Source organism: Somniosus microcephalus, chromosome 30 (genome assembly GCF_052327205.1).
Source record: "Somniosus microcephalus isolate GS21.2 chromosome 30, FLI_Smic_1.0, whole genome shotgun sequence".
In the NCBI taxonomy this organism is placed as follows: Eukaryota; Metazoa; Chordata; class Chondrichthyes; order Squaliformes; family Somniosidae; genus Somniosus; species Somniosus microcephalus.
In genome coordinates this window covers 30,031,682-30,299,235 of record NC_141016.1, presented here as the reverse complement: position 1 = coordinate 30,299,235, position 267,554 = coordinate 30,031,682, and the positions used below count along the sequence as shown (strand labels likewise).

At 53.2% G+C, this 267,554-nt stretch overlaps 2 protein-coding genes across 2 annotated transcripts in view; both read left to right on the top strand.

Moving 5' to 3' along the window:
* Positions 1 to 60,554: 60,554 nt before the first annotated feature.
* On the top strand, positions 60,555 to 195,283 carry dmtn (dematin actin binding protein). Its single transcript, XM_085970816.1, is given in 20 exon segments — positions 60,555 to 61,037; positions 70,780 to 70,855; positions 78,226 to 78,272; positions 81,165 to 81,248; positions 86,205 to 86,360; positions 87,866 to 87,910; positions 96,719 to 96,845; positions 100,727 to 100,774; positions 102,816 to 102,965; positions 106,899 to 107,017; positions 110,822 to 110,927; positions 116,576 to 116,640; positions 120,231 to 120,285; positions 122,535 to 122,564; positions 122,567 to 122,596; positions 180,905 to 180,993; positions 184,711 to 184,959; positions 188,076 to 188,141; positions 188,966 to 189,046; positions 191,989 to 195,283. Coding segments are annotated over 18 exon segments (1,623 nt in total). The 5' UTR covers positions 60,555 to 61,037; positions 70,780 to 70,855; positions 78,226 to 78,263; the 3' UTR covers positions 192,103 to 195,283.
* Positions 195,284 to 209,592: 14,309 nt separating this feature from the next.
* Positions 209,593 to 267,554, top strand: part of LOC147098082 (actin filament-associated protein 1-like 2) — a 135,537-nt gene continuing 77,575 nt past the window's right edge. The window contains exons 1-4 of the mRNA XM_085970815.1: positions 209,593 to 210,048; positions 260,065 to 260,214; positions 261,371 to 261,454; positions 263,127 to 263,218. Of these exons, the coding sequence (XP_085826941.1) occupies positions 210,033 to 210,048; positions 260,065 to 260,214; positions 261,371 to 261,454; positions 263,127 to 263,218 (342 nt within the window). The 5' untranslated portion in view covers positions 209,593 to 210,032. The remainder of the gene's footprint in view (positions 210,049 to 260,064; positions 260,215 to 261,370; positions 261,455 to 263,126; positions 263,219 to 267,554) is intronic.

Genomic DNA, 267,554 nt, shown 5'->3' with positions numbered 1-267,554 from the left:
ATGTAATATAGTACTACAGCCCCACAGACCGGGAACTATAAGGTGTCAGCTTCAATTACTGATCTGTGCTGATTTATTTGGTCTTGGAACATAAGAACATCGGAACAGGAGGAGGCCATTGAGCCCCTCGAGCCTGTTCCGCCATTCAATGTGATCATGGCTGATCTGTGACCTACCTCCATATACCTGCCTTTGGCCCATATCCCTTAATACCTTTCACAGAATCACAGAAACCCCACAGTGCAGATAGAGGCCATTTCAGCCCATCGAGCCTGCACCGACACATATCCCACCCGTTCCCCGTAACCCCACATATTTAATCCCCCTAACACTAAGGGTCAATTTATCATAGCCAATCAACCTAACTCACACATCTTTGGACTGTGGGAGGAAACCGGAGCACCCGGAGGAAACCCACGCAAACACGGGGAGAATGTGCAAACTCCACACAGACAGTCGCCTGAGGCCGGATTCGAACCCGGGTCCCTGGCGCTGTGAGGCAACAGTGCTAACCACTATGCCACCGTGCAATCAGTGATTTACATTTAACAATTGATCCAGCATCAATTGCTGTTTGCGGAAGAGAGTTCCAAACTTCTATCACCCTTTGTGTGTAGAAGTGTTTCCTAACTTCACTCCTGAAAGGTCTGGCTCTAATTTTTAGACTCTGCCCGAATCCTAGAATCCCCAACCAGCGGAAATAGTTTCTTTCTATCTACCCTTTTTATTCCTTTTAAAATCTTGAAAACTTTGATCAAATCACCCCTTAACCTTCTAAATTCCAGGGAATACAACCCTAGTTTGTGCAATCTCTCCTCGTAACTTAACCCCTGGAGCCCAGATATTATTCTGGTAAACCTACGCTGCACTCCCTCCAAGGCCAATATATCCTTCCTAAGGTGTGGTGCCCAGAACTGCTCCCAGTGCTCCAGGTGTGGTCTAACCAGGGTTTTGTACAGCTGCAGCATAACTTCTACCCCCTTGTATTCTAGTCCTCCAGATATAAAGGCCAGCATTCCATTAGCCTTTTTGATCATTTTCTGTACCTGTTCATGACATTTTAATGATCTACGTACCTGGACCCACAAGTCTCTTTGGACCTCCACTGTTTTCAGCTTTTCACCATTTAGAAAGTACTCTGTTCTATCCTCTTTAGGTCCAAAGTGGATAACCTCACATTTGCCTACATTGGAATCCGTTTGGCACAGTTTTGCCCATTCGCTTAATTTATCGATCGCCCAGGCAGCCGGAGGAGTTCCACAATTGGCCTCAGTACCCTGGCTTAGAGAGGGGGAAAATGAGTCCACTTCCCACTAACCAATCAGCCTTGCTGGAAGTTGCGCTGTGTGGGTGTCAGGCAAGGAGAGTCAGTGGCCACACTCAGTGTTGCGAGTCATGAGTGAAAGATGGCCACTGGCTGAGGGCATCGGACAACTTCCAGTGTCTGTGGAACTGGATCTCAGCAAGGTCAGAGGTGAATCGGTCCAAAGAATGAGTTCTTATTCTTACAACTGTTCACTTCTCAATTTTTCACATTTCACATGTCTAACTTTCAAAGAATTTGAAAGCAGGAGTGACCCACTCAACAATGGCCCGTGAAGATATTGAATTGTGGGGCAGAGTGATGGCAGTAATTCAGGACATTGCTTTCAGTAACAACCTCATCAGCTGCAGTCTTGGGATTGTGGACAGTGTCTGAAGCTCTCAATGAGACGGCTGCTTTGTAATCATTCCCAGGTGGGAGCCATTCTTTGGCTCCCATGGGACAATAACAGACACATGGGTGAGGGGGGGGGGGGGGGGCGGGGGAAAGGCCTGCATTTAAAAAAATTCATTCCTGGGATGTGGGCATCGCTGGCAAGGCCAGCATTTATTGCCCATCCCTAATTGCCCTTGAGAAGGTGGCGGTGAGCCGTCTTCTTGAACCGCTGCAGTCCGTGTGGTGAAGGTACTCCCACAATGCTGTTAGGGAGGGAGTTCCAGGATTTTGACCCAGTGACGATGAAGGAACGGCCGATATATTTCTAAGTCAGGATGTTGTGTGACTTGGAGGGGAACTTGGAGGTGATGGTATTCCCATGCGCCTGCTGCCCTTGTCCTTCTAGGTGGTCGTGGGTTTGGGAGGTGCTGGCGAAGAAGCCTTGGTGAGTTGCTGCAATGCATCTTGTAGATGGTACACACTGCAGCCATGGTACACCGGTGGTGGAGGGAGTCAATGTTTAAGGTGGTGGATGGGGTGCCAATCCAGTGGGCTGCTTTGTCCTGGATGGTGTCGAGCTTCTTGACTGTTGTTGGAGCTGCACTCATCCAGGCAAGTGGAGAGTGTTCCATCACACTCCTGACTTGTGCCTTGTAGATGGTGGAAAGGCTTTGGGGAGTTAGGAGGTGAGACACTTGCCGCAGAATACCCAGCCTCTGACCTGCTCTTGTTGCCACAGTATTTATGTAGCTGGTCCAGTTAAGTTTCTGGTCAATGGTGACCCCCAGGATGTTGATGGTGGGGGATTCAGTGATGGTAATGCCATTGAATGTCAAGGGGCGGTGGTTAGACTCTCGCTTGTTGGAGATAGTCATTGCCTGGCACTTGTGTGGTGCAAATGTTACCTGCCACTTAACTTTGTGCGTGGTGTGGGGATAGGCCTGCACAGGTGGAAGGCCTGTGCGTGGGGGCCAAGGTCTGTGCGTGGGGGGATTGGGGGCGGCAAAGGCCTGCACGAGGGCAAGAGCGGTGTGGGGAGGAACGCCCTGCGCAGGGAGCAGAGGCCTGCAGGGGGACAGAGGCCAGCCTGGGGGAAAGGCCCATGGCCAATACTTATCTCTCAACAATAGGCCTCAGTGCCCTGGGTTGTAAGAGGGAAAGCAGCCAGTGCTCCTGTCCCTGATCACTCTCCAGTGACTGGTGCTGGCAATGTACCGGTGTGGACGGTGGGTAAGAGCAGGATGGGACTGGGTTACCATGGCTCCCACAGCCTGCTGACTCACAAGGTCAAGGCATCTCCATGACTCATCGCCACTGGGGCAGGGATCCTGGAGGGCACATGTGGAGCTGAATCCCAACAGGAAGGCAACACCCTCAGGAGCAAAGGCGAGGAAAATTGGTGAGGGGGACGATGTCGTGGGAAATGTTTGCTGGGGGTAGTTAAAGCCTCAGTGGCTCGAGTCAGGGGAATGGTTTTTGTTCAAAGCACGCCTCCATTTTATGGAGAAAAATGTGTAGTTTTGCTTCTCAATTTTTGAAAAGCTTCAAAGTTTGAGTTGCCTCAGGATCCTTGGCTCGGGCCTCCCTCTCTTGTAGACATTGGCAATTAGGAGACACCCTGGGTGTGTCAGAGTGGCAGCACTGGTAACAAGGCGCCTTACTCTGGGACAGATGCTGTGGACCCACCGCACCCCAGAAAGCCACACTATTGGCTGGGAGTTTACACTGTATGTCGCACTGTAGCCAACCTGACTCGAGGCATTTAGTTTTATTTGTATTGTTTTTATTCATTCATGGGATGTGGGCATCGCTGGCAAAGCCAGCATTTATTGCCCATCCCTAATTGCCCTTGATAAGGTGGTGGTGAGCCGCCTTCTTGAACCGCTGCAGTCCGTGTGGTGAAGGTGCTCCCACAGTGCTGTTAGGGAGGGAGTTCCAGGATTTTGACCCAGCGACGATGAAGAAACGGCGATATATGTCCAAGTCAGGATGGTGTGTGACTTGGAGGGGAACATGGAGGTGGTGGTGTTCCCATGCACCTGCTGCCCTTGTCCTTCTAGGTGGAAGAGGTCGGGGGTTTGGGAGGTGCTGCCGAAGAAGCCTTGGCGAGTTGCTGCAGTGCATCTTGTAGATGGTACACACTGCAGCCACGGTACGCCGGTGGTGGATGGAGTGCCAATCAAGCGGGCTGCTTTGTCCTGGATGGTGTCGAGCTTCTTGAGTATTGTTGGAGCTGCACTCATCCAGGCAAGTGGAGAGTATTTCATCACACTCCTGACTTGTGCCTTGTAGATGGTGGAAAGGCTTTGGGGAGTCAGGAGGTGAGACACTCACCACAGAATACCCAGCCTCTGACCTGTTCTTGTTGCCACAGTATTTGTGTGGCTGATCCAGTTACGTTTCTGGTCAATAACAACATAAGAACATAAGAAATAGGAGCAGGAGTCGGCCATTCGGCCCCTCGAGCCTGCTCCGCCATTCAATAAGATCATGGCTGATCTGATCTTGGCCTCAACTCCACTTTCCCGCCGCTCCCCAGAACCCTCGACTCCCCTGTAGCTCAAATATCTGTCTGTCTCCACCTTGAATATATTCAGTGACTCCGCCTCCACAACTCTCCGGGGTAGAGAATTCCAAAGATTCACGACCCTCTGAGAGAAGAAATTCCTCCTCATCTCCGTCTTAAATGGGCGACACCTTATTCTGAAACTGTGCCCCCTAGTTCTAGATTCCCCCACAAGGGGAAACATCCTCTTTGCATCTACCCTGTCAAGCCCCCTCAGAATCTTATATGTTTCAATAAGATCACCTCTCATTCTTCTAAACTCCAATGATAGGCCCAACCTGCTCAACCTTTCTTCATAAGACAACCCCTTCATCCCAGGAATTAACAGAGTGAATCTTCTCTGAGCTGCCTCCTGTAATGTATGTACCTTTAAGAGAGGAACTATCTTTTACAGCCCCTGTATACTGCAGTACCAGTAGTGACCACACCTGTATATAACACCGTGTAGTAATTTGTACAGTTAGTTCCAGCATACCCTCTGTTCAGTAAACACCTGTTATTACCGTTCTCCTGCAGTCCGTGTGCTATTTATACGCGGACACTACAGTGGCGACGAGCAGGTTCGAACTCACCTGCAGTACTGCATCACCTCACAGGGATCCATCCCTGAAAAGAAGCTTCTTGGAGGTCAAAGCCAGGGCAACGGGCGTCGACCGCGGGCAACCGCCCAGTGATCCATCGGAGTTCAGAGAATCGCAGGGGAGGCTGTGGAGAGCTGGGCTTGGTTCTCCAGTCAAGGTGTTCCAGCAAATCGGGCTGGTAGCAAGTAGTGCGCTGACCCTTCCCGGACTGCGGCGGGCTAGAGCTCGATCGATCGGCTCTGCAAGGGGGCCGAGCAGCGTCGTCGGGAAGAAAAAGAGAGAGAGAGGGTGGAGTGCACAGGGCGTGGCTGGTGCTCAAGAGCCGGGCAGCGTTCAAGAAAATAAAAAAGGGGGAAGGAAATGAGACGCGCAGTGGACAGCGTCGAAGAAGAATAAAACGAAGAAAATTAATTAACAAAAGAGAGACGCGCAGAAAGCCGCGAGGCGCCGCCATTACTATTTAGAACACCAGGAGCAGCGTTGGCAGCAGCGGGGGAAGAAGGAAAAGCACGGGAGGCGCCATTTTAATCCATTGGGGAAGAAGGAAAAGCGCGGGGGCGCCATTTTAAACCACCCAAGATGCCGAAGAGTGGCAGCATCACTGCTTTCGACAACGAAATAGAAGACTGGACCACGTATGTGGAAAGAATTGACGTGTACTGCAAGGCAAATGAGGTGGCTGATGAAAAGAAGGCGTCGGTATTATTGAATTTGATGGGCGCGAGAACGTACGGCCTATTGCGGAATTTAATTACGCCAGCTAAACCAATGGAGAAAAGCTATGCAGAGATTGTCAATATCTTACAGGAACATCTAAACCCTACACCACTGCTGATAGCAGAAAGATTCAAGTTCCATAAAAGAAACCAGCACAAAGACGAAAGTAATGCTGACTATCTTACGGAACTGCGCAAGTTATCGAAACACTGCCAGTTTGGAGCAGGACTGGCAGATACCTTAAGGGATAAGTTTGTCTGCGGGCTCCAGAGTGAAGGAACCCAGAAACGACTACTTTCGGAAAAAGACCTTACGCTAGAAAAGGCTTTCAGCGTTGCAGTATCCTACGAAGCAGCAGCACGGGGAGCTGCGGAAATACAACAGAAACCGCAAGAATATAGCACCAATGAAATGGCATATGGAGCAGAAAGTGCTATCGCTGCGGCAGAACAACCCATGACCAGAAGGATTGCTGGTTTAAGGACAAAGTATGCAGGCAATGTGGAAAAGTGGGACACATAGCACGAGTCTGCAGGTCGGGAAAGAAAACCAACACTAAAAGAACTACTAAGGAAAAGTACAAGAAAGTACAAAAGATGACGGACGGTAGTTCAGAAGATCAGAAGAGTGATAATGACTCCAGGAGCAGGAGACTAAGTTGTCTAAAGTTACACAACGTGATCGCAAAGGAGGATCACCGAACCATTTGGGTCACCCTCATGATAGCAGGGTCCCAAGTAAAGATGGAATTGGACACAGGATCAGCCCTAACAGTCATGAATCGACGAGACTACGAGCGGCTATTCTCACACATACCCTTGAAGGATACGTCCATTGTCTTGAAGACATATACGGGGCAAAAAGTCTACCCCAGAGGAAAAATAAGGGTGCCCGTTAAATACAACGGCAAGGAAACACAGAAACTGTATCTATATATACTACAAGATGGAGGACCACCATTATTGGGACATGAGTGGATCCGAAAAATACAATTGGATTGGCATTCCATTCAGGCGCTAACTGTGGCTGACAAAAAGGATGACGACGTCACACCTGGACGACTGTCAAAAATTCTAACTGACGCGAAAGAGGTGTTCCAGCAAGGACTTGGGACTCTAAAAGGCGTAACGGCAATGATAAAAATTGAAGATAACGCAAACCCCAAATTTTTTAAGACCGTATGCGATCCGCCCAGCCGTCGAAGCAGAGCTGGAGAGTCTGGAGCATTCGGGTGTGCTGTCCAAGGTGGACTGGAGCGAGTGGGCCACACCCATCGTTCCTGTAATGAAGAAATCATTGAGCAGCACGTCTGGGGAGCCGAAGAACGTTCGCATCTGTGGGGACTTTAAGGTAACTGTGAACCCAGTCCTTCACACAGTACAATATCCACTTCCGCGGATAGAAGATATTTTCGCCTCACTATCTGGAGGGAAACGCTTTACGAAGATTGATCTGGCCCAAGCGTATCTACAAATGGAGGTAGAAGAAGCATCTAGAAAATACCTCACGATAAACACTCACAAAGGTCTTTACCAGTACAACCGACTGGTATTTGGGGTAGCATCAGCTCCGGCTATTTGGCAGAGGGCGATGGAACAAGTCCTGCAAGGGATCCCGGGGACCCAGTGTTATTTGGACGACATCCTGGTTACGGGCGAAAATGAGAGTGAAACCTTGCCAACCTGGAGCAGGTGCTCACTAGATTACAAGAATATGGGCTACGAGCCAACCGCCCCAAATGCGAGTTTTTCAGGAAACAAATCTCGTATTGTGGCCACGTGATTGATGAAGAGGGGTTACATAAGTCCCCAGACAAGATTGAGGCAGTAGTCAAGGCTCCAGCACCGGAAAATGTGTCGCAACTGAGGTCGTTCCTCGGGTTGGTGAAATACTACCATAAGTTCTTGCCAAATTTGTCTACAATTCTGCACCCACTGAACGCCCTGCTGCAAACTGGAGTAGCATGGAAATGGAGTGATGAGTGTAAGCATGCCTTTCAGAAATGTAAATGCCTAATCACTTCAAAAGAAGTATTGGCCCACTACAATCCAACACTACCGATTCAGTTGGCATGTGATGCATCTCCCTGCGGCATTGGAGCGGTGCTGTCGCACAAATTGCTTGACGGTTCAGAGAGGCCAATAGCCTTTGCGTCACGCTCGTTAACCTCAGCCGAGCGTAACTACGCCCAGATTGACAGGGAGGCCCTCAGCCTGGTGTGGGGGGTGAAGAAGTTCAATCACTATCTGCACGGGCAGAAATTCACCTTACTGACTGATCACCAGCCTCTTGTCTCCATTTTTAGCCCAAAGAAGGGCGTTCCGGTGATGACGGCGCAACGGCTGCAAAGATGGTCCCTTTTTCTAGGGCCACATCAATACGAAATAGAGTATAAGGGCACGAAACAGCATGGAAACGCTGATGGGCTGTCGCGCCTGCCACTGCCTACGGTGGAGGAAGCACCTGCAGTGGACCCTGTTGAGATATTCCATTCGACCATAGTCGAATGTCTACCTGTTACAAACTCAAGTATAGAGAAGGAAACCCGAAATGACCCGACACTCTCTCTGGTCTATGATTTGACGGTGAAGGGATGGCCAGCACCTGGCGACTCACTGTTGCCAGCATTCTCGCCAAGGAGAGAACAACTATCAGTGTGACGGGGGACCTTGATGTGTGGATCCCGAGTGGTAATTCCACCCAAGTTGAGAGATAGAGTGCTCAATGAGCTTCATGAGGGTCATCTGGGAGGGGTAAAAATGAAGAGCCTAGCCAGGGTGTTTGTGTGGTGGCCAGGAATCGATAAAGAAATCGAGGAAATGACCAAGAGCTGCACAGGATGCCAGAAAGTCCAAAACGCTCCACCACAGGCCCCGCTACACCCATGGGCGTGGCCCTCATCTCCATGGCAACGGGTACACATTGATTTTGCTGGTCCATTTATGGACTCAATGTTTTTAATCGCCGTGGATGCACATTCGAAATGGCCAGAGGTCATCAAAATGTCCTCCACCACCACGGAGAAAACTATTGCAGTCCTATGGACCATCTTCGCCAGGAATGGCTTGCCAGAACAGATTTGCTCCGACAATGGACCACAGTTTGTGTCCGATAATTTCCGGAGGTTTTTGAGGAATAATGGGGTAAAGCATCCGTCCCATATCATCCAGCCACAAATGGATTGGCTGAGAGGTTTGTTCAAACCTTTAAAAAAGCAATAAAGGCGATGTATAATGACAACATACCACTGCAACGCAAGGTGGATAATTTCTTGTTTGCTTACCGGAATGCGACACATGCAGTCACCAACCAAGCTCCAGCAATGATGTTCTTTAACCGAAGGTTAAGGTGTCGCCTGGATTTGCTCAAACCGAACATAAGACGAGATGTTGAGAATAAGCAATTCCAGCACATCAATGAGAAGCCAACCAGGAGCTTCAAGATAGGGCAACCAGTCTTGGCCCGCGACTACCGAACAGAAAAATGGCAGCCAGGAACGATATGCACACGGCAGGGACCACTAATGTACACAGTGGACGTTGGAGAGAGCATCGTGAGACGCCATGCTGACCAGATTCTAGAGTCACAGGAACAAGTTAAACCCATGCCACAATCATACGCACCTGGTGATGAACCCGATGTACAGATTGCGTCTACCTCAGAATCAGTGGTATTGGAAGCTGACGAACCAACCAATGACAATGAGCCAGAATCGACTCCGCCGCAAGAACAGGATACTCGAGAAAGGCGCTATCCAGCCAGGATCAGGAAGCCTCCTCAAAGACTGAATTTATAAATGATTACTTTCAGCTGATGTATATAGTACAAAGAAAATTGTAATTGTAATTAGTTATTATTTAATTGTTAAATGAATGTTATGTACTGTTTATCTAAAAGGGGAGGAATTGTAATGTATGTACCTTTAAGAGAGGAACTATCTTTTACAGCCCCTGAATACTGCAGTACCAGTAGTGACCACACCTGTATATAACACCGTGTAGTAATTTGTACAGTCAGTTCCAGCATACCCTCTGTTCAGTAAACACCTGTTATTACCGTTCTCCTGCAGTCCGTGTGTTATTTATATGCGGACACTACACCTCCAATGCAAGTATATCCCTCCTTAAATAAGGAGACCAAAACTGTACGCAGTACTCCAGGTGTGGTCTTACCAGTGCCCCGTACAGTTGTAGCAAGACTTCCCTACTTTTATACTCCATCCCCTTTGCAATAAAGGTCAACATTCCATTTGCCTTCCTAATTACTTGCTGTACCTGCATGCTAACTTTTTGTGTTTCATGTACGAGGACCCCCAGATCCCTCTGTACCGCAGCATTCTGTAGTCTCTCTCCATTTAAATAATAATTTGCTTTTTTATTTTTCCTACCAAAGTGGATAACCTCACATTTTCCCACATTATACACCATCTGCCAAATTTTTGCCCACTCACTTAACCTGTCTATATCCCTTTGCAGACTCTGTGTCCTCCTCACAACTTGCTTTCCCACCTATCTTTGTATCATCAGCAAATTTGGCTACAGTACACTCGGTCCCTTCATCCAAGTCATTAATATAGGTTGTAAATAGTTGAGGCCCCTGCACTGATCCCTGTGGCACCCCACTAGTTACAGTTTGCCAACCGGAAAATGACCCATTTATCCCGCCTCTGTTTTCTGTTAGTTAGCCAATTCTCTATCCATGCTAATATATTACCCCCAACCCCGTGAGCTCTTACCTTGTGCAGTAACCTTTTATGTGGCACCTTATTGAATGCCTACCCTGCTCATTACATCCTCAAAGAATTCTAGTAAATTTGTCAAACACGATTTCCCTTTCATAAAACCATGTTGACTCTGCTTAATTGTATTATGATTTTCTAAATGTCCTGCTATTACTTCCTTAAAAATAGATTCCAGCATTTTCCCAATGACAGATGTTAGGCTTACTGGCCTATATTTTCTTGCTTTTTGCCTCCCTCCTTTCTTGAATAGGGGCATTACATTTGCGGTTTTCCAATCTGCTAGAACCTCTCCAGAATCCGGGAATGTTGGTAGATTACAACCAATGCATCCACTATCTCTGCAGCCACTTCTTTTAAGACCCTAGGATGCAGGCCATCAGGTCCAGGGGACTTGTCAGCCTTTAGTTCCTTTAGTTTGCTTAGTACTTTTTCTCTAGTGATAGTCATTGTTTTAAGTTCCTCCCTCCCTATAGCCCCTTGATTATCCATTATTATTGGGATGCTTTTAGTGTCTTCTACCGTGAAGACCGATACAAAATATTTGTTCAAAGTCTCTGCCATTTCCCTGTTTCCCATTATTAATTCCCCAGACTCATCCTCTAAGGGACCAATGTTTACTTTAGCTACTCTCTTCCCTTTTATATACCTGTAGAAGCTCTTACTGTCTGTTTTTATATTTTTTGCTAGTTTACTTTCATAATCTATCTTCTCCCTCTTTATTATTTTTTTAATCATCCTTTGCTGTTTTCTAAAAAATTCCCAATCCACTGGCCTACCACTAATCTTCGCAACATTGTATGCCTTTTCTTTCAATTTGATACCATCCTTAACTTCCTTAGTTAGCCACGGATGGTTCATCCTTCTCAGAGTCTTTGGGGGAAAAATTCAGTTGTTTGCGCCTCCCGTTAGCACCTTAAGAGGGCGCTAATGGGGCACAAAGCAACTAACACCCGGGCGCGACGATGTTTGCGCCGCTTGCGAAATTAACTAGACATTTTGCGGCGGCGCTAAACACTACCGCCACGATCTCCTGTGCCGGCAGATCGTGACGTCAGTCGAGTGCGCAACGCCCCGGTAGCGCCCCGGACTGGATATTGAGTGGCGCCCCCTGCCTTACCGCCTGCCGCTAGCAACGACAGGTTGAGGGGAGCGTTTTGCAGTCAGGAAGGGACTGGGGGAGCGCTATTTAAAGGCGACCGCTTCCTGCCTTTTTTTGTTGGTGACATTTTTGCACCACGCATTCTGAGAGAGAGAGAGAGAGACTTCTGGAGAGATTCTACACTGTGTTGAGGGGTTTTGGGTACTGAGCAGCACTTTGCAGGTTCATTTTGACTTGCCCTTCCTTGTATCTATTTAGAAGAGACTGTGGGGGCTGCACTCTGAGCTCTTATCCTGGGTCTCTCCATTGTTCTTTCCAGCAGATTTGATGTACAGGTCTCTCCAGGCCGAGATTCAAGGCTGCAATGAGCAGGATGTGGATGGAGTGCAAAATCAACCCTCCCCTTTAAGATAAAAACAGAAAAATGCTGGAGAAACTCAGCAGGTCAAGCAGCATCTGTGAAGAGAGAAACAGAGTTAACGTTTCAGGTCGATGACCTTTCGTCAGAACTCCCCTTTAAGAACTGTCCGGCGCCAGTGTGTCTGTGTTCCATTGCTGACTGACCTCACATGAGCTTCGCCAGCGCTCTGAGGTAGCGCCTTGCTCCTCGGCCTTTGCGCCTTAAGACAGGTGTGAAGCATCTGATTTAGTGCTCCAATCACCTTCAGGGGTGATAAAAGCCAAGTTTGCCGTCAGAGGCAATAATTAGCGCCAGGCGCTAAACTTTGCGCACGGCCGCTAATGGCGTCCCAAACGGGGCAATACTGAATTTTCCCCCTTTCTTTCTCACTGGAATAAACCTTTGCTGAGAGTTGTGAAATATCTCCTTAAATGTCTGCCACTGCTTATCTACTGTCATACCCTTTAATCTATTTTCCCAGTCTACTTTAACCAACTCTGTCTTCATACCTTTGTAATTGCCTTTATTTAAGTTTAGGACACTAGTTTCAGGTCCAAGTTTCTCACCCTCAAACTGAATTTGAAATTCTATCATGATATGATCACTCTTCCCTAGAGGATCCTTTACTATGAGATCATTAATTAATCCTGTCTCATTACACATTACCAGATCTAAAATAGCCTGTTCCCTGGTTGGTTCCACAACATATTGTTTTAAGAAACCATCCCGAATACACTCTATGAACTCGTCCTCAAGGCTACCCATGCCAATTTGATTTGTCCAATTTATATGAAGATTAAAATCTCCCATGATTATTTCAGTATCTTTCTTATAAGCCCCCATTATTTCTTGATTTATACTCTGTCCTACAGTGTAGCTACTGCTTGGGGGCCTGTAGACCACACCCATCAGTGACTTCTTTCCCTTACTATTTCTTATCTCCACCCAAACTGATTCTACATCTTGATCTTCTGAGCCAATATCATTTCTCACTACTGCACTGATCTCATCCTTTTTTCACAGAGCTACCCCACCTCCTTTCCTTTCTACCTATCCTTCTGAAATGTCAAATACCGCTGAATATTCAGTTCCCAGCCTTGGTCACCTTGCAACCACGTCTCTGTAATGGCTATCAGATCATACCCATTTATTTCTATTTGTGCTGTCAAATTTGTGCTATCTTGTTACGAATGGTGCGTGCATTCAGATAAAGACCTTTTAATTTTTTCTTTATTTCATATTTACCTACTCTGACTCTATTTGCTGGTGCATGCATATGTTCGTACGCTCTGTCTCCTCCTGTCACACTCTGGTTATCATTACCCCTATCGCTACCCTGCACGATTGCCTTCTTCTTTCTCTTTGACTTTCTAAATTCCCCTTCACCTGAATGCTCCCCTCCACGATTTAGTTTAAAGCCCAATCCACCACCCTAGTTATTCGATTCACCGGGACACTGGTCCCAGCATGGTTCAAGTGAAGCCTGGTGGCCCCTAGGATATTGAAGGTGGGGGATTCTGTGATGGTAATGCTATTGAATGTCAAGGGGTGGTGATTAGACACTCGCTTGTTGGAGATGGTCATTGCCTGGCACTTGTGTGGTACGAATGTTACTTGCCACTTATCAACCCAAGCCTGAATGTAATCCAGGTCTTGCTGCATTCGGGCATGGACTGTTTCATTATCTGAGGGGCTGCAAATGGAACTGAACACTGTGCAATCATCAGCAAACATCCCCATTTCTGCCCTTATGATGGAGGGAAGTGTTAGATCCGTGATTCTGAGAGTATGGTGTTTTTCAATAACTACACGGATGCTGTAACTTAACAATCAACAGGTATTTACTGGAGTAGGGTAGTCTCAAGACTGGGGTACAGAGGCATGCTCAAGGCTTATATACAGGTGTGGTCACTGCCGGTACTACAGTATACAGGAGCTGTAAAAGTAGTTCTCTCTTAAAGGTACATACACTACAATTCCTCCCCTTTTAGATTAGTAGTACCCATAATATTCAAATAACAATTAACACTTTAACATGTACATTAAACAGTCTTTGGGGCGGCTTCCTGATCCTTTCGGGATAGCGCCTTTCCTGAGGTTCTTGTTCTTGGTGCGGAGGCGATTCTGGCCCCTTTTCATTGGTTAGTTCATCGGGTTCCACTGCTACTGGTTCGGAGGTAGATGCTACCGGTATGTCGGGTTCATCCCCAGGTACGCAAGACATGGGGTTGACTCGTTCCTGTGACGCTAAGATCTGATCAACGTGGCGTCTCACAATGTTCTCCCCGACATCCACTGTGTACATTAATGGCCCCTGCCTTGTGCATATCGTTCCGGGTTGCCATTTCTCTGTTCGGTAGTCATGGGCCAAGACTGGTTGTCCTACGTTGAAGCTCCTTGTCGGCTTCTCATTGATGTGCTGGAATTGTTTATCCTCAACATTTCTTCGCACATTTGGTCTGAGCAAGTCCAGACGAGATCTCAACCTTCGGCTAAAGAACATCATGGCTGGGGTCTGGTTGGTAACTGCATCTGTCGCGTTTCGGTAGGCTAATAAGAAATTGTCCACATTATGCTGTAGTGGAATTTGATCGTCGCACATGGCCTTTATTGCCTTCTTAAAGGTTTGTATGAACCTCTCAGCCAATCCATTTGTGGCTGGATGATACGGGGCGGATGTGTAATGCCTTACCCCATTCCTTCTCATAAATTTCCAAAACTCTTCGGACACAAACTGTGGTCCATTATCAGAGCAAATCTGCTCTGGCAAGCCGTTCCTGGCAAATATGGTCCGTAGGACTGGAATAATTTTCTCTGTAGTGGTTGAGGACATTTTTATCACCTCAGACCATTTCGAATGAGCATCCACTGCTATTAAGAACATTGAGTCCATGAATGGACCAGCAAAATCAATATGCACCCATTGCCATGGAGAGGAGGGCCACTCCCATGGGTGTAGAGGGGCATGTGGTGGTGCATTTTGGACCTTCTGGCATCCTGAGCAGCTCTTGGTTAGGTCTTCGATTTGTTGATCGATTCCCGGCCACCACACATAAGCCCTAGCAAGGCTTTTCATTTTCACTCCCCCCAGATGACCTTCATGAAGCTCATTTAGCACTCTCTCCCTTAACTTGGGTGGAATCACCACTCTGGATCCACACATCACTGTCCCCTGGTATACTGACAGCTGTTCTCTTCTGGATGAGAATGCTGGCAACAGTGAGTCGCCATGTGTTGGCCATCCCCTCACCGTCAAATCATATACCCGAGACAGCGTCGGATCATTGCGGGTCTCCTTCTCTATATCCACATTCGTTACTGGCAATCGTTCAATTATTGACGAATAAAATATCTCGATAGGGTCCACTGCTGGTGCTTCCTCCACAGTAGGCAGTGGCAGGTGCGATAGCCCATCAGCGTTTCCATGCTGTTTCGTGCCTTTATATTCTATTTCATATTGATTCGCCCCTAGAAACAGGGACCATCTTTGTAACCGTTGTGCAGTCATCACTGGAACGCCCTTCTTAGGATTAAAGATGGAGACAAGTGGTTGGTGGTCAGTCAGCAAGGTGAACTTCTACCCATGCAGATAGTGGTTGAATTTTTTTACTCCCCATACTAGGCTGAGGGCCTCTCTGTCAATCTGGGCGTAGTTGCGCTCGGCTGAGGTTAGTGACCGAGACGCAAAGGCTACTGGCCTCTCCAACCCGTCTGGGAATTTGTGCGACAGCACCGCTCCAATACCATAGGGTGATGCATCACATGCCAAATGAATTGGTAGTGCTGGGTTGAAATGGGCCAACACTTCTTTTGATGTGATCAATTCTTTACACTTCTGGAAAGCTTGTCTACGTTCGTCATTCCACTTCCATGGTACCCCTGTTTGCAGTAGGGTGTTCAGTGGGTGTAATACCGTGGACAAATTTGGTAAGAACTTATGGTAGTAGTTTACCAGCCCGAGGAACAACCTCAGTTGTGACGCATTTTCTGGTGCTGGAACCTTGACTACTGCCTCAATCTTTTCAGGGGACTTATGTAACCCCTCTTCATCAATGACGTGGCCACAATACGAGATCTGCTTCTGGAAAAACTCGCACTTGTGGCGGTTAGCTCGTAGCCCATATTCCTTTAATCTGGTGAGCACCTTCTCCAAGTTGGCGAGGTGATCACTGTCATTTTCGCCCGTGACCAGGATGTCGTCCAAATAACACTGGGTCCCTGGAATCCCTCGCAGGACTTGATCCATCGCCCTTTGCCAAATAGCCGGAGCCGATGCTACCCCGAACACCAGCCGGTTGTATTGATAGAGACCTTTATGAGTGTTAATCGTAAGGTATTGTTTCGAGGCTTCTTCTACCTCCATTTGCAAGTACGCCTGGGCTAGATCAATTTTGGTGAAGCGTTTACCTCCAGACAGCGAGGCGAAAATATCCTCAATTCGTGGAAGCGGATATTGTACCGTGTGAAGGACTGGGTTCACTGTCACTTAAAATCCCCACAGATGCGGACCTTCTTTGGTTCCCCAGGCGTATTACTCAACGACCTCTTCATTACAGGAACGATGGGTGTAGCCCACTCGCTCCAGTCTACTTTGGACAGTACTCCTGAATGTTCCAACCCTTCCAGCTCTGCTTCGACAGCTGGTCTGATCGCATAAGGCACTGGTCTGGCCTTAAGAAACTTTGGGCTTGCATTTTCCTCTATTTTAATCGTTGCTGTTATGCCTTTTAGTGTTCCGAGTCCCTCCTGGAACACTTCTTTTGCATCAGTTAGCATTTTTGACAGTCGTCCAGGTGTGACGTCGTCATCCTTTTTGGCCTCAACCTTCAGTGCCTGTATGGAATGCCAATCTAATTGTATCTTCCGGATCCATTCACGTCCTAGCAGTGGTGGTCCTCCATCTGGCAATACATATATGTCCATTTAAGGTATTTCTTGGCCTTTATATGTCACTTTCACCCTTATTTTTCCTTTGGGGTAGACTTTTTGCCCCGTGTACATCTTCAAGACAATCTCTGTAGCTTTCAAGGGTATATGTGAAAATAGCCGCTTGTAGTCCCTTTGGTTTATGACTGTTAGGGCTGATCCTGTGTCCAATTCCATTTTCACTTGGACTCCGTCTATCTTGAGTGTAACCCAGATAGTCTGGTGATCCTCCATTTTGGTTACCTTATGTAGTTTCAGACAACCCAGCTCCTTGCTTCCGGAGTCTGTGTCACTTTTCTGTGCACCTGAACTACTGTCCATCATCTTGTGTACCTTTTTGTACTTCTCCTGTGGAGATTTCTTACTGTTGGTTTTCTTCCCAGACCTGCAGACTCTTGCTATGTGTCCTGCTTTTCCACACTGTCTGCACACTTGGTCCTTGAACCAACAATCCTTCTGGTCATGTGTTGTTCTGCCGCAGCGATAGCACTTCCCTGTTCCATAGGACATTTCATTGGTGCCATATTCTTGCGGTTTCTGTTGTATCTCTGCAGCGCCCCTTGCGGCTGCTTCGTGTGATACTGCCATACTGAAAGCCTGGTCCAGCGTAAGATCCTTTTCTGATAGAAGCCGTTTCTGGGTTCCTTCACTTTGCAGCCCACACACAAACTTTTCCCTTAACGTATCTGCTAGTCCCAATCCAAACTGGCAGTGTTTCGATAGCTTGCGCAGTTCCGTTAAGTACTCAGCATTGCTTTCGTCTTTGTGTTGATTCCTTTTATGGAACTTAAATCATTCTGCTATCAGCAGCGGTGTGGGGTTTAAGTGGTCCGGTAGGATTTCTACTATGCTTTCGAAATTCTTGTTCACAGGCTTCTCTGGGGTTATTAGGTTTCGCAGTAACCCATAAGTTTTTGCACCCATAACAAAACCAGTGCTTTCCTAGCATCTGGCACTTCATTCGCCCTGCAGTACACCTCAATACGTTCCAGATATGTCGCCTAATCTTCGACTTCATTGTCGAACGCAGAGATACTGCCACTCTTCGGCATCCTTGGGTGTGATTTAACTGTCAAAAATGGCATCTCCCGCGCTTCCCCTTCCTTCTTCTCCGCGGCTCAATGGCGTCTCCCGCGCTTCCCCTTCTTCTCCGTTGGCACAAAATGGCGTCTCCCGCGTTTTCCTTCCTTCCCGCGCTCGCCCTTCTTCTCCGCTGCAGCTTCTAAAAATGGCATCTCCCGCGCTCTTCCTTCTTCTCCGCGGCTCAATGGCGTCTCCCGCGCTCTCCCTTCTTCTCCCCGCGGACACTGTTCAGCCCTCGAGCCCTGGCTGTGCTCTGCGCGTTTTTTTTTGTTTTTTTTTTCTTTCTGTGCGCCTTTCCCGTTTCCGCCGCTCGGTCCTGAACCTGGCTGCTGCTTTACCCTCTCTCTCTCCATTTTGTTTTTCCTCGACGCCGCTCGGTTTTCAACCCCCAGCTGCGCCCTGTGCACTTCACCCTCTATCTTACCCCGTCGACGCTGCTCGGCTTTTTCTCCGCCGTCGGTCGGCTCCAGCCGCCACTGTCCGGGAAGGGTCTGCGCTGTACCTGTCGTCAGTCTGTTGCTGATCGTCATGGCTGGGGAACCAAGCCCGGCTCTCCACAGCCTCCCCTGCAATGTTCACTCTCTGCCGGATGACTGGGCGGTTGCTCGTGGTCGACGCCCGTGCTTCTGGCCTCGAATTTCTTCCACCGCCCTCCGGAGCAAATCCTCGAAGGGAAATGCAGAGTTGCAGGTAGATTCGAATCGACACTCGTCGCCACTGTTAGATCCGTGATTCTGAGAGTATGATGTTTTTCAATAACCACACGGATGCTGTAACTTAACAATCAACAGGTATTTACTGGAGTAGGGTAGTCTCAAGACTGGGGTACAGAGGCATGCTCAAGGCTTATATACAGGTGTGGTCACTGCTGGTACTACAGTATACAGGAGCTGTAAAAGTAGTTCTCTCTTAAAGGTACATACACTACAGGAAGGTCATTGATGAAGCAGCTGAAGATGGTTGGGCCTAGGACACTGCCCTGAGGAACTCCTGCAGCGATGTCCTGGGGCTGTGATGATTGGCCTCCAACCACCACAACCATCTTCCTTTGTGCTAGGTATGACTCCAACCAATGGAGAGTTTTCCCCCCGATTCCCATTGACTTCAGTTTTACTAGGGCTCCTTGAAGCTGCACTCGGTCAAATGCTGCCTTGATGTCAAAGGCAGTCACTCTCACCTCACCTCTGGAATTCAGTTCTTTTGCCCATGTTTGGACCAAGGCTGTAATGAGGTCTGGAGCCGAGTGGTCTTGGTGGAACCCAAACAGAGCATCAGTGAGCAGGTTATTGGTGAGTAAGTGCCACTTGATAGCACTGTCGACGACACCTTCCATCACTTTGCTGATGATTGAGAGTAGACTGATGGGGCGGTAATTGGTCAGATTGGATTTGTCTTGCTTTTTGTGGACAGGACATATCTGGGCAGTTTTTCACATTGTCGGGTAGATGCCAATATTGTAGCTGTACTAGAACAGCTTGGCTGGAGGCGCGGCTAGTTCTGGAGCACAAGTCTTCAGCACGATAGCCGGGATGTTGTCGGGACCCATAGCCTTTGCTGTATTCAGTGCACTCAACCGTTTCTTGATATCATGTGGGGTGAATCGAATTGGCTGAAGACTGGCTTCTGTGATGATGGGGACCTCAGGAGGAGGCCGATATGGATCATCCACTCGGCACTTCTGGCTGAAGATAATTGCAAACGCTTCAGCCTTGTCTTTTGCACTCACATGCTGGGCTCCACCATCATTGAGGATGGGGATATTCTTGGAGCCTCCTCCTCCCGTTATTTGTTTAATTGTCTACCACCATTCACGACTGGATGTGGCATGACTGCAGAGCTTTGATCTGATCCGTTGATTGTGGGATCGCTTAACTCTGTCTATAGCATGCTGCTTTCACTTTTTAGCATGCATGTAGTCCTGTGTTGCAGCTTCCCCAGGTTGGCACCTCATTTTAGGTAGGCCTGGTGCTGCTCCTGGCATGCTCTTCTACACTCCTTGTTGAACCAGCGTTGGTCCCCTGGCTTGATAATAATGGTAGAGTGAGGGATATGGTGGGCCATGAGGTTACAGATTGTGGTTCTATACAATTCTGCTGCAGCTGATAGCCCACAGCGCCTCATGGATGCCCAGTTTTGAGCTGCTAGGTCTGTTCTGAATCTATCCCATTTAACACGGTGGTAGTGCCACACAACACGATGGAGGGTGTCCTCAATGTGAAGATGAGTTTTCGGCTCTGCAATGACTGTGCGGTGGTCACTGCTACCAATGCTGTCATGGACAGATGCATCTGCACCGGGTACATTGGTGAGGACGAGATCAAGTAGGTTTTTCCCCTCGTGTTGGTTCTCTCACCACCTGCCACAGTCCTAGTCTGGCAGCTATATCCTTCAGGACTCGGCCAGCTCGGTCAGTAGTGGTGCTACTGAGCTGACATTGAAGTCCTCCACCCAGAGTACATTCTGTGCCCTTGCTACCCTCAGTGCATCTGCCAAGCTGAGGGAGGGCATTAGGTGGTAATCAGCAGGAGGTTTCCTTGCCCGTGCTTGACCTGAAGAGTTCAAGGCATCTGGAGTCAATGTTGAGGACTCCCAAGGCCACTTCCTATACCACTGTACCGCCACCTCTGGTGGGTCTGTCCCGTTGGTGGGACAGGACATCCCCAGGGATGGTGTTGAAGGAGTTCGGGACATTTGCTGAAAAGTATGATTCTGTGAGTATGACTGTGTCAGGCAGTTGCTTGACTAATCTGTGGGACAGCTCTCCCAATTTTGGCACAAGTCCACAGAATAGTGAGGAGGACTTTGCAGGGTCGCCTGGGCTGGGTGTGCCATTGTCATGTCTGATGCCAGTGAGTCCGTATTCTTATTATTGTTTTTTGTAGTGGTTGTATACAGCGGAGTGGCTTGCTGGGCTATTTCAGAGGGCAGTTAAGAGTCAATCACATCGCTGTGGGTCTGCAGTTACAAATAGACTAGGATGGCAGCTATCTTTCCCTACAGGACATTAGTGAACCAGTTGGGTTTTTACGATAATCTGATAGTATGAATAATGGTGACCATGAAACTAACTTTTTGTTCCAGACTTATTTGATTAATTCCCCAGCTGCTGTGGTGGGATTTGAACTCTGGATGATTAGTCCCGGCCTCTGGATCACAAGTCCAGTAACATAACCACTATGCTACTGTTCCTGGGCTATTATTCTCTATAAAACAGAGGAATACTTTGAATAAATGTTACTCCCCGGAGTAAATCAGTATTGATTGATTGAGCAGGAATGTTCTGTAACCTCTAGAACCTGAGTTGGAATCGAGTCCAGAGGAAGGAACAAAGTCGCTTCTCTGTGAATCTGACACCCACCAAGCAGCAGATGATGACCACAGGCTGAACTCCAATTAGGTACAATCGACACTCTTTCCTGAAGGTCAGGCAGAATAGCAGATGTAAAATGGAAATGTCGAAGGCTGCAATCCGGGCCTCCCTTTTGTAATGTGGCTCCAGGCACAGCAACAGTGATGGTCACTGGGTTCAAATGGGAAATAAAATTCCATTCCGGCAAGCTCATCCCTCTCGCCGAGGAGCTCGTATATACACGTACACACAAACCGGCACCATCACAACACAAACCAGCACCATCACAACACGAACCGCCCACAACACAAACCAGCACCATCACAACATGAACCGCCCACAACACAAACCAGCACCATCACATAAACCGCCCACAACACAAACCAGCACCATCACAACACGAACCGCCCACAACACAAACCAGCACCATCACAACACGAACCGCCCACAGCACAAACCAGCACATCACAACACGAACCGCCCACAACACAAACCAGCACCATCACAACACGAACCGCCCACAACACAAACCAGCACCATCACAACATGAACCACCCACAACACAAACCAGCACCATCACAACACGAACTGCCCACAACACAAACCAGCACCATCACAACACGAACCGCCCACAGCACAAACCAGCACATCACAACACGAACCGGCACCATCACAACACAAACCGGCACCATCACAACACGAACCGGCACCATCACAACACGAACCGGCCACAACACAAACCAGCACCATCACAACACAAACCAGCACCATCACAACACAAACCAGCACCATCACAACACAAACCGGCACCATCACAACACAACACAAACCGGCACCATCACAACACGAACCAGCACCATCACAACACAAACCGGCACCATCACAACACGAACTGGCACCATCACAACACAAACCGGCACCATCACCACACGAACCGGCACCATCACAACACAAATCGGCACCATCACCACACGAACCGGCACCATCACAACACAAACCGGCACCATCACAACACAAACCAGCACCATCACAACACATCACAACACGAACTGGCAAACTACCAACACGAACCGGCACTAACACAACACGAACCGGCACCATCACAACACGAACCGGCACCATCACAACACAAACCGGCACCATCACAACACGAACCGGCACTAACACAACACGAACCAGCACCATCACAACAAGAAACGGCACCATCACAACACGAGCTGGCACCATCACAACACAAACCAGCACCATCACAACACAAACCAGCACCATCACAACACATCACAACACGAACTGGCAAAATACCAACACGAACTGGCACTAACACAACACGAACCGGCACCATCACAACACAAACCGGCACCATCACAATACGAACCGGCACTAACACAACATGAACCAGCACCATCACAACATGAACCGGCACCATCACAACATGAACTGGCACCATCACAACACAAACCGGCACCATCACAACACGAACCGGCACCATCACCACACAAACCAGCACCATCACAACATGAACCAGCACCATCACAACACAAACCAGCACCATCACCACACGAAGTGGCAAAATACCAACACAAACCGGCACCATCACCACACGAACCGGCACCATCACAACTCAAATCGGCACCATCACCACACGAACCGGCACCATCACAACACAAACGGGCACCATCACCACACGAACCGGCACCATCACCACACGAACCGGCACCATCACGACACAAACCACAACACAAACCCCCACAACACAAACCCCCCACAACACAAACCACAACACAAACCCCCCACAACACAAACCCCCCACAACACAAACCCCGCACAACACAAATCCCCACAACACAAACCCCACAACACAAACCCCCACAACACAAACCCGCCGCAACACAAACCACAACACAAACCCCCCACAACACAAAAACTACAACACAAACCCCACAACACAAACCCCCCACAAAACAAACCCCACAACACAAACCCCCACAACACAAACCCTCCACAACACAAACCCCCACAACACAAACCATAACACAAACCCCCACAACACAAACCATAACACAAACCCCCACAACACAAATCCCCACAACAAAAAACCCCACAACGGGAGCAATGTGGGGTAATGGGAGAAATGTGGGGTAACATGAGCAATGTGGGGTAAAGGGAGTAATGTGGGGTAAAGGGAGTAATGTGGGGTAACAGGAGCAATGTGGGGTAACGGGAGCAATGTGGGGTAATGGGAGCAATGTGGGGTAATGGGAGCAAAGTGGGGTAATGGGAGTAATGTGGGGTAATGGGAGTAATGTGGGGTAATGGGAGCAATGTGGGGTAATGGGAGCAAAGTGGGGAAATGGGAGCAATGTGGGGTAATGGGAGTAATGTGGGGTAATGGGAGTAATGTGGGGTAACGGGAGCAATGTGGGGTAATGGGAGCAATGTGGGGTAATGGGAGCAATGTGGGGTAATGGGAGCAATGTGGGGTAATGGGAGCAAAGTGGGGTAATGGGAGCAATGTGGGGTAATGGGAGCAATGTGGGGTAATGGGAGTAATGTGGGGTAATGGGTGCAATGTGGGGTAATGGGAGCAATGTGGGGTAATGGGAGCAATGTGGGGTAATGGGAGCAATGTGGGGTAATGCGAGCAATGTGGGGTAATGGGAGCAATGTGGGGTAATGGGAGCAATGTGGGGTAATGGGAGCAATGTGGGGTAATGGGAGTAATGTGGGGTAATGGGAGCAATGTGGGGTAATGGGAGCAATGTGGGGCAATGGGAGCAATGTGGGGTAATGGGAGCAATGTGGGGTAATGGGAGCAATGTGGGGTAATGGGAGCAATGTGGGGTAATGGGAGTAATGTGGGGTAATGGGAGTAATGTGGGGTAATGGGAGCAATGTGGGGTAATGGGAGCAATGTGGGGTAATGGGAGCAAAGTGGGGTAATGGGAGCAATGTGGGGTAACGGGAGCAATGTGGGGTAATGGGAGCAATGTGGGGTAATGGGAGTAATGTGGGGTAATGGGAGCAATGTGGGGTAATGGGAGTAATGTGGGGTAATGGGAGTAATGTGGGGTAAAAGGAGCAATGTGGGGTAATGGGAGCAAAGTGGGGTAATGGGAGCAATGTGGGATAATGGGAGCAATGTGGGGTAATGGGAGTAATGTGGGGTAATGGGAGCAAAGTGGGGTAATGGGAGCAAAGTGGGGTAATGGGAGCAATGTGGGGTAATGGGAGCAATGTGGGGTAATGGGAGTAATGTGGGGTAAAAGGAGCAATGTGGGGTAATGGGAGCAAAGTGGGGTAATGGGAGCAATGTGGGATAATGGGAGCAATGTGGGGTAATGGGAGCAATGTGGGGTAATGGGAGCAAAGTGGGGTAATGGGAGCAATGTGGGATAATGGGAGCAATGTGGGGTAATGGGAGCAATGTGGGGTAATGGGAGCAAAGTGGGGTAATGGGAGTAATGTGGGGTAACAGGAGTAATGTGGGGTAATGGGAGTAATGTGGGGTAATGGGAGCAATGTGGGGTAATGGGAGTAATGTGGGGTAATGGGAGTAATGTGGGGTAATGGAAGTAATGTGGGGTAATGGGAGTAATGTGGGGTAATGGGAGCAATGTGGGGTAATGGAAGCAATGTGGGGTAATGGGAGTAATGTGGGGTAATGGGAGTAATGTGGGGTAACGGGAGCAATGTGGGGTAATGGGAGTAATGTGGGGTAATGGGAGCAAAGTGGGGTAATGGGAGTAATGTGGGGTAATGGGAGCAATGTGGGGTAATGGGAGCAAAGTGGGGTAATGGGAGCAATGTGGGACAATGGGAGCAATGTGGGGTAATGGGAGCAATGTGGGGTAATGGGAGCAATGTGGGGTAATGGGAGCAAAGTGGGGTAATGGGAGCAATGTGGGATAATGGGAGTAATGTGGGGTAACGGGAGCAATGTGGGGTAACGGGAGCAATGTGGGGTAATGGGAGTAATGTGGGGTAATGGGAGCAATGTGGGGTAACGGGAGCAATGTGGGGTAATGGGAGCAATGTGGGGTAATGGGAGCAATGTGGGGTAATGGGAGCAATGTGGGGTAATGGGAGCAAAGTGGGGTAATGGGAGCAAAGTGGGGTAATGGGAGCAATGTGGGGTAATGGGAGCAATGTGGGGTAATGGGAGCAATGTGGGGTAACGGGAGCAATGTGGGGTAACGGGAGCAATGTGGGGTAATGGGAGCAATGTGGGGTAATGGGAGCAATGTGGGGTAATGGGAGCAATGTGGGGTAATGGGAGCAAGGTGGGGTAATGGGAGCAATGTGGGGTAATGGGAGCAATGTGGGGTAATGGGAGCAATGTGGGGTAATGGGAGCAAAGTGGGGTAATGGGAGCAATGTGGGATAATGGGAGTAATGTGGGGTAATGGGAGTAATGTGGGGTAATGGGAGCAATGTGGGGTAATGGGAGCAATGTGGGGTAATGGGAGCAAAGTGGGGTAATGGGAGCAATGTGGGGTAATGGGAGCAATGTGGGGTAATGGGAGTAATGTGGGGTAATGGGAGCAATGTGGGGTAACGGGAGCAATGTGGGGTAACGGGAGCAATGTGGGGTAATGGGAGCAAAGTGGGGTAATGGGAGCAATGTGGGGTAACGGGAGCAATGTGGGGTAATGGGAGCAAAGTGGGGTAATGGGAGCAATGTGGGGTAATGGGAGCAATGTGGGATAATGGGAGCAATGTGGGGTAATGGGAGCAAAGTGGGGTAATGGGAGCAAAGTGGGGTAATGGGAGCAATGTGGGATAATGGGAGCAATGTGGGGTAATGGGAGCAACGTGGGGTAATGGGAGCAATGTGGGGTAATGGGAGTAATGTGGGGTAATGGGAGTAATGTGGGGTAACGGGAGCAATGTGGGGTAACGGGAGCAATGTGGGGTAATGGGAGCAATGTGGGGTAACGGGAGCAATGTGGGGTAATGGGAGCAATGTGGGGTAACAGGAGCAATGTGGGGTAATGGGAGCAATGTGGGGTAATGGGAGCAATGTGGGGTAATGGGAGCAATGTGGGGTAACGGGAGCAATGTGGGGTAACAGGAGCAATGTGGGATAACGGGAGCAATGTGGGGTAATGGGAGTAATGTGGGCTAATGGGAGTAATGTGGGGTAATGGGAGCAATGTGGGGTAACAGGAGCAATGTGGGGTAACAGGAGCAATGTGGGGTAACAGGAGCAATGCGGGGTAATGGGAGCAATGTGGGGTAACGGGAGCAATGTGGGGTAACGGGAGCAATGTGGGGTAATGGGAGCAAAGTGGGGTAATGGGAGCAATGTGGGGTAATGGGAGTAATGTGGGTTAATGGGAGCAATTTGGGGTAATGGGAGTAATGTGGGGTAATGGGAGTAATGTGGGGTAATGGGAGTAATGTGGGGTAATGGGAGCAATGTGGGGTAATGGGAGCAATGTGGGGTAATGGGAGTAATGTGGGGTAATGGGAGTAATGTGGGGTAACGGGAGCAATGTGGGATAATGGGAGCAATGTGGGGTAACGGGAGCAATGTGGGGTAATGGGAGCAATGTGGGGTAATGGGAGCAATGTGGGGTAATGGGAGCAATGTGGGGTAATGGGTGCAATGTGGGGTAATGGGTGCAATGTGGGGTAATGGGAGCAATGTGGGGTAATGGGTGCAATGTGGGGTAATGGGAGCAATGTGGGGTAATGGGTGCACTGTGGGGTAATGGGTGCAATGTGGGGTAATGGGAGCAATGTGGGGTAATGGGTGCAATGTGGGGTAATGGGAGCAATGTGGGGTAATGGGAGCAATGTGGGGTAATGGGAGCAATGTGGGGTAATGGGTGCAATGTGGGGTAATGGGTGCAATGTGGGGTAATGGGAGCAATGTGGGGTAATGGGTGCAATGTGGGGTAATGGGAGCAATGTGGGGTAATGGGTGCACTGTGGGGTAATGGGTGCAATGTGGGGTAATGGGAGCAATGTGGGGTAATGGGTGCAATGTGGGGTAATGGGTGCAATGTGGGGTAATGGGTGCAATGTGGGGTAATGTGTGCAATGTCGGTGCCTTCCAGCTCCTTCTCCTCAAATCGCAACAGCCCCGTTTAGCAAAACAAATCAGAAATTGAAGTGAATTGTTGGGGGTTTTGTGCCAAGTCGGTACAGCAGTGTCCTGCTCCACAGTTGCTCCTGAGCTGGCTGATAAGAGTTGGCTGAGAAGGATTTACCGGGTTAGTCACATTGTGCATCCCTGGTGGAGAAGCACCTTCAGTGATGTGCACAGCCCACCTCAGTACAGTTCAATTATACAGGCTTCCTGTTTGGCTGGTATATATGCAAATCATCAGGAGATGTCTGGAATGACTCAGGACTGGAGGAGAGTTGGTCCATTCCAGTTCCTCTATTCAAGGACATTTGCCTCTTCTTACAAATACTTTTCCCGAAGAAGAATGAACTATATTTGCCTTTGTGGTGCTGGCGACGATAGAATGCCTCAATAAATCACCAGCCTACTTAAAATCAACATTTCAAGGTTTGGTACCATTGAGGTGGTTGCCAAGGCAACCGAGCTGTACTGGGGAAAGGGATGATTGAGGATGGATGGCCATGTGCTGGGGGTTGGGAGATATCCCTGGGACAGGAAGTGCTTCACTTCAACCAAGATAGGAGCAAATCATGGTGCAGTGACCTTGAAAAGGGCTTGTTATCCTTTCTGGAAAAACTATAATAAATGTGCGTCCACACAGGCAGATGTAATCTCACCGGAGCCTGAGGAGGTTCTCTCCTAAACCAGCGAGTTTACTCTGGCAGTGTTAGTGGCATTGAGATGGTGTTCGATAGATTTCTGTAGTTTTACCGGCTCTCAGGTGAACCGAGGGATCTTAAAATGGGAAGCCGAGTTTCTGATGATAATTGCTTTGTCATGGTGCCTGCTCACCCCTGCCTCTCTCTCTGGAAATGGATTCGCCCGGCTGCTGCCCAGCTGGGAGGGAGTCAACAGGCTGCACATTGCAAGCTGAATTCAGCCGCTTGTCCTGTTACCCTGCGAACAGCATTTCCTTCAATATTGGCAGGAGGAGTGGGTGGGGACCTCAAGGTATAGCGGAGCCTCAGGGACCTTTTTATCTGCAAATAATTTTTTTTTTTACCCATTCTGCTTTAGCCACAGAAGACTGACTTGTTAAAAGCTCAAAAGGTCACAGGATTTATTCTTTTTTGCAATTTGCTGTTCCATTTTGTGAATTTTTTTTAAAAAAGGATGTGCTTGCTGTTTGCTGCCAAGCCGGAAGCTTCTAGTACCAAAAAGCAGTTGGGTTGACAGAACGTAGGACATAGAGAAATATTCTGGTCCCCAGCCTGTGCTACAATGATATAGGAGCTGGACAGAGAGCGACAGCGAGAGAGTGGAGCAGGTCGTGCCGCCGGTAAGTACTGAGAAACCATCTAAATAAGGTTCCACTCGGCAGGTCTTTGTGATTCTTACCTTTGGAAGATGACTGCCCTTCCTGTCCAGCAGCATATATCTCTGTGTCTTAATAAGTCGCAGAGTGATTCTCCTGACAGCACGGTGGGGACTGTCAAAAGGGGGATGAGATTAGATTCAATAATCATGCTTCGGTAGCCAGATACATGGACGGGACTATAAAGCTATTCATACCTTTCTCCAACACATGTGTGTCTTGGTGACTGTTCACCTGTCGCGACACTCTGCTTTCGATTCTTCTCCAGTCGGTAACACTTCACACCTGCGTGCAGTTTTGTGAATGAAATGCAGAATGTCCCGCATGTTACATTTCCCACCCAAAGCTCAGCCATATAAAAGAACAATAAGAGAAATGATTTAAAAAGCACTGCACTTAAAGATTCAATTTAAAATTAAAATGTTTTAAAATTGTCTTTTGGTGAGGGTTTCTGTAAGGTGAACGAGAGATTGTGTGCGATGACCAGAGCTGGGTGGAATATACCAAGCACCCAACCTTTGAAATAAAATGAAGTAAATATTTCCCCACTCGAAGCTCGAAGTTTAATAAATGGTGGACACTGTGCTGACCATTACTGCCGATCATTTTGTCGATTTTTATTATGTAACCAGTAAATTCTTCTCAGTTTGGGAGGGGTCACTTCCCTGCTGCTCTTCACTAAGCTGTGATTTGTGATAGAAAGTCAATGTGTGAGGCTATTGGGCGAGAACAGGACTGTGATGCCCCCACAGCCAAATGGCCTGCCACACTTTAGACTGACACAGGAAGAATGTGAGGTGCTGGGGGGTGGGGGGAGCTGTTGACCACTCTGGGCCCACACTCCAGTGAGGGTGTGCACCTTGAGGGGAGGGGTGGACAACATTAGGGATGGGGATAAGAAGCAAATCGGGAATTTTACACTGGCTGCGATCAGCATGACGGAGTGCTTCACCCCACAGCAAGCCCTCCTGTGGGGAGAGGGAGGGGTGGGGGGTGTCACCGATGGTTCTCACACACCTCCCATTCGCGGGCTATGGACTGGCCTTGGGAAAAGCCAGGACGCAATGCTTGACCTGTGGCCTCTCCGCCAGGGACCCTGCTTCTGCACGGAAAAAGAATTGGACTCCAGGGAAATTAAGGGATATGGGGATCGGGCGGGAAGGTGGAGTTGAGGTCGATGATCAGCCAGGATCTTATTGAATGGTGGAGCAGGCTCGAGGGGCCGTGTGGCCGACTCCTGCTCCTCATTCTGACGTTCTTATGAAATAAAAAAGAGAAAGTAGCATTTTATAGAACAGCTTTCACAGCTTTCCCAGTGCATCCCAAAACATGTCACAGCCAATTAAGCACTTCTGAAGTGTAGTCACTGTTACTTTGTAGCAAACTCAACAAATGTGTGCACAGCAAGATCCCATCAACAGCAAATGAGTTGAATGATCTGTTTTTTGGTGGTGTTGGCTGAGGGGAAACACCTCAGCCCGGACACTGGGAGAACTCCCGCTGCTCTGCTTCCAAATAGGACCGGTGGGATCTTTTACACCCACAGGCAGACAGGACGCCGGTTTAACATTTCATTCGCAAGGTGCCACCTCCAACAGTGTAGCTCGCCCTCAGCCCTGCAGCCTGGACGGTGGGCTTGAAGCCACAACTGCCTGACTCCGAGGGTGAGAAAGCTCCTGTCACTGAGCCAAGCTGACACTCAATGGAAGCAGGATTTAATGACATGTATCCTCCATATGGTTCACTAACTGAGACAACGTGATGCTGTGGTGAAAATATTTCAGCCTTTGGACATTGACATGAAGATCTTAAAAATATTTGTTATTAATCATAAGAACCCAGAAGGTTCATAAAATTCATCTTAACAAAGCTCAGATTCTGTACTATACTTACTAACAATTGGAATACATTTATCTCCTTTAGGAATATTCAGTATTATATTTATAATAATGGCTATCTGGGAGGAAATTACAAGGCTGTGATTTAATTGCGAGTTTCAGATGGTTTATATGCAGGATAGGAGTGCTTACAGGGATCTAATGTAATCGAGGGCTCGGGAGGACGACTGCTGTTGCGAGAGCTTCATCAATGAGGAGACTGTAGTACGAGCTGCGACACTCTGTCTCCTGCATTGAGTCTGTCACAGCTCCGTCTTCATCCACTCTGCAAAGCGATGCCAACTGTCTGAGAAAGGCAACCCCAAACAGATCACCAGCTTCCCATACTCTAACCTCCTCACCTAGTGTCACCTGTAGAGACCTGTGTCCATTTAGTCACCACAGTTCGAATTATAGAAATTTACGGCACCAGAAGGAGGCCATTCGGCCCATCGTGTCTGCGCCGGCCGAAAAAATAGCTCTCCCGCCTAATCCCACTTTCCAGCTCTTGGTCCGTATCCCTGTAGGTTACAGCACTTCAAGTGCATATCCAAGTACTTTTTAAATGTGATGAGGGTTTCTGCCTCTACCACCCTTTCAGGCAGTGAGTTCCAGACCCCCACCACCCTCTGGGTGAAAAAAGTTCTCCTCAACTCCCCTCTAATCCTTCTACCAATGACGGTATCAGATATTGCAGTTTATTGATTCCCTAGGCTTGAACAAAGGGTTTAATGGCACCAGGTACAGCATTTTGCTTTTGAGCTTGATGCTTATGAATGAGCACGGTGTTGGGGAACAGATTTTGCCTCTTTGCATTCAGTGTTGACGTCGGTTATTCCTGCAATGGGAATATCACTGGTTAGTTGCAGTTTGATGCTGATTCGGTGCAGTTTCAGGTTAGTGTCTCTGACCCCGCTCGCACAGCCCAATGTTGGCATCTCCTTTTTCATTAACACTAACGACCCTTGTGGGTTTTCTGTGAGCGAATGAGTCATAAATTACGGGTTATTGAGTGTTGCAGCCTCTGGTCCACTGGGATCTAAATTCAAACTAATGCCCAAAGAAACAGGGGAGAGAGCAGGCTACCCACCCCGGTATATCCCGGTCACAGAGGCAAAGGACAGCATTCTGCATTACCCAGTCCCCTTACAGTGCACTTTTCAAACCACAACACAATACTGCAGATGGCTGACACTACTTTTGGCTTTTAATTCTGTCTATTGAGCATTGAGTAGCAGCAAGTGAAGTCTCAAGTTTATTTTAGTCATTTTTCAAAGCAGCTCTTTTTTTAAAGATGCTTGATCCTTCCATGACTGGAAGTTTAGGTTTATAATCTGAATTAGGGTTGTATTGGTGCTTTCAATTATTGTTTCATTAGGAAAAGGTAAAATTAAGTCAAACTGAATATACGGAACACAACGTCATCCCTGATCGGGCAGGTTCAGTTGGCACACAGAATGAATGTCTCCTCAGGAGAGGTGACCCCAGGCTGGAGGGAGAGGAGTCCCCAGGCCGGAGGGAGAGGTGACCCCAGGCTGGAGGGAGCGGAGTCCCCAGGCTGGAGGGAGAGGAGTCCTCAGGCCGGAGGGAGAGGAGTCCCCAGGCCGGACGGAGAGGAGTCCCCAGGCTGGAGGGAGAGGAGTCCCCAGGCTGGAGGGAGAGGAGTCCCCAGGCTGGAGGGAGAGGAGTCCCCAGGCTGGAGGGAGAGGAGTCCCCAGGCTGGAGGGAGAGGAGTCCCCAGGCTGGAGGGAGAGGAGTCCCCAGGCTGGAGGGAGAGGAGTCCCCAGGCTGGAGGGAGAGGAGTCCCCAGGCTGGAAGGAGAGGAGTCCCCAGGCTGGAGGGAAGGGTGACCCCAGGCTGGAGGGAGGGGTGTCCCCTGGATGGAGGGAGAGGAGTCCCCAGGCTGGAGGGAGAGGTGACCCCAGGCTGGAGGGAGGGGTGTCCACTGGATGGATGGAGAGGAGTGCACTGGCTGGAGGGAGAGGTGTCCACTGGATGGATGGAGAGGAGTCCCCAGGCTGGAGGGAGAGGTGTCCACTGGCCAGAGGGAGAGGTGTGCACTGCCTGGAGGGAGAGGTGTCCACTGGATGGATGGAGAAGAGTGCACTGGCTGGAGGGAGAGGAGTGCACTGGCTAGAGGGAGAGGTGTCCACTGGATGGATGGAGAGGAGTGCACTGGCTGGAGGGAGAGGTGTCCACTGGATGGATGGAGAGGTGTGCACTGGCTGGAGGGAGAGGAGTGCACTGGCTGGAGGAAGAGGAGTGCACTGGCTGGAGGAAGAGGAGTCCACTGGCTGGAGTGAGATGTCCACTGGCTAGAGGGAGAGGAGTCCACTGGCTGGAGGGAGAGGTGACCCCAGGCTGGAGATGGGAGTCCACTGGCTGGGGGGAGAGGTGTCCACTGGCTGGAGGGAGAGGTGTCCACTGGATGGAGGGAGAGGTGTCCACTGGCTAGAGGGAGAGGTGTCCACTGGATGGAGGGAGAGGTATCCACTGGATGGAGGGAGAGGTGTCCACTGGATGGAGGGAGTGGAGTGCACTGGCTGGAGGGAGAGGTGTCCACTGGCTGGAGGGAGAGGAGTCCACTGGCTGGAGGGAGAGGTGTCCACTGGATGGATGGAGAGGAGTGCACTGGCTTGAGGGAGAGGAGTGCAGTGGCTGGAGGGAGACGAGTGCACTGGCTGGAGGGAGAGGTGTCCACTGGCTGGAGGGAGAGGAGTCCCCAGACCGGAGGGAGAGGAGTCCCCAGGCCGGAGGGAGAGGAGTCCCCAGGCCGGAGGGAGAGGAGTCCCCAGACTGGAGGGAGAGGAGTCCCCAGGCTGGAGGGAGAGGAGTCCCCAGGCTGGAGGGAGAGGAGTCCCCAGGCTGGAGGGAGAGGAGTCCCCAGGCTGGAGGGAGAGGAGTCCCCAGGCTGGAGGGAGAGGAGTCCCCAGGCTGGAGGGAGAGGGGTCCCCAGGCTGGAGGGAGAGGAGTCCCCAGGCCGGAGGGAGAGGAGTCCCCAGGCTGGAGGGAGAGGTGGCCCCAGGCTGGAGGGGGAGGAGTCCCCAGGCTGGAGGGGGAGGAGCCCCAGGCTGGAGGGAGAGGAGTGCCCAGGCTGGAGGGAGAGGTGGCCCCAGGCTGGAGGGAGAGGAATCCCCAGGCCGGAGGGAGAGGAGGCCCCAGGCTGGAGGGAGAGGAGGCCCCAGGCCGGAGGGAGAGGAGTCCCCAAGCCGGAGGGAGAGGAGTCCTCAGGCCGGAGGGAGAGGAGTCCCCAGGCCAGAGGGAGAGGAGTCCCCAGGCCGGAGGGAGAGGAGTCCCCAGGCTGGAGGGAGAGGAGTCCCCAGGCTGGAGGGAGAGGAGTCCCCAGGCCGGAGGGAAAGGAGTCCCCAGGCTGGAGGGAGAGGAGTCCCCAGGCTGGAGGGAGAGGAGTCCCCAGGCTGGAGGGAGAGGAGTCCCCAGGCCGGAGGGAGAGGAATCCCCAGGCCAGAGGGAGAGGAGTCCCCAGGCTGGAGGGAGAGGAGTCCCCAGGCCGGAGGGAGAGGAGTCCCCAGGCCAGAGGGAGAGGAGTCCCCAGGCTGGAGGGGGAGGAGTCCCCAGGCCGGAGGGAGAGGAGTCCCCAGGCTGGAGGGGGAGGAGTCCCCAGGCCGGAGGGAGAGGAGTCCCCACGCTGGAGGGGGAGGAGTCCCCAGGCTGGAGGGAGAGGTGACCCCAGGCTGGAGGGAGGGGTGTCCACTGGATGGATGGAGAGGAGTGCACTGGCTGGAGGGAGAGGTGTCCACTGGATGGATGGAGAGGAGTCCCCAGGCCGGAGGGAGAGGAGTCCCCAGGCCGGAGGGAGAGGAGTCCCCAGGCCGGAGGGAGAGGAGTCCCCAGGCCGGAGGGAGAGGAGTCCCCAGGCCGGAGGGAGAGGAGTCCCCAGGCTGGAGGGAGAGGAGTCCCCAGGCCGGAGGGAGAGGAGTCCCCAGGCTGGAGGGAGAGGAGTCCCCAGGCCGGAGGGAGAGGAGGCCCCAGGCTGGAGGGGGAGGAGTCCCCAGGCCGGAGGGAGAGGAGTCCCCAGGCTGGAGGGGGAGGAGTCCCCAGGCTGGAGGGAGAGGCGACCCCAGGCTGGAGGGAGGGGTGTCCACTGGATGGATGGAGAGGAGTGCACTGGCTGGAGGGAGAGGTGTCCACTGGATGGATGGAGAGGAGTCCCCAGGCCGGAGGGAGAGGAGTCCCCAGGCCGGAGGGAGAGGAGTCCCCAGGCCGGAGGGAGAGGAGTCCCCAGGCCGGAGGGAGAGGAGTCCCCAGGCCGGAGGGAGAGGAGTCCCCAGGCCGGAGGGAGAGGAGGCCCCAGGCTGGAGGGGGAGGAGTCCCCAGCTGCTGATGAGGAACTGACAGGCTGGCCGGTGAGACAGCAATCGATGAAATCAGCCCAAAACTGATAAAATTATAAATGATGCAGCACAGAAGGAGGCCATTTGGCCCATCGTGCCTGTGCCGGCTCTTTGAAAGAGCTCTCCAATTAGATCCACTCCCTCCTGCTCTTTCCCCATAGCCCTGCAATCTTTTCCTTTTAAAGTATTTATCCAATTCCCTTTTGAAAGTTACTATTGAATCTGCTTCCACCCTTTCAGGCAGCGCGTTCCAGATCACAACAACTTGCTGCGTAAAAAGAAATTCTCCTCATCTCCCCCTCTGGTTCTGTTGCCAATCACCTTAAATCTGTGCCCTCTGGTTATCGAACCCCTGCCACTGGAAACAGATTCTTCTTATTTACTCACCAAAACCCTTCATGATTTTGAACACCTTCTCTGATCTTACAATAAAGTGAATTAAATCCACAGCGTGCCGGGAAACCCGACGTTCCGGGTTACCCGCTGTCTCCCGGGTCGCCCCGCACCATGCGAGTGGGACCCGGGAAAATCCAGCCCAATGGTTCAGGTCGATGCCCTTTCGTCAGAACAGTTGTGACGGAAGGTCATGGACTCGAATCGTTAACTCTGATTCTCTCTCCACTGACGCTGCCTGACCTGCTGAGTGCTTCCAGCATTTTCTGTTTTTATTTCAGATTTCCAGCCTCCGCGGTTATTTGCTTTTGCCTTTAACAGATCCGTGCTGGCTTTCATTCCCGATTATTGTCTTTAACAGTTTCCCCACGTTAGGCTGACTGGCCTGTAGTTGCCGGGTTTATCCCTCTCCCCTTTTTTCGTACAGGGGTGTAACATTTTGCAATCCTCCAGTCCTCTGGCACCACTCCCATATCTAAGGAAGATTGGCAGATTGTGGCCAGAGCCTCTGCAATTTCCACCCTTCCCACAGTAACCCAGGATGCATCCCCTCCGGACAAGTTGACTTTTCTACTCTGAGCGCTGCCAACCTTTTAAGTGCCTCCTCTTTTTCTATTTTTATCCCATCCAATATCACCACTGCCTCCTCCTTTACTGTGACATTGGCAGCATCCTCTTCTTTAGTGAAGACAGATTCAGAGTTATTTAGTGCCTCAGTTAGTGCCTCAGCCTCCACAAGAAAGTCTCCTTTTTGGTCCCTAATCGGCCCACCCTTCCTTTGACTACCCTTTTACTATTTATATGTTGTAATAGACTTTTGGGTTCACTTTTCTGTTACTCGCTAACCTATTCTCATACTCTCTCTTTGCCCTCTTATTTCCTTTTTCAGTTCCCCCCTGTACTTTTTGTATTCAGCTTGGCTCTTTTATGAATTATGATAGTGACATTTATCTTTTTTTAATTATTGGTTCCTGGGATGTGGGCGTCGCCGGCAAGGCCAGCATTTATTGCCCGTCCCCTAATTGCCCTTGAGAAGGCGGTGGTGAGCCGCCTTCTTGAACCGCTGCAGTCCGTGTGGTGAAGGTGCTCCCACAGTGCTGTTAGGGAGGGAGTTCCAGGATTTTGACCCAGTGACAATGAAGAAACGGCGATATACTTCCAAGTCAGGATGGTGTGTGACTTGGAGGGCAACTTGGAGGTGGTGGTGTTCCCATGTGCCTGCCACTCTTGTCCTTCTAGGTGGAAGAGGTCGCGGGTTTGGGAGGTGCTGTTGAAGAAGCCTTGGTGAGTTGCTGCAGTGCATCTTGTAGATGGCACACACTGCAACCACGGTACGCTGATGGTGGAGGGAGTGAATGTTTAAGGTGGTGGATGGGGTGCCAATCAAGCGGGCTGCTTTGTCCTGGATGATGTCGAGCTTCTTGAGTGTTGTTGGAGCTGCACTCATCCAGGCAAGTGGAGAGTATTCCATCACACTCTTTACTTGTGCCTTGTAGATGGTGGAAAGGCTTTGGGGAGTCAGGAGGTGAGACACTCGCCGCAGAATACCCAGCCTCTGACCTGCTCTTGTAGCTACAGTATTTATATGGCTGGTCCAGTTAAGCTTCTGCTCAGTGGTGACTCCCAGGATGTTGATAGCGGGGGATTCGGCAATGGTAATGCCATTGAATGTCAAGGGGCAGTGGTTAGACCCTCGCTTGTTGGATAGTCATTGACTGGCACTTGTGTGGCACCAATGTTACTTGCCACTTATCAGCCCAAACCTGAATGTCATCCAGGCCTTGCTGCAAGCGGGCATGGGCTGCTTCATTATCTGAGGAGTTGCGAATGGCACTGAACACTGTGCAATCATCAGCGAACATCCCCACTTCTGACTTTATGATGCCACACTCGGTCAAATGCTGCCTTGATGTCAAGGGCAGTCACTCTCACCTCACCTCTGGAATTCAGCTCCTTTGTCCATGTTTGGACCAAGGCTGTAATGAGGTCTGGAGCTGAGTGGTACTGGCGGAACACAAACTGAGCATCAGTGAGCAGGTTATTGGTGAGTAAGTGCTGCTTTATAGCACTTTCGAAGTTCCCGTCCATCACTTTGCTGATGATTGAGAGTAGACTGATGGGGCGGTAATTGGCCGGATTGAATTTGTCCTGCTTTTTGTGGACAGGACATACCTGGGCAGTTTTCCACATTGTCGGATAGATGCCAGTGTTGTAGCTGTACTGGAACAGCTTGGCTAGAGGCGCGGCTAGTTCTGGAGCACAAGTCTTCAGCACGATAGCCGGGATGTTGTCGGGCCCATAGCCTTTGCTGTATCCAGTGCGCTCAGCCGTTTCTTGATATCACGTGGAGTGAACCAAATTGTCTGAAGACTGGCTTTTGTGATGGTGGGGACCTCGGGAGGAGGTCGAGATGGATCATCCACTTGGCACTTCTGGCTGAAAATGGTTGCAAACACTTCAGCCTAGCCTTTTGCACTCACGTGCTGGGCTCTTCCATCATGTAGTATGGGGAAATTCATGGAGCCTCCTCCTCCCGTTAGTTGTTTAATTGTCCACTACCATTCACGACTGGATGTGGCAGGACTGCAGAGCTTTGATCTGATCTGTTGTTTGTGGAATCGCTTAGCTCTGTCTATAGGATGCTGTTTCTTCTGTTTAACATGCATGTCGTCCTGTGTTACAGCTTCCCCAGGTTATCATAAACCTCTTTTTTCTGTCTCCTTTTAATTTCTATGGCCTAGAAATTGGGCTACTTACCGCCACCTGTTCCTGCCGCTATCCTGGCAAAAAATGGCAGCCACCACTCCAGCGCCCTTCTCTGGCGCAGGATTCAGTGTCCGCCATTTTGGTGAGGGCCTTAGTGCTGCTGATAGCAACCCTGGAGATGTAAATGAAGAGATGGTGACGTCAGTCGGCGAGCAACACCGACTTGATGCCACATCTGCGAACTTCGACCTTAGCGCTGAGTTCAACGCTGGATCCTAAGCTCGCTCTGCTGACTGACAGAGATGCTGTCAGCCCCTCTTAAAGGGACACACACATCTTTCAGGTAAGTTTGCATTTAAGCTTTTGGACTGGATTTGTTTTATTTTGTTGAAGTAGTGGCTTGGTGCAATACATGTTAAAAACTTTTTTAAGTGTGCAGGGAGTGCTGCTGGGCGCTTGCAAGGCCTTGGATGGTAAAGGAAGGCCTCTGAGAGGACAGAAAATGCTGGAAATACTCAGCAGGTCAGGCAACATCCGTGGAGAGAGAAACAGAGTTCACGTCTCAGGTCGAGATGTTGCCTGACCTGCTGAGTATTTCCAGCATTTTATGCTTTCATTTCAGATTTACAGCATCCGCTCGCAGAGGGAAGAGGAAGACGCAGAAGAGGAAGACGCAGAAGAGGAGGAAACAGAAGAGGAACAGTTAATAAGCACTTGGATATGCACTTGATGTGCTGTAACCTACAAGGCTATGGACCAAGAGCTGGAAAGTGGGATTAGTCTGGTTAGCTCTTTTTCAGCCAACACAGATACAATGGGCTGAATGGCCTCCTTCGGTGCCATAAATTTCTACGATTCTATGATTCTAAGAGGAGGAAGCAGAAGAGGAGGAAGCGGAAGGAAGGATGCATCCCAGATAGCCCCTTTCTGGCCAGGATATCCGGGATGGAATCATCCACCTGCAGTACCAGTGACCACAACCCCAATTCCCCTTTCAACATTTGTACCACACCTTACCTTCCCTCTGTTACCGACCATCACAGCGTCCTCTTGGCCTCAATGCTGAAATAAAAGCCACCACAAAGCAAACTTTCCAATCCAACTTTATACATTTATCCATCCAATATGACATCAAGAAATCAACTCATCACCTTTATGCATTCCCTTAGTGATTGTCTTAGAGGTTATCCACTTTGGTGGCAAAAACAGGAAGGCAGATTATTATCTGAACGGCAATAGATTGGGAGAAGGGAAAGTGCAACGAGACCTGGGTGTCCTTGTGCACCAGTCGCTGAAGGTAAGCATGCAGGTGCAGCAGACGGTTAAGTAGGCAAATGGTATGTTGGCATTCATTGCGAGAGGGTTCGAGTACAGGAGCAAGGATGTCTTGCTGCAGTTGTACAGGGCCTTGGTGAGACCACATCTTGAGTATTGTGTGCAGTTTTGGTCGCCTGATCTGAGGAAGGATGTTCTTGCCACGGAGGGAGTGCAGCGAAGATTCACCAGACTGATACCTGGGATGGCAGGAATGACGTATGAGGAGAGATTGGGTCGATTAGGCTTATACTCGCTGGAGTTTAGAAGAATGAGAGGGGATCTCATTGAAACTTATAAAATTCTAACAGGACTAGACAGACTAGATGCAGGAAGGATGTTCCTGATGGCCGGGGAGTCCAGAACCAGGGGTCACAGTCTAAGGATAAGGGGTAAGCCATTTAGGACAGAGATGAGGAGGAATTACTTCACCCAGAGAGTGATGAACCTGTGGAATTCTCTACCACAGAAGGCAGTGGAGGCCAATTCATAAAATATATTCAAGAAGGAGTTAGATATATTTCTTAAGGCTAAAGGGATCAAGGGATATGGGGCGAAGGCAGGGACCGGGTACTGAATTTGAATGACCAGCCATGATCTCATTAAATGGCGGCGCAGGCTCAAGGGGCCGAATGGCCTACTCCTGCTCCTATCTTCTATGTTTCTATCTCTTGCGTGTGTCTTTGCCTATCCTACTGATGTCACGCAGCGCTACCCCAGGGGCTGCAGCATGGCTGGTGGAAGGCTGCTGACTTTCAGTGGCGGATGCTGCAAATGGCCTTGCTGGTCGACCTTGAGGAGCTCATGGCTGGGAGTGTGAAATCAAGTGATGGTGTGTCTTCATCTTCTTCACTCTCCTCTCCCTCTTCTTGGTCACCCACTGGCTGGGCAGGCTGCATTTCTTTGGTGTGTGAAATGAGGAAGGCACAAGGGTGGAGTTGTGATGACAGGAGGGCGGGAAAGCAGGAGGTGCATGCGAGAAACAGGATAACCTGTGAGGATACCGGCATCTTGTATCCTTTCAGCCCCGCCACTGGCCAAGGGCTCAACCTTGCCCCTGCCAAGAATGGCCAACACCATCTCCTCCAAGGGGGTGAGGTAAAGCTAGGAATGGGAGATGTGCCTCGTGATTGGTAAAGATTGTTGGTAGATGAGTGATGGAGGGAGGAAGTCGTGCATTGAGCAGTGTGTATGGCTAGTAGTGCAGTTGGTAGGAGACGGCTTTTGAAGATGCATCACTGACCTTGACCAGTGGTCTGAGGTCATGAAGCTTCTTTGCTCACTGGAGCCAGGTGGTGGGGGCGACACTGCTGGCAGTGACAGCCTTGGTGATGTAGTCCCACAGCGTTCTTTCTGGCCCCTGTGGGTAGCCCCTGTGCTTTCTCCTCTTGCAGTGTTGGCCCCCTGCACAAAGCTGGAGTGCTGCATGCGAGACCCTCGGTGCCCCTTCCCTGGCTTGCTGAGCCATTTGTGTTAGTGCTGAAGCACATATCCCATTTTTTAAAGTGCGGAATAGAATTCAGCTTTGAGAGCTGAAGACTCCCATTTGGGAATTCTTTTTAATGTTTTTTTCAGAAGGCAGTTGAGCTGTAAGGGCTAAAAACTGCCTATTTTTACATGGCTTTAACTTTTTTAATTTCAGAAGGCAGTTCCCCTTTAAGAGACCGAACTGCTTTCTGAAATGACAGCTTCGCTTTCAGTGCAGGCGGTTCTTGCTGCAATGACGCTATGGCCACGCTACACTGAGGCCTCCTGCCAGTGCCACCATTTTCGGCAGCCGTTAACACCGGCACACAATGGCCTGCACGTTTATCCCGCTATTGAATTTTTAGCCCTATATCTTTAGTCATCCTAGGAGCTCTAGCTTTGGATGCTCTTCCTTTCCCCCTCATGAGAATGTTTCTACTCTGTACCTGAACCATCTTCTCTTTGAAGGCCTCCCATTGTTCAATTACTGTTTAACCTGCCAATTGTTGATTCTAATCCACCTGGGCCAGATCCCTTTCAACTCACTGAAGTTAGCCCTCCTCCAGTTGAGCATTTTCACATTTGATTGTACCTTGTCCTTTTCCATAACTATTCTAAACACAATGATATTATGATCACTGTTCCCCAAATGCTCTCCCACTGAAACATGCACCACTTGCCTCACTTCATTCCCCAGAACTAGATCCAGCATTGCTTCCTCCCTTGTTGGGCTGAAAACACACTGATCAAGAAAGTTCTCTTGTACACACTTCAGGAATTCCTCCCCCTCTTTGCCCTTTACACTGTTACTATCCCAGTCTATATTGGGACAATTGAAGTCCCCCATTATCACTACTCTAAAGTTCTTGAACATTTCTGTCATTTGCCTGCAAAATTGCTCCTCTATCTCCTTCCCACTATTTGGTGGCCTATATTATCTAATAAATGTTACATTTTGGTAGGAGGAATAAGGTTACAGGACAGCACGGTGGCATAGTGGTTAGCACTGTTGCCTCACAGCGCCAGGGACCCGGGTTCGAATCCGGTCTCGGGTGACTGTCTGTGTGGAGTTTGCACATTCTCCCTGTGTTTGCGTGGGTTTCCTCCGGGTGCTCCGGTTTCCTCCCACAGTCCAAAGATGTGCAGGTTAGGTTGATTGGCTATGATAAATTGACCCTTAGTGTTAGGGGGATTAAATACGTGGGGTTACGGGGATAGGGTGGGATATGTGTTGGTGTAGGGGTTACGGGGATCGGGTGGGATATGTGTCGGTGCAGGCTCGATGGGCCGAAATGGCCTCTATCTGCACTGTGGGGTTTCTGTGATTCTGTGATTTCTGTGACAGTTCCACCAGCTCCTCTTCTGTTCCAGTGGCAACAGGACTGTTCTACCAACACTGGGGCTCATTTCTAGAGTGATAGAATTGAAAAGCAGAGAAGTGATGTTAAACCTGTATAAACCTTGGTTAGACCACACTTGGAGTACGGTGAACAGTTCTGGTCTCCATATTATAGAAAGGATATAGAGGCACTGGAGAAGGTGCAAAAAAGATTTACTAGGATGATACCAGAACCGAGAGGTTTATAACTATCAGGAAAGATTGAACAGGCTGGGGCTGTTTTCTCTAGAAAGGAGGCGACTTAAGATTATGAAGGGGTTTGATAGGGTAGACGCAGAGAAGAGGTTTCCACTTGTGGGAGTCCGAAACTGGGGGCCATAAATATAAGATAGTCACTAATAAATCCGATCGGGAATTCAGGAGAAACTTCAAAGAATGGTGAGAATGTGGAACTCGCTACCACGGGGAGTGATTGAGGTGAATAACTTCGATGCATTTAAGGGGAAGCTAGATAAACACACGAGGGAGAAAGGACTAGGAGGATATGTTGATGGGGTGAGATGAAGAGGAGTGGGAGGAGGCTGGTGTGGAGCATAAACACCAGCACGGAGCAGTTGGGCCGAATGGCCTGTTTCTGTGCTGTACATTCTATGCAATTATTTTTTAAGATGCTTGATCCTTCAGTTACTGAAGCAACACCTAAGATTATCTGGTCATTTATCTCATTGCTGTTTGTGGGACCTTGCTGTGCAAAAATTGGCTGCCGCGTTTCCTACATTACAGCAGTGACTGGACTTCAAAAAGTACTTCATTGGCTGTAAAGCGCTTTGGGAGGTCCAGAGATTGTGGAAGCGATATAGAAATACATGTCTTCTTTTTTCTTATTGGGCGTTTAAGTTTATAATAAAAACGAATGCCAATTTTGTTTGTCTCACGCTGATTCAGTTATAGAAAGCTCTCAAGACTTTAGATAAAATATTGCTATTGTAAGACAAGAAAGTCCCCAGGATTTAAAACACAGAACTGATTTCTGTAATTCGCTGTTGAACTGCATTCTTCAAAATTATATTCTGGGCACTGCACTTAAGTCCAAAAGAGAAATCTTTTAAAAGGTTCTGTAGAAGGGTTTCAACCGGAAACATTGACTATTTTTCTCTCCACGGATGTTGCCTGGCCTGCTGAGTTTTCTCCAGCATTTTCTGTTGTTAAATCTTTTAAAAGTTGGTTTGCACAGTTCATGATGCTTTCTGCACTGGGACCAAGCTGACTTGGTTTGAAAGTGTGCTGTGTGTGACTGGGACTGCGCAGGACAGAGTGTCGCAGGACAGGACGCTGTGACCCGCGGGATACGCTTCAATACTTGGCTGTTTTTGAAGGTGCAGACTTCGAGTCCGTGCACTCTCAACCCCACTTGCCAGTAGACACAAACTCTCCACATCCAACGTGATCACTCTCTCTCTCTCTCTCTCTCGAGAACTTTGGCATACTGAACCTGCTTTTAATGAAAGAAACATGGGAATGAAAGAATATTGTCAAAAGTATGGTCTTGGCGTGACTCTCCTCTGCAAAAAAAAAATGATAATTCTGACTTTGATGCAGAAATGGATTTGCAGGAATAACAACAAAAAATGCTGGAAAAACTCAGCAAGCCAGGCAACATCCGTGGAGAGAGAAATAGAGTCAACGTTTCAGGTCGAAACCCTTTGTCAAGATTTGCAGAGTTCAACAACAACAACTTGCATTTATATAGGGCCTTTAACGTTGTAAAACGTCCCAAGGCGCCTCACAGGAACGTCCTCAAAGGGTCAGTAGGAGCGGCTCTGATTTGCGGGCTGAATGGTTCCAGGTTCGATTGAATATTGTGGCTGAGTGTGGTTCTGTGATTGCCAAGACTCCCTGCAGCCGCTGCAGGGACAGCGTCACTGCCGTGTGGGTGTCGACACATCAGGCAAAATGAGTCATTTAACAGGAATGTACAACTAGAGAGTGGGTCACTGGAATCGGTTTAGAATTTGCTTTAAGTTTAACAGAAACAGTAATTTAACCAAACAGGCTGGCTGATCTCAGACAGGGCAGGGTCTGCACTGTATGCTGCCTTTAACACTCCCCATGTTACTGCGGCCAGCCTTCCCCAGAGCTGTGGCAGGTTCGATACCTGGAGTTAAGGAAAGGTGAGTGGGGAGTGATGAGCCATGGATAGAAGAGCTGATCCTGGCTCCTACTGGCCTCCATCAATCATCGATTGAAAACCTTACATCTGCCGCACTTCCTGTCAGCTTTTTCCATTATAAAATTCCCCTGTCTACATTTATACCGGGAACATTTTGTAAACTACCCTTACACTGTCACTGGTGCTGCTGCAGTACCTCTACTGGTAGGAGGGTGTAATTACACCGTGACATGTTTACATAGGCAGTTTTCATTGTAAATGTAGGAGTAGTCACTGGGGACATGGGAGTTCCTGGACTGGGAGTCCGCTCCTCTAGCCCCGCTCCCCCTGTGCTGAGGGCAATGTGTGCCACGTTAGACGGCTGCATCCCTCTAAAGGCCATTAGGAACCTCTAAGCGGAGGCTGGATCCCGGGGTCTTGGTGTATCGGGGTCTCGGGAGTCCCGGGGTTTCAAGGTCCTGGGGTCTCGGGGTCCCAGTCTTCTTCTTTCGTCTGGTAGTAGCAAAGCAAATCAAATGTCAATATCTAAGTCAGATATCCAGGCCAAAGCTTCCGGTGTAACAGTGTGGACAGCCTGTGAATTTCCTCTGAGGGCAGTGCTCAATGATGTGCTCCAGGGTCTGATTAGGAGCTCCACAGTCGCATGATGGGGATGCTTTAATCTTCCATCTATGGAGAAGGTGGCAGCATCTACCATGACCGGTTCTGAGGCGGTTGATGGTTGTCCACTGTTTGTGAGGAAGGTTTGATCCTTCAGGTTGGACTGTGGGGTCCTCTATAAGTTCTTCCAAGCATTTTACCATCGGTCATCAAGGCTGAGGGGAGATCGCTGAAGGGCCTCGGCGACGGTCCAAAATGGCCTTCTAGATTTGAGACGGGTTGGTGGTAGGTTGTTCAAGTCGGCCTGGATCGTGTCTTTGCTGGTGTAGCGGTTGTATTCTCTGGAGACTGCATATTCGCGGCGTAGGTGTGGTGGTGCGATGTTTGCAAGCACAGGCAGCCAAGGTGTTGGTGTCAATAAAAGCGTATCGGTGATAATTCTCATAGTTAGGGGGATTAAATACGTGGGGTTACGGGGATAGGGTGGGATATGTGTTGGTGTAGGGGTTACGGGGATCGGGTGGGATATGTGTCGGTGCAGGCTCGATGGGCCGAAATGGCCTCTATCTGCACTGTGGGGTTTCTGTGATTCTGTGTGTGTGTGTGTGATAGAGTTCAGCTGGACATCAATGGATTTGACATGTGGACTTGATAGCCATGCCGGAGAGCAGTACTCCGCTGTAGAGTACACCAGGGCGAGTGCTGCCATACAGAGGGTTTGAGCGTTTGCTCCCCATGTGGATCCGGCGAGTTTCTGGATCAAGTTGACCGTACCCTTTAGTTTCTTCCCAAGGTTCTGGAGATGTTGTCTATATGACAGGGTGCATTCAAGCGTGACTCCTAAATAAGAGGTGTTTTGGCATGGTTTACCTCTACGACGCAGAAGGAACCTTTCAAAGCTTGGTTTGCTTGATGGGTGTTGAGGTGGAATGTCGAGGTGACGGTCTTTTGCGGGTTTGGCCGAAGTCACCATCGGCAGAAGTAGGCCTCCAGCCTCTGTAAATCACTGGTTAGGGTCTCCTCGGTGATGGACAGATTCATGTTTTGCGTGGTCCTGGTTTATCGGGGTCTGGGGGTCTCAGGGTTTCGGAGTCTCAGGGCGATGCACCGATGGGACTGTGGGTGTTCGGTCTGACTGCCTTTAAACTGAGGCCACGTTAACCATTTTTATTGAACTGAGACCTGTTCAGTAGGTTTTCTGTACAACCTTCCTGAATCGGACCAGTGTGTTCATCGTTCAATGTAACGTCTGGAATCTCAGCTTGTGAAAAAGGATCTTTAATCTGTTTGGCCAAAGGTATCAGATTTACTGCAACAGACCTTCTTTATGCAGCTTCTGCTGACGCACCATTACTTGCTAATTCAAACACAGAGTGAAGTTAACTTTATAAACCTCGGCCTCTTACAGAACAACTTAAATAACAGAATGGAAGCTGGGTTCCTTGTCAGGAGAGCTGCCTGCAGACTCCCAACAGTCTGATGTCATTGCAGAGAGGATGGGAGTTCCACTTCCTGGGTCAAACCCTTACTGCTTTGCCCATCATTTAAACATGCAGGATAGATTGAACCTTTTGAGACTGATATGGTTATTTCTTCTGGTCCTGGCCATTGCCCTTGATCTATTTCTGCTTTGTTCTGGATGGTTTCAGGGTCAGTCCGTGGTCTGTGCTGCTGTCTGACTTTTGTTATCAACTGTTTAAACGCTTTTGTTTTCCAATATTTCCAAACCAGATTGTATAAATTGGATAAACCACTTGTGAATGAGCTGTGATTGGATTCCGTCACTACAAAAGTCATGGGGCGAAAAATTGAGTTGTACCCCCTTTGGGGTGCTACTTTTAGCGCCCCTGAAAAATTAGCACCCCCCAGCGACCGAAATTGAGTGGTAGCGCCCCAAGAGGGAAGCGGGGCGCTACTGGAAGTGCCCCACCTCCCTATTGGGGCGCTGCGAGGGAATATCGAGGCTTCTTAAAGGGGAGGGCCCTGCGCAGCGTGACCCGGAGCCCAGCTGGGCCCCTGGGGATCGGGAGTGCTGGCAAAAGTGCCCGGCACTCAAGAGAAGTGCCGGGCTCATGGAGTGCAGCCAGCACTCCGCGGGGGAAGGGGGGGGGCGGGTCAGGAGACCGGGGACGGCAGCGCAGGCAGCTGCTGGCAGGCGGCCAGCAACAGAAATGGCTGCCCGGCACCTCGCCTTTTAATAGCGCCTCCCCGGCCACAGGTAGGCCCCCCTGACCCCGTCGGACTTAGCATCCAGCGGTAAGTCAGGGGGCGCTACCAAAGATCGTGGCCGGGGCGTGAGCGGGGTGCTGTGCACGCCGATGACGTCATCGCCGGCGGCCCAGCGCTGTGGGGCGCTAACGGTTAGCGCCGCCGCTAACCTCCCGCTGAATTTCACGGTAGACATTGGCGGCACCGCGCCCGGGCGCGAGTTGCCTTGCGCCTTCTTGGCGCCCTCTTAGGGCACTACTGGGAGATGCAAAGCAACCAAATTTCGCGCCCCACCCCCCCCAAGCGTTTTATGGTGGAATTTGGGGAGATGTTAATCAACTTGAGGTCAAGATGCAATGTGGGAGGGGGAGGGAGAAATTGGAGGGGGAGATTGGAGGGAGAGATTGGAGGGGGTGGGGGAGGTTGGAGGGGGAGGGGGAGGTTGGAGGGGGAGGGGGAGGTTGGGGAGTGAGGGGGAGATTGGAGGGAGAGATTGGAGGGGGAGATTGGAGGGGGAGATTGGAGGGAGAGATTGGAGGGGGAGGGGGAGATTGGAGGGGGGAGATTGGTGGGGGAGATTGGAGGGGGGGAGGTTGGTGGGGGAGATTGGAGGGGGGGAGGTTGGTGGGGGAGATTGGAGGGGGGGAGGTTGATGGGGGAGATTGGAGGGAGAGATTGGAGGGGGGGAGATTGGAGGGGGAGATTGGAGGGAGAGATTGGAGGGGGAGATTGGAGGGAGAGATTGGAGGGGGAGATTGGAGGGAGAGATTGGAGGGGGAGGGGGAGATTGGAGGGGGGAGATTGGTGGGGGAGATTGGAGGGGGGGAGGTTGGTGGGGGAGATTGGAGGGGGGGAGGTTGATGGGGGAGATTGGAGGGAGAGATTGGAGGGGGGGAGATTGGAGGGGGAGATTGGAGGGGGAGATTGGAGGGAGAGATTGGAGGGGGGGAGATTGGAGGGGGAGATTGGAGGGAGAGATTGGAGGGGGGAGATTGGAGGGGGAGATTGGAGGGGGAGATTGGAGGGAGAGATTGGAGGGGGAGATTGGAGGGGGGAGATTGGAGGGAGGGAGATTGGAGGGGGAGATTGGAGGGAGAGATTGGTGGGGGAGATTGGAGGGGGGGAGATTGGAGGGGGAGATTGGAGGGAGAGATTGGAGGGGGAGATTGGAGGGGGAGATTGGAGGGAGAGATTGGAGGGGGGGAGATTGGAGGGGGAGATTGGAGGGGGAGATTGGAGGGAGAGATTGGAGGGGGAGATTGGAGGGGGAGATTGGAGGGAGAGATTGGAGGGGGAGATTGGAGGGGGGAGATTGGAGGGAGAGATTGGAGGGGGAGATTGGAGGGGGAGATTGGAGGGAGAGATTGGTGGGGGAGATTGGAGGGGGGGAGATTGGAGGGGGAGATTGGAGGGAGAGATTGGAGGGGGAGATTGGAGGGAGAAATTGGAGGGAGAGATTGTAGGGGGAGATTGGAGGGAGAGATTGGAGGGGGAGATTGGAGGGGGAGATTGGAGGGAGAGATTGGAGGGGGGGAGATTGGAGGGGGAGATTGGAGGGAGAGATTGGAGGGAGAGATTGGAGGGAGAGATTGGAGGGGGGGAGATTGGAGGGAGAGATTGGAGGGAGAGATTGGAGGGAGAGATTGGAGGGGGGGAGATTGGAGGGGGAGATTGGTGGGGGAGATTGGAGGGGGGGAGGTTGATGGGGGAGATTGGTGGGGGAGATTGGAGGGGGGGAGATTGGAGGGGGGGAGATTGGAGGGGGAGGGGGAGGTTGATGGGGGAGGGGTAGATTGATGGGGGAGATTGGTGGGGGAGATTGGAGGGGGAGGGGGAGATGGGAGGGGGTGATTGGAGGGGGAGGGGGAGATGGGAGGGGGAGATGGGAGGGGGAGATTGGAGGGGGAGGGGGAGATGGAGGGGGTGATTGGGATGGGAGATTGGAGAGGGAGGGGGAGATGGAGGGGAGGGGGAGATGGAGGGGGAGGGGGAGATGGGAGTGGGAGGGGGAGATTAGAGGGGTGGGGGGTCGGAAAAGTTTGGAGGGGGAGGGGCTCAACCAGTGCCCTAATATGCTGATGTGGGTGTGAATGGTGCCTCTGACCTGACCTCTGACCTGGGAGCATTGCTCTTCTGTTGTGAAGAAATGTTTGATTCCACGACATTAACATTCTCGATTTTCAATAATTCACTAAAGTATAAATATTTCAGAGTAAATATTTCCACACTCTGCTGGGAGTCAGTTGTTAAGGCCTTTATGTATGACTGTCTTGTCAAGTTACTTGTGTTTGAGAGCCTTGATCTTAAGCCTTGTCCTTTAATCATTTTCTCAAGGGTCCATTTTGCACACAGCTCCAGATTTTGCATTAATATAAAAAGAATAGTCTAAGCAAGGCTGTATATTTAGGAGTTGTTCACACACCCAGGGAATGGTGAGAATGTGGAACTCGCTACTGTAATGTATGTACCTTTAAGGGGAGAACTACTTTTTACAGCTCCTGTATACTGTGGTACTGGCAGTGACCACACCTGTCTATAAACCCTGAGTAGTGATCTGTACAGTTAGTTCTAGAGTAACCCTTATTCAGTAAACACCTGTTGATCGTTCCCTGCAGTCTGTTGTCTGATTATTGAAGGACACAACATTAAGATACACGGATCTAACAGCTACCACATGGAGTAGCTGAGGTGAATAGCGTAGATATAATTAAAGGGAAGTTAGATAACCCTATGAGGGAGAAGGGAATCGAGGGTTACGCTGATAGAGTTAGATGAGGAAAGACGGGAGGAGGCTCGAGTGGAGCTGGCATGGACTGGTTGGGCCGAATGGCCTGTTTCTCTGCCGTATAACCTATGTAATCCTGTGTAACATGTTGAAGTTGACATTAAATGGCGGTACTTGTCACCATTGGATTGGAAGGTAGCAAATGTAACCCCACTATTTAAGAAAGGAGGGAAGAGAGAATATGGGGAACTACAGACCAGTTAGCCTGACATCAGTAGTAGGGAAGTAACAACAGAAAATGCTGGAAACGCTCAGCAGGTCAGGCAGCACCCGTGGCGACAGCAAAACAGAGTTAACGTTTCTGGTCGATGACACTTGGTCCCCTCATCCAAATCATTGATGTAGATTGTGAATAGCTGAGGCCCAAGCACTGATCCTTGCGGTACCCCACTAGTTGCAGCCTGCCAACTTGAAAATGATCCGTTTATTCCTACTCTCTGTTTTCTGTCCGTTAACCAATCCTCAATCCATGCTGGTATATTACCCCCAATCCCATGAGCCCTAATTTTGTTTAATAACCTCTTGTGTGGCACCTTATCGAATGCCTTCTGAAAATCCAAATACACCACATCCACTGGTTCCCCTTTATCTATTCTGCTAGTTACAACCTCAAACAACAGATTTGTCAAACATGATTTCCCTTTCATAAATCCGTGTTGACTCTGCCCAATCCTATTATTATTTTCTAAGTGATACCACGTCCTTAATAATAGATTCTAGCATTTTCCCTGCTACTGATGTCAGGCTAACTGGTCTGTAGTTCCCCGTTTTCTCTCTCCCTCCTTTCTTAAATAGTGGGGTTACATTTGCTACCTTCCAATCCGCGGGAACCGTTCCAGAATCTATAGAATTTTGAAAAATGACAACCAATGTATCCACTATCTCTATAGGCACCTTTCAAAACCCTAGGATTTAGGCCATCAGGTCCAGGGGATTTATTGGCTTTCAGTCCCATTAGTTTCTCCAGTACTTTTTTTTACTAATACTAATTTCTTTCAGTTCCTCATTCTTGCTAGACCCTTGGTTCTCCATTATTTCCAGGAAGTTTTTTGCATCTTCTTCCGTAAAGTATTTGTTTAGCGTCTCTGCCATTTCCTTATTCCCCATTATAATTTCTCCTGTCTCAGCCTGTAAGGGACCCACATTTAATTTTGCTAATATTTTCCTTTTTACATACCTATAGAAGCTTTTACAGTCTGTTTTTATGTATCTCGCTAGTTTACTCTCATATTCTATTTTCCCTTTCTTTATCAATTTCTTGGTCCTCCTTTGCTGAATTCTAAAATCATCCCAATCCTCAGGCTTACTACTCTTTTTGGCAACATTATAAGCCTCTTCCTTTGATCTAATACTATCTTTAACTTCTCTTGTTAGCCACGGTTGGACCACTTTTCCTGTGGGGTTTTTTGTGCCTTAAAGGAATGTATATATGTTGTAAATTATGTATTAATTCTTTAAATGCTAGCCATTGCTTCTCTACCATCATACCTTTTAATGTAGTTTCCCAATCTACCTTAGTCAACTCGCCCCCATACCTCCGTAGTTTGCTTTGTTTAGATTTAAGACCCTAGTTTCGGATTTAACTAAATCACTTTCAAACTCAATATAAAATTCTATCACTCTTCCCTAAAGGCCCCTTTACTACAAGGTTACAAAGCTAGGAGGGAATGTAAGTTGTGAGGAGGATGCAAAGAGGCTTCCATAGAGGGGGTGCAGCGAAGGTACACCAGACTGGTTCCTGGGATGGGGGATTGTCCTTTGAGGGGAGATTGAATAGTCTAGGCCTATATTCCCTAGAGTTTAGAAGAATGAGCGGTGATTTCATTGAAACATATAAAATTCTTACAGGGCTTGACAGGGTAGATGCAGGGAGGATGTTTCCCCTGGCTGGGAGTCTAGAACCAGGGCTCACAATCTCAGAATAAGGGGTCGGCCATTTAGGACTGAGATGAGGAGAAATTTCTTCACTCAGAGGGTGGTGAATCTTTGGAATTCTCTACCCCAGAGGGCTGTGGAGGCTCAGTTGTTGAGTATATTCAAGACAGAGATCGATAGATTTTTGAATATTAAGGGAATCAAGGGATATGGGGATAGTGCAGGAAGGTGGAGATGAGGTAGAAGATCAGCTATGACTTTATTGAATGGTGGAGCAGGCTCGAAGGACCAAATGGCCGACTCCTGCTCCTATTCCTTATGTTCTTATGTTCATTCCCATGACTTCCTTCTCTCCAGGACAAGCAGCACCATCCGCATCTAGTATATGTAGTGAAGGGGCAGCTTAACGGAAGAGTTGCTGGCAGTTACTGTGTTTGATGTTAATAGTGGAGAGAGTTTGCTCCACAGGACAGAGGGAAGCACAGATTGTCAGTCAGTGGAGAGAGAAGGCGTTTGGTGTTTTGGTGGGACTGTCCTCCAGGATTTCAGCCTGTGCTGGGGCGTCTGGCATGCAGTGAAAGGCACTTTCCTATTTCCTAGTTGGTGTTGCAGTAAAAATCCCCACAGTGGTAATTGAAGATGTGTTTTAAGGTGTGACGTGTGCAGCAGCTTTTACGTTCAGTTTTATTCTGTTCTGTGAGTTTTCTACAGTACAGATGGTGCTGATAGTATCTTTGGATTTCTCCAACTCTGGCCCTTGCGCTTTTTAAGATTCCTTGTTGTATTCACTGTCCGGCAGATTTCTCCCCATCAGAGATCTTGACTCCAAATCAACCAAAGTCAGGAACATTTGCTGCTGATTCTGGCAGGATGCCACTTGAGTTGAGCAGTGGCAGGCACTATCCACTGCCCTCCCTCAGACTGATATCATCCACCACCCGATCTTGTATCCAAGCTGGACATTGCTGGAGCTCAACCTCAGTCTCGGCATCTTTGAATCTCATTTCCCACGGGGGCAGAATTCAACCCTGATACACTTCCAGAGTTTGGAGAGTTTGCTGCATGTCGCAAGGTCCGGTGAAGGGCGAACGTGTCAAAGTCACCACTTTCAGCTCAACGGCCTGAACAGACAGGCCCGTGTTAATGTAGCAGGCCAGCAAAGCTGCCGGCACCCCGAGGTCAACACTATCAGCTGGTAAAGTTAGTGAGTGACATAGATCACTGATACGCTTATCAATTACTTCATAAAAGGTGATGAGTCGAAGAAGAGATGATGAGTCGAAAGAAGAGATGAATAAGGCTTTTATTAGCTAAGAAGAGACCATGCTTCTTCGTGAGTGACTGAACAAGTCTGAACGAAACCCACACAGTGGTGGGTGGAGTCAGCTGAGGCATGCCTCCATACACAGCGCCACCCAGAGGTGGCAATATACAATACAGTGGTTTACCACATTCACCCCTTGTTTAATGTGAAGTCCGGCGGGGTGAAGGGTACTACAAGTTAAGTCTATCAGGAGGCCTTGTCTGACGTCCTGATCGTCGTGGTGGCGGCGGTGGTGTTGCAGCATCCGACGTCGGGTCTGGTGTCTGGGTGGTTGGCGAAGATTCCTGGGGCTTTGGCATGCCGTCTGCAGGGGTTGGGTTGGGAGGGGTGGTGGGGGATAACAGTGGTAAGGGGGATAACGGTGGTAAGGGGGATAACGGTGGTAATTCAGGGGTACCCGAGGGTGCGAGATCTCGTATGGAGACCGTGTCCTCCCGCCCGTCTGGGTATGTCACCCAGGCATACTGGGGGTTGGCGTGTAGGAGGTGCACCCGCTCGACCAGGGGGTCCGTTTTATGCGTCCTCACGTGCCTCCGCAGTAGGACGGGCCCAGGAGAAGTCAACCATGCCGGTAGCGAGGTTCCCGATGTAGACTTCCGGGGGAAAACGAACATTTTCTCATGAGGGGTCGCATTAGTGGCAGTACAAAGCAGTGACCGAATGGAGTGAAGCGCTGCAGGGAGGACCTCCTGCCAGCGGGAGGTCGGAAGGCCCTTAGATTTTAGTGCTAAGAGGACTGCCTTCCAAACCGTCGCGTTCTCCCTTTCCACCTGGCCGTTCCCCCGGGGGTTGTAACTGGTGGTCCTGCTCGTGGCGATACCTCTTGTTAGCAGGTACTGCCGAAGTTCGTCGCTCATGAACGATGAGCCCCTGTCGCTATGTATATAGCTGGGGAACCCGAACAGAGCGAAGATGTCATTCAGACACTTGATGACCGTGGTACTGGTCATGTCTGGGCAAGGGATGGCAAAGGGGAAACGGGAGTACTCATCAACTATGTTGAGGAAGTACACATTGCGGTCAGCGGAGGGGAGGGGCCCTTTAAAATCGACGCTCAGGCGTTCGAAGGGGCGGGTGGCCTTGATCAGGCTTGCTCTGTCCGGCCTATAGAAGTGCGGTTTGCACTCGGCGCAGATTTGGCAGCTCTTGGTCATGGTCCTGACCTCCTCGATGGAGTAGGGCAGGTTACGGGATTTGATAAAATGGAAAAACCTGGTGACCCCCGGGTGGCAGAGGTCATTGTGGAGGGACTGCAGCCTATCACTCTGCGCGTTGGCGCATGTACCACGTGATAGGGCATCTGGGGGCTCATTGAGTTTCCCTGGCCGATACAAGATATCATAATTGTAGGTGGAGAGTTCGATTCTCCACCTCAAGATCTTGTCGTTCTTGATTTTACCCCTCTGCTTATTATTAAACATAAAAGCTACTGAACGCTGGTCAGTGAGCAGGGTAAATCGTTTCCCGGCCAGGTAATGCCTCCAGTGACGCACCGCTTCTACAATAGCCTGGGCCTCCTTTTCGACGGAGGAGTGTCTCGTCTCGGGGCCCTGGAGGGTCCTTGAGAAAAAGGCCACGGGTCTGCCCGCCTGGTTAAGGGTCGCGGCTAGGGCGAAGTCGGAGGCATCGCTCTCCACTTGGAAGGGGATGGACTCATCCACCGCGTGCATTGCGGCCTTCGCGATATCGTTCTTGATAAGAGTGAAGGCTGCACACGCCTCTGGTGTCAGGGGGAAGGAGGTGGCTTTGATGAGGGGCCTGGCTTTGTCTGCATAGAGGGGCACCCACTGGGCGTAGTAGGAGAAAAACCCCAGGCATCTCTTCAGTGCTTTTTGGCAGTGGGGAAGGGGTAGCTCCATTAGGGAGCGCATTCTGTCGGGGTCGGGCCCGATGACTCCGTTCTCCACCACGCAGCCGAGGATGGCCAGGCGCTTGGTGTGAAACATACATTTTTCCTTATTGTACGTTAGGTTCAGCCGTTGGGCCGTACGGAGGAAATTTGCTAGATTAACGTCGTGGTCCTGCTGGTCGTGGCCGCAGATGGTGACGTTATCCAAATAGGGGAAGGTTGCCCGCAGCGCGTTCTGGTCAACCATTCGGTCCATCTCCCTTTGGAAGACCGAAACCCCGTTGGTGACGCCGAAGGGGACCCTAAGGAAGTGGTAGAGGCGGCCGTTTGCCTCGAAGGCAGTATACTGGCGGTCCTCATGGCGGATGGGCAGCTGGTGGTACGCTGACTTAAGGTCGATGGTGGAGAATACTTTGTATTGCGCAATCTGATTGACCATATCAGATATGCGAGGGAGGGGGTACGCGTCCAGCTGGGTGTACCGGTTTATGGTTTGGCTGTAGTCGATTACCATGCGGCGTTTTGCAGTGGTTTTAACGACTACAACCTGGGCTCGCCAGGGGCTAGTGCTACCTTCGATAATGCCCTCCTTCAAGAGCCGCTCCACCTCAGAGCTGATAAAAGCTCTGTCCCCGGCACTGTACCGCCTGCTTTTGGTAGCGATGGGTTTACAGTCGCGGGTGAGGTTAGCGAACAGGGGAGGGGGGGGGACTTTTAATGTGGAAAGGCTGCAGGTGGTTTGCAGCGGGCGATTTAAAAGTTGTTGGTTGCAGACTGTGAGTGGGGGGAGGGGTCCACCGTATGCTAGTGTGACACTCTTAAGGTGGCACTGAAAATCCAACCCTAGCAGGACGGCAGCGCAAAGACGGGGCAGGACTAGCAGTTTAAATTTTTGATATTCAGTGCCCCCTACTGACAGGGTCACCACACAGTAGCCGCTGATGTCCATTGACTGGGACTTGGACGCCATAGAAATGCGATGGTGCGTTGGCAGAATCGTGAGGGAGTGGCTACGTACCGTGTCGGGGTGGACGAAACTCTCTGTGCTCCCGCTGTCGATCAGGCAACTGGTGGCGCGGCCGTTTACCGCGATATCCATCATGGAGCTGGATAGATGGTGAGGGTGGCCTTGATCCAGCGTCACGGAGGCCAGTATGTGGCTTAGTGAGTCACTATAGTCATCCGCCGAGACGGTGGTCGGTTCCGGTGACGAAATGGCGGTTGAGTGCGTTGGATACGATGGCGGCGGATGCCATGCGGCCGGGGGTACACAAAATGGCGGATAAGATGGCTGCTCCCACGGCCCGCACGCTGCGCTGCTGGCTGGCTTCCCCTTGCAGGCGTTAGCGTAATGGCCTTTCTTCCCGCAGCCCGAGCTGGGCAGTGCGCTCTGGGATGTTTTAACTGGCCACAGAAATAGCATTTTTGGGCCTGGTTACTGGGCATCGAAGCAGTTCTTACCGGAGGCTGCTGTCTCGGTTGGGTCGCTGCAGCGGTTGGTGCCGGGGGCGGCGGTCCCGTGTCCCACGGTTTCGATTGCCATGTCTCGGCGCCGTTACGGGGGTATGCCTCGAGGTTTCGGTGGGCCTCCTCTAACGAGAGCGCAAGGGCAATGGCCGTCTTCAGGTCGGGTTCCTTGCTTTCTAGCAGTCTCTGCCGGGTGTGGTCTGACTGGAGGCCCCTGACGAAGGCATCACAGGCGAGTCCCTGCGCGTGCTCCACAGCCGTTACCGCTTTACAATCGCAGTCTCTGCAGAGTGCCAGTAGCGCCCGTGCAAATGCCCCTACCGATTCTCCCGGTTGCTGCCTGCGGGATCCCAAGAGGTGTCGGGCGTAAATTGTGTTCACTGGGCGCGTATATTGCCCTTTTAGTAGCTCGAGGGCCGCCACGTACGTATTAGAGTCCCGGATTAGCATATATACTTGATGGCTCACCTGGGCGGTCAAAATTTTCAGTTTGTGATCCTCCTCTGTAACCTGTGAGATTGCGAGGAAGGATTCAAAGCAGCTCAGCCAGTGTTCAAACTTGGCTGATGCACCCACATCTTGAGGGTCGAGGTCCAGGCGTGGTGGTCTGAGGGCTCTCAGCAATGTCTGCTGTATCCGTTGCTGTTGTTGCTCCTCAGGTGTCGCCATTTAACTTTTAGCTAATAAAATTGATACGCTTATCAATTACTTCATAAAAGGTGATGAGTCGAAGAAGAGATGATGAGTCGAAAGAAGAGATGAATAAGGCTTTTATTAGCTAAGAGGAGACCATGCTTCTTCGTGAGTGACTGAACAAGTCTGAACGAAACCCACACAGTGGTGGGTGGAGTCAGCTGAGGCATGCCTCCATACACAGCGCCACCCAGAGGTGGCAATATACAATACAGTGGTTTACCACAATCACAAAGTCTCGGGTTTCATTCCCAGTCTGTGCTGGAGCTGGACTTCAATTGCCCTCAGTATTCCTGCTGGAATATGAGCAATGAGTGGAGTTTGGGTCTGGACAAGGTCAGGCTCAGCTGTGCTGCTTCCATGGCCTGGCTGGACCTGGCACAGAGACCTGGCTGGAACTGGCACAGAGGCCTGGCTGGAGCTGGCACAGAGGCCTGGCTGGAGCTGGCACAGAGGCCTGGCTGGAGCTGGCACAGAGGCCTGGCTGGAGCTGGCACAGAGGCCTGGCTGGAGCTGGCACAGAGGCCTGGCTGGAGCTGGCACAGAGGCCTGGCTGGAGCTGGCACAGAGGCTTGGCTGGAGCTGGCACAGAGGCCTGGCTGGAGCTGGCACAGAGGCCTGGCTGGAGCTGGCACAGAGGCCTGGCTGGAGCTGGCACAGAGGCCTGGCTGGAGCTGGCACAGAGGCCTGGCTGGAGCTGGCACAGAGGCCTGGCTGGAGCTGGCACAGAGGCCTGGCTGGAGCTGGCACAGAGGCCTGGCTGGAGCTGGCACAGAGGCCTGGCTGGAGCTGGCACAGAGGCCTGGCTGGAGCTGGCACAGAGGCCTGGCTGGAGCTGGCACAGAGGCCTGGCTGGAGCTGGCACAGAGGCCTGGCTGGAGCTGGCACAGAGGCCTGGCTGGAGCTGGCACAGAGGCCTGGCTGGAGCTGGCACAGAGGCCTGGCTGGAGCTGGCACAGAGGCCTGGCTGGAGCTGGCACAGAGGCCTGGCTGGAGCTGGCACAGAGGCCTGGCTGGAGCTGGCACAGAGGCCTGGCTGGAGCTGGCACAGAGGCCTGGCTGGAGCTGGCACAGAGGCCTGGCTGGAGCTGGCACAGAGGCCTGGCTGGAGCTGGCACAGAGGCGAGGCTGGAACTGGCACAGAGGCCTGGCTGGACCTGGCACAGAGGCCTGGCTGGACCTGGCACAGAGGCCTGGCTGGACCTGGCACAGAGGCCTGGCTGGAACTGGCACAGAGGCCTGGCTGGAGCTGGCACACAGGCCTGGCTGGAGCTGGCACAGAGGCCTGGCTGGAGCTGGCACAGAGGCCTGGCTGGAGCTGGCACAGAGGCCTGGCTGGAGCTGGCACAGAGGCCTGGCTGGAGCTGGCACAGAGGCCTGGCTGGAGCTGGCACAGAGGCCTGGCTGGAGCTGGCACAGAGGCCTGGCTGGAGCTGGCACAGAGGCCTGGCTGGAGCTGGCACAGAGGCCTGGCTGGAACTGGCACAGAGGCGAGGCTGGAACTGGCACAGGGGCCTGGCTGGACCTGGCACAGGGGCCTGGCTGGACCTGGCACAGGGGCCTGGCTGGAGCTGGCACAGGGGCCTGGCTGGAGCTGGCACAGGGGCCTGGCTGGAGCTGGCACAGGGGCCTGGCTGGAACTGGCACAGGGGCCTGGCTGGAACTGGCACAGGGGCCTGGCTGGAACTGGCACAGGGGCCTGGCTGGACCTGGCACAGGGGCCTGGCTGGAACTGGCACAGGGGCCTGGCTGGACCTGGCACAGGGGCCTGGCTGGAACTGGCACAGGGGCCTGGCTGGACCTGGCACAGGGGCCTGGCTGGAACTGGCACAGGGGCCTGGCTGGAACTGGCACAGGGGCCTGGCTGGAACTGGCACAGGGGCCTGGCTGGAACTGGCACAGGGGCCTGGCTGGAACTGGCACAGGGGCCTGGCTGGAACTGGCACAGAGGCGAGGCTGGAACTGGCACAGAGGCCTGGCTGGACATAGTACAGAGGCCTGGCTGGAACTGGCACAGAGGCCTGGCTGGACCTGGCACAGAGGCCTGGCTGGAACTGGCACAGAGGCGAGGCTGGAACTGGCACAGAGGCCTGGCTGGACATAGTACAGAGGCCTGGCTGGACCTGGTACAGAGGCCTGGCTGGACATAGTACAGAGGCCTGGCTGGAACTGGCACAGAGGCGAGGCTGGACCTGGTACAGAGGCCTGGCAGGCATTGGCGAACTCGGCACCGACTGGATGTAGAGAGACTGGAGAAGCTGAGATTGTTCTCCTTGGAGCAGAAGGTTAAGGGGAGATTCAATAGAGGTGTTCAAAATCATGACTGGTTTTGGTCGAGTAAATAGGGAGAAACTGTTTCCCGTGGCAGGAGTGTCGGTAACCAGAGGACACAGATTTATGATAATTGGCAAAAGAACCAGAGGGGAGAACTTTTTTACGCAGCGAGTTGTTGTGATCTGGAATGCGCTGCCTGAAAGGGCGGTGGGAGCAGATTCAATAGTAACTTTCAAAAGGGAATTGGATATATACTTGAAAAGGAAACATTTACTATGGGGAAAGAGCAGGGGGAGTGGATCTAATTGGATCACTCTGTCAAAGAGCCGGCACAGGCACGATGGGCCAAATGGCCTCCTTCTGTGCTGTATCATTCTATGACTGGAGATCTGCTGCCTATATCCTAACTCGTACCAAGTCCCGTTCACCCCCCCACCCCGCCCACCCTTGTGCTCACTGACCTACATTGGCTCCCAGTCCGGCATCCCCTCGATTTAAAAATTCTCACCCTCATTTTCAAATCCCTCCATGGCCTCACCCCTCCCTATCTCTGTAATCTCCTCCAGCCCTACAACCCTCCGAGATATCTACGCTCCTCCAATTCTGGCCTATTGCGCATCCCCCGATTTTAATCGCTCCACCATTGCCGGCCGTGCCTTCAGCTGCCTCGGCCCTAATCTCTGGAATTCCCTCCCTAAACCTCTCCACCTCTCTACCCCTCTTTCCTCCTTTAAGACACTCCTTAAAACCTACCTCTTTGGCCAAGCTCCTGTCCTAATATCTCCTTATGTGGCTCAGTGTCAAATTATTTTGATAACGCTCCTGCGTATCGCCTTGGGATATTTTACTACATTAACGGCGCTCTATAAATACAAGTTGTTGTTGCCGTGACACCTCATGATTCCTTTACCCACTGAACACTTGAGTTCCCCCTAATCAATATTGGAGATAAAATTAGACATTGCCAGCTATCCACAGCTGGGCAAACAGCACCTGAGAGAGGAATGACTTTGGCGGGCCTATTGAAGGGGTCTGGGGCTGGGTCCCACAAGCTATCTCGCTCCTTCAGGCACTGACTGACCCGCTGTGCACTGTGTGTATGTATTAGTGGCGAGGTTTAAGAATTTATCGGATCACAAGCAGCTGAATTAGAGATCATCCAGCCGCAGCAGAGAGTGGGCAGTGGCTGGACAGGAGCTTGGCTGTGTGCTGTGAGGCGTGTGGGGTTCACAGGCCCCAGTGCTGCACACTGCCATGGTGCCGGAGCTTTCGACTGATGCCGTGTTTATTTTTATTTTTTTTGCTGCTTGTGAAACACACGGGGTTTGATCTGCAGAAGCTGACTGGATAAACCGCTTGCGGATCGAGCAGACATTTTTACTGATTGCTGCTCCCTCGGGAAGCTGCTGCCTGCCAGCGAGGTACATGTGCAGATGCAGACCTATGAGACCGCAGTTGCCATGGTGACAGGAGCAGCAGGCCCAGGGTGGAGGCAGTCTTGTTTTTCTCAGATAAGGCCTTCAGTTAGGGTGGGGATTCACCACTCGAGCCACCGACAGATATAATTTTCTTAGAAACCTCTTTTCCCGTGAGTTGGCATCTGTAGCACACGCATCTCCTCAACGTCAGTTGTCAACGCGTCCCAAAGGAGCTGTGAGCTGGGAATTACAAGGAGATCATTCGGGCCACTGTATAAAGTTAGCGATAAATCAATATAAGGAAACTGGTATAATCTGTAAGTATCGTTAAAATGTTTATTTATAGGTTATGAAAATTGTTAAGAGGGGGACGATCACCTCACAGCTGTGTCCCAATCTCTCCTGCCCCAGAGGGCCTAATGGAGTGGGCCTCAGAACGCTCATAGAATCGTACAGCACAGGAGGCCATTCGGCCCGCCGTGCCTATGCTGGCTCTTTGAAAGAGCTCTCCGATTAGTCCCACTCCTTTCCTGTTTCACCGTAGCCCTGCAAATGTTTTCCCTTCGAGTATTTATTCAGTGAGGTCGTGGATTCGCATAAACCCGGAGGAGATGTATTTAACTATTTCTTTTCCTGCGACTGATGTTCCCTATTTTATAATTTAAAAAAAAGAGGCTTTTGGGGGAGAAATTCGGTATCGCGCCTGTTTGGGGGCAGTAACTAAATCGAGCGCTCCACTTCCTTCCTGGAGCGCTAAAGGACGCAGGCAGGGCAGTAGCGGTGCAGCGCTGTACAATGTCCCGGGCAGCGCTGCTGACATCCGAGGCTCCTTCCCTCCCTTAAAGGGAAGGGCCACGCTGCAGGCTCTGCATTGGGCCCAGTGAGCTGGTCTCTGACGGCGGCCGCGATCCGGCTCGATCAGCCTGGCGCACTCCCGCAGAATGCCGGGCCCAGGAGAACTGAAAAACAAATTGGGAAAAAAATCATTTTAGAAATTTTCCTACTTACCTCGGCAATCTCTCCTTTAACCTCCGCCCCGAAGCGCCCGGCCTCCCGAAGAACGCCTCCTGCAGCTGTCGGTGTTTTCGCCCGCCAATGCTGCAGGGGGTGGAACCGATGTTCGGGGGCAGAACCAATGTTCGGGTCTGGGGCGCTCCCGGGTGATGCGCACGACAATGACGTCACGATCTGCGGGCGCAGGGGATCATGGCGCAACGCCATACCGCCACTGCAAACCTCCCGGCCAAGTTAGCGGGAGTCGTTTATTTTGCCGTGCCCGAGCGAGATGAACGTTAACGTCCCCCAGGGGCGCTAACAGGGGGTGCTAACCCACCGAATTTCTCCCCCTTTGTCTTTTAGATCTTGTGATACCGCACTCCATTTCCAACCTGGGTCCAGGGCATTGCTCCAGGCCCTGGCTATTCGCCTGGGTAGGCCTTCACACAGAAGGTGGCAGGACAGGTTAACAAAGCAGTTAATAAAGCATATGTTATCCTGGGCTTTATAAATAGAGGCAGAGAGTACAAAACCCAGGAAGTTATACTAAACCTTTATAAACACTAGACTGGCCCCAGCTGGAGTATTGTGTCCAATTCTGGGCCCCACACTTTAGGAAGGACGTGAAGGCTTTGGAGAGGGTGCAGGAGAGATTTACTGGAATGGTTCCAGGGATGAGGGATTACAGTTACATGGAGAGACTGGATAAAGTAAGGCCTTCGATAAAGTCCCGCACAGGAGACTGGTCAAGAAGGTAAGAGCCCATGGAATCCAGGGTGCCTTGGCACATTGGATACAAAACTGGCTTAGTGGCAGAAGGCAGAGGGTGATGGTCGAAGGTTGTTTTTGTGACTGGAAACCTGTGGCCAGTGGGGTACCACAGGGATCGGTGCTGGGTCCCTTGCTGTTTGTGGTCTACATTAATGACTTGGATATGAATGTAAAGGGTATGATCAGTAAATTCGCGGATGATACTAAAATTGGTAGGGTGGTAAATAGCGAGGAGGGTAGCCTCAGTCTGCAGAACGATATAGATGGGTTGGTCAGATGGGCGGAACAGTGGCAAATGGAATTTAACCCGGAAAAGTGCGAGGTGATGCACTTTGGGGGGTCTAACAAGGCAAGGGAATACACAATGAAGGGAAAGACCCTAGGCAAGACGGAGGGTCAGAGGGATCTGGGTGTGCAGGTACACAGATCCCTGAAGGCGGCGGAACAGGTGGATAAGGTGGTAAAAAAGGCATATGGGATACTTGCCTTCATTAGCCGAGGCATAGAATATAAGAGCAAGGAGGTTATGATGGAGCTGTATAAAACACTGGTTAGGCCACAGCTGGAATACTGTGTGCAGTTCTGGTCGCCACACTACAGGAAAGATGTGATCGCGTTAGAGAGGGTGCAGAGGAGGTTCACCAGGATGTTACCAGGGCTGGAGCGCTTCAGCTATGAAGAGAGACTGGGCAGATTGGGTTTGTTTTCCTTGGAGCAGAGGAGGCTGAGGGGGGACATGATTGAGGTGTACAAAATTGTGAGGGGCATAGATAGGATGGATGCTGAGGAGCTTTTCCCCTTAGTAGAGGGGTCAATAACTAGGGGGCATAGATTCAAGGTAAAGGGCGGGAGGTTTAGAGGGGATTTGAGAAAGAACTTTTTCACCCAGAGGGTGGTTGGAGTCTGGAACTCACTGCCTGAAAGGGTTGTGGAGGCAGAAACCCTCACAACATTTAAGAAGCATTTGGATGAGCATTTGAAATGCCATAGCATACAAGGCTACGGGCCAAATGCTGGAATATGGGATTAGATTAGACAGGGCTTGATGGCCGGCATGGACACGATGGGCCGAAGGGCCTCTATCCGTGCTGTATTACTCTATGACTCTATAAGCTGCGGTTGTTCTCCTTGGAGCAGAGAAGGCTAAGAGGAGATTTGATAGAGGTGTTGAAAATAATGAAAGGTTTAGATAGAGTAAATAAAGAGAAACGGTTTCCAATGGCTGAAGGGTTGATAACGACAGGGCACAGATTTAAGGTGATTGGCAAAAGTACCAGAGTCGACAGGAGGAAAAACTGTGTTACACAACGAGTGGTTAGGATTTGGAATGCACTGCCTGATAGGGTGGTGGAGGCAGATTCAATAGGAGCCTTCAAAAGGGGAACTGGATAAATACTAGAAGGAGAACAAATTGCTGGGATATGGGGCAAGAGCTATGTGATTATGCCCTCTTCAATTTCAGTTCCCTTCTAGTCGGCAGATGCCGAATACCCACTCAGTCCTGCCCCTCATTGTAAGGCCCGGATCTGTAGCTCATGTTAGAAAGTGTGCCCTCTGACCCTCCGACCCTCCGATCCTCCAACCCTCCGATCCTCCAACCCTTCGAACCTCCGACCCCCCGAACCTCTGACCCTCCGACCCACCGAACCTCCCGACCCTCTGACCCCCGAACCTCCGACCCTCTGATCCTCTGACCCTCCGATCCTCCGATCCTCCAACCCTCCGAACCTCCGACCCCCTGAACCCCCGAACCTCCGACCCTCCAACCCCCCGACCCCCGAACCTCCGATCCTCCAACCCTCCGATCCTCCGACCCTCTGAACCTCCGACCCCCCGAACCCCCAAACCTCCGACCCACCGAACCTCCCGACCCTCCGACCCTCCAATCCTCCGACCCTCTGAACCTCCGACCCCCCGAACTCCCGAACCTCCAACCCACCGAACCTCCCGACCCTCCGACCCTCTGACCCTCTGACCCTCCGACCCTCCGACCCTCCGAGGGGTCAGAATGTCCTGCACTGCTGCCCCGATGGCCATAAAAACCCAACTGGGTCACTGATATCCTTCAGGGACGGGTACCTGCTGCCCCCTGACCCGGCCTGGGCCAACATGTGACACCAGTCCCACACTACGTGATTGACTCTTAGTGGTCTAGCAAACCACACTGCCTCTTCTTGGTCACCCACTGGCTGGGCAGGTTGGGTTTCTTGGGTGTCTGAAATGAGGAAGGCACAAGGGTGGAGTTGTGGTGAGGGGAGAGTGGGAAAGCAAGAAGTGCACGCTTACACCACGTGCAGCTCGTGCATCACAAGAGATTGTGGGATGAGTTGGAAGTGGGGTTTGAGAAGGAGGATAACATATGAGGATACCGGCATCTTGTATTCTTTCAGCCCCGCCGCTGGCCAAAGGCTCAGCCACGCCCCTGCCAAGAATGGCCAGCACCGTCTCCTCCAAGGGGCTGAGATGAAGCTAGGAATATGAAGTGTGCCTTGTGTTTGGTAGCGATTGTTGGTAGGTGAGTGATGGGGTGGAGTGGTGGGGGGAGGTCATGCATTGGGTAATGTGTGAGTCCAGTGGTGCAGTTGGTAGGAGACGGCTTTTGAAGATGCATCACTGACCTTGACGACGCGTCTGAGGTCATGAAGCTTCTTTGGGCACTGGAGCCAGGTCCTGGGGGTGACACTGCTGGCAGTGACGACCTTGGCGATCTGGTCCCACATGGTTCTTTCTGGAGGGCCTCCTGGCCCCCTGTGGGTCGAGGACCTCTCTTGCAGTTTTGACCCCCTGCACAAAGCTCGAGTGCTGCGTCCGAGACCCTGGGTGCCCTTTCCTTGGCCTGTTGAGCCATTTGTGTTGGTGCTGAAGCACTTTTACCATTTTTTAGGTGCAGATGGCAGTTCAGCTTTAAGAGCTGCAGACGACCTAGTTTTGAATGATTTTACTTTGCAGAAGGCGTTCACCTTTAAGGGCTGGAGACTGCCGTGAAAACTTACAGCCTGCCTTTAAGGAAAGGCAGCTTTGCTCCAGCGACGTGGACCTGGGCCCCCCTGCTGAGCGCACAATCTGTCATCAGCACGCTTGTCGCTGGGCTGCTCGCTAAAATCATTTAAAGTAGCAGGCAGCACCAAATTGACATGCTGCCTGCGCTTTTTGAACGGGGGCGGGCATATCTCGCAACGCGGTGCGCGTGCCCGTTATCGAATTTCCCAGTGCATGTTTCTAACTAAGGCTGGGCAATAAATGAAGCGTTGCCCCTGTCGCCCACATCCCGAGGGCAGATAACAAGCACCAGAGGTCAATGAGCTCCTACGTTTGAGTTCCCAACTCGGGGAGCTTTCTTTCTGGGGGCAGGGTAGCAAGCGATGCTCTCCGTAAACTGCGTAGCCGCGCAACGCTCCAGGGAACCCGCGCAGTCGGCTTGCTGGCATTTCGGTGTAAAAAAAAACGCGCATGCGCTGAATTTTGAATGGCGCGCGCAGCTCCTTAAAGGGGCCACGCAGGGCCAACAAGAATTACATGGAACATTGGTAGTAAGCTGCGAGTGAGACCGTTATTGCTGTATCTGTAAGGGCCACACTCCTGTATTGGAATTGGAGACAGGAAGAATTGCAGGACATGTCTTAATTTCCAGCCATTTGTGGAATAAACTGTGAAAGAGTTATTCTATAGCCAGGGCAAGTAGAAGTAAAGCCTTACACCAATTAACCAAAACATTTGTGTTTACAAAGCTCCTTTCAACGTAACAAAACTTGCCAAAACAGCGACAAAACCAGATACTGAGCAGCGACGGAAAGAGTTAGGATTGATAACTGAAGCATCGTCAAAGAGGCAATGCTTGAGAAGAGCCTCGAAGGAGGGGTGAGAGGCAGCAAGGGGAAGGGGTTTAGGGAGAGCGTTCCAGAGTGTGGGACCAAGATCGCTGAGGCCTTGGCACCCAAGTGGGAGCAGAGCGAGAGAGGAGTGGAGAGGAGGCAGGACACAGAGGGCCAAGGTGGAGTTGCAGAGCTCAGGAGGGCCTACAGATGAGGACAGGGATTTCGAGTTTGATCCTTGGAAATGGGGCTTTCTAAAAAAATATTCATTCATGGGATGTGGGCGTCGCTGGCAAGGCCAGCATTTATTGCCCATCCCTAACTGCCCTTGAAAAGGTGGCGGTGAGCCGCCTTCCTGAACCGCTGCAGTCCGTGTGGCGATATTTCTTTGTAACGGTTTGTTACAACTGAGTGACTTGCTAGGCCGTCTCAGAAGGCAGTTAAGAGTCAACCACATTTCTGGGGGTTTGGAGTCACATATCGGCCAGACCGGGTAAGGGCGGCAGATTTCCTTCCCTAAAGGACATTACTGAACCAGATGTGTTTTTATGACAATCCGGTAGTTTCATGGTCACCATTACTGATACTAACTTTTTATTCCAGATTTATTTAATTCCCCAGCTGCTGTGGTGGGACTTGAACTCCAGTACTATCACAGAATCTTCAGTCCAGGCCTCTGGATTACTAGTCCAGTAACATAACCACTATGCTACCGTACCCAATTGGCGGAGGGAGACAATGGTTATGTCCCACAGCACAGACAGGTTACTGGGACTAAGCATGGGATAGATTGTGGGAGGTGCAGTTTGGGAGGAGTTACAGTTTACTGTGGTGGAATGTGTCAGCTGTGGCTCAGTGGGTAGCTCTATCATCCATGAGTCAGAAGGTCGTGGGTTCAACTCTCTCTCCAGAGATGTGAGCACAAAATCCAGACGGACACTCCCAGTGTAGTACTGAGGGAGTGCCGCACTGTCGGAGGGTCAGTACTGAGGGAGTGCCACACTGTCGGAGGGTCAGTACTGAGGGAGCGCCGCACTGTCGGAGGGTCAGTACTGAGGGAGTGCCGCACTGTCGGAGGGTCAGTACTGAGGGAGTGCTGCACTGTCGGAGGGGCAGTACTGAGGGAGCGCTGCACTGTCAGAGGGGCAGTATTGAGGGAGTGCTGCACTGTCGGAGGGGCAGTATTGAGGGAGCGCCGCACTGTCGGAGGGACAGTACTGAGGGAGTGCTGCACTGTCGGAGGGGCAGTACTGAGGGAGTGCTGCACTGTCGGAGGGGCAGTACTGAGGGAGCGCTGCACTGTCGGAGGAGCAGTACTGAGGGAGTGCTGCACTGTCGGAGGGGCAGTACTGAGGGAGTGCTGCACTGTCGGAGGAGCAGTACTGAGGGAGTGCTGCACTGTCAGAGGGGCAGTACTGAGGGAGTGCTGCACTGTCAGAGGGGCAGTACCGAGGGAGTGCTGCACTGTCGGAGGGGCAGTACTGAGGGAGTGCCGCACTGTCGGAGGGGCAGTACTGAGGGAATGCCGCACTGTCGGAGGGGCAGTACTGAGGGAGCGCTGCACTGTCGGAGGGGCAGTACTGAGGGAGGGCTGCACTGTCGGAGGGACAGTACTGAGGGAGCGCCGCACTGTCGGAGGGGCAGTACTGAGGGAGCGCTGCACTGTCGGAGGGGCAGTACTGAGGGAGCGCTGCACTGTCGGAGGGGCAGTACTGAGGGAGGGCTGCGCTGTCAGTGGGGCAGTACTGAGGGAGCGCCGCACTGTCAGAGGTGCCGTCTTTCGGATGAGACCTTACACCAAGGCCCCATCTGCCCTCTTGGGTGGATGCAAAAGACCCCACAGCATTATTTTGAAGAAGAGCCGGGGAGTTCTCCCCGGTGTCCTGCGGCCAATATTTATTTCACAACCAAGAGCACTAAAAAACAGAATATCTGGACATTATCAGGCTGCTGTTTGTACTCCTCCACCCAGCTACACTTTCAGGTAAGTAATTTTTTTTAAACTTCTCTTTGGTGCTGGCTTCCAGTGGGCCCTTTAAGGACCACCAGTTAGGCCGCATGTAGACCAGGCTATCCTGGGCACAGCAGGCCCGGTACCCGCTCTCAGAGCAGCCCAATTCGGGGAATGGTCCTGAAACAGGCATTGAGGCCCCTAATTTGCCTCTGCAAAGGGCCTGTTTCAGGCACGGGCCCTGGATGCCTATACTTCAGCCTTTACCAATATGGCTGGCGGTGCACTTCCACCGCGCGATGTGTGCGCGCTGCCCGCCGGACCGGGCCCTTAGAGTTCCGTTTTACGCCTGTAGAACGGGCGTGGCGTCAACAAATTTCTAGGCCACCGAGCGTAAACTATTGGGTTTGTGTTGATGAGAGAATGTTTTAGCAAAAATGTGGTCGGTGTGTCAGCAAAACACTCTCAGTCAGGGAGCGGGACAAACAATGGGCAGGAAAATCCTGTTCCAGTTCCAGCAGTTCAGCACAATGCCGCGTGACCGCAACGCACAATTGGGGGCCCACACTGCCATTCCCTAAGCCTGTTAATAATTAAAAGATCTAGCAAAGCAATATCGGCGGGGGATGGGCAGTTTATCTGTCACATGATTTGCACAGTGGGCAGCTCTCCAGAACGTTGATGCACTTTCAGACAAGATAGTGCATACTATAACGGCACCTCGCTGTGGGCCTTTCCCGCTGCTCACTGTACATTGACCACGGAGGGCAGTTACATTGGATGCCTTCTCCTTCAACTTTAACCTCCTCACTTCCTGCCTATGTTTTTGTGTCGCCCTTTCCCGCGTGCACTGCCTCGGCTCTTTTTGTCTCCTGTGTTGGTGCATCATTTGCTAGTAGTTGTCCAGCTGAACATGCAAGCAGGCCGCTGGAGCTGGCTCATGCAGACACACCGACGAGCGGCTGGTTGAAGAAGTGAGCAGTCACTCAACCTCTGAGCTTCTCTCCTTCCCTCCCTCCACCCCGGGAAGTGATCTTCTCCTGTTTCTGTGTCTCTCACTAACCTCATGGCTGAGATAGGGAACTCGCCAAGCGGAGCGATCCCAGTGACTGTACTGCTCTCCCCGTCACGTGTTTATTCAGTTTAAGTTCACACTGGGGTCCACAGGTGCCGAACAGGGAAACTGGTGCAAGTGTACTGCTGGCCTCCTCCGGAGCCCCCAGACACAAAAGATGCTCTAAATATTTGGGACGTCTTGAGGTCATGAAAGGCACGAAAGATAAATGGAAGTTTTTTCTTTCTATAAAGGGTTAATGCAATGTCAAACCTGTTCCATATTTATACTCCTTAGTGGAGATTTCTCATTGCTGGAGGTCATACCTGAGCAGAATCTGACCTAATTTATCAATGTAAATGTCAAATAGAACCTCGAGGTTTATATCAAAGCAGGAGGCCATTCAGCCAAACGTGTCTGTTCTGGTTCTTTGCAAGAGCAATGCAAAACTAATCACACAGCCCCATTGTTCCCCACAGGCCTGCATCTGCCTGATACCAACCGTCTTTGTCTCAACCACTCCCTGTGATTCTCCTCACTCTCCTGATGCCCCCTCATCACTGACTGCTTTGGTTGAGGGAGGGGTGTTGGTCGGGACAGCTCGCTGTTCCTCTTCAGATACAATATCGTGAGATCTTCAGCATCCACTGAGACAGGGCCTCGGTATGATGTCTCATCTAAAAGTCGGCATCTCCGATGGTGTAGTTCTCCCTCAGTACCGCCCCTCCGACAGTGCAGCCCTCCCTCAGTACTGACCCTCCGACAGTGCAGTGCTCCCTCAGTACTGCCCCTCCAACAGTGCAGCCCTCCCTCAGTACTGACCCTCTGAGAGTGCAGTGCTCCCTCAGTACTGACCCTCCAACAGTGCAGTGCTCCCTCCGTACTGCCCCTCTGACAGTCCAGTGCACCCTCAGTACTGACCCTCTGACAGTGCAGCGCACGCTCAGTACTGACCCTCCGACAGTGCAGCACTCCCTCAGTACTGCCCCTCCCGGCAGTGCAGCTCTTCCTCAGTACTGCCCCTCCGACAGTGCGGCACTCCCTCACTACTGCCTCTCCGACAGTGCAGCGCTCCCGAAGAACTGCCTCTCCGACAGTGCAGCACTCCCTCAGTACTGCCCCTCCGACAGTGCAGCGCTCCCTCAATACTGACTTTCCGACAGTGCGGCACTCCCTCAGTACTGCCCCTCTGACAGTGCAGCACTCCCTCAGTGCTGCCCCTCCAACAGTGTAGCACTCCCTCAGTACTGACCCTCCGACAGTGCAGCACTCCCTCAGTACTGCCCCTCCGACAGTGCAGCACTCCCTCAGTACTGCCTCTCCGACAGTGCAGCGCTCCCTCAGTACTGCCCCTCCGTCAGTGCAGCGCACTCTCAGGAAATGATCTGTAGAGTCTTTGTGGGTCCCATGGGGTGATCAGGTTCTCGAATGAAGAAGAAATATCAGAGAAATTAAAGCATTGTTTTCACCCACAGAGAAGAAAGAATCCCGCAGCATGTCAGAGGAGCCAGGCTTTCAGAATGCACTGATGTTCATCATATAACTGGTACGGTAGGTGTCGGCAATCTGTCCTGCAAGATTCACAATGCAAGTGTTTACATCCTTTAATGAGGTGAATTGTACACACTGACAGCAGCAGCAACATGCAGCACCACGTGCACTCTTTTAGCTCCTTTCACACAAAATCTTTCCGAGGTGATCCACAGAGGAGAAGAGGAATGGATAGTGAACCTTTCGAGCAAGGTTCGGAGAGGGAACCTTGCAGACCACAGGTCTGCCTGATAGCTTTTCATTGCAATCCTTCATAAAAAATTTTAAATGTTATCACTTGACTGAAATAAAACTTTGTTTGTAAGAATTTTGAAAAAAGGAAACATAGACACATAGAAGATAGGAGCAGGAGTAGGCCATTCGGCCCCTCGAGCCCGCTCCGCCATTTAATGCGATCATGGCTGATCATCCAAATTCAGTAACCTGTCCCTGCCTCCTCCCCATATCCCTTGATCCCTTTAGCATTAAGAAATATATCTAACTCCTTCTTGAATATATTTAATGAATTGGCCTCCACTGCCTTCTGTGGTAGAGAATTCCACAGGTTCACCACTCTCTGGGTGAAGAAATTCCTCCTCATCTCTGCCCTAAATGGCTTACCCCTTATCCTTAGACTGTGACCCCTGGTTCTGGACACCCCCGCCATCGGGAACATCCTTCCTGCATCTAGTCAGTCTAGGCTGTTAGAATTTTATAAGTTTCAATGAGATCCCCTCTCATTCTTCTAAACTCCAGCGAGTATAAGCCCAATCGACCTAATCTCTCTTCATACGTCATTCCTGCCATCCCAGGTATCAGTCTGGTGAATCTTCACTGCACTCCCTCCATGGCAAGATCATCCTTCCTCAGATAAGGCAACCAAAACTGCACACAATACTCAAGGTGTGGTCTCACCAGGGCCCTGTACAACTGCAGCAAGACATCCTTGTTCCTGTACTCAAACCCTCTCGCTACGAAGGCCAACATACCATTTGCCTTCTTAACCGCCTGCTGCACCTGCATGCTTACCTTCAGCAACTGGTGCACAAGGACACCCAGGTCTCGTTGCACTTCCCCTTCTCCCAATCTATTGCCGTTCAGATAATAATCTTCCTTCCTGTTTTTGCCACCAGTTCTGCAAAGTGCACACACTCAGAAGTCACTCTCACATCCTGCTGGGTCTCGAGGGTCACACTCCTGTACACACACAGGGTCTCGAGGGTCAGGCTCCTGTACACACACACGGTCCTGAGGGTCAGGTTCCTGTAAGCAAACACCGTCCTGAGCGTCACGCTCCTGTACACACACACGGTCCTGAGGGTCACGCTCCTGTACACACACACGGTCCTGAGGGTCACACTCCTGTACACACACACGGTCTCGAGGGTCACACTCCTGTACACACACACGGTCCTGAGGGTCACACTCCTGTACACACACACGGTCCTGAGGGTCACGCTCCTGTACACACACACGCTCTCGAGGGTCACACTCCTGTACACACACACGGTCCTGAGGGTCACACTCCTGTACACACACACGGTCCTGAGGGTCACACTCCTGTACACACACACGGTCCTGAGGGTCACACTCCTGTACACACACACGGTCCTGAGGGTCACACTCCTGTACACACACACGGTCTCGAGGGTCACGCTCCTGTACACACACACGGTCCTGAGGGTCAGGCTCCTGTACATACACACGGTCTCGAGGGTCACACTCCTGTACACACACACGGTCCTGAGGGTCACGCTCCTGTACACACACACGGTCCTGAGGGTCACACTCCTGTACACACACACGGTCTCGAGGGTCACGCTCCTGTACACACACACGGTCCTGAGGGTCAGGCTCCTGTACACACACACGGTCCTGAGGGTCACACTCCTGTACATACACACGGTCCTGAGGGTCACGCTCCTGTACACACACACGGTCTCGAGGGTCACACTCCTGTACACACACACGGTCCTGAGGGTCACGCTCCTGTACACACACACGGTCCTGAGGGTCACACTCCTGTACACACACACGGTCCTGAGGGTCACACTCCTGTACATACACACGGTCCTGAGGGTCAGGCTCCTGTACACACACACGGTCCTGAGGGTCACGCTCCTGTACACACACACGGTCCTGAGGGTCACACTCCTGTACACACACACGGTCTCGAGGGTCACACTCCTGTACACACACACGGTCTCGAGGGTCACACTCCTGTACATACACACGGTCCTGAGGGTCACGCTCCTGTACACACACACGGTCCTGAGGGTCACGCTCCTGTACACACACACGGTCCTGAGGGTCACACTCCTGTACACACACACGGTCCTGAGGGTCACGCTCCTGTACACACACACGGTCCTGAGGGTCACGCTCCTGTACACACACACGGTCCTGAGGGTCACACTCCTGTACACACACACGGTCCTGAGGGTCACGCTCCTGTACACACACACGGTCTCGAGGGTCACACTCCTGTACACACACACGGTCCTGAGGGTCACGCTCCTGTACACACACACGGTCCTGAGGGTCACACTCCTCTACACACACACGGTCCTGAGGGTCACACTCCTGTACACACACACGGTCTCGAGGGTCACGCTCCTGTACACACACACGGTCCTGAGGGTCACACTCCTGTACACACACAGGGTCTCGAGGGTCACACTCCTGTACATACACACGGTCCTGAGGGTCACACTCCTGTACACACACACGGTCCTGAGGGTCACGCTCCTGTACACACACACGGTCCTGAGGGTCACGCTCCTGTACACACACACGGTCTCGAGGGTCACACTCCTGTACACACACACGGTCCTGAGGGTCACACTCCTGTACATACACACGGTCCTGAGGGTCACACTCCTGTACACACACACGGTCCTGAGGGTCACACTCCTGTACACACACACGGTCTCGAGGGTCACGCTCCTGTACACACACACGGTCTCGAGGGTCACACTCCTGTACACACACACGGTCCTGAGGGTCACACTCCTGTACACACACACGGTCTCGAGGGTCACACTCCTGTACACACACACGGTCCTGAGGGTAACGCTCCTGTACACACACACGGTCCTGAGGGTCACGCTCCTGTACACACACACGGTCCTGAGGGTCACGCTCCTGTACACACACACGGTCCTGAGGGTCACGCTCCTGTACACACACACGGTCCTGAGGGTCACGCTCCTGTACACACACACGGTCCTGAGGGTCAGGCTCCTGTACATACACACGGTCCTGAGGGTCACACTCCTGTACACACACACGGTCCTGAGGGTCACGCTCCTGTACACACACACGGTCCTGAGGGTCACACTCCTGTACACACACACGGTCTCGAGGGTCACACTCCTGTACACACACACGGTCCTGAGGGTCACACTCCTGTACACACACACGGTCCTGAGGGTCACACTCCTGTACACACACACGGTCCTGAGGGTCACACTCCTGTACACACACACGGTCTCGAGGGTCACACTCCTGTACACACACACGGTCCTGAGGGTCACGCTCCTGTACACACACACGGTCTCGAGGGTCACACTCCTGTACACACACACGGTCTCGAGGGTCACACTCCTGTACACACACACGGTCCTGAGGGTCACGCTCCTGTACATACACACGGTCCTGAGGGTCAGAGTAGAAATAGAAGGATACTTCAGATGAATACGTGGCTAGAGGAATGGTGCCAGGGGGAGGGATTCAAGTTCCTGGGACATTGGAACTGGTTCTGGGGGAGGTGGGATCAGTTCAAACCGGACAGTTTGCACCTGGGCAGGGCTGGAACCAATGTCCTAGGGGGAGTGTTTGCTAGTGCTGTGGGGGAGGGTTTAAACTAAAATGGCAGGGGGATGGGAACCTGAGCAGGGAGACAGAGGAAAGGGAAACAAGGATAAAAGCAAAAGATAGGAAGGAGAAAAACAAAAGTGGCAGTCAGAGAAATCAACGGTTTAAATCAAACATGGCCACAGTAAATAATAATTCTAATAGGTCTAAGAGCATTAAAAAAACAAGCCTGAAGGCTTTGTGTCTTAAAGCGAGGAGCATTTGTAATAAGGTGGATGAATTGGCTGCGCAAATAGAAGTAAACAAATACGATTTGGTTGGGATTACGGAAACGTGGCCCAAGGAAGGCCAGGACTGGGAACTCAACATCCAGGGGTATTCGATATTCAGGAAAGATAGGCAAAAAGGAAAGGGAGGTGGGGTAGCATTACTGGTTAAAGAAGGGATTAACACAATTGTAATGAAGGATATTAGCTCTGATGAGGTGGAATCTGTATGGGTAGAATTGAGAAATACTAAGGGGAAAAAAACGTTAGTGGGAGTGGTTTATAGACCTCCAAACAGTAAGGCGGAGGTTGGGGATGGCATTAAAAGAGAAATTAAAGAAGCGTGCAATAAGGGCACAGCAGTCACCATGGGTGACTTTAATCTACATATAGGTTGGGCCAACCAAATGAGTAACAATACTGTGGAGGAGGAATTCCTGGAGTGTTTACGGGATGGTTTCCTGGACCAATATGTCGAGGAACCAACCAGAGATCAGGCCATCTTAGACTGGGTATTATATAACGAGAAAGGATTAATTAGCAATCTTGTTGTAAGAGGCCCCTTGGGTTGGAGCGATCATAATATGATCGAATTCTTCATTAAGATGGAGAATGAAGTAGTTGACTCGGAGACTAGGGTCCTCAATTTAAATAAAGGAAACTATGATGGTCTGAGGAGCGAGTTGGGTAGGATTGATTGGGGAATGGCACTCAAAGGGTTGGCGGTGGATAGGCAATGGCAAACATTCAAAGACCGAGTGGACGAACTACAGAATTTGTTCATCCCAGTTTGGCATAAAAATAAAACAAAAAAGGTGACCCAACCGTGGCTAACAAGGGAAATAAGGGATAGCATAAGGTCCAAGGAGAGGGCATATAAATTGGCCAGAAAAAGCAATAATCCTGAGGATTGGGAGCAGTTTTTGATTCAACAAAGGAGGACAAAGGGATTAATTAAGAAAGGGAAAATAGAATATGAGAGTAAGCTTGCAGAGAACATAAAAACTGACTGTGAAAGCTTTTATAGATATGTGAAGAGAAAAAGATTGGTGAAGTCAAGCGTAGGTCCCTTGCAGTCAGAATCGGGGGAATTTATAATGGGGAACAAAGAAATGGCAGACCAACTAAATACATATTTTGGTTCTGTCTTCACAAAGGAGGACACAAATAACCTCCCAGAGATGCCGGGGAACATAGGGTCTGATGAAAGGGTGGAACTGAAAGAAATCAGTATTTGTAGGGAAATGGTGTTAGGAAAATTGATGGGACTGAAGGCCGATAAATCCCCAGGGCCTGATAATCTACATCCCAGGGTACTTAAGGAAGCAGCCCTAGAAATAGTAGATGCATTGCTGGTCATCTTCCAGAACTCGATAGACTCTGGAACGGTACCCATGGATTGGCGGGTAGCTAATGTTACCCCACTATTCAAAAAAGGTGGTAGAGAAAAGGCGGGGAATTATAGACTGGTAAGCTTGACATCGGTAGTGGGGAAAATGCTAGAGTCCATTATAAAAGATATAATAGCAGAGCACTTGGAAAGCAGTGACTGGATCGGACAAAGTCAACATGGATTTACAAAAGGTAAATCATGCTTGACTAATCTACTGGAATTTTTTGAGGATGTAACTGGTAAAATAGATAAGGGAGAACCAGTGGATGTGGTGTATTTGGACTTTCAGAAGACTTTCGATAAGGTCCCGCATAAGAGATTAGCGTGCAAAATTAAGGCACATGGGATTGGGGGCAAGGTATTGACTTGGATAGAGAACTGGTTGGCGGACAGAAAGCAAAGAGTTGGAATAAACGGGTCGTTTTCCGAGTGGCAGGCAGTGACTAGTGGGGTACCGCAAGGATCGGTCCTAGGACCCCAGCTGTTCACAATATATATTAATGATCTGGACGAGGGAATTGGATGTAATATCTCCAAATTTGCAGATGACACAAAGCTGGGTGGGAGGGTATGCTGTGAGGAGGATGTCGTGAAACTCCAGCACGATTTGGACAGGTTGGGTGATTGGGCAGAAACATGGCAAATGCACTATAGTGTGGATAAATGTGAGTTTATCCACTTTGGTGGCAAAAACAGGAAGGCAGATTATTATTTGAATGGTAATAGATTGGGAGAAGGGGAAGTGCAAAGAGACCTGGGTGTTCTTGTACACCAGTCGCTGAAGGTAAGCATGCAGGTGCAGCAGGCGGTTAAGAAGGCAAATGGTATGTTGGCCTTCGTAGCAAGAGGGTTCGAGTACAAGAACAAGGATGTCTTGCTGCAGTTGTACAGGGCCTTGGTGAGACCACACCTTGAGTATTGTGTGCAGTTTTGGTCGCCTTACCTGAGGAAGGACATTCTTGCCATGGAAGGATTGCAGCGAAGATTCACCAGGCTGATACCTGGGATGGCAGGAATGACGTATGAGGAGAGATTGTGTCGATTGGGCTTATACTCACTGGAGTTTAGAAGATTGAGAGGGGATCTCATCGAAACCTATAAAATTCTGTCAGGCCCGGACAGACTAGATGCAGGAAGGATGTTCCCGATGGCAGGGGAGTCCAGAACCAGGGGTCATAGTCTAAGGATAAGGGGTAAGCCATTGAGGACTGAAATGAGGAGGAATTTCTTCACCCAGAGAGTGGTGAACCTGTGGAATTCTCTGCCACAGAGGGCGGTGGAGGCCAGTTCATTAAATATATTCAAGAAAGAGTTGGATATATTTCTTAAGGCTCAAGGGATATGGGGAGAAGGCAGGGACCGGGTACTGAATTTGGATGATCAGCCATGATCTCATTGAATGGCGGAGCAGGCTCGAAGGGCCGAATGGCCTACTCCTGCTCCTATCTTCTATGTTTCTATGTCACACTCCTGTACACACACACGGTCCTGAGGGTCACACTCCTGTACACACACGGTCTCGAGGGTCACACTCCTGTACACACACATGTTGGGAAGTTCTGCAGAGTGCCCATACTCAGAATGCTTCAGTTGGATAGAGCCTTATTCAGACCCCATCTGGAGCCCTGCCTTCAGTTCTGGGCACCTCAGGGACGATATATTGGCCTCGCAGGGGGTGCAGCACAGATTCACCAGAATGATACCGGGGCTCAGAGGGTTAAATTAGGAGGACAGTTTGCATAAACTAGGTTTGTATTCCCTTGAGTTTAGAAGGTTGAGCTGTTTAAAATGATAAAAAAAGATTCGCATGGGTAGATACAGAGAAACTGACTTAGAAATTGTATCATAGTCTCAAGTAAAAATATCTCGCCTGATCATCAAACGTTTTCTTTATGTTTTCCAATCTCTTCCTGCAGGCCCATCAGCAGATCGGTTAGTCAGTGCAGCTGAAAACATGCAAAAGGTATGTTTATAAGCAGAGATTTTATGTGTGTGCAATGTGACAGTGGCTGGTGAATTCTCGGAAGGTGAAGCAATGATGGATGTACGAACAACTTCTGCCTTGTCTTCACTCAGTTGTTGAGATCTGTTGAGATCGTGGCTTCCAATCACTTCTGTGTGGAGTTCCTGTAAATACTGACACACTCCCGGGGACTCCCTGTAAATACCGACACACACTAGGGGACCCCCTGTAAATACTGATACACTCCCAGGGACCCCCTGTAAATACCGACACACTCCCGGGGACTCCCTGTAAATACCGACACACTCCCGGGGACCCCCTGTAAATACTGATACACTCCCGGGCTCCCTGTAAATACCGACACACACTAGGGACCCCCTGTAAATACTGATAAACTCCCAGGGACTCCCTGTAAATACGGACACACTCCCGGGGACTCCCTGTAAATACCGACACACTCCCGGGGACTCCCTGTAAATACCGACGCACTCCCGGGGACTCCCTGTAAATACCGACACACTCCCGGGGACTCCCTGTAAATACCGACACACTCCCGGGGACTCCCTGTAAATGCCGACACGCTCTAGGGGACCCCCTGTAAATACTGATACACTCCCGGGGACCCCCTGTAAATACTGACACACTCCCAGGGACTCCCTGTAAATACCGACACACTCCCGGGGACTCCCTGTAAATAACGACACACTCCCGGGGAATCCCTGTAAATACCGACACACTCCCGGGGACCCCATTAAATACTGACACACTCCCGGGGACCCCCTGTAAATACTGACACACTCCCGGGGACTCCCTGTAAATACAGACACACTCCTGGGGACTCCCTGTAATTACTGACACACTCCTGGGGACTCCCTGTAATTACTGACACACTCCTGGGGACTCCCTGTAAATACTGACACACTCCCGGGGACTCCCTGTAAATACTGACACACTCCTGGGGACACCCTGTAAATACTGACACACTCCCGGGGACCCCCTGTAAATACTGATACACTCCCGGGGACCCCCTGTAAATACTGACACACTCCCAGGGACACCCTGTAAATAACGACACACTCCCGGGGACTCCCTGTAAATACTGACACACTCCCGGGGACTCCCTGTAAATACAGACACACTCCTGGGGACTCCCTGTAATTACTGACACACTCCTGGGGACTCCCTGTAAATACTGACACACTCCCGGGGACTCCCTGTAAATACTGACACAATCCTGGGGACACCCTGTAAATACTGACACACTCCCGGGGACCCCCTGTAAATACTGACACACTCCCGGGGACCCCCTGTAAATACTGACACACTCCCGGGGACCCACTGTAAATACTGACACACTCCCGGGGACCCCCTGTAAATACAGACACACTCCCGGGGACCCCCTGTAAATACTGACACACTCCCGGGGACTCCCTGTAAATACCGACACACTCCCGGGGACTCCCTGTAAATACTGACACACTCCCGGGGACACCCTGTAAATACCGACACACTCCCGGGGACTCCCTGTAAATACTGACACACTCCCGGGGACCCCCTGTAAATACTGACACACTCCTGGGGACTCCCTGTAAATACCGACACACTCCCGGGGACTCCCTGTAAATACCGACACACTCCCGGGGACTCCCTGTAAATACCGACACACTCCCGGGGACCCCCTGTAAATACTGACACACTCCCGGGGACTCCCTGTAAATACCGACACACTCCCGGGGACTCCCTGTAAATACCGACACACTCCCGGGGACTCCCTGTAAATACCGACACACTCCCGGGGACTCCCTGTAAATACCGACACACTCCCAGGGACACCCTGTAAATACTGACACACTCCCGGGGACACCCTGTAAATACCGACACACTCCCGGGGACTCCCTGTAAATACCGACACACTCCCAGGGACACCCTGTAAATACCGACACACTCCCGGGGACCCCCTGTAAATACCGACACACTCCCGGGGACCCCCTGTAAATACCGACACACTCCCAGGGACACCCTGTAAATACTGACACACTCCCGGGGACACCCTGTAAATACTGACACACTCCCGGGGACACCCTGTAAATACTGACACACTCCCGGGGACACCCTGTAAATACTGACACACTCCCGGGGACACCCTGTAAATACTGACACACTCCTGGGGACCCCCTGTGAATACTGACACTCTCCCGGGGACCCCCTGTGAATACTGACACACTCCTGGGGACCCCCTGTGAATACTGACACACTCCCGGGGGCCCCCTGTGAATATTAATAATCTCAGGTACCCAGGCCTATTTAACAAATAGAACATCCGTAGATTGTGGAAGTCATCAGTTAGGGTTGATGTTGATAATCTGATTAACTATTGTTGACCTTTAACAGCAACCTTTGGACCCGTGCAGGTCTTTGACCGGCAGTTTGTCCCCCTCTCTGTCAGTATGATCCATCAACACAAAACGTTCCCGTGCTCAGTAGGAGCTCCCAGGAGGTGGGATAAAAGCAGATGATCGTGGGGTCGTACAGACCTTTGCATTGCTTGTTCCTAGCCCTCAATCCGCCCTCAGAATGCCCAGTGGGAAGAAGTGTTCCATTCAAACCATGTCCTGGAAATGTCGCATCAGGATTGCAGTCACTCTGGTCCCAGAGCCTCTATTGTTGCTGATACCGGTTTAGCCCGGGTGCAATGTAGAACTGGAGAGCAGAGCCAGGACAGGAAGAGCCTGCAGCCTGCTCAATCATTAGAAAATATTGCTGTTTGACGTTTAAAAAAACTGAAATTCAGACAACGCACCAAAGTGGAGACTGTTCAACAGAATTTAGGTCAACAGCTACATCCAACTTCCACTCATCCTCATAACACTCTTTCTCTTCCTCTCCTTCAAGTCACAGCAGTCTCAGACATCGCCTGGGAGTGTCTGCTCCAAACGCCCATTGAGTGCCCCTGGATCTCCAGGCTCGACAATATGTGTAAGTACCGAACTTTCCCAGGTGGCGGGGCAGTTCACCTTCCTGTGTGCAGATGTTGGGTCATTGCCTTGCTGTGTGCAGATGTTGGGTCATTGCCTTGTTGTGTGCAGATGTTGGGTCATTGCCTTGCTGTGTGCAGATGTTGGGTCATTGCCTTGCTGTGTGCAGATGTTGGGTCATTGCCTTGCTGTGTGCAGATGTTGGGTCATTGCCTTGCTGTGTGCAGATGTTGGGTCATTGCCTTGCTGTGTGCAGATGTTGGGTCATTGCCTTGCTGTGTGCAGATGTTGGGTCATTGCCTTGCTGTGTGCAGATGTTGGGTCATTGCCTTGCTGTGTGCAGATGTTGGGTCATTGCCTTGCTGTGTGCAGATGTTGGGTCATTGCCTTGCTGTGTGCAGATGTTGGGTCATTGCCTTGCTGTGTGCAGATGTTGGGGCATTGCCTTGCTGTGTCAGTTGTTGGGTCATTGCTTTGCTGTGTCAGATGTTGGGTCATTGCCTTGCTGTGTGCAGATGTTGGGTCATTGCCTTGCTGTGTCAGATGTTGGGTCATTGACTTGCTGTGTGCAGATGTTGGGTCATTGCCTTGCTGTGTGCAGATGTTGGGGCATTGCCTTGCTGTGTGCAGATGTTGGGTCATTGTCTTGCTGTGTGCAGATGTTGGGTCATTGCCTTGCTGTGTGCAGATGTTGGGTCATTGCCTTGCTGTGTGCAGATGTTGGGTCATTGCCTTGCTGCATGCAGATGTTGGGTCATTGCCTTGCTGTGTCAGTTGTTGGGTCATTGCCTTGCTGTGTCAGATGTTGGGTCATTGCCTTGCTCTGTGCAGATGTTGGATCCTTGCCTTACTGTGTGCAGATGTTGGGTCATTGCCTTGCTGTGTGCAGATGTTGGGTCCTTACCTTGCTGTGTGCAGATGTTGGGTCATTGCCTTGCTGTGTGCAGATGTTGGGTCATTACCTTCCTGTGTGCAGATGTTGGGTCATTGCCTTGCTGTATACAGATGTTAGATCATTCCCTTGCTCCATGCAGATGTTGGGCCATTGCCTTGCTGTATGCAGATGTTGGGTCATTGCCTTGCTGTGTGCAGATGTTGTGTCCTTGCCTTGCTGTGTGCAGATGGTGGGTCATTGTCTTGCTGTGTGCAGATGTTGGTTCATTGCCTTGCTGTGTGCAGATGTTGGGTCCTTGCCTTGCTGTGTGCAGATGTTGGGTCATTGCCTTGCTGTGTCAGATGTTGGGTCCTTGCCTTGCTGTGTGCAGATGTTGGGTCATTGTGTTGCTGCGTGCAGATGTTGGGTCATTGCCTTGCTGTGTCAGATATTGGGTCATTACCTTGCTGCATGCAGATGTTGGGTCATTGCCTTGCTGTGTACAGATGTTGGGTCATTGTCTTGCTGTGTGCAGGTGTTGGGTCATTGCCTTGCTGTATGCAGATGTTTGGTCATTGCCTTGCTGTGTGCAGATGTTGGGTCATTGCCTTGCTGTGTGCAGATGTTGGGTCATTGCCTTGCTGTGTGCAGATGTTGGGTCATTGTCTTGCTGTGTACAGATGTTGGGTCCTTGCCTTGCTGATGCAGATGTTGTATAATTGTCTTGCTGCATGCAGATGTTGGGTCATTCCCTTGCTCTATGCAGATGTTGGGTCATTGTCTTGCTGTGTGAAGATGTTGGGGCATTGTCTTGCTGTTTGCAGATGTTGGGTCATTGCCTTGCTGTGTGCAGATGTTGGGTCATTGCCTTGCTATATGCAGATGTTGGGTCATTGCCTCCCTGTGTGCAGATGTTGGGTCATTGCCTTGCTGTATTCAGATGTTGGGCCATTGCTTTGCTGTATGCAGGTGTTGGGTCATTGCCTTGCTGCGTGCAGATGTTGGGTCATTGCCTTGCTGTGTGCGGATGTTGGGTCATTGCCTTGCTATATGCAGATGTTGGGTCATTGCCTCCCTGTGTGCAGATGTTGGGTCATTGCCTTGCTGTATTCAGATGTTGGGCCATTGCCTTGCTGTATGCAGGTGTTGGGTCATTGCCTTGCTGTGTGCAGATGTTGGGTCATTGCCTTGCTGTATGCAGATGTTGTGTCATTGCCTTGCTGTGTGCAGATGTTGGGTCATTGCCTTGCTGTGTGCAGATGTTGGGTCATTGCCTTTCTGTGTGCAGATGTTGGATCATTGCCTTGCTGTGTTAGATGTTGGGTCATTGCCTTGCTGTGTGCAGATGTTGGGTCATTGCCTTGTGTACAGATGTTGGGTCCTTGCCTTGCTGTGTGCAGATGTTGGGTCATTGCCTTGCTGTCTACAGATGTTGGATCATTGCCTTGCTGTGTGCAGATGTTGGGTCATTGTCTTGCTGTGCGCAGATGTTGGGTCATTACCTTGCTGTGTGCAGATGTTGGGTCATTGTCTTGTGTACAGATGTTGGGTCCTTGCCTTGCTATGTGCAGATGTTGCGTCTTTGCCTCCCTGTGTGCAGATGTTGGGTCATTGCCTTGCTGTATTCAGATGTTGGGCCATTGCCTTGCTGTATGCAGGTGTTGGGTCATTGCCTTGCTGTGTGCAGATGTTGTATCATTGTCTTGCTGTGTACAGATGTTGGGTCCTTGCCTTGCTGTGTGCACGTGTTGGGTCATTGCCTTGCTGTGTGCAGATGTTGGGTCATTGCCCCCTGTGTGCAGATGTTGGGTCATTGCCTTGCTGTGCGCAGATGTTGGGTCATTGTCTTGCTGTGTGCAGATGTTGGGTCATTGTCTTGCTGTGTACAGATGTTGGGTCCTTGCTGTGTGCAGATGTTGGGTCATTGCCTCCCTGTGTGCAGATGTTGGGTCATTGTCTTGCTGTATGCAGATGTTGGGTCATTGCCTTGCTGTGTGCAGATGTTGGGTCATTGCCTTGCTGTGTGCAGATGTTGGGTCATTGCCTTGCTGTGTGCAGATGTGGGTCATTGTCTTGCTGTGTACAGATGTTGGGTCATTGCCTTGCTGTGTGCAGATGTTGGGACATTGCCTTGCTGTGTGCAGATGTTGTGTCATTGCCTTGCTGTATTCAGATGTTGGGCCATTGCCTTGCTGTATGCAGATGTTGGGTCATTGCCTTGCTGTGTGCAGATGTTGGGCCATTGCCTTGCTGTGTGCAGATGTTGGATCATTGCCTTGCTGTGTCAGATGTTGGGTCATTGCCTTGCTGTGTGCAGATGTTGGGTCATTGCCTTGCTGTGCGCAGATGTTGGGTCATTGCCTTGCTGTGTGCAGATGTTGGGTCATTGTCTTGCTGTGTACAGATGTTGGGTCCTTGCTTTGCTGTGTGCAGATGTTGGGTCATTGCCTCCCTGTGTGCAGATGTTGGGTCATTGCCTTGCTGTGCGCAGATGTTGGGTCATTGCCTTGCTGTGTGCAGATGTTGTATCATTGTCTTGCTGTGTACAGATGTTGGGTCCTTGCCTTGCTGTGTGCAGATGTTGGGTCATTGCCTCCCTGTGTGCAGATGTTGGGTCATTGCCCCCTGTGTGCAGATGTTGGGTCATTGCCTTGCTGTGCGCAGATGTTGGGTCATTGCCTTGCTGTGTGCAGGTGTTGGGTCATTGTCTTGCTGTGTACAGATGTTGGGTCCTTGCCTTGCTGTGTGCAGATGTTGGGTCATTGCCTCCCTGTGCAGATGTTGGGTCATTGACTTGCTGTGTGCAGATGTTGGGTCATTGCCTTGCTGTGTGCAGATGTTGGGTCATTGCCTTGCTGTGTGCAGATGTTGGGTCATTGCCTTGCTGTGTGCAGATGTTGGGTCATTGCCTTGCTGTGTGCAGATGTTGGTTCATTGCCTTGCTGTGTGCAGATGTTGGGTCATTGCCTTGCTGTGTGCAGATGTTGGATCATTGCCTTGCTGTGTGCAGATGTTGGTTCATTGCCTTGCTGTTCGCAGGTGTTGGGTCATTACCTTGCTGTGTACAGATGTTGCGTCCTTGCCTTGCTGTGTGCAGATGTTGGGTCATTGCCTTGCTGTGTACAGATGTTGGGTCATTGCCTTGCTGTGTCAGATGTTGGGTCCTTGCCTTGCTGTGTGCAGATGCTGGGCAATTGCCTTGCTGTGTGCAGATGTTGGGTCATTGCCGTGCTGTATGCAGATATTTTTCCTGTTTCGTTCTGTCAGAGGAAACTGACAGAGCAATTGTTGAAAAATCATTTCTTTGAACAGTCAGACTGATTTTGTGATTATTTTGTATAATGTTGTGGAGTTTCACTTTGTATTTAAACGGTTCTGGAATCTCTCTCGAAGGCGAGCGGTCCAAAGTGATGTTACCACTGCTATCCGCTCAAATCAAAGAGGTTACCATCGAGAATTCCAAGCTCACCTGGTCTGAGCACATCAACTGAGCAATGGGATGGGTGGGCTCTATTTTATTCCCACATGGGTTTCAGACCCTGGGCGAATTGAACTCCTGGGCCTCATCTACATGCCATCGGTCAGCTGCCTGCCTGCAATGGGCCAAAGTGGCAACTGACCAGCGGGCGAGAGCGAAGGTTCGGATGGCTGGCACTGAGGGGAGGCTCGTCGGTGAGCTGGTATGTTGCGTGGAGGGGATTTCAGGGAAGGGCAGTGGGCGCAGTCCAGGGCAGGGCAGATAACGACTTGCCTTGTGGGACACCTCCCCTCCCCTCCTCCCACTCCCCTTCCCATCCCCCTCTCCCTGCTATCTCCTCCTCCCCTTCCCTTCCGCTCCCCTCCCCCCGTAACCCCCCAGCCCCTGTGCCCTACGAGTGCTGCTGACTGTACGAGGTACCGGTCAGGAGCCGTGAGCACTAATTCCAGTATAAACAGGAGCGAGAAGGTGCTCAATGCTGATGTGTTGCTGGCACACAGTCTCAATTCAGCACTGGGTCTTTCAAGGTGCTTGTTGATATTTTAAAAAAAAATAAAGCAGACAAGGGGAGCGAGCTGCTGTAATTCTCTGCTACTGATCTACAGGCTAAGATGGATAACCAGGTGCTGCCCTACAAGGAGCTGGCAGCAATCCCTAAAGACAAGGCAATATTGAACATTGAGCGCCCAGACCTAATGATCTACGAACCACATTACAGCTACTTCTGTGCAGAAAGACCAGAGCCACAGGGTTCTGCAGAGGTACCTCCTCCATTAACAATCTTTGTTAAAGAAAAGAGTTTTATTTATTAGTTCCCCTGCTGTGCTGAAAGTGCTGAGCGTTGAAGGACTTGGAGTCTGCTGTAACTTCAGCCAAGTGACCACTCTTCTTGTGAACCTCGACAGTAAGTGTTGGGCGGCTGTGGAACTGCAGGGGGACACGCTGGCTGATCCTAGCTCTGTCCTCTCCCAACATCCACATTTACAGCCATGCTCCCTAGTGATGAGGAACACGAACCCTGGCTGATGTTTTCCCCATTAACCCTGGGGGCGCCGAGGTCAATTATTTACCGTTTATACACCATTGCCCTCGAGAAGGCCCCTTTCCATCACCACAGGACCCAACTCCACCTTGCACTCTACTGGATTGGCTCTCTCGCTTAGCATTGCTGATTGCCGCTCTACAGTGATTGGTTAGGGAGATCACAGCTTAACTCCCGATTGGCTCTCTAGCTTAGCTTTGCTGATTGCTGCTCTACAGTGATTGGTTAGGAAGTTCCCAGCTTAACTCCCGATTGGCTCTCTAGCTTAGCTTTGCTGATTGCTGCTCTACAGTGATTGGTTAGGAAGTTCCCAGCTTAACTCCTGATTGGCTATGTAGTTCAGCATTGCCAATTGCTGCTCTACAGTGATTGGTTAGGAAGTTCCCAGCTTAACTCCTGATTGGCTATCTAGCTCATTGCCGATTGCTGCTCGACAGTGATTGTACAGGGAGATCCCAGCTTAACTCCTGATTGGCTATCTAGCTCATTGCCGATTGCTGCTCGACAGTGATTGTACAGGGAGATCCCAGCTTAACGCCTGATTGGCTAAACGGCTCAGTATTGCCGATTGCTGCTAAACAGTGCCCTGAGCTAGGGAAGGGACAGATGAGCCTGGTCTGCATCCAGTGACGCAGTTCGGACATTGTGCATTCCTATCAGTACTCAGTGTCTGGGCGAGAGGCTGGGAGGTTTCTGGAACTGCTCGCTGCTTGAGCTAGTGCTTCAGAGCAGGATGCAACAGACACCGAGGGGGAGAGAAATGCGGTATATTTGTTTATTAACGTGAATTTCCTGTGATTTGTTGGGGAGAGCTATGTGGGTCCCTGTAGATGCGAGTGTTGTGACAAACACCCAGTGTATTTTGTGTGAACTTCCTCCATCTACTGATTTAATGTAGCCAATTAACTCTTCTGTAAAATAATGTACAGGAATTTCATACAAAGAGTTTGTCTCTTGCACACTGATGTTACAATATGTTTTCTTAGAGATGATTTCTGTAACATGGCGAGATTATTCAGCAAGAGCATGCTACATGTACTTGCCCATTGCAGGGACGCCTGAGGCTCATGTCAGACCTTTGTGAACATTAAACATTAGTTCAAATCGGAGCTCAGCCGTGAACGGTAGATTTAGGGCCCTAGTTTTGTGCGAGTTCTTGTATTTAAATGTGTCTCTATTGTTAGAACAATATTTTAATCATCGCAATGGCATTTCTCCCTGCAGCGCTCACAGTCACCACGACCAATGTCACCTCTCACCTATCCTGAGGTAAGTTGACAAGTAGAACGATTGACTGATAGAACTAGCTCACCTGTTACAGAATGATTGACTGATAGAACTAGCTCACCTGTTATAGATGATTGACTGATAGAACTAGCTTTTTTTGAATTCAGTCTCAGGATCTGGCGTCGCTGGCCAGGCCAGCATTTATTGCCCATCCCTAGTGGCCCTTGAGAAGGTGGCGGTGAGCCGCCTCCTTGAACCGCTGCAGTCCGTGTGGCGAAGGTACTCCCACAGTGCAGTTAGGGAGGGAGTTCCAAGATTTTGAACCAACAACGATAAAGGAACGGCGATATATTTCCAAGTCAGGATGGCGCCTGACTTGAAATGGAAGTTGGAGGCGGTGGTGTTCCCATGCACCCGCTGCCCTTGTCCTTCTAGGTGGTAGAGGTCGCGGGTTTGGGAGGTGCTGTCGAAGAAGACTTGCCGAGTTGCTGCTGTGCATCCTGTAGATGGTACACACTAGCTCACCTTTTATAGAACGATTCACTCTGATAGAACTAGCTCACCTGTTATAAAGCACTATCTGGTCCTGCTGTCCTCATCTGCTAAAGCTGCTTCTCTGTGAGTCCAACAATCTATTGATCTCAGCCTTGAATATACTCAACGACTGAGCCCCCACAGCCCTCTGGGGTAGAGAAATTCCAAAGATTCACCACCCTCTGAGTGAAGAAATTTCTCCTCATCTCAGTCCTAAGTGGCCGACCCCTTATTCTGAGACGGTGACCCCTGGTTCTAGACTCCCCAGCCAGGGGAAACATCCTCCCTGCATCTACCCTGTCAAGCTCTGTAAGAATTTTGTATGTTTTAATGAGATCACCTCTCATTCTTCTAAACTCCAGAGAGTATAGGCCCATTCTACACAATCTCTCATCACAGGACAGCCTCCCATCCCAGGAATCAATCTAGTGAACCTTTGTTGCACCGCCTCTAAGGCAAGTATATCCTTCCTTAGGTAAGGAGACCAGAACTGTGCCCAGTACTCCAGGTGTGGTCTCACCAAGGCCCTGTACAATTGTAGCAAGACTTCCTTACTCTTATACTCCAAGCCACTTTCAATAAAGGCCAACATACCATTTGTCTTACTAATTGCTTGCTGTACCTGCATGTTAACTTTTCGTGTACGAGGACACCCAAATCCCGCTGAACACCAACATTTAATAGTTTCTCACTAAAGTGAATCACCTCACATTTCCCCACATTACACTCCATCTGCTACCTTCCTGCCCACTCACTTAACCTGCCTATGTCCTTTTGCATGCTCTTTGTGTTCTCCTCACCGCTTACTTTCCCACCTAGCTTTGTATCATCAGCAAACTTGGATACATTACTCTCGGTCCCTTCATCTAAGTCATTAATATTTTTGTAAATAGCTGAGGCCCAAGCACTGGTCCTTGCGGCACCGCACTAGTAACAGCCTGCCAACCCGAAAATGACCCGTTTATTCCTACTCTCTATTTTCTATCCTTTAACCAATCCTCTATCCATACTAATATATTACCAACCCTTATCTTGTGTAACCTTTCACGTAGCACCTTATCGATTGCCTTTTGAAAATCCAAATCTGCGACATCCGATGGTTGCCCTTTATCTACCCTGCTAGTTACATCCTCAAAAAACTCTAATAGATTTGTCAAACACGATTTCCCTTTCATAAAACCATGTTGACTCTGCCTAATCATATTCTTTGCTTTCCTAATTTTCTAAGTACCCTGTCACCACTTCCTTAATAATGAGATGTGATTTAGCAAAAGTGGACTGGAAACAACTACTTAAAATAAATCAGTGTCAGAGCAGTGGGAGGCATTCAAGGAGGAGATAGTGAGGGCTCAGCGCAAATATGTTCCCACAAAGAAAAAGGGTGGGACTCCCAAATCTAGAGCCCCCTGGATGTCAAGGAGCATACAGGGTAGGATGAGGCAAGAAAAGTGAAGCTTTTGTCAGATACCGAGAGCGCAATACCACAGAAAGCCTAGAGGAGTACAGAAAGTGCGGGGGTGAAATTAAAAAAGAAATTAGGAAAGCAAAGAGAGGGCATGAAAAAATATTGGCAAGTAAAATCAAGGAAAGCCCAAAGATGTTTTATAAATACATAATGAGCAAGAGGATAACTAAGGAAAGAATAGGGTCTATTAGAGACCAAAAAGGTAACCTGCGTGTGGAGTGGGTATGGGTATGGTCCTTAATGAATACGTTGAGTCTGTCTTCACAAAAGAGAGCGACAATGCAGACATTGTAGTTAAGTCAGAAGGGTGTGAAATATTAGGTGGGATAAATATAGAATCATAGAATGGTTACAGCACGGAAGAAGGCCATTCGGCCCGTCGAGCCCGTGCCGATTCTCAGCTAGTCCCACAACCCCGCCCTTTCCCCGTAGCCCTGCAAATGTTTTTCCTTCAGATACTTATCCAACTCCCTTTTGAAAGATAAGATTGAGAGATAGTGAGAGAGGAAGTATTAAGGGTTTTACCATCTTTGAAAGTAGATAAATCGCCAGGCCCGGATGGAATGTATCCCAGGCTGTTAAGAGAAGCAAGGGAGGGAATAGGGAAGGCTCTGACTACAGGCTTGGTGCCAGAGGACTGGAAGACTGCTAATGTTGTACCATTGTTTAAAAAGGGAGAAAGGGATAGACCGAGTAATTACAGGCCAGTCAGCCTAACCTCGGTGATGGGAAAATTCTGAGGGACAGTATAAATCGTCATTTAGAAAGGCACGGATTAATCAAGGACAGTCAGCATGGATTTGTTAAGGGAAGGTCGTGTCTGACTAACTTGATTGAATTTTTTGAGGAGGTAACGAGGAGGGTTGATGAGGGTAGCACATTTGATGTAGTCTACCTGGATTTTAGCAAGGCTTTTGATAAGGTCCCACATGGCAGACTGGTTAAAAAAGTAAAAGCCCATGGGATCCAAGGCAAAGTGGCAAATTGGATCCAAAACTGGCTCAGTGGCAGGGAGCAAAGGGTAATGGTCATTGGATGTTTTTGTGACTGGAAGATTGATTCCAGTGGGGTTCCACAGGGCTCAGTGCGAGGACCCTTGCTTTGTGTGGTATATGTCAATGATTCAGACTTCAATGTAGGGGGCATGATTAAGAAGTTTGCAGATGATACAAAAATTGGCCGTGTGGTTGATAGTGAGGAAGATAGTTGTATATCAATGGACTGATCAGGTGGGCAGAAAAGGGGCAAATGGAATTCAATCCGGGGAAGTGTGAGGTAACACATTTGGGGAGGGCTAAGAAGGCAAGGGAATACACAATAAATGGTAGGATACTGACAAGTGTAGAGGAACAGAGGGACCTTGGAGTGCATGTCCACAGAACCCTGAAGGTAGCAGGGCAGGTAGAGAAGGTGGTTAAGAGGGCATACGGGATACTTTCCTCTATTAGCCGAGGCATAGAATATAAGAGCGGGGAGGTTATGCTAGAATTGTATAAAACACTAGTTAGGCCACAGCTAGAATACTGTGTACAATTCTGGTCACCACATTACAGGAAAGCTGTGATTGCACTAGAGAGGGTACAGAGGAGATTTACGAGGATGGTGCCAGGACTGGAGAATTTTAGCTTTGAGGAAAGATTGGATAGACTGGGGTTGTTTTCTTTGGAACAGAGGAGGCTGAGGGGGAGATTTAATTGAGCTGTATAAAATTATGAGGGGCCTAGATAGAGTGGATCGGAAGGATCTATTTCCCTTGGCAGCAGGGTCACTAACCAGGGGGCACAGATTTAAAGTAATTGGTAGAAGGATTAGAGGGGCGTTGAGGAGAACTTTTTTCACCCAGAGGGTGGTGGGGGTCTGGAACTCACTGCCTGAAAGGGTGGTAGAGGCAGAAACCCTCATCACATTTAAAAAGTACCTGGATATGCACTTGAAGTGCCGTAACCTGCAGGGCTACGGACCAAGAGCTGGAAAGTGGGATTAGGCGGGAGAGCTCTTTCTCGGCCGGCACAGACACGATGGGCTGAATGGCCTCCTTCTGTGAAGTAAAGTTTTATGATTCTATGAATGGATTCCAGCATTTTCCCGACGATTGATGTCAGGCTAACTGGCCTGTAGTTCCCTGTTTTCTCTCTCCCTCCTTTCTTGAATAGCGGTGTTACATTTTCTACTAACCAATCCACTAACCTTTCCTGAATCTAGGAAATTTTGGAAGATCACAAACAATGCATCCACTATCCCTGCAGCCACCTCTTTTGCCCAGGATGTAGGCCATCAGGTCCAGGGGATTTGTCAGCTTTTAGTCCCATTAATTTCTTCAGTACTTTTTCTTTACGAATATTAATTACTTTAAGTTCCTCTCTCTCAGCAGACCCTTGGTTCCTCTCTCTTTCTGGTATGTTTGGCGGTGGCGGTGTGGCTCTCATCACCAAATCTCACCTTGGTCTGTCCCCCTGCTCCTCCGGCAGTTTCTCCTCCTTTGAGCTTCTCACCTTATTCCGCCCCTCTCACCTCTCATTTAAAATTCTTGTTCTCTACCGCCCACCCAAGTACCATAAAAATTTTATTACTGAGATATCTTCACTGCTCTCCTCCCTCGGCCTCTGCACCGAATGACTTCTCATCCTCGGTGATTTCAACCTCCGTCTCAATTCATCATGCTCTCTCTCCTCCGAGTTCACTGCTCTCCTACCCTCCCTTAATCTCTCCCTCCATGTAAACTCCCCAACCCATATTCACGGCCACCCCCTCGACCTTGCCATCTCACGTGGCCTCACTACTCCCATCGTGTCAATTGCAGATAAGGCCATCTCTGGCCACTTCCTCGTATCGCTCTCCACCCACATCCCCCTTCCACCCACCCCCCCCACCCCCATCCCCCGGCAACCCTACTTCCTTCTGTGTCCGCCCCTGGAAAAAACTCTCTCCCAACTCTCTTACAACTGCACTTATGAAATCCCAACTGTCCAGCCTTTGGCCCTCCATTCACCACAACATTTCTGCAGCTACCGATCTACTCGAGCACACCCTCACCACTACCGTTGATGCCCTAGTCCCTACTAAAACCATTACTCTCTCTCACCCTGGCCGTTCCCCCGGTACGGCCCTCATCTTCGCTCCCTAAAGTCCAAGGGATGCAGACTCGAACGGATATGGCGGACAACAGGTTTAGACATTCACCGCCAGATCTGGCTGGACCACATAAAGCACTATCGGGCCCTGCTCTCGTCTGCCAAAATTGCTCACTATTCCAGAATCATTCTGGAATGCAAAGATAAACCCCGGCTCCTATTCTCTACTGCTAACCGTCGTCTTAAACCCCTCTCCCCTGTCTCCTCCACCCTCACCTCCGACAACAAGTGTGAGGAGCTCATGGACTTCTTTGTCACTAAGATTGAGACCATCCGTCCAGCTGCCTCTGCCACTTCCCTTCCTTCCCCTAGCCCACCGGGCCAAACTTCCTCTCAGGTTCTCCCCTGCCCTAGCCCTGAACTCACATCTTTCTCCAGTTTCTCTCCGATCTCCCCTCATGACCGCTCCGCGCTCATCTTGTCCATGAGACCCACTTCCTGCTCCCTCGACCCTATTCCCACCAAACTGCTGACCACCCAACTTCCTTTTCTGGCTCCCATGTTAGCTGATATTGTTAACGGTTCTCTCTCCTCAGGTACTGTCCCCCTCTCCCTCAAATCTGCCGTCAGCACCTCCTCAAAAAACCAAACCTTGATCCCTCCATCCTTGCAAACTACTGGCCCATCTCCAACCTCCCTTTCCTCTCCAAAGTCCTTGAACATGTTGTTGCCTCCCAAATCTGTGCCCATCTTTCCCGCAATTCCATGTTTGAATCCCTCCAATCAGGTTTCAGCTCTTGCCACAGTACTGAAATGGCTCTCATCAAAGTCACAAATGATATCCTTTGTGACTGTGACAAAGGTAAACTATCCCTCCTTGTCCTTCTTGACATGTCTGCAGCCTTTGACATAGTTGTCCACTCCATCCTTCTCCAACGCCTCTCCACCGTCGTCCAGCTGGGTGGGACTGCAGTCGCCTGGTTCCATTCTTATCTATCTAATCGTAGCCAGAGAATCACCTGCAACGGCTTCTCTTCCCGCTCCCACATCGTTACCTCTGGTGTCCCCCAAGGATCTATCCTTGGCCCCCTCCTATTTCTCATCTACATGCTGCCCCCTTGGTGACATCATCCGAAAACACAGCGTCAGTATCCACATGTACGCTGATGACACCCAGCTCTACCTCACTACCTCTTCTCTCAACCCCTCCACGGTCTCTAAATTGTCAGACTGCTTGTCCAACATACAGTTCTGAATGAGCAAAAATTTTCTCCAATTAAATATTGGGAAAACTAAAGCCATTGTTTTCGGTCCCTGCCACAAACTCCGTTTCCTAGTCACTGACTCCATCCCTCTCCCTAACATCTGCCTGAGGCTGAACCACACTGTTTGCAATCTTGGTGTCATATTTGACCCTGAAATAAGCTTCCGACCACATATCCGCAGCATAACTAAGACCGCCTACTTCCACCTCCGTAACATCGCCCGTCTCCGCCCTTGCTTCAGCTCATCCGCTGCTGAAACCCTCATTCATGCCTTTGTTACCTCTAAACTTGACTATTCCAACACACTCCTGGCCGGCCTCCCACATTCCTCCCTATGTAAACTTGAGGTCATCAAAAACTCTGCTTACCGTGTACTAACTCGCACCAAGTCCCGTTCGCCCATCTCCCCTGTGCCCGCTGACCTACATTGGCTCCCGGTTAAGCAATGCCTTGATTTCAAAATTCTCATCCTTGTTTTCAAATCCCTCCATGGCCTCGGCCCTCCCTATCTCTGTAACCTCATTCAGCCCCACAACCCCCCGAGATATCTGCGCTCCTCTAATTCTGCCCTCTTGAGGATCCCTGATTATAATCGCTCAACCTTTGGCGGCCGTGCCTTCTGTTGCCTGGGCCCTAAGCTCTGGAATTCCCTGCCTAAACCTCTCCGCCTCGCTACCTCTCTTTCCTCCTTTAAGATGCTCCTTAAAACCTACCTCTTTGACCAAGCTTTTGGTCACCTGCCCTAATTTATCCAAATGTGGATCGGTGTCAAATTTTTTTGTCTTAAAATACTCCTGTGCAGCACCTTGGGACATTTTACTACGTTAAAGGCGCTATATAAATACAAGTTGTTGTTGTTATGTTTCTTGTGTCTAATACTGTGAAGACAGATACAAAGTATTTGTTTAGCGTCTCTGCCATTTCCTTATTCCCCATTATAATTTCTCCTGTCTCAGCCTATAAGGGACCCACATTTACCTTCACTACTCTCTTCCTTTTTACATACTTACAATCTGTTTTATATTTCTTGTTAGTTTACTCTCAAGTTCTATTTTCTCCCTCTTTATCAATTTTTTTGCTCATCCTTTGCTGGTTTCTATAACTCTCCCAATCCTCAGGCTTACTACTCTTATTAGCAACATTATAAGCCTCTTCTTTAAATCTAATACTACCCTTAAACTCTTTAGTTAGCCACGGATGGGTCACTTTTCCCATGGAGTTTTTATTTCTGAATTGAATGCATATTCGTTGAGAATTATGAAATATTTCTTTAAATTTCGCCATTGCTTATGTCATACCTTTTAATTTAATTTCCCAACCTACCTCAGCCAACTCACCCCTCATGCCTATGTAATTGGCTTTATTTAAGTTTAATACTCTGGTTTCATACTTAAGTATGTCACTCTCAAAATCATATTATGATTACTCTTCCCCAGAGGTTGCCTTACTATGAGATCACTAATTAACCCTGTCTCATTACACAAGACACAATCTTAAATAGCCTCTTTCCTGGTTGGTTTCACGATGTATTGTTCTAGGAAACTCTCGAATGCATTCCATGAACTCGTCCTCCAAACTACTTTTGCCAATTTGATTTGACTAGCCTATAGGCAGATTAAAGTCCCCCACGATTATTGCATTACCTTTGTTACAAGCTCCTATTATTTCTTGATTAGTACGCTGTCCAACAGTATAGCTACTGTTACGGGACCTATAAACTATTCCCAACAGTGTTTTCTGCCCCTTGTTATTTCTTATCTCCACCCACTACTTCCTGAACTTCCAAGCCAAGCTCCTTTCTCACTACTGTCCTTATGTCATCCTTTATTATCAGGGCTACCCCCACCCCGACCACATCCCCCCCCCCCCCGCCCCCCAACCTCCTTTTCCATTTTGTGCTGGCCCACAAGCAGTGCTGGAAAGACACTTGCCTGCTGGATCCAGCAGTCTTTGTCTCCCTTTAGCTGCCGGGTTTCCCGAGGCCCGGAAAACCAGGTCGGCCAGGGTTAACCGGAAGTGGGCAGGTTTGTGGCCGGTTGGGTTCAGGTTTGAGATATTTAACATTTTAACATCCCACTCAACCCAAACCCACCCGTTTTTGGGGATTGAAATTCCCCCCATTGTCTCTGATAGAGCTAGCTCACCTGGTATAGAATTATAACATCTGCCCTACAGCTGCTGATCTGCCCTTTGACTGGTCTCTGTATCCAATATTGGGCTTCTGACCATGGACCTCGATGTGATGATTGGACTCCTGTTTGGAGAATCCTCAGTCTGGTGCTGGGGGGGGGCTGCCATTTTGTACCCGGGAATATTCTTGGATCTGTTTCCGCTCGGTCATCATTGATTGATCAACAGCGCAATGGATTCGTGCGTCCGGTGAAGATACGGTGATGGAAATTCCCGGCTGTCCTTCCGGCACCGTTTCTCCCTGAAGAGGTTGGCAGGAAGTAACCAGAAAGCAGCGTAAGGTGAAGGTTGTGTCCTCTAACCCTCGAGCTCTTTCTCCTTTCAGTTTATGATGTATAAAGAGAGTCGGGAATGGACAGATGAGAAATCTCCAACATCCTCGTTGGGATCAGCCTGCAGCCGCCATAGTTACCCGTCTACTGGGAGCCTCCCACACCACTTCCACAGACCTGGTAGGGACACAGGATCTTCCCTGAATATTTCTTGAATACTCACACTAACCACACAGTGTCAGCATTAGCTCTGCATCAAGCAGCTGGTTTGTCTCTCAGATCCTAGCTCTTAACAGACCAAAAAGTATTTTATTTGCAAAACGATAAATTACAACCAACTGAATATCATAAACAGCAAGAGTCTTACTTTAAACTACATCTATACTACATCTCTCTGTCTGTCTGTCTGTCTCTCTCTCTGTTTTTCTCTGTGTCTCTCTCTTTTGTCTCTGTCTGTCTGTCTCTGTGTCTCACTCTCGGTCTCTCTCTCTTTGTCTCCCTCTCTCTCTGGCTCTCTCTCTCTCTCTTTCTGTCCCTCTCTCTGTCTCTCTCTCTGTGTGTGTGTCTCTCTCTTTGTCTCTCTCTCTCTTTGTCTCTCTGTCTCTTTGTCTCTCTGTCTCTTTGTCTCTCTGTCTCTGTGTTTCTCTCTGTCTCTCTCTCTCGCTGTCTCTCTCTCTCTCTGTCTCTCTCACTCTGTCTCTCACTGTCTGTCTCTCTTTCACTAGCTCTTTAGGTCTCTCTTTCTGTCTGTGTCTGTCTGTGTCGGTCTCTGTCCCCCTCTGTGTCCCTCTCTCTCTCTGTCCCTCTCTGCGTCCCTCTCTCTATCTCTCTCTCTCTGTCCCTCTCCCTCTCTCTGTCCCTCTCTCTGTCCCTGTCTGTCTCCCTGTCTGTCTCCCTGTCTGTCTCCCTCTCTGTCTCTCTCTCTCCATTCAATTCAATTTTCAATTCAATTCAAATGCTTTATTGGCATGAAAGTTTACAGGGAACCATATTGCCAAAGCTTACATAACAAAAAGTACAGTTTTCCAACATTCTGTAGGTGTCAAACAATTTTGACCTTCGTTGGGTACATACAATATTAATTTAAACAATATTAATTTAAACAGTCATTGAACATCGTTGGGTACATTCAGTATTCTCTCTGTCTCTGTCTCTGTCTCTGTCTCTCTCTCAATCTGTCTCTCTCTGTCTCTCTTTCTCTATCTGTCTGTCTCTCTTTCACGCGCTCTCTTTCTGTCTGTCTCTCCGTGTCTGTCTCTCCGTGTCTGTCTCCCTCACTCACTCTGTCTGTCTCTGTCTCTACTCTCTCTCTCACATGCTCTCTCTCTCTCACACTATCTTTCTCTCTGTCTCTACTCTCTCTCTCTCTCTCTCTCACGCGCTCTCTCTCACACACACACACACACACACACTCTCTCTCTCTCTCTCTCACTCTATCTCTCTATCTGTCTCTCTCTCTCTCTCATGCTCTCTCTCTCTGTCTCTCTCTCAATCTGTCTCTCTCTGTCTCTCTTTCTCTATCTGTCTCTCTTTCACGCGCTCTCTTTCTGTCTGTCTCTCCGTGTCTGTCTCTCCGTGTCTGTCTCCCTCACTCACTCTGTCTGTCTGTCTCTACTCTCTCTCTCACATGCTCTCTCTCTCTCACACTATCTTTCTCTCTGTCTCTACTCTCTCTCTCTCTCTCTCTCTCTCTCTCACATGCTCTCTCTCACACACTCTCTCTCTCTCTCTCTCTCACTCTATCTCTCTATCTGTCTCTCTCTCTCTCTCACTCTCTCTATGATGCATCGTTTTGTTCAGGTGAACCCTTAAGGTTTCTAAAATGATCTCTGATCCGCAACAGACAAGCCCTCTTACTTACAACGTTAAAGAGTAGATTGAACAAACCCCGGACCTCGGCTTGGCGTTTGGTGCAGCAGGCGGCACATTCCGAGCTCAGGGAGTGAGTGAGCAGAATAAGACATCAAACCTCAAATCCTTCATATTTCTTGCTAAGCCCCTTGAATAACACAAAGCAACATACAAGATCATAATAAAGAAAGAACATAGAAACATAGAAGATAGGAGCAGGAGTAGGCCCTTCGAGCCTGCTCCGCCATTCAATGAGATCATGGCTGATCATCCAAACTCAGTACCCGGTCCCTGCCTTCTCCCCATATCCCTTGATCCCTTTAGCCTTAAGAAATATATCCAACTCCTTCTTGAATATATTTAATGAATTGGCCTCAACTGCCTTCTGTGGTAGAGGATTCCACAGGTTCACCACTCTGGGTGAAGAAATTCCTCCTCATCTCAGTCCTAAATGGCTTACCCCTTATCCTTAGACTGTGACCCCTGGTTCTGGACTCCCCCGCCATCAGGAACATCCTTCCTGCATTTAGTCTGTCTAGTCCTGTTAGAATTTTATAAGTTTAATGAGATCCCCTCTCATTCTTCTAAACTCCAGCGAGTATAAGCCTAATTGACCCAATCTCTCCTCATACATCATTCCTGCCATCCCAGGTATCAGTCTGGTGAACCTTCGCTGCACTCCCTCCGTGGCAAGAACATCCTTCCTCAGATAAGGCGACCAAAACTGCACACAATACTCAAGGTGTGATCTCACCAAGGCCCTGTACAACTGCAGCAAGACACCCTTGCTCCTGTACTCGAATCCTCTCGCTACGAAGGCCAACATACCATTTGCCTTCTTAACCGCCTGCTGCACCTGCATGCTTACCTTCAGCAACTGGTGCACAAGAACACCCAGGTCTCAAGAAAGACTTGCATTTCTATAGCGCCTTTCACAATCTCAGGACCTCCCAAAGTGCTTTACAGCCAATGAAGTACCTTTTTGAAGTGTAGTCACTGTTGTAATTATAGGAAACGCGGTGGGCAATTTTCGCACAGCTAGCTCCCACAAACAGCAATGTGATAATGACTCGATAATCTGTTTGTGATGTTGGTTAAGAGAACAATATTGGCCAGGGGAGAACTCCCCTGCTCTTCTTTGAATAGTGCTGTGGAATCTTTTACGTTCACCTGAGAGGACAGACGAGGCCTCAGTTTAATGTCTCATCTGAAAGACGGCACCTATGAAAAAGCTGCACTCCCTCAGTACAGCACTGGAGTGGCAGGCTGGATTATGTGCTCAAGTCTCTGAAGGTAAGCATGCAGGTGCAGCAGGCGGTTAAGAAGGCAAATGGTATGTTGGCCTTCGTAGCGAGAGGATTCGAGTACAGGAGCAAGGGTGTCTTGCTGCAGTTGTACAGGGCCTTGGTGAGATCACACCTTGAGTATTGTGTGCAGTTTTGGTCGCCTTATCTGAGGAAGGATGTTCTTGCCATGGAGGGAGTGCAGCGAAGGTTCACCAGACTGATACCTGGGATGGCAGGAATGATGTATGAGGAGAGATTGGGTCGATTAGGCTTATATTCGCTAGAGATTAGAAGAATGAGAGGGGATCTCATTAAATTTATAAAATTCTAACAGGACTAGACAGACTAGATGCAGGAAGGATGTTCCCGATGGGGTGTCCAGAACCAGGGATCACAGTCTAAGGATAAGGGGTAAGTCAGAGATGAGGAGGAATTTCTTCACCCAGAGAGTGGTGAACCTGTGGAATTCTCTACCACAGAAGGCAGTTGAGGCCAACTTATTAAATATATTCAAGAAGGAGTTGGATATATTTCTTAAGGCTAAAGGGATCAAGGGATATGGGGAGAAGGCAGGGACAGGGTACTGAGTTTGGATGATCAGCCATGATCTCACTGAATGGCGGAGCAGGCTCGAGGGGCCATAAACTCCAGGACTGTCCGTTGTGTTGCTCACCCGGAATCAGGCAGCACGCTAGAGGTTTGTGCGAGATGTTGTTCCTGTACAGACACTGCACTTTGTATTTGTATTAAAATAGCGCAGAAAGAAATTTAGCGCAAGAATACTGAAGTATTTCCCTGGGGATTGTCCCCATAGACCGCTGTAACTTCAGCAGATGATGGATGGAAACCCGGGATAAACAATGTGGACGGGGCTTTAACAGCAAATTTGATCATATCAACATTATTCTTTTGTTTTATTCCCAGATATCGGCACCAATATGTACAGGAAGCGTCCCATCTACAAGCAGAACGGTAACGTCTGTTTTGTTTCTTCCTATTTCAGAGTAATTTCTTGTTTGCTCTTTGTGTTATTGCTCTGCACCATTTCCCCATCTAGAGAGCAGCTCCCTCTCCCTGGGCTGTACCGATGAAGCAAGACAGCCATCTCCAGTTACACCTGATGCAACTTATCACGAATCTTATCATTCATGAAAAAATGACTCAGGAAATAACACTGGGCGGCCAGCTGGTGGCGCCGTCCAAGGAGTATAAATACTCGGACGTGGGCCCAGTTTGCCCAGGACGTTTTTGTAACCAGGAACTAGTGATGTAACTAGAATCTCATGGTTGTGAAACAGTTGATTAAAGCCTTGTTTTATATTCAAACCAAGTGCTTAGTGAGTTTTCTTACGTCACAACTCGCCCTTCCCGGCATCCTTCGTGAAGGAGTCGCTCAACATCAAGCGTCTGCAAGGTGGCAGTCCTGTCCCACCAGCCACAGTGTGCTTGGCCTCACTGCTCTCTGACCTTTCAACCATTGAGAGCCCCAGGCCTCCGACCTGCACCTTCTGCCCTTCCGTCGCCGGTCCACTGTGACCGCCCTCTCCCTGGAGCTCCATCGGGACAGAACCTTGAAACATCTCTCCCCACATTCTGGAACTCCCTCCCTGAAGCTCTGAAGCTCACTGCTGCTCTCCCCAGCTTCACAATCCTCCTGATCTCTTGGACAGCACTTGTGGTCACCTCCCCTAGCCCCCCCTCTATTCCATTCCTGCTCGGGTCTCACTCTCAACAGCAAAGCCCCTAGGGATGATTTGCTGCGAGAGGCTCTATATAAATGCCAGTTGTGGTTTGTTACTCTCCTTTGTATTACAAAAACAGGCAATAGCTGTCAGTATAACTGAGAAATCAGAATATAACCTGATTTGGGGAGTGCGACTTCGATTATTTGTCAGAGTGAGAAAGAAAACACATGCTTGAGTGCTCCCACCGCTCAGCCAATCTCCCAACCAGGTCAATAATCTGCCTTCAATTCCAGGAACTTCAACTTTAGCTCACAGTCTCATATGAGGGACTTAATCAAATGCCTTCTGGAAGTCCATATAAATAACATCTATAGACATTCCCCTGTCCGCTACTTTAGTCACCTCCTCAAAAAATTCAATCAGGTTTGTCAGGCATGACCCACCTTTCACAAATCCACGCTGGCTCTCTCTGATCAACTGAAAATTTTCAAGGTGTTCAGTTGCTCTATCCTTAATTATAGACTAGTAATTTCCTGACAATAGATGTTAGGCGAACTGGTCTATAGTTCCCTGGTTTCCCTCTCTCGCCATTCTTAAATAGCGGAGTGACATGCGCAATTTTCCAATCTAAAGAAACGTTCCTGAATCGAGAGAACTTTGGAAGATTATAGTTAGGTCATCTGCAATGTGCTCACCTACTTCCTTTAAAACCCTGGGATAGAAACCGTCTGGTCCTGGGGATTTGTCACTCTTTAGTGCCATTATTTTCTTCATTACTGTTATTTTGCTTACATTAATTTCGGTGAGCTCTGCCTCTGATTCAATATTAGTTTCCTTGGGATATCCGGCCTGCGATCCTCTTCCTCTACTGTAAATCCTGACGCAAAGTAATTATTCAACATGTCCGCCATTTCCTTATTTTTATTTACAATATCACCGATATCAGTTTTTAAGGGGCCCACATCCCTCTTAACCACCCTCTTTTTCCAAATATAATTGTAAAAGTTTTTTGTGTTGATTTTGATATCCCTTGCAAGTTTCTTTTGATCATCACTTTTGTAGCTCTTACTATCTGTTTGTCACCCTATAATCCTGTGGCTGTGTATACACCAGTAACACACACACACACACCTCACCTCCTTCATCCCACCATCTTTTGCTTCCTTTCTCCCATCTTCATTCCTACATTCTCGCTTCTCCTGAACTTATCTTCATTGATCCTTCCCCTTCCCGCAGTGTTAGCTCCTCGCTGCAGATAGCTTGTTCTGGCAGCTCAGGGGAGGTCAGAAGCCCCCAGTCCATGACTTATTTTTGTACTTTTGTTGCAGAACCATCAACTGTGCTTCCACAGAGTAAATATATCGAGGATCTCATCATTGAGTCATCGAAGTTTCCAGCAGCTCAGCCTCCAGACCCCAATGTTCCTGCGAAGATAGAGACGGAGTATTGGCCTTGTCCTCCCTCGCTTGCTGTCATGGGTAAGGCAGAACCTGCGGGACACACACCCAGTTACACACAATCCTTTTTGCACTCTTGTCCCGGATTTGGCCTCCCCGCTCTTGGTGGAGAGAGGCTGAACATCACTGCGCACCGCTCCTCCTGTTAGGAAGGCCGGAGTTTCCATGGATACGGTCAGAGGCCAGTGGAACATGTTACATTTGTCCATGCTCCCTCTCCCCTCGCTCCAACTCCAAGCTGACGATCCTCACCCACAGCGGCACGTGAATGGATGGTGCCAGGGTCTGAACCCAGAGCTTTCCCAAAGTGGGGATCCTCTTCCATGTGGGCTGTTAATTCAGTTTAATTTGAAAGAGGGAGTCTTGCCACCGTTGCCCTTTTTTTAAAATCAGTAATTAAGTGGAATTAGTAACAATTTGAACAAAATTGTTTGCCTGTTTCTGGTTGCTGTTTAAATATTTTTTGAAGGGTGAATGTTGATGACATCAACAGATAATTTGGCAGCAACGGTTAACGTGTCAGCACTGGGACTCTCGGATAAAGAGTCTTCCTGCGAATGTGATGTCAGGTGTTTGCCATCCACACTCTCGCTGACTTATCGCCTGGTCTGCTTCCCTCCACTCCTGCCCTGAGATACATTTCCACAGCCAACACAACCCTTCAATGCTTCACCAAATGGCCATTCTTCATATATCAGTTCAGGCAGGAAATGTTGGCAAGCGATGAACTTCGAGAGCATCACAGCCAAGCGCAATCGTGTCCTCGCCCAAAATTCCCCACACGTGCACCTTTCCAGCCAACAACAACTTGCATTTATATAGCACCTTTAACGTAGTAAAACGTCCCAAGGTGCTTCACAGGAGCATTCTCAAACAAAAAAAATTGACACCGAGCCACATAAGGAGAAATTATGGTCAAAGCGGTAGGTTTTAAGGAGCGTCTTAAAAGAGGAAAGAGAGTTCGCGATGCGGAGAGGTTTAGGCAGGAATGACGTATGAGGAGAGATTGTGTCGATTGGGCTTATACTCACTGGAGTTTAGAAGATTGAGAGGGGATCTCATCGAAACCTATAAAATTCTGTCAGGCCTGGACAGACTAGATGCAGGAAGGATGTTCCCGATGGCCGGGGAGTCCAGAACCAGGGGTCACAGTCTAAGGATAAGGGGTAAGCCATTTAGGACTGAGATGAGGAGGAATTTCTTCACCCAGAGAGTGGTGAACCTGTGGAATTCTCTGCCACAGAGGGCGGTGGAGGCCAGTTCATTAAATATATTCAAGAAAGAGTTGGATATATTTCTTGAGGCTAAAGGGATCAAGGGATATGGGGAGAAGGTAGGGACAGGGTACTGAATTTGGATGATCAGCCATGATCTCATTGAATGGCGGAGCAGGCTCGAGGGGCCGAATGGCCTACTCCTGCTCCTATCTTCTATGTTTCTATGTTTCCAGAGCTTAGGGCCTAGGCAACAGAAGGCACGACCGCCAATGGTTGAGCGATTATAATCAGGGATCCTCAAGAGGGCAGAATTAGAGGAGCGCAGATATCTCGGGGTGGGGGGGGGGGGGTGGTGTAGGGCTGGAGGAGATTACAGAGATAGGGAGGGCTGAGGCCATGGAGGGATTTTAAAACAAGGATGAGAATTTTAAAGTCAAGATGTTGCTTAACTGGGAGTCAATGTAGGTCAGCGAGCACAGGGGTGATGGGTGAACAGGACTTGGTGCGAGTTAGGACACGGGCAGCCAAGTTTTGGATGACCTCAAGTTTACGTAGGGTGAAATGTGGGAGGCCAGCCAGGAGTGCGTTGGAATAGTCAAATCTAGAGGTAACAAAGGCATGGATGAGGGTTTCAGCAGCGGATGAGCTGAGGCAGGGGCGGCGATTGAGCCAAGGTAGCTCGATAAATCAGGAATGGGAATTCCCACCTCTCTAGCCCAAGGAGGGTGTTGGGTAATTGCAGCATCTCCACTCGGACCAGTCAGCTCAGGGAGTTGGAAACTTCCAGAACTCCCACAGACACATGCGCACCCACATCCTTCATTCATTACATTCATTGTGAATATGATTCTGTAGCGGGCGAGTGGGATTTGGGCCTGTTTTAAAACATGGCGGAAGCCCCGTGGATCCAGGTTCTGCCCTAAATGACAGGCCCATGTGCGATCCTACCCGACCCCAGCCAACCTCCCTCCACCCGCCCCCCACCAACCTCCCTTCGCCCAATCCCCAGCCCGACCTCCCGCCGCCCAATCCCCCACCCGACCTCCCTCCACCCATCCCCCACTCGACCTCCCTCCGCCCATCCCCCACCCGACCTCCCTCCACCCATCCCCCACTCGACCTCCCTCCGCCCACACCCCACCCAACCCCCCTCCACCAATCCCCCACCCGACCTCCCTCCGCCCACACCCCACCCAACCCCCCTCCACCAATCCCCCACCCGACCTCCCTTCGCCCAATCCCCAACCTGACCTCCCGCCGCCCAATCCCCAACCTGACCTCCCGCCGCCCAATCCCCCAACCTGACCTCCCGCCGCCAATCCCCCACCCGACCTCCCTCCACCCACCCCCCAGCCCAACCTCCCTCCACCCAATCCCCCGCCCAACCTCCCTCCACCCATCCCCCACCCGACCTCCCTCCGCCCAATCCCCCGCCCAACCTCCCTCCACCCAATCCCCCGCCCAACCTCCCTCCACCAATCCCCCACCCGACCTCCCTCCGCCCAATCCCCCACCCGACCTCCCTCCACCCAATCCCCCACCCGACCTCCCTCCACCCATCCCCCACCCGACCTCCCTCCACCCACCCCCCAGCCCAACCTCCCTCCACCCGCCCCCCACCAACCTCCCTTCGCCCAATCCCCAGCCCAACCTCCCGCCGCCCAATCCCCAACCTGACCTCCCGCCGCCAATCCCCCACCCGACCTCCCTCCACCCATCCCCCACTCGACCTCCCTCCGCCCACACCCCACCCAACCCCCCTCCACCAATCCCCCACCCGACCTCCCTTCGCCCAATCCCCAGCCCGACCTCCCGCCGCCCAATCCCCAACCTGACCTCCCGCCGCCAATCCCCAACCTGACCTCCCGCCGCCAATCCCCCACCCAACCACCCTCCGCCCAATCCCCCACCCAACCTCCCTCCGCCCAATCCCCCACCCAACCTCCCTCCGCCCAATCCCCCACCCAACCTCCCTCTGCCCATCCCCCACCCGACCTCCCTCCACCCAATCCCCCACCCGACCTCCCTTCACCCAATCCCCCACCCGACCTCCCTCCACCCACCCCCCAGCCCAACCTCCCTCCACCCAATCCCCAGCCCAACCTCCCTCCACCCATCCCCCACCCGACCTCCCTCCACCCACCCCCCAGCCCAACCTCCCTCCACCCAATCCCCAGCCCAACCTCTCTCCACCCAATCCCCCACCCGACCTCCCTCCACCCAATCCCCCACCCGACCTCCCTCCACCCAATCCCCCACCCGACCTCCCTCCACCCACCCCCCAGCCCAACCTCCCTCCACCCAATCCCCAGCCCAACCTCTCTCCACCCAATCCCCCACCCGACCTCCCTCCACCCAATCCCCCACCCGACCTCCCTCCACCCAATCCCCCACCCGACCTCCCTCCACCCACCCCCCCAGCCCAACCTCCCTCCACCCACCCCCCAGCCCAAACTCCCTCTGCCCAGCCCCGCCTGACCAACCTCCGCCCATCCCCCGCCCAATCCCCACCTGATTGGAATTCCAGGGCCCCAGTGTTCACTGGGACATGGCCATTGTATATTTCCCCAGTGTCCAGCTCTGAAGCCAGGGTAATTATCGGGAGTGCTGTCGGAGTTTCCACACCCTATGTAAATGCGTGGCCCAAGTGCGGACTCCACCGTTAGATACCGCTGTGCTGAACTCTCCAGCCCCAGCTATCCTTTGGTTAACGGCGGTTTGACGTCATTCCTCACAGAGAAAGAATGGAGGAGGAGAGCCGCTTCCAAAGAAGAAGAAGAGGACGATGAAGAGGAAGATGACGAAACTGACGAAATGAGACAACTGCGTGAGATTCAGAGAAGGGAACTGAACAAGGTGAGGGGCTGCTTGGCTCGGTATTGTGTTACAGCCCACGTCTAGACGTGTAGTGGTGGAGTTTGTGACTGTACCAGAAAGTAATTCATTGTAGGTGATGACCTTGGGGACACCTGAGGAATGTGGTCAGCTGCAGGTTCTAAACAAGGTAACCAACCCATTACTCGGAAGAGCATACTGGGAAATGCAAAGGTGCTGGGGTTTCTGTCAGTGCCTCTTTCTCCTGGTCGGGGTGGCAGTGCAGCCGGTGGTGAGGGGGCAAGGAGGAGGTGACAGCAACAGCTCCAGCTCCTGTGGGTACAATCCCAGGAACTCCGGCTTACACCCATTCCTGAATCGGGAGCCGCCTGGTGAAACTCAGGCCTTGAGGATTGATGATTGCAGCTCGGCGAACCTCGGGTTCCCAGTTCTCCGTAGGGATGAGCAGCAATAAATCCGAGCCCCAGGCTGTTACACAAGTCGGGGAAACTCTCCCACAGCATGTGGTTCAAGCAGAGGGAGGGGCTGACAGTTTGGGACCGTGGTACTGGGGGCACGATGACATTTGTCAATGTGACCGTCACTGATGTAATAAAACTCACTCCGCACTTGGTTTGAGCATCAAGCAAGGCTTTAATCAACTTGTTTCAGAACATGGAGGTCTAGTTGTACTTCACTAGCTCCTTGTCTTTACAAAATGTCCCTGACAAGCTGGGCCCATGCCCGAGTGTATATATACTCCTTGGACGGCGCCACCAGCTGGCCGTCCAGTGTTATTTCATAGGTAGTTTCTTGATGATGAGATTTATGACAGTCACCATTAAGAAAGTCTTTCTCCATTGTGAATGCCAGTCAGAGTTTATGTACACGGGGGAGTCCTGTAAAGCTTAGAATATGAACTGGGGTAAGGGGACGCTAATAAATTGGGAGATCTGACGTGTGCACTTTGGGGATAACTCTGAAGGCCTCAGATTTCCACCGATTCCGCTGAGAGGGGGGGAGTCTTGCAGAGATCAAACTCTTCCAATTCTATAGTCAAACCTGAGGAGGGCTCCAGATCTCCTCTTCACTGAGGAAAGAGAGAAAAATCACTTCTCAAAAAATAGTTTTTTGCCCCAAATAGTTTGGCATCGTGCTGTTGAAGTGTGTGAATGTCCTTTGAGGGATTCAGTACCTAGCACAAAGGAAGTTGGCTGTGGTTGTTGGAGGTCATTCATCTCAATCACATAACATCGCTGCAGGAGTTCCTCAGGGCAGTGTCCTAGGCCCAACCATCTTCAGCTGTTTCATCAATGACTTTCCCCCCATCATAAGGTCAGAAGTGGGGATGTTTGCTGATGATTGCACACTGTTCAGCACCATTTGAGACTCGTCAGATACTGACGCAGTCCGTGTCCATATGCAGCAAGACCTGGACAGCATTCAGACTTGGGCTGACAAGTGGCAAGTAACATTCGCACCACACAAGTGCCAGACAATGACCATCTCCAACAAGCAAGACTCTAACCATCTCCCCTTGACATTCAATGGCATTACCATCGCTGAATCCCCCACTATCAACATCCTGGGGGTCACCATTGATCAGAAACTGAACTGGACCAGCCATATAAATACTGTGGCAACAAGAGCAGGCCAGAGGCTGGGAATTCTGCAGCGAGTGTCTCACCTCCTGACTCCCCAAAGCCTTTCCATCATCTACAAGGCGCAAGTCAGGAGTGTGATGGAATACTCTCCACTTGCCTGGATGAGTGCAGCTCCAACAACACTCAAGAAGCTCGACACGATTCAGGATAAAGCAGCCCGCTTGATTGGCACTCCATCCACCACCTTCAACATTCACTCCCTCCACCACCGGCGCACTGTGGCTGCAGTGTGTACCATCTACAAGGTGCACTGCAGCAACTCGCCAAAGCTCCTTCAACAGCACCTTCCAAACCCGCGACCCCTACCACTTAGAAGGACAAGGGCAGCAGACGCATGGGAACATCACCACCTACAAGTTCCCCTCCAAGCCACACACCATCCTGACTTGGACCTGTATCGCCGTTCCTTCACTGTCGCTGGGCCAAAATCCTGGAACTCCCTTCCTAACAGCATTGTGGGTGTACCTACACCATATGGACTGCAGCGGTTCAAGGCGGCGGCTCACCTCCATCTTCTCAAGGGCAATTAGGGATGGGCACTAAATGCAGGTATAGCCAGCCAGTGATGCCCACATCCCATCAATGAATTTAAAAAAAGTACAGCCTGGACACAGCACTCCCTTCTGAGACGTCTAATACATTTAAGACTGAGATGAGGAGGAATTTCTTCACTCAGAGTGTTGTGAATCTTTGGAATTCTTTACCCCAGAGGGCTGTGGATGCTCAGTCGTTGAGTATATCCAAGGCTGAGATCGATAGATTTTTGGACTCTAGGGGAATCAAAGGATATGGGGATCGGGCGGGAAAGTGGAGTTGAGGTGGATGATCAGCCATGATCTTATTGAATGATGGAGCAGGCTCGAGGGGCCGTATGGCCTACTCCTGCTCCTATTTCTTATGTCCTTATAATCCATGCTCCTTCAATCCTCGCTTCTTGTGTTATTATCTGGGGGTGTTGTAGGGTTGGTACCATCTCCGGAGAATAGTTTACGATCTGAAGTGTCTGAAAAGCTGAGCTTTAACTGACGTGCAGTTCTTCACAGAGCTGGCAAGGAGACACGTCACCACTTGTGAAAATTACAGGTGAAAGTCAGCACGGTGGCATAGTGGTTAGCACTGTTGCCTCACAGCGCCAGGGACCCGGGTTCGAATCCGGCCTCGGGTGACTGTCTGTGTGGAGTTTGCACATTCTCCCCGTGTTTGCGTGGGTTTCCTCCGGGTGCTCCGGTTTCCTCCCACAGTCCAAAGATGTGCGGGTTAGGTTGATTGGCTGATTAAATACGTGGGGTTACGGGGATCAGGTGGGATATGTGTCGGTGCAGGCTCGATGGGCCGAAATGGCCTCTATCTGCACTGTGGGGTTTCTGTGATTTCTGTGATTTCTGTGAAAGTCTACACGGGTTGTTGGAGATGATCAGCATCCAGTTTGGGGATCATGAAAGCAGCACTTCTGAATACAGCAGGTTACAAAAAAGCATGACGAGCATTCCTTAAACTCAATTCATTTAAATTGAATTGATCGTGCCTATTTATCACATATTTCCAAACACGTCTGCAAATATCGAATTGCATATGAGAGTTTGTGTGTATAGACACACAGAGGCACAGACATACACACAGACAGACAGACAGACAGACAGACACACACACACACACACACACACACGGGCACACAGACAGACTCACACAGACACGCGCAGGCACACAGACGCACACACAGACATACATACACACACACACACACACACACGCACACATACACACAGACAGGCACACAGACACAGGCACAGGCACACACACACACACACAGACGCACACACATACATACACACAGACATAGACGCACACATACACAGACACACACACATACAGACATACACACATATATACATACACACAGGCACACAGACAGGCACACATAGGCACACAGACACATTCACACACACATTCACACAGACATACATACGCACAGGCATACACATATGCACACACATACACACAGACATGCACATGCAGACATACATACACACACACAGGCACAGACACACACACACACACACACACACACACACACACACACACACACACACACACACACACATACATACACACACACATACGCACACACAGTTGTATTTAAAATATTTTCACTGGAGTCGCTGTTTTGTTTGTTGTGTTCCAGATCCAGTCTGGCCTGGGAAAGATGATTTTGAAGGAAGAGTTGGAGAAATCGAAACCACGAGGGAGGAAATCCCGTTCACTTCCAGACAGAACCACCAGGAGTTTCTGTAAGAGTCAGTAACAGAAAACTAAGCAGCATTCTGGTTTGGGAGTTTGTGGTTTCCTGCCGTATCTAATAGTTTGAAGGCCTTTCAGAGCTTGGAGAGAATAAAACACTGAGCTCGGTCCGAGCACCCACCCCTGTGCAGCCAAAGTAACTGCAGATGTGTCCAGGAAAACTGTCCCACTGTTTGGGATTCTGCTGCTCGCAGAGGCCTGGGACAGTTCATTAATGGAAACGTTTCCCTTGGATTCAGTGCACACCTGGGAGAGGGAATAGACAGGAAAAGCAGGACAGTGGAGGTCAGTCAGTGTCTGGGGGGCGGGGGGATGAAAGGTTAAGGCATCAGGTACAACACCGTCAGCACAATCGAATGATTGTATTTCAGTTGGGAAATGGTTTATTGAAGAATGTACTTTATGCTACTGGCTAGCATAAAGCTTAGCTTCCAGTAAACCCTGGCTTGGGAACAACAGCACAAGGCAGCTGCTGATTCAAATTTTGCCAAGTCTGTGCTTGCCACAGAATATTGGACTAAAAATTGAGTCGCCTACTTTTAGCGCCCTGGAAAAATTAGCGCCCCCGCGCCGGAACTTGAGTGGTTGCGCCCCAAGAGGGAAGCGGGGTGCTACTGGAAGCGCCCCACCACCCTCTTGGGGCGCTGCGAGTGAATATCGCGGCGCTACGTGGCGCTGCGGCACGTCGTGTCGCAGTATTGCAGGCCTTCCTCCCCTTCTTAAAGGGGAGGGGCCTTGCACAGCGGGACCTGTGGCCCAGCTGGGCTCCCGGGGATCGGGAGTGCTGGCAAAAGAGCCCGGCACTCAAGAGAAGTGCCGGGCTCTTGGAGCGCAGCCGGCACTCCGCGAGGGGGTTCAGGAGGCCGGTGACGGCAGCGCAGGCAGGTGCTGGCAGGTGGCCAGCAACAAAAATGGCTGCCCGGCACCTCGCCTTTAAATTGCGCCTCCCCGGCCACAGGTAGGCCCCCCTGACCCTGTCGGACATAGCGTCCGGCGGTATGTCAGGGGGCGCTCCCGAAGATCGTGGCCAGGGTGCGAGCGGGGCGCTGCGCACGGCAATCATGTCATCGCTGGTGGTGCAGCGCTGCGGAGCGCTACGGGTTAGCGCCGCTGCTAACCTCCCGCTGAATTTCGTGGGAGGCGTGGGCGGTGCCGTGCCCGAGCGCTAGTTTTTTTGTGCCCCTTTAGCACCCTCTTCGGGCACTAACGGGAGGCGCAAAGCAGCCCAATTTTTCCCCCATTAACTTTGCGAGCTTCCTGCAGATTAACCTGCAAAGAAATATTGGCCCAGAAATTCATCTTGGGCGGGTGAGTGGCCTATCCGATACCGCCCATTGTATGCCACCGTTCGAGACAAATTTCTAGGCCATGGGCCCAGAAATTCGGGTCGGAGGCTTCCCGCGGGTGCAAGCCCCCGACCTGCACTTACCTAGCGCACCGGCCATTGTGCTGTGGGCCCGCGTGGGATTCCGAACCTGGGCCTCCTCCAGCTGCCGGCGCGCAGTGCTTGCGTATCCCAGGGGCGCAGTTAGTTCGAAGCGTCCCCTGGGATCACGTGGGCCATGGAGAGCCAATGGTAGCAGGGAATCTGTATTCATAAGTTTGACGGGAAGGGCTGTCAAATCTATGAATACTATAAGCCCCAAAACATCACTAAATCTTCAAATAAATAAAAAAAGACATCACATTTTTAAAATAAACTATAAATTACATGAAATAACTATTTTAAACAATAATTTAAATTTTTAAAAAAATTAATTACATTTTCTAATGGGGCTAAAAATAAACTTACCTTTCTTTAAAGTATTTAAAAATAATAAACCTGTGGAAAAAATGTTTTAATTTTAATTCATTCACCTTGTAAAAAGCAGGCCTTGCGACTGCCATGTCTAACTTCTGGAGACTTACCCTCCCGGGAAAACCTGGGAAAAAAATGTAAGTTCGATGCGCACACGCTACCTCTCCTGCGCACGCGTTCGAACTCTGAACCCCTTCTTTCAGGGGAACGGAAGTGCCGGTTTCCCGCGCATGCGCAGTGCATGCAGGAAACCGGCACTTCCATTGGGCCTACGGGTGAGTACCCCATGCGTACTCACGCATTGGGAACCGAATTTCTGGGCCATTATGTTCGTCCCTGTCATGATGCGATTCTACAGCAGGGGGCGCAGTCTTCAGCAGGGAAGAGGGAAAGGCAGATTGAACTCCTCCACACACAGGTTGGTGGATGTCTGGAACAGACTGTCCAGGGAGTGTTAGCAAAGGCCGGAGAGAGTGTGGCAGTACCCGGAGCGAACCTGCTGGAGGGCCGAGAGATACACGCAGGCCTCCATTTCATTCGGGTCATTTCTGTTGCGTTCAAGCCCCGCTTCTCACCTGTACTGTGGGGTACGAGCTCTGCCTGTATTCAGTGTCAGTGAGATAGACAAACTCTCCCTCAGTAATAACAGCAGAAAACGCTGGAAAAACTCAGCAGGCCAGACATCATCCGTGGAGAGAGAAATAGAGTCAACGTTTCGGGTCGAAACCCTTCGTCAGGACTGAGAGAAAAGGCAGGAAATGAAACAGATTAAAAGGCAGTTTGGGGGCTGGGAAATGGGGGAGGGGATGAAAGAAGAGACATTAAGAGATATTCAAGACGAGACGAGATGGTAATAGGACAGGTAAAGAGACAAACAATGGCTCGAGATGAAGTGTGAAATGCGCTGGCAGAGTGAGAGACAGCTGCCATGTGGGAGAGAGAAAAGGAAAAGTCACAAAACAAAAGTGCGGATAAAAAATATAAAAATATAATAGGGGCCGAGGTTATGATCCGAAGTTGTTGAACTCGATATTGAGTCCGGAAGGCTGTAAAGTGCCTAATCGGAAGGTGAGGTGCTGTTCCTCGAGTTTACGGTGAGCTTCCGTGGAACAATGCAAGAGGCTGCGGACGGTGAGGTCTGAGTGGGAGTGGAGCGGTGAATTAAAATGACAGGTGACCGGCGACCCTTACAGACTGAACGGAGGTGTTCCGCAGAGTGGTCACCCAACCTGCGTTTGGTCTCCCCAGTGTAGAGGAGTCTTCAGCTGCTTGCCACAGTTGTTGAACAAATATCTGAGGCGGGCTGGTTGCCCCAGAGTGAGGGCCGAGGGCAGATCCTTTGATGGACGGGCCCAGTGCAGCCACTGTAGAAAAGTGATGTGATTTATTACCCCACACATCAAACTGTTCAAACTTTTACCGTAAGCCAAAATGCAGCCTCTTTCAAAAAGAGCGAGGTACATACTTGAGTCAAAATCTTTCAATCTGGGCTGCTTAGATCAGATTGGCATGGCTGGCGAGTATAACTTTGTATCTTGCCAGATATGATGTGGCCCAGCTCTGACCGTAAGCTGGGTCGTCCTGTCCTCCTGCTCTCCCTTTCTACAATGCATCATTCTTTCGTCTCCATTCGACGCAGAACGTCAGCCACGTTCCGACAGCGAACAGATCGAGCTGGCAGCGACGGCACGGACTGAGTCAAAAGATTTGCGGTCCCGATGTCCGCCGCCCTCCCGCCTTTGAAACTGACCGCAACTTCAGGATGCAGCGCGCGAGCAGCCGAATGCAAAAAAACTCCCCCCGAAGTTGCGGTCTGTCATTCGCTGCTGTGACAGTGGCTGCACTCTGCCCCCCCTCCCCACCCCCCGCCACACAAACACACACAGCCACCAATCATTGAAATCTGTCAAATCAGGGAAACTGATGAAAACTTGGGCTCTTCCAGCAGTAATCACGCTGTTAAATTCCCCACTGAAAGCTAGATCCAAAGGGATTAGGTCTAACTGGGAATTTGTCAGCGTATTGACTGCTAAACAAAGGTTATGGCCCTGAAATACTTATTTTAATTTCCTTGTGTGTCAAATTTATCCATTTCAATAAAAATTAAAATTTTTAAGAACCTTTAAAACATTTTTTTTTGGACGTTTGTTCATCTTTCTTTCAGGTTTGCCTTTCCCCCATGTGGGAGCCCCAGTCTTTGTTTTGCTCTCTCTAACATTTTTAGAACGTTAGAACATTAGAATTTTAAGAGCTTACCCACTTCCTGGTGAGAATTCTGTGTCTTGATTGGCCGCTTTGACCGCTTGTTGACGTCACAGCAGCTCGCGCTAGGGGATTCCCACTATACTGCATTGATTTGAATTACGTGTCGGAAACCCCGAAATTCTTGGCACAGAGACCGGGAGATCTTTGTGGGAAGCTTAGTTCGGGGCCAGCGGAGGACACCTTTGTTCCGCCGCTGACCGCAAATTCCGGTCCAATGTGTGGGACTCGTGAATCACAACGGGCTGGATTTTACCTGCCGAGACGAGTTGGGGGCGGGACTGCTGCCTTTCGGGTTCTAGTCCCGCCCCCAGTGTCGTCCGACGCACAGACGCTATTTTCCCCTGATTGGCCTTGTTAAGCCCCGCCCTGCGGGCTTGCCGGTCAATTAAGGGAAAGCTGGTGTCAGTTGATGATGCTACGTCTGCCGGTTTTCTTAAAGGGACATGTACCATTTATTTTTGACAGATGATCTGTCAGTGTTTGACAGCATTGAGGTGCTGTCAAACACTGACAATCACTGTACAAAGGTGAGCCCTTGTACCCAGGCTCTCCAATGACTCTCTCCTTAGGATAAAACAGATGGCAGCTGCAGGTGAGGTTACAGAAGAGATTTGTCACTCTCCCAATGAGGTGAGGCCACACAAACACTTCAAAGCTTGTCACCTACAGAAAAATCTAAACACATTAAAAATGACTTTCCCAACATCTCCTTACCTCTGATACTCACCAGTGTCCCATTGGATCCTTCACACCACTTCTGCAGCTGTCATCTATACACAAACATTACAACAGACCCACATCACGCCTCACTTACCCTGGCGGGGTTCCCCGACGTCGGGAAGCCCGCAGAAGTCTCAAAATGGGAAAAAGCCTCTTAACTGCCTGCTGACTACCTTTTAACAGGCAGCTAAGTGGCTATAATCCTCTTCCTGCCGCTAGGAGTTGGGTCCCTGCGCAAATCGGGGACCCGACTCCCGGGAAGATTGTTTGGAAGCGGGTTCGGGACCCGCTCCCATTCTTTTTGATTTTGCCAGCAGTCCCGCCTCCAAACCCGCCTCCTCAGGGCTGGTAAAATCCAGCCCAACATGTGGGACCTGCCGCTTGTTTGTATCAAATTTCACAATCCTCACGCAGAGTGAAAACTGCTGCTTCGGCCCCTGTTCTCATCTTTAGAATATTTGCAACTACTGCAAATTAATCAATGTTGATGCTTGAATCCATCTGAGCGTTGTCCTATAAATCGTTTCATTGTGAGTCACGGTGAGAAGGAGTCCAAAAACACCCAATACTAACTGTGATATAATTCTCCAACATTAGTCTGTCAGCCTCTTAATTTCATTACTGAAGGGTGTTTCAGTAACTTAGAATTTACATGAGGGTTTAACAAGGATAGAAAGCCAAATAATTAAACCTATTTATGTTGCAGTTATATAATATATAATAGTTATATAATATTATAAATGATATATTTCAGAGCCTGTGACGATGTCTTCCTGAATTTGTTATTTTCACTGAAAGTGTTATGAATTTTAAAACATTTAACTGAGATCATTGCAATGCTCTTGTTTCCCACAGCTCCACAGGAGCCGACCTGTAAATCCCCCTCGCTCCCCACCCACGGGAGAAATGGCCTCTACAGGGTAAGCAAGAACACCCCAGTTATTTGCTCTCTTGTAATGAAAAATATTTAATTGTGCGCGGATGTCGAGCGATAACACAAACCGGGAACAGAGTGGAGTTGGCAGTTACCACGTGTGGCTGAACATCAGCTGTTCAAGACAGTATCGCATCAAGGAGTTGAGATGACATTGGAACTGTATCGATGTTGGCTAAACCCAAGACACATCAGAGCGTCGAAGCACACTCCTACATCCTGTAGATTTGGCCAACTTCAAGAGACAGACTCGTGCCAGTGGAGAGAAGTGGAAGTAAAGTATTTTCATGTGTGAGCAGGATGCTGAGGCATTATGAGGGCGATTTTTGCCGAATGCTTTAGGCGCTAAAGAGGTGACCAAGCTGATGTCTGAAACTGCAACGCCGGTTTAGCCCGCGTTTAGTGCAAGACGCCATCTTGGTAAAGGAGTTGAAGCCAGCGCTAGGAACGGCCGCCCGGAGGCTCGTTAAACAGCTGATTGCCACTCAAAATGCCTGCTAACGCTCATTAAAGAGGCTGCAAGGCATTTTGGTGGCTAGCGCTTCAACTAACGGCCTCTTCTAACAGCGACCATCTGTTTGAGAGTAAACACGGCACCACTTAAAGGGATACTCACCACTTAAAGGGATACTCACCACTTAAAGGGATACTCACCATTTCAAGGATATTTCTGTTGGCGCTGTGAAGAATACCTCTAAAACACATGGGAGACTTTCTGGGACACGGTGTCAGGAATTCACCAACACTCGAGCAACATTTATTCGGCAAATTCTCTGAGAACTTCACCTAAAAAGAGCGAGTGCTGTGCTACCCCACCTTATAGGAGTCACCAGGAGAAAGGGAGGGTTTGGCCATGAGCATCTCGCTAGGGGTCCCCCTTGGTCTGGACGAGGAATGAGAGAAGGACACGAGGCCAGGCAGAGCAGCCCCAGCTGCTGCAGGAGAGAGGGACAGGAGGGCGAGGTGGACACCCTGCCCCCCTGCGGGCACTGGACATCCCTCCTCCTCTGGCCCTCCTCCACCAGGATCTCCGAGAAGCTGTGCGCCCTCCCCCTCGGTCCCTGAGCCATCCTGAAACCTGCCGCTGTGCGCCAGCCGGAGCACTCCACACCTTCAGTGGAAGTGGGTGAGCGGAGCCCACATATACCGCTCCACGAAAGTTGTGTCTAATCAGCGCTTTCTTGAGTGCCAAACCTGCAGGTTTCTGGTTAGGGTCTTCAGGCACGTTCAAATCAGGATAGTCATCAATTAGTTCAAAAATTGCGTGCTAAATCTGGACTTTCAAACAAGCGTTTCTTATTAGCACTGCGACCATTTAGTGCCTGTTTTCACCCTTTAGCCAAAATAACCCCTGCTAGATTTATCAAGTTGTAAAGTGATCAGACATTCCACTGCTTTCATGTATTTGACTGAGTTCCTGACAAATCTTAAAATGTTAAACGAGGAGAGCCTCGCACGCTGAGTCACGTGAGATGTGCTTTCCCATGTGAGTACGTGTTGAGGGCAGTGAGTTAGTGGCCAGTGTTGGGGCTCCAGGCCTTGAGCTGTCTGTTGCAGGACTGCTGCACATCTGGAAGGGAGACGGTAGAAAAGTGTGCCAGTGTGGACGGTGCCAGTGATGTTGGTGCCAGTGATGTTGGTGCCAATGATGTTGGTGCCAGTGATGCCAGTGACGCTGGAGCCGTTGCCAGTGATACGAGTGCCAGTGATGACAGTGCCAGTGAAGTTAGTGGCAGTGCCAGTGATTCCAGTGCCAGTGGTTCCAGTGCCCATGATGACAGTGCCAGTGACGCTGGAGCCGTTGCCAGTGATACGAGTGCCAGTGATGACAGTGCCAGTGAAGTTAGTGGTAGTGCCAGTGATGAAAGTGCCAGTGATGAAAGTGCCAGTGATGAAAGTGCCAGTGATGACAGTGCCAGTGGTTCCAGTGCCAGTAATGCTGGTGCCAGTGCTGCCAGTGCAAGTGATGCCGGTGCCAGTGAAGTTAGTGGCAGTGCCAGTGATGCCGGTGCCAGTGATGTCGGTGCCAGTGAAGTTAGTGGCAGTGCCAGTGCCAGTGATGCCGGTGCCAGTGATGTCGGTGCCAGTGCCACCATTACCAGCTTTGTGAAGTCAGATTCGTGCCATATCTTTAGCTTGGACCAATCAGAAATCCCAGGAGACTCTCCGGTGCCACCTACAGACACATAAACCATTTCAGCAGTAAGATGTAGACAGCAGGGGAAGTGAAAGTCAGAGGGTTAGGGAAACTGCAGGCTCTATGGCATGATGGGAGAAAGCAGTTTCTACTGTCGGGTCACCATGTTTCAATCCTCACTGCAAAATCACCAATAATTGCAGGGCTCAGAGTGGAGCAGGTTTCAGACCCCCTGGAGCTTAAAGTTCCAACACACTGAGCGGGACAATCATAGATTATTTTGGGAGAGAGGGTTTGGAGTCTATCGACCATTTAAAGCATTTGTTTATTCTTAGAAATAGGAGGACAGGCCCCCCTATTACTCACCTACACGCTGCCCTTCGGTGACATCATCCAAAAACACAGTGTCAGGTTCCACATGTACGCTGACGACACCCAGCTCTGCCTCACCACCACCTCTCTCGACCCCTCCACTGTCTCTAAATTGTCAGACTGCTTGTCCATCCAGTACTGGATGAGCCCGAATTTCCTCCAATTAAATATTGGGAAGACCGAAGCCATTGTTTTCGGTCCCTGCCACAAACTCCGTTCCCGAGCCACTGACTCCATCCCTCTCCCTAACATCCGTCTGAGGCTGAACCACACTGTTCGCAACCTTGGTGTCATATTTGACCCTGAAATGAGCTTCCGACCATATATCTGCAGCATAACAAAGACCGCCTATTTCCACCTCCGTAACATCGCCCGACTCCGCCCCTGCCTCAGCTCATCCGCTACTGAAACCCTCATCCATGCCTTTGTTACCTCTAGACTTGACTATTCCAACGCACTCCTGGCCGGCCTCCCACAATCTACCCTACGTAAACTTGAGGTCATCCAAAACGCGGCTGCACGTGTCCTAACTCGCACCAAGTCCCGTTCACCCATCACCCCCTGTGCTCGCTGACCTACATTGGCTCCCGGTTAAGCAACGCCTTGATTTCAAAATTCTCATCCTTGTTTTCAAATCCCTCCATGGCCCTCGCCCTTCGCTATCTCTGTAACCTCCTCCAGCCCCACAACCCCCCGAGATCTCTGCGCTCCTCTAATTCTGGCCTCTGGCGCATCCCTGATTATAATTGCTCAACCTTTGGTGGCCGTGCCTTCAGCTGCCTAGGCCCTAAACTCTGAAATTACCTCCCTAAATTTCTTCAGCTCGCTACCTCTCTCTCCCCCTTTAAGATGCTCCTTAAAACCTACCTCTTTGACCAAGCTCCTGGTTGCCTGCCCTTATATCTTATGTGGCTCGGTGTCAAATCTTGTTTGATAACACTCCTGTGAAGCACCTTGGGCTGTTTTACTACATTAAAGGCGCTATAGAAATACAATTTTGTTATTTCAACCTGCTGGTGATGTTTTGACAGTGAATTGTGCTGATTGCAGTGTCTCTTTGCTCTTAGCTGCAGTCTGCTGACTTCGCCACACCTCACAGGCAGTACAAGAGGAGCAGTGCAGGTAGGGGAACTGTCACTAACATAAACTGTACTCCAACGGGACCGCGTCAGAGCCTGGCTCCTGCACGTTACAATAAAACCGAGAGCGTGTCTGGTCGGTCAGTCAGTGCCTGGCACAGAAAGGCCAGTTCACAGTTCGGGCCACAGATTACTCTTCCCTCTTTCCAGCTTGTTTTGTGCACAATGCCATGCGGAGACCAGGCAGGGGGAAGTTACTGACAGTTTGAATCTATTGTGTGGCTGAAGATTTCAGAACCAGATGTGATAGACACACCAAGTCCTTTATATTAGTAACTGATTGATGAGCTGGATGTCATTAATTTCCTACCCCGTGTGCCATCTCATCCCTTGATAGGTGAAATTTTGCAATTTGAGAGAGCGAATTGCTCAACAATGCGGACGGGCTAACAGCCTGCCGGGAGGCTTCACGCCCCGCTCTCTGGGTTGGGTGAGACAGCGTGTCACTAGCCCAGCGCAGTGACACTGCTCAGGGGCAGGGAAAGAAAGAAAGACTTGCATTTATATAGCACCATTCACCTGAGAGAGCGGACGGGGCCTCGGTTTAACGTCTCATCTGAAAGGCAGCACCTCTGACTGTGCAGCACTCCCTCCGCACCGCACTGGGGATATCAGCCCAGATTTAAGTGCTCAATTACCAGAGAATGGTGGCTTCTGAGGGCAGGCTGGAAACATGGGAGCACTGGTTATCCCAGTGGGAATTCAAGGAGGAAGAGGGATAAAACAAAGAAAGGAACAGAAAACATTTTTTTAAACAGCGAAAAGATTTGCAACCATGGTGACCATCCCATTGAAGGGACGAGTATCGTACAGTGAGAGACGAGCATGGGAGTGAATCATTAACCAAATATTTTGATCTTGAATAGAATTTACGCTCTTAATTCAATCTCAAGTTTTACATTGACAGGAAATGGTTTTGGTACATGATCATCAATTAATTACAAACAGCAAGCTTGTACAGGCAATGTTTACTAATGACTGCAGCTAACAATGCTGCTGTGCAGTCAGCATTAGTCACAGACCCAGTTATCTCAGCAGATTCAATATCCACGGCTCAGTGGGAGCACTCTCGCCCTGGAGCCAGGAAGTCGTGGGTTCAAGCTCCACTCCAGAGCCTTGAGCACACAAGCTAGGCTGACACTCCAGTGCAGTACTGAGGGAGCGCTGCACTGTCGGAGGGGCAGTACTGTCAGAGGGCTGCACTGTCGGAGGGGCAGTACTGAGGGAGCGCTGCACTGTCGGAGGGGCAGTACTGAGGGAGCGCTGCACTGTCAGAGGGGCAGCACTGAGGGTGCGCCACACTGTCGGACGGGCAGTACTGAGGGAACGCTGCACCGTCGGAGGGGCAGTACTGAGGGTGCGCCGCACTGTCGGAGAGGCAGTACTGAGGGAGCGCTGCACTGTCGGAGGGGCAGTACTGAGGGAGTGCTGCACTGTCGGAGGGGCAGTACTGAGGGAGCGCTGCACTGTCAGAGGGGCAGCACTGAGGGTGCGCCACACTGTCGGACGGGCAGTACTGAGGGAACGCTGCACCGTCGGAGGGGCAGTACTGAGGGTGCGCCGCACTGTCTGAGGGGCAGTACTGAGGGAATGCTGCAGTCGGAGGGGCAGTACTGTGGGAGCACTGCACTGTCGGAGGGGCCGCACTGAGGGAGCGCTGCACTGTCGGAGGGGCCGCTGCACTGTCGGAGGGGCAGTACCGAGGGAGTGCTGCACTGTCGGAGGGGCAGTACCGAGGGAGTGCTGCACTGTCGGAGGGGCAGTCACTGTTGTAATGTCGGAAATGCAGCAGCCAAACTGCACACAGCAAGCTCCCACTAACGGCAATGTGATAATGACCAGATAATCTGTTTTTGTGATGTTGATTGAGGGAGAACTCCCCTGCTCTTCTTCGAAATAGTGCCATGGGATCTTTTACATCCACCTGAGAGAGCAGACGGGGCCTCGGTTTAACGTCTCATGTGAAAGATGGCACATCAGACAGTGCAGCGCTCCCTCAGCACTGCACTGGGAGTGTCAGCCTGGATTTTTGTGCTCAAGTCCCTGGAGTGGGACTTGAACCCACGACCTTCTGACTCAGAGGCGAGGGTGCTGCCCACTGAGGCACAGCTGACATGCAAAGAAACTATTTTTTTTTAAATGAAAATGTTTGTTCAGATCTGGGGTAATTGGGCCCAGAATGTTTGGATTCTGGGATCACTGTTTCTCATCACTCTTCCCTTGTCTCTGCAGATATCCAGGTAAGTGCTCGATTCACCTTCTGGAATGTGCCTTTCAAACAAGAGGTGAGAACTGCCAGCTGATATCTGAATACTAAACAAAGAAATCTGATCATTTTAGTGGGAGTGGTTGCGATATAGGAAGCAGTTTGTGGTGGTTAAAGTGTATTGTGTTCAGCTGAACACTACAGGAGGCGAACAGTCTGCGTCCTGTGTTCACTGTTCCGTGCTGTGATGGCCTGAAAACAGAACAGAAACCCAAAGGTGCAGCAGAATGAACACCAGTCATTGTATGCAGCCAGTCGTAAACACATTCTTTGTGATTTCAGCAGCTTGATACATTAGAGAGAGCAGAGTCATTCTCCCAGAGTTTGATTTCCAGGCTTTTACGAACCTGTCATGAGATCTTACCATTTTTACGCACGATGTCACTAATCTCACCATGTTGACTGTGTCGAGGTAAATATTTATTTTCCGTTTAAATGCGAGGGGCCCAGAAATTCATCTCTGACGGTGGCGCACAGCGAGCGGAGTCGGATCGGCCGCCCGCTATACGCGAGAATAACTCGGTGATGTTGCTGTTGCTTATGTAAATTTTCTTGATATTTTAAACTTCCAATGGGGTCTGAGGCGATGCAGTGGGATTTTATAGATGGGCCCAGGAGCTCAGAGAGAGGGAGCGGACGGGGGTTGACATCACTTGCCAAGAGTCTGATTGAAACCGTATGAAAATCCCACGGCAAGGAGAGAGAGTGAAAGAGGAGATGAGTCGTCGGGACTTGGAGTTGGGACTGGCCGAGAATAAGAGGGACAAAATAACGTCGAGCAAAAGGGTTAGGAAAGAATCAAAAACATAACCAGGGAATCAAATTGGAGAAGTGACAAGAGTGGGATTTTACTGAAAAAGTGACTTCGAAAGAAATAAAATTCATACTCGTGTGCACGCTGCATGGCCAATGGCGGGGATCAATCGCTTCGTGATATCGCTGCTCCACTAGTGATCTTGCTGTGTGTGACACACTTTTGGATCTCTGCTTCACCCAAGGCTGCTGTCGAAAGCTCCATCGCCTTTGCTAGATCTGAGGCCATACATTGGTAAAAATCATCTCCCAAAGCTGTGTGAGTCTCTCGGGCCACTGTGCCTAGGCTGTGGTCCAGACAGGCCCACTGACACTATTCTTATTAACAAGGAGATCCCTGAGCCAGCTCGGTCCCATTGGCCATCGCCGCCCCTCTTCATATCAGTGACTGTCACCCCAACGGACATTAATGAACGGAGAGTGGGCCCACCACTGCTCACACTACAGACCCCCTTGCTCACACTACAGACCCCCTTGCTCCCACTACAGACCCCCGTGCTCACACTACACACCCCCGTGCTCACACTACAGACCCCCGTGCTCACACTACAGACCCCCGTGCTCACACTACAGACCCCCGTGCTCACACTACAGACCCCCTGCTCACACTACACACCCCCTGCTCACACTACAGACCCCCTGCTCACACTACAGACCCCCGTGCTCACACTGCAGACCCTCGTGCTCACACTACAGACCCCCTGCTCACACTACACACCCCCTGCTCACACTACACACCCCCTGCTCACACTACACACCCCCTGCTCACACTACAGACCCCCGTGCTCACACTACAGACCCCCGTGCTCACACTACAGACCCCCTGCTCACACTACAGACCCCCTGCTCACACTACAGAGCCCCGTGCTCACACTACAGATCTCCGTGCTCACACTACAGATCTCCGTGCTCACACTACAGATCTCCGTGCTCACACTACAGATCCCCGTGCTCACACTACAGACCCCCTGCTCACACTACACACCCCCTGCTCACACTACACACCCCCTGCTCACACTACACACGCCCTGCTCACATTACAGACCCCTGTGCTCACACGACACACCCCATGCTCACACTACAGATCCCCGCTCACACTACAGACCCCCGTGCTCACACTACAGATTCCCGCTCACACTACAGACCCCCGTGCTCACACTACAGACCCCCGTGCTCACACTACAGACCCCCGTGCTCACATTACACACCCCCGTGCTCACACTACAGATCACCGCTCACACTACAGACCCCCGTGCTCACACTACAGATTCCCACTCACACTACAGACCCCCGTGCTCACACTACAGACCCCCGTGCTCACACTACAGACCCACGTGCTCACACTACAGACCCCCGTGCTCACACTACAGACCCCCGTGCTCACACTACAGACCCCCGTGCTCACACTACAGACCCCCGTGCTCACACTACAGACCCCCGTGCTCACACTACAGACCCCCGTGCTCACACTACAGACCCCCGTGCTCACACTACAGATCGCCACTCACACTACAGACCGCCGTGCTCACACTACAGACCGCCGTGCTCACACTACAGACCGCCGTGCTCACACTACAGACCGCCGTGCTCACACTACAGACCGCCGTGCTCACACTACAGACCGCCGTGCTCACACTACAGACCCCCGTGCTCACACTACAGACCCCCGTGCTCACACTACAGACCCCCGTGCTCACACTACAGACCCCCGTGCTCACACTACAGACCCCCGTGCTCACACTACAGACCCCCGTGCTCACACTACAGACCCCCGTGCTCACACTACAGACCCCCGTGCTCACACTACAGACCCCCGTGCTCACACTACAGACCCCCGTGCTCACACTACAGACCCCCGTGCTCACACCACAGACCCCCGTGCTCACACCACAGACCCCCGTGCTCACACGACAGACCCCCTGCTGACACTACAGACCCCCTGCTGACACTACAGACCCCCTGCTGACACTACAGACCCCCTGCTGACACTACAGACCCCCTGCTGACACTACAGACCCCCTGCTGACACTACAGACCCCCTGCTGACACTACAGACCCCCTGCTGACACTACAGACCCCCTGCTGACACTACAGACCCCCTGCTGACACTACAGACCCCCTGCTGACACTACAGACCCCCTGCTGACACTACAGACCCCCTGCTGACACTACAGACCCCCGTGCTCACACTACAGAACCCCGTGCTCACACTACAGAACCCCGTGCTCACACTACAGACCCCCGTGCTCACACTACAGATCCCCGTGCTCACACGACAGATCCCCGTGCTCACACTACAGATCCCCGTGCTCACACTACAGACCCCCGTGCTCACACCACAGACCCCCGTGCTCACACCACAGACCCCCGTGCTCACACCACAGGCCCCCTGCTGACACTACAGACCCCCTGCTGACACTACAGACCCCCTGCTGACACTACAGACCCCCTGCTGACACTACAGACCCCCTGCTGACACTACAGACCCCCTGCTGACACTACAGACCCCCTGCTGACACTACAGACCCCCTGCTGACACTACAGACCCCCGTGCTCACACAACAGACCCCCGCTCACACTACGCACCCCCCTGCTCACACTACAGACCCCCCTGCTCACACTACAGACCCCCCTGCTCACACTACAGACCCCCCTGCTCACACGACAGACCCCCCTGCTCACACTACAGATCCCCGCTCAAACTGCAGACCCCCATGCTCACACGACAGACCCCCCTGCTCACACTACAGATCCCCTGCTCACACTACAGATCCCCTGCTCACACTACAGACCCCGGTGCTCACACTACAGATCCCCGCTCACACTACAGACCCCCGTGCTCACGCTACAGATCCCCCGTGCTCACGCGACAGACCCCCGTGCTGACGCTACAGACCCCCGTGCTGACGCTACAGACCCCCGTGCTCACACTACAGACCCCCTCGTTCACGCTACAGATCACCGTGCTCACACTACAGACCCCCGTGCTCACACTACAGACCCCCGTGCTCACACTACAGACCCCCGTGCTCACACTACAGACCCCCGTGCTCACACTACAGACCCCCTGCTGACACTACAGACCCCCGTGCTCGCACTACAGACCCCCGTGCTCGCACTACAGACCCCCGTGCTCGCACTACAGACCCCCGTGCTCGCACTACAGACCCCCGTGCTCGCACTACAGACCCCCGTGCTCGCACTACAGACCCCCGTGCTCGCACTACAGACCCCCGTGCTCGCACTTCAGACCCCCGTGCTCGCACTACAGACACCCGTGCTCGCACTACAGACACCCGTGCTCGCACTACAGACACCCGTGCTCGCACTACAGACCCCCGTGCTCGCACTACAGATCCCCGTGCTCGCACGACAGATCCCCGTGCTCACACTACACACCCCCTGCTCACGCTACAGACCCCTGTGCTCACACTGCAGACCCCTGTGCTCACTACAGATCCCCGTGCTCACACTACACACACCCTGCTCACACTACAGACCCCCGTGCTCACACTACACACCCCATGCTCACACTACAGATCCCCGCTCACACTACAGACCCCCCGTGCTCACACTACAGACCCCCGTGCTCACACTACAGACCCCCGTGCTCACACTACAGACCCCCGTGCTCACACTACAGACCCCCGTGCTCACACTACAGATCACCGCTCACACGACAGACCCCCGTGCTCACACTACAGACCCCCGTGCTCACACTACAGATCCCCGTGCTCACACTACAGACCGCCGTGCTCACACTACAGATCACCACGCACACTACAGACCGCCGTGCTCACACTACAGACCCCCGTGCTCACACTACAGACCGCCGTGCTCAAACTACAGACCGCCGTGCTCACACTACAGATCACCACTCACACTACAGACCGCCGTGCTCACACTACAGATCCCCGTGCTCACACTACAGATCCCCGTGCTCACACTACAGACCCCCGTGTTCACACTACAGACCCCCGTGCTCACACTACAGATCCCCGTGCTCACACTACAGACCCCCTGCTGACACTACAGAACCCCTGCTGACACTGCAGACCCCCTGCTGACACTGCAGACCCCCTGCTGACACTGCAGACCCCCTGCTGACACTGCAGACCCCCTGCTGACACTGCAGACCCCCTGCTGACACTGCAGACCCCCTGCTGACACTACAGACCCCCTGCTGACTCTACAGACCCCCTGCTGACTCTACAGACCCCCTGCTGACACTACGGACCCCCGTGCTCACACTACGGACCCCCGTGCTCACACTACGGACCCCCTGCTCACACTGCAGACCCCCTGCTCACACTGCAGACCCCCGTGCTCACAGTACAGACCCCCTGCTCACACTGCAGACCCCCGAGCTCACACTGCAGACCCCCGTGCTCACACTGCAGACCCCCGTGCTCACACTGCAGACCCCCGTGCTCACACTGCAGACCCCCTGCTCACACTACACACCCCCTGCTCACACTACAGACCCCCGTGCTCACACTACAGACCCCCGTGCTCACACGACAGATCTCCGTGCTCACACTACAGACCCCCTGCTCACACTACAGACCCCTGTGCTCACTACAGATCCCCGTGCTCACACTACACACCCCCTGCTCACACTACAGACCCCCGTGCTCACACTACACACCCCCGTGCTCACACTACACACCCCATGCTCACACTACAGATCCCCGCTCACACTACAGATCCCCGTGCTCACACTACAGACCCCCGTGCTCACACTACAGACCCCCGTGCTCACACTACACACCCCCGTGCTCACACTACAGATCACCGCTCACACTACAGACCCCCGCTCACACTACAGATCCCTGTGCTCGCACAACAGATCACCACTCACACTACAGACCGCCGTGCTCACACTACAGACCGCCGTGCTCACACTACAGATCACCACTCGCACTACAGACCGCCGTGCTCACACTACAGACCCCCGTGCTCACACTACAGTCCCCCGTGCTCACACTACAGACCCCCGCGCACTACAGACCCCCGTGCTCGCGCTACAGACCCCCGTGCTCGCGCCACAGACCCCCGTGCTCGCGCCACAGACCCCCGTGCTCGCGCCACAGACCCCCGTGCTCGCGCCACAGACCCCCGTGCTCGCGCCACAGACCCCCGTGCTCGCGCCACAGACCCCCGTGCTCGCGCCACAGACCCCCGTGCTCGCGCCACAGACCCCCGTGCTCGCGCCACAGAGCCCCGTGCTCGCGCCACAGAGCCCCGTGCTCGCGCCACAGATCCCCGTGCTCGCGCCACAGATCCCCGTGCTCCCGCCACAGATCCCCGTGCTCCCGCCACAGACCCCCGTGCTCACGCCACAGACCCCCGTGCTCACGCCACAGACCCCCGTGCTCACGCTACAGACCCCCGTGCTCACGCTACAGATCACCGTGCTCACGCTACAGACCCCCGTGCTCACGCTACAGACCCCCTCGCTCACGCGACAGATCCCCCGTGCTCTCACTACAGACCCCCGTGCTCACACTACACACCCCCGTGCTCACACAACAGACCCATGTGCTCACTACAGATCCCCCTGCTCACACTACACACACCCTGCTCACACTACAGATCCCCGTGCTCACACTACACACCCCATGCTCACACTACAGATCCCCGCTCACACTACAGATCCCCGTGCTCACACGACACACCCCCGTGCTCACACGACAGATCACCGCTCACACTACAGACCCCCGCTCACACTACAGATCCCTGTGCTCACACTACAGATCGCCACTCACACTACACACCGCCGTGCTCACACTACAGACCGCCGTGCTCACACTACAGACCGCCGTGCTCACACTACAGACCCCCGTGCTCACACTACAGACCCCCGTGCTCACACGACAGACCCCCGTGCTCACACGACAGACCCCCGTGCTCACACGACAGACCCCCGTGCTCACACTACAGACCCCCGTGCTCACACTACAGACCCCCGTGCTCACACTACAGACCCCCGTGCTCACACTACACACCCCCGTGCTCACACTACAGATCACCGCTCACACTACAGACCCCCGCTCACACTACAGACCGCCGTGCTCACACTACAGACCGCCGTGCTCACACTACAGACCGCCGTGCTCACACTACAGACCGCCGTGCTCACACTACAGACCGCCGTGCTCACACTACAGACCCCCGTGCTCACACTACAGACCCCCGTGCTCACACTACAGACCCCCGTGCTCACACTACAGACCCCCGTGCTCACACTACAGACCCCCGTGCTCACACTACAGACCCCCGTGCTCACACTACAGACCCCCGTGCTTACACTACAGACCCCCGTGCTCACACTACAGACCCCCGTGCTCACACTACAGACCCCCGTGCTCACACTACAGACCCCCGTGCTCACACCACAGACCCCCGTGCTCACACCACAGACCCCCGTGCTCACACGACAGACCCCCTGCTGACACTACAGACCCCCTGCTGACACTACAGACCCCCTGCTGACACTACAGACCCCCTGCTGACACTACAGACCCCCTGCTGACACTACAGACCCCCTGCTGACACTACAGACCCCCTGCTGACACTACAGACCCCCTGCTGACACTACAGACCCCCTGCTGACACTACAGACCCCCTGCTGACACTACAGACCCCCTGCTGACACTACAGACCCCCTGCTGACACTACAGACCCCCTGCTGACACTACAGACCCCCGTGCTCACACTACAGAACCCCGTGCTCACACTACAGAACCCCGTGCTCACACTACAGACCCCCGTGCTCACACTACAGATCCCCGTGCTCACACGACAGATCCCCGTGCTCACACTACAGATCCCCGTGCTCACACTACAGACCCCCGTGCTCACACCACAGACCCCCGTGCTCACACCACAGACCCCCGTGCTCACACTACAGGCCCCCTGCTGACACTACAGACCCCCTGCTGACACTACAGACCCCCTGCTGACACTACAGACCCCCTGCTGACACGACAGACCCCCTGCTGACACTACAGACCCCCTGCTGACACTACAGACCCCCTGCTGACACTACAGACCCCCGTGCTCACACAACAGACCCCCGCTCACACTACGCACCCCCCTGCTCACACTACAGACCCCCCTGCTCACACTACAGACCCCCCTGCTCACACTACAGACCCCCCTGCTCACACGACAGACCCCCCTGCTCACACTACAGATCCCCGCTCAAACTGCAGACCCCCATGCTCACACGACAGACCCCCCTGCTCACACTACAGATCCCCTGCTCACACTACAGATCCCCTGCTCACACTACAGACCCCGGTGCTCACACTACAGATCCCCGCTCACACTACAGACCCCCGTGCTCACGCTACAGATCCCCCGTGCTCACGCGACAGACCCCCGTGCTGACGCTACAGACCCCCGTGCTGACGCTACAGACCCCCGTGCTCACACTACAGACCCCCTCGTTCACGCTACAGATCACCGTGCTCACACTACAGACCCCCGTGCTCACACTACAGACCCCCGTGCTCACACTACAGACCCCCGTGCTCACACTACAGACCCCCGTGCTCACACTACAGACCCCCTGCTGACACTACAGACCCCCGTGCTCGCACTACAGACCCCCGTGCTCGCACTACAGACCCCCGTGCTCGCACTACAGACCCCCGTGCTCGCACTACAGACCCCCGTGCTCGCACTACAGACCCCCGTGCTCGCACTACAGACCCCCGTGCTCGCACTACAGACCCCCGTGCTCGCACTTCAGACCCCCGTGCTCGCACTACAGACACCCGTGCTCGCACTACAGACACCCGTGCTCGCACTACAGACACCCGTGCTCGCACTACAGACCCCCGTGCTCGCACTACAGATCCCCGTGCTCGCACGACAGATCCCCGTGCTCACACTACACACCCCCTGCTCACGCTACAGACCCCTGTGCTCACACTGCAGACCCCTGTGCTCACTACAGATCCCCGTGCTCACACTACACACACCCTGCTCACACTACAGACCCCCGTGCTCACACTACACACCCCATGCTCACACTACAGATCCCCGCTCACACTACAGACCCCCCGTGCTCACACTACAGACCCCCGTGCTCACACTACAGACCCCCGTGCTCACACTACAGACCCCCGTGCTCACACTACAGACCCCCGTGCTCACACTACAGATCACCGCTCACACGACAGACCCCCGTGCTCACACTACAGACCCCCGTGCTCACACTACAGATCCCCGTGCTCACACTACAGACCGCCGTGCTCACACTACAGATCACCACGCACACTACAGACCGCCGTGCTCACACTACAGACCCCCGTGCTCACACTACAGACCGCCGTGCTCAAACTACAGACCGCCGTGCTCACACTACAGATCACCACTCACACTACAGACCGCCGTGCTCACACTACAGATCCCCGTGCTCACACTACAGATCCCCGTGCTCACACTACAGACCCCCGTGTTCACACTACAGACCCCCGTGCTCACACTACAGATCCCCGTGCTCACACTACAGACCCCCTGCTGACACTACAGAACCCCTGCTGACACTGCAGACCCCCTGCTGACACTGCAGACCCCCTGCTGACACTGCAGACCCCCTGCTGACACTGCAGACCCCCTGCTGACACTGCAGACCCCCTGCTGACACTACAGACCCCCTGCTGACTCTACAGACCCCCTGCTGACTCTACAGACCCCCTGCTGACACTACGGACCCCCGTGCTCACACTACGGACCCCCGTGCTCACACTACGGACCCCCTGCTCACACTGCAGACCCCCTGCTCACACTGCAGACCCCCGTGCTCACAGTACAGACCCCCTGCTCACACTGCAGACCCCCGAGCTCACACTGCAGACCCCCGTGCTCACACTGCAGACCCCCGTGCTCACACTGCAGACCCCCGTGCTCACACTGCAGACCCCCTGCTCACACTACACACCCCCTGCTCACACTACAGACCCCCGTGCTCACACTACAGACCCCCGTGCTCACACGACAGATCTCCGTGCTCACACTACAGACCCCCTGCTCACACTACAGACCCCTGTGCTCACTACAGATCCCCGTGCTCACACTACACACCCCCTGCTCACACTACAGACCCCCGTGCTCACACTACACACCCCCGTGCTCACACTACACACCCCATGCTCACACTACAGATCCCCGCTCACACTACAGATCCCCGTGCTCACACTACAGACCCCCGTGCTCACACTACAGACCCCCGTGCTCACACTACACACCCCCGTGCTCACACTACAGATCACCGCTCACACTACAGACCCCCGCTCACACTACAGATCCCTGTGCTCGCACAACAGATCACCACTCACACTACAGACCGCCGTGCTCACACTACAGACCGCCGTGCTCACACTACAGATCACCACTCGCACTACAGACCGCCGTGCTCACACTACAGACCCCCGTGCTCACACTACAGTCCCCCGTGCTCACACTACAGACCCCCGCGCACTACAGACCCCCGTGCTCGCGCTACAGACCCCCGTGCTCGCGCCACAGACCCCCGTGCTCGCGCCACAGACCCCCGTGCTCGCGCCACAGACCCCCGTGCTCGCGCCACAGACCCCCGTGCTCGCGCCACAGACCCCCGTGCTCGCGCCACAGACCCCCGTGCTCGCGCCACAGACCCCCGTGCTCGCGCCACAGACCCCCGTGCTCGCGCCACAGAGCCCCGTGCTCGCGCCACAGAGCCCCGTGCTCGCGCCACAGATCCCCGTGCTCGCGCCACAGATCCCCGTGCTCCCGCCACAGATCCCCGTGCTCCCGCCACAGACCCCCGTGCTCACGCCACAGACCCCCGTGCTCACGCCACAGACCCCCGTGCTCACGCTACAGACCCCCGTGCTCACGCTACAGATCACCGTGCTCACGCTACAGACCCCCGTGCTCACGCTACAGACCCCCTCGCTCACGCGACAGATCCCCCGTGCTCTCACTACAGACCCCCGTGCTCACACTACACACCCCCGTGCTCACACAACAGACCCATGTGCTCACTACAGATCCCCCTGCTCACACTACACACCCCCTGCTCACACTACAGATCCCCGTGCTCACACTACACACCCCATGCTCACACTACAGATCCCCGCTCACACTACAGATCCCCGTGCTCACACGACACACCCCCGTGCTCACACGACAGATCACCGCTCACACTACAGACCCCCGCTCACACTACAGATCCCTGTGCTCACACTACAGATCGCCACTCACACTACACACCGCCGTGCTCACACTACAGACCGCCGTGCTCACACTACAGACCGCCGTGCTCACACTACAGACCCCCGTGCTCACACTACAGACCCCCGTGCTCACACGACAGACCCCCGTGCTCACACGACAGACCCCCGTGCTCACACTACAGACCCCCGTGCTCACACTACAGACCCCCGTGCTCACACTACAGACCCCCGTGCTCACACTACACCCCCCCGTGCTCACACTACAGATCACCGCTCACACTACAGACCCCCGCTCACACTACAGACCGCCGTGCTCACACTACAGACCGCCGTGCTCACACTACAGACCGCCGTGCTCACACTACAGACCGCCGTGCTCACACTACAGACCGCCGTGCTCCCACTACAGACCGCCGTGCTCCCACTACAGACCGCCGTGCTCCCACTACAGACCGCCGTGCTCCCACTACAGACCGCCGTGCTCACACTACAGACCGCCGTGCTCACACTACAGACCGCCGTGCTCACACTACAGACCGCCGTGCTCACACTACAGACCGCCGTGCTCACACTACAGACCGCCGTGCTCACACTACAGACCGCCGTGCTCACACTACAGACCGCCGTGCTCACACTACAGACCGCCGTGCTCACACTACAGACCCCCGTGCTCACACTACAGACCCCCGTGCTCACACTACAGACCCCCGTGCTCACACTACAGACCCCCGTGCTCACACTACAGATCACCGCTCACACTACAGACCCCCGTGCTCACACTACAGATCCCCGTGCTCACACGACAGACCCCCGTGCTCACACTACAGATCCCCGTGCTCACACGACACACCCCCTGCTCACACTACAGATCCCCGTGCTCACAATACACACCCCATGCTCACACTACAGATCCCCGCTCACACTTCAGATCCCCGTGCTCACACTGCAGATCACCACTCACACTACATACCGCCGTGCTCACACTACAGACCCCCGTGCTCACACTACAGACCCCCGTGCTCACACTACAGACCCCCGTGCTCACACTACAGACCCCCGTGCTCACACTACAGACCCCCGTGCTCACACTGCAGACCCCCGTGCTCACACTACAGACCCCCGTGCTCACACTACAGACCGCCGTGCTCACACTACAGACCCCCGTGCTCACACTACAGACCCCCGTGCTCACACTACAGATCCCCGTGCTCACACTACAGACCCCCTGCTGACACTACAGACCCCCTGCTGACACTGCACACCCCCTGCTGACACTGCACACCCCCTGCTGACACTGCAGACCCCCTGCTGACACTGCAGACCCCCTGCTGACACTGCAGACCCCCTGCTGACACTGCAGACCCCCTGCTGACACTGCAGACCCCCTGCTGACACTGCAGACCCCCTGCTGACACTGCAGACCCCCTGCTGACACTGCAGACCCCCGTGCTCACACGACAGACCCCCGTGCTCACACTACAGACCCCCGTGCTCACACTACAGACCCCCGTGCTCACACTACAGACCCCCGTGCTCACACTACAGACCCCCGTGCTCACACTGCAGATCCCCGTGCTCACACTGCAGACCCCCGTGCTCACACTGCAGACCCCCGTGCTCACACTGCAGACCCCCGTGCTCACACTGCAGACCCCCGTGCTCACACTGCAGACCCCCGTGCTCACACTGCAGACCCCCGTGCTCACACTGCAGACCCCCGTGCTCACACTGCAGACCCCCGTGCTCACACTGCAGACCCCCGTGCTCACACTGCAGACCCCCGTGCTCACACTGCAGACCCCCGTGCTCACACTGCAGACCCCCGTGCTCACACTGCAGACCCCCGTGCTCACACTGCAGACCCCCGTGCTCACACTGCAGACCCCCGTGCTCACACTGCAGACCCCCTGCTGACACTGCAGACCCCCTGCTGACACTGCAGACCCCCTGCTGACACTGCAGACCCCCTGCTGACACTGCAGACCCCCTGCTGACACTGCAGACCCCCTGCTGACACTGCAGACCCCCTGCTGACACTGCAGACCCCCTGCTGACACTGCAGACCCCCTGCTGACACTACATACCCCCTGCTGACACTACAGACCCCCTGCTGACAGTACAGACCCCCTGCTGACACTACAGACCCCCTGCTGACACTACAGACCCCCTGCTGACACTACAGACCCCCTGCTGACACTACAGACCCCCTGCTGACACTGCAGACCCCCGTGCTCACACTGCAGACCCCGGTGCTCACACTGCAGACCCCCTGCTCACACTGCAGACCCCCTGCTCACACTGCAGACCCCCTGCTCAAACTGCAGCCCCCCGTGCTCACACTGCACACCCCCGTGCTCACACTGCAGACCCCCGTGGTCACACTGCAGACCCCCTGCTCACACTACACACCCCCTGCTCACACTACACACCCCCTGCTCACACTACAGACCTCCGTGCTCACACTACAGATCTCCGTGCTCACACTACAGACCCCCTGCTCACACTACAGACCCCCTGCTCACACTACACACCCCCTGCTCACACTACACACCCCCTGCTCACACTACAGACCCCTGTGCTCACACTACAGACCCCTGTGCTCACACTACAGATCCCCGCTCACACTACAGATCCCCGTGCTCACACTACAGACCCCCGTGCTCACACTACACACCCCCGTGCTCACACTACAGATCACCGCTCACACGACAGACCCCCGCTCACACTACAGATCCCTGTGCTCGCACTACAGACCGCCGTGCTCGCACTACAGACCGCCGTGCTCGCACTACAGACCGCCGTGCTCGCACTACAGACCGCCGTGCTCGCACTACAGACCGCCGTGCTCGCACTACAGACCGCCGTGCTCGCACTACAGACCCCCGTGCTCGCACTACAGACCCCCGTGCTCGCACTACAGACCCCCGTGCTCGCACTACAGACCCCCGTGCTCGCACTACAGACCCCCGTGCTCGCACTACAGACCCCCGTGCTCGCACTACAGACACCCGTGCTCGCACTACAGACCCCCGTGCTCGCACTACAGACCCCCGTGCTCGCACTACAGACCCCCGTGCTCGCACTACAGACCCCCGTGCTCGCACTACAGACCCCCGTGCTCGCACTACAGACCCCCGTGCTCGCACTACAGACCCCCGTGCTCGCACTACAGACCCCCGTGCTCTCACTACAGACCCCCGTGCTCGCACTACAGACCCCCGTGCTCGCACTACAGACCCCCGTGCTCGCACTACAGACCCCCGTGCTCGCACTACAGACCCCCGTGCTCGCACTACAGACCCCCGTGCTCGCACTACAGACCCCCGTGCTCGCACTACAGACCCCCGTGCTCGCACTACAGACCCCCGTGCTCGCACTACAGACCCCCGTGCTCGCACTACAGACCCCCGTGCTCGCACTACAGACCCCCGTGCTCGCACTACAGACCCCCGTGCTCGCACTACAGACCCCCGTGCTCGCACCACAGACACCCGTGCTCGCACCACAGACACCCGTGCTCGCACCACAGACCCCCGTGCTCGCACCACAGATCCCCGTGCTCACGCTACACACCCCCTGCTCACGCTACAGACCCCGGTGCTCACACTGCAGATCCCCGTGCTCACACTGCAGATCCCCCGTGCTCACACTACAGATCCCTCGCTCACAGTACAGACCCCCTCGCTCACGCGACAGATCCCCCGTGCTCACGCTACAGACCCCCGTGCTCACGCTACACACCCCCTGCTCACGCTACAGACCCCTGTGCTCACACTACCGATCCCCGTGCTCACACTACAGACCCCCGTGCTCACGCTACAGACCCCCGTGCTCACGCTACAGACCCCCGTGCTCACGCTACAGACCCCTGTGCTCACGCTACAGACCCCCTCGCTCACGCTACAGATCCCCCGTGCTCTCACTACAGACACCCGTGCTCGCACTACAGACACCCGTGCTCGCACTACAGACCCCCGTGCTCGCACTACAGACCCCCGTGCTCGCACTACAGACCCCCGTGCTCGCACTACAGACCCCCGTGCTCGCACTACAGACCCCCGTGCTCGCACTACAGACCCCCGTGCTCGCACTACAGACCCCCGTGCTCGCACTACAGACCCCCGTGCTCGCACTACAGACCCCCGTGCTCGCACTACAGACCCCCGTGCTCTCACTACAGACCCCCGTGCTCACACTACACACCCCCGTGCTCACACTACAGACCCCTGTGCTCACTACAGATCCCCGTGCTCACACTACACACCCCCTGCTCACACTACAGATCCCCGTGCTCACACTACACCCCCCCGTGCTCACACTACAGATCACCGCTCACACTACAGACCCCCGCTCACACTACAGATCCCTGTGCTCACACTACAGATCGCCACTCACACTACAGACCGCCGTGCTCACACTACAGACCGCCGTGCTCACACTACACACCGCCGTGCTCACACGACAGACCGCCGTGCTCACACTACAGACCGCCGTGCTCGCACTGCAGACCCCCGCTCACACTACAGATCCCTGTGCTCACACTACAGATCACCACTCTCACTACAGACCCCCGTGCTCGCACTACAGACCCCCGTGCTCGCTCTACAGACCCCCGTGCTCGCACTACAGACCCCCGTGCTCGCACTACAGACCCCCGTGCTCGCACTACAGACCCCCGTGCTCGCACTACAGACCCCCGTGCTCGCACTACAGACCCCCGTGCTCGCACTACAGACCCCCGTGCTCGCACCACAGACCCCCGTGCTCGCACCACAGACACCCGTGCTCGCACCACAGACACCCGTGCTCGCACCACAGACCCCCGTGCTCGCACCACAGATCCCCGTGCTCACGCTACACACCCCCTGCTCACGCTACAGACCCCGGTGCTCACACTGCAGATCCCCGTGCTCACACTGCAGATCCCCCGTGCTCACACTACAGATCCCTCGCTCACAGTACAGACCCCCTCGCTCACGCGACAGATCCCCCGTGCTCACGCTACAGACCCCCGTGCTCACGCTACACACCCCCTGCTCACGCTACAGACCCCTGTGCTCACGCTACAGATCCCCGTGCTCACGCTACAGATCACCGTGCTCACACTACAGATCCCCGTGCTCACACTACAGATCCCCCGTGCTCACACTACAGATCCCTCGCTCACAGTACAGACCCCCTCGCTCACGCGACAGATCCCCCGTGCTCACACTACAGACCCCCGTGCTCACACTACAGACCCCCGTGCTCACACTACAGACCACCGTGCTCACACTACAGACCCCCGTGCTCACACTACCGATCCCCGTGCTCACACTACCGATCCCCGTGCTCACACTACAGACCCCCGTGCTCACACTACAGACCCCCGTGCTCACGCTACAGACCCCCGTGCTCACGCTACAGACCCCCTCGCTCACGCTACAGATCCCCCGTGCTCTCACTACAGACACCCGTGCTCGCACTACAGACACCCGTGCTCGCACTACAGACCCCCGTGCTCGCACTACAGACCCCCGTGCTCGCACTACAGACCCCCGTGCTCGCACTACAGACCCCCGTGCTCGCACTACAGACCCCCGTGCTCGCACTACAGACCCCCGTGCTCGCACTACAGACCCCCGTGCTCGCACTACAGACCCCCGTGCTCGCACTACAGACCCCCGTGCTCGCACTACAGACCCCCGTGCTCGCACTACAGACCCCCGTGCTCTCACTACAGACCCCCGTGCTCACACTACACACCCCCGTGCTCACACTACAGACCCCTGTGCTCACTACAGATCCCCGTGCTCACACTACACACCCCCTGCTCACACTACAGATCCCCGTGCTCACACTACACAACCCCGTGCTCACACTACAGATCACCGCTCACACTACAGACCCCCGCTCACACTACAGATCCCTGTGCTCACACTACAGATCGCCACTCACACTACAGACCGCCGTGCTCACACTACAGACCGCCGTGCTCACACTACACACCGCCGTGCTCACACGACAGACCGCCGTGCTCACACTACAGACCGCCGTGCTCACACTACAGACCGCCGTGCTCACACTACAGACCGCCGTGCTCACACTACAGACCGCCGTGCTCACACTACAGACCGCCGTGCTCACACTACAGACCGCCGTGCTCACACTACAGACCCCCGTGCTCACACTACAGATCACCGCTCACACTACAGACCCCCGTGCTCACACTACACACCCCCGTGCTCACACTACAGATCACCGCTCACACTGCAGACCCCCGCTCACACTACAGATCCCTGTGCTCACACTACAGATCACCACTCACACTACAGACCGCCGTGCTCACACTACAGACCGCCGTGCTCACACTACAGACCCCCGTGCTCACACTACAGACCCCCGTGCTCACACTACAGACCCCCGTGCTCACACTACAGACCCCCGTGCTCACACTACAGACCCCCGTGCTCACACTACAGACCCCCGTGCTCACACTACAGACCCCCGTGCTCACACTACAGACCCCCGTGCTCACACTACAGACCCCCGTGCTCACACTACAGACCCCCGTGCTCACACTACAGACCCCCGTGCTCACACTACAGACCCCCGTGCTCACACTACAGACCCCCGTGCTCACACTACAGACCCCCGTGCTCACACTACAGACCCCCGTGCTCACACTACAGACCCCCGTGCTCACACTACAGACCCCCGTGCTCACACTACAGACCCCCGTGCTCACACTACAGACCCCCGTGCTCACACTACAGACCCCCGTGCTCACACTACAGATCCCCCGTGCTCACACTACAGACCGCCGTGCTCACACTACAGAACCCCGTGCTCACACTACAGACCCCCGTGCTCACACTACAGATCCCCGTGCTGACACTACAGACCCCCTGCTGACACTACAGACCCCCTGCTGACACTGCACACCCCCTGCTGACACTGCAGACCCCCTGCTGACACTGCAGACCCCCTGCTGACACTGCAGACCCCCTGCTGACACTGCAGACCCCCTGCTGACACTGCAGACCCCCTGCTGACACTGCAGACCCCCTGCTGACACTGCAGACCCCCTGCTGACACTGCAGACCCCCTGCTGACACTGCAGACCCCCTGCTGACACTCCAGACCCCCTGCTGACACTACAGACCCCCTGCTGACACTACAGACACCCTGCTGACACTACAGACCTCCTGCTCACACTACCGACCCCCGTGCTCACACGACAGACCCCCATGCTCACACTGCAGATCCCCCGTGCTCACACTACAGATCCCTCGCTCACAGTACAGACCCCCTCGCTCACGCGACAGATCCCCCGTGCTCACACTACACACCCCCTGCTCACGCTACAGACCCCCGTGCTCACGCTACAGACCCCCGTGCTCACGCTACAGATCACCGTGCTCACACTACAGATCCCCGTGCTCACACTACAGATCCCCCGTGCTCACACTACAGATCCCTCGCTCACAGTACAGACCCCCTCGCTCACGCGACAGATCCCCCGTGCTCACACTACAGACCCCCGTGCTCGCACTACAGACCCCCGTGCTCGCACTACAGACCCCCGTGCTCGCACTACAGACCCCCGTGCTCGCACTACAGACCCCCGTGCTCGCACTACAGACCCCCGTGCTCGCACTACAGACCACCGTGCTCGCACTACAGACCCCCGTGCTCGCACTACAGACCCCCGTGCTCGCACTACAGACCCCCGTGCTCGCACTACAGACCCCCGTGCTCGCACTACAGACCCCCGTGCTCGCACTACAGACCCCCGTGCTCGCACTACAGACCCCCGTGCTCGCACTACAGACCCCCGTGCTCGCACTACAGACCCCCGTGCTCGCACTACAGACCCCCGTGCTCGCACTACAGACCCCCGTGCTCGCACTACAGACCCCCGTGCTCGCACTACAGACCCCCGTGCTCTCACTACAGACCCCCGTGCTCGCACTACAGACCCCCGTGCTCGCACTACAGACCCCCGTGCTCGCACTACAGACCCCCGTGCTCGCACTACAGACCCCCGTGCTCGCACTACAGACCCCCGTGCTCGCACTACAGACCCCCGTGCTCGCACTACAGACCCCCGTGCTCGCACTACAGACCCCCGTGCTCGCACTACAGACCCCCGTGCTCTCACTACAGACCCCCGTGCTCTCACTACAGACCCCCGTGCTCGCACTACAGACCCCCGTGCTCGCACTACAGACCCCCGTGCTCACACTACACACCCCCTGCTCACACTACAGACCCCTGTGCTCACGCTACAGATCACCGTGCTCACACTGCAGATCCCCGTGCTCACACTGCAGATCCCCCGTGCTCACACTACAGATCCCTCGCTCACAGTACAGACCCCCTCGCTCACGCGACAGATCCCCCGTGCTCACACTACACACCCCCTGCTCACGCTACAGACCCCCGTGCTCACGCTACAGACCCCCGTGCTCACGCTACAGATCACCGTGCTCACACTACAGATCCCCGTGCTCACACTACAGATCCCCCGTGCTCACACTACAGATCCCTCGCTCACAGTACAGACCCCCTCGCTCACGCGACAGATCCCCCGTGCTCACACTACAGACCCCCGTGCTCACACTACAGACCCCCGTGCTCACACTACAGACCACCGTGCTCACACTACAGACCCCCGTGCTCACACTACCGATCCCCGTGCTCACACTACCGATCCCCCGTGCTCTCACTACAGACACCCGTGCTCGCACTACAGACACCCGTGCTCGCACTACAGACCCCCGTGCTCGCACTACAGACCCCCGTGCTCGCACTACAGACCCCCGTGCTCGCACTACAGACCCCCGTGCTCGCACTACAGACCCCCGTGCTCGCACTACAGACCCCCGTGCTCGCACTACAGACCCCCGTGCTCGCACTACAGACCCCCGTGCTCGCACTACAGACCCCCGTGCTCGCACTACAGACCCCCGTGCTCGCACTACAGACCCCCGTGCTCACACTACAGACCCCTGTGCTCACTACAGATCCCCGTGCTCACACTACACACCCCCTGCTCACACTACAGATCCCCGTGCTCACACTACACACCCCCGTGCTCACACTACAGATCACCGCTCACACTACAGACCCCCGCTCACACTACAGATCCCTGTGCTCACACTACAGATCGCCACTCACACTACAGACCGCCGTGCTCACACTACAGACCGCCGTGCTCACACTACACACCGCCGTGCTCACACGACAGACCGCCGTGCTCACACTACAGACCGCCGTGCTCACACTACAGACCGCCGTGCTCACACTACAGACCGCCGTGCTCACACTACAGACCGCCGTGCTCACACTACAGACCGCCGTGCTCACACTACAGACCGCCGTGCTCACACTACAGACCGCCGTGCTCACACTACAGACCCCCGTGCTCACACTACAGATCACCGCTCACACTACAGACCCCCGTGCTCACACTACACACCCCCGTGCTCACACTGCAGATCACCGCTCACACTGCAGACCCCCGCTCACACTACAGATCCCTGTGCTCACACTACAGATCACCACTCACACTACAGACCGCCGTGCTCACACTACAGACCGCCGTGCTCACACTACAGACCCCCGTGCTCACACTACAGACCCCCGTGCTCACACTACAGACCCCCGTGCTCACACTACAGACCCCCGTGCTCACACTACAGACCCCCGTGCTCACACTACAGACCCCCGTGCTCACACTACAGACCCCCGTGCTCACACTACAGACCCCCGTGCTCACACTACAGACCCCCGTGCTCACACTACAGATCCCCCGTGCTCACACTACAGACCGCCGTGCTCACACTACAGGAAAAGACTGGTGAAAACCAAAGTTGGTCCATTGCAGTCAGATACGGGGGAATATATAATGGGAAATAAGGAAATGGCAGATCAACTAAATGCATACTTTGGGTCAGTCTTTACGAAGGAAGACACAAAAAACCTCCCTGGGATATCGGGAAAAATAGGGACATTGGCAAAGGAGGAACTGACGCAAATCAATATCTCTAAGGATATGGTGTTAAGGAAGCTAAAGGGATTGAAGGTGGACAAATCCCCAGGGCCTGATAACATGCATCCTAGGGTACTGAAGGAGGTGGCCCTAGAGATAGCGGATGCACTAAGGATGATTTTTCAGAATTCATTAGACTCGGGAACAGTGCCGATGGATTGGAGGGTAGCTAACGTTACCCCACTATTCAAAAAGGGGGGTAGGGAAAAAGCAGGTAATTACAGACCTGTAAGCCTTACATCAGTTGTGGGCAAAATGCTGGAGTCCATCATTAAGGATGAAATAGCGGAGCACTTAGCAAATGGGGACAGGATAGGACAGGATAGGACAGAGTCAACATGGATTTACAAAGGGTAAATCGTGCTTGACTAATCTATTGGAATTTTTTGAGGGAGTAACTGGTAGAATAGATGGGGGAGAGCCAGTAGATGTGGTGTACCTGGACTTCCAAAAGGCCTTCGATAAGGTCCCACATAAAAGATTAGCATGGAAAATTGAGGCTCATGGGATAAAGGGGAAAGTTTTGGCGTGGATAGGGAACTGGCTGTCAGATAGAAAACAGAGAGTTGGAATAAACGGCTCATTTTCTGAATGGCAGGCAGTAACAAGTGGGGTACCACAGGGATCTGTCCTGGGCCCCCAGCTGTTCACAATTTACATTAATGACCTGGATCAGGGAGTCGGATGCAGCATTTCCAAATTTGCAGACGACACTAAACTAGGAGGGGGGGTGGGCTCAGAGGAAGAGACCAGGAAGCTCCAGAGCGATTTGGACAGACTGGGCGATTGGGCGGATAAATGGCAGATGCACTATAATGTGGACAAGTGCGAAGTTATCCACCTTGGGTGCAGGAACGGGAGGGCAAATTATTATTTAAATGGCAATAGATTGGGAGAGGGGGAAGTACAGAGAGACCTGGGTGTTCTTGTACACCAGTCACTGAAGGCGAGCATGCAGGTGCAACAGGCGGTCAAGAAGGCAAACGGTATGCTGGCCTTCATAGCAAAAGGGTTAGAATACAGGAACAGGGATACCTTGCTGCAGCTGTACAGGGCACTGGTGAGACCACACCTCGAGTACTGTGTACAGTTTTGGTCGCCTCATCTGAGGAAGGATGTTCTTGCCATGGAGGGGGTGCAGCGGCGATTCACCAGGCTGATACCAGGAATGGCGGGAATGACCTATGAGGAGAGACTATGTAGTTTAGGGATGTACACACTGGAGTTTAGAAGATTGAGAGGGGACCTCATAGAAGTGTATAAAATTCTGACAGGTCTAGACAGACTGGATGCAGAAGGAATGTTTCCCTTGGCGGGTGAGAACAGAACTAGAGGACATAATTTAAGGATAAGGGCTAAACCATTTAGGACAGAGATGAGGGGGAATTTCTTCACTCAGAGAGTGGTGAACCTGTGGAACTCATTGCCACAGAGGGCAGTGTATGCCAGCTCATTAAATATATTTAAGAGGGAATTAGATATATTTCTACGGGCAAAAGGGGTTAAGGGTTACGGAGAGAAGGCGGGGACGGGATACTGAATTAAAGGATCAGCCATGATCTCATTAAATGGCGGAGCAGGCACGAAGGGCCGAATGGCCTACTCCTGCTCCTATCTTCTATGTATCTATGTATCTACAGACCCCCGTGCTCACACTACAGATCCCCGTGCTGACACTACAGACCCCCTGCTGACACTACAGACCCCCTGCTGACACTGCACACCCCCTGCTGACACTGCAGACCCCCTGCTGACACTGCAGACCCCTGCTGACACTGCAGACCCCCTGCTGACACTGCAGACCCCCTGCTGACACTCCAGACCCCCTGCTGACACTGCAGACCCCCTGCTGACACTGCAGACCCCCTGCTGACACTGCAGACCCCCTGCTGACACTGCAGACCCCCTGCTGACACTCCAGACCCCCTGCTGACACTACAGACCCCCTGCTGACACTACAGACACCCTGCTGACACTACAGACCTCCTGCTCACACTACAGACCCCCGTGCTCACACTACAGACCCCCGTGCTCACACTACAGACCCCCGTGCTCACACTACAGACCCCCGTGCTCACACTACAGACCCCCGTGCTCACACTACAGACCCCCGTGCTCACACTACAGACCCCCGTGCTCACACTACAGACCCCCGTGCTCACACTACAGACCCCCGTGCTCACACTACAGACCCCCGTGCTCACACTGCAGACCCCCGTGCTCACACTGCAGACCCCCGTGCTCACACTGCAGACCCCCGTGCTCACACTGCAGACCCCCGTGCTCACACTGCAGACCCCCGTGCTCACACTGCAAACCCCCGTGCTCACACTGCAGACCCCCGTGCTCACACTGCAGACCCCCGTGCTCACACTGCAGACCCCCTGCTGACACTGCAGACCCCCTGCTGACACTGCAGACCCCCTGCTGACACTGCAGACCCCCTGCTGACACTGCAGACCCCCTGCTGACACTACAGACCCCCTGCTGACACTACAGACCCCCTGCTGACACTACAGACCCCCGGCTGACACTACAGACCCCCTGCTGACACTACAGACCCCCTGCTGACACTACAGACCCCCGTGCTCACACTGCAGACCCCGGTGCTCACACTGCAGACCCCCTGCTCACACTGCAGACCCCCTGCTCACACTGCAGCCCCCCGTGCTCACACTGCACACCCCCGTGCTCACACTGCAGACCCCCGTGCTCACACTGCAGACCCCCGTGCTCACACTGCAGACCCCCTGCTCACACTACACACCCTCTGCTCACACTACACACCCCCTGCTCACACTACAGACCTCCGTGCTCACACTACAGATCTCCGTGCTCACACTACAGACCCCCTGCTCACACTACACACCCCCTGCTCACACTACACACCCCCTGCTCACACTACACACCCCCTGCTCACACTACAGACCCCTGTGCTCACACTACACACCCCATGCTCACACTACAGATCCCCGCTCACACTACAGATCCCCGTGCTCACACTACAGACCCCCGTGCTCACACTACACACCCCCGTGCTCACACGACAGACCCCCGCTCACACTACAGATCCCTGTGCTCGCACTACAGATCACCACTCACACTACAGACCGCCGTGCTCGCATTACAGACCGCCGTGCTCGCATTACAGACCGCCGTGCTCGCACTACAGACCGCCGTGCTCGCACTACAGACCGCCGTGCTCGCACTACAGACCCCCGTGCTCGCACTACAGACCGCCGTGCTCGCACTACAGACCCCCGTGCTCGCACTACAGACCCCCGTGCTCGCACTACAGACCCCCGTGCTCGCACTACAGACCCCCGTGCTCGCACTACAGACCCCCGTGCTCGCACTACAGACCCCCGTGCTCGCACTACAGACCCCCGTGCTCGCACTACAGACCCCCGTGCTCGCACTACAGACCCCCGTGCTCGCACTACAGACCCCCGTGCTCGCACTACAGACCCCCGTGCTCACACTACAGACCACCGTGCTCACACTACAGACCCCCGTGCTCACACTACCGATCCCCGTGCTCACACTACAGACCCCCTCGCTCACGCTACAGATCCCCCGTGCTCTCACTACAGACACCCGTGCTCGCACTACAGACACCCGTGCTCGCACTACAGACCCCCGTGCTCGCACTACAGACCCCCGTGCTCGCACTACAGACCCCCGTGCTCGCACTACAGACCCCCGTGCTCGCACTACAGACCCCCGTGCTCGCACTACAGACCCCCGTGCTCGCACTACAGACCCCCGTGCTCGCACTACAGACCCCCGTGCTCGCACTACAGACCCCCGTGCTCGCACTACAGACCCCCGTGCTCGCACTACAGACCCCCGTGCTCGCACTACAGACCCCCGTGCTCGCACTACAGACCCCCGTGCTCACACTACAGACCCCCGTGCTCACACTACACACCCCCGTGCTCACACTACAGACCCCTGTGCTCACTACAGATCCCCGTGCTCACACTACACACCCCCTGCTCACACTACAGATCCCCGTGCTCACACTACACACCCCCGTGCTCACACTACAGATCACCGCTCACACTACAGACCCCCGCTCACACTACAGATCCCTGTGCTCACACTACAGATCGCCACTCACACTACAGACCGCCGTGCTCACACTACAGACCGCCGTGCTCACACTACACACCGCCGTGCTCACACGACAGACCGCCGTGCTCACACTACAGACCGCCGTGCTCACACTACAGACCGCCGTGCTCACACTACAGACCGCCGTGCTCACACTACAGACCGCCGTGCTCACACTACAGACCGCCGTGCTCACACTACAGACCCCCGTGCTCACACTACAGATCACCGCTCACACTACAGACCCCCGTGCTCACACTACAGACCCCCGTGCTCACACTACAGATCACCGCTCACACTGCAGACCCCCGCTCACACTACAGATCCCTGTGCTCACACTACAGATCACCACTCACACTACAGACCGCCGTGCTCACACTACAGACCGCCGTGCTCACACTACAGACCCCCGTGCTCACACTACAGACCCCCGTGCTCACACTACAGACCCCCGTGCTCACACTACAGACCCCCGTGCTCACACTACAGACCCCCGTGCTCACACTACAGACCCCCGTGCTCACACTACAGACCCCCGTGCTCACACTACAGACCCCCGTGCTCACACTACAGACCCCCGTGCTCACACTACAGACCCCCGTGCTCACACTACAGACCCCCGTGCTCACACTACAGACCCCCGTGCTCACACTACAGATCCCCCGTGCTCACACTACAGACCGCCGTGCTCACACTACAGAACCCCGTGCTCACACTACAGACCCCCGTGCTCACACTACAGATCCCCGTGCTCACACTACAGACCCCCTGCTGACACTGCAGACCCCCTGCTGACACTGCACACCCCCTGCTGACACTGCAGACCCCCTGCTGACACTGCAGACCCCCTGCTGACACTGCAGACCCCCTGTTGACACTGCAGACCCCCTGCTGACACTACAGACCCCCTGCTGACACTACAGACCCCCTGCTGACACTACAGATCCCCTGCTGACACTACAGACCCCCTGCTGACACTACAGACCCCCTGCTGACACTACAGACCCCCTGCTGACACTACAGACCCCCTGCTGACACTACAGACCCCCGTGCTCACACTACAGACCCCCGTGCTCACACTACAGACCCCCGTGCTCACACTGCAGACCCCCTGCTCACACTGCAGACCCCCTGCTCACACTGCAGCCCCCCGTGCTCACACTACAGACCCCCTGCTCACACTGCAGACCCCCGTGCTCACACTGCAGACCCCCGTGCTCACACTGCAGACCCCCGTGCTCACACTGCAGACCCCCGTGCTCACACTGCAGACCCCCTGCTCACACTACACAGCCCCGTGCTCACACTACAGACCCCCGTGCTCACACGACAGATCTCCGTGCTCACACTACAGACCCCCGTGCTCACACTACACACCCCCTGCTCGCACTACACACCCCCTGCTCGCACTACAGACCCCCGTGCTCGCACTACAGACCCCCGTGCTCGCACTACAGACCCCCGTGCTCGCACTACAGACCCCCGTGCTCGCACTACAGACCCCCGTGCTCGCACTACAGACCCCCGTGCTCGCACTACAGACCCCCGTGCTCGCACTACAGACCCCCGTGCTCGCACTACAGACCCCCGTGCTCGCACTACAGACCCCCGTGCTCGCACTACAGACCCCCGTGCTCGCACTACAGACCCCCGTGCTCGCACTACAGACCCCCGTGCTCGCACTACAGACCCCCGTGCTCGCACTACAGACCCCCGTGCTCGCACTACAGACCCCCGTGCTCGCACTACAGACCCCCGTGCTCGCACTACAGACCCCCGTGCTCGCACTACAGACCCCCGTGCTCGCACTACAGACCCCCGTGCTCGCACTACAGATCCCCGTGCTCGCACTACACACCCCCTGCTCACAGTACAGACCCCCGTGCTCACGCTACAGATCCCCGTGCTCACGCTACAGATCCCCGTGCTCACGCTACAGATCACCGTGCTCACGCTACAGATCCCCGTGCTCACGCTACAGATCCCCGTGCTCACGCTACAGATCCCCCGTGCTCACACTACAGATCCCTCGCTCACAGTACAGACCCCCTCGCTCACGCGACAGATCCCCCGTGCTCACGCTACAGATCCCCCGTGCTCTCGCTACAGACACCCGTGCTCGCACTACAGACCCCCGTGCTCGCGCTACAGACCCCCTCGCTCACGCTACAGATCCCCGTGCTCACGCTACAGACCCCCGTGTTCACGCTACAGATCACCGTGCTCACACTACAGACCCCCGTGCTCACACTACAGACCCCCGTGCTCACACTACAGACCCCCTGCTCACACTACAGACCCCCGTGCTCACACTACACACCCCCTGCTCACACTACAGACCCCCCTGCTCACACTACAGATCACCGTGCTCACACTACAGATCCCTCGCTCACACTACAGACCCCCGTGCTCACACTACAGACCCCCGTGCTCACACTACAGACCCCCGTGCTCACACTACAGACCCCCGTGCTCACACTACAGACCCCCGTGCTCACACTACAGACCCCCGTGCTCACACTACAGACCCCGTGCTCACACTACAGACCCCCGTGCTCACACTACAGACCCCCGTGCTCACACTACAGACCCCCGTGCTCACACTACAGACCACCGTGCTCACACTACAGACCCCCGTGCTCACACTACAGACCCCCGTGCTCACACTACAGACCCCCGTGCTCACACTACAGACCCCCGTGCTCACACTACAGACCCCCGTGCTCACACGACAGACCCCCGTGCTCACACGGCAGACCCCCGTGCTCACACTGCAGACCCCCGTGCTCACACTGCAGACCCCCGTGCTCACACTGCAGACCCCCGTGCTCACACTGCAGACCCCCGTGCTCACACTGCAGACCCCCGTGCTCACACTGCAGACCCCCGTGCTCACACTGCAGACCCCCGTGCTCACACTACAGATCACCACTCACACTACAGTCCGCCATGCTCACACTACAGACCCTCGTGCTCACACTACAGACCCCTGTGCTCACACTACAGACCCCCGTGCTCACAGTACAGACCCCCCGTGCTCACACTACACACCCCCGTGCTCACACTACAGATCACCGCTCACACTACAGACCCCCGTGCTCACACTACAGACCCCCGTGCTCACACTACAGACCCCCGTGCTCACACTACAGACCCCCGTGCTCACACTACAGACCCCCGTGCTCACACTACAGACCGCCGTGCTCACACTACAGACCGCCGTGCTCACACTACAGACCGCCGTGCTCACACTACAGATCACCACTCACACTACAGACGCCCGTGCTCACACTACAGACCGCCGTGCTCACACTACAGACCCCCGTGCTCACACTACAGACCCCCGTGCTCACACTACAGACCTCCGTGCTCACACTACAGACCCCCTGCTGACACTGCAGACCCCCTGCTGACACTGCAGACCCCCTGCTGACACTGCAGACCCCCTGCTGACACTGCAGACCCCCTGCTGACACTGCAGACCCCCTGCTGACACTGCAGACCCCCTGCTGACACTGCAGACCCCCTGCTGACACTCCAGACCCCCTGCTGACACTACAGACCCCCTGCTGACACTACAGACCCTCTGCTGACACTACAGACACTCTGCTGACACTACAGACCCCCTGCTGACACTACAGACCCCCTGCTGACACTACAGACCCCCTGCTGACACTGCAGACCCCCGTGCTCACACTACAGACCCCCGTGCTCACACTACAGACCCCCGTGCTCACACTACAGACCCCCGTGCTCACACTACAGACCCCGTGCTCACACTACAGACCCCCGTGCTCACACTACAGACCCCCGTGCTCACACTACAGACCCCCGTGCTCACACTACAGACCACCGTGCTCACACTACAGACCCCCGTGCTCACACTACAGACCCCCGTGCTCACACTACAGACCCCCGTGCTCACACTACAGACCCCCGTGCTCACACTACAGACCCCCGTGCTCACACGACAGACCCCCGTGCTCACACGGCAGACCCCCGTGCTCACACTGCAGACCCCCGTGCTCACACTGCAGACCCCCGTGCTCACACTGCAGACCCCCGTGCTCACACTGCAGACCCCCGTGCTCACACTGCAGACCCCCGTGCTCACACTGCAGACCCCCGTGCTCACACTGCAGACCCCCGTGCTCACACTACAGATCACCACTCACACTACAGTCCGCCATGCTCACACTACAGACCCTCGTGCTCACACTACAGACCCCTGTGCTCACACTACAGACCCCCGTGCTCACAGTACAGACCCCCCGTGCTCACACTACACACCCCCGTGCTCACACTACAGATCACCGCTCACACTACAGACCCCCGTGCTCACACTACAGACCCCCGTGCTCACACTACAGACCCCCGTGCTCACACTACAGACCCCCGTGCTCACACTACAGACCCCCGTGCTCACACTACAGACCGCCGTGCTCACACTACAGACCGCCGTGCTCACACTACAGACCGCCGTGCTCACACTACAGATCACCACTCACACTACAGACGCCCGTGCTCACACTACAGACCGCCGTGCTCACACTACAGACCCCCGTGCTCACACTACAGACCCCCGTGCTCACACTACAGACCTCCGTGCTCACACTACAGACCCCCTGCTGACACTGCAGACCCCCTGCTGACACTGCAGACCCCCTGCTGACACTGCAGACCCCCTGCTGACACTGCAGACCCCCTGCTGACACTGCAGACCCCCTGCTGACACTGCAGACCCCCTGCTGACACTCCAGACCCCCTGCTGACACTCCAGACCCCCTGCTGACACTACAGACCCCCTGCTGACACTACAGACCCTCTGCTGACACTACAGACACTCTGCTGACACTACAGACCCCCTGCTGACACTACAGACCCCCTGCTGACACTACAGACCCCCTGCTGACACTGCAGACCCCCGTGCTCACACTACAGGCCCCCGTGCTCACACTACAGACCCCCGTGCTCACACTACAGACCCCCGTGCTCACACTACAGACCCCCGTGCTCACACTACAGAACCCCGTGCTCACACTGCAGACCCCCTGCTGACACTGCAGACCCCCTGCTGACACTGCAGACCCCCTGCTGACACTGCAGACCCCCTGCTGACACTGCAGACCCCCTGCTGACACTGCAGACCCCCTGCTGACACTTCAGACCCCCTGTTGACACTGCAGACCCCCTGCTGACACTACAGACCCCCTGCTGACACTACAGACCCCCTGCTGACACTACAGACCCCCTGCTGACACTACAGACCCCCTGCTGACACTACAGACCCCCTGCTGACACTACAGACCCCCTGCTGACACTACAGACCCCCTGCTGACACTACAGACCCCCTGCTGACACTACAGACCCCCTGCTGACACTACAGACCCCCGTGCTCACACTACAGACCCCCGTGCTCACACTACAGACCCCCGTGCTCACACTGCAGACCCCCTGCTCACACTGCAGACCCCCTGCTCACACTGCAGCCCCCCGTGCTCACACTACAGACCTCCTGCTCACACTGCAGACCCCCGTGCTCACACTGCAGACCCCCGTGCTCACACTGCAGACCCCCGTGCTCACACTGCAGACCCCCGTGCTCACACTGCAGACCCCCTGCTCACACTACACAGCCCCGTGCTCACACTACAGACCCCCGTGCTCACACGACAGATCTCCGTGCTCACACTACAGACCCCCGTGCTCACACTACACACCCCCTGCTCGCACTACACACCCCCTGCTCGCACTACAGACCCCCGTGCTCGCACTACAGACCCCCGTGCTCGCACTACAGACCCCCGTGCTCGCACTACAGACCCCCGTGCTCGCACTACAGACCCCCGTGCTCGCACTACAGACCCCCGTGCTCGCACTACAGACCCCCGTGCTCGCACTACAGACCCCCGTGCTCGCACTACAGACCCCCGTGCTCGCACTACAGTCCCCCGTGCTCGCACTACAGACCCCCGTGCTCGCACTACAGACCCCCGTGCTCGCACTACAGACCCCCGTGCTCGCACTACAGACCCCCGTGCTCGCACTACAGACCCCCGTGCTCGCACTACAGACCCCCGTGCTCGCACTACAGACCCCCGTGCTCGCACTACAGATCCCCGTGCTCGCACTACACACCCCCTGCTCACAGTACAGACCCCCGTGCTCACGCTACAGATCCCCGTGCTCACGCTACAGATCCCCGTGCTCACGCTACAGATCACCGTGCTCACGCTACAGATCCCCGTGCTCACGCTACAGATCCCCGTGCTCACGCTACAGATCCCCCGTGCTCACACTACAGATCCCTCGCTCACAGTACAGACCCCCTCGCTCACGCGACAGATCCCCCGTGCTCACGCTACAGATCCCCCGTGCTCTCGCTACAGACACCCGTGCTCGCCCTACAGACCCCCGTGCTCGCGCTACAGACCCCCTCGCTCACGCTACAGATCCCCGTGCTCACGCTACAGATCCCCCGTGCTCACACTACAGATCCCTCGCTCACAGTACAGACCCCCTCGCTCACGCGACAGATCCCCCGTGCTCACGCTACAGATCCCCCGTGCTCTCGCTACAGACACCCGTGCTCGCGCTACAGACCCCCGTGCTCGCGCTACAGACCCCCTCGCTCACGCTACAGATCCCCGTGCTCACGCTACAGACCCCCGTGTTCACGCTACAGATCACCGTGCTCACACTACAGACCCCCGTGCTCACACTACAGACCCCCGTGCTCACACTACAGACCCCCTGCTCACACTACAGACCCCCGTGCTCACACTACACACCCCCTGCTCACACTACAGACCCCCCTGCTCACACTACAGATCACCGTGCTCACACTACAGATCCCTCGCTCACACTACAGACCCCCGTGCTCACACTACAGACCCCCGTGCTCACACTACAGACCCCCGTGCTCACACTACAGACCCCCGTGCTCACACTACAGACCCCCGTGCTCACACTACAGACCCCCGTGCTCACACTACAGACCCCCGTGCTCACACTACAGACCCCCGTGCTCACACTACAGACCCCCGTGCTCACACTACAGACCACCGTGCTCACACTACAGACCCCCGTGCTCTCACTACAGACCCCCGTGCTCACACTACAGACCCCCGTGCTCACACTGCAGACCCCCGTGCTCACACTGCAGACCCCCGTGCTCACACGGCAGACCCCCGTGCTCACACGGCAGACCCCCGTGCTCACACTGCAGACCCCCGTGCTCACACTGCAGACCCCCGTGCTCACACTGCAGACCCCCGTGCTCACACTGCAGACCCCCGTGCTCACACTGCAGACCCCCGTGCTCACACTGCAGACCCCCGTGCTCACACTGCAGACCCCCGTGCTCACACTGCAGACCCCCGTGCTCACACTGCAGACCCCCGTGCTCACACTGCAGACCCCCGTGCTCACACTACAGACCCCCGTGCTCACACTACAGATCCCCCGTGCTCACACTACAGATCCCCCGTGCTCACACTACAGATCCCCCGTGCTCACACTACAGATCCCCCGTGCTCACACTACAGACCCCCGTGCTCACACTACAGACCCCCGTGCTCACACTACAGACCCCCGTGCTCACACTACACCCCCCCGTGCTCACACTACAGACCCCCGTGCTCACACTACAGACCCCCGTGCTCACACTACAGACCCCCGTGCTCACACTACAGACCCCCGTGCTCACACTACAGACCGCCGTGCTCACACTACAGACCGCCGTGCTCACACTACAGATCACCACTCACACTACAGTCCGCCGTGCTCACACTACAGACCCTCGTGCTCACACTACAGACCCCCGTGCTCACACTACAGACCCCCGTGCTCACAGTACAGACCCCCCGTGCTCACACTACACACCCCCGTGCTCACACTACAGATCACCGCTCACACTACAGACCCCCGTGCTCACACTACAGACCCCCGTGCTCACACTACAGACCCCCGTGCTCACACTACAGACCCCCGTGCTCACACTACAGACCCCCGTGCTCACACTACAGACCGCCGTGCTCACACTACAGACCGCCGTGCTCACACTACAGATCACCACTCACACTACAGACGCCCGTGCTCACACTACAGACCGCCGTGCTCACACTACAGACCCCCGTGCTCACACTACAGACCCCCGTGCTCACACTACAGACCTCCGTGCTCACACTACAGACCCCCTGCTGACACTGCAGACCCCCTGCTGACACTGCAGACCCCCTGCTGACACTGCAGACCCCCTGCTGACACTGCAGACCCCCTGCTGACACTGCAGACCCCCTGCTGACACTGCAGACCCCCTGCTGACACTCCAGACCCCCTGCTGACACTCCAGACCCCCTGCTGACACTCCAGACACCCTGCTGACACTACAGACCCCCTGCTGACACTACAGACCCTCTGCTGACACTACAGACACTCTGCTGACACTACAGACCCCCTGCTGACACTACAGACCCCCTGCTGACACTACAGACCCCCTGCTGACACTGCAGACCCCCGTGCTCACACTACAGACCCCCGTGCTCACACTACAGACCCCCGTGCTCACACTACAGGCCCCCGTGCTCACACTACAGACCCCCGTGCTCACACTACAGACCCCCGTGCTCACACTACAGACCCCCGTGCTCACACTACAGAACCCCGTGCTCACACTGCAGACCCCCTGCTGACACTGCAGACCCCCTGCTGACACTGCAGACCCCCTGCTGACACTGCAGACCCCCTGCTGACACTGCAGACCCCCTGCTGACACTGCAGACCCCCTGTTGACACTGCAGACCCCCTGCTGACACTACAGACCCCCTGCTGACACTACAGACCCCCTGCTGACACTACAGACCCCCTGCTGACACTACAGACCCCCTGCTGACACTACAGACCCCCTGCTGACACTACAGACCCCCTGCTGACACTACAGACCCCCTGCTGACACTACAGACCCCCTGCTGACACTACAGACCCCCTGCTGACACTACAGACCCCCTGCTGACACTACAGACCCCCGTGCTCACACTACAGACCCCCGTGCTCACACTGCAGACCCCCGTGCTCACACTGCAGACCCCCTGCTCACACTGCAGACCCCCTGCTCACACTGCAGCCCCCCGTGCTCACACTACAGACCCCCTGCTCACACTGCAGACCCCCGTGCTCACACTGCAGACCCCCGTGCTCACACTGCAGACCCCCGTGCTCACACTGCAGACCCCCGTGCTCACACTGCAGACCCCCTGCTCACACTACACAGCCCCGTGCTCACACTACAGACCCCCGTGCTCACACGACAGATCTCCGTGCTCGCACTACAGACCCCCGTGCTCGCACTACAGACCCCCGTGCTCGCACTACAGACCCCCGTGCTCGCACTACAGACCCCCGTGCTCGCACTACAGACCCCCGTGCTCGCACTACAGACCCCCGTGCTCGCACTACAGACCCCCGTGCTCGCACTACAGATCCCCGTGCTCGCACTACACACCCCCTGCTCACAGTACAGACCCCCGTGCTCACGCTACAGATCCCCCGTGCTCACGCTACAGATCCCCCGTGCTCACACTACAGACCCCCTGCTCACACTACAGACCCCCGTGCTCACACTACACACCCCCTGCTCACACTACAGACCCCCCTGCTCACACTACAGATCACCGTGCTCACACTACAGATCCCTCGCTCACACTACAGACCCCCGTGCTCACACTACAGACCCCCGTGCTCACACTACAGACCCCCGTGCTCACACTACAGACCCCCGTGCTCACACTACAGACCCCCGTGCTCACACTACAGACCCCCGTGCTCACACTACAGACCCCCGTGCTCACACTACAGACCCCCGTGCTCACACTACAGACCACCGTGCTCACACTACAGACCCCCGTGCTCACACTACAGACCCCCGTGCTCACACTACAGACCCCCGTGCTCACACTACAGACCCCCGTGCTCACACTACAGACCCCCGTGCTCACACGGCAGACCCCCGTGCTCACACGGCAGACCCCCGTGCTCACACTGCAGACCCCCGTGCTCACACTGCAGACCCCCGTGCTCACACTGCAGACCCCCGTGCTCACACTGCAGACCCCCGTGCTCACACTGCAGACCCCCGTGCTCACACTGCAGACCCCCGTGCTCACACTGCAGACCCCCGTGCTCACACTGCAGACCCCCGTGCTCACACTGCAGACCCCCGTGCTCACACTGCAGACCCCCGTGCTCACACTGCAGACCCCCGTGCTCACACTGCAGACCCCCGTGCTCACACTGCAGACCCCCGTGCTCACACTGCAGACCCCCGTGCTCACACTGCAGACCCCCGTGCTCACACTGCAGACCCCCGTGCTCACACTGCAGACCCCCGTGCTCACACTGCAGACCCCCGTGCTCACACTGCAGACCCCCGTGCTCACACTGCAGACCCCCGTGCTCACACTGCAGACCCCCGTGCTCACACTGCAGACCCCCGTGCTCACACTGCAGACCCCATTGCTCACACTGCAGGCCCCCGTGCTCACACTGCAGGCCCCCGTGCTCACACTGCAGGCCCCCGTGCTCACACTGCAGGCCCCCGTGCTCACACTGCAGGCCCCCGTGCTCACACTGCAGGCCCCCGTGCTCACACTGCAGGCCCCCGTGCTCACACTGCAGGCCCCCGTGCTCACACTGCAGACCCCCGTGCTCACACTGCAGACCCCCGTGCTCACACTGCAGACCCCCGTGCTCACACTGCAGACCCCCGTGCTCACACTGCAGACCCCCGTGCTCACACTGCAGACCCCCGTGCTCACACTGCAGACCCCCGTGCTCACACTGCAGACCCCCTGCTCACACTGCACACCCCCTGCTCACACTGCACACCCCCTGCTCACACTGCACACCCCCTGCTCACACTGCACACCCCCTGCTCACACTGCACACCCCCTGCTCACACTGCACACCCCCTGCTCACACTGCAGACCCCCTGCTCACACTGCAGACCCCCTGCTCACACTGCAGACCCCCTGCTCACACTGCAGACCCCCGTGCTCACACTGCAGACCCCCTGCTCACACTGCAGACCCCCGTGCTCACACTGCAGACCCCCGTGCTCACACTGCACACCCCCTGCTCACACTGCACACCCCCTGCTCACACTGCAGACCCCCTGCTCACACTGCAGACCCCCTGCTCACACTGCAGACCCCCGTGCTCACACTGCAGACCCCCTGCTCACACTGCAGACCCCCTGCTCACACTGCAGACCCCCGTGCTCACACTGCAGACCCCCGTGCTCACACTGCAGACCCCCGTGCTCACACTGCAGACCCCCGTGCTCACACTGCAGACCCCCTGCTCACACTACAGACCCCCGTGCTCACACTACAGGCCCCCGTGCTCACACTACAGACCCCCGTGCTCACACTACACACCCCCGTGCTCACACTGCAGATCACCGCTCACACTGCAAACCCCCGCTCACACTACAGACCGCCGTGCTCACACGACAGACCGCCGTGCTCACACGACAGACCGCCGTGCTCACACTACAGACCGCCGTGCTCACACTACAGACCGCCGTGCTCACACTACAGACCCCCGTGCTCACACTACAGATCGCCACTCACAATACAGACCGCCGTGCTCACACTACAGACCCCCGTGCTCACACGACACACCCCCGTGCTTACACTACAGATCACCGCTCACACTGCAGACCCCCGCTCGCACAACAGATCCCTGTGCTCACACTACAGATCCCTGTGCTCACACTACAGACCGCCGTGCTCACACTACAGATCCCTGTGCTCACACTACAGACCGCCGTGCTCACACTACAGACCGCCGTGCTCACACTACAGACCGCCGTGCTCACACTACAGACCGCCGTGCTCACACTACAGACAGCCGTGCTCACACTACAGACCGCCGTGCTCACACAACAGACCGCCGTGCTCACACAACAGACCGCCGTGCTCACACTACAGACCGCCGTGCTCACACTACAGACCGCCGTGCTCACACTACAGACCCCCGTGCTCACACTACAGATCACCGCTCACACTACAGACCCCCGTGCTCACACTACAGACCCCCGTGCTCACACTACACACCCCCGTGCTTACACTACAGATCACCGCTCAAACTGCAGACCCCCGCTCACACTACAGATCCCTGTGCTCACACTACAGATCACCACTCACACTACAGACCGCCGTGCTCACACTACAGACCCCCGTGCTCACACTACAGACCCCCGTGCTCACACTACAGACCCCCGTGCTCACACTACAGACCCCCGTGCTCACACTACAGACCCCCGTGCTCACACTACAGACCCCCGTGCTCACACTACAGACCCCCGTGCTCACACTACAGACCCCCGTGCTCACACTACAGACCCCCGTGCTCACACTACAGACCCCCGTGCTCACACTACAGATCCCCCGTGCTCACACTACAGACCCCCGTGCTCACACTACAGACCCCCGTGCTCACACTACACCACCCCGTGCTCACACTACAGATCACCGCTCACACTACAGACCCCCGTGCTCACACTACAGACCGCCGTGCTCACACTACAGACCGCCGTGCTCACACTACAGACCGCCGTGCTCACACTACAGATCACCACTCACACTACAGACCCCCGTGCTCACACTACAGACCCCCGTGCTCACACTACAGACCCCCGTGCTCACACTACAGACCCCCGTGCTCACACTACAGACCCCCGTGCTCACACTACAGACCCCCCGTGCTCACACTACAGACCCCCGTGCTCACACTACAGACCCCCGTGCTCACACTACAGACCCCCATGCTCACACTACAGACCACCGTGCTCACACTACAGACCCCCGTGCTCACACTACAGACCCCCGTGCTCACACTACAGACCGCCGTGCTCACACTACAGACCCCCGTGCTCACACTACAGACCCCCGTGCTCACACTACAGATCTCCGTGCTCACACTACAGACCCTGTGCTCACACTACAGACCCCCGTGCTCACACTGCAGACCCCCTGCTCACACTGCAGACCCCCTGCTCACACTGCAGACCCCCTGCTCACACTGCAGACCCCCGTGCTCACACTGCAGACCCCCGTGCTCACACTGCAGACCCCCGTGCTCACACTGCAGACCCCCGTGCTCACACTACAGACCCCCGTGCTCACACTGCAGACCTCCGTGCTCACACTGCAGACCCCCGTGCTCACACTGCAGACCCCCTGCTCACACTGCAGACCCCCTTGCTCACACTGCAGACCCCCTGCTCACACTACAGACCCCCGTGCTCACACTACAGACCCCCGTGCTCACACTGCAGACCTCCGTGCTCACACTGCAGACCCCCGTGCTCACACTACAGACCCCCTGCTGACACTACAGACCCCCTGCTGACACTGCAGACCCCCTTGCTCACACTACAGACCCCCTGCTCACACTACAGACCCCCTGCTCACACTGCACACCCCCGTGCTCACACTGCAGACCCCCGTGCTCACACTACAGACCCCCTGCTGACACTACAGACCCCCTGCTGACACTACAGACCCCCTGCTCGCACTACAGACCCCCGTGCTCGCACTACAGACCCCCGTGCTCGCACTACAGACCCCCTGCTGACACTACAGACCCCCTGCTGACACTACAGACCCCCTGCTGACACTACAGACCCCCTGCTGACACTACAGACCCCCTGCTGACACTACAGACCCCCTGCTGACACTACAGACCCCCTGCTGACACTACAGACCCCCGTGCTCACACTACAGACCCCCGTGCTCACACTGCAGACCCCCGTGCTCACACTGCAGACCCCCTGCTCACACTGCAGACCCCCTGCTCACACTGCAGCCCCCCGTGCTCACACTACAGACCCCCTGCTCACACTGCAGACCCCCGTGCTCACACTGCAGACCCCCGTGCTCACACTGCAGACCCCCGTGCTCACACTGCAGACCCCCGTGCTCACACTGCAGACCCCCTGCTCACACTACACAGCCCCGTGCTCACACTACAGACCCCCGTGCTCACACGACAGATCTCCGTGCTCGCACTACAGACCCCCGTGCTCGCACTACAGACCCCCGTGCTCGCACTACAGACCCCCGTGCTCGCACTACAGACCCCCGTGCTCGCACTACAGACCCCCGTGCTCGCACTACAGACCCCCGTGCTCGCACTACAGACCCCCGTGCTCGCACTACAGATCCCCGTGCTCGCACTACACACCCCCTGCTCACAGTACAGACCCCCGTGCTCACGCTACAGATCCCCCGTGCTCACGCTACAGATCCCCCGTGCTCACACTACAGACCCCCTGCTCACACTACAGACCCCCGTGCTCACACTACACACCCCCTGCTCACACTACAGACCCCCCTGCTCACACTACAGATCACCGTGCTCACACTACAGATCCCTCGCTCACACTACAGACCCCCGTGCTCACACTACAGACCCCCGTGCTCACACTACAGACCCCCGTGCTCACACTACAGACCCCCGTGCTCACACTACAGACCCCCGTGCTCACACTACAGACCCCCGTGCTCACACTACAGACCCCCGTGCTCACACTACAGACCCCCGTGCTCACACTACAGACCACCGTGCTCACACTACAGACCCCCGTGCTCACACTACAGACCCCCGTGCTCACACTACAGACCCCCGTGCTCACACTACAGACCCCCGTGCTCACACTACAGACCCCCGTGCTCACACGGCAGACCCCCGTGCTCACACGGCAGACCCCCGTGCTCACACTGCAGACCCCCGTGCTCACACTGCAGACCCCCGTGCTCACACTGCAGACCCCCGTGCTCACACTGCAGACCCCCGTGCTCACACTGCAGACCCCCGTGCTCACACTGCAGACCCCCGTGCTCACACTGCAGACCCCCGTGCTCACACTGCAGACCCCCGTGCTCACACTGCAGACCCCCGTGCTCACACTGCAGACCCCCGTGCTCACACTGCAGACCCCCGTGCTCACACTGCAGACCCCCGTGCTCACACTGCAGACCCCCGTGCTCACACTGCAGACCCCCGTGCTCACACTGCAGACCCCCGTGCTCACACTGCAGACCCCCGTGCTCACACTGCAGACCCCCGTGCTCACACTGCAGACCCCCGTGCTCACACTGCAGACCCCCGTGCTCACACTGCAGACCCCCGTGCTCACACTGCAGACCCCCGTGCTCACACTGCAGACCCCCGTGCTCACACTGCAGACCCCCGTGCTCACACTGCAGACCCCATTGCTCACACTGCAGGCCCCCGTGCTCACACTGCAGGCCCCCGTGCTCACACTGCAGGCCCCCGTGCTCACACTGCAGGCCCCCGTGCTCACACTGCAGGCCCCCGTGCTCACACTGCAGGCCCCCGTGCTCACACTGCAGGCCCCCGTGCTCACACTGCAGGCCCCCGTGCTCACACTGCAGACCCCCGTGCTCACACTGCAGACCCCCGTGCTCACACTGCAGACCCCCGTGCTCACACTGCAGACCCCCGTGCTCACACTGCAGACCCCCGTGCTCACACTGCAGACCCCCGTGCTCACACTGCAGACCCCCGTGCTCACACTGCAGACCCCCTGCTCACACTGCACACCCCCTGCTCACACTGCACACCCCCTGCTCACACTGCACACCCCCTGCTCACACTGCACACCCCCTGCTCACACTGCACACCCCCTGCTCACACTGCACACCCCCTGCTCACACTGCAGACCCCCTGCTCACACTGCAGACCCCCTGCTCACACTGCAGACCCCCTGCTCACACTGCAGACCCCCGTGCTCACACTGCAGACCCCCTGCTCACACTGCAGACCCCCGTGCTCACACTGCAGACCCCCGTGCTCACACTGCACACCCCCTGCTCACACTGCACACCCCCTGCTCACACTGCAGACCCCCTGCTCACACTGCAGACCCCCTGCTCACACTGCAGACCCCCGTGCTCACACTGCAGACCCCCTGCTCACACTGCAGACCCCCTGCTCACACTGCAGACCCCCGTGCTCACACTGCAGACCCCCGTGCTCACACTGCAGACCCCCGTGCTCACACTGCAGACCCCCGTGCTCACACTGCAGACCCCCTGCTCACACTACAGACCCCCGTGCTCACACTACAGGCCCCCGTGCTCACACTACAGACCCCCGTGCTCACACTACACACCCCCGTGCTCACACTGCAGATCACCGCTCACACTGCAAACCCCCGCTCACACTACAGACCGCCGTGCTCACACGACAGACCGCCGTGCTCACACGACAGACCGCCGTGCTCACACTACAGACCGCCGTGCTCACACTACAGACCGCCGTGCTCACACTACAGACCCCCGTGCTCACACTACAGATCGCCACTCACAATACAGACCGCCGTGCTCACACTACAGACCCCCGTGCTCACACGACACACCCCCGTGCTTACACTACAGATCACCGCTCACACTGCAGACCCCCGCTCGCACAACAGATCCCTGTGCTCACACTACAGATCCCTGTGCTCACACTACAGACCGCCGTGCTCACACTACAGATCCCTGTGCTCACACTACAGACCGCCGTGCTCACACTACAGACCGCCGTGCTCACACTACAGACCGCCGTGCTCACACTACAGACCGCCGTGCTCACACTACAGACAGCCGTGCTCACACTACAGACCGCCGTGCTCACACAACAGACCGCCGTGCTCACACAACAGACCGCCGTGCTCACACTACAGACCGCCGTGCTCACACTACAGACCGCCGTGCTCACACTACAGACCCCCGTGCTCACACTACAGATCACCGCTCACACTACAGACCCCCGTGCTCACACTACAGACCCCCGTGCTCACACTACACACCCCCGTGCTTACACTACAGATCACCGCTCAAACTGCAGACCCCCGCTCACACTACAGATCCCTGTGCTCACACTACAGATCACCACTCACACTACAGACCGCCGTGCTCACACTACAGACCCCCGTGCTCACACTACAGACCCCCGTGCTCACACTACAGACCCCCGTGCTCACACTACAGACCCCCGTGCTCACACTACAGACCCCCGTGCTCACACTACAGACCCCCGTGCTCACACTACAGACCCCCGTGCTCACACTACAGACCCCCGTGCTCACACTACAGACCCCCGTGCTCACACTACAGACCCCCGTGCTCACACTACAGATCCCCCGTGCTCACACTACAGACCCCCGTGCTCACACTACAGACCCCCGTGCTCACACTACACCACCCCGTGCTCACACTACAGATCACCGCTCACACTACAGACCCCCGTGCTCACACTACAGACCGCCGTGCTCACACTACAGACCGCCGTGCTCACACTACAGACCGCCGTGCTCACACTACAGATCACCACTCACACTACAGACCCCCGTGCTCACACTACAGACCCCCGTGCTCACACTACAGACCCCCGTGCTCACACTACAGACCCCCGTGCTCACACTACAGACCCCCGTGCTCACACTACAGACCCCCCGTGCTCACACTACAGACCCCCGTGCTCACACTACAGACCCCCGTGCTCACACTACAGACCCCCATGCTCACACTACAGACCACCGTGCTCACACTACAGACCCCCGTGCTCACACTACAGACCCCCGTGCTCACACTACAGACCGCCGTGCTCACACTACAGACCCCCGTGCTCACACTACAGACCCCCGTGCTCACACTACAGATCTCCGTGCTCACACTACAGACCCTGTGCTCACACTACAGACCCCCGTGCTCACACTGCAGACCCCCTGCTCACACTGCAGACCCCCTGCTCACACTGCAGACCCCCTGCTCACACTGCAGACCCCCGTGCTCACACTGCAGACCCCCGTGCTCACACTGCAGACCCCCGTGCTCACACTGCAGACCCCCGTGCTCACACTACAGACCCCCGTGCTCACACTGCAGACCTCCGTGCTCACACTGCAGACCCCCGTGCTCACACTGCAGACCCCCTGCTCACACTGCAGACCCCCTTGCTCACACTGCAGACCCCCTGCTCACACTACAGACCCCCGTGCTCACACTACAGACCCCCGTGCTCACACTGCAGACCTCCGTGCTCACACTGCAGACCCCCGTGCTCACACTACAGACCCCCTGCTGACACTACAGACCCCCTGCTGACACTGCAGACCCCCTTGCTCACACTACAGACCCCCTGCTCACACTACAGACCCCCTGCTCACACTGCACACCCCCGTGCTCACACTGCAGACCCCCGTGCTCACACTACAGACCCCCTGCTGACACTACAGACCCCCTGCTGACACTACAGACCCCCTGCTCGCACTACAGACCCCCGTGCTCGCACTACAGACCCCCGTGCTCGCACTACAGACCCCCGTGCTCGCACTACAGACCCCCGTGCTCGCACTACAGACCCCCGTGCTCGCACTACAGACCCCCGTGCTCGCACTACAGACCCCCGTGCTCGCACTACAGACCCCCGTGCTCGCACTACAGACCCCCGTGCTCGCACTACAGACCCCCGTGCTCGCACTACAGACCCCCGTGCTCACACTACAGATCACCGCTCACAGTACAGACCCCCGTGCTCACACTACAGACCCCCGTGCTCACACTACAGATCACCGTGCTCACACTACAGACCCCCGTGCTCACACTACCGATCCCCGTGCTCACAATACCGATCCCCGTGCTCACACAACCGATCCCCGTGCTCACACTACAGACCTCCGTGCTCACACTACAGACCCCCGTGCTCACACTACAGACCCCCTCGCTCACGCTACAGATCCCCCGTGCTCTCACGACAGATCCCCCGTGCTCTCACTACAGACCCCCGTGCTCACACTACAGATCACCGTGCTCACACTACAGACCCCCGTGCTCACACTACAGACCCCCGTGCTCACACTACAGACCCCCTGCTCACACTACAGACCACCGTGCTCACACTACAGACCCCCGTGCTCACACTACACACCCCCTGCTCACACTGCAGACCCCCCTGCTCGCACTACAGATCACCGTGCTCACACTACAGATCCCTCGCTCACACTACAGACCCCCGTGCTCACACTACAGACCCCCGTGCTCACACGACAGACCCCCGTGCTCGCACTACAGACCCCCGTGCTCGCACTACAGACCCCCGTGCTCGCACTACAGACCCCCGTGCTCGCACTACAGACCCCCGTGCTCGCACGACAGACCCCCGTGCTCGCACGACAGACCCCCGTGCTCGCACGACAGACCCCCGTGCTCGCACGACAGACCCCCGTGCTCGCACGACAGACCCCCGTGCTCGCACGACAGACCCCCGTGCTCGCACGACAGACCCCCGTGCTCACACGACAGACCCCCGTGCTCACACGACAGACCCCCGTGCTCACACGACAGACCCCCGTGCTCACACGACAGACCCCCGTGCTCACACGACAGACCCCCGTGCTCACACGACAGACCCCCGTGCTCACACGACAGACCCCCGTGCTCACACGACAGACCCCCGTGCTCACACGACAGACCCCCGTGCTCACACGACAGACCCCCGTGCTCACACGACAGACCCCCGTGCTCACACGACAGACCCCCGTGCTCACACTACAGACCCCCGTGCTCACACTACAGACCCCGGTGCTCACACAACAGACCCCCGTGCTCACACTACAGACCCCCGTGCTCACACTACAGACCCCCGTGCTCACACTACAGACCCCCGTGCTCACACTACAGACCCCCGTGCTCACACTACAGACCCCCGTGCTCACACTACAGACCCCCGTGCTCACACTACAGACCCCCGTGCTCACACTACAGACCCCCGTGCTCACACTACAGACCCCCGTGCTCACACTACAGACCCCCGTGCTCACACTACAGACCCCCGTGCTCACACTACAGACCCCCGTGCTCACACTACAGACCCCCGTGCTCACACTACAGACCCCGGTGCTCACACTACACACCCCCGTGCTCACACTACAGATCACCGCTCACAGTACAGACCCCCGTGCTCACACTACAGACCGCCGTGCTCACACTACAGACCGCCGTGCTCACACTACAGATCGCCACTCACACTACAGACCCCCGTGCTCACACTACAGACCGCCGTGCTCACACTACAGAGCCCCGTGCTCACACTACAGACCCCCGTGCTCACACTACAGATCTCCGTGCTCACACTACAGACCCCCTGCTGACACTGCAGACCCCCTGCTGACACTGCAGACCCCCTGCTGACACTGCAGACCCCCTGCTGACCCTGCAGACCCCCTGCTGACACTGCAGACCCCCTGCTGACACTGCAGACCCCCTGCTGACACTCCAGACCCCCTGCTGACACTCCAGACCCCCTGCTGACACTCCAGACCCCCTGCTGACACTACAGACCCCCTGCTGACACTGCAGACACCCTGCTGACACTGCAGACCCCCTGCTGACACTGCAGACCCCCTGCTGACACTGCAGACCCCCGTGCTCACACTACAGACCCCCGTGCTCACACTTCAGACCCCCGTGCTCACACTACAGACCCCCGTGCTCACACTACAGACCCCCGTGCTCACACTACAGACCCCCGTGCTCACACTGCAGGCCCCCGTGCTCACACTGCAGACCCCCGTGCTCACACTGCAGACCCCCGTGCTCACACTGCAGACCCCCGTGCTCACACTGCAGACCCCCGTGCTCACACTGCAGACCCCCGTGCTCACACTGCAGACCCCCGTGCTCACACTGCAGACCCCCGTGCTCACACTGCAGACCCCCTGCTGACACTGCAGACCCCCTGCTGACACTGCAGACCCCCTGCTGACACTGCAGACCCCCTGCTGACACTGCAGACCCCCTGCTGACACTACAGACCCCCTGCTGACACTACAGACCCCCTGTTGACACTACAGACCCCCTGCTGACACTACAGACCCCCTGCTGACACTACAGACCCCCTGCTGACACTACAGACCCCCTGCTGACACTACAGACCCCCTGCTGACACTACAGACCCCCTGCTGACACTACAGACCCCCTGCTGACACTACAGACCCCCTTCTGACACTACAGACCCCCTGCTGACACTACAGACCCCCGTGCTCACACTACAGACCCCGTGCTCACACTACAGACCCCGTGCTCACACTACAGACCCCCGTGCTCACACTGCAGACCCCCTGCTCACACTGCAGCCCCCCGTGCTCACACTACAGACGCCCTGCTCACACTGCACACCCCCGTGCTCACACTGCAGACCCCCGTGCTCACACTGCGGACCCCCTTGCTCACACTGCAGACCCCCTGCTCACACTACACACCCCCTGCTCACACTACACACCCCCGTGCTCACACTACAGACCCCCGTGCTCACACTACAGACCCCCGTGCTCACACTGCCGACCCCCGTGCTCACACTACAGACCCCCTGCTGACACTGCAGACCCCCTGCTGACACTGCAGACCCCCTGCTGACACTGCAGACCCCCTTGCTCACACTGCAGACCCCCTGCTCACACTGCAGACCCCCTGCTCACACTGCAGCCCCCCGTGCTCACACTGCAGACCCCCTGCTCACACTGCACACCCCCGTGCTCACACTGCAGACCCCCGTGCTCACACTACAGACCCCCTGCTGACACTACAGACCCCCTGCTGACACTACAGACCCCCTGCTCGCACTACAGACCCCCGTGCTCGCGCTACAGACCCCCGTGCCCGCGCTACAGACCCCCGTGCCCGCGCTACAGACCCCCGTGCCCGCGCTACAGACCCCCGTGCTCGCGCTACAGACCCCCGTGCTCGCGCTACAGACCCCCGTGCTCGCGCTACAGACCCCCGTGCTCGCGCTACAGACCCCCGTGCTCGCGCTACAGACCCCCGTGCTCGCGCTACAGACCCCCGTGCTCGCGCTACAGACCCCCGTGCTCGCGCTACAGACCACCGTGCTCGCGCTACAGACCCCCGTGCTCGCGCTACAGACCCCCGTGCTCGCGCTACAGACCCCCGTGCTCGCGCTACAGACCCCCGTGCTCGCGCTACAGACCCCCGTGCTCGCGCTACAGACCCCCGTGCTCGCGCTACAGACCCCCGTGCTCGCGCTACAGACCCCCGTGCCCACGCTACAGATCCCCGTGCTCACGCTACAGATCCCCGTGCTCACGCTACAGATCCCCCGTGCTCACACTACAGATCCCTCGCTCACACTACCGATCCCCGTGCTCACACTACCGATCCCCGTGCTCACACTACAGACCCCCGTGCTCACACTACAGACCCCCGTGCTCACACTACAGACCCCCGTGCTCACGCGACAGACCCCCGTGCTCACGCTACAGACCCCCTCGCTCACGCTACAGATCACCCGTGCTCTCACTACAGAACCCCCGTGCTCACACTACAGACCCCCTGCTGACACTACAGATCCCCCATGTTCACACTACAGACCCCCGTGCTCACACTACAGACCCCCGTGCTCACACTACAGATCCCCCGTGTTCACACTACAGACCCCCGTGCTCACACTACAGACCCCCGTGCTCAAACTACACACCCCCGTGCTCACACTACAGATCACCGCTCACACTACAGACCCCCGTGCTCACACTACAGACCCCCGTGCTCACACTACAGACCCCCGTGCTCACACTACAGACCGCCGTGCTCACACTACAGACCGCCGTGCTCACACTACAGATCACCACTCACACGACAGACCGCCGTGCTCACACTACAGACTCCCGTGCTCACACTACAGACCCCCATGCTCACACTACAGACCCCCGTGCTCACACTACAGACCCCCGTGCTCACACTACAGATCCCCCGTGCTCACACTACAGACCCCCGTGCTCACACTACACACCCCCGTGCTCACACTACAGATCACCACTCACACTACAGACCCCCGTGCTCACACTACAGACCCCCGTGCTCACACTACAGATCCCCCGTGCTCACACTACAGACCCCCGTGCTCACACTACACACCCCCGTGCTCACACTACAGATCACCGCTCACACTACAGACCCCCGTGCTCACACTACAGACCCCCGTGCTCACACTGCAGACCGCCGTGCTCACACTACAGATCACCACTCACACTACAGACCGCCGTGCTCACACGACAGACCGCCGTGCTCACACTACAGACCCCCGTGCTCACACTACAGACCCCCGTGCTCACACTACAGACCCCCGTGCTCACACTACAGACCCCCGTGCTCACACTACAGACCCCCGTGCTCACACTACAGACCCCCGTGCTCACACTACAGACCCCCGTGCTCACACTACAGACCCCCGTGCTCACACTACAGACCCCCGTGCTCACACTACAGACCCCCGTGCTCACACTACAGACCCCCGTGCTCACACTACAGACCCCCGTGCTCACACTACAGACCGCCGTGCTCACACTACAGACCCCCGTGCTCACACTACAGACCCCCGTGCTCACACTACAGACCGCCGTGCTCACACTACAGACCCCCGTGCTCACACTACAGACCGCCGTGCTCACACTGCAGACCCCCTGCTGACACTGCAGACCCCCTGCTGACACTGCAGACCCCCTGCTGACACTGCAGACCCCCTGCTGACACTGCAGACCCCCTGCTGACACTGCAGACCCCCTGCTGACACTGCAGACCCCCTGCTGACACTGCAGACCCCCTGCTGACACTGCAGACCCCCTGCTGACACTACAGAACCCCTGCTGACACCACAGACGCTCTGCTGACACCGCAGACACCCTGCTGACACCGCAGACCCCCTGCTGACACCGCAGACCCCCTGCTGACACCGCAGACCCCCGTGCTCACACCGCAGACCCCCGTGCTCACACCGCAGACCCCCGTGCTCACACCGCAGACCCCCGTGCTCACACCGCAGACCCCCGTGCTCACACCGCAGACCCCCGTGCTCACACCGCAGACCCCCGTGCTCACACCGCAGACCCCCGTGCTCACACCGCAGACCCCCGTGCTCACACCGCAGACCCCCGTGCTCACACCGCAGACCCCCGTGCTCACACCGCAGACCCCCGTGCTCACACCACACACCCCCTGCTCACACCACACACCCCCTGCTCACACTACAGACCCCTGTGCTCACTACAGATCCCCGTGCTCACACTACACACCCCCTGCTCACACTACAGACCCCTGTGCTCACACTACACACCCCATGCTCACACTACAGATCTCCGCTCACACTGCAGATCCCCGTGCTCACACTACAGACCCCCGTGCTCACACTACACACCCCCGTGCTCACACGACAGACCCCCGTGCTCACACGACAGACCCCCGTGCTCACACGACAGACCCCCGTGCTCACACGACAGACCCCCGTGCTCACACGACAGACCCCCGTGCTCACACGACAGACCCCCGTGCTCACACGACAGACCCCCGTGCTCACACGACAGACCCCCGTGCTCACACGACAGACCCCCGTGCTCACACGACAGACCCCCGTGCTCACACGACAGACCCCCGTGCTCACACTACAGACCCCCGTGCTCACACTACAGACCCCGGTGCTCACACAACAGACCCCCGTGCTCACACTACAGACCCCCGTGCTCACACTACAGACCCCCGTGCTCACACTACAGACCCCCGTGCTCACACTACAGACCCCCGTGCTCACACTACAGACCCCCGTGCTCACACTACAGACCCCCGTGCTCACACTACAGACCCCCGTGCTCACACTACAGACCCCCGTGCTCACACTACAGACCCCCGTGCTCACACTACAGACCCCCGTGCTCACACTACAGACCCCCGTGCTCACACTACAGACCCCCGTGCTCACACTACAGACCCCCGTGCTCACACTACAGACCCCGGTGCTCACACTACACACCCCCGTGCTCACACTACAGATCACCGCTCACAGTACAGACCCCCGTGCTCACACTACAGACCCCCGTGCTCACACTACAGACCGCCGTGCTCACACTACAGACCGCCGTGCTCACACTACAGATCGCCACTCACACTACAGACCCCCGTGCTCACACTACAGACCGCCGTGCTCACACTACAGAGCCCCGTGCTCACACTACAGACCCCCGTGCTCACACTACAGATCTCCGTGCTCACACTACAGACCCCCTGCTGACACTGCAGACCCCCTGCTGACACTGCAGACCCCCTGCTGACACTGCAGACCCCCTGCTGACCCTGCAGACCCCCTGCTGACACTGCAGACCCCCTGCTGACACTGCAGACCCCCTGCTGACACTGCAGACCCCCTGCTGACACTCCAGACCCCCTGCTGACACTCCAGACCCCCTGCTGACACTGCAGACACCCTGCTGACACTGCAGACCCCCTGCTGACACTGCAGACCCCCTGCTGACACTGCAGACCCCCGTGCTCACACTACAGACCCCCGTGCTCACACTTCAGACCCCCGTGCTCACACTACAGACCCCCGTGCTCACACTACAGACCCCCGTGCTCACACTACAGACCCCCGTGCTCACACTGCAGGCCCCCGTGCTCACACTGCAGACCCCCGTGCTCACACTGCAGACCCCCGTGCTCACACTGCAGACCCCCGTGCTCACACTGCAGACCCCCGTGCTCACACTGCAGACCCCCGTGCTCACACTGCAGACCCCCGTGCTCACACTGCAGACCCCCTGCTGACACTGCAGACCCCCTGCTGACACTGCAGACCCCCTGCTGACACTGCAGACCCCCTGCTGACACTGCAGACCCCCTGCTGACACTACAGACCCCCTGCTGACACTACAGACCCCCTGTTGACACTACAGACCCCCTGCTGACACTACAGACCCCCTGCTGACACTACAGACCCCCTGCTGACACTACAGACCCCCTGCTGACACTACAGACCCCCTGCTGACACTACAGACCCCCTGCTGACACTACAGACCCCCTTCTGACACTACAGACCCCCTGCTGACACTACAGACCCCCGTGCTCACACTACAGACCCCGTGCTCACACTACAGACCCCGTGCTCACACTACAGACCCCCGTGCTCACACTGCAGACCCCCTGCTCACACTGCAGCCCCCCGTGCTCACACTACAGACCCCCGTGCTCACACTGCAGACCCCCTTGCTCACACTGCAGACCCCCTGCTCACACTACACACCCCCTGCTCACACTACACACCCCCGTGCTCACACTACAGACCCCCGTGCTCACACTACAGACCCCCGTGCTCACACTGCCGACCCCCGTGCTCACACTACAGACCCCCTGCTGACACTGCAGACCCCCTGCTGACACTGCAGACCCCCTGCTGACACTGCAGACCCCCTTGCTCACACTGCAGACCCCCTGCTCACACTGCAGACCCCCTGCTCACACTGCAGCCCCCCGTGCTCACACTGCAGACCCCCTGCTCACACTGCACACCCCCGTGCTCACACTGCAGACCCCCGTGCTCACACTACAGACCCCCTGCTGACACTACAGACCCCCTGCTGACACTACAGACCCCCTGCTCGCACTACAGACCCCCGTGCTCGCGCTACAGACCCCCGTGCCCGCGCTACAGACCCCCGTGCCCGCGCTACAGACCCCCGTGCCCGCGCTACAGACCCCCGTGCTCGCGCTACAGACCCCCGTGCTCGCGCTACAGACCCCCGTGCTCGCGCTACAGACCCCCGTGCTCGCGCTACAGACCCCCGTGCTCGCGCTACAGACCCCCGTGCTCGCGCTACAGACCCCCGTGCTCGCGCTACAGACCCCCGTGCTCGCGCTACAGACCCCCGTGCTCGCGCTACAGACCACCGTGCTCGCGCTACAGACCCCCGTGCTCGCGCTACAGACCCCCGTGCTCGCGCTACAGACCCCCGTGCTCGCGCTACAGACCCCCGTGCTCGCGCTACAGACCCCCGTGCTCGCGCTACAGACCCCCGTGCTCGCGCTACAGACCCCCGTGCCCACGCTACAGATCCCCGTGCTCACGCTACAGATCCCCGTGCTCACGCTACAGATCCCCCGTGCTCACACTACAGATCCCTCGCTCACACTACCGATCCCCGTGCTCACACTACCGATCCCCGTGCTCACACTACAGACCCCCGTGCTCACACTACAGACCCCCGTGCTCACACTACAGACCCCCGTGCTCACGCGACAGACCCCCGTGCTCACGCTACAGACCCCCTCGCTCACGCTACAGATCACCCGTGCTCTCACTACAGAACCCCCGTGCTCACACTACAGACCCCCTGCTGACACTACAGATCCCCCATGTTCACACTACAGACCCCCGTGCTCACACTACAGACCCCCGTGCTCACACTACAGATCCCCCGTGTTCACACTACAGACCCCCGTGCTCACACTACAGACCCCCGTGCTCAAACTACACACCCCCGTGCTCACACTACAGATCACCGCTCACACTACAGACCCCCGTGCTCACACTACAGACCCCCGTGCTCACACTACAGACCCCCGTGCTCACACTACAGACCGCCGTGCTCACACTACAGACCGCCGTGCTCACACTACAGATCACCACTCACACGACAGACCGCCGTGCTCACACTACAGACTCCCGTGCTTACACTACAGACCCCCATGCTCACACTACAGACCCCCGTGCTCACACTACAGACCCCCGTGCTCACACTACAGATCCCCCGTGCTCACACTACAGACCCCCGTGCTCACACTACACACCCCCGTGCTCACACTACAGATCACCACTCACACTACAGACCCCCATGCTCACACTACAGACCCCCGTGCTCACACTACAGATCCCCCGTGCTCACACTACAGACCCCCGTGCTCACACTACACACCCCCGTGCTCACACTACAGATCACCGCTCACACTACAGACCCCCGTGCTCACACTACAGACCCCCGTGCTCACACTGCAGACCGCCGTGCTCACACTACAGATCACCACTCACACTACAGACCGCCGTGCTCACACTACAGACCGCCGTGCTCACACTACAGACCCCCGTGCTCACACTACAGACCCCCGTGCTCACACTACAGACCCCCGTGCTCACACTACAGACCCCCGTGCTCACACTACAGACCCCCGTGCTCACACTACAGACCCCCGTGCTCACACTACAGACCCCCGTGCTCACACTACAGACCCCCGTGCTCACACTACAGACCCCCGTGCTCACACTACAGACCCCCGTGCTCACACTACAGACCCCCGTGCTCACACTACAGACCCCCGTGCTCACACTACAGACCGCCGTGCTCACACTACAGACCCCCGTGCTCACACTACAGACCCCCGTGCTCACACTACAGACCGCCGTGCTCACACTACAGACCCCCGTGCTCACACTACAGACCGCCGTGCTCACACTGCAGACCCCCTGCTGACACTGCAGACCCCCTGCTGACACTGCAGACCCCCTGCTGACACTGCAGACCCCCTGCTGACACTGCAGACCCCCTGCTGACACTGCAGACCCCCTGCTGACACTGCAGACCCCCTGCTGACACTGCAGACCCCCTGCTGACACTGCAGACCCCCTGCTGACACTGCAGACCCCCTGCTGACACTGCAGACCCCCTGCTGACACTACAGAACCCCTGCTGACACCACAGACGCTCTGCTGACACCGCAGACACCCTGCTGACACCGCAGACCCCCTGCTGACACCGCAGACCCCCTGCTGACACCGCAGACCCCCGTGCTCACACCGCAGACCCCCGTGCTCACACCGCAGACCCCCGTGCTCACACCGCAGACCCCCGTGCTCACACCGCAGACCCCCGTGCTCACACCGCAGACCCCCGTGCTCACACCGCAGACCCCCGTGCTCACACCGCAGACCCCCGTGCTCACACCGCAGACCCCCGTGCTCACACCGCAGACCCCCGTGCTCACACCGCAGACCCCCGTGCTCACACCGCAGACCCCCGTGCTCACACCACACACCCCCTGCTCACACCACACACCCCCTGCTCACACTACAGACCCCTGTGCTCACTACAGATCCCCGTGCTCACACTACACACCCCCTGCTCACACTACAGACCCCTGTGCTCACACTACACACCCCATGCTCACACTACAGATCTCCGCTCACACTGCAGATCCCCGTGCTCACACTACAGACACCCGTGCTCACACTACACACCCCCGTGCTCACACTACAGATCACCGCTCACACTACAGATCCCTGTGCTCGCACTACAGACCGCCGTGCTCACACTACAGACCGCCGTGCTCGCACTACAGACCCCCGTGCTCGCACTACAGACCCCCGTGCTCGCACTACAGACCCCCGTGCTCGCACTACAGACCCCCGTGCTCGCACTACAGACCCCCGTGCTCGCACTACAGACCCCCGTGCTCACACTACAGACCCCCGTGCTCACACTACAGACCCCCGTGCTCACACTACAGACCCCCGTGCTCACACGACAGACCCCCGTGCTCACACGACAGACCCCCGTGCTCACACGACAGACCCCCGTGCTCACACGTCAGACCCCCGTGCTCACACGACAGACCCCCGTGCTCACACGACAGACCCCCGTGCTCACACTACAGACCCCCGTGCTCACACTACAGACCCCCGTGCTCACACTACAGACCCCCGTGCTCACACTACAGACCCCCGTGCTCACACTACAGACCCCCGTGCTCACACTACAGACCCCCGTGCTCACACTACAGACCCCCGTGCTCACACTACAGACCCCCGTGCTCACACTACAGACCCCCGTGCTCACACTACAGATCCCCCGTGCTCACACTACAGATCACCGCTCACACTACAGACCCCCGTGCTCACACTACAGACCCCCGTGCTCACACGACACACCCCCGTGCTCACACTACAGATCACCGCTCACACTACAGACCCCCGTGCTCACACTACAGACCCCCGTGCTCACACAACAGACCCCCGTGCTCACACAACAGACCCCCGTGCTCACACTACAGACCGCCGTGCTCACACTACAGACCGCCGTGCTCACACTACAGACCCCCGTGCTCACACTACAGACCCCCGTGCTCACACTACAGACCCCCGTGCTCACACTACAGACCCCCGTGCTCACACTACAGACACCCGTGCTCACACTACAGACCGCCGTGCTAACACTACAGACCCCCGTGCTCACACTACAGACCCCCGTGCTCACACTACAGACCCCCGTGCTCACACTACAGACCCCCGTGCTCACACTACAGACCGCCGTGCTCACACTACAGATCACCACTCACACTACAGACCCCCGTGCTCACACTACAGACCCCCGTGCTCACACTACAGACCCCCGTGCTCACACTACAGACCCCCGTGCTCACACTACAGACCCCCGTGCTCACACTACAGACCCCCGTGCTCACACTACAGACCGCCGTGCTCACAGTACAGACCCCCGTGCTCACACTACAGACCCCCGTGCTCACACTACAGATCCCCGTGCTCACACTACAGACCCCCTGCTGACACTGCAGACCCCCTGCTGACACTGCAGACCCCCTGCTGACACTGCAGACCCCCTGCTGACACTGCAGACCCCCTGCTGACACTGCAGACCCCCTGCTGACACTGCAGACCCCCTGCTGACACTACAGACCCCCTGCTGACACTACAGACGCCCTGCTGACACTACACACCCCCTGCTGACACTACAGACCCCCTGCTGACACTACAGACCCCCTGCTGACACTACAGACCCCCGTGCTCACACTACAGACCCCCGTGCTCACACTACAGACCCCCGTGCTCAAACTACAGACCCCCGTGCTCACACTACGGACCCCCTGCTCACACTGCAGACCCCCTGCTCACACTGCAGACCCCCGTGCTCACACTGCAGACCCCCGTGCTCACACTGCAGACCCCCGTGCTCACACTGCAGACCCCCGTGCTCACACTGCAGACCCCCGTGCTCACACTGCAGACCACCGTGCTCACACTGCAGACCCCCTGCTCACACTACACACCCCCTGCTCACACTACACACCCCCTGCTCACACTACAGACCCCCGTGCTCACACTACAGACCTCCGTGCTCACACTACAGATCTCCGTGCTCACACTACAGACCCCCTGCTCACACTACACACCCCCTGCACACACTACAGACCCCTGTGCTCACTACAGATCCCCGTGCTCACACTACACCCCCCCTGCTCACACTACAGACCCCCGTGCTCACACTACACACCCCATGCTCACACTACAGATCCCCGCTCACACTACAGATCCCCGTGCTCACACTACAGACCCCCGTGCTCACACTACACACCCCGGTGCTCACACTACAGATCACCGCTCACACTACAGACCCCCGCTCACACTACAGATCCCTGTGCTCGCACTACAGATCACCACTCACACTACAGACCGCCGTGCTCACACTACAGACCGCCGTGCTCACACTACAGACCGCCGTGCTCGCACTACAGACCGCCGTGCTCGCACTACAGACCGCCGTGCTCGCACTGCAGACCCCCGTGCTCGCACTGCAGACCCCCGTGCTCGCACTGCAGACCCCCGTGCTCGCACTGCAGACCCCCGTGCTCGCACTGCAGACCCCCGTGCTCGCACTGCAGACCCCCGTGCTCGCACTGCAGACCCCCGTGCTCGCACTGCAGACCCCCGTGCTCACTACAGATCCCCCGTGCTAACACTACAGACCCCCGTGCTCACACGACACACCCCCGTGCTCACACTACAGATCACCGCTCACACTACAGACCCCCGTGCTCACACTACAGACCCCCGTGCTCACACTACAGACCCCCGTGCTCACACTACAGACCCCCGTGCTCACACTACAGACCGCCGTGCTCACACTACAGATCACCACTCACACTACAGACCGCCGTGCTCACACTGCAGACCCCCGTGCTCACACTGCAGACCCCCGTGCTCACACTGCAGACCCCCGTGCTCACACTGCAGACCCCCGTGCTCACACTACAGACCCCCGTGCTCACACTACAGACCCCCGTGCTCACACTACAGACCCCCGTGCTCACACTACAGACCCCCGTGCTCACACTACACACCCCCGTGCTCACACTACAGATCACCGCTCACACTACAGACCCCCGTGCTCACACTACAGACCCCCGTGCTCACACTACAGACCGCCGTGCTCACACTACAGACTGCCGTGCTCACACTACAGATCACCACTCACACTACAGACCGCCGTGCTCACACTACAGACCGCCGTGCTCACACTACAGACCCCCGTGCTCACACTACAGACCGCCGTGCTCACACTACAGACCCCCGTGCTCACACTACAGACCCCCGTGCTCACACTACAGACCCCCGTGCTCACACTACAGACCCCCGTGCTCACACTACAGACCCCCGTGCTCACACTACAGACCCCCGTGCTCACACTACAGACCGCCGTGCTCACACTACAGACCCCCGTGCTCACACTACAGATCCCCGTGCTCACACTACAGATCCCCGTGCTCACACTACAGACACCCGTGCTCACACTACAGACACCCGTGCTCACACTACAGATCCCCGTGCTCACACTACAGATCCCCGTGCTCACACTACAGACCCCCTGCTGACACTACAGACCCCCTGCTGACACTACAGACCCCCTGCTGACACTACAGACCCCCTGCTGACACTACAGACCCCCTGCTGACACTACAGACCCCCTGCTGACACTCCGGCCCCCTGCTGACACTCCGGCCCCCTGCTGACACTGCAGACCCCCTGCTGACACTACAGACCCCCTGCTGACACTACAGACCCCCTGCTGACACTACAGACCCCCGTGCTCACACTACAGATCCCCGTGCTCACACTACAGACCCCCGTGCTCACACTACAGACGCCCGTGCTCACACTACAGACCCCCGTGCTCACACTACAGACCCCCGTGCTCACACTACAGACCCCCGTGCTCACACTACAGACCCCCGTGCTCACACGACAGACCCCCTGCTGACACTACAGACCCCCTGCTGACACTACAGACCCGCTGCTGACACTGCAGACCCCCTGCTGACACTGCAGACCCCCTGCTGACACTGCAGACCCCCGTGCTCACACTACAGACCCCCTGCTGGCACTACAGACCCCCTGCTGACACTGCAGACCCCCTGCTGACACTGCAGACCCCCTGCTGACACTGCAGACCCCCTGCTGACACTACAGATCCCCGTGCTCACGCTACAGATCCCCGTGCTCACGCTACAGATCCCCGTGTTCACGCTACAGATCCCCGTGCTCACGCTACAGATCCCCCGTGCTCACGCTACAGACCCCCGTGCTCACGCTACAGACCCCCATGCTCACACTGCAGACCCCCTCGTTCACGCTACAGATCACCGTGCTCACGCTACAGATCCCCGTGCTCACGCTACAGATCCCCCGTGCTCACGCTACAGACCCCCTCGTTCACGCTACAGATCACCGTGCTCGCACTACAGACCCCCGTGCTCGCACTACAGACCCCCGTGCTCACACTACAGACCCCCTCGCTCACACTACAGATCCCCGTGCTCACGCTACAGACCCCCGTGCTCACGCTACACACCCCCTCCTCACACTGCAGACCCCCGTGCTCACACTACAGACCCCCGTGCTCACACTACAGACCCCCTCGCTCACGCTACAGATCCCCGTGCTCACGCTACAGACCCCCGTGCTCACGCTACAGATCACCGTGCTCAAACTACAGACCCCCGTGCTCACACTACAGACCCCCGTGCTCACACTACAGACCCGCTGCTCACACTACAGACCCCCGTGCTCACACTACAGACCCCCGTGCTCACACTACAGACCCCCGTGCTCACACTACAGACCCCCGTGCTCACACTACAGACCCCCGTGCTCACACTACAGACCCCCGTGCTCACACTACAGACCCCCGTGCTCACACTACAGATCCCTCGCTCACACTACAGACCCCCGTGCTCACACTACAGACCCCCGTGCTCACACTACAGACCCCCTGCTGACACTACAGACCCCCGTGCTCACACTACAGGTCACCGTGCTCACACTACAGACCCCCGTGCTCACACTACAGACCCCCGTGCTCACACTACAGACCCCCGTGTTCACACTACAGATCCCTCGCTCTCACTACAGACCCCCGTGCTCACACTACAGACCCCCGTGCTCACACTACAGACCCCCGTGCTCACACTACAGACCCCCGTGCTCACACTACAGATCCCCGTGCTCACACTACAGACCCCCCTGCTCACACTACAGACCCCCGTGCTCACACTACAGACCCCCTGCTGACACTACAGACCCCCGTGCTCACACTACAGATCACCGTGCTCACACTACAGACCCCCGTGCTCACACTACAGACCCCCGTGCTCACACTACAGATCCCCGTGCTCACACTACAGACCCCCCTGCTCACACTACAGACCCCCGTGCTCACACTACAGACCCCCTGCTGACACTACAGACCCCCGTGCTCACACTACAGATCACCGTGCTCACACGACAGATCCCCGTGCTCACACTACAGATCCCCGTGCTCACACTACAGATCCCCGTGCTCACACTACAGATCCCCGTGCTCACACTACAGACCCCCGTGCTCACACTACAGATCACCGTGCTCACACTACAGACCCCCGTGCTCACACTACCGACCCCCGTGCTCACACTACCGACCCCCGTGCTCACGCTACAGACCCCCGTGCTCACGCTACAGACCCCCGTGCTCACGCCACAGACCCCCGTGCTCACACCACAGACCCCCTTGCTCACACTACAGACCCCCTGCTCACACTACAGACCCCCGTGCTCACACCACAGACCCCCGTGCTCACACCACAGACCCCCGTGCTCACACCACAGACCCCCGTGCTCACACCACAGACCCCCGTGCTCACACCACAGACCCCCGTGCTCACACCACAGACCCCCGTGCTCACACCACAGACCCCCGTGCTCACACCACAGACCCCCGTGCTCACACCACAGACCCCCGTGCTCACACCACAGACCCCCGTGTTCACACCACAGATCCCTCGCTCACACTACAGACCCCCGTGCTCACACTACAGACCCCCGTGCTCACACTACAGACCCCCTGCTGACACTACAGACCCCCGTGCTCACACTACAGACCCCCGTGCTCACACTACAGACCCCCGTGCTCACACTACAGACCCCCGTGCTCACACTACACACCCCCGTGCTCACACTACACCCCCCCGTGCTGACACTACAGACCCCCGTGCTGACACTACAGACCCCCGTGCTCACACTACAGACCCCCGTGCTCACACTACAGATCCCCGTGCTCACGCTACAGACCCCCGTGCTCACGCTACACACCCCCTCCTCACACTGCAGACCCCCGTGCTCACACTACAGACCCCCGTGCTCACACTACAGACCCCCTCGCTCACGCTACAGATCCCCGTGCTCACGCTACAGATCACCGTGCTCAAACTACAGACCCCCGTGCTCACACTACAGACCCCCGTGCTCACACTACAGACCCGCTGCTCACACTACAGACCCCCGTGCTCACACTACAGACCCCCGTGCTCACACTACAGACCCCCGTGCTCACACTACAGACCCCCGTGCTCACACTACAGACCCCCGTGCTCACACTACAGACCCCCGTGCTCACACTACAGATCCCTCGCTCACACTACAGACCCCCGTGCTCACACTACAGACCCCCGTGCTCACACTACAGACCCCCTGCTGACACTACAGACCCCCGTGCTCACACTACAGGTCACCGTGCTCACACTACAGACCCCCGTGCTCACACTACAGACCCCCGTGCTCACACTACAGACCCCCGTGCTCACACTACAGATCCCCGTGCTCACACTACAGACCCCCCTGCTCACACTACAGACCCCCGTGCTCACACTACAGACCCCCTGCTGACACTACAGACCCCCGTGCTCACACTACAGATCACCGTGCTCACACTACAGACCGCCGTGCTCACACTACAGACCCCCGTGCTCACACTACAGATCCCCGTGCTCACACTACAGACCCCCCTGCTCACACTACAGACCCCCGTGCTCACACTACAGATCACCGTGCTCACACGACAGATCCCCGTGCTCACACTACAGATCCCCGTGCTCACACTACAGATCCCCGTGCTCACACTACAGATCCCCGTGCTCACACTACAGACCCCCGTGCTCACACTACAGATCACCGTGCTCACACTACAGACCCCCGTGCTCACACTACCGACCCCCGTGCTCACACTACCGACCCCCGTGCTCACACTACCGACCCCCGTGCTCACGCTACAGACCCCCGTGCTCACGCTACAGACCCCCGTGCTCACGCCACAGACCCCCGTGCTCACACCACAGACCCCCGTGCTCACACCACAGACCCCCTGCTCACACTACAGACCCCCGTGCTCACACCACAGACCCCCGTGCTCACACCACAGACCCCCGTGCTCACACCACAGACCCCCGTGCTCACACCACAGACCCCCGTGCTCACACCACAGACCCCCGTGCTCACACCACAGACCCCCGTGCTCACACCACAGACCCCCGTGCTCACACCACAGACCCCCGTGCTCACACCACAGACCCCCGTGTTCACACCACAGATCCCTCGCTCACACTACAGACCCCCGTGCTCACACTACAGACCCCCGTGCTCACACTACAGACCCCCTGCTGACACTACAGACCCCCGTGCTCACACTACAGACCCCCGTGCTCACACTACAGACCCCCGTGCTCACACTACAGACCCCCCGTGCTCACACTACACACCCCCGTGCTCACACTACACCCCCCCCGTGCTGACACTACAGACCCCCGTGCTCACACTACAGACCCCCGTGCTCACACTACAGATCCCCGTGCTCACACTACAGACCCCCCTGCTCACACTACAGACCCCCGTGCTCACACTACAGACCCCCTGCTGACACTACAGACCCCCGTGCTCACGCTACAGATCACCGTGCTCACGCTACAGATCCCCGCGCTCACGCTACAGATCCCCGCGCTCACGCTGCAGACCCCCGCGCTCACGCTGCAGACCCCCGCGCTCACGCTGCAGACCCCCGCGCTCACGCTGCAGACCCCCGCGCTCACGCTGCAGACCCCCGCGCTCACGCTGCAGACCCCCGCGCTCACGCTGCAGACCCCCGCGCTCACGCTGCAGACCCCCGCGCTCACGCTGCAGACCCCCCGCGCTCACGCTGCAGACCCCCGCGCTCACGCTGCAGACCCCCGCGCTCACGCTGCAGACCCCCCGCGCTCACGCTGCAGACCCCCGCGCTCACGCTGCAGACCCCCGCGCTCACGCTGCAGACCCCCGCGCTCACGCTACAGACCCCCGCGCTCACGCTACAGACCCCCGCGCTCACGCTACAGACCCCCGCGCTCACGCTACAGATCCCCGCGCTCACGCTACAGACCCCTCGCTCACACTACAGACCCCTCGCTCACACTACAGACCCCCGTGCTCACACTACAGACCCCCGTGCTCACACTACAGACCCCCGTGCTCACACTACAGACCCCCCGTGCTCACACTACAGGCCCCCGTGCTCACACTACAGGCCCCCGTGCTCACACTACAGACCCCCGTGCTCACACTACAGACCCCCGTGCTCACACTACAGACCCCCGTGCTCACACTACAGACCCCCGTGCTCACACTACAGACCCCCGTGCTCACACTACAGACCCCCGTGCTGACACTACAGACCCCCGTGCTGACACTACAGACCCCCGTGCTGACACTACAGACCCCCGTGCTGACACTACAGACCCCCGTGCTCACACTACAGACCCCCGTGCTCACACTACAGATCACCGCTCACACTACAGACCCCCCTGCTCACACTACAGACCCCCCTGCTGACACTACAGACCCCCTGCTGACACTACAGACCCCCGTGCTCACACTACAGATCACCGCTCACACTACAGGTCACCGTGCTCACACTACAGACCCCCGTGCTCACACTACAGACCCCCGTGTTCACACTACAGACCCCCGTGTTCACACTACAGATCCCTCGCTCTCACTGCAGACTTCCGTGCTCACACTACAGACCCCCGTGCTCACACTACAGATCACCGTGCTCACACTACAGACCCCCGTGCTCACACTACAGATCCCCGTGCTCACACTACAGACCCCCTGCTGACACTACAGACCCCCGTGCTCACACTACAGATCACCGTGCTCACACTACAGATCCCCGTGCTCACACTACAGGTCCCCGCGCTCACACTACAGACCCCCGCGCTCACACTACAGACCCCCGCGCTCACACTGCAGACCCCCGCGCTCACACTGCAGACCCCCGCGCTCACACTGCAGACCCCCGCGCTCACACTGCAGACCCCCGCGCTCACACTGCAGACCCCCGCGCTCACACTGCAGACCTCCGCGCTCACACTGCAGACCCCCGCGCTCACACTGCAGACCCCCGCGCTCACACTGCAGACCCCCGCGCTCACACTGCAGACCCCCGCGCTCACACTGCAGACCCCCGCGCTCACACTGCAGACCCCCGCGCTCACACTGCAGACCCCCGCGCTCACACTGCAGACCCCCGCGCTCACACTACAGCCCCCCGCGCTCACACTACAGCCCCCCGCGCTCACACTACAGACCCCCGCGCTCACACTACAGACCCCCGCGCTCACACTACAGACCGCCGCGCTCACACTACAGACCCCCGCGCTCACACTACAGACCCCCGCGCTCACACTACAGACCCCCGCGCTCACACTACAGACCCCCGCGCTCACACTACAGACCCCCGCGCTCACACTACACACCCCCGCGCTCACACTACACACCCCCGCGCTCACACTACACACCCCCGCGCTCACACTACACACCCCCGCGCTCACACTACAGACCCCCCGCGCTCACACTACAGACCCCCCGTGCTCACACTACACTCTCTGAATCGATGTTTCCCATCTCCTCCACATCTTCAGTGCAGCAGCTTTCTTTCTCATGTTCCGACCTATCTCCCGGTGCGTTTCCCTCTCTTACCTTGGGTGTATCTAGCTTTCTTCTTCATGCGTTACTCTATCCTCCATTTCTGCGGTTTAATTCTCCCAGAAACTTCGCTCTCTGTTACATGCCAAACACTTGTTCTCCCCTCAACCACTCTTAACCCTTTAATATAGCCCGAGTCTGCTGGACTTGAGTCCGGCCCCCGTATCTGGGAGAATCTATTAGCTGTTGTCTCAGACTCGGGCTGGATCAAGAAAAGATTTGTCATCTGGTGGGATTTTCCTGCCGCACTTGTCGGCTCTGATCTCTGTTTCTGTGACCTCCCGAGCCTCTCTCTCTTTTATCTTCCTGACGTGGTCACTGCTTTCTTCGAAACTAGAATACACAATCCCATCCACTCTCATCCCTCACTGTGGCGAAAGCAAAGACCAGGAATGTTTGGCTCTCATCACGGTGTAATGTCTGTCCTCCAGTCTCCCACTCTAACTCCCAGCTCTGAAACTGCTCAAGTTCCTTTCCCCTACAGCTTGACATCGGCCAATCACTGCCTCCTGGCTTACCTTGGTGCTGTCCTGCTCTCTGACCCATCACCAAGCTTTGCAATCAAAGGAAGGAGACTGAATTTTGCAGAGGAGTTTCTCTTGCATGCTCAGTGCAAGCCATTCAATACTTGGAGAGGAGGGCGGGTTGGCTGATCTAATTTGGCCTCTTTGAAATCCACTTCTTTCGGTGTGACCAAAGTTTATACAGAGACTTCTTTTGTTGGAAGTGCGGGAGGATAGAAGGCCATCTGCTTCTACCTCTACCATCCTGGTAGTCACATGTTACAATGATAATAGAGTTATTGACTGATCACAGCCATCAATCTCGATCAATGAGTCTACACCAGACCCAGGCACGAGGTGAGGAAAACCCCCAGTGGTGGAGAGCTTTGCGAACCAGAGGTCCAAAGTCGCCTGTTCCTCCCAAGCTCGCTGCACTCACCCGCACGTCACGGCTCAAGTTACTCGCATGCTGCTGTCCTGAAATGTTATGTTCAATGATCCCCCACCCCCGCCCCCCCCCCACCCCCCCCCCCCCCCCCCCCCACCCAGACCCGGTCGCTGACACGCCCAGCATGTCCCCTCCTTCTCGTTGCTCGGGTTTCTGCTTCTCCTGTTTGTCTCCCTCACGACCTTGCCCCGCTTCGGTTGCCAGCCGGTAATGTTGCGAGACGGTTGCCGCATTGCCTGTTTCAGCGCTGGTGCTCCAGGCGGCTGGAGTGTGCATGCCCTGGTGCAATAATGGAAACCATAACCCATGATGTGGATTTGTGTTGGCTCTAACTTTTACAGAATGGCGAGAGTCAGACAGGGAGGATGGACCGAGGAAAATCCTTGCCCGCCATGTTGGAGCAAAAGGTCAGCATTGATCAAGAAGAGCCTTGGGTTCGGGGTCCTGGGTCATGCTCATTCCAGTCGAAGCTAAGGACCAGCACAAGTTCCTTCACCCCTGTTGATTTTTTACAATGTTACTTTAGCCTCCTCCCACCCCCAGGATTCAACACCAACAACAACTTGTATTTATATAGCGCCTTTAAAGTAGTAAAACATCCCAAGGCGCTTCACAGGTGTATTTTAAACATACAAATTTGACACCGAGTCACATTTGGATAAATTAGGGCAGGTGACCAAAAGCTTGGTCAAACAGGTAGGTTTTAAGGAGCATCTTAAAGGAGGAAAGCGAGGCGGAGAGGTTTAAGGAGGGAATTCCAGAGCTTAGGGCCTCGGCAACAGAAGGCACGGCCGCCAAAGGTTGAGTGATTTATAATCAGGGATGCTCAAGAGGGCAGAATTAGAGGAGGTAAAGGTCGTGAGCAACAAGTTGGACTCCTGTTTTTGCGGAGTTATTTGGTCATAACCAGGCCAGCAGCTGGAGCTGCTCGATTGTCACGCCAGCTTTGGGCTAGGGAGGGTGAAATCAGGCGGGGGTCCCACTGCTGATCACGGCGCAGTGAAACCCCGCTGGAGGGGTGAGTGTGGGCGTTGGGTAAGGACAGGATCCGATTCGGTCGCGATGGACGCTCTGGTGGAATAGCCCGAGCAGCTGGACAAGCTGCTGAAGGGCACTTGGTGCCAGTGGGTGCGTCCCTCCGAAAGGGTCTCAAGGAGAGAAGAGGAGAGAAGGGGTTGGAGCAATTAAAGCAAAGCTATTTTTATTACTGTTCAATGTATCTCCGACACAGATTTACCCGTACGAAATGCTGAAGGGGACGAGCACCAGGAGCATCAAAATGCCTCAGGGAGTGGACAGACCCCGGCTGGAGGTAAGGGTGAGAATTCAAGAACTAGTCTCCTGTTAAACATGAGAAACAACACACAACAAAGATAATTAAAGGCCATGGGATTGCAGGGACAGGGCAGTGTGGAGACAAAATTGGCTAATGGACTGAATGAAAGAAAGAAAGACTTGCATTTATATAGCGCCTTTCACCACCTCAGGATGTCCCAAAGCGCTTTACAGCCAGTGAAGTACTTTTGAAGTGTAGTCACTGTTGTAATGTAGGAAACATGGTAACCGCAAACAGCAATGTGATAATGACCAGATACAGGAAACTTTGGTTTATCCGGAGGTTGTATGGCCGGAAACCTCGATCTAACGGCAGAAATCAGCAGCCGTTTTGTTAGGTTTTTTTTCTTTTTTTTTAAAAAATGCTAGGAGAAGAAAAACAGTCAGTCTCTGGAAAGCCTCTCTGAAGCTGTTGCTAAGCTACAGAGACGCTTCCAAGGTACGGGCCAACTGTTTACAAGCTGTTGCTAAGCAACAGTGTTTGTTGTCAGATACGGACATGAAAACCTCCGTATCCTTCAACATTAGCGCTGGTCTGTCCGGAAGTTTTCATAGATCGGCATCACGCCGTCCCCGTCGGTGCCGGATATCGCGAAGTTTCCTGTAATCTGTTTTTGTTATGTTGATTGAGGAATAAATATTGTCCAGGACACCGGGGAGAACTCCCCTGCTCTTCTTCAAAATAGTGCCATGGGATCTTTTACATCCACCTGAGAGAGCAGACGGGGCCTCAGTTTAACGTCTCATCAAAAAGACGGCACCTCGGACAGTGCAGCACTCCCTCAGCACTGCACTGGAGTGTCACCCCTCCACTCATCTCCACATCTCGCCCACCCTCTGCTCCCCTCCCCTCCACTCCCCTTCCCTCCACTCCCTTCTGTTCCGCTCCCCTCCCCTCCACTCCCCTTCCCCTCCCCTCCCATTCACTCCACTCCACTTCCCTCCCCTCCACTCCCTTGTTCCACTCCCCTCCCCTCCCCTCTGCTACCCTCCCCTTCCTACCTCTCCCCTCCACTCCCCACCTTTCCCCTTTCCTTCCCTCCCTTCCCACCCCCTCCAGTCTCTTTGGCAGTGGGATGGGCTCTCGAGATATTTATAAGGACTGATGATAAAGTGCATTAAACAACGTGCGGTGAAGGGATGGAGTTGGAGCTCAGAGGCACGGAGTGCAGGAGGGACAGATTTTGCAGTGTTCCTGATTGTGTCCCTGACTAGCGCAAACAGTAGCTGCCAGGGAGGGGTAGATTCAGGGAGCGGGGGATTCAGGGAGAGGGGGATTCAGGGAGAGGGGGATTCAGGGAGAGGGGGATTCAGGGAGAGGGGGATTCAGGGAGAGGGGGATTCAGGGAGGGGTGGATTCAGGGAGGGGTGGATTCAGGGAGGGGTGGGATTCAGGGAGAGGTGGATTCAGGGAGGGGGGATTCAGGGAGAGGTGGGATTCGGGGAGAGGGGGATTCGGGGAGAGGTGGGATTCAGGGAGAGGGGGATTCAGGGAGAGGGGATTCAGGGAGAGGTGGATTCAGGGAGAGGGGGATTCAGGGAGAGGGGATTCAGGGAGAGGTGGATTCAGGGAGAGGGGGATTCAGGGAGGGGGGATTCAGGGAGAGGTGGGATTCGGGGAGAGGGGGATTCGGGGAGAGGTGGGATTCGGGGAGAGGTGGGATTCAGGGAGAGGGGATTCAGGGAGAGGTGGATTCAGGGAGAGGGGGATTCAGGGAGAGGGGATTCAGGGAGAGGGGGATTCAGGGAGAGGTGGGATTCGGGAGAGAGGTGGGATTCAGGGAGGGGGGATTCAGGGAGAGGGGGATTCAGGGAGAGGTGGATTCAGGGAGAGGGGGATTCGGGGGAGAGGTGGGATTCGGGGGAGAGGTGGGATTCGGGGAGAGGTGGGATTCGGGGAGAGGTGGGATTCGGGGGAGAGGTGAGATTCGGGGGAGAGGTGGGATTCAGGGAGGGGGGGATTCAGGGAGAGGGGGATTCAGGGAGAGGGGGATTCAGGGAGAGGTGGATTCAGGGAGAGGTGGGATTCGGGGAGAGGTGGGATTCGGGGAGAGGTGGGATTCGGGGAGAGGTGGGATTCGGGGAAAGGTGGGATTCGGGGAGAGGTGGGATCGGGGAGAGGTGGGATTCGGGGAAAGGTGGGATTCGGGGAGAGGTGGGATTCGGGGAGAGGTGGGATCGGGGAGAGGTGGGATTCGGGGAAAGGTGGGATTCGGGGAGAGGTGGGATTCAGGGAGGGGTGGATTCGGGGAGAGGTGGGATTCGGGGAGAGGTGGGATTCGGGGAGAGGTGGGATTCGGGGAGAGGTGGGATTCGGGGGAGAGGTGGGATTCGGGGGAGGGGCGCATTGGGGGAGGGGCGCATTGGGGGAGGGGCGCATTGGGGGAGAGGCGCATTGGGGGAGGGAGGGATTCGGGGAGGGGTGGGATTCGGGGGAGAGGCGGGATTCGGGGGAGAGGCGGGATTCGGGGGAGAGGCGGGATTCGGGGGAGAGGTGGATTCGGGGGAGAGGTGGGATTCGGGGGAGAGGTGGATTCGGGGGAGAGGTGGATTCGGGGGAGAGGCGGATTCGGGGGAGGGGCGCATTGGGGGAGAGGCGCATTGGGGGAGGGAGGGATTCGGGGAGGGGTGGTTTCAGGGAGGAGGGATTCAAGAGGGCGGGCGGTTGTGAGTTGTTGATGCCTCTGCAATCGCCGGCAGCTCCTCGGGAACCACAGAATTGCCTTCGAGCTCGACCATCGAGCATCAGAAAAGGGAAGGAAAGAATTAGAGAGAAGGGGAATCTTCCAAGATAAATACCCTGAGGGGAAAAAAAAACATTTGCAGGAGGATCAAATCAGTTGGGCTGTGATTGGGCGGGTTTGATCTTTCCTGGGCCGTCCCCCCTCATTATTGAAATATTATCCTCCTCTCCAACAGAGGCATCTGTCCCCGGAGGAATTCCAGGAGGTTTTTGGGATGACGATAATGGAGTTTGACAAGTTGCCGCAGTGGCGGAAGGCGGAGCTGAAGAAGAAGGCTGCCCTCTTTTAATCTGCGGCAACCCGTGGCCGCGAATCCTTGGAGAAATTCCTGTTTCGAGACTCGATCTCTTTACGTTGGCTGCCTTGCTCTGTGCTCGATGTTGTTTCTCCTACAGTGAATCGCTCCCATTATTTAACTTGAACGCTTTTCTTTTTTTCCTGTGGTTCTTTCCTCCTCCCCCCCGCCCTGTTCCATATTATGAGATCTGCTCTTAATATCCTGGACTGAAACTCAAGATGATCTCCTGATGTTTTGATTGGGACCGGCTATGCTGCCTGCTCCCTGCTAACCACAGACCAGAAATGCTCCCACTGACCCGCTTACCATAATCGGGATCTCTCCACACTAGCCTCGCCGGTAGTTAATTCCCCAAATGGTATTCTCCGTTTGCAGAGCTGTTCCATGTGTGATCAGAAACATAGAAACATAGAAGATAGGAGCAGGAGTAGGCCAGTCGGCCCCTCGCGCCTGCTCCGCCATTCAATGCGATCATGGCTGATCATCCAAATTCAGTACCCTGCCCCTGCCTTCTCCCCAGATCCCTTGATCCCCTTAGCCTTAAGGAATATATCCAACTCCTTCTTGAATATATTTAATGAATTGGCCTCTACTGCCTTCTGTGGTAGAGAATTCCACATCTGCAATTCGCCACAGCTGTCACTGTGGCCTTCCTGGTGCGACAGGCTTGAGGGGCTGAATGGCCTCCTCCTGCTCCTACAATCCTCCCCCACAGTAGCACCGTTGCTTTGCAGTGAACCAGCCTCGGGATTGCACCGTGTTCCCTGTTTATTCACCCTGCTCGCTATCGACAACACCTTGTATTTATATAGCACTTTTAACATAGTAAAATGTCCCAAGGCGCTTCACGGGAATATGTATAAGACAAAATAATTGACTCCGAGCCACAGAAGGAGAAATTAGGGCAGAGATCCACCTATAGACCGAGGACAAATCAGTTCTTTCCAATGCCTTCTTTGTCAAATAATTAAGATAAGATTACTCAAGAAAATTAAACCGGGAACAGCAACCTTTTATTTCGCCGTCGCCAATGTTGGGCCGATCCAGAAATAAGGATTCCAGCAGTTTTAGATTGAGTGTATCCTCCCATCACCAACAAATCCACTCCCGCACCCATAGTCTGAGTCAAGGGAGCAAAGAATGTCCGCACTGGAGAGGGCCGAGCAAATTCACCACAATATCAGAAATAATCCATATTTCAAAAAGAGCGATTTATTCTTTCTGCTGCCGTTATTCTCATTCAGTGGGAGGGGGTGAAGTGCGGCCACTGGGCTGGGGACCGGGACTGCTGCAGTTCCGCCTCTGCTTTCTCTCTCTCCCCTGTTAGATCCACAGGGGCTGCTGTGGCTGAGATTCTGTCATTCCCCGGAACAGGCGCAGCGACAGGTGCAGCAAGCTCAGCTCCAGCGCAGTGTTCCGGTCCCCACAGCCGGTGCACAATGTGAGCCTCCCCGCTAACTCCACAGACAAGGTGTGCGCCCCATACAGTCTCATTCATCTTCCAGAACTTGCAGTGGTTTCCCTGTTTTAGTGCAAGAACAGTAACAAATTCTCAGAGTGAGAGTGAACGAGCTCCCAAACTGCTTATCGGATGGTTAGGGAGCATATGGTTATACCGCAGGATTTACGTGCAAACCCCAAACCCACAAGGGACCCCCAAACCCCACAAGGGACCCACAAGGGACCCACAAACCCCACAAGGGACCCCCCAAACCCCACAAGGAACCCCCCAAACCCACAAGGGACCCCCAAACCCCACAAGGGACCCCAAACCCCACAAGGAACCCCCCAAACCCCACAAGGAACCCCCCAAACCCCACAAGGAACCCCCCAAACCCCACAAGGGACCCCCAAACCCACAAGGGACCCCCAAACCCCACAAGGGACCCTCCAAACCCCACAAGGAACCCCCCAAACCCCACAAGGGACCCCAAACCCCACAAGGGACCCCCAAACCCCACAAGGGACCCCCCAAACCCCACAAGGGACCCCCCAAACCCCACAAGGGACCCCCCAAACCCCACAAGGGACCCTCCAAACCCCACAAGGAACCCCCCAAACCCCACAAGGGACCCCCCAAACCCCACAAGGGACCCCCCAAACCCCACAAGGGACCCCCCAAACCCCACAAGGGACCCCCCAAACCCCACAAGGGACCCCCCAAACCCCACAAGGGACCCCCAAACCCCACAAGGAACCCCCCAAACCCCACAAGGGACCCCCAAACCCCACAAGGGACCCCCAAACCCCACAAGGGACCCCCAAACCCCACAAGGGACCCCCCAAACTCCACAAGGGAACCCCCCCAAACCCCACAGGAATCCCCCCAAACCCCACAAGGGACCCCCCAAACCCCACAAGGGACCCCCCAAACCCCACAAGGGACCCCCCAAACCCCACAAGGGACCCCCCAAACCCCACAAGGGACCCCCCAAACCCACAAGGGACCCCCCAAACCCCACAAGGGACCCCCCAAACCCCACAAGGGACCCCCCAAACCCCACAAGGAAACCCCCCCAAACCCCACAGGAATCCCCCCAAACCCCAAAAGGGAACCCCCAAACCCCACAAGGGACCCTCCAAACCCACAAGGGACCCCCCAAACCCCACAAGGGACCCCCCAAACCCCACAAGGGACCCCCCAAACCCCACAAGGGACCCCCCAAACCCCACAAGGGACCCCCCAAACCCCACAAGGGAACCCCCCCAAACCCCACAGGAATCCCCCCAAACCCCAAAAGGGAACCCCCAAACCCCACAAGGGACCCTCCAAACCCACAAGGGACCCCCCAAACCCCACAAGGGACCCCCCAAACCCCACAAGGGACCCCCCAAACCCCACAAGGGAACCCCCCCAAACCCCACAGGAATCCCCCCAAACCCCACAAGGGACCCCCCAAACCCCACAGGAATCCCCCCAAACCCCACAAGGGACCCTCCAAACCCACAAGGGACCACCCAAACCCCACAAAGGAACCTCAAAACACACAAGGGCCCCCTAAAAGCAACAAGAGACCCCCAAAACCAACAAGGAACCACCAAAACCAACAAGGGACCTTCCAAACCAACCACGGACTCCCAAATGAGCAAGGAACCCCCAAAATGCTTTGTAATCAGCCCCTGAGTATCTGTTATATTTCTTGTGCACATAATAAATACAGAATGTTTTATAGCTTGGCTTCTTTCTTAAATAAAATGATTGCCTCCCCAGCAGGTGAGAGGATTGCTCAGGGGAGCCGTTTGCAGTCAGCATCAAAGGTTGTAGATACTGGTGGGTGGGAATATTCTGACCCTCGCCCTTGTAGTGTCCGAGTATAAATAATACACGGACTGCAGGAGAACAATAATAACAGGTATTTACTGAACAGAGGGTAACAAGACTGAACTACAGAAGCCTGCTATGGCTTTATATACAGGGGTGGTCACTGCCGGTACTGCAGTATAGAATCAGTTCTTCTCTTAAAGGTACATACACAACAATTCCTCCCCTTTTAGATAAACAGTACATAACATTCATTTAACAACTAAATAATAACTAATTACAATTACAATTTTCTCTGTACTATATACATCAACTGAAATAATCATTTATAAGTTCAGTCTTTGAGGAGGCTTCCTGATCCTGACTGGATAGCGCCTTTCTCGAGTATCCTGTTCTTGCGGCGGAGTTGATTCTGGCTCATGGTCACTGGTTGGTTCGTCAGCCTCCAATACCACTGCTTCTGAGGTAGACGCAATCTGTATTTCGGGTTTATTACCAGGTGCATCTGCTCGTGGTATGGGTTTGGCTTGTTCCTGTGACTAGAATCTGGTCAGCATGGCGTCTCACGATGCTCTCTCCAACGTCCACTGTGTACATTAGTGGTCCCTGCTGTGTGCATATCGTTCCTGGCTGCCATTTTTCTGTTCGGTAGTCGCGGGCCAAGACTGGTTGCCCTATCTTGAAGCTCCTGTTTGGCTTCTTATTTATGTGCTGAATTGCTTATCCTCAACATCTCGTCTTATGTTTGGTTTGAGCAAATCCAGGCGACATCTTAGCCTTCGGTTGAAGAACATTATGGCTGGAGCTTGGTTGGTGACTGCATGTGTCGCATTCCGGTAAGCAAACAAGAAATTATCCACCTTGTGTTGTAGTGGTATGTCGTCATTATGCATTGCATTTATGGCCTTTTTAAAGGTCTGAACAAACCTCTCAGCCAATCCATTTGTGGCTGGATGATATGGGGCAGATGTGTAATGCTTCACCCCATTATTCTTTCAGAAACCTCCGGAAATCCTCTGACACAAACTGTGGCCCATTGTCAGAGCAAATCTGTTCTGGCAAGCCATTCCTGGCGAAGATGGTCCGTAGGACTGCAATAGTTTTCTCCGTGGTGGTGGAGGACATTTTGATGACCTCTGGCCATTTCGAATGGGCGTCCACAGCGATTAGGAACATTGAGTCCATAAATGGGCCAGCAAAATCAATGTGTACCCGTTGCCATGGAGATGAGGGCCACTCCCATGGATGTAGCGGGGCCTGTGGTGGAGCGTTTTGGACCTTCTGGCATCCTGTGCATCTCTTGGTCATATCCTCGATTTCTTTATCGATTCCCGGCCACCACACAAACGCCCTGGCTAGGCTCTTCATTTTTACCCCTCCCAGATGACCCTCATGAAGCTCATTGAGCACTCTATCTCTCAACTTGGGTGGAATTACCACTCGGGATCCACACATCAAGGTCCCCCGGCACACTGACAGCTGTTCTCTCCTTGGCGAGAATGCTGGCAACAGTGAGTCGCCATGTGCTGGCCATCCCTTCACCGTCAAATCATAGACCCGAGAGAGTGTCGGGTCATTTCGGGTTTCCTTCTCTATACTTGAGTTTGTAACAGGTAGACATTCGACTATGGTCGCATGGAATATCTCAACAGGGTCCACTGCAGGTGCTTCCTCTACCGTAGGCAACGGTAGGCGCGACAGCCCATCAGCGTTTCCATGCTGTTTCATACCCTTGTACTCTATGTCGTACTGATGTGCCCCTAGAAAAAGTGACCATCTTTGCAGCCGTTGCGCCGTCATCACCGGAACGCCCTTCTTTGGGTTAAAAATGGAGACCAGGGGCTGATGATCAGTCAGTAGGGTGAATTTCTGCCCGTGCAGATAGTGATTGAACTTCTTCACCGCCCCCCCCCCCCCCCGCACACCAGGCTGAGGGCCTCCCTGTCAATCTGGGCGTAGTTACGCTCGGCTGAGGTTAACGAGCGCGACGCAAAGGCTATTGGCCTCTCTGAACCGTCAGGGAATTTGTGTGACAGCACCGCTCCGATGCCATAGGGAGACGCATCACATGCTAACCGAATCGGTAGTGTTGGATTGTAGTGGGCCAATACTTCTTTTGAAGTGATTAGGCATTTACATTTCTGAAAGGCACGCTTACACTCATCACTCCATTTCCATGTTACTCCAGTTTACAGTAGGGCGTTCAGTGGGTGCAGAATTGTAGATAAATTCAGCAAGAACTTATGGTAGTAGTTCACCAACCCGAGGAACGACCTCAGTTGTGACACATTTTCCGAGGCTGGAGCCTTGACTACTGCCTCAATCTTGTCTGGGGACTTATGCAACCCTTCCTCATCAATCATGTGGCCACAATACGAGATTTGTTTCCTGAAGAACTCGCATTTGGAGCGGTTGGCTCGTAGCCCATATTCTTGTAATCTAGTGAGCAGCTGCTCCAGGTTGGCAAGGTGTTCACTGTCATTTTCGCCCGTAACCAGGATGTCGTCCAAATAACACTGGCTCCCCGGGATCCCTTGCAGGACTTGTTCCATCGCCCTCTGCCAAATAGCCGGAGCTGATGCCACCCCGAATACCAGTCGGTTGTACTGGTAAAGACCTTTGTGAGCGTTTATCGTGAGGTATTTTCTAGATGCTTCTTCTACCTCCATTTGTAGATACGCTTGGGCCAGATCAATCTTCATAAAGCGTTTCCCTCCAGATAGTGAGGTGAAAATATCTTCTATCCACGGAAGTGGATATTGTACTGTGTGCAGGACTGGGTTCACAGTTACCTTAAAGTCCCCACAGATGCGAACTTTCTTCGGCTCCCCAGGCGTGCTGCTCAATGATTTCTTCATTACAGGAACGATGGGGGTGGCCCACTCACTCCAGTCCACCTTGGACAGCACACCCGAACGCTCCAGACTCTCCAGCTCTGCTTTGACGGCTGGGCGGATCGCGTACGGTACCGGTCTGGCCTTAAAAATTTTTGGGTTTGCGTTATCTTCAATTTTTATCGTTGCCGTTACTCCTTTTAGAGTCCCAAGTCCTTGCTGGAACACCTCTTTCGCGTCAGTTAGAATTTTTGACAGTCGTCCAGGTGTGACGTCGTCATCCTTTTTGTCAGCCACAGTTAGCGCCTGAATGGAATGCCAATCCAATTGTATTTTTCGGATCCATTCACGTCCCAATAATGGTGGTCTTCCATCTTGTAGTATATATAGATACAGTTTCTGTGTTTCTTTGCCGTTGTATTTAACTGGCACCCTTATTTTTCCTCTGGGTTAGACTTTTTGCCCCGTATATGTCTTCAATACAATGGACGTGTCCTTCAAGGGTATGTGTGAGAATGGCCGCTCATAGTCTCGTTGATTCATGACAGTTAGGGCTGATCCTGTGTCCAATTCCATCTTTACTGGGGACCCTGCTATCATGAGGGTGACCCAAATGGTTCGGTGATCCTCCTTTGCGATCACATTGTGTAACTTTAGACAACTTAGTCTCCTGCTCCCGGAGTCCTTATCACTCTCCTGATCTACCGAACTACTGTCTGTCAATTTCTTTACTTTCTTGTACTTTTCCTTAGTAGTTCTTGTAGTGTTGGTTTTCTTTCCCGACCTGCAGACTCTTGCTATGTGTCCCATTTTCCCACATTGCCTGCATACTTTGTCCTTAAACCAGCAGTCCTTCTGATCATGGGTTGTTCTGCCGCAGTGATAGCACTTTTCTGCTCCATACGCCATTTCGTTAGCGCTGTATTCTTGTGGTTTCTGTTGTATTTCCGCAGCTCCCCGTGCTGCTGCTTCGTAGGATACTGCCACGCTGAAAGCCTGTTCTAGCTTCAGGTCCTTTTCCGAAAGTAGTCGTTTCTGGGTTCCTTCACTCTGGAGCCCGCAGACAAACTTATCCCATAAGGTGTCTGCCAGTCCTGCTCCGAACTGGCAGTGCTTTGATAACTTGCATAGTTCCGTAAGATAGTCAGCATTGCTCTCATCTTTGTGCTGGTTTCTTTTATGGAACTTGAATCTTTCTGCTATCAGCAGCGGTGTAGGGTTTAGGTGTTCCTGTAAGATATTAACAATCTCTTCAAAACTTTTCTCCATTGGTTTAGCTGGGGTAATTAAATTCCACAATAGGCCGTATGTTCTCGCGCCCATCAAATTTAATAATACCGACGCCTTCTTTCCATCGGCCACCTCATTTGCCTTGCAGTACACTTCAATTCTTTCCACATACGTGGTCCAGTCTTCTACCTCGTTGTCGAAAGCAGTGATACTGCCACTTTTCGGCATCTTGGGTGATTTAAAATGGCGCCTCCCGCGCTTTTCCTTCTTCCCCAATGGAATAAAATGGTGCCTCCCACACTTTTCCTTCTTCCCCTTGCTGCCACGCTGCTCCTAGCATTCTGCAGGGTAATGGCGGCGACCCGCGGCTTCGGCGCGTCTCACTTTTCCTTCCCCTTGTTTTATTTTCGCTACGCTGCCCGGTTCCTGAGCACCGACCGCGCCCTGTGCGCTCCACCCTCTCTCTCTCTCTTTTCCTCCCGACGACGCTGCACGGCCCCTTTGCAGAGCCGCTCAATCGAGCTCGAGCCCGCCGCAGTCCAGAAGGGTCAGCGCACTACCTGCTACCAGCACGATTTGCTGGAACACCTTGACTGGGGAGCCAAGCCCAGCTGTCCACAGCCTCTCCTGCAACTCTCCAAACTCCGATGAATCCTTGGGCGGTTGCCCGCGGTCGACAGCAGGAGGCCCCATTTACAGGAGGGGACTGCGAGTCCTGGTGGGGGCAGCACTGAGACTTTAGTCTGGTGGCAATAACAAAGTTGGCACAAGATTGTTTAAAAGGTAAAATGAGACGGGTGACATCGAAACCAGTGCCCGGAAGAATAATAATAAAAATTTGCTATGGAAGTATCAAGACATGATGATTTTACTTTGTTTTAGCTCCTGGTAGTTTTGTAAGGAGCAGCAAAACAAAATATAAACCTGTCCCACAGCAAGCTGCAGCTCAGCTGGGCATTGCAGCTCACCTGGGGCATCGCAGCTCACCTGGACATCACAGCTCACCTGGGGCATCAGCAGCTCACCTGGGCATCGCTGCTCACCTGGGCATCGCAGCTCACCTGGGCATCAGCAACTCACCTGGGCATCGCAGCTCACCTGGGCATCGCAGCTCACCTGGGCATCGCAGCTCACCTGGGCATCAGCTCACCTGGGCATTGCAGCTCACCTGGGCATCGCAGCTCACTTGGGCATCAGCAGCTCACCTGGTGCATCGCAGCTCACCTGAGGCATTGCAGCTCACCTGGGGCATTGCAGCTCACCTGGGCATCAGCAGCTCACCTGGGCATCACAGCTCACCTGGGCATCAGCAGCTCATCTGGTGCATCGCAGCTCACCTGGGCATCGCAACTCACCTGGGGCATTGCAGCTCACCTGGGCATTGCAGCTCACATGGGCATTGCAGTTCTCCTGGGCATCAGCAGCTCACCTGGGGCATCACAACTCACCTGGGGCATCGCAGCTCACCTGGGGCATCGCAGCTCACCTGGGGCATCACAGCTCACCTGGGCATCGCAGCTCACCTGGGCATCGCAGCTCACCTGGGCATCGCAGCTCACCTGGGGCATCGCAGCTCACCTGGGGCATCACAGCTCACCTGGGCATCGCAGCTCACCTGGGCATCGCAGCTCACCTGGGGCATTGCAGCTCACCTGGGCATCGCAGCTCACCTGGGCATCAGCAGCTCACCTGGGCATCACAGCTCACCTGGGTATCAGCAGCTCACCTGGGGCATCGCAGCTCACCTGGGCATCAGCAGCTCATCTGGTGCATCGCAGCTCACCTGGGGCATTGCAGCTCACCTGGGCATTGCAGCTCACCTGGGCATCGCAGCTCACCTGGGCATCGCAGCTCACCTGGGGCATCGCAGCTCACCTGGGGCATTGCAGCTCACCTGGGGCATCGCAGCTCACCTGGGCATCGCAGCTCACCTGGGCATCGCAGCTCACCTGGAGCATTGCAGCTCACCTGGGCATCGCAGCTCACCTGGGCATCAGCAGCTGACCTGGGCATCGCAGCTCACCTGGGCATTGCAGCTCACCTGGGCATCACAGCTCACCTGGGCATCGCAGCTCACCTGGGCATCAGCAGCTCACCTGGGCATCAGCAGCTCACCTGGGCATCGCAGCTCACCTGGGCATCGCAGCTCACCTGGGCATTGCAGCTCACCTGGGCATCGCAGCTCCCCTGGGCATTGCAGCTCACCTGGGGCATCGCAGCTCACCTGGGCATCACAGCTCACCTGGGGCATTGCAGCTCACCTGGGGCATTGCAGCTCACCTGGGGCATTGCAGCTCACCTGGGCATCGCAGCTCACCTGGTGCATCGCAGCTCACCTGGGGCATCGCAGCTCACCTGGGGCATCACAGCTCACCTGGGCATCGCAGCTCACCTGGGGCATTGCAGCTCACCTGGGGCATCGCAGCTCACCTGGGCATTGCAGCTCACCTGGAGCATTGCAGCTCACCTGGGCATTGCAGCTCACCTGGGCATCGCAGCTCACCTGGGGCATCGCAGCTCACCTGGGCATCGCAGCTCCCCTGGGCATTGCAGCTCACCTGGGGCATCGCAGCTCACCTGGGCATCACAGCTCACCTGGGGCATTGCAGCTCACCTGGGGCATTGCAGCTCACCTGGGGCATTGCAGCTCACCTGGGCATCGCAGCTCACCTGGTGCATCGCAGCTCACCTGGGGCATCGCAGCTCACCTGGGGCATCACAGCTCACCTGGGCATCGCAGCTCACCTGGGGCATTGCAGCTTACCTGGGGCATTGCAGCTCACCTGGGCATTGCAGCTCACCTGGAGCATTGCAGCTCACCTGGGCATCGCAGCTCACCTGGGGCATTGCAGCTCACCTGGGCATCGCAGCTCACCTGGGCATCGCAGCTCACCTGGGGCATCGCAGCTCACCTGGGCATCAGCGGTATTCCGTGATGTGTGGGGTATGGATTAAACTAAAGGCACCTCAAGGTTTGTGCAGTTCTCTTGTGAGCAGCACCATGGTCTCAGTACCCAGGGGTGACTGTGGTAACAGTGCGAAGTTGGGCAGTAATTGAATAAACCTGTAACCCAGGATTTCAATGGCCTTCTCAATAGAACCTCTGTCCTTGTTGTACATGTGGTATTAATTTTTACTGAGCTGAAACTCTCAAACAGCATTAGAAAGTGTTGGAAATAATCAGCAGGTCAGATGGCATCTAAAAAGAGTAAAGTAAAAGTTTAGAGTGGAGATCTGATGATGGCTCTCCAGCGAAAGTGCCTTCTCTCTCTCGCTCTCTCGCTCTCTCTCTCTCTCTTGCACTCTCTCTCTCTCTCGCTCTCTCTCTCTCTCTCGCTCTCTCTCTGTCTCTCTGTCTCTCTATCTCTCTCTCTGTCTCTCTCTCTCTCGCTCACTCTCTCGCTCTCTCTGTCTCTCTCTCTCGCTCTCTCTCTGTCGCTCGCTGTCTCTCTCTCTCGCTCTCTCTCTCTCTCGCTCTCTCTCTCTGTCTCTCTCTGTCTCTCTCTCTCGCTCTCTCTCGCTCTCTGTTGCTCTCTGTCTCTCTCTCTCTCTCGCTCTCTCTCTCTCTCTCACTCTCTCGCTGTCTCTCTCGCTCTGTTTCTGTCTCTGTCTCTCGCTCTCTCTCTCGCACTCTCTCTGTCTCTCTCGCTCTCTCTGTCTCTCTCTCTGTCTTTCTCTCTCTCTCTCTCTCTCTCTCTCTCGCTCTCTCTCTCTCTCGCTCTCTCTGTCTCTCTCTCTCGCTCTCTCTCTGTCTTGCTCTCTCTCTCTGTCTCGCTCTCTCTCTGTCTCTCTCTCTCTCTCTCGCTGTCTCTCTCGCTCTCTCTGTCTCTCTCTCTCGTTCTCTCTCTTTCTCACTCTGCTGTGAATTTACAGCACTTTAGTTTATATTTAGATCTATTGTTGATTATATTTCTTGAGGGTTTGGCAGATTTCCTTCGTCCCACTTCAAGCTCTGAAGATTAACAAATAAAAGAACATGAATCACAGGTAATAGCAGTCAGAGTGTGGGGGGAGGGTCACAGGCCGAGAGAGGGGGCAGGGCGAGAGAGGGGGGCAGGGCGAGAGAGGGGGGCAGGGCGAGGGGGAGCAGGGCGAGAGAGGGGCAGGGCAAGAGTGGGGGCAGGGCGAGAGAGGGGGCAGGGCGACAGTGGGGGCAGAGTTACAGAGCGAGGGGGCAGGGTGAGGTGGGGCGAGAGTGGGGGCAGGGCGAGAGAGGGGGCAGGGCGAAAGAGGGGGCAGGGCGATAGTGGGGGCACAGGGTTACAGAGCGAGGGGGGCAGGGCGAGGTGGGGCACAGGGTTACAGAGCGAGGGGGGCAGGGTGAGGTGGGGCACAGGGTAACAGAGCGAGAGCTTTTGGTCATTTTGTCCTAATGTCTCCTTTGGCAGTTATTGTTCTTTCTGACTTTGAAAAGAAATCCCACTGTTTAGATTTAGTTATGTGGTTTCAATGCTTCCGTGTTGCCTCATGTGTTTGGATTATTAATGGACGTAATCATCAGTCTCTCCGGGCCGTAGGGAAAAGGAAGAACGATTTAATGCTTTTCATCGGAAGGGTGCTTTGTGCAAACTGTTTATGGGGAGGGACAGGATATAATTCTCTCTCAACTACAACGCATTTATATAGTGCCTTTAATGTACTAAAATTTCCCAAGGTGCTTCTCAGGAGAGCAACAAACAAAATTTGGAGATAAGGGCAGATATCAGGGCGGGTGACCAATGAGGTGGGTTTTAAGGAGCATCTTAAAGGAGGAGAGAGATGTCGAGAGGTGGTGAGGTTTGGGGAGGGAATTCCAGAGCTTAGGGCCCAGGCAGCTGAAGGCGCAGCCGCCAATGGTGGAGCGATTAAAATCGGGAGATGCATAAGAGGACAGAATTAGAGGAGCGCAGATATCTTGGGTAGGAGGGAGGGGGGGCTGAGGAGATTACAGAGATAGGGAGGGCCGAGGCCATGGAGGGATTTGAAAACAAGGATGAGAATTTTGAAATCGAGGCGCTGCTTAACCAGGAGCCAGTGTAGGTCAGTGAGCACGGACGGGGAGTGGGGGGTTTGCTTTTTGTGATAACCAAATTGACCTTGATAATCTGTCAGCCTTGAACAGTAACTGGAGCTGTTTCACACTGCAATTCAGGTCTGCAGCACGCCAGAAATTGATAAAGCTGCAATGGTAAATTCTGAGAGCCATGAGTCAATTAATGTATTGATTTGAGCCTGGCCAGGTAATCAGAGGACAATCTCTTAAGGGCCTTGGCTGTGGTGAAGTCTGGTGTTAAGGTTTTACTTGAAATGTTTCATTTCAACATTACTGGCTTTAGTGCTTCGACCTTTTAACGAGTATTTAGTAAATGAAACCTTTCACAGACCATGAAGGGTTGATTCTTGTTTTTCTGCTGCTTCAAGTTAAATGTGTTTAAAAGTTGCCGTTGTTCTCTGTCCCTCGCCTCACTGTTGGCACTCACACAGGGAGCTGCGTCACTCCCAGGCCTTGCTAATGCTACTCGTAAACCTACCAGTCGGAGACATGCAAAGCAAAGCTGGCTGCCTCACTCCTCATTGTATGAGTAGAGAACCTGCCTCAGAACAGAGCTCCGGGGTGGGGAGGTGGGGGGGTGGGCGGGTGGGGGAGAGCAGGGCAGTGGGATTAGTTTTGGATTGATAGCCAGCACAGACCACGATGGGCTGAATGGCCTCCTGTATTGTAAACTGATCCTGTGCTGTCCTGCCTTCACAGCACAGCCTGTTGGGAGAATCTCTTTTAACAAACTGCTAACGCTGTGTTTCGAAACCATACAGAAAGGATTATGCTCCTTTGCAAGCAATTTTGTGTTGGCAAAAAAATACATATTTTCCTTCACAACCAAGTCTAAGCTGTGATAATTTGAAATGTAGCACTAACATGTCAAAGAAAGCCTTTGAGGAGTCTTAGTGACGGTGAACATATCTCAACATTTTAATTTATCCATACTGCACTTTAAAAAAAATATTGTTTTATGGGCCAGCATTTATTGCCCATTTCTAGTTGCCCTTGAGAAGGTGGTGGTGAGCCACCTTCTTGAACCGCTGCAGTCAAGGTACGCCCACAGTGCGTAGCAGTTAGTTACAGCTAGAGTGGCCATTTCAGGGGACAGTTAAGAGTCAACCACATTGCTGTGGGTCTGGAATCACATATAGGCCAGACCGGGTAAGGACAGCAGATTTCCTTCCCTAAAGGACATTAGTGAACCAGATGGGTTTTTAGGACAATTTGATAGTTTCATGGTCGCCATTATTGATACAAGATTTTTAATTCCAGATTTATTGAATTGAATTTAAATTCCCCGGCTGCCATGGTGGGATTTGAACTCATTGTCTGTGGATCATTAGTCCAGGCCTCTGGATCACTAGCCCAGTGACATAACCACTACGCTACCATTCCCACAATTTGATTTATGATAAAGTGGACTCCATCTTAAGAAGCATCTTTTGGGAACTCTGATGAAGAACCTGCTCTGAAATTCTTCGTACTCTTCAGAGTAGAATGAAGATGGGTTTTTGCAGTTCCCACAATGAGATACAGCGCTTAAAGGGGGCGGCGGGTGTGAGATGACCTGCTGGGTTTAAACTTGTGTAAACAATCAGTGTACAGTGAGCAGGTCTATTGGGGCAACCGACAGCCCAACTCCCGATCCGCTCGGTCCCGCTCGAAGAGGGATTGCGGATCAAGAACGAGCCCATCTTCCTCGTTTCAGCCAGCCAATCACAATCGTACCAGCTGCTTGTTCCATAAACTGCTTATTCCTTCCCTCGCTTCATTTTATCGAATGGTTTTCTCCAGCTCTCTCGGACTCCTCCCATTCACACTCGCGCATTGTTGCCTGGCTGACGGATCAGGTGCAGATGTGCTGGTCGCTGGGTAATAGGTGGGAATGACCCAGGTAATCGTGATCTCCATCAGTGTTGGCAGCTAGCTAAGCCCCAGTAACTCACTGCCACCGGCTCAGTTGTGAAGCCCGCTATGGTTGAACAATCTGCTAGCGTGGTCTCACGGTCTAGGCTCAGGCACGAATCATGGCTATTGGACGAAGCCCTGTGGAACATAGAAACATAGAAGATAGGAGTAGGAGGAGGCCATTCGGCCCCTCGAGCCTGCTCCGCCATTCAATGAGATCATGGCTGATCATCCAAATTCAGTACACTGTCCCTGCCTTCTCCCCATGTCCCTTGATCCCCTTAGCCTTAAGAAATATATCTAACTCCTTCATCATGAATATATTAGAACCCTAATGCCTACGGGACTGTGGGAAGAGTGCACACATTCTGGGAAAGAGGGAAGGAATCTGGAGGCTGTGCGGAGAATCATGTATCCTAACACTCTGTGACACTGTATTGCTACACTGACCACTCACCAGTTTAGAAGGTTAAGGTGGATCTAATCGAGGAATTCAAAGTGATAAAAGGATTCGATAGGGTGGATAGAGAGAGAAACTATTTCCTCTGGTGGGGGGAGTCCAGAACAAGGGGGGGCAATCTTAAAATTAGAGCCCGGCCGTTCAGGGGTGATGTCAGGAAGCACTTCCTCACACAAAGGGGAATGGAAATCTGGAACTCTCTCCCCACAAAAAAGCTGCTGAGGCTGGGGGTCAATTGGAGCTTTCAAGACTGAGATCGATAGATTTTTGTTGGGCAATGGTATCAAGGAATACGGAGCAAAGCCTGGTAAATGGAGTTAAGACACAGATCAGCCATGATCTAATTGAATGGTGGAACAGGCTGGAGGGGCTGAATGGCCTCCACCTGTTCCTATGCAACAGGCTGGAGGGGCTGAATGGCCTCCTCCTGTTCCTATGCAACAGGCTGGAGGGGCTGAATGGACTCCTCCTGTTCCTATGCAACAGGCTAGAGGGGCTGAATGGCCTCCTCCTGTTCCTATGCAACAGGCTGGAGGGGCTGAATGGCCTCCACCTGTTCCTATGCAACAGGCTGGAGGGGCTGAATGGCCTCCTCCTGTTCCTATGCAACAGGCTGGAGGGGCTGAATGGACTCCTCCTGTTCCTATGCAACAGGCTAGAGGGGCTAAATGGCCTCCTCCTGTTCCTATGCAACAGGCTGGAGGGGCTGAATGGACTCCTCCTGTTCCTATGCAACAGGCTGGAGGGGCTGAATGGCCTCCTCCTGTTCCTATGCAACAGGCTGGAGGGGCTGAATGGCCTCCTCCTGTTCCTATGCAACAGACTGGAGGGGCTGAATGGCCTCCTCCTGTTCCTATGCAACAGGCTGGAGGGGCTGAATGGCCTCCTCCTGTTCCTATGCAACAGGCTGGAGGGGCTGAATGGACTCCTCCTGTTCCTATGCAACAGGCTGGAGGGGCTGAATGGACTCCTCCTATTCCAATGCAACAGGCTGGAGGGGCTGAATGGCCTCCTCCTGTTCCTATGCAACAGGCTGGAGGGGCTGAATGGACTCCTCCTGTTCCTATGCAACAGGCTGGAGGGGCTGAATGGACTCCTCCTATTCCAATGCAACAGGCTGGAGGGGCTGAATGGCCTCCTCCTGTTCCTATGTAACAGGCTGGAGGGGCTGAATGGCCTCCTCCTGTTTCTATGTAACAGGCTGGAGGGGCTGAATGGCCTCCTCCTGTTTCTATGTAACAGGCTGAAGGGGCTGAATGGCCTCCTCCTGTTCCTATGCAACAGGCTGGAGGGGCTGAATGGCCTCCACCTGTTCCGACGTTTTGTGTTTATTTTACCCAATGCACATAAGATGGATTTCCAAGCGCACTGGGTTGCCTGAAAGGGCTGTTTGGTTGCACAGGCTCTGTGCAGATATGTGCCAGTATTCAGCTCACTCTAGTGTCCCGTTATCTACATGTGCTGTGAGGATGGAACAAGATGTTCAAGCTCCCAGAAGGTGACGCGTGTTTACCACAGTTACATACGCAGGAAGGGAGGGCAGTAATTCTGTCCTCACTGGACAACAAGATACTTTACAAGCTGATACTCCAGAATCAGCACGCTGAATCCGTGTAGTCAGCTCAAGTCATTACATTTGTAGCACATCTGAGTGAGACAGACGTCAGTGGAACGCCCCTCTGTTCTGGGCAGGACTCCTGGGTTAGTCACTGTACAGTTTGCTGATTCCCAATCATAGAAATGTCCCATTGAATGAACATTTACAGGATCACGCTCGTCTGCTACCTGAAGTTCCTACGTATGATTTAGTAAAGGTTCTGCTTTTTATTTTCCTGGATTAAACACTACCTTTGCTAGCTGTTTGGCAAACTGAGTCGTTTCTGGTTTATCATTAAGAATATTTGATGTGGTTTATCTTGTTTGTGATCATTAAACCATTCTGTTAATATGCTCAGACCGAGAGAAGGAAGGAGAAAAACAGACCTTAGGTGCGAATAAATCTCCCGTGATATTAGAAACATCTCTATAAGCTGTAGGGACTGGTTATTTTCACTCATCGCTCATCTATTTATTCATTCTTGGGATGTGGGTGTCGCTGGCCAGCATTTATTGCCCATCCCTAGTTGCCCTTGAGAAGGAGGCACCTTCTTGAGCATTTTTTTTTCAGCGGAGTGGCTTGCTGGGCCATTTCAGAGGGGCGGTTAAGAGTCAGCCACATTGCTGTGAGCCTGGAGCCACATATAGGCCAGACCAGGTAAGGACAGCAGATTTCCTTCCCTGAAGGACATAACTGAACCACCTTTACAACAATCGCTTTTTATTCGATCGATTGGGCTTATATTCGCTGGAGTTTAGAAGAATGAGAGGGGATCTCATTGAAACTTATAAAATTCTAACAGGACTAGACACAGGAAGGCTGTTCCCGATGGTCGGGGAGTCCAGAACCAGGGGTCACAGTCTAAGGATAAGGGGTAAGCCATTTAGGACAGAGATGAGGAGGATTTTCTTCACCCAGAGAGTGGTGAACCTGTGGAATTCTCTACCACAGAAGGCAGTTGAGGCCAATTCATTAACTATATTCAAGAAGGAGTGGGATATATTTCTGAAGGCTAAAGGGATATGGGGAGAAGGCAGGAACAGGGTACTGAATTTGGATGATCAGCCATGATCTCATTAAATGGCGGAGCAGGCTCGAGGGGCCGAATGGCCTACTCCTGCTCCTTTCTTCTATGTTTCTATATCAGGTTTATTGAATTAACTGAGTTTAAATTCCCCAGCTGCCGTGGTGGGATTTAGAACTCACGTCTCCTGAATCATTAGTCCAGGAATCTGCATTACTAGTCCAGTAACATAACCACTACGCTACTGTTTCCTTCTACAAACAACAATTTGGTTTTACTGCCCTTTAGAGTACGATTCCCCCTCTCCACCCCCCGAAAGAGACGCCCCCCCCACCCCCCCGTCTGCTCAAGCCTCTCAGGGCAGCAGATGGTGCTGTGTTTGGGAGTTGGAGGGCGCCCGGCTCCTCCGCTTCCTGCTCAGGAATCAGTGTTGTTGATGTGGTGTCCAGTTTGGGTTGTGCTGAGTACAGTAACAGTTTGCAGACCCAGTCCGCTGTAAGACAAAGGGATCTAGCAGCAAGAAGCAGCAGCAGCAGCTATGGGACGTGCAGTAGGCAGCCTCTGCTTTTAGATTCAACCATCCACAATGAACAAGCAAAAAGGTAAAGTTACTTCTCCACTGCTGTCTCATTCTTTCAACTGGCACTCAATGTTTAAATGTTATTCAGCTGAGTGGAAACTTTATCAATAGTGTTTTTTTTTAGACATTCCACCACATTCATTAAACACGAGCCTGCTGAGCATTTCTACAACATACAGTCCGAGCACCGACAGAAAGCAGCAGCACTTTCAGTGCTGTTTTAGCAGCGTAGAGCAAATAGACAATATTTTGACACTCTAAATGGTACGGGGAATAATACCTAAAAATACCCTCAGGCTAACAGGGGCATGCTTTGTTCAGACAGTCAGTGTCAGGGCAGTTCACAGGACAAGTATTACTTTCAGTGAACGACAAAACTTGGAACATAATGTGTATTTCTGGTGTAATGGGTATTTAGATGTGTGTTTCTGGTGTAATGGGTATTTAGGTGTGTGTTTCTGGTGTAATGGGTATTTAGGTGTGTGTTTCTGGTATAATGGGTATTTAGATGTGTGTTTCTGGTGTAATGGGTATTTAGATGTGTGTTTCTGGTGTAATGGGTATTTAGGTGTGTGTTTCTGGTGTAATGGGTATTTAGGTGTGTGTTTCTGGTATAATGGGTATTTAGGTGTGTGTTTCTGGTGTAATGGGTATTTAGATGTGTGTTTCCGGTGTATTGGGTATTTAGGTGTGTGTTTCTGGTGTAATGGGTATTTAGATGTGTGTTTCTGGTGTAATGGGTAATTAGGTGTGTGTTTCTGGTGTAATGGGGATTTAGATTTGTGTTTCTGGTGTAATGGGTATTTAGGTGTGTGTTTCTGGTGTAATGGGTATTTAGGTGTGTGTTTCTGGTGTAATGGGTATTTAGGTGTGTGTTTCTGGTATAATGGGTATTTAGGTGTGTGTTTCTGGTGTAATGGGTATTTAGGTGTGTGTTTCTGGTATAATGGGTATTTAGATGTGTGTTTCTGGTGCAATGGGTATTTAGATGTGTGTTTCCGGTGTAATAGGTATTTAGATGTGTGTTTCCGGTGTAATGGGTATTTAGGTGTGTGTTTCTGGTGTAATGGGTATTTAGATGTGTGTTTCTGGTGTAATGGGTAATTAGGTGTGTGTTTCTGGTGTAATGGGGATTTAGATTTGTGTTTCTGGTGTAATGGGTATTCAGGTGTGTGTTTCGGGTGTAATGGGTATTTAGGTGTGTGTTTCTGGTGTAATGGGTGTTTAGATGTGTGTTTCTGGTGTAATGGGTATTTAGGTGTGTGTTTCTGGTGTAATGGGTATTTAGGTGTGTGTTTCTGGTGTAATGGGTATTTAGGTGTGTGTTTCCAGTGTAATGGGTATTTAGATGTGTGTTTCTGGTGTAATGGGTATTTAGGTGTGTGTTTCTGGTGTAATGGACATTTAGGTGTGTGTTTCTGGTGTAATGGGTATTTAGATGTGTGTTTCTGCTGTAATGGGTATTTAGGTGTGTGTTTCTGGTGTAATGGGTATTTACATGTGTGTTTCCGGTGTAATGGGTATTTAGGTGTGTGTTTCTGGTGTAATGGGTGTTTAGATGTGTGTTTCTGGTGTAATGGGTATTTAGGTGTGTGTTTCTGGTGTAATGGGTATTTAGGTGTGTGTTTCTGGTGTAATGGGTATTTAGGTGTGTGTTTCTGGTGTAATGGGTATTTAGGTGTGTGTTTCCAGTGTAATGGGTATTTAGATGTGTGTTTCTGGTGTAATGGGTATTTAGGTGTGTGTTTCTGGTGTAATGGGTGTTTAGATGTGTGTTTCTGGTGTAATGGGTATTTAGGTGTGTGTTTCTGGTGTAATGGGTATTTAGGTGTGTGTTTCTGGTGTAATGGGTATTTAGGTGTGTGTTTCCAGTGTAATGGGTATTTAGATGTGTGTTTCTGGTGTAATGGGTATTTAGGTGTGTGTTTCTGGTGTAATGGACATTTAGGTGTGTGTTTCTGGTGTAATGGGTATTTAGATGTGTGTTTCTGGTGTAATGGGTATTTAGATGTGTGTTTCTGGTGTAATGGGTATTTAGATGTGTGTTTCTGCTGCAATGGGTATTTAGATGTGTGTTTCTGGTGTAATGGACATTTAGGTGTGTGTTTCTGGTGTAATGGGTATTTAGATGTGTGTTTCTGGTGGAATGGACATTTAGGTGTGTGTTTCTGGTGTAATGGGTATTCAGGTGTGTGTTTCGGGTGTAATGGGTATTTAGATGTGTGTTTCTGGTGTAATGGGTATTTAGATGTGTGTTTCTGCTGCAATGGGTATTTAGATGTGTGTTTCCGGTGTAATGGGTATTTAGATGTATGTTTCCGGTGTAATGGGTATTTAGGTGTATGTTTCCGGTGTAATGGGTATTTAGGTGTGTGTTTCTGGTGTAATGGATATTTAGATGTGTGTTTCCGGTGTAATGGGTACTTAGATGTATGTTTCCGGTGTAATGGGTATTTAGATGAGTGTTTCTGGTGTAATGGGTATTTAGATGTGTGTTTTTAGTCTAATGGTATTTAGATGTATGTTGCTGGTGTAATCGGTATTTAGGTGTGTGTTTCTGGTGTAATGGTATTTAGGTGTGTGTTTCTGGTGTAATGGGTATTTAGGTGTGTGTTTCTGGTGTAATGGTATTTAGGTGTGTGTTTCTGGTGTAATGGGTGTTTAGGTGTGTGTTTCTGGTGTAATGGGTATTTAGGTGTGTGTTTCTGGTGTAATGGGTATTTAGATGTGTGTTTCTGGTGCAATGGGTAATTAGGTGTGTGTTTCTGGTGTAATGGGTATTTAGGTGTGTGTTTCCAGTGTAATGGGTATTTAGATGTGTGTTTCTGGTGTAATGGGTATTTAGGTGTGTGTTTCTGGTGTAATGGACATTTAGGTGTGTGTTTCTGGTGTACTGGGTATTTAGATGTGTGTTTCTGCTGTAATGGGTATTTAGGTGTGTGTATCTGGTGTAATGGGTATTTAGATGTGTGTTTCCGGTGTAATGGGTATTTCGATGTATATTTCCAGTGTAAATGGCATTTAGATGTATTTTTCTGCTGCAATGGGTATTTAGATGTGTGTATCTGGTGTAATGGGTATTTAGGTGTGTGTTTCTGGTGTAATGGGTATTTAGATGTGTGTTTCCGGTGTAATGGGTATTGAGATGTATGTTTCCGGTGTAATGGGTATTTAGGTGTATGTTTCCGGTGTAATGGGTATTTAGGTGTGTGTTTCTGGTGTAATGGGTACTTAGATGTATGTTTCCGGTGTAATGGGTATTTAGATGAGTGTTTCTGGTGTAATGGGTATTTAGATGTGTGTTTCTGGTGTAATGGGTATTTAGGTGTGTGTTTCTGGTGTAATGGGTATTTAGATGTGTGTTTCTGGTGTAATGGGTATTTAGGTTTGTGTTTCTGGTGTAATGGGTATTTAGATGTGTGTTTCCGGTGTAATGGGTATTTAGATGGGTGTTTCTGGTGTAATGGGTATTTAGATGTGTGTTTCTGGTGTAATGGGTATTTAGATGTGTGTTTCTGGTGTAATGGGTATTTAGGTGTGTGTTTCTGGTGTAATGGGTATTTAGATGTGTGTTTCTGGTGTAATGGGTATTCAGGTGTGTGTTTCGGGTGTAATGGGTATTTAGATGTGTGTTTCTGGTGTAATGGGTATTTAGATGGGTGTTTCTGGTGTAATGGGTATTTAGGTGTGTGTTTCTGGTGTAATGGGTATTTAGATGTGTGTTTCTGGTGTAATGGGTATTCAGGTGTGTGTTTCGGGTGTAATGGGTATTTAGATGTGTGTTTCTGGTGTAATGGGTATTTAGATGTGTGTTTCTGGTGTAATGGATATTTAGATGTGTGTTTCTGGTGTAATGGGTATTTAGGAGTGTGTTTCTGGTGTAATGGGTATTTAGGTGTGTGTTTCCGGTGTAATGGTATTTAGATATATGTTTCCGGTGTAATGGGTATTTAGATGTATGTTTCCGGTGTAATGGGTATTTAGATGTGTGTTTCTGGTGTAATGTGTATTTAGAATTGTGTTTCTGGTGTAATGGGTAATTAGGTGTGTGTTTCTGGTGTAATGTGTATTTAGAATTGTGTTTCTGGTGTAATGGGTATTTAGATGTGTGTTTCTGGTGTAATGTGTATTTAGAATTGTGTTTCTGGTGTAATGGGTATTTAGAGGTATGTTTCTGGTGTAATGGGTATTTAGATGTGTGTTTCCGGTGTAATGGGTATTTAGATGTGTGTTTCTGGTGTAATGGGTATTTAGATGTGTGTTTCTGGTGCAATGGGTATTTAGATGTATGTTTCCAGTGTAATGGGTATTTCGATGTGTGTTTCTGGTGTAATGGGTATTTAGGTTTGTGTTTCTGGTGTAATGGGTATTTAGATGTGTGTTTCCGGTGTAATGGGTATTTAGATGGGTGTTTCTGGAGTAATGGGTATTTAGGTGTGTGTTTCTGGTGTAATGGGTATTTAGATGTGTGTTTCTGGTGTAATGGGTATTCAGGTGTGTGTTTCGGGTGTAATGGGTATTTAGATGTGTGTTTCTGGTGTAATGGTATTTAGATATATGTTTCCGGTGTAATGGGTATTTAGATGTATGTTTCCGGTGTAATGGGTACTTAGATGTGTGTTTCTGGTGTAATGGGTATTCAGGAGTGTGTTTCTGGTGTAATGGGTACTTAGATGTGTGTTTCTGGTGTAATGGGTATTTAGGTGTGTGTTTCCGGTGTAATGGGTACTTAGATGTGTGTTTCTGGTGTAACGGGTATTTAGATGTATGTTTCCGGTGTAATGGGTACTTAGATGTGTGTTTCTGGTGTAATGGGTATTTAGATGTATGTTTCCGGTGTAATGGGTACTTAGATGTGTGTTTCTGGTGTAATGGGTATTCAGGTGTGTGTTTCCGGTGTAATGGGTACTTAGATGTGTGTTTCTGGTGTAATGTGTATTTAGATGTGTGTTTCTGGTGTAATGGGTATTTAGATGTGTGCTTCTGGTGTAATGGGTGTTTCGGTGTGTGTTTCTGGTGTAATTTGTATTTAGATGTGTATTTCTGGTGTAATGGGTATTTAGATGTGTGTTTCTGTTGTAATGGGTATTTAGATGTGTGTTTCTGGTGTAATGGGTATTTAGGTGTGTGTTTCTGGTGTAATGGGTATTTAGGAGTGTCTTTCTGGTGTAATGGTATTTGTGTGTGTTTCTGGTGTAATGGGTATTTAGATGTGTGTTTCTGGTGTTATGGGTATTTAGATGTGTGTTTCTGGTGTAATGGGTATTTAGATGTGTGTTTCTGGTGTAATGCGTAATTAGGTGTGTGTTTCTGGTGTAATGGGTATTTAGATGTGTGTTTCTGGTGTAATGGGTATTTAGATGTGTGTTTCTGGTGTAATGCGTAATTAGGTGTGTGTTTCTGGTGTAATGGGTATTTAGATGTGTGTTTCCGGTGTAATGGGTATTTAGATGTGTGTTTCCGGTGTAATGGGTATTAAGATGTATGTTTCCAGTGTAATGGGTATTTAGATGTGTGTTTCTGCTGTAATGGGTATTTAGATGTGTGTTTCTGGTGTAATGGGTATTTAGATGTGTGTTTCTGGTGTAATGGGTATTTTGATGTGTGTTTCTGCTGTAATGGGTATTTAGATGTGTGTTTCTGCTGTAATGGGTATTTAGATGTGTGTTTCTGGTGTAATGGGTATTTAGATGTATGTTTCCGGTGTAATGGGTATTTAGATGTGTGCTTCTGGTGTAATGGGTATTTAGATGTGTGTTTCCGGTGTAATGGGTATTAAGATGTATGTTTCCAGTGTAATGGGTATTTAGATGTGTGTTTCTGCTGTAATGGGTATTTAGATGTGTGTTTCTGGTGTAATGGGTATTTAGATGTGTGTTTCCGGTGTAATGGGTATTTAGATGTATGTTTCCGGTTTAATGGGTTTTTAGAAGTATGTTTCTGCTGTAATGGGTATTGAGGCGTGTGTTTCTGGTGTAGTGGGCATTTAGATGTGTGTTTCTGGTGTAATGGGTATTTAGGTGTGTGTTGCTGGTGTAATGGGTCTTTAGGTGTGTGTTTCTGGTGTAATGGGTATTTAGGTGTGTGTTTCTGGTGTAATGGGTATTTAGGTGTGTGTTTCTGGTGTAATGGGTATTTAGGTGTGTGTTTCTGCTGTAATGGGTATTTAGATGTGTGTTTCTGGTGTAATGGGTATTTAGATGTGTGTTTCAGGTGTAATGGGTATTTAGATGTGTGTTTCTGCTGTAATGGGTATTTAGATGTGTGCTTCTGGTGTAATGTGTACTTAGATGTGTGTTTCTGGTGTAATGGGTATTTAGGTGTGTGTTTCTGGTGTAATGTGTATTCAGGTGTGTGTTTCGGGTGTAATGGGTATTTAGATGTGTGTTTCTGGTGTAATGGGTATTCAGGTGTGTGTTTCGGGTGTAATGGGTATTTAGATGTGTGTTTCTGGTGTAATGGTATTTAGATGTGTGTTTCTGGTGTAATGGTATTTAGATGTGTGTTTCTGGTGTAATGGTATTTAGATGTGTGTTTCTGGTGTAATGGGTATTTAGGTGTGTGTTTCCGTTGCAATGGTATTTAGATGTGTGTTTCTGGTGTAATGGGTATTTAGAGGTATGTTTCTGGTGTAATGGGTATTTAGATGTGTGTTTCTGGTGTAATGGGTATTTAGATGTGTGTTTCCGGTGTAATGGGTATTTAGAGGTATGTTTCTGGTGTAATGGGTATTTAGATGTATGTTTCTGGTGTAATGGGTATTTAGATGTATGTTTCCGGTGTAATGGGTATTTAGATGTGTGTTTCTGGTGTAATGGGTATTTAGATGTGTGTTTCTGGTGTAATGGGTATTTAGATGTGTGTTTCTGGTGTAATGAGTATTTAGGTGTGTGTTTCTGCTGTAATGGGTATTTAGGTGTGTGTTTCTGGTGTAATGGGTATTTAGATGTGTGTTTCTGGTGTAATGGGTAATTAGGTGTGTGTTTTTAGTCTAATGGTATTTAGATGTGTGTTTCTGGTGTAATGGGTATTTAGATGTATGTTGCTGGTGTAATCGGTATTTAGGTGTGTGTTTCTGGTGTAATGGGTATTTAGATGTATGTTCCTGGTGTAATCGGTATTTAGGTGTGTGTTTCTGGTGTAATGGGTATTTAGGTGTGTGTTTCTGGTGTAATGGTATTTAGGTGTGTGTTTCTGGTGTAATGGGTGTTTAGGTGTGTGTTTCTGGTGTAATGGGTATTTAGGTGTGTGTCTCTGGTGTAATGGGTATTTAGATGTGTGTTTCTGGTGCAATGGGTAATTAGGTGTGTGTTTCTGGTGTAATGGGTATTTAGGTGTGTGTTTCTGCTGTAATGGGGATTTCGATGTGTGTTTCTGGTGTAATGGGTATTTAGGTGTGTGTTTCTGGTGTAATGGATATTTAGGTGTGTGTTTCTGGTGTATTGGGTATTTCGGTGTGTGTTTCTGGTGTAATGGGTATTTAGATATGTGTTTCTGGTGTAATGGGTATTTAGGTCTGTGTTTCTGGTGTAATTTGTATTTAGATGTGTATTTCTGGTGTAATGGGTATTTAGATGTGTGTTTCTGTTGTAATGGGTATTTAGATGTGTGTTTCTGTTGTAATGGGTATTTAGGTGTGTGTTTCTGGTGTCATGGGTATTTAGATGTGTGTTTCTGGTGTAATGGGTATTTAGATGTGTGTTTCTGGTGTAATGGGTATTTTGGCGTGTGTTTCCGTTGCAATGGTATTTAGATATATGTTTCCGGTGTAATGGGTATTTAGATGTATGTTTCCGGTGTAATGGATATTTAGATGTGTGTTTCTGGTGTAATGTGTGTGGTAAACCACTGTTTGTATTCCTGTTTGTCCTGTTTGTATTCCACTGTGTACATGCCTGGACATGCCTCGGCTGACACCTCCCACAGGTCCTAGTATAAAGGTGACTGCTCCCCAGCCCTTGGTATCCTGGACCGGTCGACCACTCGAGGCAGACCTCCATTCTGTTGTTAATAAAATTGATGCGCTATCAATTACTCATAAAAGACTGAGAGTTAGAAGAGTAACCAAAGGCTTTTATTAACAACAGAATGGAGGTCTGCCTCGAGTGGTCGACCGGTCCAGGATACCAAGGGAATTACACACGACAGCGACTGTTGGAGCAGAGTAACCTCGACCTCAACAAGGCCTCTGAACTCGCACTATCGTTGGATGAAGCCTACCAGGGCATGGATGCCTACTCCTCTGCACCGTGGACGCCGCGGGGAATGACAGCCTGGGACACGGTAGGACCGCCTCACAGCGCCGTGCCACCCCAGCCACACCCCAACAACGGCCCAACTACCGCAGCAGTGTCCCAAGGCCAGACAGCAGTGCCCCAAGGCCAGAAATGCTACTTCTGTGGCCAGGCAAAACACCCCAGAGCGCGCTGCCCGGCGAAAAACGCGATCTGCTCGGGCTGCGGGAAGAAGGGACACTACGCTAGCGTCTGCAGGGCCAAAGCCACCCCGAACCCCAGCAGCGCCGCGTGTGGGCCATGCGGGCCGCCATTTTGGACCTCCCCGGCCGTGTGCGAATCACCGGTACAGCAGCCATTTTGGACGCCTCCAGCCACATGGGGATCATGGACGCCGCCATCTTGGACGACAGCCGGGACGCAGCAGGCCCCCGACACCGCCTCATCTGATACCCGCAGCGACACACCGACCCCTACGCTGGCATCCGTTACACTGGACCAAGCGAGACCGCACCAACTGGCCAGTTCCACAATGGACATTAAGGTAAATGGTCACGATACAATCTGCCTTTTTGACTCTGGGAGCACGGAGAGCTTCATCCACCCCGACACGGTGCGGCGTTGCTATCTCCCAGTCCTGCCTGCGCAACAGCGGATTTCTATGGCCTCCGAGTCCCAGTCGGCGGACATCGGCGGCTACTGCGTGGTGACACTCGTAGTAGACGGGACCATGTACGATCATTTTAAACTTCTGGTCCTGCCTGACCTCTGCGCTGCCGTCCTGCTGGGGTTAGATTTTCAGTGCCACCTTAAAAGTGTTACGATGGCGTACGGTGGACCCCTACCCCCACTCACAGTCCGCAGCCAGCAGCTTCCAAATTGCCCGCCGCGCACCAGGTGCAACCTCTCCACACTCAGAGTCACCCCCCCACCACTGTTTGCTAACCTCACCCCCGACTGTAAGCCCATCGCCACAAAGAGCAGGCGATACAGTGCCGGGGACAGGGTTTTCATTAAAACCGAAGTGGAGCGGCTCCTGAAAGAAGGGATTATTGAGGGCAGCACCAGCCCCTGGCGAGCCCAGGTTGTGGTCGTTAAGACCAGCGAGAAGCAGCGCCTGGTCATCGACTACAGCCAGACAATAAATCGCTACACCCTGCTGGACGCCTACCCACTCCCCCGTATAGCTGATATGGTCAACCAGATCGCGCAGTACCGCGTCTTCTCGACCATTGACCTGAAATCAGCGTACCAGCAGCTCCCCATCCGCCCTGAGGACCGCCAGTACACTGCCTTTGAGGCAAACGGCCGCCTCTATCACTTCCTTAGGGTTCCCTTTGGCGTCACCAACGGGGTCTCCATCTTCCAAAGGGAGATGGACCGGATGGTAGATCAAAATGCGTTGCAGGCCACTTTCCCATATCTGGACAATGTGACCATCTGCGGCCGTGACTTGCAGGACCATGACGCAAACCTCGAAAAATTCCTCCGCACCGCCCAACTCCTAAACCTGACATATAACAAGGAGAAGTGCATATTCCGCACAAACCGCCCTGCCTCAAGGCCCTGAAGGAGGTGCCTAGGGGTTTTTCTCTCTATTACGCCCGAGTGGGTCCCCTACTATGCGGACAAGGCCCCGTCCGCTGATCAAGGTCCACCTCTTTTTCCCTTGACGGCAGAGGCTCCGCTTAGCTTCCACGCTATCAAGGATGACATTGCCAAAGCCACCATGCACGCAGTGGACGAATCCATCCCCTTCCAGGTGGAAAGCGACGCGTCCGACTTTGCCCTGGCCGCTACCCTCAATCAGGCGGGAGAGACCCCGTGGCCTTCTTTTCACGAACCCTCAAGGCCCGGAGACCAGACACTCCGCTGTTGAGAAGGAGGCCCAGGCGATTGTGGAGGCTAGTGCGTCATTGGAGGCACTACCTGGCCGGAAAACGATTTACCCTGCTCACTGACCAGCGTTCAGTTGCTTTTATGTTTAACAACAAGCAGAGGGGCAAAATCAAAAATGACAAGATCTTGAGGTGGAGAATCGAACTTTCCACCTACAACTACGAGATCTTGTACCGGCCCGGGAAGCTAAATGAACCCCCGGATGCGCTATCGCGTGGCACCTGCGCCAGCGCGCAGATCGATAGACTACGGTCCTCCACAATGACCTCTGCCACCCGGGGGTCACCAGGTTCTTCCACCTCATCAAGGCCCGCAACCTGCCCTTACTCTATGAGGAGGTCAGGACCATGACCAGGGAACTGCCAAGTCTGCGCTGAGTGCAAACCACACTTTTATAGACCAGACAGGGCCCACCTGATAAAAGCCACTTGCCCTTCGAGCGCTCTGAGCGTTGATTTTAAAGGGCTCTCCCCTCCTCCGACCGCAATGTGTACTTCCTCAATATTATTGATGAGTACTCCCGTTTCCCGTTCGCCTTCCCCTGCCCGGACATGACCAGTGCCACGGTCATTAAATGTCTGAACAACCTCTTCACCCTGTTCGGCTTCCCCAGCTATATCCATAGCGACTGGGGCTCATCGTTTATGAGCGACGAACTCCGTCAGTACCTGCTAACTAGGGGTATTGCCACAAGCAGGACCACCAGTTACAACCCCCGGTGGGAACGGACAGGTGGAAAGAGAAAATGCGACAGTTTGGAAGGCCGTCCTGCTAGCCTTAAAGTCTAGGGGCCTTCCAGACCTCCCGCTGGCAGGATGTGCTCCCCGATGCGCTCCACTCTATTCGGTCACTGCTCTGCACTGCCACTAACGCCACCCCTCATGAGAAAATGTTCGTCTTCCCAAGGAAGTCCACATCAGGGACATCGCTACCGCCATGGCTGACGTCCCCAGGGCCGGTCCTACTGTCAGAAGACACAGTGAGGACCCATAAAACGGACCCCCTGGTCGAGAGGGTCGACCTCCTCCACGCCAACCCCCAGTATGCTTACATCGCATACCCGAGACGGGCGGGGGAGGACACATGTCTCCATAAGAGACCTTGCACCCTCGGGGACCACAGTAACCCACTACCCACTACCACCCCCCCCCACGATCCGATATCCAGCCCCAGCAGACGGCAGGCCTGGGCCCCGCGACCCGCTCGACATCTACGAGGACGACACGCCTGTGCCACAGCCTACGCTGGACTCGACGCCGGAAGCTTCACTACCCCCTGCCCGTCGCCACGCCGATCACAGCGGCAGACAAGACCTCCGGAGAGACTCCAATACACTAACTTTTAATACACTTCACCCCGCCGGACTCAATTTTAAACAAGGGGTGAATGTGGGTAAACCACTGTTTGTATTCCTGTTTGTCCTGTTTGTATTCCACTGTGTACATGCCTCGGCTGACTCCTCCCACAGGTCCTAGTATAAAGGTGACTGCTCCCCAGCCCTTGGTATCCTGGACCGGTCGACCACTCGAGGCAGACCTCCATTCTGTTGTTAATAAAAGCCTTGTGGTTACTCTTCTAACTCTCAGTCTTTTATGAGTAATTGATAGCGCATCAATGTGTATTTAGATGTGTGTTTCTGGTGTAATGGGTAATTAGGTGTGTGTTTTCTGGGTATAATGGGTATTTTAGGTGTGTGTTTCTGGTGTAATGGGTACTTAGATGTGTGTTTCCGGTGTAATGGGTATTTAGAGGTATGTTTCTGGTGTAATGGGTATTTAGATGTATGGTTCCGGTGTAATGGGTATTAGATGTGTGTTTCTGGTGTAATGGGTATTTAGATGTGTGTTTCTGGTGTAATGGGTATTTAGATGTATGTTTCCAGTGTAATGGGTATTTAGATGTGTGTTTCTGGTGTAATGGGTATTTAGATGTGTGTTTCTGGTGTAATGGGTAATTAGGTGTGTGTTTTTAGTCTAATGGTATTTAGGTGTGTTTCTGGTGTAATGGGTATTTAGATGTGTGTTTCTGGTGTAATGGGTATTTAGATGTGTGTTTCTGGTGTAATGGTAATTAGGTGTGTGTTTCTGGATGTAATGGGTATTTAAGTGTGTGTTTCTGGTGTAATGGGTATTTAGATGTGTGTTTCTGGTGTAATGGGTATTTAGATGTGTGTTTCTGGTGTAATGGGTATTTAGGTGTGTGTTTCTGGTGTATATTGGGTATTTAGGTGTGTGTTTCTGGTGTAATGGGTATTTAGATGTATGTTGCTGGTGTAATCGGTATTTAGGTGTGTGTTTCTGGTGTAATGGGTATTTAGGTGTGTGTTTCTGGTGTAATGGTATTTAGGTGTGTGTTTCTGGTGTAAATGGGTATTTAGATGTGTGTTTCTGGTGCAATGGGTAATTAGGTGTGTGTTTCTGGTGTAATGAGTATTTAGATGTGCGTTTCTGCTGTAATGGGTATTTCGATGTGTGTTTCTGGTGTAATGGGTATTTAGGTGTGTGTTTCTGGTGTAATGGATATTTAGGTGTGGTGTTTCTGGTGTATTGGGTATTTAGGTCTGTGTTTCTGGTGTAATTTGTATTTAGATGTGTATTTCTGGTGTAATGGGTATTTAGATGTGTGTTTCTGTTGTAATGGGTATTTAGATGTGTGTTTCTGGTGTAAATGGGTATTTAGGTGTGTGTTTCTGGTGTACTGGGTATTTAGATGTGTGTTTCTGGTGTAATGGTATTTGTGTGTGTTTCTGGTGTAATGGGTAATTAGGTGTGTGTTTCTGGTGTAATGGGTATTTAGATGTGTGTTTCTGGTGTTATGGGTATTTAGGTGTGTGTTTCTGGTGTAATGGGTATTTAGATGTGTGTTTCCGGTGTAATGGGTATTTAGAGGTATTTTTCTGGTGTAATGGGTATTTAGATGTGTGTTTCTGGTGTAATGGGTATTTAGATGTGTGTTTCCAGTGTAATGGGTATTAAGATGTATGTTTCCAGTGTAATGGGTATTTAGATGTGTGTTTCTGCTGTAATGGGTATTTAGATGTGTGTTTCTGGTGTAATGGTATTTAGATGTGTGTTTCCGGTGTAATGGGTATTTAGAAGTATGTTTCCAGTGTAATGGGTATTGAGGCGTGTGTTTCTGGTGTAATGGGTATTAAGATGTATGTTTCCAGTGTAATGGGTATTTAGATGTGTGTTTCTGCTGTAATGGGTATTTAGGTGTGTGTTTCTGGTGTAATGGGTATTTAGATGTGTGTTTCAGGTGTAATGGGTATTTAGATGTGTGTTTCTGCTGTAATGGGTATTTAGATGTGTGTTTCTGTGTAATGGGGATTTAGGTGTGTGTTTCTGGTGTAATGGTATTTAGGTGTGTGTTTCTGGTGTAATGGGTATTTAGATGTGTGTTTCTGGTGTAATGGGGATTTAGGTGTGTGTTTCTGGTGTAATGGTATTTAGTGTGTGTTTCTGGTATAATGGGTATTTAGGTGTGTGTTTCTGGTGTAATGGGTAATTAGGTGTGTGTTTCTGCTGTAATGGGTATTTAGATGTGTGTTTTTAGTCTAATGGGTATTTAGGTGTGTGTTTTTAGTCTAATGGGTATTTAGGTGTGTGTTTCTGGTGTAATCGGTATTTAGGTGTGTGTTTCTGTTGTAATGGTATTTAGGTGTGTGTTTCTGGTGTAATGGGTATTTAGGTGTGTGTTTCTGGTGTAATGGGTAATTAGGTGTGTGTTTCTGGTGTAATCGGTATTTTGGTGTGTGTTTCTGGTGTAATGGGTATTTAGATGTGTGTTTCTGTTGTAATGGGTATTTAGGTGTGTGTTTCTGGTGTGTTTCTGGTGTAATCGGTATTTTGGTGTGTGTTTCTGGTGTAATGGGTATTTAGATGTGTGTTTCCAGTGTAATGGGTATTTAGGTGTGTGTTTCTGGTGTAATGGGTATTTAGGTGTGTGTTTTAGTGTAATGGTTATTTAGGTGTGTGTTTCTGGTGTAATGGGTATTTAGATGTGTGTTTCTGGTGTAATGGGTATTTAGGTGTGTGTTTCTGGTGTAATGGGTATCTAGGTGTGTGTTTTAGTGTAATGGTTATTTAGGTGTGTGTTTCTGGTGTAATGGGTATTCAGGTGTGTGTTTCTGGTGTAATGGGTATTTAGGTGTGTGTTTTAGTGTAATGGTTATTTAGGTGTGTGTTTCTGGTGTAATGGGTATTCAGGTGTGTGTTTCTGGTGTAATGGGTATTTAGATGTGTGTTTCCGGTGTAATGGGTATTTAGGTGTATGTTTCTGGTGTAATGGGTAATTAGGTGTGTGTTTCTGGTGTAATGGTTATTTAGGTGTGTGTTTCTGGTGTAATGGGTATTTAGGTGTGTTTTTCTGGTGTAATGAGTATTTAGGTGTGTGTTTCTGGTGTAATGAGTATTTAGGTGTGTGTTTCTGGTGTAATGAGTATTTAGGTGTGTGTTTCTGGTGTAATGGGTATTTAGGTGTGTGTTTCTGGTGTAATGGGTATTTAGGTGTGTGTTTCTGGTGTAATGGGTATTTAGGTGTGTGTTTCCAGTGTAATGGGTATTTAGGTGTGTGTTTCCAGTGTAATGGGTATTTAGATGTGTGTTTCTGGTGTAATGTGTTACAGGCAACGTTCCCGTTAAGCCGTGCGGCCGCGCAGCGGTCTGGAGGGACCGAGCAGACCGGTCACCGAAAAAGCAAACACGCACGGAAATTTGAATGGGCTGTGCAGCCCGTTAAAGGGACCGTGCACCCAAATAAATTTAATGGGAACATTGGTTACAGAATGCTTCGATGTGTTTGTAGAATAATGTGTTATAAGGAAATAAGAATTAGGAGCGGGAGAGGCCGTTCGGCCCCTCGAGCCTGCTCCGCCATTTAGTAAGATCATGACTGATCTTTGACCTCAACTCCACTTTCCCGCTCGATCCCCATATCCCTCGATTCCCCTAGAGTCCAAAAATCTATCGATCTCGGCCTTGAACATACTGAACGACTCAGCAGCCACCCCACTCTGGGGTAGAGAATTCCAAAGATTCACAACCCTCCGAGTGAAGAAATTCCTCCTCATCTCGGTCCTAAATGGCCGACCCCTTATCCTGAGACTGTGCCCCCAATTTCTAGACTCTCCGGCCGGGGGAAACAACCTCTCAGCATCTACCCTGTCAATCCCCCCTCAGAATCTTGTATGTTTCAATGATTCTTCTAAACTCCAGAGAGTATCGGCCCATTCTACACAATCTCTCATCCCAGGAATCAATCTAGTGCAGGAGTTCGAATTGCTTGCTGTCGGGGGGGGGAGAGTGTGGGGGGAGAGTGTGGGGGGGAGTGTGGGGGGGGGGAGAGTGTGGGGGGGAGAGTGTGGGGGGGGAGAGTGTGGGGGGGGGAGAGTGTGGGGGGAGAGTGTGGGGGGAGTGTGGGGGGGAGAGTGTGGAGTGTCGGGGGGGAGAGTGTGGTGGGGGAGAGTCTGGGGGGGCGAGTGTGGGGGAGAGTGTGGGGGGGAGAGTGTGGGGGGAGAGTGTGGGGGGGAGAGTGTGGGGGGGAGAGTGTGGGGGGAGAGTGGGGGAGAGTGTGGGGGAGAGTGTGGGGGGGAGAGTGTGGGGGGGAGAGTGTGGGGGGGAGAGTGTGGGGGGAGTGGGGGGGGAGAGTGTGGGGGGAGAGTGTGGGGGAGAGTGTGGGGGGAGAGTGTGGGGGGAGTGGGGGGAGAGTGTGGGGGGGGAGTGGGGGGGAGAGTGTGGGGAGGGGGGAGAGTGTGGGGGGAGAGTGTGGGGGAGAGTGTGGGGGGAGAGTGTGGGGGGAGTGGGGGGGAGAGTGTGGGGGGGGGAGTGGTGGGAGAGTGTGGGAGAGTGGGGGGGAGAGTGTGGGGGGGGAGTGGGGGGAGAGTGTGGGGGGGAGTGGGGGGAGAGGTGTGGGGGGAGTGGGGGAGAGTGTGGGGGGAGAGTGGGGGGGATGGGGAGAGTGTGGGGGGAGAGTGGGGGGAGAGTGGGGGGGAGAGTGTGGGGGGAGATGTGGGGGGGAGAGGTGGGGGGAGTGTGGGGGAGAGTGTGGGGGGAGAGTGTGGGGGGAGTGGGGGGGAGAGTGTGGGGGGGGTGTGGGGGGGAGAGTGTGGGGGGGGAGTGGGGGGGGAGTGGGGGGGGAGTGGGGGGGGTGTGGGAGTGTGGGGGGTGTGGGGGGGAGTGGGGGGGGGGAGAGTGTGGGGGGGGAGTGGGGGGAGAGTGTGGGGAGAGTGTGGGGGGAGAGTGTGGGGTGGAGAGTGTGGGGGGAGAGTGTGGGGGGGAAGAGTGTGGGGCGGGGAGGGGTGTTGGTGGGGGTGGGTGGGGTGGGGGGAGGGGTGTTGGTGGGGTGGGGGTGGGGGTGGGGGTGGGGGAGGGGTGTTGGTGGGTGGTGCCCCTGCGGGCTGGGTGATCGCACTGTACCTGAGCCACGGTTTGTCTCTCTCCGTGCTCCCTGTTTCAGCCACACTGTCAGGTGGAAGCGTTGATTTGCAGTCAGGCTGTGATTCCCATTTCATTTTCTCTGATTTGTGCCAAACCATTGCTGACGCTTCCTCCCGGGTAAATGAAGCTGTTCCCCACTGGGAGCACACTGACTGGCTCCCACTTCCTCCAGTTCAGTGTGAGGTAGGGCTGATGTTGGGGACGATTCTGGATTGATATCATCTCCATGTGTCTATTCTCCCTCCATTACTGCTCCGAAAGGAGACCCACCTTAGGCCATCATTTCAGGTGACGGAGACTGGACAGGTTTCTGGCATCATCACAAGGACATTTCTCTTTCACTAATGTGATGGGAGCAGACCCATTGCCAGCTGGCATTTTGATTGTTTCAACACCAACACTCGTGTAAGAAAAGTTTTCTGTGTAAAGCGTGCTACATAATCTCCCGAGAATAGGATTCTGCAAAATAATCAAGTCAAACTCCAGAAATCTTCCTCTTCTTTCCACCTACATTATTTATATTTCACTGGCTGTCCTTTGTCCGTTTGACATTGCCACAGTCCCCAACAACTGTGAGCATTTGGCCATCGCGTACCTTACTGACCCATGTAGCCCATTGCTACCCGTATTCATCCATCTCCTGTTGGATGGGGTTCATTGACAGCATTAATTCCTTTTTTCTGGAATTTTTACCCACATATCCAGTGCTCTGTGGAGCGTGAAGAATTAGTTTAATCTCTGGTTCCAGTTGAGGACACTGCTGAAAATAAGAACATAAGAAATAGGAACTGGAGTCGGCCATTTGGCCCCTCGAGCCTGCTCCGCCATTCAATAAGATCATGGCTGATCTTCTACCTCATCTCCACTTTCCTGCACTATCCCCATATCCCTCGATTCCCTTAATATCCAAAAATCTATCGATCTCTGTCTTGAATATACTCAACAGCTGAGCCTCCGCAGCCCTCTGGGGTAGAGAATTCCAAAGATTTACCACCCTCTGAGTGAAGAAATTTCTCCTCATCTCAGTCCTAAATGGCTGACCCCTTATTCTGAGACTGTGACCCCTTGTTCTAGACTCCCCAGCCAGGGGAAACATCTTCCCTGCATCTACCCTGTCAAGCCCTGTAAGAATTTTGTATGTTTCAATGAGATCGCCTCTCATTCTTCTAAACTCTAGAGAATATAGGCCTAGTCTACTCAATCTCTCCTCATAGGACAATCCCCCCATCCCAGGAACCAGTCTGGTGAACCTTTGTTGCACTCCCTCTATGGCAAGTATATCCTTCCTTAGGTAAGGAGACCAAAACTGTACACAATACTCCAGGTGTGGTCTCACCAGGGCCCTATATAATTGCAGTAAGATGTCTTTACTCTTATACTCAAATCCTCTTGTAATAAAGGCCAACATACCATTTGCTTTCCTAATTGCTTGCTGCACCTGCATGTTAACTTTCAGTGATTCGTGTACAAGGACACCCAGGTCCCTCTGAACACCAACATTTCCCAATCTCTCACCATTTAAAAAATACTCTGTTTTTCTATTTTCTAAATCTCTGTAAACTGTCCTGCCTACATTATTCCTGCATGTCACTATTTTACACCCATTCTGATGTTCAGGTCTAGGAGTTTATAGGTACAGTTATACAGGGCCTTGGTGAGACCACACCTGGAGTACTGTGTGCAGCTTTGGTCTCCTTACCTAAGAAAGGATATACTTGCCATCGTGGGAGTGCAGCAAAGGTTCACCAGACTGATTCCTGGGATGGCAGGACTGTCATATGAGGAGAGATTGGGTCAACTAGGCCTGTATTCACTAGAGTTTAGAAGAATGAGAGGGGATCTCATTGAAACGTATAAAATTCTGACAGGGCTAGACAGACTGGATGCAGGGAGGATGTTTCCTCTGGCTGGGGTGTCGAGAACGAGGGGTCACAGTCTCAGGATACGGGGTAGGACATTTAGGACTGAGATGAGGAGAAATTTCTTCACTCAGAGAGTGGTGAACCTGTGGAATTCTCTACCACAGAAGGCTGTGGAGATCAAGTCACTGAATATATTTAAGATGGAGATAGATAGATTTCTAGACACAAGAGGCATCAAGGGGTATGGGGAGAGAGCGGGAATATGGTATTGAGAGAGCGGATCAGCCATGATCATATTGAATGGAGGAGCAGGCTCGAAGGGCCGAATGGCCGACTCCTGATCCTATTTTTTCTATGTTTCTCTGTTTCTAAAGAAGATTACGTTGAACAATTCCCGAAGAGTTAATTTAAGGGGAGGTGAAGTTTAAGACACTGGATTAATGGGAACACTGAGTGTTAGATCAATGAAGCAAACCCTGTCTAACCCTTTCTGATGAAAATGACAAGGTTATGGAGAGGAGAGGAAAGCTGGAAATCTGAAATAAATTCGGATGGTTTCTGCAAATGTACTAAAGGTCAGTCAGCACTTGGAAGAGCGAGGAGGTTGAAGGTTTGGGGGGTGGGGGCGATCCTCGTCACAGATTTGTTCTGATGATGTATTTCACCAGATGTGTGACTGAGGCTCCAGGCTGGGAGAAGGAGGCAGGAGTCTCTGCTCTCTAATGATGGATAGTTTTGCCCCCCTCGCCGGCTGACTCGTGGCCCCCATCTCCCTGGCGTCACAGGGTGACTATTTCACGGGCAGTCCCACCACTCCATCTAAAACAGCGCAACGCCCAGAGAAATGGGGAGCAACTGACAGAGGCATCGAGCGTGGCAGGGGGAGGTTTACAAACACTGGAATGAATTTCACTCATTTTGTATTTCCCCGTCCGGTTGGAACAGAATACACAATGTCGTTTTTGGTTCATGACAAGTTATTGAATGCGGAGACGGCTCTTGAGCATAAAAATCGTTAAAAGGCTGCAGGAGGTAACAGAGAAGTGGGAAGCCCAGCGCGATATTAACACAATCAGTTCTACTACTGATCGGCGCGGATCTTCTCAACTGAAGTGTTGTGTCTGGGTGTTCTTGGGTTTCCCGGAATGAGTCAGGAGTTTCCCAAGTACTGTAGAGGAGTGAAGAGTTCACGTCCCAGGTTTGGAAGCGTTCAGTATTTGGCTGTGATGGGTGAGGAGCGAATGTTTGCTCTTCATTGGAGCGGTGTGTGTGTGTGTGTAAAACTGCCTCTGAATGCAACTGCTTCCCCCAAGCACGCCTCAGTGTTGCAGGGGGAGGTTTACAAACACTGGAATGAATTTCACTCATTTTATATTTCCCCGTCCGGACTCAATATCGAGTTCAACAATTTCAGATCATATTATATTTTTATATATTTTTTATCCACACTTTTGGTTTGTGCCTTTTCCATTTTTCTCTCTCCCACATGGCAGCTGTCTCTCAATCTGCCAGCGCATTTCACACTTCATCTAGAGCCATCCTTTGTCTCTTTACCTGTCCTATTACCATCTCGTCTCGCCTTGAATATCTCTTAATGTCTCTTCACCCCCCACAGACCTTCCCTTTTGTTCTTTCATCCCCTCCCCCATTTCCCAGCCCCCAAACTTGCTTTTTAATCTGTTTCATTTCCTGCTTTTTTTCTCAGTTCTGACGAAGGGTCTTCGACCTGAAACGTTAACTCTGTTTCTCTCTCCACAGATGTTGCCTGACCTGCTGAGTTTTTCCAGCGTTTTCTGTTGTTATTACGCCTCAGTGTTACTTGACTCACTTCCAGAGGCTGCAGTAGCAGCTTCCAATTACAGGTTCAACTCTAACGGGCTTCCTGTTGCTGGAGCTCACCCCAAACCTAAGCAATTCCTTGGCCACATCGGGCCATCGCTTGAAGGGAGCGGGGGCAAACTGGCAATAGTCAGCTCACCTCGTTCGCTAATCAGCCTGCCCAAAAATTGTCTGCCAGCCAGCCATGGGGTGAGTGATGCTAACAGGCACTCCCCGCACCACCCCCCCACCCCCACCCCAGACTCCAAAGTGAGTGTCAGCATCAAGCTTGAGTTGGAAAGCAAAGATAGCAAAACAAGGAGGATGAGGAGAAAATTGACAGGGTCTGCAATAAACCATCTGTCCCTCTGACCAACCCCACCGCTCACAGCTGAGTGTCACGTCTGAAAAGATCTGCATCTAGGAATGTGCATAATGATTGGGCAGCAATCGGAAATGTTCTCCACTCTCCCATTCCCCAGAGAACAGCCGAGCCTGTTGTTTGTTGACGCGGTAAGCAGGGCCTTGACTGACTGACTGATTGTAATCTCTGGAATGAGGGGCTACCACCCAGAGCTGGAAACTGAGAACGTGTTCCTTTTAACGCTGCGATGGCCCGGTACAATTCACTGATTTTTTTTAAAAGTCCCTCCACCCTTTTGTTGAGGAAGGCAATGGGGGACTCTCTTGTTGAGTTGCAGGTCTGCAGGTACTGACCGCTCTCAGTGTGGCGAGCCTGGACAGCGTGCGGAGAGGCGCCCAGAGCCCTGGGTGTTCCTGTAAAGTAGCTACTAGGAGTTAGGAGAGGGACTCGCACTCTTTATGTACTGCTGGATCTGTGGTTACTCGCGGTAATTCGGCGGTGCGATGGTTCATGAGGACAGAACCTTTACACACGTTGTGGTAAACCACTGTTATACCTGTCTGTATGTGTATGTGTATTCCACTAGGTACAGGTCTGGACATGCCTCGGCTGACTCCTCCCACTATTCCAGGTATATAAGTGACTACCTCCCAGTCCCTTAGTATTCTGGACGGGTCGACCACTCGAGACAAGACCTTCATTCTTTAGTTAATAAAAGCCTGGTTGTTACTCGCTTAACCTCAGTCTTTTGAGTAATTGATGGCGCATCACACGTATATTACAATACAACAACAGTGTGTTCTGCTGCAACGGTAACAGCGTGTCTCTGTAAGGCCACACATTCTAACTGCTGTTAAGTAACCATGGGGTGAGGTCAGTCAGAGTGTAATTGCTCTTCAGGCGGCAGATCCGAATCCAGGAGAAAATGCCAGGCTTTCTCTTTCAGCTCAGTCAGTGGCGCATGAGACTCTTAATCTCAGGGTGGTGAGTTCGAGCCCCGTGTTGGATTGGACTGACTGCTCAGGTCAGTCTGAGGTGACAGATAAGGTCCTTCACTTGCTTTCTCCCTTATCCTTTTTCTAAAAGAGATGACAGAAGTTTGCACGCATCACCTGCAATGTGAGCGAGCTGGACGTAATTTTCGTATTATTTTGACTCTCTATAATAAATGAATGCAAGTGTGAAGTTTCTGCTCCTGTCACATTGCCTTGGGTCTAGCTGCCGGAATCAGAGTTCACGGTGAGGTTAGGTGGGAAAGTGTGAAGCCCCTTCCTGCTATTCTGGGGCACGTCTCAAAGTGGCACAGAACCAGGGGCCGCTGTGTGATTGGACCATGTAGACAGTTTTACATTTCAAACTCATTTGACAAGCACTGAAGATGGATCCTGAGAAAGATGGTTTCTTTGCCTAATTTTGTTTAAATATCTCAATTTAATAAATAAATTTAACTTTCTGCCAAAATATCAGTTGGACGACACATCTGAGGAGCATCACCTGCACCTGCTGGCCCCGCCTCCCCGCTGACATAAACATCATCGAATCATAGAAATTTACAGCACAGAAGGAGGCCATTCGGCCCATCTTGTCCATACCGGCCGACAAAGAGCTATCCAGCCTATCCCACTTTCCAGTACTTGGTCTGTAGCCCTGTGGGTTTCGGCACTTCAAGTGCATGTCCAAGTACTTTTTAAATGCGATGAGGGTTTCTGGCTCTACCACCCTTTCAGGCAGTGAGTTCCAGACCCTCAACAAAAAAGAACATTTTCTCCTCAAACCTCCTCTAAACTTCTGACCACTTTCTTTAAATCTATGCCCCCTCGTTATTGACCCTTCTGCTAAGGGAAATAGGTCCTTCCTCTCCACTCCATCTAGGTCTCTCACCTAGCTCCGCCTCCCTGCTGGTATCACCTGGCTCCGCCTCCCTGCTGACATCTCCTGGCTCCGCCTCCCTGCTGACATCACATGGCCCCGCCTCCCTGTTGACATCTCCTGGCCCCGCCTCCCTGTTGACATCACCTGGCCCCGCCTCCCTGCGACATCACCTGCTGCACCTGCTGGCCCCGCCTCCCTGCTGACATCACCTGGCTCCGCCTCCCTGCTGACATCACCTGGCCCCGCCTCCCTGCTTACATCACCTGCTGACATCACCTGGCCCTGCCCCCTGCTTACATCACATGCTGACATCACCTGGCCCTGCCCCCTGCTTACATCACCTGCTGCACCTGCTGGCCCCGCCTACCTGCTGACATCTCCTGGCTCCGCCTCCCTGCTGACATCATCTGGCCCCGCCTCCCTGCTGACATCACCTGGCCCCGCCTCCCTGCTGACATCACCTGGCCCCACCTTCCTGCTGACATCACCTGGCCCTGCCTCCCTGCTGACATCACCTGGCCCCGCCTCCCTGCTGACATCTCCTGGCCCCGCCTCCCTGTTGACATCACCTGGCCCCGCCTCCCTGCTGACATCTCCTGGCCCCGCCTCCCTGTTGACATCACCTGGCCCCACCTCCCTGTTGACATCACCTGGCCCCACCTCCCTGCTGACATCACTTGGCCCTGCCTCCTGCTTACATCACCTGCTGCACCTGCTGGCTCCGCCTCCCTGCTTACATCACCTGCTGCACCTGCTGGCCCCGCCTCCCTGCTGACAGCTCCTGGCCCCGCCTCCCTGCTGGCAGCTCCTGGCTCCACCTCCCTGCTGACATCACCTGGCACTGCCTCCTGCTTACATCACCTGCTGACATCACCTGGCCCTGCCTCCCTGCTGACAGCTCCTGGCCCCGCCTCCCTGCTTACATCACCTGCTGCACCTGCTGGCCCCACCTCCCTTTGTTTACTTTACCTGGCCCCGCCTCCCTGCTTACATCATAGATTTAGTGCAGTGGTTATGTTACTGGACATGCAATCCCGAGGCCTGGACTAATAATCCAGAATTTCAGTTAATAAAAATGACCATGAGGCTATCAGATTGTTGTAAAAAACCCATCTGGTTCACTAATGTCCTTGAGGGAAGGAAATCTGCCGTCCTTACCCGGTCTGGCCTATATGTGACTCCAGACCCACAGCAATGTGGTTGACATAAATGGTTTAGAAAGAGTAAATAAAGAGAAAATGTTCCCAGTGGCTGAAGGGTCGATAATCAGAGGGCCCAGATTAAGGTGATTGGCAAAAGAACCAGAGGCGACATGAGGAAAAACTTTTTTACACAGCGAGTGGTTAGGATTTGGAATGCACTGCCTGATAGGGTGGTGGAGGCAGATTCAATAGTAGACTTCAAAAGGGAATTGGGTAATTACATGGAGAAAAATTTGCAGAGATATGGGGAAAGAGCGGGGAGTGGGACTAACTGGATTGCTCTTTGAAAGAGCCGGTGCAGACTCGATGGGCCAAATGGCCTTCTGTTGAAGGGATAATTACTAGTCCTAGCCCCTTTAGGGCTACCCCGGATCAGGCGTATTCCTCAGACATTCAGTTTCAACTAAAGTTTGAGGTAGCCGAATCCTAAAGACGCTTAATTGGGTCTAAAGGTCTAGACCATCTCTCCCTAAAGGAAAGGAACAACCTGAAAATGTTACCGTCCTCCAGATAGCACTTTTAATAAGTTTAGCTAGACTGTAACATTCAAGAAGCATTTGGATGAGCACTTGAAATGCTATAGCATACAAGGCTACGGACCAAATGCTGGAAAATGGGATTAGATTAGATAGGGCTTGGTGGCCGGCGCGGACTCGATGGGCCGAAGGGCCTCTTTCTGTGCTGTATAACTCTATGACTCTATGACTCTATATTAAGAGGGTCTGGAAAACTCCCCCTGAATTCTGCAACTCCTCACCAAAGAGTGTACAGAGATTGAGTTCGTGAGTTTGATACAGAAGTATTATCACAGAGAAATCACAGAAACCTCACAGTACAGATAGAGGCCATTTCGGCCCATCAAGCCTGCACCGACACATATCCCTCCCAATCCCCGTAACCCCTACACCAACACATATCCCACCCTATCCCCGTAACCCCACGTATTTAATCCCCCTAACACTAAGGGTCAATTTTTGTCATAGCCAATCAACCTAACCTGCACATCTTTGGACTGTGGGAGGAAACCAGAGCACCCGGAGAAAACCCACGCAAACACGGGGAGAATGTGCAAACTCCACACAGACAGTCACCCGAGGCCGGATTTGAACCCGGGTCCCTGGCGCTGTGAGGCAACAGTGCTAACCACTATGCCACCGTGCTGACGATTTAAAAAATATATAGATTTATTAAAGAACCGACATCTAATTTACAGTTGGTGAGTCAATCGCACCATTAACAGTTCCAAAAAAAGAAAGCTTACAATTTTATTATCAGAGAACCTACTCTGAAATCTTAACTTCGCTACAGTTTTACAGTTCTTAGTTTTATTCAGGATATCCACCAAAATCAAATACAGTACCTTTGATCCCTGAGGTACAAAGAGTTGGAGACTTACAGAGCTGGCTCTGAAGCTGAGAATCGCTTTGCCCCTTTAAGCGAGTTTACTATCCCATTTGAGAGTTCAATATTTATACCCTTTTTCAGTGGTATTCCTTTAAGGTTTTCTACTGATGTAAGCTAATTATCTCTAGTCATTTTTCTGCTGACCCCTGCAATTCTTAGTCACCTCAGCTGGTAGCACTACAGAACCATGTCTCTCCTCTAGGTGTTCTAAGTTTATCATAAAAAACGGTGTAACAGCAGGTGTGCTTTACTTGGTATCATTTTTACGAAGACAGATGTTTATTACTTTTATGTGTTTCTTTACGAGGTGTAAATTAGAACACCTTATACAGGGTGAACTATTGTCTTGTTCCCAAAGGTTCAGACTGTCAGGAGCCTTTAACCTTCTGTTTCAATAAGGTTATTGATTCAGTGTCAACAACTTATCTTATCTCTATAGCCAGAATGCGTTCACAGCTTTTTCATAGTTAGGTTTCTAGATTTCCAAACCCAGTTTGTCATGTGTTAATAAGGCCAGAGTCCTTTCATAGAATGGTGTATTTTTCTGAATAGGTTATATGGCTTATTCCTTCACACTGTGCTATACTATTCTATGATTCTATCACCACCTGTACCTGCTGGCCCCGCCTCTCTACTTACATCAGCTGGCCCCGCCTCCTTGTTTATATTAGGGTTAGAGTGTGAGCACATTTTTACTCACAGGTTGTTTGTGCGTGGATGTGTGCGCTCGTGTGTGTTTGTGTGTCGGACACTTTGATTGAGGAGAGGTTGTTCTCACCTATGATGCCCCGACAAGAGTCCACGTTCGTGAAACTGTACCCCAGTGAGAGTCAGTGTCTGTGGGACTGTACCCCAGTGAGAGTCAGTGTCTGTGGGACTGTACCCTAATGAGAGTCAGTGCCTGTGGAACTGTACCCCAGTGAGAGTCAGTGTCTGTGGAGCCTATACACCAGTGAGAGTCAGTGTCTGTGGGACTGTACCCCAGTGAGAGTCAGTGTCTGTGGGACTGTACCCCAGTGAGAGTCAGTGTCTGTGGAGCCCGTACCCCAGTGAGAGTCAGTGTCTGTGGAACTATACCCCAGTGAGAGTCAGTGTCTGTGGGACTGTACCCCAGTGAGAGTCAGTGTCTGTGGGACTGTACCCCAGTGAGAGTCAGTGTCTGTGGGACTGTACCCCAGTGAGAGTCAGTGTCTGTGGGACTGTACCCCAGTGAGAGTCAGTGACTATGGAACTGTACCCCAGTGAGAGTCAGTGTCTGTGGGACTGTACCCCAGCGAGAGTCAGTGTCTGTGGAGCCCATACCCCAGTGAGAGTCAGTGACTATGGAACTGTACCCCAGTGAGAGTCAGTGTCTGTGGGACTGCACCCCAGTGAGAGTCAGTGTCTGTGGGACTGTACCCCAGTGAGAGTCAGTGTCTGTGGGACTGTACCCCAGTGAGAGTCAGTGTCTGTGGAACTGTAACTGAGTGAGAGTCAGTGTCTGTGGGACTGTACCCCAGTGAGAGTCAGTGTCTGTGGAACTGAACCCCAGTGAGAGGCAGTGTCTATGGGACTGTACCCCAGCGAGAGTCAGTGTCTGTGGAACAGTACCCCAGCGAGAGTCAGTGTCTGTGGAACTGTAACTGAGTGAGAGTCAGTGTCTGTGGGACTGTACCCCAGTGAGAGTCAGTGTCTGTGGAACTGTACCCCAGTGAGAGTCAGTGTCTGTGGGACTGTACCCCAGTGAGAGTCAGTGTCTGTGGAACTGTACCCCAGTGAGAGTCAGTGTCTGTGGGACTGTACCCCAGTGAGAGTCAGTGTCTGTGGAACTGTACCCCAGTGAGAGTCAGTGTCTGTGGGACTGTACCCCAGTGAGAGTCAGTGTCTGTGGAATTGTACCCCAGTGAGGGTCAGTGTCTGTGGGACTGTACCCCAGTGAGAGTCAGTGTCTGTGGAACTATACCCCAGTGAGAGTCAGTGTCTGTGGGACTGTACCCCAGTGAGAGTCAGTGTCTGTGGGACTGTACCCCAGTGAGAGTCAGTGTCTGTGGGACTGTACCCCAGTGAGAGTCAGTGACTATGGAACTGTACCCCAGTGAGAGTCAGTGCCTGTGGGACTGTACCCCAGCGAGAGTCAGTGTCTGTGGAGCCCATACCCCAGTGAGAGTCAGTGACTATGGAACTGTACCCCAGTGAGAGTCAGTGTCTGTGGGACTGCACCCCAGTGAGAGTCAGTGTCTGTGGGACTGTACCCCAGTGAGAGTCAGTGTCTGTGGGACTGTACCCCAGTGAGAGTCAGTGTCTGTGGAACTGTAACTGAGTGAGAGTCAGTGTCTGTGGGACTGTACCCCAGTGAGAGTCAGTGTCTGTGGAACTGAACCCCAGTGAGAGGCAGTGTCTATGGGACTGTACCCCAGCGAGAGTCAGTGTCTGTGGAACAGTACCCCAGCGAGAGTCAGTGTCTGTGGAACTGTAACTGAGTGAGAGTCAGTGTCTGTGGGACTGTACCCCAGTGAGAGTCAGTGTCTGTGGAACTGTACCCCAGTGAGAGTCAGTGTCTGTGGGACTGTACCCCAGTGAGAGTCAGTGTCTGTGGAACTGTACCCCAGTGAGAGTCAGTGTCTGTGGGACTGTACCCCAGTGAGAGTCAGTGTCTGTGGAACTGTACCCCAGTGAGAGTCAGTGTCTGTGGGACTGTACCCCAGTGAGAGTCAGTGTCTGTGGAATTGTACCCCAGTGAGGGTCAGTGTCTGTGGGACTGTACCCCAGTGAGAGTCAGTGTCTGTGGAACCCATACCCCAGTGAGAGTCAGTGTCTGTGGAACTGTACCCCAGTGAGAGTCAGTGTCTGTGGAACTGTACCCCAGTGAGAGTCAGTGTCTGTGGGACTGTACCCCAGTGAGAGTCAGTGTCTGTGGGACTGTACCCCAGTGAGAGTCAGTGTCTGTGGGACTGTACCCCAGTGAGAGTCAGTGTCTGTGGAACTGTACCCCAGTGAGAGTCAGTGTCTGTGGGACTGTACCCCAGTGAGAGTCAGTGTCTGTGGAACTCGAACCCCAGTGAGGGTCAGTGTCTGTGGGACTGTACCCCAGTGAGAGTCAGTGTCTGTGGAACTCGTACCCTAATGAGAGTCAGTGCCTGTGGAACAGTAGCCCAGTGAGAGTCAGTGCCTGTGGAACAGTAGCCCAGTGAGAGTCAGTGCCTGTGGAATCCATACCCCAGTGAGTGTCAGTGTCAGTGGGCCCCGTAACCCAGTGAGAGTCAGTGCCTGTGGAACTCGTACCTGAGTGAGAGTCAGTGCCTGTGGGACTGTACCCCAGTGAGAGTCAGTGCCTGTGGAACCCATTCCCCAGTGCCTGTGGAACTGTACCCCAGTGAGAGTCATTGCCTGTGGTACCCGTACCTGAGTGAGAGTCAGTGTCTGTGTTACTGTACCCCAGTGAGAGTCAGTGTCTGTGGAACTCGTACCCCAGTGAGAGTCAGTGTCTGTGGAACCCATACCCCAGTGAGAGTCAGTGTCTGTGGAACTGTATCCCAGTGAGAGTCAGTGTCTGTGGAACTGTACCCCAGTGAGAGTCAGTGTCTGTGGGACTGTACCCCAGTGAGAGTCAGTGTCTGTGGAACTGTACCCCAGTGAGAGTCAGTGTCTGTGGGACTGTACCCCAGTGAGAGTCAGTGTCTGTGGAACTGTACCCCAGTGAGAGTCAGTGTCTGTGGGACTGTACCCCAGTGAGAGTCAGTGTCTGTGGAACTCGAACCACACTGAGGGTCAGTGTACCCCAGTGAGAGTCTGTGTCTGTGGAACTGTACCCCAGTGAGAGTCAGTGTCTGTGGGACTGTACCCCAGTGAGAGTCAGTGTCTGTGGGACTGTACCCCAGTGAGAGTCAGTGACTATGGAACTGTACCCCAGTGAGAGTCAGTGTCTGTGGGACTGTACCCCAGCGAGAGTCAGTGTCTGTGGAGCCCATACCCCAGTGAGAGTCAGTGACTATGGAACTGTACCCCAGTGAGAGTCAGTGTCTGTGGGACTGCACCCCAGTGAGAGTCAGTGTCTGTGGGACTGTACCCCAGTGAGAGTCAGTGTCTGTGGGACTGTACCCCAGTGAGAGTCAGTGTCTGTGGAACTGTAACTGAGTGAGAGTCAGTGTCTGTGGGACTGTACCCCAGTGAGAGTCAGTGTCTGTGGAACTGAACCCCAGTGAGAGGCAGTGTCTATGGGACTGTACCCCAGCGAGAGTCAGTGTCTGTGGAACAGTACCCCAGCGAGAGTCAGTGTCTGTGGAACTGTAACTGAGTGAGAGTCAGTGTCTGTGGGACTGTACCCCAGTGAGAGTCAGTGTCTGTGGAACTGTACCCCAGTGAGAGTCAGTGTCTGTGGGACTGTACCCCAGTGAGAGTCAGTGTCTGTGGAACTGTACCCCAGTGAGAGTCAGTGTCTGTGGGACTGTACCCCAGTGAGAGTCAGTGTCTGTGGAACTGTACCCCAGTGAGAGTCAGTGTCTGTGGGACTGTACCCCAGTGAGAGTCAGTGTCTGTGGAATTGTACCCCAGTGAGGGTCAGTGTCTGTGGGACTGTACCCCAGTGAGAGTCAGTGTCTGTGGAACCCATACCCCAGTGAGAGTCAGTGTCTGTGGAACTGTACCCCAGTGAGAGTCAGTGTCTGTGGAACTGTACCCCAGTGAGAGTCAGTGTCTGTGGGACTGTACCCCAGTGAGAGTCAGTGTCTGTGGGACTGTACCCCAGTGAGAGTCAGTGTCTGTGGGACTGTACCCCAGTGAGAGTCAGTGTCTGTGGAACTGTACCCCAGTGAGAGTCAGTGTCTGTGGGACTGTACCCCAGTGAGAGTCAGTGTCTGTGGAACTCGAACCCCAGTGAGGGTCAGTGTCTGTGGGACTGTACCCCAGTGAGAGTCAGTGTCTGTGGAACTCGTACCCTAATGAGAGTCAGTGCCTGTGGAACAGTAGCCCAGTGAGAGTCAGTGCCTGTGGAACAGTAGCCCAGTGAGAGTCAGTGCCTGTGGAATCCATACCCCAGTGAGTGTCAGTGTCAGTGGGCCCCGTAACCCAGTGAGAGTCAGTGCCTGTGGAACTCGTACCTGAGTGAGAGTCAGTGCCTGTGGGACTGTACCCCAGTGAGAGTCAGTGCCTGTGGAACCCATTCCCCAGTGCCTGTGGAACTGTACCCCAGTGAGAGTCATTGCCTGTGGTACCCGTACCTGAGTGAGAGTCAGTGTCTGTGTTACTGTACCCCAGTGAGAGTCAGTGTCTGTGGAACTCGTACCCCAGTGAGAGTCAGTGTCTGTGGAACCCATACCCCAGTGAGAGTCAGTGTCTGTGGAACTGTATCCCAGTGAGAGTCAGTGTCTGTGGAACTGTACCCCAGTGAGAGTCAGTGTCTGTGGGACTGTACCCCAGTGAGAGTCAGTGTCTGTGGAACTGTACCCCAGTGAGAGTCAGTGTCTGTGGGACTGTACCCCAGTGAGAGTCAGTGTCTGTGGAACTGTACCCCAGTGAGAGTCAGTGTCTGTGGGACTGTACCCCAGTGAGAGTCAGTGTCTGTGGAACTCGAACCACACTGAGGGTCAGTGTACCCCAGTGAGAGTCTGTGTCTGTGGAACTGTACCCCAGTGAGAGTCAGTGTCTGTGGAACTGTACCCCAGTGAGAGTCAGTGCCTGTGGAACTGTACCCTAGTGAGAGTCAGTGTCTGTGGAACCCATTCCCCAGTGAGAGTCAGTGTCTGTGGGACTGTACCCCAGTGAGAGTCAGTGCCTGTGGAACCCATTCCCCAGTGAGAGTCAGTGTCTGTGGGACTGTACCCCAGTGAGAGTCAGTGCCTGTGGAACCCATTCCCCAGTGAGAGTCAGTGTCTGTGGAACCCATTCCCCAGTGAGAGTCAGTGTCTGTGGGACTGTACCCCAGTGAGAGTCAGTGCCTGTGGAACCCATTCCCCAGTGAGAGTCAGTGTCTGTGGGACTGTACCCCAGTGAGAGTCAGTGCCTGTGGAACCCATTCCCCAGTGAGAGTCAGTGTCTGTGGAACCCATTCCCCAGTGAGAGTCAGTGTCTGTGGGACTGTACACCAGTGAGAGTCAGTGCCTGTGGAACTGTACCCCAGTGAGAGTCATTGCCTGTGGAACCCGTACCTGAGTGAGAGTCAGTGTCTGTGGAACTCGTACCCCAGTGAGAGTCAGTGCCTGTGGGACTGTACCCCAGTGAGAGTCAGTGCCTGTGGAACTGTACCCCAGTGAGAGTCAGTGTCTGTGGAACTGTACCCTAGTGAGAGTCAGTGTCTGTGGAACCCATTCCCCAGTGAGAGTCAGTGTCTGTGGGACTGTACCCCAGTGAGAGTCAGTGCCTGTGGAACCCATTCCCCAGTGAGAGTCAGTGCCTGTGGAACTGTACCCCAGTGAGAGTCATTGCCTGTGGAACCCGTACCTGAGTGAGAGTCAGTGTCTGTGGAACTCGTACCCCAGTGAGAGTCAGTGCCTGTGGAACAGTAGCCCAGTGAGAGTCAGTGCCTGTGGAACAGTAGCCCAGTGAGAGTCAGTGCCTGTGGAACCCGTACCCCAGTGAGAGTCAGTGTCTGTGGAACTCGTACTCCAGTGAGAGTCAGTGCCTGTGGAACAGTAGCCCAGTGAGAGTCAGTGCCTGTGGAACAGTAGCCCAGTGAGAGTCAGTATCTGTGGAACTGTACCCCTGTGAGTGTCAGTGTCTGTGGAACCCATACCCCAGTGAAGTCAGTGTCTGTGGAACCCACACCCCAGTGAGATTCAGTGTCTGTGGAACCCAAACCTCAGTGAGAGTCAGTGTCTGTGGAACCCATACCTCAGTGAGAGTCAGTGTCTGTGGAACCCGTACCCCAGTGAGAGTCAGTGTCTGTGGAATCCATACCCCAGTGAGAGTCAGTGTCTGTGGAACCCGTACCCCAGTGAAGTCAGTGTCTGTGGAATCCATACCCCAGTGAGAGTCAGTGTCCGTGGGACTGTACCCCAGTGAGAGTCAGTGTCCGTGGAACTGTACCCCAGTGAGAGTCAGTGTCTGTGGAACAGTACCCCAGTGAGAGTCAGTGCCTGTGGAACTGTACCTCAGTGAGAGTCAGTGCCTGTGGAACTGTACCCCAGTGAGAGTCAGTGTCTGTGGAACTGTACCCCAGTGAGAGTCTGTGTCTGTGGAACTGTACCCCAGTGAGAGTCAGTGTCTGTGGAACTGTACCCCAGTGAGAGTCAGTGCCTGTGGAACTGTACCTCAGTGAGAGTCAGTGCCTGTGGAACTGTACCCCAGTGAGAGTCAGTGTCTGTGGAACTGTACCCCAGTGAGAGTCTGTGTCTGTGGAACTGTACCCCAGTGAGAGTCAGTGTCTGTGGAACTGTACCCCAGTGAGAGTCAGTGTGTGTGGAACTGTACCCCAGTGAGGGTCAGTGTCTGTGGAACTGTACCCCAGTGAGAGTCTGTGTCTGTGGAACTGTACCCCAGTGAGAGTCAGTGTCCTTGGAACTGTACCCCAGTGAGAGTCTGTGTCTGTGGAACTGTACCCCAGTGAGAGTCAGTGCCTGTGGAACTGTACCTCAGTGAGAGTCAGTGCCTGTGGAACTGTACCCCAGTGAGAGTCAGTGTCTGTGGAACTGTACCCCAGTGAGGGTCAGTGTCTGTGGAACTGTACCCCAGTGAGAGTCAGTGTCTGTGGAACTGTACCCCAGTGAGAGTCGGTGTCTGTGGAACTGTACCCCAGTGAGAGTCAGTGTCTGTGGAACTGTACCCCAGTGAGAGTCAGTGTCTGTGGGACTGTACCCCAGTGAGAGTCAGTGTCTGTGGAACTGTACCCCAGTGAGAGTCGGTGTCTGTGGAACTGTACCCCAGTGAGAGTCAGTGTCTGTGGAACTGTACCCCAGTGAGAGTCGGTGTCTGTGGAACTGTACCCCAGTGAGAGTCAGTGTCTGTGGAACTGTACCCCAGTGAGAGTCAGTGTCTGTGGAACTGTACCCCAGTGAGAGTCAGTGTCTGTGGAACTGTACCCCAGTGAGAGTCAGTGTCTGTGGAACTCTACCCCTGTCAGAGTCAGTGTCTATGGAACTGTACCCCAGTGAGAGTCAGTGTCTGTGGAACTATATCCCAGTGAGGGTCAGTGCCTGTAGAACTTTATCCCAGTGAGAGTCAGTGCCTGTGGAACTGTACCTGAGTGAAAGCAAGTGTCTGTGGAACTGTACCCCAGTGAGAGTCAGTGTCTATGGAACTGTACTCCTGTGAGTGTCAGTGTCTGTGGAACTGTACTCCTGTGAGTGTCAGTGTCTATGGAACTGTGCCCCAGTGAGAGTCAGTGTCTATGGAACTGTACCCCAGTGAGAGTCAGTGTCTGTGGAACCTGTACCCCAGTGAGAGTCAGTGTCTGTGGAACTGTACCACTGTGAGAGTCAGTGTCTGTGGAACCTGTACCCCAGTGAGAGTCAGTGTCTGTGGAACTGTACCCCAGTGAGAGTCAGTGGCTTAAGGAGAAAAGGGTTGTGGTGGAGTTTCCCATGAAGCAGATTGGAAAATGTGTTTTTTCTGTTGGAGCTGAATTTTCATCACTGGCTGTCCCCGGAACCCAAACTATAGGAAATCTTTGCCAATTCGGCAGCTTTGCCCCTTCAATCTGACAAATGCATATTGATCGTAAATGGTTCTGTCACTTTCCATTTAAGGCCAAGTCTGACTGGGCTCTTTGAAAGTTTGTTTATGTGGCTCTAATTCCTCAACTGTGCTGTCATTATAGACTCCCTGAGCCAAGAAGACTTTCAAAAAAAGTAAATGGTTTGAATGCCAAGTGAAGAATCCGCAGAGAAACAAAACCAAATGTCTTTTCCAAATGTGTATGTTCAAGAGTAAGGAAATTGTCCAAATCCAGGCTCAGGCATCTTTTATTCTCATTTGATCTTGTCCGCTGGGACCGTGTTCTCATCAATCACAGATGCAGTTTGATAAGATTGCTGTCACCATCAGAGCTTTTCTGACCAGCAAACCCCTTCCCAATTACCCAGCTTCCTGAAATATATTTAATACATGACAGGATACCAGGGAGGACATTTTGTAAACTGTAATTAAGACGCTTTGATCATAACCCAAGGAGTGTGTGAATGGAATGGCCATCCAGGCGGGTGGGGGTGTGAACCTGGGAATCACCTGGGCAACAGCGAGAGCCGACATTGGGGGCAGTGTAGGCGCCTCAGCCGTGGCTCCAAGGGTGGCGCTCTCACCTCTGAGTCAGAAGGTCGTGGGTTCAAGTCCCACTCCAGAGACTTGAGCACAAGAACCTAGGCTGTCTCGCCAATGTAGCACTGAGGGAGCGCCGCACTGTCGGAGTCCTCCCCTTTTTCGGATGAGGCGTTAAACTGAGGCCCCGTCTGCCCTCTCCGGTGGATGTAAAAGATCCCGTGGCACTATTTGAAAGAGCTGGGGAGTTCTCCCCGGTGTCCTGGCCAATATTTATCCTTCAACCAACAGCACTAAAGCAGTGACTACACTTCAAAAGTACTTCATTGGCTGTGAAGCACTTTGGGTCATCCTGAGGTTGTGAAAGGCGCTACAGAAATGCAAGACTTTTTACTGGAGAGTGGGCTTCGTGCTTCAGTCACTGGGCTGAAAGTAGGTTCTACCCGGACGGAGGGAGGGAGGGAGTGAGTGATGGAAGGGAGGAGGGAGGGAGGGATGGATGGATGAAAGGAGGGAGGGATGGATGGATGAAAGGAGGGCGGGAGGGAGTGATGGACGGATGGAAGGAGGGAGGGAGTGATGGAAGGAAGGAGGGAGGGAGTGATGGAAGGAAGGGGGGAGGGAGGGAAGGAGGGAGGGAGTGATGGACGGATGGAAGGAGGGAGGGAGGGAGTGATGGAAGGAAGGAGGGAGTGATGGAAGGAAGGAGGGAGGGAGTGATGGACGGATGGAAGGAGGGAGGGAGTGATGGAAGGAAGGAGGGAGGGAAGGAGGGAGGGAGTGGTAGACAGAAGGAGCGATGGATGATGTGTGGTATTCATGCCATTGACGACACTCTCAAATGTAAATGGTGCGGCATTGGGAGTGACGGCAGAATGAAAGGTGCCATCAGATCAGCAGTTTCTCGTGCCCTTAGATTTTTGCAGCAGTTTCAGTTCTCGGGTCCGTGAGAGAAAAAAACAAAAGCTGAACCAGGAAATGCACAACAGGTCAATCGATGGGTCAACAATCGATTGGTGCAGCCTGGCCACCCCTGACCCAAGTGTAGCCCCACCCCCCACCCCGCCCTCCCCTTCAGTGCCAGGTCCAGCCCGCTCCCAAACGCCGCTGCCTCTCAGTTTTGACGAGTACAATTACACTGCAATAATGGCCAGATGTGGAGGACTCGAGCTGGCTTTCTGGGTGCTGATTCCAGCAGCTCTCTCCCTCAGGCAGCTATTCCCAAGTCCTGTGATATGGGGATGGGATCGGATCCAACTGCTAAACGTTTCCAGGAGCCATTCACTCGCTTGCCGACATTCGCTGGGTCCAAAATGCCAGGTCTCATGATTTAGTTCAGGAAACTCGTTTTCTTGTCTTAAAACGAGGCTCCAATCCTCAGTGTACTGTTTTTCACCAAATTGGTATCCGAGTAACAAGTGGTGAATAATTACTGTCGTTCAGCAGACCCTAAGGGTCCCTCATCCCCCTCCCACTTCCCCCTCCTCCCACTCCTCCCCCTCTTCCCCCTGCCCACTGCTCCCCTCCTCCCCTTCCCCTTCTTCCTCCTCCCTGCCTACTCCAATTCCTCCTCCCCCCCATTCCCCCTCCCTCCCCACTCCTCCCCCTCCTCCCTCTCCACTCCTCCCTCTCCACTCCTTGCCCCTCCGTCCCCACTCCTCCCCCTCCTCCCCTCCTCCCTCTCCACTCCTTCCCCCTCACTCCCCACTCCTCCTCCCTCCCCTCCTTCCTCCCCTCCTCCTTCCTCTCGCCCCTCGAAGGGGAGTGAGAGGGAGTTGTCTGCTGCATGTTGCAGCCACTGAGGGTAGCTAACTGCCTTTGTGGGGGTTCAAATTCTTTTGTTTAAAGTTTCCATTTGTCAGGGTCTCGGAATGCATTCCTTTGCCCGAGCAGGTGAACTACCCTCCGACCTGTCCTGGTAACACTGGGCACTCAGGAGCTGCTGGTGACCAGCGGGACGGTGATGGTGATGTCAGGGTATGTACTGCCAATCTGGCCGAGTTCAGCGAACGCGGGAACTATCCTGGCCTTTGCCAATTGGGGAAGTCAAACAAAATTCATTCATGAAAATAGTTCAATAAATGTAAATAATTTAACTGCTGTACTCTATTTCTGGCACCTACCAAAGAGTTCCTGATGTGTAATAAATAGTGAAGACATGATAAGGAGGTATGAGATCTGGTTCATATCCAACTCATTGACTGATAGGACAACTCGCCAGAGATGGAGCTGCTGATGTGACTCTTGGTTTATTCGTTTTAATAAAAGGTTTTGGGGGAGGCTGTTGCAGGAACTGCTCATTCCCAACTTCTCTAATGCGTTACCACACTTAACAGCTCCATCTGTTCCTGGCGCAATACTCCAACATCTTGCCAATCTTGACACTAATGTTGGAAGTAGTTAGAAGAGGCCTATGCCAACTCGGACTGAGCCAGATGTGTGAACAAGCACCGCGACGGCTTCTGCCTTTGTACATTTCCACTTCCTCTACAAACAAAACCCTTCGCGAGCAAAATAATTACACAAATACCAGCACGGACCAACCCCAGCACAGACCCTCACCCTCCCAGTACAGACCCGCTCCCCCCCAGTACAGACCCGCACACCCCCAGCACAGACCCGCTCCCCCCCAGCACAGACCCGCACACCCCCAGTACAGACCCGCACACCCCCAGTACAGACCCGCACACCCCCAGTACAGACCCGCACACCCCAGTACAGACCTGCACACCCCCAGCACAGACCCGCACACCCCCAGTACAGACCCGCTCCCCCCCCAGTACAGACCCTCACCCTCCCAGCACAGGCCCTCACCCCCCAGCACAGACCCGCCTCCCAGCACAGACCCGCTCCCCCCCAGCACAGACCCTCACCCCCCAGCACAGACCCTCACCCCCCAGCACAGACCCGCTCCCCCCCAGCACAGACCCGCACACCCCCAGTACAGACCCTCACCCTCCCAGCACAGACCCGCCCCCCAGCACAGACCCTCACCCCTCCCAGCACAGACCCTCACCCCCCAGCACAGGCCCGCTCCCCCCCAGCACAGAACCGCACACCCCCAGTACAGACCCTCACCCTCCCAGCGCAGACCCTCAGCCCCCAGCACAGACTCTCACCCCCCCAGCACAGACCCTCACCCGCCCAGCACAGACTCTCAGCCCCCCAGCACAGACCCGCACACCTCCCAGCACAGACCCTCAGCCCCCAGCACAGACCCGGACTTTCTTGGGAAGAGGGTGGAGCATGGGACGGAGGGGGAAGAAAACCCCAGATATTGTCTTTGATTTGTTGGACGAGGTTGGTTGGTTGGTATCCGGGCTGAAGCTGGATTGTGCTCAGAGACCCCTTCACCCATCACCATATCCAAGCCCTGATATTGCCCGTGCTGGTGACACTGAAATAACAACGTTTATTAGGTCGGGCAAGCATTGGGTTCCCAATGGCACTTTGTTTTGCTGAGAGGCTGCTGTTCCCTTACGTTGTTTGTGCATTTAACAAGAACAGAAAATGCTGTTAATGGGCAGTGAGGGGCAAATGTGGGGTGAAGTTTCAAGGGGGACCTCTTACTGAGGGTGGGCCCGAACCAGTGTTTCTCTTTCAGATACTGATTACTTCCAACGGTTTTTGGTTTTAATTCAGCCGGTGTTGTTCCTGGTTTTATGTCACTTTGTCTCTTTGCTGTTGTGTTTGGAAAGAGCAGGAACGTTGATGGGAAAGGGGCAGGATTCGGAGGGGCATTTTCAGATACTGGAAGCTCTTGTGACGCCCAGTTTCCTTTCAGCAGATCGTGTCGTGCTGCACCGAGCTGATGGCGAGGACACCCGCCCAATGCCAGTCTGGGCTGGGGTGGGGGGGCTCTGGGCTGGGGGGGTCTTGGGGGGGTGGGTCTTAGGGGGGCTCTGGGGTGGTGGGGTGGGCGGGCTCTGTGAGGTGGGGGGGCTCAGGGCCCGGGCGGCTCACGGCCGGGGGGTTCTCGGTGGGCTGGGGTGCTCAGGGTCCCGGGGGGGGGATGTGCTCAGGGCCCGGGGGGGGGGGGGGCGGGCTCTGGGCTCTGGGCTCTGGGCTCTGGGGGTCTTGTGGGGGGTGGGCTCTGGGCTGGGGGGGGGGCGAGCACTGTGAGGTGGGGGGGCCTCAGGGCTCGGGGGGATTTGTGGGGGGCTCGGGGGGGGGGGAAATGGGCGGGCTCTGTGAGGTGGGGGGCTCTGCCCTGGGGGAGTCCTTGGGGGGCTCTGTGAGGTGGGGGGGTGCTCAGGGCTGGGGGAGATTTGGGGGGGGCTCTGGGGGGGGGGATGGGCGGGCTCTGGGCTGGGGGGTTCTGGGGGGAGTGCTCTGGGCTGGGGGGGGGTCTCGGTGGGGGTCTCCAGTCTTTGCTCCGCCTCCTGCCTGCAATGATTGGGAAGTCGCCAGTGGGATTTAACTGGCGTTAACCGGCCCGCGGGTATAATGGGCCTGTTAGTTGGTGTTAGTTGGTCCTTTTGTCAATAAGCGAGAGATGGTGCGAGCTGAGTAACCGGACGGGCGATGGCCATCGAGTGAGGGCCTGGTGTCGAGCGAGTATTTACAGAGAGTGTGAGCGCAGTTTGTGGAGCTGTTCAAACACTTGTCCTGCCTGTAAATTGATTGCTGGGGATCAGACGAAACCGATCAGAGCCACTAAATCAGTTTGACGCCAATGTTGGCCGGTCTGGATCAAGGTGCCGTGCGGCCGTCAGTCAGTCTCAGACGGAGCTTCCCGCTCGGTCCTGCCGTGTTTGAGCGGGGAAACATTGCTCGTTTTATCACCAGCTTCCTCATGTCCATGGGGCCTGTGGCGGGGTCACTATCTCCCAATAATGAGCACGTTACTGCGGTCCTGGGCTGACGATTGACAATCCCCACCCAGAGGGACACTGAGTCACACACAACACCAGGGTCGGGGGTGGGGGGCAGGTCTGGTCCCAGCACCCTGACGCCCAGAAAGACTCTCAGCAGCATTTTTCTGTCTCGATGAGTCATGGATTCAATAAATGTTCCGGTGCAGAAATGGGCCAATCCACCCATCAAGTCTGTGCCAAAATAACCACAGAAAACGCTGGAAAAACTCAGCAGGCCAGGCAACATCTGTGGAGAGAGAAACAGAGTTAACGTTTCAGGTCGAAACCCTTCGTCAGGACTGAGAAAAAAGCAGGAAATGAAACAGATTAAAAAGCAAGTTTGGGGGGCTGGGAAATGGGGGAGGGGATGAAAGAACAAAAGGGAAGGTCTGTGGGGGGTGAAGAGACATTAAGAGATACTCAAGGTGAGACGAGATGGTAATAGGACAGGTAAAGAGACAAAGGATGGCTCTAGATGAAGTGTGAAATGTGCTGTGCCAATGTTGTTCATGAACCACCTGCCTAACCCCACTCTCTGCCTGGCTCTACACCCTTTGACACTGCCCACTTTCAAGCAGCTGTCTTGTTTCCTTTCATGAGAATTGATGCACTCTGCTGCAACTGCTGTTTCTGATGTTCATCCATGACTTGGGTTCATAAACAGGATGGAAGTTTGCTAAATCTGGAGATCCCAAACTAGGAGGTGCAGACAGTCAAACGAGGGATCCTCGAACTTACAGAATGAGATAAACAAGATCTGTGAGTGAGCCCAACATTGTCGAGTGACATTCAATGCAGACAAGTGTAAAGTACGGCACATAGGAAGGAACAATGGCCGACACACTGACTCCAGACTGGGGTTGAAATGGCTGTGGTTGAGGTTGAAACAGACTCGATGATCAAACTGTCCAACCAATGCAGAGCCGTATCAACAAATCCAACACAACATTGGATTAAAGAGCCAAAACAGTGAAGTACAAGTCAGAGGAAGACGCGATCCAACTGTACAGAGCGCTGGGCAGATCGCACCTTGAGTACTGGGTCCAGTTCTGGTCAGACCACACCTTGAGTACTGGGTCCAGTTCTGGTCAGATCACACCTTGAGTACTGGGTCCAGTTCTGGTCAGACCGCGCCTTGAGTACTGGGTCCAGTTCTGGTCAGACCGCACCTTGAGAACTGGGTCCAGTTCTGGTCAGACCGCACCTTGCGTACTGGGTCCAGTTCTGGCCACCAAGAAACATTGGCTGCAGCAATGCGGGAAGTGTAGGGTTGTTCTGGATGCTTGATGGGCTGAATGGCCTTCCTTCTCTGTGAGTACCTTGTGAACACAGATTGTGACCTAGAATTCTACCCCGTGTAGAGCTTGTTTTTCTGAATTTTTTCTTGAATTCTTTTTGTGATTATCATTAACATCAGCCACCCTCATTACCATCTCTCCTCCCTGTGAAACAATCTGACATAATCTACTTTATTAGAGCCCTTCATAATCTTGAAATCCTCTCACCCTCCTCATCTCCAGTGAAAAAGCCCTGACTTTGCTGTCTCTCCTCGTAACCCCTTGCCCCGGTGACATCCCAGTGATTCCCTGCTGCGTGGAGATCCTTCCACTTACAGGCGCCCAAAGCTGCACGAAATACTCTCAACTTGTGGCCTAACTAAGGTCTTTGAACAGGTTCAACATCAGGTCCCTGCGTTTGTGTTCGATGCTCTCAATGCAAAACCAAGGACTCTGAACTCCTTGAGGTACGAATGCTTTCAGGACTCTGCCAGGTAGTGTCTCGCAATGTCGTGGCTCCCAGGAGTGCCCCTCTGTGTTTCTGGAAGTGTGTTTTTGTCATGTATTGAGTGGGTGTTCGGAGGATGAACGATACGTTAAAGTTTCCAGGGTGAGCAGTGACCTCAAAGCTGAGCCTGATGCACCCCTCACCCAATATCCACTTGTGCATTTTACCTGCAGAAGTCACTGGGCAGCAATCCCAAGTCAAAACCCTGAACCACATTATTTTTCTGTCCTCTTCCCCCTCCCCTTGAATCCAGTGGTGCTGAGGCCACGTTTAAACCCCAGGCTGCGATCATCTGACAGGGACTGTCTTGTTCTGAGATCGGAGATGGGCAACAAGCGCGGGTCAGAGGCTGGGCATTCTGCGGCGAGTGTCTCACCTCCTGACTCCCCAAAGCCTTTCCACCATCTACAAGGCACAAGTAAGGAGTGTGATGGAATACTCTCCACTTGCCTGGATGAGTGCAGCTCCAACAACACTCAAGAAGCTCGACACCATCCAGGACAAAGCAGCCCGCTTGATTGGCACCCCAGCCACCACCTTAAACATTCACTCCCTCCACCACCGGCGCACCGTGGCTGCTGTGTGTACCATCTACAAGATGCACTGCAGCAACTCGCCAAGGCTTCTTCGGCAGCACCTCCCAAACCCGCGACCTCTTCCACCTAGAAGGACAAGGGCAGCAGGCGCATGGGAACACCACCACCTCCAAGTTCCCCTCCAAGTCACACGTCATCCTGACTTAGAAGTATATCGCCGATCCTTCATCGTCACTGGGTCAAAATCCTGGAACTCCCTCCCTAATAGCACTGTGGGAGTACCTTCACCACACGGACTGCAGCGGTTCAAGAAGGCAGCTCACCACCACCTTCTCGAGGGCAGCTAGGGATGGGCAATAAATGCCGGCCTTGCCAGTGACACCCAGATATCATAAGCGAATTTTTAAAAAGAGCTTCTCCTGTAGTTGGCCAACCTGGTCAATGCCACCGCCCCTGGGGGCCCAGGGCTGACACTGTTTCAGCTGTTTATTGATTGACGCAGGGGCATTAACATGTTTAAAGTGGATTATGTAAAAGAGGCTCTGTGCAAACTATAACCTAAGCTTTTATTGACTGCAAAGGACCTCTTGGCTTTAAATCTATATTTAGTTTAATGTTGACAGTGCAATCATTTAGTCCCTGCAACAGCTGGGCTGGGAGTTGCTTATTTATCACTTTTGCCTTCTAAAGAAGGATTTAACATCAAATTTGAAAAGAAGTTAGAGCTTTCATTGTTTATTCTAAAGTCTCACTCTTTGGTTTTCTGTATTTGTCTTATAATGTCAAGCATTATTATCAATTTGTAGTAAACACAGTACCAATGTACTGTGCAATCCATCGACAAACTGGCTCTCCAAAATCTCCACAGCTCAAGGCTTGAGTAGGGGAGACACACAGAGCAGGTCCAGTCCCAGCCTCTGCTCAGTTGACGATGCTTGGTGGGGGGGGTGCTGCAATTGGCCCAGTAAGTTGGAGAGTTCCCCATTCCCAATCGCTATCCACCGGCCCCTGGTGGAAACCCGAGAGTAGCCATCGAGTGGACAATGCAGCTGAGGTGCCCCCCTCACCCAGTGGATGAGTCTCTTGCCAACGTTCACACATCAATAATGGGAGCTTGTGTGTAACGTGAGGGTGACCAGCGCCAGTGGGAACATCTCCAACACAACGCCAAGTTCTTCTGGAGAAGCGGGCAGAAATCTTACCGAAAGAAGGGAAAAGAGAAACAGGATATTGAGTTCCAAGAGGCTGTAAGGAAAGGATGGAGTTTTCTTTTAAAATTTGTTCATCCCTAGCTACCCTGAGACCATTAAGACACAATGACATAGTGTGGGGCTGGAGTCACCTGTAGGCCCAGACCCGGTAAGGGCGGCAGGTTCCCTCCCCTGAGGGACATTAGTGAACCTGTTGGGTTTTTACGACATTCCAACAACTTTATAATCATTTGCTCTGGTGCCAATCTAGAAATTGGTGATTTACTGAATTCAGTTCCACAACTTGCCAGGGTGGGATTTGAACTCAGAGAAGGGGAAGTGCAACGAGACCTGGGTGTCCTTGTGCACCAGTCGCTGAAGGTAAGCATGCAGGTGCAGCAGGCGGTTAAGAAGGCAAATGGTATGTTGGCCTTCGTAGCAAGAGGGTTTGAGTACAGGAACAAGGATGTCTTGCTGCAGTTGTGCAGGGCCTTGGTGAGACCACACCTTGCGTATTGTGTGCAGTTTTGGTCGCCTTATCTGAGGAAGGATGTTCTTGCCATGGAAGGAGTTCAGCGAAGATTCACCAGACTGATACCTGGGATGGCAGGAATGACGTACGAGGAGAGATTGGGTCGATTGGGCTTGTACTCGCTGGAGTTTAGAAGAATGAGAGGGGATCTCATTGAAACTTATAACATTCTAACAGGACTAAACAGACTAGATGCAGGAAGGGTGTTCCCGATGGCGGGGGAGTCCAGAACCAGGGGTCACAGTCTAAGGATAAGGGGTAAGCCATTTAGGACAGAAATGAGGAGGAATTTCTTCACCCAGAGAGTGGTGAACCTGTGGAATTCTCTACCACAGAAGGCAGTAGAGGCCAATACATTAAATATATTCAAGAAGGAGTTGGATATATTTCTTAAGGCTAAAGGGATCAAGGGGTATGGGGAGAAAGCAAGGACAGGGTACTGAACTTGGATGATCAGCCATGATCTCGTTGAATGGCGGAGCAGGCTCGAGGGGCCGAATGGCCTACTCCTGCTCCTATCTTCTATGTTTCTATGTTTCTCTGCAATGTTAGTCCAGGACAATGACCACCAGGCAACTCCAAATACACTGAGTGGGAGCAAGCAGCTTACTTACAACTAGGGAGGGAAATGAGAGAGTTACCCTGGGGTGCTCTGTGTCCATGCCTGAGGTCCTGAGAAGGCATGTGGAAATAGGAAATAGCAAAAGCCGGATCCAAACAAGGAGCTGGCAAAGCTGCACCAATGGTCCGTGGGTGAGCATCGCCTGGCGTGGTACTGAGGCGCACAGACCAGAGGTGCCAGGCTCGATCCCGGGTCTCTGCCGAGGTAGCTGTTTCTACATTTCCCACGGGGCAGCACTGGGCTGCAGGGGGGGGGGGGGGCAAAGGTCAGCCTGGATCCTCGGTCCTGAGCACAGTCCAGTGACCCCTGCCGGAAGGGTCAGGGTCAGACTGGCTGCGGTAGGCTCCACGGTCGCGCTCGAGCGCACATCTGGGGAAGGTAGCAGAGGCTTGCTATCATCTGGCAAGGAAATGTTATCTCAGTAAGACTCCGTGCCTTGGGGAGAGAATGAGGGAATAATAATGTTTACAGATGCTCTGCGACAGGAATCCTGAAATGTGCAAATGATTATGGATGGTCTGGTGGAGAGGGCTAATAACCGTTATACTTGATTCTCTCCCAACATGGTTTGTTGTAAGCGTGGAAGATGTGAAACACTGCACTGGCGGAGTTAGAAAAACACGGGCTGAAAGGAGTACCATAAATTAGCTGGAGCATTCTTTGGTTACAAGCCAGTTACGTATGGAGGAATGCACTGAATTTGTTTTTTTTAAATATGTATATAATATGGACAAGGTAGGTTGGGAGGGAAGAAAACAGCAAGCGTCCTATTCTCTGAGTGGGCTTCTTAAATATTTCAAAGAAAAAAATGTGAAGTATTCCTTCTGCTGCTCATTAAAATGGATTAACAGTGTTTGAGAGAACAACATAACACACTATAAACTCAACAACGCCCCAGTACAAAGACTGGAGTAAGTCTCTAATACCGCACTAACCCTCTCAAGCTGAGGAGAGTTTTTTGCTTGGATTTTATTCCTCGTGTTGCACCCCTGAGAAGCAGTAATGTGTGAAGCTTGCTGTGTAAAAGGAAAGATAGACTTGCATTTCTATAGCACCTTTCACAATCTCAGGACGTCCCAAAGCGCTTTACAGCCAATGAAGTACTTTTGAAGTATTTGCACCAAGTCCCGTTCACCTATCACCCCTGCGCTCGCTGACCTATTTTGGCTCCCGGTCCGGCAACATCTTGATTTTTAAAATTCTCATCCTTGTTTTCAAATCCCTCCACGGTCTCGCCCCTCCCCATCTCTGTAACCTCCTCCAGCCCCACAACACCCCGAGATATCTGCGCCCCTCCAATTCTGGCCTCTTGCGCATCCCCGATTTTAATCACTCCATTGGCGGCCGTGCCTTCAGCTGCCAAGGCCCTAAGCTCTGGAATTCCCTCCCTAAACCTCTCTGCCTCGCTACCTCTCTCTCCTCCTTTAAGACGCTCTGTGACCAAGCCCCTGTCCTAATATCTCCTTATGTGGCTCAGTGTCACATCTTGTCTGATTTGCGCTCCTGCGCAGCGCCTTGGGACGTTGTACTACATTAAAGGCGCTATATAAATACAGGTTGTTGTTGTTGAAGTGTAGTGACTGTTGCGATGTAGGGAATGTGCATGTCGTGCGTTGGCCATGTTGGAGGTGCTGTATCTACAGGTCAGTGACACAGAATCAGTTGCTGTTTCAAGGATAATTAGTGCTCTGTTACTCACCTGTGGAATGAAACTGTTGTCCTGCTTGTTGTTATTTTCTTGCTATGACTTGTCGAGCTGTTCCTAAACTGTCACCCGAGTTGAAATTCCTCTTTCCTGCGTTATAGAAACGCCTGTTTTTCTCCACAACTAACACCCAGTAACAAAGTTGTGCAACGCACGGCTCGAAACTTGCACATTTTGACAGTTAAATTTAATTGGGTAGTTGCTAATTACAGAGAAAAACGCTCTACTATTTTTGATTAAGTATTTGGCAATTGGGAATGTATTATGAAGCCGTGTTTTTGGCTAATTTGGCCCTAGTGGTTCTTTTTGATCAACTCGTGTGGAACCGAACATCCTGTGTCAGAGTCTCCAGAACAAACTACTGTGGGACACACTCCACTACCCATAGAACGAGTGCAGGTGGGCAAGAGTCAACACTCAGGAGCACATAACCCTGTTAGGGTTTAACCAGCTAAACCTGCCATTGCTTGTTCAGTTAGGACCTCACCCAGTGCAGGTCTTGGCTTTTATTGCAAGGGGGATGGAGTATAAAAACAGGGAAGTCTTGCTTCAGTTATACAGGGTATTGGTGAGGCCACACCTGGAATACTGCGTGCAGTTTTGGTTTCCATATTTAAGAAAAGATATACTTGCTCTCGAGGCAGTTCAGAGAAGGTTCACTCAGTTGATTCTGGAGATGAGGGGGTTGACGTATGAGGAAAGGTTGAGTAGGTTGGGCCTCTACTCATTGGAATTCAGAAGAATGAGAGGCGATCTTATCGAAACATACAAGATTGTGAGGGGGCTTGATCGGGTGGATGCGGGGAGGATGTTTCCACTGATGGGTGAGACTAGAACTAGGGGGCATAATCTTAGAATAAGGGGCTGCCCTTTCAAAACTGAGATGAGAAACTTCTTCACTCAGAGGGTAGTAAATCTATGGAATTTGCTACCTCAGAGAGCTGTGGAAGCTGCAACATTAAATAGATTTAAAACGGAGATAGACAGTTTCCTAGCAGATAAGGGAATTAGGGGTTATGGGGAGAGGGCAGGGAAGTGGACGTGAGTCTAGGTTCGGATCAGCCATGGTCCTATTGAATGGTGGAGCAGGCCCGAGGGGCCGTATGGCCTACTCCTGCTCCTACTTCTTATGTTCTTATGTTTAGATCTCCCTCCAGGTCCCACCATGGTCGCCTCCGGCTCCAGCATCAGATTATAGACTCTATAACATAGTCATAGTATCATGGAATGGTTACAGCACAGAAGGAGGCCATTCGGCCCATCGAGCCCATGCCAGCTCTCTGCAAGGGCACTTCAGCTAGTCCCACTCCCTCGCCCTTTCCCTGTAGCCCTGCAATTTTTTTTTCCTTCAGGTACCACAGAAGGCAGTAGAGGAACTCCAGGATGATTTGGACAGGTTGGGTGATTGGGCAGAAGCATGGCAGATGCAATATAACGTGGATAAATGTGAGGTTATCCACTTTGGTGGCAAAAACAGGAAGGCAGATTATTATCTGAACGGCAATAGATTGGGAGAAGGGGAAGTGCAACGAGACCTGGGTGTCCTTGTGCACCAGTCGCTGAAGGTAAGCATGCAGGTGCAGCAGGCGGTTAAGAAGGCAAATGGTATGTTGGCCTTCGTAGCGAGAGGGTTTGAGTACAGGAACAAGGATGTCTTGCTGCAGTTGTACAGGGCCTTGGTGAGACCACATCTTGAGTATTGTGTGCAGTTTTGGTCGCCTTATCTGAGGAAGGATATTCTTGCCATGGAAGGAGTTCAGCGAAGATTCACCAGGCTGATACCTGGGATGGCAGGAATGACGTATGAGGAGAGATTGGGTCGACTGGGCTTGTACTCGCTGGAGTTTAGAAGAATGAGAGGGGATCTCATTGAAACTTATAAAATTCTGACAGGACTAGACAGACTAGATGCAGGAAGGATGCTCCCGATGGTTGGGGAGTCCAGAACCAGGGGTCATAGTCTAAGGATAAGGGGTAGGCCATTTAGGACAGAAATGAGGAGGAATTTCTTCACCCAGAGAGTGGTGAACCTGTGGAATTCTCTACCACAGAAGGCAGTAGAGGCCAATTCATTAAATATATTCAAGAAGCTGCTTAATCCAGGTCATTGTAGGGGGCCTTGTGAAAGAGACTTTCCCACCGTGACTGGTCGACTGGTCTTCCCCCGCCCTGCTTTCCCCACAGATGCAGCAGCTACTTTAGCCCCGGGGTCTCGCCGGGACCCAAGGCAGTTCTGTTACACTCCTGGGAGCTACAAACCAGGGAGCCCAAACTAGGTGACACAACGACCAACCAATCTGGAATCTTCTAAAATTGATAATAAATAAAACCTTGCAGACCAAAAGAGTCATCACCTTCTACCTGGTTTTGTCCAGTTAAATTACCTGGAGCTGCTCAGTAATTTGGTTCATGTCTTACTCCAAGCACCACGCACCCTCAGTGACCAATAGGGTAGCCCCTGGCAGTGCGGACGTCTGCACGATCTGCAGTTGGCAAGAGTGGCCAGGCCGATTTGCCCCTAGTACCTCCCTCTCTTAGCGGTGAATGGCCAGCTCCCTCTGACAGTAACTCTACCCAGCACAGTGCTGTTCGCAACCCATTACAGCCCATAACAAGTCACTTGTGTAGGAGGGCAAAGGATGAAATGGATTCGGAATCACCTGGTTGGCTTTCTCTTGCTGGCTGGTTGCCGCAGAAGCTTTCGTGCCTCAGCCCAGGCCTGGAGCTGACCTTCGATCCCCTGTAAGGGTGGTGAGGTGGGCCGTTCCTCCTCGAGCTGTAGCGGGCGATTGATCACGCCGCACTCCTTTCTTTCTCTCTTATTTTCGCTCGTTCCCCACCCCCCCTTTCATTCTCCCGGCTTTATTTCTCTCACTCTTCCTTTTCTCTTTCTTTGCTTCCTCTCGTGCTTTCTCCTGTCTTTTATTAACATTCTTGGCGGTTTTGTCGGGTATCCATCAGAAGCGGTTACAATAATGAAAGATCAGGGGGGCGGTGGGATGAATTGGAGAGCTCTTTCACAGAGCTGGCACCGGTACGATGGGCCGAATGGCCGCCTCCTGTGCTGTAAGATTCTATAACGCTTGTTGAAACGTGTCAGTCAACCTTGTGGAACTGATGATATAATGCAGCTGTTTATTTCATTTTGGCTTTGAAAATATTGAAGAAGCGATAGAGTTGGGTGATGTTTCTAATCCAAATTAGTCCAATAATGATGAGCAAGGAAACTGCACAAAGCATTTCCATTGCCCTGTGAACGTCTGCCAGCGAGCACGGTAGATGGAGCGGTTAAAACTCTGCAGGCTGCATCAAGCCACCGAGTCAGGTTATTCTGTGGCACAGTTACCTCCACGGCTCACAGATTCCTTCCCCCACCCACCCCCCCCCTTCACAAGGAGATGCAGAAATGATTGTGAGTTAACAATGAGATTCTTTGTGATAGGCCACTGAGATACTCTGGTGTTTATAAACTGCTTCATTCAGCCGCAGTCCGAGCTCTGAACCAGACAACATTGACGTTCTTTCATGGAGCATGGAGAGTAAGGACCATTCATTCTGGTAACACAGCCACTTGTTCAGTCAACTGTATGAATGAGACAAGATTGGTACTGTGGTGTCCCACAATGTAAGTATCTTTTACAGTAGATCAGAGAGACAGTGCTCTTGTTTGTGTTTCACGACCAATGCAAATCAACCTGAACAACAACAACAGCACTGACATTTCCCCAGGTTTTTTTCTGGGTTTTTTTTCCCCTCCCAAGATCCTCCCGATCTCCAAGTGCCACACACTCCCCGTGGCAAGCCTGCTCCCAGATTACCAGCGATGCCAGTCTGAACAGCTTGCCAGGGCACGGCACAGCTGGGCAGTGACTCCTGTAACTTTTCTTCCTTCTCTTCCCCCCCCCCACAACAACAACTTGCATTTATAGAGCGCCTTTAACGTAGTAAAACGTCCCAAGGTGCTTCGCAGTTTGATACCGAGCCACATAAGGAGATATTGGCACAAGTGACCAAAAGGTAGGTCTTAAAAGAGGCAAGAGAGGGGGAGCGGTTTAGGGAGGGAATTTAGGGCCTAGGCAGCTGAAGGCACGGCCGCCAATGGTGGGATGATTAAAATCGGGGATGTGCCAGAGGCTAGATTTGGAGGAGTGAAGAGATCTCGGGGTTGTAGGGCTGGAGGAGGATCAAGGTTGACTGTGATGCTCCCAATGGTGACACTCATTGTCATTTCTCACCAATGAAGAATGGCACTTGCTTCAGGGACCGGGGGAGGCAGGGTGGGGGGGCGGGGGGGAGGGGACCAAGGCCTGTGGGCCTGCAAAGAATCAATGTCTTCAGGAAAGGAGGAGATGAGAAAAGGCCATTCAGCCCATCAGATCTGAGTCCCTCTCGCTCATCATGGTCTGTAACTGCACTTTGAATAATCCAATTGTTTGAATGTTCTGTCTCTCGAGTGATTGAAGGAGATTGGATGAGTGGGCTGGGCTGATCCTTGCTTCCCACTGAGTGATGATCACACCGGGATGAACTGTTTAACGTCTCTCTTTCTCCTCAGACCTGGATCGGTTATTCTCTGAGCTGCAGTCGTTCCTCACGGTGTTGGACGCCGAAAGTTTAAGTTGCGTCGCGGAGTCGAAGAAGGAGTCTGTTGCAGAATTGCTTCAGGAGCTGAACGGAAGCCCGTGTACAGAACATTCCGGATTCAGTACGTACTGGTCACCCGTGTTCCCCTCGTCACAACATTCCTGTCCCTGATCCCAGCCTCTCCCAGGATCAGAAGTCTCTTTCTCAAAGCGCCTGTGTCTTTCTTCCTCCCACTCACCGAGGACGGAGATCACAGGCTGTCCAACGCGTTGGGCCAGAGCAGCTTTCTAATCAGCAGAAAATGCTGGAAAAACTCAGCAGGCCAGGCAACATCTGTGAAGAGAAAAACAGAGTTAACGTTTCAGGTCGAAACCCTTCGTCAGGACTGAAAAAACACAGGAAATGAAACAGGTTAAAAGGCCAGTTTGGGGGCTGGGAAATGGGGATAAGAGAACAAAAGAGAAGTGAAGAGACATTAAGAGGTATTCAAAACCAGACGAGATGGTGATAGGACTAGTAAAGAGATAAAAGACGGCTCAAGATTAGGTGTGAAATCACACCTAATCTCGAGCCGCCTTTTGTCTCCACTAGTCCTATCACCATCTCGTCTGGTTTTGAATACCTCTTAATGTCTCTTCACTTCTCTTTTGTTCTCTCATCCCCATTTCCCAGCCCCCAAACTGGCCTTTAATCGGTTTCATTTCCTGTGTTTTTTCAGTCCTGACGAAGGGTTTCGACCTGAAACTTTGACTGTTTCTCTCTTCACAGATGTTGCCTGGCCTGCTGAGTTTTTCCCAGCATTTTCTGTTGTTATTTCGGCTTTCCAATCGCCTTCTTGCTTAGTCTGAGGACAGAACAAAGAGCCTATTAACCACCTCTCACCTGGCTTCCATCCACGTCCCATTATGACTCTGTTCTAAGAAATGGACCCCATTGAAAGCAACCTTTAACTTAAAACATATCTCAACGCAACCCACAGCTAGACCCACTCCATGCAAAAAGCAAACCGTGACACATCCACTGAAACCCTGATCTCGCCATGTTGCAGTAGGGAAGTGGGGGCAGCCAGGGACTGCGATTACACCGAGGGGAGAGGACGAGAGGACTCTGCCTTGGCAGCACGTTTACCTACCGAGCCAGTGGGAGCTGGTAGAACGTTGCCTTAAGAATTCCTCAACTGAGGCAATGGGAACTTTGAGGGGAAACGTTTTAAAACAACATTTGTAAATGGCAAACCAATGATTGTAGGTGATTAATGAGATTCTCCTGTGCTTCAGTGCCAGCTGAGGATGCAGATTACATGTTTATGAGTTGCGTTACCCTGACAGAGAATCGCTCGGAGACACAGCCCCCCGAGAACGGTAGGTGGCATTCACCTTTCATTACAGATTTCCCGGTGACCGTGAGTTAGAGTCACAGTGTGACAAACCGACTGAAGTCAATAAGTGTCAGCATAAACTGAGCGGCTTCTCTTCCCCCCAGTACCTTGCTGCCAGCCGTGGCTCAGTGGGCAGCACCCTCACCTCTGGGTCAGGAGGTTGTGGGTTCAAGTCCCACTCCAGGGGCTTGAGCACAAAACCCAGGCTGATGCTCCAGTGCAGTGCTGAGCGAGTGCCGCACTGTCGGAGGTGCCGTCCTTCAGATGAGACGTTAAATTGAGGCCCCCTCTGCCCTCTCGGGTGGAAAAAGATCTTGTGGCACTATTGGAAGAGCAGGGGAGTCCCACCCCCCAAACCCCAGTGTCCCGGCCAATATTTATCCTCAACCGACACCTGAAACAGATTGCCTGGTCATTTTCACATTGCTGTTTGTGGGAGCTTGCTGTGCACATATTGGCTGCCGCATTTCCTACATTACAACAGTGACTGCACTTCAAAAGTACTTCATTGGCTATAAAGCGCTTTGGGACGTCCTGAGGTTGTGAAAGGCGCTATAGAAATGCCAGTTTTTGGGAGCTGATAGCTGGAAGATGGTGCCAGCGAGAGTGAGCTGTTTCTCTGCGCCTGTGGATAACAAGCCTTGTCCGCAGGAGCTCGGGAGCTCCTGTATAGGGAGTGGTCCCTTCTACAGCTGATCAGGACCAGGAATGGAAGGCTGACTGTGGGTTCTCACTGGGCAGTGGCCTGGGGTCTGGTCACCTTCTCACTCGGGGACAGGGACGACTGACTGGAGTGCGGGGAATACGCACGTACTCATGGCCTGTGAAGAACATAAGAAACAGGAGCCATTCGGCCCCTCGAGCCTGCTCCGCCATTCCATAAGATCATGGCTGATCTTTGACCTCAACTCCACTTTCCCGCCCGATCCCCATATCCCTTGATTCCCTTAGTATCCAAAAATGTTACGTGTCCAAATTTTAATTGGACACGAGTTTTAATCTCAGCATCGAGCAGCACGGTGGCATAGTGGTTAGCACTGTTGCCTCACAGCGCCAGAGACCCGGGTTCGAATCCGGCCTCAGGCGACTGTCTGTGTGGAGTTTGCACATTCTCCCCATGTTTGCGTGGGTTTTCTCCGGGTGCTCCGGTTTCCTCCCACAGTCCAAAGATGTGCGGGTTAGGTTGATTGGCTATGATAAATTGACCCTTAGTGTTAGGGGGATTAAATACGTGGGGTTACGGGGATAGGGTGGGATATGTGATGGTGTAGGGGTTACGGGGATCGGGTCGTATATGTGTCGGTGCAGGCTCGATGGGCCGAAATGGCCTCTATCTGCACTGTGGGGTTTCTGTGATTCTGTGAATTTTCTTTTCGCTTTTAATTAAACGTAATGTATCATTTGAATATTAACGAGCCAGCGGGCGAGGCGGTACTGGCAGTATAACTCGGGCTATGACCTCACTGGGCAGTCAGGGAGGGGCGGGTGCTCAGTGACGGAGACGAGGTCAGTGCTGGACATTCCCAACATCACCGAGTTGTAGCAGTTCGGGATTGCGCACGGTATTGATGCACCGTCAGCATATTTCAGTGAGGACCGCGACAGTCTTCCTGAATAGTCCAATAATTTGAAGTAATTCTGCTATTGCCCCGCAGCAAATGAGCTGCGGAATGTTCTGGAGATCATCGAAGACCCGGAAGACATTTCACCCTGCCCCCCACTATCAGACGATTTTCAAATGAAAGTGGTAAGGTCAAAGTTTGTTTTATGATTAACGTAACGACTGGTAATCAAGTGCCTTAAATCACAAGAAGATTCCTCAGCTCAGAATGGGCAGATGGCTTTGGAGAGCATGCGGAGAAGGGCCACTGGACTAATTCCCCGTTTCAAGCATCTTAGTTATCAAGATAGGCTAAAAGAGTTGGGACTCTACACTTTACAGAAGCGAGACTATGGGGGGGATCTGATTGAGGTTTATAAGATAATGAAGGGAATGGATTGTGTTCCAGCTGACAGTTTATTTCCATTAAATAGGTTAGGAAGGACCATAGAAACATAGAAGATAGGAGCAGGAGTAGGCCATTCGGCCCCTCGAGCCTGCTCCGCCATTTAATGAGATCATGGCTGATCATCCAAATTCAGTACCCTGTCCCTGCTTTCTCCCCATATCCCCTGATCCCTTTAGCCTTAAGAAATATATCCAACTCCTTCTTGAATATATTTAATGAATTGGCCTCAACTACCTTCTGTGGAAGAGAATTCCACAGGTTCACCACTCTCTGGGTGAAGAAATTCCTCCTCATCTCTGTCCTAAATGGCTTACCCCTTATCCTTAGACTGTGACCCCTGGTTCTGGACTCCCCGACCATCGGGAACATCCTTCCTGCATCTAGTCTGTCTAGTCCTGTTAGAATTTTATAAGTTTTAATTAGGGTCACATGTTTAAGTTGTATAAGGCCAGGGATAGGTCAGATGTCAGGAGGTGGTTCTTTTCCCAGAGAATAGTGGAACTCTGGAACAGGGTGCCGTCTCGTGCGGTGGACGCAGACTCGCTGAATTCCTTTAAGCGAGAGCTGGACCTGTTTCTGGCCGGGGCGGAGATCACCTCTTACAGAAGGTGGGTACTGCAGAGAATTCAGGGCCGGAGTGATCTCCTGGACTAGTTTCGATCGTCTAGATGGGTCGGAGAGGAATTTCCCAGACTTTTTTTTCCCAAATTGGCCTGGGTTTTTTTTATCTGCTTTTTCGCCTCTCCCGGGAGATCACATGGTTTCGGGTTGGGGGTGGAGAGTGTATATGTTGTGATACACAAGGTGAGATGAATCAGTCATTCATGAAAGAAAGACTTATGAAATAATACTGAGCGGCCTGCGGGTGGCGCTGTCCAGGGAGAGTATAAATACTCGGGCACGGGCCCAGCTTGCGCAGGACATTCTTAACAGGAACTAGTGAAGGACACAACTAGACCTCCATGTTGTAAAACAGTTGATTAAAGCTCTGTTTAACGCTTAGACCAAGTGCCGAGTAGTTTTCTTACGTCACAAGGTATCACAATTGAGTGGGACAGGCCGGATGGACCAGGTGGTCTTTACCTGTCCGTCATTGTTCGTATGTTTGTATATCTCACACACGCTTCAGAGAGACACTGTGAGTCACCGGGGCACAAAGTGTCGAAACATATAACTTAGAAAACATCATCCTGGCAAGGAATTGGGTGGAAAGTCGGGGGGGAGAAATTCGGCGGAGCCACAAATGGGGCGCCATGCTCGCCTGGGCGCCGGAATTAGCGCAGCGATCGGAGCAGTAGCGACCGCCGGAAATTCAGCTTGAACGCCCCAAGAGGGACACGGGGCGAGGCTCGAGGCGCTCCGCGTCCCTCTTAGGGCGCTGAAACTGAATATCGCAGCGCAACGTGCCGCAGCGTCACACACTGCGGCACGGCGCGCTGCGGTACTGCAGGCCTTCCTCCCATTCTTAAGGGGGAGGGGCCTGCACCAGCGCGATCGGAGATCACGAGTGTCGGCAAAAGAGCCCGGCACCGAGGAGAAGTGCCGGGCTCTCGGAAAACAGCCGGCACTGCCGCGGGGGGAGATCAGGAGGCCGGGGACGGAGGTGCTGGCAGGCGGCCGCCGGAAAAAACGGCCGCCCCGCACCTCCACCTTAATTTGCGCAACTGTCGCCACAGGTAGGCCCCGTGAACCGGGCGCGATTTGCAAACGGCGCTACAGAGGCGGGCGCTACCGAATATCAAGATCGGGGCGGTAGTGGGGCGCTGCGCACACTGATGGCGTCATCGGTGGCGGCGCAGCGCAACAGGCTAACGCCGCCATTAGTGCCCCAGCTAAATATCGCGGGAGGCGTGGCCAGTGGCGCTGAAGCCACTGAGTGCCCTCTGTAGGTGCTAACTGGTGGCGCAGCCCACCAAATTTCCAGGCCAGGGTCCCTACTGGCGGGCAGGGGGAGGAGGTGGAACTGCTCTGCACTGTTACCCAGCAATGAGGCTGTAATGGGTGTGACCTCAGCACCTCCTCACCGTGATTCTTTGACACTAATTCCATCATAACGTGAAGTGTTTCACAAACTGTATAACAAAAGGCTGATGGCGTTGAAATATAGGTGTGGGATCTGCTCACACCTGTTCCAGCTCATGTTCGTGATGGACACAACTTGTTCCAACCTGACGTCTTTTAAACTCTCAAAGTTAGTCTGAGCACGAGACGTTAAGCAATGGTGCTACAAGTCTGACATTGTCGGTGCACAGTCCCTGTAATGTATGTAATGTATATATACCTTAAGGGAGAGAACTACTTTTTACAGCTCCTGTATACTGTAGTACCGGCAGTGACCACACCTGTAAACCCTGAGTAGTGATCTGTACACTTAGTTCTAGAGTAACCCTCATTCAGTAAACACCTGTTGAATGGTTCCCTGCAGTCTGATTATTGAAGGACACAACATTAAGATACACGGATATAACATTGGCGACGATGCAGATTCGAACCTACCTGCAACTCTGCATCACCTCCCAGGGATTCGCTCCTGGAGAACAGTGGAAGGAGGTCGAGTCCAGAAGCACGGGCGTCGACCACGGGCAACCGCCCAGTCATCCAGCGGAGATTTGAGCATCGCAGGGGAGGCTGTCGAGAGCCAGGCTTGGCTTTCCAGTCATGGTGGTCCAGCGAAACGGGCTGGCAACAGGTACTGCGCAGACCCTTCCTGGACAGCGGCGGCTAGAGCCCGACCGAGCGGCACAGAAAAAGACCGAGCAGCGTCGACGGGGGAGCGAGAGAGGGCAGAGCGCACAGGGCGCAGCCGGTGTTCAGGACCGAGCGGCATCAACGGGGAGAGAGACGAGAGAGAGCAGAGCGCAGCCGGTGTTCAAGGGCCGAGCAGCGTCAACGGGGGAGAGAGGCGCGCAGGAAAACGCGAGGCGCTGCCATTGCCATGAGGACCGCAGAGAGCGGCATTGGCAGCAGCACAGGAGCAGCGCACTAAACCCACAGGGTGTCGCCATTTGCCACGAGGACCGCCGAGAGCGGCGTTGGCAGCAGCGCGGGAGACGCCATTTTAAGCCGCAGCGGGGAAGAAAGGAAAGCGCGGGAGACGCCATTTTAAGCCGCAGCGGGGAAGAAAGGAAAGCGCGGGCGACGCCATTTTAAGCCAGTCTAACCACACCCAAAAATGCCGAAGAGTGGCAGTATCACAGCGTTCGACAATGAAGTCGAAGATTGGACAACATATGTCGAACGCATAGAAGTGTACTGCAAGACGAATGAAGTGCCAGATGACAGGAAAGCGCTGGTATTGTTGAATTCAATGGGTGCAAAAACGTATGGCTTACTACAAAACCTAGCAACCCCAGAGAAGCCAGTAGAAAAGGATTTTGAAAACATAGTGTCAATCCTACAGGACCACTTAAACCCCACACCGCTGCTGATAGCAGAAAGATTTAAGTTTCACAAAAGGAACCAGCATAAAGATGAAAGTAATGCTGAGTATTTAACGGAACTGCGCAAGCTATCGAAACACTGCCAGTTTGGAACGGGACTAGCAGATACTTTAAGGGACAAGTTTGTGTGTGGGCTTCAAAGTGAAGGAACCCAGAAACGGCTTCTATCAGAAAAGGATCTTATGCTGGACAAGGCTTTCAGCATTGCAGTATCACACGAAGCAGCAACACGGGGCGCTGCAGAGATACAACGGAGACCGCAAGAATATGGCACAAATTAAATGTCATACGGAACAGTGAAGTGCTATCGCTGCGGCAGAACAACACACGACCATAATGATTGCTGGTTCAAGGACAAAGTGTGCAAACAGTGTGGAAAAGTAGGACACATAGCAAGAGTCTGCAGGTCGGGAAAGAAAACCAGCAGCAAGAAATCTCCACAGGAGAAGTACAAGAAGGTACATAAGGTGACGGAGAGTAGTTCAGACGAACAGAAGAGTGATACAGACTCCGGAAGCAAGGAGCTGGGTTGTCTGAAACTACATAATGTGATCAAAACGGAGGATCACCAAACTATCTGGGTCACGCTCAAGATAGCAGGAGTCCAAGTGAAAATGGAATTGGACACCGGATC